We start from the raw sequence: 288,358 nt of genomic DNA on the forward strand, positions 1-288,358 counted from the left end.
CAGCCGGATTTGTGTCGAAAGGCACTCGCGTAACTTACCCTCGACAAGTCGGAATATTTTAAAATCCAGCGACCACATTCGCTCCAGAGGAAATCGCATAATATTCTCCAACTAGTCGGAGAATTTCAAATTCCGGGAACGCATTGTTACGATCAGTCCAAGTATATTACCAAGTCCGACAGTCGCATCGGTTTGACAGGCACTCGCATATTATTCCTGCGACTAGGCGGAATAGTACCTAGACGGAGAGCTACCAGAGGCACTCGCATAACTTTCCCTTTACTAGTCGAAATATTCGCAAGCACGTCATTAATATAGGCTCACAAGTCAATCGCATAACATTCCCTCGATTAGTAAGAATTATTCCAAGCTCGGTAGTTGTAGTTGTTCTCAAGACACTCGCACAACTTTCCTTCGACATGGCTAAATAGTACCTACTCCGGCAGTCGCATGGTGCCGAGAGGAAGACACAAAACTTTCCTTGACTAGTCGGAATATTTTCAAGTCCGCCAGCCGAATTGTTTCGAGTGACTTCGAAAAACGTTCCTTCGCCATGTCGGAATATTTCCAAGTCCGACGGCAACATTGTTTCTAGAGGCACACGCATAATCTTCCGTTGCCTTTTCGGATTATTTCCAAGTCCGACAGCCGCATTTTCTCGGATGGCACTCGCATAACTTTCCCCGGACCAGATGGAAAATTTCGAAGCCCGGCAGTCGCACATGTTCGAAAGGCATTCTTCCACCAGACTTGTCGGAATAGTTGCAAGTCCGACAGTCGCATTGGTACTAGAGGCACTCGCATAAGTTTCCTTCGACTGCTTGGAACGTATCCAATTCCGTTAGTCGCATTGGTTCAGAAGTCACTCGTGTAACTTTCCCTCGACTAGTCTAAATATTACCAAGTCATACAGTTTCATTGTTTCAAAAGGCGTTCGCTTAACTTTTCTCCTACTTGTCCGAATATTTTCAAGACAGATAGTAGCGTTGGTTCGAGAGGCACTCGCATAACATTATTCCGACTAGTAGAGATATTTCCACGTCCGATAGTCGCAATGCTTCGAGAAGCACTCGTATATTCTTCCCTTGACTTGTCGGACTATTACCAAGCCCGACGAATTGGTCCGACAGAACCTCGCATTATCTTGCCCGGACCAGTTGGAATATATCCAAATCTGGCAGCCGCATTGGTTCAAGAGGCTCTCAAAGAAATTTCATTCGAACAGTCTGAATATTTCCAAGTCCGGAAGCCGTATTAGTTCGAGAGGCACTCGCATCATTATCACTCGTCCAGTTTGTATATTTCCATGCCCGACAGACGCATTGATTCACAAGTCACTCGCATAGCTCTCTCTTTACTTTTCGGGATATTTCCAAGCCAGACTGTCGCATTTTTTGTGAGGTACTAACATAAATTTCCTTCGAGTAGGCAAGATATTTCCAAGTCCATCAGCCGCTTTGTTTCAAATGGCATTCGCATAAGTTTTTCTAGACTAGTCTAAATGTTTCCAAGTCCGGCAGCCTTACTGGTTCGAGAGGCCTTCACAAATTTTCTCCCGACTAGTTGGAATATCACCAAGTCGAACATCAGCATTGGTGCCATAGGCAATTGTATAATTTTTTCTCTACTAGATTGGTAATTTCAAAGTCCGGCATCCTTATTAGTTCGAAAGTTATTCGCGTAAGTTTCCCTCGTCACTTTGGAATAATTCTATGTTCGACGGACGCATTGGTTGAAAAATCACTCGTACAACTTTCCCACGACTAGGCGGGATATTTCCAAGTCCGACAGTAGCTTTGGTTCGACTGGCACTCACATAGGTGTCCCTATACTTGTCGGATTATTTCCAATTACGACTGCAGTATTGGTCCTAGAGGCAATCGTAAAACTTACCTTCAATATTCGAAATATTTTCCAGTCCGGCGGACGTATTGGTTTGAGAGGCACTCACTTAACTTTCGCTCGACTAGTTAAAATATTACAAAGTCCGACATACGCAATGTTTCCAGAGAAAATCGTACAACTTTCACTCGACTAGTTGGGTTATTTCATAGTCCGACAGCCGCATTAGTTCGAGAGTTACTCGCATTACTTTCCCCGACAAGTTGGAATATTAGCAAGTTCGACAGCCGCATTTTTCAAGAGTCACTCGCATAACTTAACCTTTCAAGTCTCGGATAACCTTCCCTCGACGAGACGGAATATTTCCAAGTCAGGCGATCGCATTTGTTCGAGAGACACTCAATTAAATTTCCCTCGACTAGACGGAATATTTCCAAGCCCTACACAGGCATTTATTCGACAGACACTTGCATAACTCTCCCCCGACATATGTGAATATTTTCAAGTCTGACAGCAGCATTGGTTCACAAGACACTCGCACAACTTTTCTCCGACACGTCAGGATTATTCAAGTACAAATGTCTCATGGATTTGAGAGGCACACGCTTAACTCTCCCTTGACTAGTCGGAAAATTTTCTCACTCGACAGTCGCATTAATTTATTAGTCACTCGCATAACTTACCTCGACTAATCGGAATATTTCCTAATAATCCAGCCGCATTGGTTTGTGAGGCACCGACAAAACTTTCCCTCAACAAGTATGAATGTTTCCAATCCGCCAGTTGTTTTGGTCCGAGTGGCACTCGCTAACATTCTCTTGACCACTGGGAATATTCCAAATACCGAGTAGCTCTGTTTCACATGTCATTGGAATATCGCTTCCTATTCTAGTCGGATTGATTTCAAGTTCGACATTCGCTTTGGTTCGAGTGCATTCGAATAAAGTTCAACTGACTAGTCGAAATATTTCCTAATACGACAGCTACATATGTTGGAAAGTCATTCGCATAACTTTCACGATTAGTGGAATTATTTTCAAGTCCGCCCAACTTATTAGATATAGAATCACTTGCATAACTTTCCCTCGACAAGTTGAATATTTACAAGTACGAAAGCTGCATTGTATCGAGTGGCAATCGCATAACTTTCTTTCGACTAGTCGGAATATTTCCAAGCAAGAAAGTCTCATTGGTTTACAAGACACTCGCAAAAATTTTCCTCGACTAGTCGGGATTATCGAAATCCGATATCCGTAATGGTTCAAAAATCACTTACATAACTCTCTCTCTACTAGTCGGGATAATTCGAAGTTTGACAATCGTATTGGCTCAAAAATAATTCTCATTACTCTCCTTCGACTAGTCGGAATGATTCCAAATTCGACATCCGCATTGGTTCGAAGCACTCGCATCACATTCTCTCGACCACTGGGAATATTCCCAATATGGACAATCGCTTTGATTCAAAAGACAAATGAAAAACGTTTCCTCGTCTATTTGGAATGATTTCATGCACAACATTCCCTTTGTTTCGATAGGCACTCGCATAAAGTACCCCCACTAGTCGAAATATTTTCTAGTCTGACCTTCGCAATATTTCTAGAATCACTCGCATACCTTATTCTCTACAAGTCCGATTATTTCCAAGTTCTATAGCCGCATTGGCTCGCATGACACTCGCATAATTTTCCCTCGATTAGTCGGAATATTTCGAAGTCCGACAGCCGCATATTTTTGAGAGACTCTGGAAATAAATCTCCCCGACATGTGGGAACAAGTCTGACGATCGCATTTGTTTTAGTATCACTCGCATAACTTTCCTTCGACCAGTCAGAATTTTCCAATTCCGGCACACGCACTTCTTCCAGAGATCCTTGCTTATCTTTCCATCGAGTAGTCGGGATATTTTTAAGTTCGACAGTCGCATTTGTTCTCAAGGCACTCGCATAACTCTACCTCGAATAATAGGAATAATTTCCCAGTCCGACAGCCGCATTGGTTAGAGAGACTCCGCATGACATTCCCTCGGCTACTCGGAATATTTTTTGTTCTGACAGTCGCTTTCTTGCAGAAAAGACTCGCATAACTCTACTCAGCATGTTGAATTAGTTCTAGGAACAACAGTCTCTTTGGATCGAGAGGCACTCCTATAATTTTCGCCTTACTAGTTGGAATATTTAAAAGTCCGACTGCCGCATTGGTTCGATAGATACCCATATAACTTTCCATCGACTCGTCAGAATATTACCAAATCCGACCGTTGCATATGTTCCATTGTTACTCGCATAATTATACCACGACCAGTAGGAATTTTTCCATTCCGGCAGCCGAACTTCTTTGTGAGGCGATCGCATAACTTTCGATCGACTAGTCGGAAAATGTCCAAGATCGACAGTCGCATTAGTTCACAAATCACTCGCATAACTTTCCTTCGACAAGTCGGTGTTATAGCTAGAACGGTAATTGTTTTGTTTCGCGTAGGACTCGCATATCTTTCAACCGACTAATCGGAATATTTCAAAGTCCGATTGAACCATTGTTTCGAAAGCCACTCCCATAATATTTCATCAAAATATTAGCCAGTCCGACAGTCGCATTGGCTCACAAGTCATCCGCATAAAATTTTCTCGACTTGTCCTAATCTTTCGAAGGCCGACATTCGTATTGTTTCTAAAGGCACTCGCATAATTTTCGCTTGACAAGTCGGAATATTTCCAAGTCCGAGAGTCCCTTTGGGACCAGAATCACACGCGCTATTCCGGCTCTACTAGTCGATATAATTACTAGTTCGACATTCGCATTGGATCCAGAAGCACTCGCATAACTTACCCTCGACTAGTCGGAATATTTTCAAGTCTCACAGCCGTATGGTTAGAAAGACACTCACATAACTTACCCCCTACTGTTTGGAATATTTCCGATCCCGACATTTTCATTGGTTCCAGAGGCAGTCGCATAGCCTTCCATCGACTATTCGGGAAAATTCTAAGTCCGAGAAGCAATGAGTCGTTAATCATTCGAATTATTTTCACTCGACTAGTCGGAATATATTCAAGCCCGTCAGCCGCATAGGTTTCAGTGGAAATCGCATAATTTTCGCTTGACTAGTCGGAGTGTTTCCAAGTCAGACAGTCGCATTGGTTCATATGTTACTCGAATAATTTTCTTTCGATTGTCCATCGCATAACCAGAATATTTTCACGTAAAACAGCCGCATTGGTTCGATGGACACTCGCATAAGTTAGCCTGTTAAGCGACATAACCTGTTATGTCGGAATATTCCCAAGACCTACAACGGCATTGGTTAGAGATGCACTCGCATAACTTTACCCCGACTAGTTGGAATATTTCCAAAGCCGAAAGACGCATTGTTTCGAGAGGCACCCGTATAATATACCCTTGACTGGTCGCAATAATTCCAGGACTGACTGCCGTATTGGTTCGAGGGACACATGTATACCTTTTCTTCGACTGGTCGGAATATTTTCAAGCCAGACGATCGCAGTGTTTCACATTTCACTCGCATACATTTCTCGTCTAGCTGGAATATTTCCATTTCCGACAGTAGCATTGGTTCAAGAGGAACTCGCATAATACTCCATCGACTAGTCGGGATATTTCCAAGACAGGCACTCTCATTGGTTTGAGAGGTACTCGCATAACTCTCTCTCGACTTGTCAGGATATTTTAAACTCAAACAGACGCATTAGTTCACAACTTACTCGCATAGCTTTCCCTCGACCTGCCGGAATGATTACATGTCCAACATCCACTCGGGTTCGGTTTGCAGTAGCATAATTTTCCCCCGTTTATTCGGGATCTGTCCAAGACCGACATTGGGATTGGTTCGAAAGACTCTCGCATAGCATTCCCTGGACAAATCGGAATATTTCTTAGAACGAAAGCCGCATTTGTTCGAGAGGCATTGGCAAAACTTTCCTAGACTTTTAGGATCATTTCAAAGTTCGACCATCGCAATAGTTCTAGAATAACTCGCATAACTTTCCCTCGACTAGTCGGAATATTTCCTAGTCCGACGTCGCAATAATTCTACAATCACTCCCATAACTTTCTCTCGGCTAGTAGGAATATTTTCACCTCCAAGGGCCGAATTATTTCAAGAGGCACTCCCATATACTTCTCTCGACAAGCCGGAATATTTCCACCACCAAGAATCGAATTGGTTCAAGAGGCACTCCCATAACCTTCCTTCGACTAGTCGAAATACTTCCAAAACAGACAGTCACAATGGTTTACAAGCCACTCGCATATCTTTCCCTCGACGGACTGGAATATTTCCAAGTCTGAGAGCTGCATTGGTTCGACAGGCACTCGCATAACTTTTCCTAGATAAGTCGCAATATTTTCGGGCCCGACAGCAGCATTGTTTCAAATGACACTCACATAAATTTCCTTCGTCTATTCGGGGTATTTTGTAGTACGAAACTCGCTTTTGTTCGAACGTTATTGGCATAACTTTTCCCGTCTAGTGAGAATATTTCCATATCTTAAAGCCGCTTTGGTCCACAAGTCACTTGAATAAAGTTTCCATGTTTAGTCGGAATGATTCCAAGTCCGATAATCATGTTGATTCGAGTGGCACGCGCATAAAATTCCCTCCACTTGTCGGAATATTTCGTAGTACGACAGCCACATTATTTCGAGAGGCAGCCACATATATTTCGCCAACTGGTTGAGATATTTTCAAGTCCGCCAGTCGTAATGTTTCTAGAGGCACTCGCACATCTTTTCCTCGATTAGTGGTATTATTGCCAAGTCCGACACTCGCATTGGATTTTTAAAGTACTCGCATAACCTTTCCTCGACTAAACGGAATATTGCTGCGTCCGTTCGTGGAGTTGGTTCGTGATGCACTCTCATAACTTTACCTCGTCTAGACGGAAAATTTCTAGGTCCCACAGTCGCATTTCTAAATCCGACAGTGGCATTGGTCCGGGAGGCACAGAAATAACTTTCCCTCAATTAGTCAGAATATTTCCAAATCCGACCTTCGCATTTTAGTGAGAGGCACTTGCAAAACTTTCCCTAGTATGGTCGGAATATTTCCTGTAACGACGATCGCATTGGTTCGAGAAAAACTCTCATAATTTTCCCTCGTTTAGTTGAAATATTTCTATGTCCGTCAATCGCATCTGTACGAGAGGCATTCGCATAAAAATCCCACGCTTTACCGGAGTATTTGCAAATTCCAACAATCGCATTGATTCGAACGGCATTCTTATATCATTCCCCCTACTAGATGGAATATTTCCAAGTGCGATATTCGCATTGGTTCGAGAGGCACAACCATTACTTTCCCTCTTCTAATTAGAATATTTCTAGATCCGACAGTCCCTATCATTCGAGAGGCATTTGCACAATATTCCATCGACAAGTAGAGTTATTTCGATGATCAATAGTCGCATTGATTCACAAGTAACTCTCAATAAGTTTCTCTCGATTAGACGTAATATTGCTAAATCCGACTGTCGCATTATTTTGACAGCCAGTCTCATGACTTTCCCTTGACTTGTCGGAATATTTCCAGGAGCGATAGTCGCATATGATGATAGAAAACTCGCACAGAATTCCCTTGACTAGTCGTAATATTTCTGGATACGAAAGCCGCATTGGTTTGAGAGTAAATAACCTAACATTCCCTCGAATAGTCGGAATATTTCCAAGGCCGTTTTTCGCATCTGTTTGATAGGCACTCGATAAACTTCCCCTCGACAAGTTTGATTATTTCAAGGTTTAGCAGTCGCATTGGTTCCAGAGGGATTCGCGTATCTTTCACTTAATTAGTCGGAATGTTACTAATTTATTTAGTCGCATTGGTTCAAAGATACTCGCATAACTTTCCTTCAACTAGTCTGAATATTACTTTTCCTCGCTGACGCATTGCTTCGAGAGGGACTCGTAAATCTTTCAATCTACTAGTTGGAGTATTTCTAGTCCCGACAGTGGCATTGGTTCGAGAGACACTCGTATAGCTCTCACTAGACTAGTCAATATGTTTCCACGTCTGAGGGTCCCAATGTTACACAAGAAATTCGTATAACATTCCTTCGACAAGTTGGAATATTTCTAGATCCGGCAGTCGCATTGATACGTGATTCACGCGTATAACGTTCGTTCGGCTAGTCAGAATTTCTCAAAGTGCGTTAGTTGTATTTGTTGAGAGGCGCTCGCACAACCTTTCCTCGAATAGTCGGAAAGTTCCAAGACCAATTGTCGCATGCGTACGAAAGGCCATCGCGTAAATTTCCTTCGACAAGTCGGAATATTAGTAAGCCGAGAGTCGCGTTAGTACAATAGCCACTCGCATGACTTTCCCTCAACTAGTCGGAATACTATCAAGACCAAAAGTCTCATTGGTTCGAAAGACATTCGCCAAATTTTTGCTCGACTAGTCGGAAAGTTACGAGTCCGATAGTCTCATCGGTTGCATAACTTTCTTTCGACTAGTTGAAATATTTCTAAGTTCAGCAGTTGTATTGCTTCGAGAGAGACTCGAATATCATTCCCTTGTCTAGTTGGAATATTTCCAAGTTCGTCAGTCGTATTGGTTCAAGAAGCACTTGAATAACTTTCCCTTCTATAGTCGGAATATTTACAAATGCGACAGTCGCATTGTTATGAGAAGTGCTCGCGTAACTTCCCCTCACCTAGTCGGAAGATTACACTTGCGAAAGTCTCATTGGTTCACAAGTCACTCGCATATTTTTCCCTCATCTCGTCAGAATATTTCCAAGTCCGAAACTCGCAATGGTAAGATAGACATACGCCGAAATTTCGCTCGTTTAGTCGAAATTCTTCCAAGTCCTAAAGTCATATTGGATAGAGAGACACTCGCAAAACATTCTCCCGACTAATCAGAATATCTCAAATTCCGAATGTCAGTTATTTATAGAGGTACTCGAATCACTTTCCCTTGTGTGGTCGGAATATTTCTAAATGCAATAATCACATTTGTTCGAGAGGTACTCGCGTGACATTCCCTAGTCGGAAATTACCACGTGCGAATTCTCAAAGTTTCATAAGTTGTTCAGATTACTATCTCTCTAATTGTCGTAATTCTTCCAAGTCCGAATTTCGCATTGGTTCGAGAGACACTCGCCTATCTTTCGCTCGATCTGTCGGAAAATTTCTAGGTGGACAGTCGCTTTGCGTCGAGAATCAATCCCATAACTATCTCTCGACTAACAAGTTATTTTCAAGACTAACCGTCGCATTGCTTCGAAAGGGACTTGCACAACTTTCCATTGACTATCAGGATTATATCCAAGTGCGACAGTCGCATTGGGTCACACAACACTAGCAGAACTTTCCCTCGACTAGTAGGAACACTTCCATGTCTGCTATTCGCATTGGCACGAAAGGCCCTCACATATCTTTTCCTCGATCAGTTGGAATATTTCTACGTGCGAAAGTCGCATTGGTTCGAGAGGCATTCACATAACTTCCTTTCGATTGGATGGAATATTTCTAATTCTAGCAATCTTATTGCTTCTAGTAATTCCGCATAACTTTCCTTCGAATAGTCGTAATATTTCCAAGTCCGACGGCCGCATCGTTCCAGAGTCATTTATATAACTTTTCGAAGACTAGTCGAAATATTTCCAATTCCTACAGCAGCATTGGTTCGGGGGGCACTTGCATACCATTCCCTCGACTAGAAGTAAAATTTCCAAGCCCAACGGTCGCATTGGTTCATATGTCTCTCACATAACTTTCCCTCGACTATTCGGAATATTACCAAATTACGACAGCCGCTTTGTTTCGAGTGGCACTCGCATAAATTTCCCCCGACTAGTCGGAATAATTTCCAAGTCCGATAGACGTATTTGATCAAGAGGCACTTGCATTAATTTACCTTGACTATTCTGAATATTACTAAGTCCGCTTTTTCTCGAGTGGCACTGACATAACTTTCACTCGATTATACGGAATATTTCCAAATCCCACTGCCGCGTTGATTCGATAGGCATTCGCATTACCTTCCCTATTATAGTCGGAACATTACTAAGATATAGCCAAATTCGTTCGAGACGCACTTTCATTACATTCCTTCGACTAGACAGAATATTTCCAAACACTACAGTCGATTTGGTTCATATGACACTCGCGTAACTTTCCTACGATTAGGAGGAATTATTCCAAGATGGTCAGCTGCATTGATTCAGGAGGCACTCGCATAACTTATCCTAACAAGTAGGATTATGTCCAAGTCCGGCAGCCGATTTGGATCGAGAGGCACTCGTATAAATTTCTCTCGAATAATTGGAATATTACCAATTAGAGTATACACATTGGTTGCAGAAAAAATCGCATAACTTACACCCGACTAGTCGGGATATTTCCAAGTTCACTTCGCAATGGGTCGGAAGCCTCTCGCAATTTTTTCAATCGACTTATCGAAGTGTTTCCAAGTCCGACCGCTGCGTTAGTTCGAAAGATTCTCGCACCACTTTCCGTTGACTTGTCGGAATATATCCAAGTCTGACCGCCACATTTATTCGATAGGAATTCTCATAACTTACCCTCGACTGGTCGGAATATTCCTATGTCCGACATCCACATTGGATCCAGAGGAAATCGCATAATTTTTCCTCGACCATTCGGGTTACTTCCAATTCCGATATTCGCAATGGGTTGTGTGACACTCTCATAATTTTCACTCGACTAGTCGGAGTATTTCCAAGTCCCACAGCCGCACTGATTTGAGAGGCACTAGCATAATTTTCCCTCGAATAGTCTGAATGTTCCCAAGTGTAACGGCCGAATTGGTTTGATAAGCACTGGCATAACATTTCTTCCACTAGTTGGGATATTTCCAAGTTTGACAGCCGCATTGGATGGAAAGACACTCGCATATCTTTTCCTCGACTAGTCGGAATATATTTAAGTACGACAGCCGTATACCTTCCAGAGGCACTCGCATAACTTTCTCTCGACTAGACAGGATATGTCAAAGTACGACCTTCACAATGATTCAAGAGACACTTGCATTATTTTCCCTCGACTACTTGGAATATTTCCAATTCTGACCGTCGTAATAGTTCTAAAATTGCTCGCATAATTGTTGCTAGACTAGTAGTAATATTTTATAATCCGAAAGCTGCAATGCACCCAGAATAGCTCTCATAAATTTTCCCCGACTAATCGGAATATTTTCATTCCCGACAGTCTCATTTGTTTTCTAGTTACTCGCATAACTTTTCCCGACTAGACGGGATACTACAAATTCAGTCAGTCGCAATAGTTCACAAGTTACCAGCATAACTTTCCCGCGACTAGCCGGAATGCTTCCAAATCCGTCATCCACATTGGTTCGAGAGGCTCTGGCATAACATTCCCTCAACCACTGATAATATTCTTTGAGATAACGCTTCCTTGTCTAGTCGGATTGATTCCAAGTTGGACATTCGCATTAGTTCAAGTGCACTCGAATAAAATTCAAGTGACTAGTCGGAATTTTTCCTAGTACGGCAGCCACATATATTCGAAAGTCACTCGCATAACTTTCGCGAAGAGTGGAAATATTTTCAAGTCCGCCCAACGCATTAGATCTAGAATCACTCGCATAACTTTCTCTGGACATGTTTGAATATGTCCAAGTACGAAAGCTGCATTGGTTTGAGAGGCACTCCCATATCTTTCCGTCGGCTAGTCGGAATACTTCCAATTCCGACAGCCGTAATGCTTCGTAGGTCACTTGCATAACTCTACCTAGGCAAGACATGATATTTCAATGTCAGACAGTTACATTGGTTCATAAGTTGCACTCATTACATTTTTTCGATTAGTTCGAATGGTACCAAATCCTTTCCGCATAAGTTCGAGAGGCACTCTCATAACATTCCCTCTATCACTGGTAATTTTCCCAATGCCGACGGTCGATTTGGTTCACAAGACACTCAAGTATCGTTAACTCTATTGTCTAGTCGGAGTATTTCCAAGAACGACTTTCGCTCTGTTACTCGCTTAATTTTTCCTCGACTAATCGGGATACTTCCAAGTTCGACTTCCAAGACGCTTTAGTTCAGGTTGCAGTCGCATAAGTTTCCTTTGACTCGTCGTAATATTTCCTACCTCGACAGTCGCTTTGGTTCACATGTTATACACGTAACTTTCACTCGATATGTAGGAATGATTCCACGACCGACATTCGCATTGGTGCGATAGGCACTCGATAACATTCCCCCGAATACTGGGAATATTTCCTATACCGACAGTTGCTTTGGTTCACTTGTCACACGAATAACGTTTCCTAACGTCGGGATTCTTGAAAGTCCGCATTGGTTCGTTAGTCAATCGTATAAATTTCTCTCGACTAGTCTGCTTGTATCTAAGTCTTATCGTCGTTTTGGTTTTAGAGACAATCGTATTACTTCTCCCCGGCTAGTCGGGACATTTCCAAGACCGACCTTTGCATTGTTACTAGAATAACTCGAGTAACTTTCCCTCGACAATTCGGAATATTTCCTTGTCCGACAGCTGGATTGTTTCGATCGGCACTAGCATAACTTTCCCTCGACTAGACGGAAATATTCAAAGTCCGACAATTGCATTTGTACGATAGGCACTCGCATAACTGTCCCTCAACTAGTCGGAATATTTCCTAGTCCAACTGTCGTATTGGTGTGTATGGCTCTCTTATAACTCTCCTTGACAAGTCGGAATATTTCTCGAGCCCGACAGTCGCATTGATTCGTAAAGCTCTAGCATAACTCTCTCTAGGCTAGTCGGAATATTACCAATTCCGAAAGCCGCATTAATTCGACTGGAACTCGCATAAGTTTCCCTCGACTACTTGGAATTTATCCTATTCCTTAAGTCGCATTGGTTCGAGTGTCACACGCATAACTTTCCCTCGACTTTACCGAATATTTCTAAGTACGATAGACGAATTTGTTCTATAGGAACACATACAAATTTCCTTCGACTAGTCGGAATATTTCCAAATCCGACAGTCGCAGTGGTTTACAAGTCACTCACATAACTGTTACTTGTCAAGGCGGAATATCCCAAGTACGACAGACACTTTAATTCCAATGGCACTAGCATAAGCTTCCAGCGTCTAGTCGGAATATTATTAAGTTCGACAGCCCCATTTGGATCGAGAGGGAGTCGCATAACTTTCTTTCATCTAGTCGAAATATTTCCAAGTACGCCAGGCACATTGGATTGAGAGGCAGTCGCGTAACTGTTCCTAGAATAGTCGAAATATTTCCAAGTACGAAAGTCGCATTGGATCACAATTCACTTGCATAACTTTTCCTGGAATAGTCGGAATATTTTGAAGACATACAGCCGTATTTGTTAGAGAGAAACTTGCATACCTTTACCTAATCTAGTTGAAATATTTCCAAGTCCAACAACAGCCTTTGTTCGACAGGCACTTGCATAACCTTCCCCGAGCAGACGGAATATTCCAATTCGGACAGTCGTATTCGTCCGAGAGGCACTCGCATATATTATCCACTATTAGTAGTAATATATTCAAGTCCGACAGCAGCATTGGATCTCAATTCACATGCATAACTTTCTCTGGACTAGTCGGAATATTTCCTAGATCTACAGCCGTATTGTTTCTAGAAGCACTTGCATATCTTTCTCTCGACTAATCGTAAAGTTTACAAGAACGACGGTCGCGTTTGATCACATGTCACTCGCAAAATATTTCCTCGTTTGTTTGGAATATATCCAAGTCCGACAGATGCACGGATTCGAGAAGAACTCGCATAACTCTCCCCGACTATTCGGAATATTCGAAGACCGGCAGTATTTTTGGTCCGAGAGGAATTCGCTTATATTACCCTCTAGTCGTATTATTTCCTTGTCAGACAGCCATATCAGAATATTTTCAAGTCCTGCAGCCGTCTTGGTTTGAGAAGTAGTCTCATAAATTTCCCCCGAATAGCTGAAATATTACCAAGTCCGACAGTCGCTTTAATTCAGGAAGTACTCGCATAACTTTCCCTCGATATGTCGGAAAGTTTCCAAAACCGACTGTCGTATTGATTCACCAGGCAATCGCATAATTTTCTCTTAGCCAGATGGTATATTTCAAAATCCGAAAATCGCATTGGTTCGCAGGGCATTGTCATAACTTTCCTAAAAATAGTCGGAATATTTCTAGTTCCGACAGTCGGATTGGATTAAAGGACACTCTCATAATTTTCCCTTGAATATTCGGATAGTTGCCAAGTCCGACAGTTGCATCGAGAGGCACTCGCACAATTTCCCTTGCATTGTTGGAATTTTTCCATGTACAACTTTCACATTAATTCCAGAGGCTATCGTTCAACTAGTCGGGTTATTTCCAAGCCGGATAGTCGCAAATGGGACGGGAGTCACTGAAAAAATTTTTACTTGACTAGTCGGTATAATTCCAAATACGACAGCCGCATTTTTTCGAGAGGCCCTCGCTTAACATTCCCTCCAATAGAAGGCATATTTCCAACTCCGTCAACTGCATTGGTTCGAGAGGCACTCGTAATTCTTTACCTTGACTTGTAGGAATATTTACAGAACCGACAATCTCTTTGGTTCACAAGTCACTCGCATAACTTTCTTTCGATTAGTAAGAATTATTCCAATCCAGACAGTCGTAATGGTTCTCAAGCCACTCGAACATCTTTCCTTCGACTAAGCTAAATATTACCTCCTCCGACAACCACATTGGTCCGAGAGACACTCGCTTAACTATCCCTCGACAAGTCGGAATAGTTTCAAGTCCGAAATTCCTTCTGCTTCGAATGGCAGTCGCATAAATTTCGCTAGACTAGTGAGATCATTTCCATTTCCGACAGTCTTATTGGCCCCAGAGGCACTCGCATAACTTACCATCGTCTAGTAGTAATATTTCTAAGTCCGATAGTAGTATTTGTTCGAGAAAGATATGGATAAATGTCCAACGACTAATGAAGATATCTCAAAAACCGATCTTCGCATTGTTACAGAATAACTCGCATAACTTTCCTTCGAATAAATGGAACATTTCTAAGTCCGACAGCCGCATTTCATCAACAGGTACTCGCAGAAATTCCCCCGACATTTCGGAATATTTCCAAGTCCAACATCCGAATTGGTTCGTTACGCACACGCGTAACTTTCCCTCGACTAATTGGAATCTTTCCAATTTCGATAGCCTATTTTTCATAAGGCATTCGCATATTTTTCTTTGGACCAATCAAAATATTTGCAAATCTATGGATCGCATTGTTCCACAAAGCACTCGCATAACTATTCCCTGATAAACCGAATGTCTCGAAGACCGACAGCCGCATTTGTTCGGAAGTCTTTCGCATAACTTTCCTACGACTAGTCAGAATATTTGCGAGCCCGAAATTCGAATTGGCTGGAAAATTATTCTCATAACTTTCTCTCTAATAGTCGATATGTTTCCAAGCCCGACTGTCGTATTGGTTCTCAAGTCACTCGAATAATTTTTCATCGACTAGGCGGGTCCTCGTCCGACTGACGCACTGGTACGAGGGGCAAGCGCATAAGTTTCTTTAGACTGCTCGGAATGTATCCAATTCCGTCAGCCGTATTAGTTCTGAAGTCATTCGTATAATTTCCCCTCTACCAGTCAAAATATTACCAAGTCATATAGCTGCATTGTATCAAGAGCATATCATCAAGAGCGCCTAACTTTTCCTCTACTTGTCGGAATATTTTTAAGACTTAAAGTAGTTTTGTTATAGAGACAAGTGCATATATTTCCCTCGACTACTTGGAATATTTCCAAGTCCGACAGTCGCAATGCTTCGAGAAGCACTCGTATATCGTTCCCTTGCCTTGTCGGAATATTATCAATTCCGACAGCCGTTTTGGTTCGAGAGAAGATTGCATAACTTTCCGTTGATCTGTATGAATATTACCAAGTCCGACGATTGAATTGATTTTCATGTCACTCGCATAACTTTCCATCGAATAGTCGGAATGTTTCCAAGACCGGCAGCCGTATTGGTTCGAAAGTAACTCGCAAATCTTCCTACAATTAGTCGTAATATTTTCAAGAACGTCATTGGCATAGGCTTACAAGTCACTCGCATCACATTTCTTCCACTAGTCGGTGTATTCCAAGTCCGACAGCTGCATTGGTTCGAGAGGCACTCGCATATCACTCCCTCGACTAATCCGAATATTTATAATTCCGACAGTCGCTTTTGTTCACAGTTCACTCGAATAACTTTCCTCCGTCTAGTGGAAATATTTCCAAGTCCAACGGTCGTACATGTTCGAGAGGCACTTGAGTATCCTACCCTCTAATAATTGGAATATTGCCAAGACCGATGGACGTTTTGTTCCGAGAGGCACACGCATAACTTTCCGTCGGACTCTAGGAATATTTCCAATTTCGGTGTCGCATTGGTTAAGAAGTCACTCACATAAATTTCTTACGAATAATCAAAATACTTTCTTATCCGTCAATCGCAATGGTTCAAAAGTTATTTGCATAACTTTCCCTTGACTGCTCGGAAAATTTCAAAGTCCGTCAGTCGCATTGATTCGTGATGCACTCACACAACTTTCATTCGTCTAGTCTCAATAATTCTAGGTCAGACAGTCCCATTGGTACGAGAAGCACTCTCATAACTTTTCCGCGGCTAGTGGGAACGTTTCTAAATCCGACAAGTGCATTGGTTCGAAGGGCACTCTCATAACATTCCTACGAATAGTCGGAATAGTTTTAGGTCCGTCAGTCGTATTGTTTCTTGATATACTCGCATCACTTTCCTTCGACTAGACGGAATGTCTCCAAATTCGAGAGTATAGAGTACTGGTGGGCACTCTTGGCGAGCCTGCACCTATGCTACTTCGGCCATTTGGACATATGCTATGGAGCTAACTACTACCAGCAACCATCACGGCCAAGTGAACGGAAGCGGAGAAACCCAAAACTCCTGTCAGCGAGGCAGGATGACCGATTTTACCACGACCAACATCCTCGCATCAACGCATCACCTCGTTCATGCCGGACGTGCCTACAGTGAAGGACGGGGAAGCCAACTCACAGTGCCACGAGCCTTGGCACTCGTTGCGTATGATGAGAGGGGAATCGAATAATAACAGCTCCTTTGGGAGAGTTTGGTGGTGGAAATAAAAAAGAAAGAGAATAGGAAAAATAGCAAGATACGAACGAGCATCTCCGACAGAATCCTGTTCGAGCGTGGGCTAACCCGAGAAGATTGCTGGCACCCACCCCCATCAACAGAGCTCCAACAATCGCGGCTGGACTGGATTCATGATCTAATGACCCCGTATGATGAGGGATTCTTTGCAAAACTCCGCGAAAAGGGAGAAGGCGTCGGCCGTAGGGACAAGATGTTTCGTTGCTTCCGACCAACTATTTTACGGAGAATTTCTTCCAGATGCTGACTCTGTGATTTTAAAACCGGACAGTCGAAGATGTAATGCGAAACCGTGTTCTCTTCGCCTCCCTCGCATGCTTCTTCCGTGATGATGTCCAGCGACGTCAACTTGGCCTTGATGGCTTCGTGTCCTGCAAGAAACTGACTAGTGAAATTGTTATGATAGTCGAAACGGGCACCCATCCTATCCTTGATGTTCGGAGATAACGCGTATGTTGTCCTTCCTTTGGAGTTATCCTACCTAAACTGCCAAACCCTGGAGATTTCCGCATCTACCTGTCTTGCTATCGGGCGGTTAATATTCATGACTTCCGGTTTTAGTGGAGCTGTCTCGGTCCACCTATTTCTCCTAATGTCGTATAGTCCCCTTCGTTTCAGTAGCTGCAGATCTATCGTGGACTCCGCTATTATAATCCAGAGGGATTCCATTGCAGTTGTGCAATAAATGAATGTAACCGAGATGAGGGCCGATCGCTGGGTCGCGCTTAACTTTTTGATATCTCCTTTTGTGCAGAGAGCAAATCATCTTGCTGCAGCGTACGTGACTTTAGGTGTGAACACGCCTCGATACATCGCTTGGAGGGTGCAGATGCAGATTCCCCATTCTCTAGCTGCTAACCTACCTAGCTTTGCGAACATTGAATCGACCTTGTCGTTGAGGTAATGGCAGTGTGTCGTAACCACCATCCCTTTATCGAAGTATACCCTGAGGTATTTAACGGAATTCCTAAATTTAATATTATTGTTCCATCTATTTATGGTGGGAGTCCTGCTCGCTAGGTCGGCTTTTATTGCAGTTTTCCGCCTTCTATCCGGACAGTTTCCTCACCATATGCCGATGGGTTTCATTTAAATCCAATCGCTCTTAAGAACGATTGCTTCCGTCTTACGCTAGGAGATTGTCAAATTCGCAGACGTGCACCATCCGGTGGTGCTGTTAACTACGTGATTTCCTTTCTCTTCGAGTTCATTCCTGGAGTCTCTATCTACGAAGACAAGTAGATCTTCCGCATAAGCGATCGCGTTGATTTCCGAGCAGTTCTCCAGGTTCCTGAGGAGCTGGTCGAATATGAGTTTGCAGCAGAATGGGCCGAGGACCAATCCTTATTGACATCCTCTAGATGCATGCATTTAAACCTCCTGTTTGCCCAGAGCTATTTTAAGTTCCGTGAAGTAGCTTGTCATCACTTTAAAGATGTTCCACGGATAGACACGATTTTGGAGAGCCTTGAGAACTAGATTCCACCAAACGTTGTTAAAGGTTCCCAAGATGTCGAATAACAACGTGATGACATATCTCAAGGAAGAGGCAAAAACGATTCGATGCATCTCTACCATTACGACTTCTGTGGAACGTCCTTGGACAAACCCAGACTGTTTGTCCGATATATTTCCCGGCGCGAGCGAGGTTTCGGTGTGGTGCAGCTTCAGCAAACTTTCCATAATTTTCCATCTGACGGAGAGAATGCATTTCAACCGGCAGTTTTTGGAGTCTTCCGTGTCTCTGTTGTCGCCCTTCAAGAGTGCTCTTAATGAGCCTTCATTCCAAATAGACGGAAGGATAACCAATTGGGTGCATCCCGGATAAAATTCCCAATCGAATAGGTCTGCGAATTGGGATGGGATGTCGGCCAATGCTCTTTTAAGCACACACACCTCTATGAGATCCGGCCTCGGGGCTTTGCCGTTTTTCAGGGACCCTGTGACCCGCCCGATCTCATCTTCTGTGAAGAGCAGGGCATCCGCCGTTTGGAGAACGTTTCATGAGAAATTACGTATCGCTGGCTGTTCTGGCGTGTCTTCGGATACACTTTCGTCCGGGACATGCGTCATGAGTAGGAATCTCGCCGGTCCTTGAATGTTCGTTGTCTTCCATCCGTCTCGTTTAAGAGTACTAATTACTCATTTGGGTTTAAGAGTATTAATGACTCATTATTCCTTTCTAGAATCGCCGTCTATAATGACGAGTAGGTCGTCCGCGTACGCGATCGCTTTTACTTCCGGTGAATCCTCGAGATTCGGAGTAGCTGATCGAACATGAGATTACAGCAGGAGGGTCCAAGGACCGATCCTTGTGGGCAACCTCTCGAAAACTGCTTAGAAATCTCATGCTCTCCTAAAGCAATATTAACCCTACGGTTCGCGAAGTAGTAAGTCATTACATTGAAGACATTCCTCGGGCATTCTCAATCTCGGAGTGCCTTAACAACTAAAGGCCACCAGACATTGTCGAAGGCTATCGAAATGTCGAATAGCAATGCAATGACATATCTCCGTAAGGAGGCAGAAACGATTCGGCGCATCTCAACTATCGCGTCCTCAGTGGAGCATCCAGGGATAAAGTCGTCTTGTTTGTCCGAAAGTTTAGCCGGCGCGCGGGATGTTTCATTGAGGCGCATCTTAAGCAACCTTTCTAGGACCTTTCCTACGAAACAGAGAAGACATATTGGCCCGTAAGATTTAGGGTCTTCCTCGTCCTTATCCACATCTTCAAGGAGTGCTCTTAAGGAGCCCTCTTTCCAGATGGATGGGAAGATACCCCATTGGAGGCATCCATTAAATAGGTCGAAGTGGGATGGGATGGTGGCGAATGCTTTTTTGAGCACGCACACCTCGATATGGTCAGGCCCCGGGGCCTGTCCAATTTGGAGGGATTTTAAAAAGCGCGCACCTAAGTTTTTTTGTCTATTCGGATTATTATCAAATGTGACAGTCGAAATGGTTCGAGATTCACTCACCTAGCTTTCGCTCAAATAGTTGGAATATTTCCAAGACCGACAGTCGCTTTGTTTTGAGAGGTGCTCGCGTAACTTCCCCTCATCTAGTCGGATGATTACACTTCCGAACGTCTCATTGGTTCACAAATCACTCGCGTATCTTTCCCTCATCTAGTTGGATTATTTCCAAGTCCGAATGTCGCATTGGTATGAGAGTCATTCGCCGAAGTTGCGCTCGATTAATTGGAATTCTTCCAAGTCCGAAAGTCATATTAGATCGAGAGAAACTCGCATAACATTCTTCTGACTAATCAGTATATCTCATAATAGTCGGAATATTTCCAAGTCCGACAGTTGTATTGATTCGAGAGGCTCTCGCATAACCTCTTTTATACTAGACGGTATATTTTCAAGTTGGCTCGTCGTATTGGTTCCGGAGACACTCGCGTATCTCTTAATCCACTATACGAAATATCACACGCATAATTCTTCCTCGACTAATAATAATATTTCCAAGTCTGACAGCCGAATTTATTCGACAGGCAATCGAATAACTTTCTTACCTCTAGTCGGGTTATTTCCAAGTCCAACAGCTGCATTGGTGCAAGAGGAGCCCGCTTAACTTTCCTTCACTAGTCGGAATATTCTCCAGCCCGACTGTCATATTGGTTCACAAAACACTCACATAAATTTCCTTCGACTTGTCGGGATATTTTCATGTCTGACCGCCGCATTGGATCTAGAGTCACTCGCATAATTTTCCCTTGAATAGTAGAAATATTTCCTAGTCCGACACCGCATTTGTTCTAGAGGGACTGGAATAACTTTCACCGACTTGAGGGTATAATTCCAAGACCGACCGTCGCATTGGTTCCTGAATAACTCGCCAAACTTTCTCTCGATTAGTCAAAATATTTCTAATTACGATGGCCGCATTATATCGAGAGGCACTCGCATAACTGTCCATCGTCTAGTAGTAATATTTTAAAGTACGACAGCTGCATTGTTTCGTGAATTAATTGCATGAATTTCTAACGGATAATCGGTATATTTCCATGACCCAATGCAGCATTAGTTCGAGAGACACTTGCATAACTTTCCCTCGACTAGTTGGTTCATTTTCATGTCCGACATCCGCTTTGATTAGAGCGGCAGTCGCATACCATTTCTTCGACAAGTCGGGATATTTTCATGTTCGACCGCCGCATTGGATTTAGTGTCGCTCGCTTAACTCTCCCTCGACTAGTAATTGTATCTCCAAGTCCGACAGCTGCATTGGTTGGAAAATCACTCGCATAACTTTCGTTCAAATAATCGGGATATTTCGAAGTCTGACCGTCGCATTGGATCCAATATGACTCGCATAAATTTCCATAGCCTAAACGGAATATTTCAAAGTTCGAGAGGCGCATTGGTTCACAAGTTACTCGAATAATGTTTCCTCGTATAATCAGAATGATTCCAAGTGAGACATTCGCTTTAGTTCGAATGGCATCGCATAAAGTCCCCCGAATAATGTGAATAATCCCTAGCACGACAGGCGCATTTGTATGAAAGTCACTCGCATAACTTTCCCCGAATAGTGGAAATATTTCCAAACCCGACCGTCGCATTTGATCTGGAATACTCTCTCAAATTTTCCTCCAGTACTCGTAACATTATCAAGTCCGACAGATGCATTGGTTCTAGAATCACTCGCATAACTCTCTCTCGACTGTTGGTAATATTTCCAAGTCTGACAGCTCAATTGGTTCGAGAAACACCTGAATAAATTTTCATCGAATAATGGGGATATTTCCGAGACCGATCTTCATATTTATTCCAGAATAACTCGATTAACATTCGCTCGTCTGGTCAGAAAATTTCCAATTCCAATTGCCGCATTTATTTGAGAGGCACTCGCATAATTTTCCTGACAAGTGCAAATATTTCCAAGTCCGACCATCGGATTAGTAATGGAATCAGTCGCATATCTTACCCAAGACAAGACGGAATATTTCCAAGTCGGACAGACACATTGGTTTACAAGATACTCGCATAAATTTCCTTCGACTAATTGCGATATTTCCAAGTCCAACAGCCGCATTTGTTCGAGAGGTAACCGCTTAACTTTCCTTCGACTAGTCGGAATAATTCCAAGCCCGACAGTCGCATTGCTTTACAAGACAATCGTATAACTTTCCCTCGACTAGTCGGGATATTTTCATGTCCGAGCGTCACATTGGATCTAGAAGCACTCGCAAAATTTTCCTTCGACTACTCGGAATATTTCCTAGTCGTACAGCCGCATTTGTACGAGAGGTACTGGCCTAACTTTCACCGACTTGAGTAAACACTTGCAAGACCGACTGTCGCATTGCTTCCAGCATAACTCGCATAACTTTCTCTCGACTAGTCGGAATAATTCCAAGTTCGACAGCCGAATTAGTTCGAGTGACAGTCACATAAGTTTACCTAGACTATTATTACAATTATTATGGATTATTACAATTCCAACAGTCTTATTGGTCCTAGAGGCATTTGTATAACTTTCCCACGAAGATTTGAAAAACTTTCAAGTCCGACAGCCGCATTCGTTCGAGAGGCACTCGCATAACATTCCCTCTACTTGTGATATTTCCTAGTTTGATAGCCGAATTGGATAGAGGGGCACTCGAATATCTTTCACTCTGGTCGGAATATTTCCAAGTCCGCAAGTTGCACTAATTCTAGTGAGTCTCCCTTAACATTTTCTCATCCAGAAGAAATATTTCTAAGATCGACAGTCACATTGGTTCGGGATGCACTCGTATAACTTCTTCTCGTCTAGTCGGAATATTTCCAAGATCGTCAGTCGCAATGGTCTGATTGGCACTCTCATAATTTTCTCTCTACTAGTCGGTATATTTCCAAGTACGATATCCGCTTTGGTTCAAGGAGCATTCGCATAACATTGCCCCGACTATTCGGAATATTTCCAAGTTCGATATCCACATTTGTTCGAGAGGCACACGATAACATTTCCTCGACCACAGGAAATATTTGCAATACAGACAGTCTCTTTGGTTCACAAGACACTCGCATAACTTTCCCTCGTCTAATCGAGATATTTCCAAACCCGATAGCTGCAATGCTCCGAGAATCATTCTCATAACTTTCCCCCTACAATTCGGAATATTTCCATTCCCGACAGTATCATTGGTTTACTAGTTACTCGCATAACTTTCCCTTGACTAGTCGGAATATACCCAAGTGCAACAGCCGCATTGGTTCGAAAGGCACTCGCATAAGTTTCTCCCGACTAGTTAGTATATTTCCAAATCCGATATCCACATTGGTTCTAGAGGCCCTCGCCTAACATTCCTTCGACCACTGGGAATATTCCACATACTGACAGTTATTTTGGTTCACAAGTAATTCGAATAAATTTTATTCGTCTAGTCGAAGTGTTTCCGTGATCAATATTCGCTTTTTTCGATTGTCACTGGCATAATGTTCCCTCGACTTGTCGGAATATGTCATAGTCCGGCCGTCGCATTTGTTATAGTCACAAGCATAATTTTCCCTCGACTAGTTGAGATATATTCATGTCCGACAACCTCATTAGATCTAGAGTTACTCGCATAATTTTCCCTTTATTAGTTGGAATATTTCTAATCCGACAGACACATTAGTTCGAAAGGCAATCGCATAACATTCCCTCGACATTTGGAAACAATCCTAATTCCAACAGTTGCTTTGGATCACAAGATCACAAGAACATTTCTTCATGTAGTCGGAATGATTTCAAGTTCGACATTTCCTTATGTTTGTGTGGCACTCGCACAAAGTTCCCTAGACTATCGGAATAATTCTTAGTCCGACAGCCGCATTCGTTCAAGAAACACTTGTATAAATCCTCTGACTTGAGGGAATATTTCCACGTCCGAACATGGCATTAACTCTAGAATCACTCGCTTAAATTTCCTTTGACTATTCGTAATACTTCCAAATTCGACAGCTGCATTGATTCGAGTGGTACTCGTATAAATTTCCCTCGACTATTGGGATATTTCTAAGACCGCCCGTCCCATTGGATCCAAAATATCTCGTATGAATTTACCACGACGAAACGGAATACTTCCAAGTCCGACAGCTTCATTGGTTCGGGAATCGTTTGCATAACTTTCCCCGACTTGTGGAAATATTTCTAAGTCGGACCGTGGAATTTATTCTAATACAACTCACATTTCCTTCCCTCGGCGAGACGGAATATATCCATATCCTACAGCCGCATTGGGTCCCAAGACATTCGCATCACGTGCCCCCGACTTGTCGGGATATTTCAAAGTCTGACAAATGCATTGATTAACAGGTTACTCGGATAAAATTTCCTCGATTAGTTGGAATATATCTAAGTCCGTCATCAGCTGTCGTTCGAGATACAATCGCATAACTTTCCCTCGACTGGTCGGAATATTTCCAAGTATGACAGTCATATTGGGTCCAGAGTCAATCGCAGTACTTTAACTCTCATATTCGATATTTTTCAAAATATTACAGCCACATTGGTTCGAGCTGCACTCGCATAACTTTCCCTCGACTAGTCGGAATATTTCCAAGTATGAAAGCCGCATTGAATCGAGAGGCACGCGTATAACATTCTCTCGACTTGTCTGTATATTTCCATGTCCGACAGCCGGATTGGTTCGAATGGCACTCGTAGAACTTCCCCTTAACTTATCGGAATATTTTCAAGCCCGGCATCCATATTAGTTCGAGAGGTACACTCATAGCTTTCCCCCGATAAGGTGGAATACTTCCAAGTCCGACATTCGCATTGATTTTAAAAGCAATAGAATAACTTTCCATTCACTACTAGGGTTTCCAAGTCCGACATTTGCAAAGGGCTGTGTCACGAGTACAATTTTCAGTCGACTAGTCGGAATATTTTCAAGACTGACAGCCGCATTGTTTCGAGAGCCACTCGCATAGCTCTTTCTTGACTAGTCGGTATATTTCCAAATAAGACAGTAGCATTAGTTCAAACGTAACTCGCATTACTCTCCCTCGACTGGGAAGAATATTTCGAAATCCGACATTCGCTATAATTTGAATGGGACTCTCATTAGCTTTCATTTACCAACGGGAATATTTCTAAGTCCGATAATCGTATGGGTTCGAGAAGTACTCTCATAATTTTGCATGACCAGACGGGTAATTTCAAGTACGGCCGTCATATTGGTTCAAGAGCCAATCGCATAACATTCTATCGATTATACCAATGTTTGCAAGTCCGATAGTCGCATTGGATCGAGATGCACTGTCATAATATTTCTGCGAATAGTAGGAATATTTCTATGATCGATATTCGCATTGATTCGAGAGGCTCTCGCATATCTTTCCGTCGACTGGTCAGAATATTTTCAAGCCCGAAAGTTGTATTGGTTCGAGTAGCACTCTTATAAAATTCTCCCGTTAAATCGGAATATTTCTAAGTGTTACAGTCACGTTAGATCGATATTGACTCTTATTGCATTCTTCAACTAGACGGAATTTATCTAGGTTCGACAGTCGCATCGATTAAAAATTCAATCGTATAACATTTTCTCGACTAGTCAGAATATGTCCAATTGCGACAATCGAATTGGAGGGTAGGGAGCGAGCATAAAATTCCGTTGACTAAGCGGAATATTCCTAGGTACGAATGTCGCATTACTACAAGAGGCACTGGCATAACTTTACCTCAACTTGTCGGAATTCTTCCCAATTTGACAGTCCCATTGGTTCGCTAGGTACTAGAATATTTTTCCCTAGATTAGGCCGAATATTTCCAAGTCCGACTGTATATTGTAGAGGTGGACATCCGAAGGGTGCCTGCACCTATATTATCTCGCCCATTAGGGTATACGCTACGGAGTTCCGTTCTGTATGTAGTTACCTACAGACAGCAGCCACCACTACGAAGAAACCGTTTTCGGAAAAATCCAAAACTATTGCCGGTCGGTAGGGTGAGCGGTATATCCACGACCAACATCCTCGCAGCAACGAGTCACCATGATGATGCCGACCGTACCCACGGAGAACCACGGGGAGGCCCACTCATAGCACAACGAACCTTGGCACTCATCCATAGGATGGGATGGGATTGGAAGGATAGTAGGTTTTAAGAGAGAGAGTAAAGTGAAAGGTAAAAAAGAAAAATAGGGAGATACGTACGAGTATCTCCGACCCCATCCTGTTCGAGAGTGCATTAGCCTGAGAAGATTACATGCACCCACCCCCATCATCAGGACACCGACAATCCCAGCTGAACTGGACTTACGAACTAACAATCCTTGATAAGGAGGATTTCCTTAATAAACTCCGCGAAGAGGGAGAAGCCCTCGGCCGTGAAGACAAGATTTCTCGACGCTTTCGGCCAACTCCTTCCCCAGAGAATTTCCTCCAGAGCCACTCTCTGGGGTTTGAAAACCAGACAGTCGACGATGTGGCGTGGAACAGTGTCCTCTCCATCACACTCGTATATTACTTCCATGGTGATGTTCAGCGAATTCAGTTTGTCCTTGAAAGCTTCGTGTCCTGCAAGAAAATGAGAGGTGAAGTGATTAGGAGAGACGAAACGGGCACCCATCCTTTCTTTGATGTTCGGGAAGTACGTGTACGTAGTCACTCCTTTTGACGAGTTCTCCCATCTGGATTCTCAATCCCTGTAAATTTCTTCGTCAACCTGCCTTGCTATCGCGCACTTGTTCATTGTGCCATCCAGTTTTCTCATCGCCGTTTCGGTGCTCCTGTTTTTTCTAATACCGTATAATTTTCTGCGCCTTATTAACTGAAGATCAATCGGTGGCTCCGACGCTACGACGCAAAGGGATTCCGCCGCGGTTGTGCGGATGTTACCGAGATGATGGCCGATCGTTGGGTCGCGCTTAACTTTTTAAGATCCCTTTCGGTGCAGAGATCCGACCGTCCCGCTGCCGCGTACACGACCGTGGGGGTGAATACGCCCCAATATATCGCCTGTAGAGTGCAATGGCTGAGTCCCCTAGCTGCTAATCTCCCTAATTTCGTGAACAATGGTCCAACTTTGTCACTATGGTACCGGCAGTGTGTTGAAATCCCCAGCCCTTTGTCAAAATAAACGCCGAGGTATCTATCTGAATTCCTAAATTTAGCACTCTTATTCCCTATTCTAATGGTGGGTGGCCTACTGGCTAAGTCAGTTCTTTTCGATATTTTCCGCTTCCCATCCGGGCGCTATCCTTCCCTCCTACCTATGGGTTTCCTATTATCCCAGTCGCTTTTCAGGACCATAGCCTCTGTCTTACGTTAGGAAATTGAAAGTTTCGCCGTCAAGCACCATCCGGTGATGCTATTTACCACGCGATTTCCTTTCTCCTCTAATTCCATCCTGGAATCGCCATCAATGATGACGAGTACGTCGTCCGCGTACGCGATCGGGTTGACTTCCGATGATTCCTCCAGTATCCGAAGGAGTAGGTCAAACATGAGGTTCCAGCAGGAAGATCCAAAGACCCATCTTTGTGGGCATCCTTTCGAAGCCTGCTTTGAAATCTCATGTTCTCCGTAAGCGATCTTAACTCTGCGGTGCGCGAAGTAACTAGTCATTACATTGAAGACGTTTCTCGGGCAATCCCAATCTTGGTGTGCCTTGAGAACTAAAGGCCACCAGATATTGTCGAAGGCTCCCGAGATGTCAAATAAAAATGCAACGACATATCTCCGTGATTTACCTTTCTTTCGATACCCGCGCTTATCGCTCCAGTGGTATTAGGGGTTGCGCGTTTATCGTCTTTTTCGAGGCTTTCCGATGGGACATCGTCTGTTTCTTTTGCCGCTTCCGATTCTAGGGGTGAAACCGTGCCGACTTACTCGGCGTCTAATTCAATAATCGGTTGTAGGGGGTTATATCTACGCGTTGCGCGTTCCTTATTTTGTAGTTATCCATAGGGGCTGGAGGCATATGTTCCGCTTTCGGGGGGGATTGCACGGATTGCATGCGAGCATATCCGCGCGTTCGCGGTCGCGTGGTAATCGGTGCGCGCTCTGAATTCTGTTCGACCTGCCTATCGCCTGAACTGGAAGGTCATATCACGCCTATTTTGGTGCTCGCGACCGGTTCATCATCAACGGCGTTCGTTTGCGTTGCCTTGTAAGATGGCTTTAGCAATTTCCTATCGCACCTTTCTAAAACAGCTATAGGCTCTTGATAACTGGTTACCAACTGATGCAGTCCGGGTTGTTCGCGGCAAGGAACGTAGTGTGGTCTCGCACGGTGAGCGGCCTTAGATGACGTTCGCGCACTCGACCGGCGTGCTGCTGCGTTCCTACACTGCCCTACGCCGGAAGTGCATCCTCTCGTCACCTTCGGGGTCGTGCTAGCTGCATTCTGCGAAGCGATGCGCGATGTTCTACTCTACATGCTGAAAGCCCCTGGGAAAACCTCCACCCGAAGATCGGAACGGGAGGCTAGTTTATCTCCTGAATTTTTTTCCCACGGGCAACCATCATGTATATAATTGCGTCTTCTTAATTAAATTAAGGAAAGAAGACGCCGAAAGAAAACTTTTAAGCTGAAAGAAAGCTGAAAGAAACTTACGCTGCATTAGTACTTCCATTGATGGTGAAGTCACGGTGCGATGACCGGACAACTTGGTGTGATTTTAGTAAATTGCTTGCGTGGGAGGGCTTGAAGAAGTAGGAAGAAATCATCTAGTTTAAGTGTTCTATTAAGACTCTTTCTATTAAGATTTTAGGGGATTAGGTAAAGCAAGTGGTCGAGGTACTTTAATAGGGGCACTCTAAGTAAGAGGGGGGTGGGATGAGATCAGGGATCTTTCATTAAGGTACTCTAAGTGAATGAATTCAGGAGAAGGGGAGAAGTGATCCGGGTTTACATACCAGGATTTAATTCTGAAGGTAAGTGGGCTTAGATAGAATATGTATATTATCAGGGTTCTTTAGTGGCTGTGCTTTCCGCTAATGAGCTTTGGAGGAGGGAGCCTAGTGCTCTCTACTAGTAGGACTTAAGTCTAGCTTTGAGAGGAGAAAAACTCGTTGTCAAAATTCTTCGGTGAGTATATTTTAAGTACGAGTGTTAAGAAATAGTGAGGAACGTATTAAACATTGTTTACATTATGGTACCTAGCTAGAAGGTCTTACAGAGGAGGAGAAGTACATGTGATAACGTGCTTTGATGGAAACATTTATATTAAATTTCAGGAGGAAGAATGGGAATATTTCGCACATTACCTAGTGGGCGCACCTTGAATAAGGCTTAATGAGAAGGTAGGGTATGAACAACGCTTTCCATCAGTCTTGAGTAAGAGGGTGATGGAATGAAGTGAGGGACATAACCAAGGATCATATGGTCACGTGTTTTTTTGAAGAGTCTTGTGTGACAAGACTTAAAAGAACGAGGGATAAGAGAATGAGAATCAGTGAATTGTATCATTGTACTATAGTTGGACCACTCTAAGTGCAAGTACTCAAGAGAGAGAGAGAAAAGTCATTCTAGCATGATATTTGATGAAGGTACCTTAGGTGGGGGCTAATAAAGGAAGAGATGAGGCAATTAATCAATGCTTATCCATAGGGATACTCAGGTTCGAGACCATAAGAGGAGGATAAGCATTTGGTCAATGTTCCATGGTTAGAATACGTTGAAAAGAAAGGTGCATAGGAAGGGTAGAGAATATATTTTCAACGTGCTCTAGTAAGTGACTTGGGTAAGTGAGTCTTGAGAAGGAAAGTGTGGTCACACCTTCCCATGATCTGAATGCACTGCCAAGGGACTCCATGTGAGAGGGTTTAAAGAGGCCAGATAGAGCAGACAGTCAGGGTAATTTAGTGGGTGCACTAGACAAGCTCTTAAGGGAACAGAAGAAAAGTTTATTCAGTGTCATGGAAAAACTATTTTAGGCACCCTAACCTAAGATGGGCATATGCAATAAGAGCATCTTAATAAAATTACATTAAATGGGTAATACAGCAAGGTGATGTATGTGGAAGCTTTGGAGGGAAGAGCATAACCTAAAAGGTATATTCGATGTGCTTTAGTGATTGTATTTAAGTAATTTCGTTATGAAGAAGTATCTTATAGTGTTGGAGGTAGATTATTTAGCTGAGTTCGATAGTTGGCGCATCATAAGTGAGAGGATTTCATAGAGGGAAGGAACGTATCATCGATGTATTCTGTTGGTATTAAGGAGTATTGGATAGAAGGGGAAGAATAACCAAGGGAAATGTGATCCAGGTTTAGTCTAGTTGCATTTAGTGGCAAGACTTGGGAGGGGGGCAATAATGGGTAGGCATGATCAAGGTTGCTTTGTAAACGTACTTTATAGGACGGGGGGCTTGGGTAAGGAAGGAGAACATAAATAACCTGGTCTAAGTGCCCTAATAAATGTATCCCAATAGAATGCCTAGGTTTTTAATTATTTACCTATTTATTCAACATTCATTATTCATTATTAGGTGTTCGGTCATGCAGAGCACCTCACCATCAGTTTGGAAGAGCTTCATCATGGCTCTATTACCACGTTTCCGTACTTATGGCAGCTTGAAGATTTGAATTTTGGATTGCGGAAAATTTAAATACTTTTCCCGGTTGTCAAGAACTGTGAAGACATGCCTAGTATAAGTATCTCTCTCGCGCTTCTCGTTTTTAAGTTTAGGAGTGAACACGTGTGCGTATAATTGATAATTGTGTAATGTGCACTCCTATCACTACAATATTTTTGTCCATTCCTTCAGCTTATAGCAGCGCGGTATGAGTCTAGTTGTAAAGCCAGTTTCGTCGTGCAGTTGAGATCGCCAGGTGGCTCCACATTCATCCATAGAGAATGAATGACATGCACTTCCGGAAAAGAGAACATAACCTCCGCGAATTAAAGTAGCACATTTTTCACAGATTATGCACTAACTAAACGATCCCCACTATTGATTAATATCTCTTTTAGGTCCCGCACTTTGAATGACGATTTGGTTATGAACCTTTCACCGGTAAGCGGAATGGACCGGAGAATTATGACAAAAACGCGGAACGCGTGGCAGCGCATCCTTCCCGTATCGCAGCAATGATGTAACTTTACAAGTCAGATAGTTGCATTGGATCGTGAGCCACTCGCCAAACTTTCACTCAACTAGTGGTAATATTTCTAGGTCCGAAAGCGGCACTGGTGGAGGTGCACTCGTATAACTTTCTCTCGACTAGCCGGGACATTCCTAGTTACGAATGTCGCGTTTGTTTGAGAGGTACATGTACATCTTTCAATAGATGTCGATATAGTAGTTGATATATTTCCAAGGCCGACAGTTGCATTGTAACAAAAGCAGTCGAATAGCATTCAAACGATTAGTTGGAATATTTCTAGGTCTAGCATTCGCATTGTTCTGAGAGGCACTCGCATATCTCCTCATTGACTAGTCGCCTTGGAAAACACTCCACTTGAATGACTTTCCCTCGACATGTCGAAATATTTCTAGTTTCGACAGTAGCATTGTGTCGAACGACAAATTAACACCTTCACCACGACTAGTCGGAAAAATTACCATGTTAGACAAACGCATCGTATCTAGAGTCACTCGCACAATTTTCTCTCGACTAGCTCACCTAAAGAAATTCGCATATGTCGATTAAGTTTTTTGACAATAATCATGTTAAAATGCGTATTTAAAAATAGTAAAAACGTTATATTATTGTTATTATAATTATTCTGCGTCGATAGAATATAAAATCAATGAAATTGAAAGACATTACTACTATTCGTCTATCGACGATATGCGTATATGCGCGAAAAAACGTATATACGATATGAAACATTGTTAAAAAAAGGATTCCGAAATACAATATATATTTGATTATGTAGAATGCAATTTTATGAATCGATTGGTAACATTTTGTCAAACAATGGCACGAGTAGTAATAAAGATTTCACGATCTCATCATCGCATATACCGAAATTCGCATATGTCGATAACGTGTTTCGACAATTTTCATAGGAAAAAGAGTATTTCAACATAGTAAAAACATCTGCGTCGATGGAATATAAAGCAACGAAATTGAACGAGATTTCAACTTTTCGATTTTCGACGATACGCGTATATGAGCGAAAAATCGTATATACGACATGAAACAATGTTAAAAACTTTGATCCAGTATAAAATAGAAGTTTGATCTTATGGAAAGCAATGTTTCGAATCGATAGGTAACATTTTTTAAATTGTGGCACAAGTATTTTAAAGATTTCACGTTTTAGCTTCGCATATAGCGAAATTCGCATATGTCGATTACGTTTATCGGAAATTATCATATGAAAACGCGTATTTAAACATAGTAAGACCGTTATATTCTTGTTATATTCCTTATTCTGCGCCGATAGAACATAAAATCAATGAAATCGAAAGAGATATCTACTTTTCGTTTTACGACTGTACGCTTATATGAGCGAAAAATCGTATACACGAAATCAAGCAATGTTATTAACTTTGAATCCAATAAAAAGAATGTGTTTTATCTTATGAAATGCAATGTTCAGAGTCGATTGGTAACATTTATTAAACTGTGGCCCAAGTATTATTAAATATTTCACAACTTTAACTTCGCATATAACGAAAATCGCATATGTGGATATTGTTTTACGATTATTGTCATATGAAAACGCGTATTTAAACATAGTAAAAAAGTTATAGTCTTGTAATATTTTCTATTCTACTTCGATAGATTAAAAAATCAATGAAATTGAACGAGGTTTCAACTTTTCGTTTTTCGACGATACGCTGATATGAGCGAAAAATCGTATATATGATATGAAAGAATGTTAAAAACTTTGATCCAAATATAAAATAGATGTTTGATCTTATGAAATGAAATGTTATGAATCGATTGGTAAAATTCGTCAAACTGTGGTACAAGTATTATTAATGATTTCACGATTTTATCTTCGCAAATAGCGAAGTTTGCATATGTCGATTACGTTTTTCGGAAATTATCATATGAAAACGCGAATTTAAACATAGAAAGACCGTTATATTCTTTATTCTGCGCCGATAGAACATAAAATCAATAAAATTGTACGGGATTGCACATTTTCGATTTACTTCGATTCGTGTATATAAGCGAAAAATCGTATATACGACATGAAATAATGTTAAAAACTTTGATCCAGTATAAAATAGAAGTTTGATCTTATGAAAAGCAATGTTTCGAATCGATAGGTAACATTTTTTAAATTGTGGCACAAGTATTTTAAAGATTTCACGTTTTATATTCGCATATACTGAAATTCGCATATGTCTATTAAGTTTTTCGACAAATATCATATGAATAATCGTACTTATGCATAGTAAAAACATTATATTCTTGTTATATTCTATATTCTGCGTCGACAGATTAAAAAAAACATTGAAATTTAACGAGATTTCTACTTTTGGTTTTTCGACGAAATGCGTAGATGAGCGAAAAATCGTATAACCGATACGAAACAATGATAAAACTTTGATTCCAATATAACAGAGAAGTTTGATCTTATGAAATGCAATGTTCTGAATCGATTGGTAACATTATTGAAACTGTGGCATAAGTATTAATAAATATTTTAGGCTTCATCTTCGCATATAACGAAATTCGCATATGTCGATTAGGTTTTTCGTCAATTATGATATGAAAACGCGTATTTAAACAAGTAAAAACATTTTATTCTTGTTATATTCTTTATTCTGCATCGATTGAATATATAATCAATGAAATTGAACGAGATTTCGACATTTCGTTTTTTGACGATACGCGTTTACGAGCGAAAAATCGTATTTACGATATGAGATAATGTTAAAAACTTTGATACCAATATAAATAGGTGTTTGATCTTATGAAATGCAATGTTCTGAATCGATTGGTAACATTTTTCAAACTGTGGCACAAGTATTATTAAAGATTTCACGATTTTAACTTCGCATATACCGAAATTCGCGTATGTCAATTACGTTTTTCGTCAATTACAATATGAAAACGCGTATTCAAACATAGTAAAAACGTTATAATCTTGTTATATTCTTTATTCTGCATCGATAGAATATAAAATCAATAAAATTGAACGAGATTTCAACTTCTCGTTTTTCGACGATTTTCGTATATGTGCGAAAAATCGTATATACGATATGAAACAATGTTAAAAAAATTGATTCCAATATAAAATAGATGTTGTTCTTATGTAATGCAATGTTCTGAACCGATTGGACACATTTCTCAAACTGTGGCACAAGTAATATTAAAGATTTCGCGATTTTATCTTCGCATAAACCGAAATTCGCGTATGTCGATTACGTTTTTCGTCAATTATCATATGAAAGCGCGTTTTTAAACATAGTATAAACGTTATTTTCTTGTTCTACTCTTTAATCTGCATCAATAGTATATAAAATCAATTAAATTGAACAAGATATCAACTTTTCGTTTATCGACTATACGCGTATAAAAGCGAAAAATTGTATATACGATTTGAGAAAATGTTAAAAACTTTGATTCCAATATAAAATACATGATTGATCTCATGAAATGCAATGTTCTGAATCGATTGGTAACATTTTTCAAACTGTGGCTAATGAATAATTAAATATTAAACGATTTTATCTTTGCATATACCGAAATTCTCATATATCGATTACGTTTTTCGAAAATTATCATATGAAAACGCGTATTTAAACATAGTAAGAACGTTATATTCTTGTTATATTCTTTATTCTGCATCGACAGAATATAAAATCAATGAAATTGAACAAGATTTCAACTTTTCGTTTTTCGACGATACGCGTATACGAGCGAAAAATGGTTTATACGATATGAGAAAATGTTAAAAATTTTGATTCCAATATAAAATAGATATTTGATCTTATGTAATGCAATGTTCTGAATCGTTTGGAAACATTTTCCAAACTGTGGAGTAAGTATTATTAAAGATTTCACGATTTTATCTGCTCATATATCGAAGATCGCGTATGTCGATTACGTTTTTCGACAATTATCATCTGAAAACACGTATTCAAGCATAATAAAAAGGTTTATTCTTGTTATATTCGTGAAACTGCATCGATAGAATATAAAATCAATGAAATTGAACGAGATTTCAAGTTTACGTTTTTCGACGATTCGCGTATATGAGCAAACAATCGTATATACGATATGAGACAATGTTAAAAACTTTGATTCCAATATAAAATAGATATTTGATCTTATGAAATGCAATGTTCTGAATCGATTGGTAACATTTTTCAAACTGTGGCACAAGTATTATTAAAGATTTCACGATTTTATTTTCGCATATACCGTTATTCGCGCATGACGATTAGGTTTTTCGACAATTATCATATGAAAATGCGTATTGAAACATAGTAAAAACGTTATATTCTTGTTATATTCTTTATTCTGCATCGATAGAATAAGAAATCAATGAAATTGAACGAGATTTCAACTTTTCCTTTTTCGACGATACGCGTATATCAGCGAGAAATGGTATATACCATATGAAGCAATGTAAAAAACTTTGATTCTAATATAAAATAGATGTTTGATCCTTTGTAATGCAATGATCTGAATCAATTGGTAACATTTTTAAAACTGTGGCACAAGTATTATTAAAGATTTCACGATTGTATCTTCACATATACCGAAATTCGCGTATGTCGATTACGTTTTTCGTCAATTATCATATGAAAGCGCGTATTTAAACATAGTAAAAACGTTATATACTTGTTATATTCTTTATTCTGCATCGATAGAAAATAAAATCAATGAAATTGAACGAGCATTCAACTTTTCATTTCGATGATACGATTATATATGCGAAAAATCGTATATACGATATGAAACAATGTTAAAAAATTTGATTCTAATACAAATTATATGTTTGATCTTATGAAATGCAATGTTCTGAATCGATTGGTAACATTTTTCAAACTGTGGCTAATGAATAATTAAATATTTAACGATTTTATCTTTGCATATACCGAAATTCTCTTATGTCGATTACATTTTTCGGAAATTATCATATGAAAACGCGTATTTAAACATAGTAAAAACGTTATTTTCTTGTTATATTCTTTATTCTGCATCTATAGAATATAAAATCAATGAAATTGAACAAGATTTCAACTTTTCGTTTTTCGACGATACGCGTATACGAGCGAAAAATTGTATATACGATATGAGAAAATGTTAAAAACTTTGATTCCAATATAAAATAGATATTTGATCTAATGTAATGCAATGTTCTGAATCGTTTGGAAACATTTTTCAAACTGTGTAGTAAGTATTATTAAAGATTTCACGATTTTATCTTCTCATATATCGTAGATAGCGTATGTCGATTCCTTTTTTCGACAATTATCATCTGAAAACGCGTATTTAAACATAGTAAAAAGGTATATTCTTGTTATATTCGTTAAACTGCATCGATAGAATATAAAATCATTGAAATTGAACGAAATTTCAACTTTACGTTTTTCGACGATACGTGTATATGAGGAATAAATCGTATATACGATATGAAACAATGTTAAAAAATTTGATTCCAATATAAAATTGATGTTTGATCTTATTAAATGCAATGTTCTGAATCGATTGGTCACATTTTTCAAACTATGGCACATGAATTATTAAATATTTAACGATTTTATCTTTGCATATACCGAAATTCTCGTATGTCGATTACATTTTTCGGAAATTATCATATGAAAACGCGTATTTAAACATAGTAAAAACGTTATTTTCTTGTTATATTCTTTATTCTGCATCTATAGAATATAAAATCAATGAAATTGAACGAGATTTCAACTTTTCATTTCGACGATACGCGTATATGAACGAAAAATCGTATATACGATATGAGACAATGTTAAAAAATTTGATTCCAATATAAAATAGATGTTTGATCTTATGAGATACAATGTTCTTAAATGATTGGTAACATTTTTCAAACTGTGGCACACGTAATATTAAAGATTTCACGATTTTATCTTCGCATACACCGAAAATCGCGTATGTCGATTAGGTTTTTCGACAATTACAATATGAAAACGCGTATTGAAACATAGTAAAAACGTTATATACTTGTTATATTCTTTATTCTGCATCAATAGAAAATAAAATCAATGAAATTGAACGAGCATTCAACTTTTCATTTCGACTATACGCTTATATATGCGAAAAATCGTATATACGATATGAAACAATGTTAAAAAATTTGATTCCAATATAAATTATATGTTTGATCTTATGAAATGCAATGTACTGAATCGATTGGTAACATTTTTCAAACTGTGGCTAATGAATAATTAAATATTTAACGATTTTATCTTTGCATATACCGAAATTATCATATGTCGATTACGTTTTTCGAAAATTATCATATGAAAACGCGTATTTAATCATAGTAAGAACGTTATTTTCTTGTTATATTCTTTATTCTGCATCGACAGAATATAAAATCAATGAAATTGAACAAGATTTCAACTTTTCGTTTTTCGACGATACGCGTATACGAGCGAAAAATGGTTTATACGATATGACAAAATGTTAAAAATTTTGGTTCCAATATAAAATAGATATTTGATCTTATGTAATGCAATGTTCTGAATCGTTTGGAAACAATTCCAAACTGTGGAGTAAGTATTATTAAAGATTTCACGATTTTATCCTCTCATATATCGAAGATCGCGTATGTCGATTACTTTTTTCGACAATTATCATCTGAAAACGCGTATTTAAACATAGTAAAAAGGTTTATTGATGATATATTCGTTAAACTGCATCGATAGAATATAAAATCAATGAAATTGAACGAAATTTCAACTTTACGTTTTTCGACGATACGCTTATATGAGCATTAAATCGTATATACGATATGAAACAATGTTAAAAACTTTGATTCCAATATAAAATAGATGTTTGATCTTATGAGATGCAATGTTCTGAATCGATTGGTAAGATTTTTCAAACTGTGGCACAAGTATTATTAAAGATTTTACGATTTTAACTTCGCATATACCGAAATTCGCGTATGTCAATTACGTTTTTCGTCAATTACAATATGAAAACGCGTATTCAAACATAGTAAAAACGTTATATTCTTGTTATATTCTTTATTCTGCATCGATAGAATATAAAATCAATGAAATTGAACGAGATTTCAACTTTTCATTACCGACGATACGCGTAAATGAGCGAAAAATCGTATATACGATATGAGACAATGTTAAAAAATTTGATTCCAATATAAAATAGATGTTTGATCTTATGAGATACAATGTTCTTAAATGATTGGTAACATTTTTCAAACTGTGGCACAAGTAATATTAAAGATCTCACGATTTTATCTTCGCATATACCGAAATTCGCGTATGTCAATTACGTTTTTCGACAATTTCAATATGAAAACGCGTATTGAAACATAGTAAAAACGTTATATTCTTCTTATATTCTTTATTCTGCATCGATGGAAAATAAAATCAATGAAATGGAACGAGATTTCAACTTTTCATTTCGACGATACGCGTATATGAACGAAAAATCGTATATACGATATGATGCAATTTTAAAAACTTTGATTCCAATATAAAATAGATGTTTGATTATATGAGATACAATGTTCTTAAATGATTGGAAACATTTTTCAAACTGTGGCACAAGTAATATGAAAGATTTCACGATTTTATCTTCGCTTATACAGAAATTCTCGTATGACGATGACGTTTTTCGACAATTATCATATGAAAACGCGTATTTAAACATAGTAAGAACGTTATATTCTTGTTATATTCTTTATTCTGCATCGATAGAATATAAAATCAATGAAATTGAACAAGATTTCAACTTTTCGTTTAACGACGATACGCGTATACGAGCGAAAAATGGTTTATACGATATGAGAAAATGTTAAAAATTTTGATTCCAATATAAAATAGATATTTGTTCTTATGTAATGCAATGTTCTGAATCGTTTGGTAACATTTTTCAAACTGTGTAGTAAGTATTATGAAAGATTTCACGATTTTATCTTCTCATATATCGAAGATCGCGTATGTCGATTACTTTTTTCGACAATTATCATCTGAAAACGAGTATTTAATCCTAGTAAAAAGGTTTATTGATGATATATTCGTTAAACTGCATTGATAGAATATAAAATCAATGAAATTGAACGAAATTTCAACTTTACGTTTTTCGACGATACGCGTATATGAGCATTAAATCGTATATACGATATGAAACAATGTTAAAAACTTTGATTCCAATATAAAATAGATGTTTGATCTTATGAGATGCAATGTTCTGAAACGATTGGTAACATTTCTCAAACTATGGCACATGAATTATTAAATATTTAACGATTTTATCTTTGCATATACCGAAATTCTCTTATGTCGATTACATTTTTCGGAAATTATCATATGAAAACGCGTATTTAAACATAGTAAAAACGTTATTTTCTTGTTATATTCTTTATTCTGCATCTATAGAATATAAAATCAATGAAATTGAACAAGATATCAACTTTTCGTTTTTCGACGATACGCGTATACGAGCGAAAAATTGTATATACGATATGAGAAAATGTTAAAAACTTTGATTCCAATATAAAATAGATATTTGATCTAATGTAATGCAATGTTCTGAATCGTTTGGAAACATTTTTCAAACTGTGTAGTAAGTATTATTAAAGATTTCACGATTTTATCTTCTCATATATCGTAGATAGCGTATGTCGATTCCTTTTTTCGACAATTATCATCTGAAAACGCGTATTTAAACATAGTAAAAAGGTATATTCTTGTTATATTCGTTAAACTGCATCGATAGAATATAAAATCATTGAAATTGAACGAAATTTCAACTTTACGTTTTTCGACGATACGTGTATATGAGGAATAAATCGTATATACGATATGAAACAATGTTAAAAAATTTGATTCCAATATAAAATTGATGTTTGATCTTATTAAATGCAATGTTCTGAATCGATTGGTAACATTTTTCAAACTATGGCACATGAATTATTAAATATTTAACGATTTTATCTTTGCATATACCGAAATTCTCGTATGTCGATTACATTTTTCGGAAATTATCATATGAAAACGCGTATTTAAACATAGTAAAAACGTTATTTTCTTGTTATATTCTTTATTCTGCATCTATAGAATATAAAATCAATGAAATTGAACGAGATTTCAACTTTTCATTTCGACGATACGCGTATATGAACGAAAAATCGTATATACGATATGAGACAATGTTAAAAAATTTGATTCCAATATAAAATAGATGTTTGATCTTATGAGATACAATGTTCTTAAATGATTGGTAACATTTTTCAAACTGTGGCACAAGTAATATTAAAGATTTCACGATTTTATCTTCGCATACACCGAAAATCGCGTATGTCGATTAGGTTTTTCGACAATTACAATATGAAAACGCGTATTGAAACATAGTAAAAACGTTATATACTTGTTATATTCTTTATTCTGCATCGATAGAAAATAAAATCAATGAAATTGAACGAGCATTCAACTTTTCATTTCGACTATACGCTTATATATGCGAAAAATCGTATATACGATATGAAACAATGTTAAAAAATTTGATTCCAATATAAATTATATGTTTGATCTTATGAAATGCAATGTACTGAATCGATTGGTAACATTTTTCAAACTGTGGCTAATGAATAATTAAATATTTAACGATTTTATCTTTGCATATACCGAAATTATCATATGTCGATTACGTTTTTCGAAAATTATCATATGAAAACGCGTATTTAATCATAGTAAGAACGTTATTTTCTTGTTATATTCTTTATTCTGCATCGACAGAATATAAAATCAATGAAATTGAACAAGATTTCAACTTTTCGTTTTTCGACGATACGCGTATACGAGCGAAAAATGGTTTATACGATATGACAAAATGTTAAAAATTTTGGTTCCAATATAAAATAGATATTTGATCTTATGTAATGCAATGTTCTGAATCGTTTGGAAACATTTTCCAAACTGTGGAGTAAGTATTATTAACGATTTCACGATTTTATCTGCTCATATATCGAAGATCGCGTATGTCGATTACGTTTTTCGACAATTATCATCTGAAAACACGTATTCAAGCATAATAAAAAGGTTTATTCTTGTTATATTCGTGAAACTGCATCGATAGAATATAAAATCAATGAAATTGAACGAGATTTCAAGTTTACGTTTTTCGACGATTCGCGTATATGAGCAAACAATCGTATATACGATATGAGACAATGTTAAAAACTTTGATTCCAATATAAAATAGATATTTGATCTTATGAAATGCAATGTTCTGAATCGATTGGTAACATTTTTCAAACTGTGGCACAAGTATTATTAAAGATTTCACGATTTTATTTTCGCATATACCGTTATTCGCGCATGACGATTAGGTTTTTCGACAATTATCATATGAAAATGCGTATTGAAACATAGTAAAAACGTTATATTCTTGTTATATTCTTTATTCTGCATCGATAGAATAAGAAATCAATGAAATTGAACGAGATTTCAACTTTTCCTTTTTCGACGATACGCGTATATCAGCGAGAAATGGTATATACCATATGAAGCAATGTAAAAAACTTTGATTCTAATATAAAATAGATGTTTGATCCTTTGTAATGCAATGATCTGAATCAATTGGTAACATTTTTTAAACTGTGGCACAAGTATTATTAAAGATTTCACGATTGTATCTTCACATATACCGAAATTCGCGTATGTCGATTACGTTTTTCGTCAATTATCATATGAAAGCGCGTATTTAAACATAGTAAAAACGTTATATACTTGTTATATTCTTTATTCTGCATCGATAGAAAATAAAATCAATGAAATTGAACGAGCATTCAACTTTTCATTTCGATGATACGATTATATATGCGAAAAATCGTATATACGATATGAAACAATGTTAAAAAATTTGATTCTAATACAAATTATATGTTTGATCTTATGAAATGCAATGTTCTGAATCGATTGGTAACATTTTTCAAACTGTGGCTAATGAATAATTAAATATTTAACGATTTTATCTTTGCATATACCGAAATTCTTTTATGTCGATTACATTTTTCGGAAATTATCATATGAAAACGCGTATTTAAACATAGTAAAAACGTTATTTTCTTGTTATATTCTTTATTCTGCATCTATAGAATATAAAATCAATGAAATTGAACAAGATTTCAACTTTTCGTTTTTCGACGATACGCGTATACGAGCGAAAAATTGTATATACGATATGAGAAAATGTTAAAAACTTTGATTCCAATATAAAATAGATATTTGATCTAATGTAATGCAATGTTCTGAATCGTTTGGAAACATTTTTCAAACTGTGTAGTAAGTATTATTAAAGATTTCACGATTTTATCTTCTCATATATCGTAGATAGCGTATGTCGATTCCTTTTTTCGACAATTATCATCTGAAAACGCGTATTTAAACATAGTAAAAAGGTATATTCTTGTTATATTCGTTAAACTGCATCGATAGAATATAAAATCATTGAAATTGAACGAAATTTCAACTTTACGTTTTTCGACGATACGTGTATATGAGGAATAAATCGTATATACGATATGAAACAATGTTAAAAAATTTGATTCCAATATAAAATTGATGTTTGATCTTATTAAATGCAATGTTCTGAATCGATTGGTCACATTTTTCAAACTATGGCACATGAATTATTAAATATTTAACGATTTTATCTTTGCATATACCGAAATTCTCGTATGTCGATTACATTTTTCGGAAATTATCATATGAAAACGCGTATTTAAACATAGTAAAAACGTTATTTTCTTGTTATATTCTTTATTCTGCATCTATAGAATATAAAATCAATGAAATTGAACGAGATTTCAACTTTTCATTTCGACGATACGCGTATATGAACGAAAAATCGTATATACGATATGAGACAATGTTAAAAAATTTGATTCCAATATAAAATAGATGTTTGATCTTATGAGATACAATGTTCTTAAATGATTGGTAACATTTTTCAAACTGTGGCACACGTAATATTAAAGATTTCACGATTTTATCTTCGCATACACCGAAAATCGCGTATGTCGATTAGGTTTTTCGACAATTACAATATGAAAACGCGTATTGAAACATAGTAAAAACGTTATATACTTGTTATATTCTTTATTCTGCATCGATAGAAAATAAAATCAATGAAATTGAACGAGCATTCAACTTTTCATTTCGACTATACGCTTATATATGCGAAAAATCGTATATACGATATGAAACAATGTTAAAAAATTTGATTCCAATATAAATTATATGTTTGATCTTATGAAATGCAATGTACTGAATCGATTGGTAACATTTTTCAAACTGTGGCTAATGAATAATTAAATATTTAACGATTTTATCTTTGCATATACCGAAATTATCATATGTCGATTACGTTTTTCGAAAATTATCATATGAAAACGCGTATTTAATCATAGTAAGAACGTTATTTTCTTGTTATATTCTTTATTCTGCATCGACAGAATATAAAATCAATGAAATTGAACAAGATTTCAACTTTTCGTTTTTCGACGATACGCGTATACGAGCGAAAAATGGTTTATACGATATGACAAAATGTTAAAAATTTTGGTTCCAATATAAAATAGATATTTGATCTTATGTAATGCAATGTTCTGAATCGTTTGGAAACAATTCCAAACTGTGGAGTAAGTATTATTAAAGATTTCACGATTTTATCCTCTCATATATCGAAGATCGCGTATGTCGATTACTTTTTTCGACAATTATCATCTGAAAACGCGTATTTAAACATAGTAAAAAGGTTTATTGATGATATATTCGTTAAACTGCATCGATAGAATATAAAATCAATGAAATTGAACGAAATTTCAACTTTACGTTTTTCGACGATACGCTTATATGAGCATTAAATCGTATATACGATATGAAACAATGTTAAAAACTTTGATTCCAATATAAAATAGATGTTTGATCTTATGAGATGCAATGTTCTGAATCGATTGGTAAGATTTTTCAAACTGTGGCACAAGTATTATTAAAGATTTTACGATTTTAACTTCGCATATACCGAAATTCGCGTATGTCAATTACGTTTTTCGTCAATTACAATATGAAAACGCGTATTCAAACATAGTAAAAACGTTATATTCTTGTTATATTCTTTATTCTGCATCGATAGAATATAAAATCAATGAAATTGAACGAGATTTCAACTTTTCATTTCGACGATACGCGTATATGAACGAAAAATCGTATATACGATATGAGACAATGTTAAAAAATTTGATTCCAATATAAAATAGATGTTTGATCTTATGAGATACAATGTTCTTAAATGATTGGTAACATTTTTCAAACTGTGGCACAAGTAATATTAAAGATTTCACGATTTTATCTTCGCATATACCGAAATTCGCGTATGTCAATTACGTTTTTCGACAATTTCAATATGAAAACGCGTATTGAAACATAGTAAAAACGTTATATTCTTCTTATATTCTTTATTCTGCATCGATGGAAAATAAAATCAATGAAATGGAACGAGATTTCAACTTTTCATTTCGACGATACGCGTATATGAACGAAAAATCGTATATACGATATGATGCAATTTTAAAAACTTTGATTCCAATATAAAATAGATGTTTGATTATATGAGATACAATGTTCTTAAATGATTGGAAACATTTTTCAAACTGTGGCACAAGTAATATGAAAGATTTCACGATTTTATCTTCGCTTATACAGAAATTCTCGTATGACGATGACGTTTTTCGACAATTATCATATGAAAACGCGTATTTAAACATAGTAAGAACGTTATATTCTTGTTATATTCTTTATTCTGCATCGATAGAATATAAAATCAATGAAATTGAACAAGATTTCAACTTTTCGTTTTTCGACGATACGCGTATACGAGCGAAAAATGGTTTATACGATATGAGAAAATGTTAAAAATTTTGATTCCAATATAAAATAGATATTTGTTCTTATGTAATGCAATGTTCTGAATCGTTTGGTAACATTTTTCAAACTGTGTAGTAAGTATTATGAAAGATTTCACGATTTTATCTTCTCATATATCGAAGATCGCGTATGTCGATTACTTTTTTCGACAATTATCATCTGAAAACGAGTATTTAATCCTAGTAAAAAGGTTTATTGATGATATATTCGTTAAACTGCATTGATAGAATATAAAATCAATGAAATTGAACGAAATTTCAACATTACGTTTTTCGACGATACGCGTATATGAGCATTAAATCGTATATACGATATGAAACAATGTTAAAAACTTTGATTCCAATATAAAATAGATGTTTGATCTTATGAGATGCAATGTTCTGAAACGATTGGTAACATTTCTCAAACTGTGGCACAAGTATTTTTAAAGATATAACGATTTCATCTTTGCAAATACCGAAAATCGCGTAGGTCGATTAAGTTTTTCGACAATTATCATATGAAAGCGAGTATTTAAACATAGTAAAAACGTTATATTCTTGTTATATTCTTTATTCTGCATCGATAGAATAAGAAATCAATGAAATTGAACGAGATTTCAACTTTTCCTTTTTCGACGATACGCGTATATCAGCGAGAAATGGTATATACCATATGAAGCAATGTAAAAAACTTTGATTCTAATATGAAATAGATGTTTGATCCTTTGTAATGCAATGATCTGAATCGATTGGTAACATTTTTTAAACTGTGGCACAAGTATTATTAAAGATTTCACGATTTTATTTTCACATATACCGAAATTCTCGTATGTCGATTACGTTTTTTGGAAATTATCATATGAAAACGCGTTTTTAAAAGTAGTAAAAACGTTATATTCTTGTTATATTCTTTATTCTGCATCTATAGAATATAAAATCAATGAAATTGAACAAGATTTCAACTATTCGTTTTTCGACGATACGCGTATACGAGCGAAAAATTGTATATAAGGTATGAGAAAATGTTAAAAACTTTGATTCCAATATAAAATAGATATTTGATCTTATGTAATATAATGTTCTGAATCGTTTGGTAACATTTTTCAAACTGTGTAGTAAGTATTATTAAAGATTTCACGATTTTATCTTCTCATATATCGAAGATCGCGTATGTCGATTACTTTTTTCGACAATTATAATCTTTAAACGCGTATTTAAACATAGTAAAAAGGTTTATTCTTGATATATTCGTTAAACTGCATCGATAGAATATAAAATCAATGAAATTGAACGAAATTTCAACTTTACGTTTTTCGACGATACGCGTATATGAGCATTAAATTGTATATACGATATGAAACAATGTTAAAAACTTTGATTCCAATATAAAATAGATGTTTGATCTTATGAGATACAATGTTCTTAAATGATGGGTAACATTTTCCAAACTGTGGCACAAGTATTATTAAAGATTTCACGTTTTATCTTCGCATATACCGAAATTCGCGTATGTCGACTAAGTTTTTCGTCATTTAACATATAAAAACACATATTTAATCATAGTAAAAACGTTCTATGCATGTTATACTCTTTATTCTGCATCGATAGAATATAAAATCAATGAAATCGAACGAGATTTCAACTTTTTGTTTTTCGACGATACGCGTATACGAGCGAAAAATCGTATATAAGATATGAAACAATTTTAAAAACTTTGATTCCAATATAAAATAGATGTTTTATCATATGAAACGCAATGTTCTGAATCGATTGGTAACATTTTTCAAACTGTGGCACAAGTATTATTAAATATTTCACGATTGTATCTTTACATATACCGAAATTCGCGTATGTCGATCAAGTTTTTCGTCAATTATAATATGAAACCGCGTATTTAAACATAGTGAAAACGTTACTTTCTTGTTATATTCGTTTATATGCATCGATAGAATATAAAATCAATGAAATTGAACAAGCTTTCAACTTTACGTATTTCGACGATTCGCGTATATGAGTGAAAAATCCTATATACGATATGAGACAATGTTAAAAACTTTGATTCCAATATAAAATAGATGTTTTATCTTATGAGATACAATGTTTTTAAATGATTGGTAACTTTTTTCAAACTGTGGCACAAGTAATATTAAAGATTTCACGATTTTATCTTCGCATACACCGAAAATCGCGTATGTCGATTAGGTTTTTCGACAATTACAATATGAAAACGCGTATTGAAACATAGTAAAAACGTTATATACTTGTTATATTCTTTATTCTGCATCGATAGAAAATAAAATCAATGAAACTGAACGAGCATTCAACTTTTCATTTCGACGATACGCTTATATATGCGAAAAATCGTATATACGATATGAAACAATGTTAAAAAATTTGATTCCAATACAAATTATATGTTTGATCTTATGAAATGCAATGTTCTGAATCGATTGGTAACATTTTTCAAACTGTGGCTAATGAATAATTAAATATTTAACGATTTTATCTTTACATATACCGAAATTCTCATATGTCGATTACGTTTTTCGACAATTATCATCTGAAAACACGTATTCAAGCATAATAAAAAGGTTTATTCTTGTTATATTCGTGAAACTGCATCGATAGAATATAAAATCAATGAAATTGAACGAGATTTCAATTTTACGTTTTTCGACGATTCGCGTATATGAGCGAACAATCGTATATACGATATGAGACAATGTTAAAAACTTTGATTCCAATATAAAATAGATATTTGATCTTATGAAATGCAATGTTCTGAATCGATTGGTAACATTTTTCAAACTGTGGCACAAGTATTATTAAAGATTTCACGTTTTATCTTCGCATATACAGTTATTCGCGTATGACGATTAGGTTTTTCGACATTTATCATATGAAAACGCGTATTTAAACATAGTTAAATGTTATATTCTGGTTATATTCTTTATTCTGCATCGATAGAATAAAAAATCAATGAAATTGAACGAGATTTCAACTTTTCCTTTTTCGACGATACGCGTATATCAGCGAGAAATAGTATATACGATATGAAACAATGTAAAAAACTTTGATTCCAATATAAAATAGATGTTTGATATTATGAAATGCAATGTTCTGAATCGATTGGTAAAATTTCTCAAACAGTGGCACAAGTAATATTAAAGATTTCACGATTTTATCTTCGCATATACCGAAAATCGAGTATGCTGATTACGTTTTTCGACAATTTCAATATGAAAACGCGTATTGAAACATAGTAAAAACGTTATATTCTTCTTATATTCTTTATTCTGCATCGATGGAAAATAAAATCAATGAAATGGAACGAGATTTCAACTTTTCATTTTCTACGATACGCGTAAATGACCGAAAAATCGTATATACGATATGAAACAATGTAAAAAATTTTGATTCCAATATAAAATAGATGTTTGATTATATGAGATACAATGTTCTTAAATGATTGGAAACATTTTTCAAACTGTGGCACAAGTAATATGAAAGATTTCACGATTTTATCTTCGCTTATACCGAAATTCTCGTATGACGATGACGTTTTTCGACAATTATCATATGAAAACGCGCATTTAAACATAGTAAGAACGTTATATTCTTGTTATATTCTTTATTCTACATCTATAGAATATAAAATCAATGAAATTGAACAAGATTTCAACTTTTCGTTTTTCGACGATACGCGTATACGAGCGAAAAATTGTATATACGGTATGAGAAAATGTTAAAAACTTTGATTCCAATATAAAATAGATATTTGATCTTATGTAATATAATGTTCTGAATCGTTTGGTAACATTTTTCAAACTGTGTAGTAAGTATTATAAAAGATTTCACGATTTTATCTTCTCATATATCGAAGATCGCGTATGTCGATTACTTTTTTCGACAATTATCATCTTTAAACGCGTATTTAAACATAGTAAAAAGGTTTATTCTTGATATATTCGTTAAACTGCATCGATAGAATATAAAATCAATGAAATTGAACGAAATTTCAACTTTACGTTTTTCGACGATACGCGTATATGAGCATTAAATTGTATATACGATATGAAACAATGTTAAAAACTTTGATTCCAATATAAAATAGATGTTTGATCTTATGAGATACAATGTTCTTAAATGATGGGTAACATTTTCCAAACTGTGGCACAAGTATTATTAAAGATTTCACGTTTTATCTTCGCATATACCGAAATTCGCGTATGTCGACTAAGTTTTTCGTCATTTAACATATAAAAACACATATTTAATCATAGTAAAAACGTTCTATGCATGTTATACTCTTTATTCTGCATCGATAGAATATAAAATCAATGAAATCGAACGAGATTTCAACTTTTTGTTTTTCGACGATACGCGTATACGAGCGAAAAATCGTATATAAGATATGAAACAATTTTAAAAACTTTGATTCCAATATAAAATAGATGTTTTATCATATGAAACGCAATGTTCTGAATCGATTGGTAACATTTTTCAAACTGTGGCACAAGTATTATTAAATATTTCACGATTGTATCTTTACATATACCGAAATTCGCGTATGTCGATCAAGTTTTTCGTCAATTATAATATGAAACCGCGTATTTAAACATAGTGAAAACGTTACTTTCTTGTTATATTCGTTTATATGCATCGATAGAATATAAAATCAATGAAATTGAACAAGCTTTCAACTTTACGTATTTCGACGATTCGCGTATATGAGTGAAAAATCCTATATACGATATGAGACAATGTTAAAAACTTTGATTCCAATATAAAATAGATGTTTTATCTTATGAGATACAATGTTTTTAAATGATTGGTAACTTTTTTCAAACTGTGGCACAAGTAATATTAAAGATTTCACGATTTTATCTTCGCATACACCGAAAATCGCGTATGTCGATTAGGTTTTTCGACAATTACAATATGAAAACGCGTATTGAAACATAGTAAAAACGTTATATACTTGTTATATTCTTTATTCTGCATCGATAGAAAATAAAATCAATGAAACTGAACGAGCATTCAACTTTTCATTTCGACGATACGCTTATATATGCGAAAAATCGTATATACGATATGAAACAATGTTAAAAAATTTGATTCCAATACAAATTATATGTTTGATCTTATGAAATGCAATGTTCTGAATCGATTGGTAACATTTTTCAAACTGTGGCTAATGAATAATTAAATATTTAACGATTTTATCTTTACATATACCGAAATTCTCATATGTCGATTACGTTTTTCGACAATTATCATCTGAAAACACGTATTCAAGCATAATAAAAAGGTTTATTCTTGTTATATTCGTGAAACTGCATCGATAGAATATAAAATCAATGAAATTGAACGAGATTTCAATTTTACGTTTTTCGACGATTCGCGTATATGAGAGAAAAATCGTATATACGATATGAGACAATGTTAAAAACTTTGATTCCAATATAAAATAGATATTTGATCTTATGAAATGCAATGTTCTGAATCGATTGGTAACATTTTTCAAACTGTGGCACAAGTATTATTAAAGATTTCACGTTTTATCTTCGCATATACAGTTATTCGCGTATGACGATTAGGTTTTTCGACATTTATCATATGAAAACGCGTATTTAAACATAGTTAAATGTTATATTCTGGTTATATTCTTTATTCTGCATCGATAGAATAAAAAATCAATGAAATTGAACGAGATTTCAACTTTTCCTTTTTCGACGATACGCGTATATCAGCGAGAAATAGTATATACGATATGAAACAATGTAAAAAACTTTGATTCCAATATAAAATAGATGTTTGATATTATGAAATGCAATGTTCTGAATCGATTGGTAAAATTTCTCAAACAGTGGCACAAGTAATATTAAAGATTTCACGATTTTATCTTCGCATATACCGAAAATCGAGTATGCTGATTACGTTTTTCGACAATTTCAATATGAAAACGCGTATTGAAACATAGTAAAAACGTTATATTCTTCTTATATTCTTTATTCTGCATCGATGGAAAATAAAATCAATGAAATGGAACGAGATTTCAACTTTTCATTTCGACGATACGCGTATATGAACGAAAAATCGTATATACGATATGATGCAATTTTAAAAACTTTGATTCCAATATAAAATAGATGTTTGATTATATGAGATACAATGTTCTTAAATGATTGGAAACATTTTTCAAACTGTGGCACAAGTAATATGAAAGATTTCACGATTTTATCTTCGCTTATACCGAAATTCTCGTATGACGATGACGTTTTTCGACAATTATCATATGAAAACGCGTATTTAAACATAGTAAGAACGTTATATTCTTGTTATATTCTTTATTCTACATCTATAGAATATAAAATCAATGAAATTGAACAAGATTTCAACTTTTCGTTTTTCGACGATACGCGTATACGAGCGAAAAATTGTATATACGGTATGAGAAAATGTTAAAAACTTTGATTCCAATATAAAATAGATATTTGATCTTATGTAATATAATGTTCTGAATCGTTTGGTAACATTTTTCAAACTGTGTAGTAAGTATTATAAAAGATTTCACGATTTTATCTTCTCATATATCGAAGATCGCGTATGTCGATTACTTTTTTCGACAATTATCATCTTTAAACGCGTATTTAAACATAGTAAAAAGGTTTATTCTTGATATATTCGTTAAACTGCATCGATAGAATATAAAATCAATGAAATTGAACGAAATTTCAACTTTACGTTTTTCGACGATACGCGTATATGAGCATTAAATTGTATATACGATATGAAACAATGTTAAAAACTTTGATTCCAATATAAAATAGATGTTTGATCTTATGAGATACAATGTTCTTAAATGATGGGTAACATTTTCCAAACTGTGGCACAAGTATTATTAAAGATTTCACGTTTTATCTTCGCATATACCGAAATTCGCGTATGTCGACTAAGTTTTTCGTCATTTAACATATAAAAACACATATTTAATCATAGTAAAAACGTTCTATGCATGTTATACTCTTTATTCTGCATCGATAGAATATAAAATCAATGAAATCGAACGAGATTTCAACTTTTTGTTTTTCGACGATACGCGTATACGAGCGAAAAATCGTATATAAGATATGAAACAATTTTAAAAACTTTGATTCCAATATAAAATAGATGTTTTATCATATGAAACGCAATGTTCTGAATCGATTGGTAACATTTTTCAAACTGTGGCCCAAGTATTATTAAATATTTCACGATTTTATCTTTACATATACCGAAATTCGCATATGTCGATCAAGTTTTTCGTCAATTATAATATGAAACCGCGTATTGAAACATAGTAAAAACGTTATATTCTTCTTATATTCTTTATTCTGCATCGATGGAAAATAAAATCAATGAAATGGAACGAGATTTCAACTTTTCATTTCGACGATACGCGTATATGAACGAAAAATCGTATATACGATATGATGCAATTTTAAAAACTTTGATTCCAATATAAAATAGATGTTTGATTATATGAGATACAATGTTCTTAAATGATTGGAAACATTTTTCAAACTGTGGCACAAGTAATATGAAAGATTTCACGATTTTATCTTCGCTTATACCGAAATTCTCGTATGACGATGACGTTTTTCGACAATTATCATATGAAAACGCGTATTTAAACATAGTAAGAACGTTATATTCTTGTTATATTCTTTATTCTGCATCTATAGAATATAAAATCAATGAAATTGAACAAGATTTCAACTTTTCGTTTTTCGACGATACGCGTATACGAGCGAAAAATTGTATATACGATATGAAACAATTTTAAAAACTTTGATTCCAATATAAAATAGATGTTTTATCATATGAAACGCAATGTTCTGAATCGATTGGTAACATTTTTCAAACTGTGGCACAAGTATTATTAAATATTTCACGATTTTATCTTTACATATACCGAAATTCGCATATGTCGATCAAGTTTTTCGTCAATTATAATATGAAACCGCGTATTGAAACATAGTAAAAACGTTATATTCTTCTTATATTCTTTATTCTGCATCGATGGAAAATAAAATCAATGAAATGGAACGAGATTTCAACTTTTCATTTCGACGATACGCGTATATGAACGAAAAATCGTATATACGATATGATGCAATTTTAAAAACTTTGATTCCAATATAAAATAGATGTTTGATTATATGAGATACAATGTTCTTAAATGATTGGAAACATTTTTCAAACTGTGGCACAAGTAATATGAAAGATTTCACGATTTTATCTTCGCTTATACCGAAATTCTCGTATGACGATGACGTTTTTCGACAATTATCATATGAAAACGCGTATTTAAACATAGTAAGAACGTTATATTCTTGTTATATTCTTTATTCTGCATCTATAGAATATAAAATCAATGAAATTGAACAAGATTTCAACTTTTCGTTTTTCGACGATACGCGTATACTAGCGAAAAATTGTATATACGATATGAGAAAATGTTAAAAACTTTGATTCCAATATAAAATAGATATTTGATCTAATGTAATGCAATGTTCTGAATCGTTTGGTAACATTTTTCAAACTGTCTAGTAAGTATTATTAAAGATTTCACGATTTTATCTTCTCATATATCGTAGATCGCGTATGTCGATTACTTTTTTCGACAATTATCATCTGAAAACGCGTATTTAAACATAGTAAAAAGGTATATTCTTGTTATATTCATTAAACTGCATCGATAGAATATAAAATCATTGAAATTGAACGTAATTTCAACTTTATGTTTTTCGACGATACGCGTATATGAGCAATAAATCGTATATACGATATGAAACAATGTTAAAAAATTTGATTACAATATAAAATAGATGTTTGATCTTATTAAATGCAATGTTCTGAATCGATTGGTAACATTTTTGAAACTGTGGCACAAGTAATATTAAAGATATCACGATTTTATCTTCGCATACACCGAAAATCGCGTATGTCGATTAGGTTTTTCGACAATTACAATATGAAAACGCGTATTGAAACATAGTAAAAACGTTATATACTTGTTATATTCTTTATTCTGCATCGATAGAATAAGAAATCAATGAAATTGAACGAGATTTCAACTTTTCCTTTTTCGACGATACGCGTATATCAGCGAGAAATGGTATATACCATATGAAGCAATGTAAAAAACGTTGATTCTAATATGAAATAGATGTTTGATCCTTTGTAATGCAATGATCTGAATCGATTGGTAACATTGTTTAAACTGTGGCACAAGTATTATTAAAGATTTCACGATTTTATTTTCACATATACCGAAATTCTCGTATGTCGATTACGTTTTTTGGAAATTATCATATGAAAACGCGTTTTTAAAAGTAGTAAAAACGTTATATTCTTGTTATATTCTTTATTCTACATCTATAGAATATAAAATCAATGAAATTGAACAAGATTTCAACTTTTCGTTTTTCGACGATACGCGTATACGAGCGAAAAATTGTATATACGGTATGAGAAAATGTTAAAAACTTTGATTCCAATATAAAATAGATATTTGATCTTATGTAATATAATGTTCTGAATCGTTTGGTAACATTTTTCAAACTGTGTAGTAAGTATTATTAAAGATTTCACGATTTTATCTTCTCATATATCGAAGATCGCGTATGTCGATTACTTTTTTCGACAATTATCATCTTTAAACGCGTATTTAAACATAGTAAAAAGGTTTATTCTTGATATATTCGTTAAACTGCATCGATAGAATATAAAATCAATGAAATTGAACGAAATTTCAACTTTACGTTTTTCGACGATACGCGTATATGAGCATTAAATTGTATATACGATATGAAACAATGTTAAAAACTTTGAATCCAATATAAAATAGATGTTTGATCTTATGAGATACAATGTTCTTAAATGATGGGTAACATTTTCCAAACTGTGGCACAAGTATTATTAAAGATTTCACGTTTTATCTTCGCATATACCGAAATTCGCGTATGTCGACTAAGTTTTTCGTCATTTAACATATAAAAACACATATTTAATCATAGTAAAAACGTTCTATGCATGTTATACTCTTTATTCTGCATCGATAGAATATAAAATCAATGAAATCGAACGAGATTTCAACTTTTTGTTTTTCGACGATACGCGTATACGAGCGAAAAATCGTATATAAGATATGAAACAATTTTAAAAACTTTGATTCCAATATAAAATAGATGTTTTATCATATGAAACGCAATGTTCTGAATCGATTGGTAACATTTTTCAAACTGTGGCACAAGTATTATTAAATATTTCACGATTTTATCTTTACATATACCGAAATTCGCGTATGTCGATCAAGTTTTTCGTCTATTATAATATGAAACCGCGTATTTAATCATAGTGAAAACGTTACTTTCTTGTTATATTCGTTTATATGCATCGATAGAATATAAAATCAATGAAATTGAACAAGCTTTCAACTTTACGTATTACGACGATTCGCGTATATGAGTGAAAAATCCTATATACGATATGAGACAATGTTAAAAACTTTGATTCCAATATAAAATAGATGTTTGATCTTATGATATACAATGTTTTTAAATGATTGGTAACTTTTTTCAAACTGTGGCACAAGTAATATTAAAGATTTCACGATTTTATCTTCGCATACACCGAAAATCGCGTATGTCGATTAGGTTTTTCGACAATTACAATATGAAAACGCGTATTGAAACATAGTAAAAACGTTATATACTTGTTATATTCTTTATTCTGCATCGATAGAAAATAAAATCAATGAAACTGAACGAGCATTCATCTTTTCATTTCGACGATACGCTTATATATGCGAAAAATCGTATATACGATATGAAACAATGTTAAAAAATTTGATTCAAATACAAATTATATGTTTGATCTTATGAAATGCAATGTTCTGAATCGATTGGTAACATTTTTCAAACTGTGGCTAATGAATAATTAAATATTTAACGATTTTATCTTTGCATATACCGAAATTCTCGTATGTCGATTACGTTTTTCGGAAATTATCATATGAAAACGCGTATTTAAACATAGTAAAAACGTTATATTCTTGTTTTATTCTTTATTCTGCATCTATAGAATATAAAATCAATGAAATTGAACAAGATTTCAACTTTTCGTTTTTCGACGATACGCGTATACGAGCGAAAAATTGTATATACGATATGAGAAAATGTTAAAAACTTTGATTCCAATATAAAATAGATATTTGATCTAATGAAATGCAATGTTCTGAATCGTTTGGTAACATTTTTCAAACTGTCTAGTAAGTATAATTAAAGATTTCACGATTTTATATTCTCATATATCGTAGATCGCGTATGTCGATTACTTTTTTCGACAATTATCATCTGAAAACGCGTATTTAAACATAGTAAAAAGGTATATTCTTGTTATATTCATTAAACTGCATCGATAGAATATAAAATCATTGAAATTGAACGAAATTTCAACTTTACGTTTTTCGACGATACGCGTATATGAGCAATAAATCGTATATACGATATGAAACAATGTTAAAAAATTTGATTACAATATAAAATAGATGTTTGATCTTATTAAATGCAATGTTCTGAATCGATTGGTTACATTTTTGAAACTGTGGCACAAGTAATATTAAAGATATCACAATTTTATCTTCGCATACAGCGAAAATCGCGTATGTCGATTAGGTTTTTCGACAATTACAATATGAAAACGCGTATTGAAACATAGTAAAAACGTTATATACTTGTTATATTCTTTATTCTGCATCGATAGAAAATAAAATCAATGAAATTGAACGAGCATTCAACTTTTCATTTCGACTATACGCTCATATATGCCAAAAATTGTATATACGATATGAAACAATGTTAAAAAATTTGATTCCAATATAAAATAGATGTTTGATCTTATGAAATGCAATGTTCTGAATCGATTGGTAACATTTTTCAAACTATGGCACATGAATTATTAAATATTTAACGATTTTATCTTTGCATATACCGAAATTCTCGTATGTCGATTATGTTTTTCGGAAATTGTCATATGAAAACGCGTATTTAAAAATAGTAAAAACGTTATATTCTTGTTTTATTCTTTATTCTGCATCTATAGAATATAAAATCAATGAAATTGAACAAGATTTCAACTTTTCGTTTTTCGACGATACGCATATACGAGCGAAAAATTGTATATACGATATGAGAAAATGTTAAAAACTTTGATTCCAATATAAAATAGATATTTGATCTAATGTAATGCAATGTTCTGAATCGTTTGGTAACATTTTTCAAACTGTCTAGTAAGTATTATTAAAGATTTCACGATTTTATCTTCTCATATATCGTAGATCGCGTATGTCGATTACTTTTTTCGACAATTATCATCTGAAAACGCGTATTTAAACATAGTAAAAAGGTATATTCTTGTTATATTCATTAAACTGCATCGATAGAATATAAAATCATTGAAATTGAACGTAATTTCAACTTTACGTTTTTCGACGATACGCGTATATGAGCAATAAATCGTATATACGATATGAAACAATGTTAAAAAATTTGATTACAATATAAAATAGATGTTTGATCTTATTAAATGCAATGTTCTGAATCGATTGGTAACATTTTTGAAACTGTGGCACAAGTAATATTAAAGATATCACGATTTTATCTTCGCATACACCGAAAATCGCGTATGTCGATTAGGTTTTTCGACAATTACAATATGAAAACGCGTATTGAAACATAGTAAAAACGTTATATACTTGTTATATTCTTTATTCTGCATCGATAGAAAATAAAATCAATGAAATTGAACGAGCATTCAACTTTTCATTTCGACTATACGCTTATATATGCGAAAAATCTTATATACGATATGAAACAATGTTAAAAAATTTGATTCCAATATAAATTATATGTTTGATCTTATGAAATGCAATGTTCTGAATCGATTGGTAACATTTTTCAAACTGTGGCTAATGAATAATTAAATATTTAACGATTTTATCTTTGCATATACCGAAATTCTCAAATTTCGATTACGTTTTTCGAAAATTATCATATGAAAACGCGTATTTAAACATAGTAAGAACGTTATATTCTTGTTATATTCTTTACTCTGCATCGACAGAATATAAAATCAATGAAATTGAACAAGATTTCAACTTTTCGTTTTTCGACGATACGCATATACGAGCGAAAAATGGTTTATACGATATGAGAAAATGTTAAAAATTTTGATTCCAATATAAAATAGGTATTTGATCTTATGTAATGCAATGTTCTGAATCGTTTGGAAACATTTTCCAAACTGTGGAGTAAGTATTATTAAAGATTTCACGATTTTATCTGCTCATATATCGAAGATCGCGTGTGTCGATTAAGTTTTTCGACAATTATCATCTGAAAACACGTATTCAAGCATAATAAAAAGGTTTATTCTTGTTATATTCGTGAAACTGCATTGATAGAATATAAAATCAATGAAATTGAACGAAATTTCAACTTTACGTTTTTCGACGATACGCGTATATGAGCATTAAATCGTATATACGATATGAAACAATGTTAAAAACTTTGATTCCAATATAAAATAGATGTTTGATCTTATGAGATGCAATGTTCTGAAACGATTGGTAACATTTCTCAAACTGTGGCACAAGTATTTTTAAAGATATAACGATTTCATCTTTGCAAATACCGAAAATCGCGTAGGTCGATTAAGTTTTTCGACAATTATCATATGAAAGCGAGTATTTAAACATAGTAAAAACGTTATATTCTTGTTATATTCTTTATTCTGCATCGATAGAATAAGAAATCAATGAAATTGAACGAGATTTCAACTTTTCCTTTTTCGACGATACGCGTATATCAGCGAGAAATGGTATATACCATATGAAGCAATGTAAAAAACTTTGATTCTAATATGAAATAGATGTTTGATCTTATGATATACAATGTTTTTAAATGATTGGTAACTTTTTTCAAACTGTGGCACAAGTAATATTAAAGATTTCACGATTTTATCTTCGCATACACCGAAAATCGCGTATGTCGATTAGGTTTTTCGACAATTACAATATGAAAACGCGTATTGAAACATAGTAAAAACGTTATATACTTGTTATATTCTTTATTCTGCATCGATAGAAAATAAAATCAATGAAACTGAACGAGCATTCATCTTTTCATTTCGACGATACGCTTATATATGCGAAAAATCGTATATACGATATGAAACAATGTTAAAAAATTTGATTCAAATACAAATTATATGTTTGATCTTATGAAATGCAATGTTCTGAATCGATTGGTAACATTTTTCAAACTGTGGCTAATGAATAATTAAATATTTAACGATTTTATCTTTGCATATACCGAAATTCTCGTATGTCGATTACGTTTTTCGGAAATTATCATATGAAAACGCGTATTTAAACATAGTAAAAACGTTATATTCTTGTTTTATTCTTTATTCTGCATCTATAGAATATAAAATCAATGAAATTGAACAAGATTTCAACTTTTCGTTTTTCGACGATACGCGTATACGAGCGAAAAATTGTATATACGATATGAGAAAATGTTAAAAACTTTGATTCCAATATAAAATAGATATTTGATCTAATGAAATGCAATGTTCTGAATCGTTTGGAAACATTTTCCAAACTGTGGAGTAAGTATTATTAAAGATTTCACGATTTTATCTGCTCATATATCGAAGATCGCGTGTGTCGATTAAGTTTTTCGACAATTATCATCTGAAAACACGTATTCAAGCATAATAAAAAGGTTTATTCTTGTTATATTCGTGAAACTGCATTGATAGAATATAAAATCAATGAAATTGAACGAAATTTCAACTTTACGTTTTTCGACGATACGCGTATATGAGCATTAAATCGTATATACGATATGAAACAATGTTAAAAACTTTGATTCCAATATAAAATAGATGTTTGATCTTATGAGATGCAATGTTCTGAAACGATTGGTAACATTTCTCAAACTGTGGCACAAGTATTTTTAAAGATATAACGATTTCATCTTTGCAAATACCGAAAATCGCGTAGGTCGATTAAGTTTTTCGACAATTATCATATGAAAGCGAGTATTTAAACATAGTAAAAACGTTATATTCTTGTTATATTCTTTATTCTGCATCGATAGAATAAGAAATCAATGAAATTGAACGAGATTTCAACTTTTCCTTTTTCGACGATACGCGTATATCAGCGAGAAATGGTATATACCATATGAAGCAATGTAAAAAACTTTGATTCTAATATGAAATAGATGTTTGATCTTATGATATACAATGTTTTTAAATGATTGGTAACTTTTTTCAAACTGTGGCACAAGTAATATTAAAGATTTCACGATTTTATCTTCGCATACACCGAAAATCGCGTATGTCGATTAGGTTTTTCGACAATTACAATATGAAAACGCGTATTGAAACATAGTAAAAACGTTATATACTTGTTATATTCTTTATTCTGCATCGATAGAAAATAAAATCAATGAAACTGAACGAGCATTCATCTTTTCATTTCGACGATACGCTTATATATGCGAAAAATCGTATATACGATATGAAACAATGTTAAAAAATTTGATTCAAATACAAATTATATGTTTGATCTTATGAAATGCAATGTTCTGAATCGATTGGTAACATTTTTCAAACTGTGGCTAATGAATAATTAAATATTTAACGATTTTATCTTTGCATATACCGAAATTCTCGTATGTCGATTACGTTTTTCGGAAATTATCATATGAAAACGCGTATTTAAACATAGTAAAAACGTTATATTCTTGTTTTATTCTTTATTCTGCATCTATAGAATATAAAATCAATGAAATTGAACAAGATTTCAACTTTTCGTTTTTCGACGATACGCGTATACGAGCGAAAAATTGTATATACGATATGAGAAAATGTTAAAAACTTTGATTCCAATATAAAATAGATATTTGATCTAATGAAATGCAATGTTCTGAATCGTTTGGTAACATTTTTCAAACTGTCTAGTAAGTATTATTAAAGATTTCACGATTTTATATTCTCATATATCGTAGATCGCGTATGTCGATTCCTTTTTTCGACAATTATCATCTGAAAACGCGTATTTAAACATAGTAAAAAGGTATATTCTTGTTATATTCATTAAACTGCATCGATAGAATATAAAATCATTGAAATTGAACGAAATTTCAACTTTACGTTTTTCGACGATACGCGTATATGAGCAATAAATCGTATATACGATATGAAACAATGTTAAAAAATTTGATTACAATATAAAATAGATGTTTGATCTTATTAAATGCAATGTTCTGAATCGATTGGTAACATTTTTGAAACTGTGGCACAAGTAATATTAAAGATATCACGATTTTATCTTCGCATACAGCGAAAATCGCGTATGTCGATTAGGTTTTTCGACAATTACAATATGAAAACGCGTATTGAAACATAGTAAAAACGTTATATACTTGTTATATTCTTTATTCTGCATCGATAGAAAATAAAATCAATGAAATTGAACGAGCATTCAACTTTTCATTTCGACTATACGCTTATATATGCGAAAAATCTTATATACGATATGAAACAATGTTAAAAAATTTGATTCCAATATAAATTATATGTTTGATCTTATGAAATGCAATGTTCTGAATCGATTGGTAACATTTTTCAAACTGTGGCTAATGAATAATTAAATATTTAACGATTTTATCTTTGCATATACCGAAATTCTCAAATTTCGATTACGTTTTTCGAAAATTATCATATGAAAACGCGTATTTAAACATAGTAAGAACGTTATATTCTTGTTATATTCTTTACTCTGCATCGACAGAATATAAAATCAATGAAATTGAACAAGATTTCAACTTTTCGTTTTTCGACGATACGCATATACGAGCGAAAAATGGTTTATACGATATGAAAAAATGTTAAAAATTTTGATTCCAATATAAAATAGATATTTGATCTTATGTAATGCAATGTTCTGAATCGTTTGGAAACATTTTCCAAACTGTGGAGTAAGTATTATTAAAGATTTCACGATTTTATCTGCTCATATATCGAAGATCGCGTGTGTCGATTAAGTTTTTCGACAATTATCATCTGAAAACACGTATTCAAGCATAATAAAAAGGTTTATTCTTGTTATATTCGTGAAACTGCATTGATAGAATATAAAATCAATGAAATTGAACGAAATTTCAACTTTACGTTTTTCGACGATACGCGTATATGAGCATTAAATCGTATATACGATATGAAACAATGTTAAAAACTTTGATTCCAATATAAAATAGATGTTTGATCTTATGAGATGCAATGTTCTGAAACGATTGGTAACATTTCTCAAACTGTGGCACAAGTATTTTTAAAGATATAACGATTTCATCTTTGCAAATACCGAAAATCGCGTAGGTCGATTAAGTTTTTCGACAATTATCATATGAAAGCGAGTATTTAAACATAGTAAAAACGTTATATTCTTGTTATATTCTTTATTCTGCATCGATAGAATAAGAAATCAATGAAATTGAACGAGATTTCAACTTTTCCTTTTTCGACGATACGCGTATATCAGCGAGAAATGGTATATACCATATGAAGCAATGTAAAAAACTTTGATTCTAATATGAAATAGATGTTTGATCCTTTGTAATGCAATGATCTGAATCGATTGGTAACATTTTTTAAACTGTGGCACAAGTATTATTAAAGATTTCACGATTTTATTTTCACATATACCGAAATTCTCGTATGTCGATTAAGTTTTTTGGAAATTATCATATGAAAACGCGTTTTTAAAAGTAGTAAAAACGTTATATTCTTGTTATATTCTTTATTCTACATCTATAGAATATAAAATCAATGAAATTGAACAAGATTTCAACTTTTCGTTTTTCGACGATACGCGTATACGAGCGAAAAATTGTATATACGGTATGAGAAAATGTTAAAAACTTTGATTCCAATATAAAATAGATATTTGATCTTATGTAATATAATGTTCTGAATCGTTTGGTAACATTTTTCAAACTGTGTAGTAAGTATTATTAAAGATTTCACGATTTTATCTTCTCATATATCGAAGATCGCGTATGTCGATTACTTTTTTCGACAATTATCATCTTTAAACGCGTATTTAAACATAGTAAAAAGGTTTATTCTTGATATATTCGTTAAACTGCATCGATAGAATATAAAATCAATGAAATTGAACGAAATTTCAACTTTACGTTTTTCGACGATACGCGTATATGAGCATTAAATTGTATATACGATATGAAACAATGTTAAAAACTTTGATTCCAATATAAAATAGATGTTTGATCTTATGAGATACAATGTTCTTAAATGATGGGTAACATTTTCCAAACTGTGGCACAAGTATTATTAAAGATTTCACGTTTTATCTTCGCATATACCGAAATTCGCGTATGTCGACTAAGTTTTTCGTCATTTAACATATAAAAACACATATTTAATCATAGTAAAAACGTTCTATGCATGTTATACTCTTTATTCTGCATCGATAGAATATAAAATCAATGAAATCGAACGAGATTTCAACTTTTTGTTTTTCGACGATACGCGTATACGAGCGAAAAATCGTATATAAGATATGAAACAATTTTAAAAACTTTGATTCCAATATAAAATAGATGTTTTATCATATGAAACGCAATGTTCTGAATCGATTGGTAACATTTTTCAAACTGTGGCACAAGTATTATTAAATATTTCACGATTTTATCTTTACATATACCGAAATTCGCGTATGTCGATCAAGTTTTTCGTCAATTATAATATGAAACCGCGTATTTAAACATAGTGAAAACGTTACTTTCTTGTTATATTCGTTTATATGCATCGATAGAATATAAAATCAATGAAATTGAACAAGCTTTCAACTTTACGTATTTCGACGATTCGCGTATATGAGTGAAAAATCCTATATACGATATGAGACAATGTTAAAAACTTTGATTCCAATATAAAATAGATGTTTGATCTTATGATATACAATGTTTTTAAATGATTGGTAACTTTTTTCAAACTGTGGCACAAGTAATATTAAAGATTTCACGATTTTATCTTCGCATACACCGAAAATCGCGTATGTCGATTAGGTTTTTCGACAATTACAATATGAAAACGCGTATTGAAACATAGTAAAAACGTTATATACTTGTTATATTCTTTATTCTGCATCGATAGAAAATAAAATCAATGAAACTGAACGAGCATTCATCTTTTCATTTCGACGATACGCTTATATATGCGAAAAATCGTATATACGATATGAAACAATGTTAAAAAATTTGATTCAAATACAAATTATATGTTTGATCTTATGAAATGCAATGTTCTGAATCGATTGGTAACATTTTTCAAACTGTGGCTAATGAATAATTAAATATTTAACGATTTTATCTTTGCATATACCGAAATTCTCGTATGTCGATTACGTTTTTCGGAAATTATCATATGAAAACGCGTATTTAAACATAGTAAAAACGTTATATTCTTGTTTTATTCTTTATTCTGCATCTATAGAATATAAAATCAATGAAATTGAACAAGATTTCAACTTTTCGTTTTTCGACGATACGCGTATACGAGCGAAAAATTGTATATACGATATGAGAAAATGTTAAAAACTTTGATTCCAATATAAAATAGATATTTGATCTAATGAAATGCAATGTTCTGAATCGTTTGGTAACATTTTTCAAACTGTCTAGTAAGTATAATTAAAGATTTCACGATTTTATATTCTCATATATCGTAGATCGCGTATGTCGATTACTTTTTTCGACAATTATCATCTGAAAACGCGTATTTAAACATAGTAAAAAGGTATATTCTTGTTATATTCATTAAACTGCATCGATAGAATATAAAATCATTGAAATTGAACGAAATTTCAACTTTACGTTTTTCGACGATACGCGTATATGAGCAATAAATCGTATATACGATATGAAACAATGTTAAAAAATTTGATTACAATATAAAATAGATGTTTGATCTTATTAAATGCAATGTTCTGAATCGATTGGTTACATTTTTGAAACTGTGGCACAAGTAATATTAAAGATATCACAATTTTATCTTCGCATACAGCGAAAATCGCGTATGTCGATTAGGTTTTTCGACAATTACAATATGAAAACGCGTATTGAAACATAGTAAAAACGTTATATACTTGTTATATTCTTTATTCTGCATCGATAGAAAATAAAATCAATGAAATTGAACGAGCATTCAACTTTTCATTTCGACTATACGCTCATATATGCCAAAAATTGTATATACGATATGAAACAATGTTAAAAAATTTGATTCCAATATAAAATAGATGTTTGATCTTATGAAATGCAATGTTCTGAATCGATTGGTAACATTTTTCAAACTATGGCACATGAATTATTAAATATTTAACGATTTTATCTTTGCATATACCGAAATTCTCGTATGTCGATTATGTTTTTCGGAAATTGTCATATGAAAACGCGTATTTAAAAATAGTAAAAACGTTATATTCTTGTTTTATTCTTTATTCTGCATCTATAGAATATAAAATCAATGAAATTGAACAAGATTTCAACTTTTCGTTTTTCGACGATACGCATATACGAGCGAAAAATTGTATATACGATATGAGAAAATGTTAAAAACTTTGATTCCAATATAAAATAGATATTTGATCTAATGTAATGCAATGTTCTGAATCGTTTGGTAACATTTTTCAAACTGTCTAGTAAGTATTATTAAAGATTTCACGATTTTATCTTCTCATATATCGTAGATCGCGTATGTCGATTACTTTTTTCGACAATTATCATCTGAAAACGCGTATTTAAACATAGTAAAAAGGTATATTCTTGTTATATTCATTAAACTGCATCGATAGAATATAAAATCATTGAAATTGAACGTAATTTCAACTTTACGTTTTTCGACGATACGCGTATATGAGCAATAAATCGTATATACGATATGAAACAATGTTAAAAAATTTGATTACAATATAAAATAGATGTTTGATCTTATTAAATGCAATGTTCTGAATCGATTGGTAACATTTTTGAAACTGTGGCACAAGTAATATTAAAGATATCACGATTTTATCTTCGCATACACCGAAAATCGCGTATGTCGATTAGGTTTTTCGAAAATTACAATATGAAAACGCGTATTGAAACATAGTAAAAACGTTATATACTTGTTATATTCTTTATTCTGCATCGATAGAAAATAAAATCAATGAAATTGAACGAGCATTCAACTTTTCATTTCGACTATACGCTTATATATGCGAAAAATCTTATATACGATATGAAACAATGTTAAAAAATTTGATTCCAATATAAATTATATGTTTGATCTTATGAAATGCAATGTTCTGAATCGATTGGTAACATTTTTCAAACTGTGGCTAATGAATAATTAAATATTTAACGATTTTATCTTTGCATATACCGAAATTCTCATATGTCGATTACGTTTTTCGAAAATTATCATATGAAAACGCGTATTTAAACATAGTAAGAACGTTATATTCTTGTTATATTCTTTACTCTGCATCGACAGAATATAAAATCAATGAAATTGAACAAGATTTCAACTTTTCGTTTTTCGACGATACGCATATACGAGCGAAAAATGGTTTATACGATATGAGAAAATGTTAAAAATTTTGATTCCAATATAAAATAGATATTTGATCTTATGTAATGCAATGTTCTGAATCGTTTGGAAACATTTTCCAAAGTGTGGAGTAAGTATTATTAAAGATTTCACGATTTTATCTGCTCATATATCGAAGATCGCGTGTGTCGATTAAGTTTTTCGACAATTATCATCTGAAAACACGTATTCAAGCATAATAAAAAGGTTTATTCTTGTTATATTCGTGAAACTGCATCGATAGAATATAAAATCAATGAAATTGAACGAGATTTCAAGTTTACGTTTTTCGACGATTCGCGTATATGAGCGAACAATCGTATATACGATATGAGACAATGTTAAAAACTTTGATTCCAATATAAAATAGATATTTGATCTTATGAAATGCAATGTTCTGAATCGATTGGTAACATTTTTCAAACAGTGGCACAAGTATTATTAAAGATTTCACGTTTTATCTTCGCATATATAGTTATTCGCGTATGACGATTAGGTTTTTGGACATTTATCATATGAAAACGCGTATTTAAACATAGTTAAATGTTATATTCTGGTTATATTCTTTATTCTGCATCGATAGAATAAAAAATCAATGAAATTAAACGAGATTTCCACTTTTCCTTTTTCGACGATACGCGTATATCAGCGAGAAATGGTATATACGATATGAAACAATGTAAAAAACTATGATTCCAATATAAAATAGATGTTTGATCTTATGAGATGCAATGTTCTGAAACGATTGGTGACATTTTTCAAACTGTGGCACAAGTACTATTAAAGATTTCACGAGTGAATTATCACATATACCGAAATTCGCGTATGTCGATTACGTTTTTCGTCAATTATCATATGAAAGCGCGTTTTTAAACATAGTAAATACGTTATATTCTTGTTATATTCTTTATTCTGTATCGATAGAATATAATATCAATGAAATTGAACGAGATTTCAACTTCACGTTTTTCGACGATTCGCGTATATGAGCAATTAGTCGTAATTGCGATATGAAACAATGTTAAAAACTTTGCTTCCAATATAAAATAGATGTTTGATCTTATGAGATGCAATGTTCTGAAACGATTGGTAACATTTTTCAAACTGTGGCACAAGTATTAATAAAGATTTCACGATATTATCTTGGCATATACCGAAAGTCGCGTAGGTCGATTAAGTTTTTCGACATTATCATATGAAAACGAGTATTTAAACATAGTAAAAACGTTATATTCTTGTTATATACATTATTCTGCATCGAAAGAATATAGAATCAATGAAATTGAACGAGTATTCAACTTTTTATTTCGACGATACGCGTATATGTGCCAAAAATCGTATATACAATATGAAACAATTTTAAAAAATTTGATTCCAATATAAAATAGATGTTTGATCTTTTGAAATGCAATGTACTGAATCGATTGGTAACATTTTTCAAACTATGGCACATGAATTATTAAATATTTAACGATTTTATCTTTGCATATACCGAAATTCTCGTATGTCGATTAGGTTTTTCGGAAATTATCATATGAAAACGCGTATTTAAACATAGTAAAAACGTTATATTCTTGTTATATTCTTTATTCTGCATCTATAGAATATAAAATCAATGAAAATGAACAAGATTTCAACTTTTCGTTTTTCGACGATAGGCATATATGAGCGAAAAATCGTATTTACGATATGAAAGAATGTTAAAAACTTTGATTCAAATATAAAATAGATGTTTGATATTAAGAAATGCAATGTTCTGAATCGATTGGTGACTTTTTTCTAACTGTGGCACAAGAATTATTAAAGATTTCACGATTTTAACTTCGCATATACCGTAATTCGCGTATGTCGATAAAGTTTTTCGACAATTATCATATGAAAACGCGTATTTAAACACAGTAAAAACGTAATATTCTTGTTATATTCTCTACTCTGCATCGATAGAATATAAAATCAATGAAATTGAAAGAGATTTCAACTTTTCGTGTTTCGATGAAACGCGTATATGAGCGAAAAATCGTATTTACGATATGAAAGAATGTTAAAAACTCTGATTCCAATATAAAATAGATATTTGATCTTATGAAATGCAATGTTCTGAAACGACTGGTAACAATTTTCTAACTGTGGCACAAGAATTATTAAGGATTTCACGATTTTATATTCGCATATACCGAAATTCGCGTATGTCGATTAAGATATTCGACAATTATTATATGAAAACGCGTATTTAAACAAAGAAAAATCGTTATATTCTTGTTATATTCTCTATTCTGCATCGATAGAATATAAAATCAATGAAATTGAACGAGATTTCAAGTTTTCGTTTTTCGGCGATACGCGTATATGAGCGGAAAATCGTATATACGATATGAAAGAATGTTAAAAACTTTGATTCCAATATAAAATAGATGTTTGATCTTATGAAATGCAATGTTCTGAATCGATTGGTAACATTTTTCTAACTGTGGCACAAGTATTATTAAAGATTTCACGATTTTATATTCGCATATATCGAAATTCGCGTATGTCGATTACGTTTTTCGAGAATTATCATATGAAAACGCGTATTTAAACATAGTAAAAACGTTATATTCATGTTATATTCTTTATTCTGCATCGATAGAATATAAAATCAATGAAATTGAACGAGATTTCAAGTTTTCGTTTTTCGACGATACGCGTATATGTGCGAAAAATCGTATATACGATATGAAAGAATGTTAAAAACGTTGATTCCAATATAATATAGATGTTTGATCTTATGAAATGCAATGTTCTGAATCGATTGGTAACACTTTTCTAACTGTGGCACAAGTATTATTAAAGATTTCACGATTTTATCTTCGCATATACCGAAATTCGCGTATGTCGATTACGTTTTTCGAAAATTATCATATGAAAACGCGTATTTAAAAAAAGTAATAACGTTCTATTCTTGTTATATTCTTTATTCTGCATCGATAGAATATAAAATCAATGAAATTGAACCAGATTTCAAGTTTTCGTTTTTCGACGATACGCGTATATAAGCGAAAAATCGTATATACGATATGAAAGAATGTTAAAAACTTTGATTCCAATATAAAATAGATTTTTGATCTTATGAAATGCAATGTTCTGAATCGATTGGTAACACTTTTCAAACTGTGGCACAAGTATTATTAAGAATTTCACGATTTTATCATCGCATATACCGAAATTCGCGTATGTCGATTACGTTTTTCGGCAATTATCATATGAGAACGCTTATTTAAACATAGTAAAAACGTTATATTCTTGTTATGTGCTTTATTCTGCATCGATAGAATATAAAATCAATGAAATTGAACGAGATTTCATGTTTTCGTTTTTCGACGATACGCGAATATGAGCGAAAAATCGTATATACGATATGAAAGAATGATAAAAACGTTGATTCCAATATAATATAGATGTTTGATCTGATGAAATGCAATGTTCTGAATCGATTGGTAACACTTTTCTAACTGTGGCACAAGTATCATTAAAGTTTTCACGATTTTATCTTCGCATATACCGAAATTCGCGTATGTCGAATACGTTTTTCGACAATTATCAAATGAAAACGCGTATTTAAACATAGTAAAAACGTTATATTCTTGTTATATTCTTTATTCTGCATCGATAGAATATAAAATCAATGAAATTGAACGAGATTTCAAGTTTTCGTTTTTCGACGATACGCTTATATGAGCGAAAAATCATATATACGATATGAAAGAATGTTAAAAACGTTGATTCCAATATAAAATAGATGTTTGATCTTATGAAATGCAATGTTCTGAATCGATTGGTAACATTTTTCTAACTGTGGCACAAGTACTATTTAATATTTCACGATTTTATCTTCGCATATACCGAAATTCCCGAATGTCGATTAGGTTTTTCGAAAATTATCATATGAAAACGCGTATTTAAACATAGTAAAAACGTTATATTCTTTATTCTGCATCGATAGTATATAAAATCAATGAAATTGAACGTGATTTCAAATTTTCGTTTTTCGACGATACGCGTATATGTGCGAAAAATCGTATATACGATATGAAAGAATGTTAAAAACGTTGATTCCAATATAATATAGATGTTTGATCTTATGAAATGCACTGTTCTGAATCGATTGGTAACACTTTTCTAACTGTGGCACAAGTATTATTAAAGATTTCACGATTTAATCTTCGCATATACCGAAATTCGCGAATGTCGATTACGTTTTTCGACAAATATCATATGAAAACGCGTATTTAAACATAGTAGAAACGTTCTATTCTTGTTATATTCTTTATTCTGCATCGATAGAATATAAAATCAATGAAATTGAACGATATTTGAAGTTATCGTTTTTCGACGATACGCGTATATGAGCGAAAAATCATATATACGATATGAAAGAATGTTAAAAACTTTGATTCCAATATAAAATAGATGTTTGATCATATGAAATGCAATGTTCTGAATCGATTGGTAACATTGTTCTAACTGTGGCACAAGTATTATTAAAGATTTCACGATTTTATCTTCGCATATACCGAAATTCGCGTATGTCGATTAAGTTTTTCGACAATTATCATATGAAAACGCGGATTTAAACATAGCAGAAACGTTATACTCTTGTTATATTCTTTATTCTGCATCGATAGAATATAAAATCAATGAAATTGAACAAGAATTCAAGTTTTCGTTTTTCGACGATACGCGTATATCAGCGAAAAATCGTATATATGATATGAAAGAATGTTAAAAACTTTGATTCCACTATATAATAGATGTTTGATCTTATGAAATGCAATGTTCTGAATCGATTGCTAACATTTCTCAAACTCTGGCACAAGTATTATTAAAGATTTCAAGATTTTATCTTCGCATATACCGAAATTCGCGTATGTCTATTACGTTTTCCGACAATTATCATATGAGAACGCGTATTTAAACAAAGTATAAACGTTATATTATTGTTATATTCTTTATTCTGCATCGATAGAATATATAATCAATGAAATTGAACGTGATTTCAAGTTTTCGTTTTTCGACGATACGCGTATTTGAGCGAAAAATCGTATATACGACATGAGAGTATATTAAAAACTTTGATTTCAATATAAAATAGATATTTGATCTTATGAAATTCAATGTTCTGAATCGATTGGTAACATTTTTCTAACTGTGGCACAAGAATTATTAAAGATTTCACGATTTTATCTTCGCATATACCGAAATTCGCGTATGTCGATTTCGCTCTTCGACAATTATCATATGAAAACGCGAATTTAAACATAGTAAAACGATATATTCTTGTTATATTCTTTATTCTGCATCGATAGAATATAAAATCAATGAAATTGAACGAGATTTCAAGTTTTCGTTATTCGACGATACCCGTATATGAGCGAAAAATCGTATATACGATATGAAAGAATGTTAAAAACTTTGATTCCAATATAAAATAGGTGTTTGATCATATGAAATGCAATGTTCTGAATCGATTGGTAAAACTTTTCTAACTGTGGCACAAGTATTATTAAAGATTTCACGATTTTATCATCGCATATACCGAAATTCGCGTATGTCGAATAAGTTTTTCGACAATTATCATATGAAAACGCGTATTTAAACATAGTAAAAACGTTATATTCTTGTTATATTCTTTATCCTGCATCGATAGAATATAAAATCAATGAAATTGAACGAGATTTCAAGTTTTCGTTATTCGACGATACCCGTATATGAGCGAAAAATCGTATATACGATATGAAAGAATGTTAAAAACTTTGATTCCAATATAAAATAGATGTTTCATCTTATGAAATGCAATGTTCTGAATCGATTGGTAACATTTTTCTAACTGTGGCACAAGTACTATTTAATAATTCACGATTTTATCTTCGCATATACCGAAATTCCCGAATGTCGATTAGGTTTTTCGAAAATTATCATATGAAAACGCGTATTTAAACATAGTAAAAACGTTATATTCTTTATTCTGCATCGATAGTATATAAAATCAATGAAATTGAACGTGATTTCAAATTTTCGTTTTTCGACGATACGCGTATATGTGCGAAAAATCGTATATACGATATGAAAGAATGTTAAAAACGTTGATTCCAATATAATATAGATGTTTGACCTTATGAAATGCACTGTTCTGAATCGATTGGTAACACTTTTCTAACTGTGGCACAAGTATTATTAAAGATTTCACGATTTAATCTTCGCATATACCGAAATTCGCGAATGTCGATTACGTTTTTCGACAAATATCATATGAAAACGCGTATTTAAACATAGTAGAAACGTTCTATTCTTGTTATATTCTTTATTCTGCATCGATAGAATATAAAATCAATGAAATTGAACGATATTTGAAGTTATCGTTTTTCGACGATACGCGTATATGAGCGAAAAATCATATATACGATATGAAAGAATGTTAAAAACTTTGATTCCAATATAAAATAGATGTTTGATCATATGAAATGCAATGTTCTGAATCGATTGGTAACATTGTTCTAACTGTGGCACAAGTATTATTAAAGATTTCACGATTTTATCTTCGCATATACCGAAATTCGCGTATGTCGATTAAGTTTTTCGACAATTATCATATGAAAGCGCGGATTTAAACATAGCAGAAACGTTATACTCTTGTTATATTCTTTATTCTGCATCGATAGAATATAAAATCAATGAAATTGAACGTGATTTCAAGTTTTCGTTTTTCGACGATACGCGTATTTGAGCGAAAAATCGTATATACGACATGAGAGTATATTAAAAACTTTGATTCCAATATAAAATAGATATTTGATCTTATGAAATTCAATGTTCTGAATCGATTGGTAACATTTTTCTAACTGTGGCACAAGAATTATTAAAGATTTCACGATTTTATCTTCGCATATACCGAAATTCGCGTATGTCGATTTCGCTCTTCGACAATTATCATATGAAAACGCGAATTTAAACATAGTAAAACGATATATTCTTGTTATATTCTTTATTCTGCATCGATAGAATATAAAATCAATGAAATTGAACGAGATTTCAAGTTTTCGTTATTCGACGATACCCGTATATGAGCGAAAAATCGTATATACGATATGAAAAAATGTTAAAAACTTTGATTCCAATATAAAATAGGTGTTTGATCATATGAAATGCAATGTTCTGAATCGATTGGTAAAACTTTTCTAACTGTGGCACAAGTATTATTAAAGATTTCACGATTTTATCATCGCATATACCGAAATTCCCGAATGTCGATTAGGTTTTTCGAAAATTATCATATGAAAACGCGTATTTAAACATAGTAAAAACGTTATATTCTTTATTCTGCATCGATAGTATATAAAATCAATGAAATTGAACGTGATTTCAAATTTTCGTTTTTCGACGATACGCGTATATGTGCGAAAAATCGTATATACGATATGAAAGAATGTTAAAAACGTTGATTCCAATATAATATAGATGTTTGATCTTATGAAATGCACTGTTCTGAATCGATTGGTAACACTTTTCTAACTGTGGCACAAGTATTATTAAAGATTTCACGATTTAATCTTCGCATATACCGAAATTCGCGAATGTCGATTACGTTTTTCGACAAATATCATATGAAAACGCGTATTTAAACATAGTAGAAACGTTCTATTCTTGTTATATTCTTTATTCTGCATCGATAGAATATAAAATCAATGAAATTGAACGATATTTGAAGTTATCGTTTTTCGACGATACGCGTATATGAGCGAAAAATCATATATACGATATGAAAGAATGTTAAAAACTTTGATTCCAATATAAAATAGATGTTTGATCATATGAAATGCAATGTTCTGAATCGATTGGTAACATTGTTCTAACTGTGGCACAAGTATTATTAAAGATTTCACGATTTTATCTTCGCATATACCGAAATTCGCGTATGTCGATTAAGTTTTTCGACAATTATCATATGAAAACGCGGATTTAAACATAGCAGAAACGTTATACTCTTGTTATATTCTTTATTCTGCATCGATAGAATATAAAATCAATGAAATTGAACAAGAATTCAAGTTTTCGTTTTTCGACGATACGCGTATATAAGCGAAAAATCGTATATATGATATGAAAGAATGTTAAAAACTTTGATTCCACTATATAATAGATGTTTGATCTTATGAAATGCAATGTTCTGAATCGATTGCTAACATTTCTCAAACTCTGGCACAAGTATTATTAAAGATTTCAAGATTTTATCTTCGCATATACCGAAATTCGCGTATGTCTATTACGTTTTCCGACAATTATCATATGAGAACGCGTATTTAAACAAAGTATAAACGTTATATTATTGTTATATTCTTTATTCTGCATCGATAGAATATATAATCAATGAAATTGAACGTGATTTCAAGTTTTCGTTTTTCGACGATACGCGTATTTGAGCGAAAAATCGTATATACGACATGAGAGTATATTAAAAACTTTGATTCCAATATAAAATAGATATTTGATCTTATGAAATTCAATGTTCTGAATCGATTGGTAACATTTTTCTAACTGTGGCACAAGAATTATTAAAGATTTCACGATTTTATCTTCGCATATACCGAAATTCGCGTATGTCGATTTCGCTCTTCGACAATTATCATATGAAAACGCGAATTTAAACATAGTAAAACGATATATTCTTGTTATATTCTTTATTCTGCATCGATAGAATATAAAATCAATAAAATTGAACGAGATTTCAAGTTTTCGTTATTCGACGATACCCGTATATGAGCGAAAAATCGTATATACGATATGAAAGAATGTTAAAAACTTTGATTCCAATATAAAATAGGTGTTTGATCATATGAAATGCAATGTTCTGAATCGATTGGTAAAACTTTTCTAACTGTGGCACAAGTATTATTAAAGATTTCACGATTTTATCATCGCATATACCGAAATTCGCGTATGTCGAATAAGTTTTTCGACAATTATCATATGAAAACGCGTATTTAAACATAGTAAAAACGTTATATTCTTGTTATATTCTTTATCCTGCATCGATAGAATATAAAATCAATGAAATTGAACGAGATTTCAAGTTTTCGTTATTCGACGATACCCGTATATGAGCGAAAAATCGTATATACGATATGAAAGAATGTTAAAAACTTTGATTCCAATATAAAATAGATGTTTCATCTTATGAAATGCAATGTTCTGAATCGATTGGTAACATTTTTCTAACTGTGGCACAAGTACTATTTAATAATTCACGATTTTATCTTCGCATATACCGAAATTCCCGAATGTCGATTAGGTTTTTCGAAAATTATCATATGAAAACGCGTATTTAAACATAGTAAAAACGTTATATTCTTTATTCTGCATCGATAGTATATAAAATCAATGAAATTGAACGTGATTTCAAATTTTCGTTTTTCGACGATACGCGTATATGTGCGAAAAATCGTATATACGATATGAAAGAATGTTAAAAACGTTGATTCCAATATAATATAGATGTTTGATCTTATGAAATGCAATGTTCTGAATCGATTGGTAACATTGTTCTAACTGTGGCACAAGTATTATTAAAGATTTCACGATTTTATCTTCGCATATACCGAAATTCGCGTATGTCGATTAAGTTTTTCGACAATTATCATATGAAAACGCGGATTTAAACATAGCAGAAACGTTATACTCTTGTTATATTCTTTATTCTGCATCGATAGAATATAAAATCAATGAAATTGAACAAGAATTCAAGTTTTCGTTTTTCGACGATACGCGTATATAAGCGAAAAATCGTATATATGATATGAAAGAATGTTAAAAACTTTGATTCCACTATATAATAGATGTTTGATCTTCTGAAATGCAATGTTCTGAGTCGATTGGTAAATTTTTTCTAACTGTGACACAAGTATTATTAAAGATTTCACGATTTTATCTTCGCATATACCGAAATTCGCGTATGTCGATTACGTTTTTCGACAATTATCATATGAGAACGCGTATTTAAACAAAGTATAAACGTTATATTATTGTTATATTCTTTATTCTGCATCGATAGAATATAAAATCAATGAAATTGAACGAGATTTCAAGTTTTCGTTATTCGACGATACCCGTATATGAGCGAAAAATCGTATATACGATATGAAAGAATGTTAAAAACTTTGATTCCAATATAAAATAGATGTTTCATCTTATGAAATGCAATGTCCTGAATCGATTGGTAACATTTTTCTAACTGTGCCACAAGGATTATTAAAGATTTCACGATTTTATCTTCGCATATACCGAAATTCGCGTATGTCGATTAAGTTTTTCGACAATTATCATATGAAAACGCGAATTTAAACATAGTAAAAACGATATATTCTTGTTATATTCTTTATCCTGCAGCGATAGAATATAAAATGAATGAAATTGAACGAGATGTCAAGTTTTCGTTTTTTGACGATACCCGTATATGAGCGAAAAATCGTATATACGATGTGAAAGAATGTTAAAAACTTTGATTCCAATATAAAATAGATGTTTGATCTTATGAAATGCAATGTCCTGAATCGATTGGAAACATTTCTCTAACTGTGGCACAAGTATTATTAAAGATTTCACGATTTTATCTTCGCATATACCGAAATTCGCGTATGTCGATTACGTTTATCGACAATTATCATATGAAAACGCGTATTTAAACATAGTAAAAACGTTATATTCTTGTTATATTCTTTATCCTGCATCGATAGAATATAAACAATGAAATTGAACGAGATTTCAAGTTTTCGTTTTTCGACGATACGCGTATATGAGTGAAAATTCGTATATACGATATGAATGAATGTTAAAAACGTTGATTCCAATATAAAATAGATGTTTGATCTTATGAAATGCAATGTTCTGAATCGATTGGTACCACTTTTCTAACTGTGGCACAAGTATTATTAAAGATTTCACGATTTTATCTTCCCATATACCGAAATTCGCGTATGTCGAATACGTTTATCGACAATTATCATATGAAAACGCGTATTTAAACATAGTAGAAACGTTCTATTCTTGTTATATTCTTTATTCTGCATCGATAGAATATAAAATCAATGAAATTGAACGAGATTTGAAGTTTTCGTTTTTCGACGATACGCGTATATGAGCGAAAAATCATATATACGATATGAAAGAATGTTAAAAACTTTGCTTCCAATATAAAATAGATGTTTGATCTTATGAGATGCAATGTTCTGAAACGATTGGTAACATTTTTCAAACTGTGGCACAAGTATTAATAAAGATTTCACGTTTTTATCTTCGCATATACCGAAATTCGCGTATGTCGATTAAGTTTTTCGACAATTATCATATGAAAACGCGGATTTAAACATAGCAGAAACGTTATACTCTTGTTATATTCTTTATTCTGCATCGATAGAATATAAAATCAATGAAATTGAACAAGAATTCAAGTTTTCGTTTTTCGACGATACGCGTATATAAGCGAAAAATCGTATATACGATATGAGAGAATGTTAAAATCTTTGATTCCAATATAAAATAGATGTTTGATCTTATGAAATTCAATGTTCTGAATCGATTGGTAACATTTTTCTAACTGTGGCACAAGAATTATTAAAGATTTCACGATTTTATCTTCGCATATACCGAAATTCGCGTATGTCGATTACGCTTTTAGAAAATTATCATATGAAAACGCGAATTTAAACATAGTAAAACTTTATATTCTTGTTATATTCTTTATTCTGCATCGATAGAATATAAAATCAATGAAATTGAACGAGATTTCAAGTTTTCGTTTTTCGACGATACGCGTATATGATCGAAAAATCGAATATACGATATGAAAGAATGTTAAAAACTTTGATTCCAATATAAAATAGATCTTTGATCTTATGAAATGCAATGTTCTGAATCGATTGGTAACACTTTTCTAACTGTGGCACAAGTATTATTAAAGTTTTCACGATTTTATCATCGCATATACCGAAATTCGCGTATGTCGAATACGTTTTTCGACAATTATCAAATGAAAACGCGTATATAAACATAGTAAAAACGTTATATTCTTGTTATATTCTTTATTCTGCATCGATAGAATATAAAATAAATGAAATTGAACGAGATTTCAAGTTTCCGTTTTTCGACGATACGCGTATATGATCGAAAAATCGAATATACGATATGAAAGAATGTTAAAAACTTTGATTCCAATATAAAATAGATCTTTGATCTTATGAAATGCAATGTTCTGAATCGATTGGTAACATTTTTCTAACTGTGGCACAAGAATTATTAAAGATTTCACGATTTTATCTTCGCATATTCGGAAATTCGCGTATGTCGATTACGTTTTTCGACAATTATCATATGAAAACGCGTATTTAAACATAGTAAAAACGTTATATTTTTGTTATATTCTTTTTTCTGCATCGATAGAATATAAAATCAATGAAATTGAACGAGATTTCAAGTTTTCGTTTTTCGACGATACGCGTATATGAGCGAAAAATCGTATATACGATATGAAAGAATGTTAAAAACTTTAATTCCAATATAAAATAGATGTTTGATCTTATGAAATGCAATGTTCTGAGTCGATTGGTAAATTTTTTCTAACTGTGACACAAGTATTATTAAAGATTTCACGATTTTATCTTCGCATATACCGAAATTCGCGTATGTCGATTAAGTCTTTCGAAAATTATCATATGAAAACGCGTATTTAAACATAGTAAAAACGTTATATTCTTGTTATATTCTTTATCCTGCATCGATAGAATATAAAATAAATGAAATTGAACGAGATTTCAAGTTTTCGTTATTCGACGATACCCGTATATGAGCGAAAAATCGTATATACGATATGAAAGAATGTTAAAAACTTTGATTCCTATATAAAATAGGTGTTTGATCATATGAAATGCAATGTTCTGAATCGATTGGTAACACTTTTCTAACTGTGGCACAAGTATTATTAAAGATTTCACGATTTTATCATCGCATATACCGAAATTCGCGTATGTCGAATACGTTTTTCGACAATTATCATATGAAAACGCGTATTTAAACATAGTAAAAACGTTATATTCTTGTTATATTCTTTATCCTGCATCGATAGAATATAAAATCAATGACATTGAACTAGATTTCAAGTTTCCGTTATTCGACGATACCCGTATATGAGCGAAAAATCGTATATACGATATGAAAGAATGTTAAAAACTTTGATTCCAATATAAAATAGATGTTTCATCCTATGAAATGCAATGTCCTGAATCGATTGGTAACATTTATCTAACTGTGCCACAAGGATTATTAAAGATTTCACGATTTTGTCTTCGCATATACCGAAATTCGCGTATGTCGATTAAGTTTTTCGACAATTATCATATGAAAAACGCGGATTTAAATATAGTCAAAACCTTATATTCTTGTTATATTCTTTATTCTGCATCGATAGAATATAAAATCAATGAAATTGAACGAGATTTCAAGTTTTCGTTTTTCGACGATACGCGTATATGAGCGAAAAATCGTATATACGATATGAAAGAATGTTAAAAACTTTGATTCCAATATAAAATAGATGTTTGATCTTATGAAATGCAATGTCCCGAATCGATTGGAAACATTTCTCTAACTGTGGCACAAGTATTATTAAAGATTTCACGATTTAATCTTCGCATATACCGAAATTCGCGTATTTCGATTACGTTTTTCGACAATTATCATATGAAAAACGCGGATTTAAATATAGTCAAAACCTTATTTTCTTGTTATATTCTTTATTCTGCATCGATAGAATATAAAATCAATGAAATTGAACGAGATTTCAAGTTTTCGTTTTTCGACGATACGCGTATATGAGCGAAAAATCGTATATACGATATGAAAGAATGTTAAAAACTTTAATTCTAATATAAAATAGATGTTTGATCTTATGAAATGCAATGTTCTGAATCGATTGGTAACTTTTTTCTAACTGTGGCACAAGTATTATTAAAGATTTCACGATTTTATCTTCGCATATACCGAAATTCGCGTATGTCGATTACGTTTATCGACAATTATCATATGAAAACGCGTATTTAAACATAGTAAAAACGTTATATTCTTGTTATATTCTTTATCCTGCATCGATAGAATATAAAACAATGAAATTGAACGAGATTTCAAGTTTTCGTTTTTCGACGATACGCGTATATGAGTGAAAATTCGTATATACGATATGAATGAATGTTAAAAACGTTGATTCCAATATAAAATAGATGTTTGATCTTATGAAATGCAATGTTCTGAATCGATTGGTACCACTTTTCTAACTGTGGCACAAGTATTATTAACGATTTCTCGATTTTATCTTCCCATATACCGAAATTCGCGTATGTCGATTAGGTTTTTCGACAATTATCATATGAAAACGCGAATTTAAACATAGCAGAAACGTTATATTCTTGTTATATTCTTTTTTCTGCATCGATAGAATATAAAATAAATGAAATTGAACGAGATTTCAAGTTTTCGTTTTTCGACGATACGCGTATATGATCGAAAAATCGAATATACGATATGAAAGAATGTTAAAAACTTTGATTCCAATATAAAATAGATCTTTGATCTTATGAAATGCAATGTTCTGAATCGATTGGTAACATTTTTCTAACTGTGGCACAAGAATTATTAAAGATTTCACGATTTTATCTCCGCATATTCGGAAATTCGCGTATGTCGATTAAGTTTTTCGACAATTATCATATGAAAAACGCGGATTTAAATATATTCAAAACCTTATATTCTTGTTATATTCTTTATTCTGCATCGATAGAATATAAAATCAATGAAATTGAACGAGATTTCAAGTTTTCGTTTTTCGACGATACGCGTATATGAGCGAAAAATCGTATATACGATATGAAAGAATGTTAAAAACTTTGATTCCAATATAAAATAGATGTTTGATCTTATGAAATGCAATGTCCCGAATCGATTGGAAACATTTCTCTAACTGTGGCACAAGTATTATTAAAGATTTCACGATTTAATCTTCGCATATACCGAAATTCGCGTATTTCGATTACGTTTTTCGACAATTATCATATGAAAAACGCGGATTTAAATATAGTCAAAACCTTATTTTCTTGTTATATTCTTTATTCTGCATCGATAGAATATAAAATCAATGAAATTGAACGAGATTTCAAGTTTTCGTTTTTCGACGATACGCGTATATGAGCGAAAAATCGTATATACGATATGAAAGAATGTTAAAAACTTTAATTCCAATATAAAATAGATGTTTGATCTTATGAAATGCAATGTTCTGAATCGATTGGTAACTTTTTTCTAACTGTGGCACAAGTATTATTAAAGATTTCACGATTTTATCTTCGCATATACCGAAATTCGCGTATGTCGATTACGTTTATCGACAATTATCATATGAAAACGCGTATTTAAACATAGTAAAAACGTTATATTCTTGTTATATTCTTTATCCTGCATCGATAGAATATAAAACAATGAAATTGAACGAGATTTCAAGTTTTCGTTTTTCGACGATACGCGTATATGAGTGAAAATTCGTATATACGATATGAATGAATGTTAAAAACGTTGATTCCAATATAAAATAGATGTTTGATCTTATGAAATGCAATGTTCTGAATCGATTGGTACCACTTTTCTAACTGTGGCACAAGTATTATTAAAGATTTCACGATTTTATCTTCCCATATACCGAAATTCGCGTATGTCGATTAGGTTTTTCGACAATTATCATATGAAAACGCGGATTTAAACATAGCAGAAACGTTATACTCTTGTTATATTCTTTATTCTGCATCGATAGAATATAAAATCAATGAAATTGAACAAGAATTCAAGTTTTCGTTTTTCGACGATACGCGTATATAAGCGAAAAATCGTATATACGATATGAGAGAATGTTAAAATCTTTGATTCCAATATAAAATAGATGTTTGATCTTATGAAATTCAATGTTCTGAATCGATTGGTAACATTTTTCTAACTGTGGCACAAGAATTATTAAGGATTTCACGATTTTATCTTCGCATATACCGAAATTCGCGTATGTCGATTACGCTTTTAGACAATTATCATATGAAAACGCGAATTTAAACATAGTAAAACGTTATATTCTTGTTATATTCTTTATTCTGCATCGATAGAATATAAAATCAATGAAATTGAACGAGATTTCAAGTTTTCGTTTTTCGACGATACGCGTATATGATCGAAAAATCGAATATACGATATGAAAGAATGTTAAAAACTTTGATTCCAATATAAAATAGATCTTTGATCTTATGAAATGCAATGTTCTGAATCGATTGGTAACACTTTTCTAACTGTGGCACAAGTATTATTAAAGTTTTCACGATTTTATCATCGCATATACCGAAATTCGCGTAAGTCGAATACATTTTTCGACAATTATCAAATGAAAACGCGTATTTAAACATAGTAAAAACGTTATATTCTTGTTATATTCTTTTTTCTGCATCGATAGAATATAAAATAAATGAAATTGAACGAGATTTCAAGTTTTCGTTTTTCGACGATACGCGTATATGATCGAAAAATCGAATATACGATATGAAAGAATTTTAAAAACTTTGATTCCAATATAAAATAGATCTTTGATCTTATGAAATGCAATGTTCTGAATCGATTGGTAACATTTTTCTAACTGTGGCACAAGAATTATTAAAGATTTCACGATTTTATCTCCGCATATTCGGAAATTCGCGTATGTCGATTACGTTTTTCGACAATTATCATATGAAAACGCGTATTTAAACATAGTAAAAACGTTATATTTTTGTTATATTCTTTTTTCTGCATCGATAGAATATAAAATCAATGAAATTGAACGAGATTTCAAGTTTTCGTTTTTCGACGATACGCGTATATGAGCGAAAAATCGTATATACGATATGAAAGAATGTTAAAAACTTTAATTCCAATATAAAATAGATGTTTGATCTTATGAAATGCAATGTTCTGAGTCGATTGGTAAATTTTTTCTAACTGTGACACAAGTATTATTAAAGATTTCACGATTTTATCTTCGCATATACCGAAATTCGCGTATGTCGATTACGTATTTCGCCAATTATCATATGAAAACGCGAATTTAAAAATATAAAAAAAGGCTATATTCTTGTTATATTCTTTATCCTGCATCGATAGAATATAAAATCAATGAAATTGAACGAGATTTCAAGTTTTCGTTATTCGACGATACCCGTATATGAGCGAAAAATCGTATATACGATATGAAAGAATGTTAAAAACTTTGATTCTAATATAAAATAGATGTTTCATCTAATGAAATGCAATGTCCTGAATCGATTGGTAACATTTATCTAACTGTGCCACAAGGATTATTAAAGATTTCACGATTTTATCTTCGCATATACCGAAATTCGCGTATGTCGATTAAGTTTTTCGACAATTATCATATGAAAACGCGAATTTAAACATAGTAAAAACGTTATATTCTTGTTATATTCTTTATCCTGCATCGATAGAATATAAAATCAATGAAATTGAACTAGATTTTAAGTATTCGTTTTTCGACGATACCCGTATATGAGCGAAAAATCGTATATACGATATGAAAGAATGTTAAAAACTTTGATTCCAATATAAAATAGATGTTTCATCTTATGAAATGCAATGTCCTGAATCGATTGGTAACATTTATCTAACTGTGCCACAAGGATTATTAAAGATTTCACGATTTTATCTTCGCATATACCGAAATTCGCGTATGTCGATTAAGTTTTTCGACAATTATCATATGAAAACGCGTATTTAAACATAGTAAAAACGTTTTATTCTTGTTATATTCTTTATTCTGCATCGATAGAATATAAAATCAATGAAATTGAACAAGAATTCAAGTTTTCGTTTTTCGACGATACGCGTATATAAGCGAAAAATCGTATATACGATATGAGAGAATGTTAAAATCTTTGATTCCAATATAAAATAGATGTTTGATCTTATGAAATTCAATGTTCTGAATCGATTGGTAACATTTTTCTAACTGTGGCACAAGAATTATTAAAGATTTCACGATTTTATCTTCGCATATACCGAATTTCGCGTATGTCGATTACGCTTTTAGACAATTATCATATGAAAACGCGAATTTAAACATAGTAAAACGTTATATTCTTGTTATATTCTTTATTCTGCATCGATAGAATATAAAATCAATGAAATTGAACGAGATTTCAAGTTTTCGTTTTTCGACGATACGCGTATATGATCGAAAAATCGAATATACGATATGAAAGAATGTTAAAAACTTTGATTCCAATATAAAATAGATCTTTGATCTTATGAAATGCAATGTTCTGAATCGATTGGTAACACTTTTCTAACTGTGGCACAATTATTATTAAAGTTTTCACGATTTTATCATCGCATATACCGAAATTCGCGTATGTCGAATACGTTTTTCGACAATTATCAAATGAAAACGCGTATTTAAACATAGTAAAAACGTTATATTCTTGTTATATTCTTTTTTCTGCATCGATAGAATATAAAATAAATGAAATTGAACGAGATTTCAAGTTTTCGTTTTTCGACGATACGCGTATATGATCGAAAAATCGAATATACGATATGAAAGAATGTTAAAAACTTTGATTCCAATATAAAATAGATCTTTGATCTTATGAAATGCAATGTTCTGAATCGATTGGTAACATTTTTCTAACTGTGGCACAAGAATTATTAAAGATTTCACGATTTTATCTCCGCATATTCGGAAATTCGCGTATGTCGATTACGTTTTTCGACAATTATCATATGAAAACGCGTATTTAAACATAGTAAAAACGTTATATTTTTGTTATATTCTTTTTTCTGCATCGATAGAATATAAAATCAATGAAATTGAACGAGATTTCAAGTTTTCGTTTTTCGACGATACGCGTATATGAGCGAAAAATCGTATATACGATATGAAAGAATGTTAAAAACTTTAATTCCAATATAAAATAGATGTTTGATCTTATGAAATGCAATGTTCTGAGTCGATTGGTAAATTTTTTCTAACTGTGACACAAGTATTATTAAAGATTTCACGATTTTATCTTCGCATATACCGAAATTCGCGTATGTCGATTACGTTTTTCGACAATTATCATATGAAAACGCGAATTTAAAAATAGTAAAAACGGTATATTCTTGTTATATTCTTTATTCTGCATCGATAGAATATAAAATCAATGAAATTGAACGAGATTTCAAGTTTTCGTTATTCGACGATACCCGTATATGAGCGAAAAATCGTATATACGATATGAAAGAATGTTAAAAACTTTGATTCTAATATAAAATAGATGTTTCATCTAATGAAATGCAATGTCCTGAATCGATTGGTAACATTTATCTAACTGTGCCACAAGGATTATTAAAGATTTCACGATTTTATCTTCGCATATACCGAAATTCGCGTATGTCGATTAAGTTTTTCGACAATTATCATATGAAAACGCGAATTTAAACATAGTAAAAACGTTATATTCTTGTTATATTCTTTATCCTGCATCGATAGAATATAAAATCAATGAAATTGAACTAGATTTCAAGTATTCGTTATTCGACGATACCCGTATATGAGCGAAAAATCGTATATACGATATGAAAGAATGTTAAAAACTTTGATTCCATTATAAAATAGATGTTTCATCTTATGAAATGCAATGTCCTGAATCGATTGGTAACATTTATCTAACTGTGCCACAAGGATTATTAAAGATTTCACGATTTTATCTTCGCATATACCGAAATTCGCGTATGTCGATTAAGTTTTTCGACAAATATCATATGAAAAACGCGGATTTAAATATAGTCAAAACCTTATATTCTTGTTATATTCTTTATTCTGCATCGATAGAATATAAAATCAATGAAATTGAACGAGATTTCAAGTTTTCGTTTTTCGACGATACGCGTATATGAGCGAAAAATCGTATATACGATATGAAAGAATGTTAAAATCTTTAATTCCAATATAAAATAGATGTTTGATCTTATGAAATGCAATGTTCTGAATCGATTGGTAACTTTTTTCTAACTGTGGCACAAGTATTATTAAAGATTTCACGATTTTATCTTCCCATATACCGAAATTCGCGTATGTCGAATACGTTTATCGACAATTATCATATGAAAACGCGTATTTAAACATAGTAAAAACGTTTTATTCTTGTTATATTTTTTATTCTGCATCGATATAATATAAAATCAATGAAATTGATAGAGAATTCAAGTTTTCGTTTTTCGACGATACGCGTATATGAGCGAAAAATCGTATATACGATATGAAAGATTGTTAAAAACTTTGATTCCAATATAAAATTGATGTTTGATATTATGAAATGCAATGTTCTGAATCGATTGGTAACATTGTTCTAACTGTGGCACAAGTATTATTAAAGATTTCACGATTTTATCTTCGCATATACCGAAATTCGCGTATGTCGATTAGGTTTTTCGACAATTATCATATGAAAACGCGTATTTAAACATAGCAGAAACGTTATACTCTTGTTATATTCTTTATTCTGTATCGATAGAATATAAAATCAATGAAATTGAACAAGAATTCAAGTTTTGGTTTTTCGACGATACGCGTATATGAGCGAAAAATCGTATATACGATATGAGAGAATGTTAAAAACTTTGATTCCAATATAAAATGAGATGTTTGATCTTATGAAATGCAATGTTCTGAATCGATTGGTAACATTTATCTAACTGTGCCACAAGGATTATTAAAGATTTCACGATTTTATCTTCGCATATACCGAAATTCGCGTATGTCGATTAAGTTTTGCGACAATTATCATATGAAAACGCGAATTTAAACATAGTAAAAACGTTATATTCTTGTTATATTCTTTATCCTGCATCGATAGAATATAAAATGAATGAAATTGAACGAGATATCAAGTTTTCGTTTTTTGACGAAACCCGTATATGAGCGAAAAATCGTATATACGATATGAAAGAATGTTAAAAACTTTGATTCCAATATAAAATAGATGTTTGATCTTATGAAATGCAATGTCCCGAATCGATTGGAAACATTTCTCTAACTGTGGCACAAGTATTATTAAAGATTTCACGATTTTATCTTCGCATATACCGAAATTCGCGTATGTCGATTACGTTTTTCGACAATTATCATATGAAAAACGCGGATTTAAATATAGTCAAAACCTTATATTCTTGTTATATTCTTTATTCTGCATCGATAGAATATAAAATCAATGAAATTGAACGAGATTTCAAGTTTTCGTTTTTCGACGATACGCGTATATGAGCGAAAAATCGTATATACGATATGAAAGAATGTTAAAAACTTTAATTCCAATATAAAATAGATGTTTGATCTTATGAAATGCAATGTTCTGAATCGAATGGTAACTTTTTTCTAACTGTGGCACAAGTATTATTAAAGATTTCACGATTTTATCTTCGCATATACCGAAATTCGCGTATGTCGATTACGTTTATCGACAATTATCATATGAAAACGCGTATTTAAACATAGTAGAAACGTTCTATTCTTGTTATATTCTTTATTCTGCATCGATAGAATATAAAATCAATGAAATTGAACGAGATTTCAAGTTTTCGTTTTTCGACGATACGCGTATATGAGCGAAAAATCATATATACGATATGAAAGAATGTTAAAAACTTTGATTCCAATATAAAATAGATGTTTGATCATATGAAATGCAATGTCCAGAATCGATTGGTAACATTGTTCTAACTGTGGCACAAGTATTATTAAAGATTTCACGATTTTATCTTCGCATATACCGAAATTCGCGTATGTCGATTAGGTTTTTCGACAATTATCATATGAAAACGCGGATTTAAACATAGCAGAAACGTTATACTCTTGTTATATTCTTTATTCTGCATCGATAGAATATAAAATCAATGAAATTGAACAAGAATTCAAGTTTTCGTTTTTCGACGATACGCGTATATAAGCGAAAAATCGTATATACGATATGAGAGAATGTTAAAATCTTTGATTCCAATATAAAATAGATGTTTGATCTTATGAAATTCAATGTTCTGAATCGATTGGTAACATTTTTCTAACTGTGGCACAAGAATTATTAAAGATTTCACGATTTTATCTTCGCATATACCGAAATTCGCGTATGTCGATTAGGCTTTTCGACAATTATCATATGAAAACGCGAATTTAAACATAGTAAAACGTTATATTCTTGTTATATTCTTTATTCTGCATCGATAGAATATAAAATCAATGAAATTGAACGAGATTTCAAGTTTTCGTTTTTGGACGATACGCGTATATGATCGAAAAATCGAATATACGATATGAAAGAATGTTAAAAACTTTGATTCCAATATAAAATAGATCTTTGATCTTATGAAATGCAATGTTCTGAATCGATTGGTAACATTTTTCTAACTGTGGCACAAGAATTATTAAAGATTTCACGATTTTATCTTCGCATATTCGGAAATTCGCGTATGTCGATTACGTTTTTCGACAATTATCATATGAAAACGCGTATTTAAACATAGTAAAAACGTTATATTTTTGTTATATTCTTTTTTCTGCATCGATAGAATATAAAATCAATGAAATTGAACGAGATTTCAAGTTTTCGTTTTTCGACGATACATGTATATGAGCGAAAAATCGTATATACGATATGAAAGAATGTTAAAAACTTTAATTCCAATATAAAATAGATGTTTGATCTTATGAAATGCAATGTTCTGAGTCGATTGGTAAATTTTTTCTAACTGTGACACAAGTATTATTAATGATTTCACGATTTTATCTTCGCATATACCGAAATTCGCGTATGTCGATTACGTTTTTCGACAATTATCATATGAAAACGCGAATTTAAAACTAGTAAAAACGTTATATTCTTGTTATATTCTTTATCCTGCATCGATAGAATATAAAATCAATGAAATTGAACGAGATTTCAAGTTTTCGTTATTCGACGATACCCGTATATGAGCGAAAAATCGTATATACGATATGAAAGAATGTTAAAAACTTTGATTCCAATATAAAATAGATGTTTCATCTTCTGAAATGCAATGTCCTGAATCGATTGGTAACATTTATCTAACTGTGCCACAAGGATTATTAAAGATTTCACGATTTTATCTTCGCATATACCGAAATTCGCGTATGTCGATTAAGTTTTTCGACAATTATCATATGAAAACGCGAATTTAAACATAGTAAAAACGTTATATTCTTGTTATATTCTTTATCCTGCATAGATAGAATATAAAATGAATGAAATTGAACGAGATATCAAGTTTTGGTTTTTTGACGATACCCGTATATAAGCGAAAAATCGTATATACGATATGAAAGAATGTTAAAAACTTTGATTCCAATATAAAATAGATGTTTGATCTTATGAAATGCAATGTCCTGAATCGATTGGAAACATTTCTCTAACTGTGGCACAAGTATTATTAAAGATTTCACGAATTTATCTTCGCATATACCGAAATTCGCGTATGTCGATTACGTTTTTCGACAATTATAATATGAAAACGCGTATTTAAACATAGTAAAAACGTTATATTCTTGTTATATTCTTTATCCTGCATCGATAGAATATAAAATAAATGAAATTGAACGAGATTTCAAGTTTTCGTTTTTCGACGATACGCGTATATGATCGAAAAATCGAATATACGATATGAAAGAATGTTAAAAACTTTGATTCCAATATAAAATAGATCTTTGATCTTATGAAATGCAATGTTCTGAATCGATTGGTAACATTTTTCTAACTGTGGCACAAGAATTATTAAAGATTTCACGATTTTATCTTCGCATATTCGGAAATTCGCGTATGTCGATTACGTTTTTCGACAATTATCATATGAAAACGCGTATTTAAACATAGTAAAAACGTTATATTTTTGTTATATTCTTTTTTCTGCATCGATAGAATATAAAATCAATGAAATTGAACGAGATTTCAAGTTTTCGTTTTTCGACGATACGCGTATATGAGCGAAAAATCGTATATACGATATGAAAGAATATTAAAAACTTTAATTCCAATATAAAATAGATGTTTGATCTTCTGAAATGCAATGTTCTGAGTCGATTGGTAAATTTTTTCTAACTGTGACACAAGTATTATTAAAGATTTCACGATTTTATCTTCGCATATACCGAAATTCGCGTATGTCGATTACGTTTTTCGACAATTATCATATGAAAACGCGAATTTAAAACTAGTAAAAACGGTATATTCTTGTTATATTCTTTATCCTGCATCGATAGAATATAAAATCAATGAAATTGAACGAGATTTCAAGTTTTCGTTATTCGACGATACCCGTATATGAGCGAAAAATCGTATATACGATATGAAAGAATGTTAAAAACTTTGATTCCAATATAAAATAGATGTTTCATCTAATGAAATGCAATGTCCTGAATCGATTGGTAACATTTATCTAACTGTGCCACAAGGATTATTAAAGATTTCACGATTTTATCTTCGCATATACCGAAATTCGCGTATGTCGATTAAGTTTTTCGACAATTATCATATGAAAACGCGAATTTAAACATAGTAAAAACGATATATTCTTGTTATATTCTTTATCCTGCAGCGATAGAATATAAAATGAATGAAATTGAACGAGATGTCAAGTTTTCGTTTTTTGACGATACCCGTATATGAGCGAAAAATCGTATATACGATGTGAAAGAATGTTAAAAACTTTGATTCCAATATAAAATAGATGTTTGATCTTATGAAATGCAATGTCCTGAATCGATTGGAAACATTTCTCTAACTGTGGCACAAGTATTATTAAAGATTTCACGAATTTATCTTCGCATATACCGAAATTCGCGTATGTCGATTAGGTTTTTCGACAATTATCATATGAAAACGCGTATTTAAACATAGCAGAAACGTTATACTCTTGTTATATTCTTTATTCTGTATCGATAGAATATAAAATCAATGAAATTGAACAAGAATTCAAGTTTTGGTTTTTCGACGATACGCGTATATGAGCGAAAAATCGTATATACGATATGAGAGAATGTTAAAAACTTTGATTCCAATATAAAATGAGATGTTTGATCTTATGAAATGCAATGTTCTGAATCGATTGGTAACATTTTTCTAACTGTGGCACAAGTATTATTAAAGATTTCACGATTTTATCTTCGCATATCCCGAAATTCGCGTATGTCGATTACGCTTTTCGACAATTATCATATGAAAACGCGTATTTAAACATAGTAAAAATGTTATATTCTTGTTATATTCTTTATTCTGCATCGATAGAATATAAAATCAATGAAATTGAACGAGGTTTCAAGTTTTCGTTTTTCGACGATACGCGTATATGATCGAAAAATCGAATATACGATATGAAAGAATGTTAAAAACTTTGATTCCAATATAAAATAGATCTTTGATCTTATGAAATGCAATGTTCTGAATCGATTGGTGACATTTTTCTAACTGTGGCACAAGAATTATTAAAGATTTCACGATTTCATCTTCGCATATACGGAAATTCGCGTATGTCGATTACGTTTTTCGACAATTATCATATGAAAAGGCGTATTTAAACATAGTAAAAACGTTATATTTTTGTTATATTCTTTTTTCTGCATCGATAGAATATAAAATCAATGAAATTGAACGAGATTTCAAGTTTTCGTTTTTCGACGATACGCGTATATGAGAGAAAAATCGTATATACGATATGAAAGAATGTTAAAAACTTTAATTCCAATAAAAAATAGATGTTTGTTCTTATGAAATGCAATGTTCTGAATCGATTGGTAACTTTTTTCTAACTGTGGCACAAGTATTATTAAAGATTTCACGATTTTATCTTCGCATATACCGAAATTCGCGTATGTCGATTACGTTTTTCGACAATTATCATATGAAAACGCGAATTTGAACATAGTAAAAGCGTTATATTCTTGTTATATTCTTTATCCTGGATCGATAGAATATAAAATCAATGAAATTGAACGAGATTTCAAGTTTTCGTTATTCGACGATACCCGTATATGAGCGAAGAATCGTATATACGATATGAAAGAATGTTAAAAACTTTGATTCCAATATAAAATAGATGTTTCATCTTATGAAATGCAATGTCCTGAATCAATTGGTAACATTTATCTAACTGTGCCACAAGTATTATTAAAGATTTCACGATTTTATCTTCGCATATACCGAAATTCGCGTATGTCGATTACGTTTTTCGACAATTATCATATGAAAACGCGAATTTAAACATAGTAAAAACGTTATATTATTGTTATATTCTTTATCCAGCATCGATAGAATATAAAATGAATGAAATTGAACGAGATATCAAGTTTTCGTTTTTTGACGATACCCGTATATGAGCGAAAAATCGTATATACGGTATGAAAGAATGTTAAAAACTTCGATTCCAATATAAAATAGATGTTTGATCTTATGAAATGCAATGTCCTGAATCGATTGGAAACATTTTTCTAACTGTGGCACAAGTATTATTAAAAATTTCACGATTTTATCTTCGCATATACCGAAATTCGCGTATGTCGATTACGTTTTTCGACTATTATCATATGAAAAACGCGTATTTAAACATAGTCAAAACGTTATATTCTTGTTATATTCTTTATTCTGCATCGATAGAATATAAAATCAATGAAATTGAACGAGATTTCAAGTTTTCGTTTTTCGACGATACGCGTATATGAACGAATATTCGTATATACGATATGAATGAATGTTAAAATCTTTGATTTCAATATAAAATAGATGTTTGATCTTATGAAATGCAATGTTCTGAATCGATTGGTAACATTTTTCTAACTGTGGCATAAGTATTATTAAAGATTTCACGATTTTATCTTCGCATATAACGAAATTCGCGTATGTCGATTACGTTTTTCGACAATTATCATATGAAAACGCGTATTTAAACATAGTAAAAACGTTATATTCTTGTTATATTCTTTATTCTGCATCGATAGAATATAAAATCAATGAAATTGAACGAGATTTCAAGTTTTCGTTTTTCGACGATACCCGTATATGAGCGAAGAATCGTATATACGATATGAAAGAATGTTAAAAACTTTGATTCCAATATAAAATAGATGTTTCATCTTATGAAATGCAATGTCCTGAATCAATTGGTAACATTTATCTAACTGTGCCACAAGTATTATTAAAGATTTCACGATTTTATCTTCGCATATACCGAAATTCGCGTATGTCGATTACGTTTTTCGACAATTATCATATGAAAACGCGAATTTAAACATAGTAAAAACGTTATATTATTGTTATATTCTTTATCCAGCATCGATAGAATATAAAATGAATGAAATTGAACGAGATATCAAGTTTTCGTTTTTTGACGATACCCGTATATGAGCGAAAAATCGTATATACGGTATGAAAGAATGTTAAAAACTTCGATTCCAATATAAAATAGATGTTTGATCTTATGAAATGCAATGTCCTGAATCGATTGGAAACATTTTTCTAACTGTGGCACAAGTATTATTAAAAATTTCACGATTTTATCTTCGCATATACCGAAATTCGCGTATGTCGATTACGTTTTTCGACTATTATCATATGAAAAACGCGTATTTAAACATAGTCAAAACGTTATATTCTTGTTATATTCTTTATTCTGCATCGATAGAATATAAAATCAATGAAATTGAACGAGATTTCAAGTTTTCGTTTTTCGACGATACGCGTATATGAACGAATATTCGTATATACGATATGAATGAATGTTAAAATCTTTGATTTCAATATAAAATAGATGTTTGATCTTATGAAATGCAATGTTCTGAATCGATTGGTAACATTTTTCTAACTGTGGCATAAGTATTATTAAAGATTTCACGATTTTATCTTCGCATATAACGAAATTCTCGTATGTCGATTACGTTTTTCGACAATTATCATATGAAAACGCGTATTTAAACATAGTAAAAACGTTATATTATGTTATATTCTTTATTCTTCATCGATTGAATATAAAATCAATGAAATTGAACGAGATTTCAAGTTTTCGTTCTTCGACGATACGCGTATATGAGCGAAATATCGTATATATGATATGAAAGAATGTTAAAAACTTTGATTCCAATATAAAATAGATGTTTGATCTTATGAAATGCAATGTTCTGAATCGATTGGTAACATTTTTCTAACTGTGGCACAAGTATTATTAAAGATTTCACGATTTTATCTTCGCATATAACGAAATTCGCGTATGTCGATTACGTTTTTCGACAATTATCATATGAAAACGCGTATTTAAACATAGTAAAAACGTTATATTCTTGTTATATTCTTTATTCTGCATCGATAGAATATAAAATCAATGAAATTGAACGAGATTTCAAGTTTTCGTTTTCGACGATACGCGTATATGAGCGAAAAATCGTATATACGATATGAAAGAATGTTAAAATCTTTGATTACAATATAAAATAGATGTTTGATCTTATGAAATGCAAAGTTCTGAATCGATTGGTAACATTTTTCTAACTGTGGCACAAGTATTATTAAAGATGTCACGATTTTTTCTTCGCATATACCGAAATTCGCGTATGTCGATTATGTTTTTCGACAATTATCATATGAAAACGCGTATTTAAACATAGTAAAAACGTTATATTCTTGTTATACTCTTTATTCTGCATCGACAGAATATAAAATGAATGAAATTGAACGAGATTTCAAGTTTTCGTTTTCGTAGATACGCGTATATGAGCGAAAAATCGTGTATACGATATGAAAGAATGTTAAAATCTTTGATTTCAATATAAAATAGATGTTTGATCTTATGAAATGCAATGTTCTGAATCGATTGGTAACATTTTTCTAACTGTGGCATAAGTATTATTAAAGATTTCACGATTTTATCTTCGCATATAACGAAATTCTAGTATGTCGATTACGTTTTTCGACAATTATCATATGAAAACGCGTATTTAAACATAGTAAAAACGTTATATTCTTGTTATATTCTTTATTCTGCATCGTTAGAATATAAAGTCAATGAAATTGAACGAGATTTCAAGTTTTCGTTTTTCGATGATACGCGTATATGAGCGAAAAATCGTATAAACGATATTAATGAATGTTAAAAACTTTGATTCCAATATAAAATAGATGTTTCATCTTATGAAATACAATGTTCTGAATCGATTGGTAACATTTTTCTAACTGTGGCACTAGTATTATTAAAGATTTCAAGATTTTATTTTCGGATATACCGAAATTCGCGTATGTCGATTATGTTTTTCGACAATTATCATATGAAAGCGCGTATTTAAACATAGTATAAACGTTATATTCTTGTTATATTGTTTACTCTGCATCGATAGAATAAAAAATCAATGAAATTGAACGAGATTTCAAGTTTTCGTTTTTCGACGATACGCGTACATGAGCGAAAAATCGTATATACGATATAAAAAGAATATTAAAAACTTTGATTCCAATATAAAATAGATGTTTGATCTTATGAAATGCAATGTTCTGAATCGATTGGTAAAATTTTTCTAACTGTGGCACAAAAATTATTAAAGATTTCACGATTTTATCTTCGCATATACAGAAATTCGCGTATGTCGATTACGTTTTTCGACAATTATCATATGAAAACGCGTATTTAAACATAGTAAAAACGTTATATTCTTGTTATATTCTTTATTCTGCATCGATAGAATCTAAAATCAATGAAATTGAATGAGAATTCAATTATCGTTTTTCGACGATACGCGTATATGAGCGAAAAATCGTATATACGATATGAAAGAATGTTAAAAACTTTGATTCCAATATAAAATAGATGTTTGATCTTATGAAATGCAATGTTCTGAATCGATTGAGAGCATTTTTCTAACTGTGGCACAAGTATTATTAAAGATCTCACGATTTTATCTTCGCATATACCGAAATTCGCATATGTCGATTAGGTTTTTCGAAAATTATCATACGAAAACGCGTATTTAAACATAGTAAAAACGTTATATTCTAGTTATATTCTTTATTCTGCATCGGTAGAATATAAAATCAATGAAATTGAACGAGATTTCAAGTTTTCGATATTCGACGATACGCGTATATGAGCGAAAAATCGTATATACGATATGAAAGATTGTTAAAACTTTGATTCCAGTATATATTAGATGTTGATCTTATGAAATGCAATGTTCTGAATCGATTTGTAACATTTTTCTAACTGTGGCACAAGTATTATTAAAGAATTCACGATTTTATCTTCACATATACCGAAAATCGCGTATGTTGATTACGTTTTTCGACAATTATCATATGAAAACGCGTATTTAAACATAGTAAAAACGTTATATTCTTGTTATATTCTTTATTCTGCATCGGCAGAATCTAAAATCAATGAAATTGAACGACATTTCAAGTTTTCGTTTTTGGACGATACGCGTATATGAGCGAAAAATCCTATAAACGATATGAAAGAATGTTAAAAACCTTGATTCCAATATAAAATAGATATTTGATCTTATGAAATGCAATGTTCTGAATCGATTGGTAACATTTTTCTAACTGTGGCACAAGTATTATTAAAGATTTCATGATTTCATCTTCGCATATACCGAAATTCGCGTATGTCGATTAAGTTTTCGAAAATTATCATATGAAAACGCGTATTTAAACATAGTAAAAATGTTATATTCTTGTTATATTCTTTTTTCTGCATCGATAGAATATAAAATCAATGAAATTGTACGAGATTACAAGTTTTCGTGAGTGGACGATACGCGTATATGAGCGAAAAAACGTATATACGATATGAAAGAATATTAAAAACTTTGATTCCAATATAAAATATATGTTTGATCTCATGAAATGCAATGTTCAGAATCGATTGGTAACATTTTTATAACTGTGGCACAAGTATTATTAAAGATTTCACGATTTTATATTCGCATATACCGAAATTCGCGTATGTCGATTACGTTTTTCGACAATTATCATATGAAAACGCGTATTTAAACATAGTAAAAACGTTATATTCTTGTTATATTCTTTATTCTGCATCGATAGAATATAAAATCAATGAAATTGAACGAGATTTCAAGTTTTCGCTTTTCGACGATACGCGTATATGAGCGAAATATCGTATATAAGATATGAAAGAATTCTAAAAACTTTGATTCCAATATAAAATAGATGTTTGATCTTATGAAATGCAATGTTCTAAATCGATTGGTAACATTTTTCTAACTGTGGCACAAGTATTATTAAAGATTTAACGTTTTTATCTTCGCATATACCGAAATTCGCGTATGTCGATTACGTTTTTCGACAATTATCATATGAAAACGCGTATTTAAACATAGTAAAAACGTTATATTCTTGTTATATTCTTTATTCTGCATCGATAGAATATAAAATCAATGAAATTGAACGAGATTTCAAGTTTTCGTTTTTCGACGATACGCGTATATGAGCGAAAAATCGTATAAACGATATTAAAGAATGTTAAAAACTTTGATTCCAATATAAAATAGATGTTTGATCTTATGAAATGCAATGTTCTGAACCGATTGGTAACATTTTTCTAACTGTGGCACTAGTGGTATTAAAGATTTCACGATTTTATCTTCGCATAAACCGAAATTCGCGTATGTCGATTAAGTTTTTCGACAATTATCATATGAAAACGCGTATTTAAACATAGTAATAACGTTATATTCTTGTTATATTCTTTATTCTGCATCGATAGAATATAAAATCAATGAACTTGAACGAGATTTCAAGTTCTCGTTTTTCGACGATACGCGTATATGAGCGAAAAATCATATATACGATATGAAAGAATGTTAAAATGTTTTATTCCAATATAAAATAGATGTTTGTTCCTATGAAATGCAATGTTCTGAATCGATTGGTAAGATTTTTCTAACTGTGGCACAAGTATTATTAAAGATTTCACGATTTTATCATCGCATATACCGAAATGCGCGTATGTCGATTACGTTTTTCGACAATTATCATATGAAAACGCGTATTTAAATATAGTAAAAACGTTATATTCTTGTTATATTCTTTATTCTGCATCGATAGAATATAAAATCAATGAAATTGAACGAGATTTCAAGTTTTCGTTTTTCGACGATACGCGTATATGAGCGAAAAATCGTATATAGGATATGAAAGAATGTTAAAAACTTTGATTCCAATATAAAATAGATGTTTGATCTTATGAAATGCAATGTTCTAAATCGATTGGTAACATTGTTCTAACTGTGGCACAAGTATTATTAAAGATTTCACGATTTTATCTTCGCATATACCGAAATTCGCGTATGTCGATTATGTTTTTCGACAATTATCATATGAAAACGCGTATTTAAACATAGTAAAAACGTTATATTCTTGTTATATTCTTTATTCTGCATCGAGAGAATATAAAATCAATGAAATTGAACGAGATTTCAAGTTTTCGCTTTTCGACGATACGCGTATATGAGCGAAATATCGTATATACGATATGAAAGAATTTTAAAAACTTTGATTCCAATATAAAATAGATGTTTGATCTTATGAAATGCAATGTTCTAAATCGATTGGTAACATTTTTCTAACTGTGGCACAAGTATTATTAAAGATTTCACGTTTTTATCTTCGCATATACCGAAATTCGCGTATGTCGATTACGTTTTTCGACAATTATCATATGAAAACGCGTATTTAAACATACTAAAAACGTTATATTCTTGTTATATTCTTTATTCTGCATCGATAGAATATAAAATCAATGAAATTGAACGAGATTTCAAGTTTTCGTTTTTCGACGATACGTGTATATGAGCGGAAAATCCTATATACGATATGAAAGAATGTTAAAAACTTTTATTCGAATATAAAATAGATGTTTGATCTGATGAAATGCAATGTTCTGAATCGATTGGTAACATTGTTCTAACTGTGGAACAAGTATTATTAAAGATTTCACGATTTCATCTTCGCATATACCGAAATTCGCGTATGTCGATTACGTTTTTCGACAATTATCATATGAAAACGCGTATTTAAACATAGTAAGAACGTTATATTCTTGTTATATTCTTTATTCTTCATCGATAGAATGTTAAATCAATGAAATTGAACGAGATTTCAAGTTTTCGCTTTTCGACGATACGCGTATATGAGCGAAAAATCGTATATATGATATGAAAGAATGTTAAAAACTTTGATTCCAATATAAAATAGATGTTTGATCTTATGAAATGCAATGTTCTGAATCGATTGGTAACATTTTTCTAACTGTGGCACAAGTATTATTAAGATTTCACGATTTTATCTTCGCATATACCGAAATTCGCGTATGTCGATTACGTTTTTCGACAATTATAATATGAATACGCGTATTTAAACATAGTAAAAACGTTATATTCTTTTTATAATCTTTATTCTGCATCGATAGAATATAAAATCAATGAAATTGAACGAGATTACAAGTTTTCGTTATTGGACGATACGCGTATATGAGCGAAAAAACGTATATAGGATATGAAAGAATATTAAAAACTTTGATTCCAATATAAAATAGATGTTTGTTCCTATGAAATGCAATGTTCTGAATCGATTGGTAACATTTTTCTAACTGTGGCACAAGTATTATTAAAGATTTCACGATTTTATCATCGCATATAACGAAATTCGCGTATGTCGATTACGTTTTTCGACAATTATCATATGAAAACGCGTATTTAAACATAGTAAAAACGTTATATTCTTGTTATATTCTTTATTCTGCATCGATAGAATATTATATCAATGAAATTGAACGAGATTTCAAGTTTTCGTTTTTCGACGATACGCGTATATGAGCGAAAAATCGTATATACGATATGAAAGAATGTTAAAAACTTTGATACCAATATAAAATAGATGTTTCATCTTATGAAATGCAATGTTCTGAATCGATTGGTAACATTTTTCTAACTGTGGCACTAGTATTATTAAAGATTTCACGATTTTATTTTCGGATATACCGAAATTCGCGTATGTCGATTATGTTTTTCGACAATTATCATATGAATGCGCGTATTTAAACATAGTATAAACGTTATATTCTTGTTATATTCTTTATTCTGCATCGATAGAATAAAAAATCAATGAAATTGAACGAGATTTCAAGTTTTCTTTTTTCGACGATACGCGTACATGAGCGAAAAATCGTATATACGATATAAAAAGAATATTAAAAACTTTGATTCCAATATAAAATAGATGTTTGATCTTATGAAATGCAATGTTCTGAATCGATTGGTAACATATTTCTAACTGTGGCACAAGTATTATTTAAGATTTCACGATTTTATCTTCGCATATACCGAAATTCGCGTATGTCGATTACGTTTTTCTACAATTATCATATGAAAACGCGTATTTAAACATAGTAAAATATTATATTCTCGTTATATTCATTATTCTGCATCGATAGAATATAAAATCAATGAAATTGAACGAGAGTTCAAGATTTCGTTTTTCGACGATACGCGTATATGAGCGAAAAATCGTATAAACAATATGAAAGAATGTTAAAAACTTTGATTCCAATATAAAATAGATGTTTGATCTTATGAAATGCAATGTTCTGAATCGATTGGTAACATATTTCTAACTGTGGCACAAGTATTATTTAAGATTTCACGATTTTATCTTCGCATATACCGAAATTCGCGTATGTCGATTACGTTTTTCTACAATTATCATATGAAAACGCGTATTTAAACATATTAAAATATTATATTCTCGTTATATTCATTATTCTGCATCGATAGAATATAAAATCAATGAAATTGAACGAGATTTCAAGATTTCGTTTTTCGACGATACGCGTATATGAGCGAAAAATCGTATAAACAATATGAAAGAATGTTAAAAACTTTGATTCCAATATAAAATAGATGTTTGATCTTATGAAATGCAATGTTCTGAATCGATTGGTAACATTTTTCTAACTGTAGCAAAAGTATTATTAAAGATTTCACGATTTTATCTTCGCATATACCGAAATTCGCGTATGTCGATTACGTTTTTCTACAATTATCATATGACGACGCGTATTTAAACATAGTAAAAACGTTATATTCTTGTTATATTCTTTATTCTGCATCGATAGAATATAAAATCAATGAAATTGAACGCGATGTCAAGTTTTCGATTTCGACGATACGCGTATATGAGCGAAAAATCGTATATACGACACGAAAGAATGTTAAAAACTTTGATTCCAATATAGAATAGATGTTTGATCTTATGACATGCAATGTTCTGAATCGATTGGTAACATTTTTCTAACTATGGTACTAGTATTATTAACGATTTCACGATTTTATCTTCTCATATACCGAAATTCGCGTATGTCGATTACGTTTTTCGACTATTATCATTAGAAAACGCGTTTTAAACATAGTAAAAACGTTATATTCATGTTATATATTTATTCTTCATCGATAGAATATAAAATCAATGAAATTGAACGCGATGTCATGTTTTCGTTTTTCGACGATACGCGTATATGAGCGAAAAATCGTATATACAATATGAAAGAATGTTAAAAACTTCGATTACAATATAAAATAGATGTTTGATCTTATGAAATGCAATGTTCTGAATTGATTGGTAACATTTTTCTAACTGTGGCACAAGTATTATTAAAGATTTCACGATTTTATCTTCCTATATACCGAAATTCGCGTATGTTGATTTTGTTTTTCGACAATTATCATATGAAAACGCGTATTTAAACATAGTAAAAATGTTACATTCTTGTTATATTCCTTATTCTGCATCGATAGAATATAAAATCAATGAAATTGTACGAGTTTTCAAGTTTTCGTTTTTCGACGGTACGCGTATATGAGCGAAAAATCGTATATACGATATGAAAGAATGTTAAAATTTTGATTCCAATATAAAATAGATATTTGATCTAATGAAATGCAATGTTCTGAATCGATTGGTAACATTTTTCTAACTGTGGCACAAGTATAATTTAAGATTTCACGATTTTATCTTCGCATATACCGAAATTCGCGTATGTCGATTACGTTTTTCTACAATTGTCATATGAAAACGCGTATTCAAACTTAGTAAAAACGTTATATTCTTGTTATGTTCTTTATTCTTCATCGATAGAATATTAAATCAATAAAATTGAACGAGATTTCAAGTTTTCGTTTTTCGACGATACGCGTATATGACCGAAAAATCGTATATACGATATGAAAGAATGTTAAAAACTTTGATTCCAATTTAAAATAGATGTATGATCTTATGAAATGCAATGTTCTGAATCGATTGGTAACATTTTTCTAACTGTGACGCAAGTATTATTAAAGATTTCACAATTTTATCTTCCCATATACCGAAATTCGCGTATGTCGATTACGTTTTTCTACAATTATCATATGACGACGCGTATTTAAACATAGTAAAAACGTTATATTCTTGTTATATTCTTTATTCTGCATCGATAGAATATAAAATCAATGAAATTGAACGCGATGTTAAGTTTTCGATTTCGACGATACGCGTATATGAGCGAAAAATCGTATATACGATATGAAAGGATGTTAAAAACTTTGATTCCAATATAGAATAGATGTTTGATCTTATGACATGCAATGTTCTGAATCGATTGGTAACATTTTTCTAACTATGGCACTAGTATTATTAAAGATTTCACGATTTTATCTTCTCATATACCGAAATTCGCGTATGTCGATTACGTTTTTCGACTATTATCATTAGAAAACGCGTTTTAAACATAGTAAAAACGTTATATTCTTGTTATATATTTATTCTTCATCGATAGAATATAAAATCAATGAAATCGAACGCGTTGTCAAGTTTTCGTTTTTCGACGATACGCGTATATGAGCGAAAAATCGTATATACGATATGAAAGAATGTTAAAATTTTGATTCCAATATAAAATAGATGTTTGATCTTATGAAATGCAATGTTCTGAATCGATTGGTAACATATTTCTAACTGTGGCACAAGTATTATTTAAGATTTCACGATTTTATCTTCGCATATACCGAAATTCGCGTATGTCGATTACGTTTTTCTACAATTATCATATGAAAACGCATATTTAAACATAGTAAAATATTATATTCTCGTTATATTCATTATTCTGCATCGATAGAATATAAAATCAATGAAATTGAACGAGATTTCAAGATTTCGTTTTTCGACGATACGCGTATATGAGCGAAAAATCGTATAAACAATATGAAAGAATGTTAAAAACTTTGATTCCAATATAAAATAGATGTTTGATCTTATGAAATGCAATGTTCTGAATCGATTGGTAACATTTTTCTAACTGTAGCAAAAGTATTATTAAAGATTTCACGATTTTATCTTCGCATATACCGAAATTCGCGTATGTCGATTACGTTTTTCTACAATTATCATATGACGACGCGTATTTAAACATAGTAAAAACGTTATATTCTTGTTATATTCTTTATTCTGCATCGATAGAATATAAAATCAATGAAATTGAACGCGATGTCAAGTTTTCGATTTCGACGATACGCGTATATGAGCGAAAAATCGTATATACGATATGAAAGAATGTTAAAAACTTTGATTCCAATATAGAATAGATGTTTGATCTTATGACATGCAATGTTCTGAATCGATTGGTAACATTTTTCTAACTATGGCACTAGTATTATTAACGATTTCACGATTTTATCTTCGCATATACCGAAATTCGCGTATGTTGATTTAGTTTTTCGGCAATTATCATATGAAAACGCGTATTTAAACATAGTAAAAATGTTACATTCTTGTTATATTCCTTATTCTGCATCGATAGAATATAAAATCAATGAAATTGTACGAGTTTTCAAGTTTTCGTTTTTCGACGGTATGCGTATATGAGCGAAAAATCGTATATACGATATGAAAGAACGTTAAAATTTTGATTCCAATATAAAATAGATGTTTGATCTTATGAAATGCAATGTTCTGAATCGATTGGTAACATATTTCTAACTGTGGCACAAGTATTATTTAAGATTTCACGATTTTATCTTCGCATATACCGAAATTCGCGTATGTCGATTACGTTTTTCTACAATTATCATATGAAAACGCGTATTTAAACATAGTAAAATATTATATTCTCGTTATATTCATTATTCTGCATCGATAGAATATAAAATCAATGAAATTGAACGAGATTTCAAAATTTCGTTTTTCGACGATACGCGTATATGAGCGAAAAATCGTATAAACAATATGAAAGAATGTTAAAAACTTTGATTCCAATATAAAATAGATGTTTGATCTTATGAAATGCAATGTTCTGAATCGATTGGTAACATTTTTCTAACTGTAGCAAAAGTATTATTAAAGATTTCACGATTTTATCTTCGCATATACCGAAATTCGCGTATGTCGATTACGTTTTTCGACAATTATCATATGAAAACGCGTATTTAAACATAGTAAGAACGTTATATTCTTGTTATATTCTTTATTCTTCATCGATAGAATATTAAATCAATAAAATTGAACGAGATTTCAAGTTTTCGTTTTTCGACGATACGCGTATATGACCGAAAAATCGTATATACGATATGAAAGAATGTTAAAAACTTTGATTCCAATTTAAAATAGATGTTTGATCTTATGAAATGCAATGTTCTGAATCGATTGGTAACATTTTTCTAACTGTGGCACAAGTAATATTAAAGATTTCACAATTTTATCTTCCCATATACCGAAATTCGCGTATGTCGATTACGTTTTTCTACAATTATCATATGACGACGCGTATTTAAACATAGTAAAAACGTTATATTCTTGTAATATTCTTTATTCTGCATCGATAGAATATAAAATCAATGAAATTGAACGCGATGTCAAGTTTTCGATTTCGACGATACGCGTATATGAGCGAAAAATCGTATAAACGATATTAATGAATGATAAAAACTTTGATTTCAATATAAAATAGATGTTTGATCTTATGAAATGCAATGTTCTGAATCGATTGGTAACATTTTTCTAACTGTCGCACAAGTATTATTAAAGATTTCACGATTTTATCTTCGCATATACCGAAATTCGCGTAGGTTGATTTTGTTTTTCGACAATTATCATATGAAAACACGTATTTAAACATAGTAAAAACGTTATATTCTTGTTATATATTTATTCTTCATCGATAGAATATAAAATCAATGAAATCGAACGCGTTGTCAAGTTTTCGTTTTTCGACGATATGCGTATATGAGCGAAAAATCGTATATACGATATGAAAGAATGTTAAAATTTTGATTCCAATATAAAATAGATGTTTGATCTTATGAAATGCAATGTTCTGAATCGATTGGTAACATATTTCTAACTGTGGCACAAGTATTATTTAAGATTTCACGATTTTATCTTCGCATATACCGAAATTCGCGTATGTCGATTACGTTTTTCTACAATTATCATATGAAAACGCATATTTAAACATAGTAAAATATTATATTCTCGTTATATTCATTATTCTGCATCGATAGAATATAAAATCAATGAAATTGAACGAGATTTCAAGATTTCGTTTTTCGACGATACGCGTATATGAGCGAAAAATCGTATAAACAATATGAAAGAATGTTAAAAACTTTGATTCCAATATAAAATAGATGTTTGATCTTATGAAATGCAATGTTCTGAATCGATTGGTAACATTTTTCTAACTGTAGCAAAAGTATTATTAAAGATTTCACGATTTTATCTTCGCATATACCGAAATTCGCGTATGTCGATTACGTTTTTCTACAATTATCATATGACGACGCGTATTTAAACATAGTAAAAACGTTATATTCTTGTTATATTCTTTATTCTGCATCGATAGAATATAAAATCAATGAAATTGAACGCGATGTCAAGTTTTCGATTTCGACGATACGCGTATATGAGCGAAAAATCGTATATACGATATGAAAGAATGTTAAAAACTTTGATTCCAATATAGAATAGATGTTTGATCTTATGACATGCAATGTTCTGAATCGATTGGTAACATTTTTCTAACTATGGCACTAGTATTATTAACGATTTCACGATTTTATCTTCGCATATACCGAAATTCGCGTATGTTGATTTAGTTTTTCGACAATTATCATATGAAAACGCGTATTTAAACATAGTAAAAATGTTACATTCTTGTTATATTCCTTATTCTGCATCGATAGAATATAAAATCAATGAAATTGTACGAGTTTTCAAGTTTTCGTTTTTCGACGGTACGCGTATATGAGCGAAAAATCGTATATACGATATGAAAGAACGTTAAAATTTTGATTCCAATATAAAATAGATGTTTGATCTTATGAAATGCAATGTTCTGAATCGATTGGTAACATATTTCTAACTGTGGCACAAGTATTATTTAAGATTTCAAGATTTTATCTTCGCATATACCGAAATTCGCGTATGTCGATTACGTTTTTCTACAATTATCATATGAAAGCGCGTATTTAAACATAGTAAAATATTATATTCTCGTTATATTCATTATTCTGCATCGATAGAATATAAAATCAATGAAATTGAACGAGATTTCAAAATTTCGTTTTTCGACGATACGCGTATATGAGCGAAAAATCGTATAAACAATATGAAAGAATGTTAAAAACTTTGATTCCAATATAAAATAGATGTTTGATCTTATGAAATGCAATGTTCTGAATCGATTGGTAACATTTTTCTAACTGTAGCAAAAGTATTATTAAAGATTTCACGATTTTATCTTCGCATATACCGAAATTCGCGTATGTCGATTACGTTTTTCGACAATTATCATATGAAAACGCGTATTTAAACATAGTAAGAACATTATATTCTTGTTATATTCTTTATTCTTCATCGATAGAATATTAAATCAATAAAATTGAACGAGATTTCAAGTTTTCGTTTTTCGACGATACGCGTATATGACCGAAAAATCGTATATACGATATGAAAGAATGTTAAAAACTTTGATTCCAATTTAAAATAGATGTTTGATCTTATGAAATGCAATGTTCTGAATCGATTGGTAACATTTTTCTAACTGTGGCACAAGTAATATTAAAGATTTCACAATTTTATCTTCCCATATACCGAAATTCGCGTATGTCGATTACGTTTTTCTACAATTATCATATGACGACGCGTATTTAAACATAGTAAAAACGTTATATTCTTGTAATATTCTTTATTCTGCATCGATAGAATATAAAATCAATGAAATTGAACGCGATGTCAAGTTTTCGATTTCGACGATACGCGTATATGAGCGAAAAATCGTATAAACGATATTAATGAATGATAAAAACTTTGATTTCAATATAAAATAGATGTTTGATCTTATGAAATGCAATGTTCTGAATCGATTGGTAACATTTTTCTAACTGTCGCACAAGTATTATTAAAGATTTCACGATTTTATCTTCGCATATACCGAAATTCGCGTATGTTGATTTTGTTTTTCGACAATTATCATATGAAAACACGTATTTAAACATAGTAAAAACGTTACATTCTTGTTATATTCCTTATTCTGCATGGATAGAATATAAAATCAATGAAATTGTATGAGTTTTCAAGTTTTCGTTTTTCGACGGTACGCGTATATGAGCGAAAAATCGTATATACGATATGAAAGAATGTTAAAATTTTGATTCCGAAATAAAATAGATGTTTGATCTTATGAAATGCAATGTTCTGAATCGATTGGTAACATTTTTCTAACTGTGGCACAAGTATTATTTAAGATTTCACGATTTTATCTTCGCATATACCGAAATTCTCGTATGTCGATTAGGTTTTTCTACAATTGTCATCTGAAAACGCGTATTCAAAAATAGTAAAAACGTTATATTCTTGTCAAATTCATTATTCTGCATCGATAGAATATAAAATCAATGAAATTGAACGAGATTTCAAGTTTTCGTTTTCGTAGATACGCGTATATGAGCGAAAAATAGTATATACGATATGAAAGAATGTTAAAATCTTTGATTTCAATATAAAATAGATGTTTGATCTTATGAAATGCAATGTTCTGAATCGATTGGTAACATTTTTCTAACTGTGGCACAAGTATTATTAAAGATTTCACGATTTTATCTTCGCATATAACGAAATTCGCGTATGTCGATTACGTTTTTCGACAATTATCATATGAAAACGCGTATTTAAACATAGTAAAAACGTTATATTCTTGTTATATCATTTATTCTGCATCGATTGAATATTAAATCAATGAAATTGAACGAGATTTCAAGTTTTCGTTTTTCGACGATACGCGTATATGAGCGAAAAATCGTATAAACGATATTAATGAATGTTAAAAACTTTGATTCCAATATAAAATAGATGTTTGATCTTATGATATGCAATGTTCTGAATCGATTGGTAACATTTTTCTAACTGTCGCACAAGTATTATTAAAGATTTCACGATTTTATCTTCGCATATAACGAAATTCGCGTCTGTCGATTACGTTTTTCGACAATTATCATATGAAAACGCGTATTTAAACATAGTAAAAACGTTATATTCTTGTTATATTCTTTATTCTGCATCGATAGAATATAAAATCAATGAAATTGAACGAGATTTCAAACTTTCGTTTTTCGACGATACGCGCATATGAGCGAAAAATCGTATATACAATATGAAAGAATGTTAAAAACTTCGATTCCAATATAAAATAGATGTTTGATCTTATGAAATGCAATGTTCTGAATTGATTGGTAACATTTTTCTAACTGTGGCACAAGTGTTATGAAAAATTTCACGGTTTTATCTTCGTATATAACGAAATTCGCGTATGTCGATTACGTTTTTCGACAATTATCATATGAAAACGCGTATTTAAACATTGTAAAAACGTTATATTATGTTATATTCTTTATTCTGCATCGATTGAATATAAAATCAATGAAATTGAACGAGATTTCAAGTTTTCGTTTTCGTAGTTACGCGTATATGAGCGAAAAATAGTATATACGATATGAAAGAATGTTAAAATCTTTGATTTCAATATAAAATAGATGTTTGATCTTATGAAATGCAATGTTCTGAATCGATTGGTAACATTTTTCTAACTGTAGCAAAAGTATTATTAAAGATTTCACGATTTTATCTTCGCATATACCGAAATTCGCGTATGTCGATTACGTTTTTCGACAATTATCATATGAAAACGCGTATTTAAACATAGTAAAAAAGTTATATTCTTGTTATATTCTTTATTCTTCATCGATAGAATATGATATCAATAAAATTGAACGAGATTTCAAGTTTTCGTTTTTCGACGATACGCGTATATGACCGAAAAATCGTATATACGATATGAAAGAATATTAAAAACTTTGATTCCAATTTAAAATAGATGTTTGATCTTATGAAATGCAATGTTCTGAATCGATTGGTAACATTTTTCTAACTGTGGCACAAGTATTATTAAAGATTTCACAATTTTATCTTCCCATATACCGAAATTCGCGTATGTCGATTACGTTTTTCTACAATTATCATATGACGACGCGTATTTAAACATAGTAAAAACGTTATATTCTTGTTATATTCTTTATTCTTCATCGATAGAATATAAAATCAATGAAATTGAACGCGATGTCAAGTTTTCGTTTTTCGACGGTACGCGTATATGAGCGAAAAATCGTATATACGATATGAAAGAATGTTAAAATTTTGATTCCAATATAAAATAGATGTTTGGTCTTATGAAATGCAATGTTCTGAATCGATTGGTAACATTTTTCTAACTGTGGCAATGGTATTATTTAAGATTTCACGATTTTATCTTCGTATATACCGAAATTCGCGTATGTCGATTACGTTTTTCTACAATTATCATATGAAAACGCGTATTCAAACATAGTAAAAACGTTATATTCTTGTTAAATTCATTATTCTTCATCGATAGAATATAAAATCAATGAAATTGAACGCGATGTCAAGTTTTCGATTTCGACGATACGCGTATATGAGCGAAAAATCATATATACGATATGAAATAATGTTAAAAACTTTGACTCCAATATAAAATATATGTTTGATCTGATGAAATGCAATGTTCTGTATCGATTGGTAACATTTATCAAACTTTGGCACAAGTATTATTAAAGATTTCACGATTTTATCTTCGCATATACCGAAATTCGCGTATGTTGATTTTGTTTTTCGACAATTATCATATGAAAACGCGTATTTAAACATAGTAAAAACGTTACATTCTTGTTATATTCCTTATTCTGCATCGATAGAATATAAAATCAATGAAATTGTACGAGTTTTCAAGTTTTCGTTTTTCGACGGTACGCGTATATGAGCGAAAAATCGTATATACGATATGAAAGAATATTAAAATTTTGATTCCAATATAAAATAGATGTTTGATCTTATGAAATGCAATGTTCTGAATCGATTGGTAAGATTTTTCTAACTGTGGCACAAGTATTATTTAAGATTTCACGATTTTATCTTCGCATATACCGAAATTCGCATATGTCGATTACGTTTTTCTACAATTGTCATATGAAAACGCGTATTCAAACATAGTAAAAAACGTTATAATCTTGATAAATTCATTATTCTGCATCGATATAATATAAAATCAATGAAATTGAACGAGATTTCAAGTTTTCGTTTTTCGACGATACACGTATATGAGCGAAAAATCGTATATGCGATATGAAAGAATGTTAAAAACTTTGATTCCAATATAAAATAGATGTTTGATCTTATGAAATGCAATGTTCTGAATCGATTGGTAACATTTTTCTAACTGTAGCACAAGTATTATTAAAGATTTCACGATTTTATCTTCGCATATACCGAAATTCGCGTATGTCGATTACGTTTTTCGATAATTATCATATGACGACGCGTATTTAAACATAGTAAAAACGTTATATTCTTGTTATATTCTTTATTCTGCATCGATAGAATATAAAATCAATGAAATTGAACGCGATGTCAAGTTTTCGATTTCGACGATACGCGTATATGAGCGAAAAATCGTATATACGACACGAAAGAATGTTAAAAACTTTGATTCCAATATAGAATAGATGTTTGATCTTATGACATGCAATGTTCTGAATCGATTGGTAACATTTTTCTAACTATGGTACTAGTATTATTAACGATTTCACGATTTTATCTTCTCATATACCGAAATTCGCGTATGTCGATTACGTTTTTCGACTATTATCATTAGAAAACGCGTTTTAAACATAGTAAAAACGTTATATTCATGTTATATATTTATTCTTCATCGATAGAATATAAAATCAATGAAATTGAACGCGATGTCATGTTTTCGTTTTTCGACGATACGCGTATATGAGCGAAAAATCGTATATACAATATGAAAGAATGTTAAAAACTTCGATTACAATATAAAATAGATGTTTGATCTTATGAAATGCAATGTTCTGAATTGATTGGTAACATTTTTCTAACTGTGGCACAAGTATTATTAAAGATTTCACGATTTTATCTTCCTATATACCGAAATTCGCGTATGTTGATTTTGTTTTTCGACAATTATCATATGAAAACGCGTATTTAAACATAGTAAAAATGTTACATTCTTGTTATATTCCTTATTCTGCATCGATAGAATATAAAATCAATGAAATTGTACGAGTTTTCAAGTTTTCGTTTTTCGACGGTACGCGTATATGAGCGAAAAATCGTATATACGATATGAAAGAATGTTAAAATTTTGATTCCAATATAAAATAGATATTTGATCTAATGAAATGCAATGTTCTGAATCGATTGGTAACATTTTTCTAACTGTGGCACAAGTATAATTTAAGATTTCACGATTTTATCTTCGCATATACCGAAATTCGCGTATGTCGATTACGTTTTTCTACAATTGTCATATGAAAACGCGTATTCAAACTTAGTAAAAACGTTATATTCTTGTTATGTTCTTTATTCTTCATCGATAGAATATTAAATCAATAAAATTGAACGAGATTTCAAGTTTTCGTTTTTCGACGATACGCGTATATGACCGAAAAATCGTATATACGATATGAAAGAATGTTAAAAACTTTGATTCCAATTTAAAATAGATGTATGATCTTATGAAATGCAATGTTCTGAATCGATTGGTAACATTTTTCTAACTGTGACGCAAGTATTATTAAAGATTTCACAATTTTATCTTCCCATATACCGAAATTCGCGTATGTCGATTACGTTTTTCTACAATTATCATATGACGACGCGTATTTAAACATAGTAAAAACGTTATATTCTTGTTATATTCTTTATTCTGCATCGATAGAATATAAAATCAATGAAATTGAACGCGATGTTAAGTTTTCGATTTCGACGATACGCGTATATGAGCGAAAAATCGTATATACGATATGAAAGGATGTTAAAAACTTTGATTCCAATATAGAATAGATGTTTGATCTTATGACATGCAATGTTCTGAATCGATTGGTAACATTTTTCTAACTATGGCACTAGTATTATTAAAGATTTCACGATTTTATCTTCTCATATACCGAAATTCGCGTATGTCGATTACGTTTTTCGACTATTATCATTAGAAAACGCGTTTTAAACATAGTAAAAACGTTATATTCTTGTTATATATTTATTCTTCATCGATAGAATATAAAATCAATGAAATCGAACGCGTTGTCAAGTTTTCGTTTTTCGACGATACGCGTATATGAGCGAAAAATCGTATATACGATATGAAAGAATGTTAAAATTTTGATTCCAATATAAAATAGATGTTTGATCTTATGAAATGCAATGTTCTGAATCGATTGGTAACATATTTCTAACTGTGGCACAAGTATTATTTAAGATTTCACGATTTTATCTTCGCATATACCGAAATTCGCGTATGTCGATTACGTTTTTCTACAATTATCATATGAAAACGCATATTTAAACATAGTAAAATATTATATTCTCGTTATATTCATTATTCTGCATCGATAGAATATAAAATCAATGAAATTGAACGAGATTTCAAGATTTCGTTTTTCGACGATACGCGTATATCAGCGAAAAATCGTATAAACAATATGAAAGAATGTTAAAAACTTTGATTCCAATATAAAATAGATGTTTGATCTTATGAAATGCAATGTTCTGAATCGATTGGTAACATTTCTCTAACTGTAGCAAAAGTATTATTAAAGATTTCACGATTTTATCTTCGCATATACCGAAATTCGCGTATGTCGATTACGTTTTTCTACAATTATCATATGACGACGCGTATTTAAACATAGTAAAAACGTTATATTCTTGTTATATTCTTTATTCTGCATCGATAGAATATAAAATCAATGAAATTGAACGCGATGTCAAGTTTTCGATTTCGACGATACGCGTATATGAGCGAAAAATCGTATATACGATATGAAAGAATGTTAAAAACTTTGATTCCAATATAGAATAGATGTTTGATCTTATGACATGCAATGTTCTGAATCGATTGGTAACATTTTTCTAACTATGGCACTAGTATTATTAACGATTTCACGATTTTATCTTCGCATATACCGAAATTCGCGTATGTTGATTTAGTTTTTCGACAATTATCATATGAAAACGCGTATTTAAACATAGTAAAAATGTTACATTCTTGTTATATTCCTTATTCTGCATCGATAGAATATAAAATCAATGAAATTGTACGAGTTTTCAAGTTTTCGTTTTTCGACGGTACGCGTATATGAGCGAAAAATCGTATATACGATATGAAAGAACGTTAAAATTTTGATTCCAATATAAAATAGATGTTTGATCTTATGAAATGCAATGTTCTGAATCGATTGGTAACATATTTCTAACTGTGGCACAAGTATTATTTAAGATTTCACGATTTTATCTTCGCATATACCGAAATTCGCGTATGTCGATTACGTTTTTCTACAATTATCATATGAAAACGCGTATTTAAACATAGTAAAATATTATATTCTCGTTATATTCATTATTCTGCATCGATAGAATATAAAATCAATGAAATTGAACGAGATTTCAAAATTTCGTTTTTCGACGATACGCGTATATGAGCGAAAAATCGTATAAACAATATGAAAGAATGTTAAAAACTTTGATTCCAATATAAAATAGATGTTTGATCTTATGAAATGCAATGTTCTGAATCGATTGGTAACATTTTTCTAACTGTAGCAAAAGTATTATTAAAGATTTCACGATTTTATCTTCGCATATACCGAAATTCGCGTATGTCGATTACGTTTTTCGACAATTATCAAATGAAAACGCGTATTTAAACATAGTAAGAACATTATATTCTTGTTATATTCTTTATTCTTCATCGATAGAATATTAAATCAATAAAATTGAACGAGATTTCAAGTTTTCGTTTTTCGACGATACGCGTATATGACCGAAAAATCGTATATACGATATGAAAGAATGTTAAAAACTTTGATTCCAATTTAAAATAGATGTTTGATCTTATGAAATGCAATGTTCTGAATCGATTGGTAACATTTTTCTAACTGTGGCACAAGTAATATTAAAGATTTCACAATTTTATCTTCCCATATACCGAAATTCGCGTATGTCGATTACGTTTTTCTACAATTATCATATGACGACGCGTATTTAAACATAGTAAAAACGTTATATTCTTGTAATATTCTTTATTCTGCATCGATAGAATATAAAATCAATGAAATTGAACGCGATGTCAAGTTTTCGATTTCGACGATACGCGTATATGAGCGAAAAATCGTATAAACGATATTAATGAATGATAAAAACTTTGATTTCAATATAAAATAGATGTTTGATCTTATGAAATGCAATGTTCTGAATCGATTGGTAACATTTTTCTAACTGTCGCACAAGTATTATTAAAGATTTCACGATTTTATCTTCGCATATACCGAAATTCGCGTATGTTGATTTTGTTTTTCGACAATTATCATATGAAAACACGTATTTAAACATAGTAAAAACGTTACATTCTTGTTATATTCCTTATTCTGCATGGATAGAATATAAAATCAATGAAATTGTACGAGTTTTCAAGTTTTCGTTTTTCGACGGTACGCGTATATGAGCGAAAAATCGTATATACGATATGAAAGAATGTTAAAATTTTGATTCCGAAATAAAATAGATGTTTGATCTTATGAAATGCAATGTTCTGAATCGATTGGTAACATTTTTCTAACTGTGGCACAAGTATTATTTAAGATTTCACGATTTTATCTTCGCATATACCGAAATTCTCGTATGTCGATTAGGTTTTTCTACAATTGTCATCTGAAAACGCGTATTCAAAAATAGTAAAATATTATATTCTCGTTATATTCATTATTCTGCATCGATAGAATATAAAATCAATGAAATTGAACGAGATTTCAAAATTTCGTTTTTCGACGATACGCGTATATGAGCGAAAAATAGTATATACGATATGAAAGAATGTTAAAATCTTTGATTTCAATATAAAATAGATGTTTGATCTTATGAAATGCAATGTTCTGAATCGATTGGTAACATTTTTCTAACTGTGGCACAAGTATTATTAAAGATTTCACGATTTTATCTTCGCATATAACGAAATTCGCGTATGTCGATTACGTTTTTCGACAATTATCATATGAAAACGCGTATTTAAACATAGTAAAAACGTTATATTCTTGTTATATCATTTATTCTGCATCGATTGAATATTAAATCAATGAAATTGAACGAGATTTCAAGTTTTCGTTTTTTCGACGATACGCGTATATGAGCGAAAAATCGTATAAACGATATTAATGAATGTTAAAAACTTTGATTCCAATATAAAATAGATGTTTGATCTTATGATATGCAATGTTCTGAATCGATTGGTAACATTTTTCTAACTGTCGCACAAGTATTATTAAAGATTTCACGATTTTATCTTCGCAGATAACGAAATTCGCGTCTGTCGATTACGTTTTCGACAATTATCATATGAAAACGCGTATTTAAACATAGTAAAAACGTTATATTCTTGTTATATTCTTTATTCTGCATCGATAGAATATAAAATCAATGAAATTGAACGAGATTTCAAACTTTCGTTTTTCGACGATACGCGCATATGAGCGAAAAATCGTATATACAATATGAAAGAATGTTAAAAACTTCGATTCCAATATAAAATAGATGTTTGATCTTATGAAATGCAATGTTCTGAATTGATTGGTAACATTTTTCTAACTGTGGCACAAGTGTTATGAAAAATTTCACGGTTTTATCTTCGTATATAACGAAATTCGCGTATGTCGATTACGTTTTTCGACAATTATCATATGAAAACGCGTATTTAAACATTGTAAAAACGTTATATTATGTTATATTCTTTATTCTGCATCGATTGAAAATAAAATCAATGAAATTGAACGAGATTTCAAGTTTTCGTTTTCGTAGTTACGCGTATATGAGCGAAAAATAGTATATACGATATGAAAGAATGTTAAAATCTTTGATTTCAATATAAAATAGATGTTTGATCTTATGAAATGCAATGTTCTGAATCGATTGGTAACATTTTTCTAACTGTAGCAAAAGTATTATTAAAGATTTCACGATTTTATCTTCGCATATACCGAAATTCGCGTATGTCGATTACGTTTTTCGACAATTATCATATGAAAACGCGTATTTGAACATAGTAAAAAAGTTATATTCTTGTTATATTCTTTATTCTTCATCGATAGAATATGATATCAATAAAATTGAACGAGATTTCAAGTTTTCGTTTTTCGACGATACGCGTATATGACCGAAAAATCGTATATACGATATGAAAGAATATTAAAAACTTTGATTCCAATTTAAAATAGATGTTTGATCTTATGAAATGCAATGTTCTGAATCGATTGGTAACATTTTTCTAACTGTGGCACAAGTATTATTAAAGATTTCACAATTTTATCTTCCCATATACCGAAATTCGCGTATGTCGATTACGTTTTTCTACAATTATCATATGACGACGCGTATTTAAACATAGTAAAAACGTTATATTCTTGTTATATTCTTTATTCTTCATCGATAGAATATAAAATCAATGAAATTGAACGCGATGTCAAGTTTTCGTTTTTCGACGGTACGCGTATATGAGCGAAAAATCGTATATACGATATGAAAGAATGTTAAAATTTTGATTCCAATATAAAATAGATGTTTGGTCTTATGAAATGCAATGTTCTGAATCGATTGGTAACATTTTTCTAACTGTGGCAATGGTATTATTTAAGATTTCACGATTTTATCTTCGTATATACCGAAATTCGCGTATGTCGATTACGTTTTTCTACAATTATCATATGAAAACGCGTATTCAAACATAGTAAAAACGTTATATTCTTGTTAAATTCATTATTCTTCATCGATAGAATATAAAATCAATGAAATTGAACGCGATGTCAAGTTTTCGATTTCGACGATACGCGTATATGAGCGAAAAATCATATATACGATATGAAATAATGTTAAAAAACTTTGACTCCAATATAAAATATATGTTTGATCTGATGAAATGCAATGTTCTGTATCGATTGGTAACATTTATCAAACTTTGGCACAAGTATTATTAAAGATTTCACGATTTTATCTTCGCATATACCGAAATTCGCGTATGTTGATTTTGTTTTTCGACAATTATCATATGAAAACGCGTATTTAAACATAGTAAAAACGTTACATTCTTGTTATATTCCTTATTCTGCATCGATAGAATATAAAATCAATGAAATTGTACGAGTTTTCAAGTTTTCGTTTTTCGACGGAACGCGTATATGAGCGAAAAATCGTATATACGATATGAAAGAATATTAAAATTTTGATTCCAATATAAAATAGATGTTTGATCTTATGAAATGCAATGTTCTGAATCGATTGGTAAGATTTTTCTAACTGTGGCACAAGTATTATTTAAGATTTCACGATTTTATCTTCGCATATACCGAAATTCGCATATGTCGATTACGTTTTTCTACAATTGTCATATGAAAACGCGTATTCAAACATAGTAAAAACGTTATAATCTTGATAAATTCATTATTCTGCATCGATAAAATATAAAATCAATGAAATTGAACGAGATTTCAAGTTTTCGTTTTTCGACGATACACGTATATGAGCGAAAAATCGTATATGCGATATGAAAGAATGTTAAAAACTTTGATTCCAATATAAAATAGATGTTTGATCTTATGAAATGCAATGTTCTGAATCGATTGGTAACATTTTTCTAACTGTAGCACAAGTATTATTAAAGATTTCACGATTTTATCTTCGCATATACCGAAATTCGCGTATGTCGATTACGTTTTTCGATAATTATCATATGAAAACGCGTAATTAAACATAGTAAAATATTATTTTCTTGTTATATTCATTATTCTGCATCGATAGAATATAAAATCAATGAAATTGAACGAGATTTCCAGTTTTCGTTTTTCGACGATACGCGTATATGAGCGAAAAATCGTATATACAATATGAAAGAATGTTAAAAACTTCGATTCCAATATAAAATAGATGTTTGATCTTATGAAATGCAATGTTCTGAATAGATTGGTAAAATTTTTCTAACTGTGGCACAAGTATTATTAAAAATTTCACGGTTTTATCTTCGTATATAAAGAAATTCGCGTATGTCGATTACGTTTTTCGACAATTATCATATGAAAACGCGTATTTAAACAGAGTAAAAACGTTATATTATGTTATATTCTTTATTCTGCATCGATTGAATATAAAATCAATGAAATTGAACGAGATTTCAAGTTTTCGTTTTCGTAGATACGCGTATATGAGCGAAAAATAGTATATACGATATGAAAGAATGTTAAAATCTTTGATTTCAATATAAAATAGATGTTTGATCTTATGAAATGCAATGTTCTGAATCGATTGGTAACATTTTTCTAACTGTGGCACAAGTATTATTAAAGATTTCACGATTTAATCTTCGCATATAACGAAATTCGCGTATGTCGATTACGTTTTTCGACAATTATCATATGAAAACGCGTATTTAAACATAGTAAAAACGTTATATTCTTGTTATATCATTTATTCTGCATCGATTGAATATTAAATCAATGAAATTGAACGAGATTTCAAGTTTTCGTTTTTCGACGATACGCGTATATGAGCGAAAAATCGTATAAACGATATTAATGAATGTTAAAAACTTTGTTTCCAATATAAAATAGATGTTTGATCTTATGAAATGCAATGTTCTGAATCGATTGGTAACATTTTTCTAACTGTCGCACAAGTATTATTAAAGATTTCACGATTTTATCTTCGCATATAACGAAATTCGCGTATGTGGATTACGTTTTTCGACAATTATCATATGAAAACGCGTATTTAAACATAGTAAAAACGTTATATTCTTGTTATATTCTTTATTCTGCATCGACAGAATATAAAATCAATGAAATTGAACGAGATTTCAAACTTTCGTTTTTCGACGATACGCGTATATGAGCGAAAAATCGTATATACAATATGAAAGAATGTTAAAAACTTCGATTCCAATATAAAATAGATGTTTGATCTTATGAAATGCAATGTTCTGAATTGATTGGTAACATTTTTCTAACTGTGGCACAAGTATTATTAAAAATTTCACGGTTTTATCTTCGCATATAACGAAATTCGCGTATGTCGATTAGGTTTTTCGACAATTATCATATGAAAACGCGTATTTAATGATTGTAAAAACGTTATATTATGTTATATTCTTTATTCTGCATCGATTGAATATAAAATCAATGAAATTGAACGAGATTTCAAGTTATCGTTATCGTAGATACGCGTATATGAGCGAAAAATAGTATATACGATATGAAAGAATGTTAAAATCTTTGATTTCAATATAAAATAGATGTTTGATCTTATGAAATGCAATGTTCTGAATCGACTGGTAACATTTTTCTAACTGTGGCACAAGTATTATTAAAGATTTCACGATTTTATCTTAGCATATTACGAAATTCGCGTATGTCGATTACGTTTTTCGACAATTATCATATGAAAACGCGTATTTAAACATAGTAAAAACGTTATATTCTTGTTATATCATTTATTCTGCATCGATTGAATATTAAATCAATGAAATTGAACGAGATTTCAAGTTTTCGTTTTTCGACGATACGCGTATATGAGCGAAAAATCGTATAAACGATATTAATGAATGTTAAAAACTTTGATTCCAATATAAAATAGATGTTTAATCTTATGAAATGCAATGTTCTGAATCGATTTGTAACATTTTTCTAACTGTGGCGCAAGTATTATTAAAGATTTCACGATCTTATCTTCGTATATACCGAAATTCGCGTATGTCGATTACGTTTTTCGACAATTATCATATGAAAGCGCGTATTTAAACATAGTATAAACGTTATATTCTTGTTATATTCTTTATTCTGCATCGATAGAATAAAAAATCAATGAAATTGAACGAGATTTCAAGTTTTCGTTTTTTGACGATACGCGTACATGAGCGAAAAATCGTATATACGATATGAAAGAATATTAAAAACTTTGATTCCAATATAAAATAGATGTTTGATCTTATGAAATGCAATGTTCTGAATCGATTGGTAACATTTTTCTAACTGTGGCACAAGTATTATTAAAGATTTCACGATTTTATCTTCACATATACCGAAATTAGCGTATGTCGATTACGTTTTTCGACAATTATCTCATGAAAACGCGTATTTAATCATAGTAAAAACGTTATATTCTTGTTATATTCTTTATTCTGCATCGATAGAATATAAAATCAATGAAATTGAACGATATTTCAAGTTTTCGTTTTTCGACGATACGCGTATAAGAGCGAAAAATCGTATATACGATATGAAAGAATGTTAAAAACTTTGATTCCAATATAAAATAGATGTTTGATCTTATGAAATGCAATGTTCTGTATCGATTGGTAACATTTATCAAACTTTGGCACAAGTATTATTGAAGATTTCACGATTTTATCTTCGCATATACCGAAATTCGCGTATGTAGATTATGTTTTTCGACAATTATCATAAGAAAACGCGTATTTAAACATAGTAAAAACGTTATATTCTTGTTATATTCTTTATTCTGCATCGATAGAATATAAAATCAATGAAATTGAACGAGATTTCAAGTTTTCGTTTTTCCTACGATACGCGTATATGAGCGAAAAATCGTATATACGATATGAAAGAATGTTAAAAACTTTGATTCCAATATAAAATAGATCTTTGATCTTATGAAATGCAATGTTCTGTATCGATTGGTAACATTTATCAAACTTTGGCACAAGTATTATTAAAGATTTCACGATTTCATCTTCGCATATACCGAAATTCGCGTATGTCGATTTTGTTTTTCGACAATTATCATATGAAAACGCGTATTTAATCATAGTAAAAACGTTATATTCTTGTTATATTCTTTATTCTGCATCGATAGAATATAAAATCAATGAAATTGAACGAGATTTCAAGTTTTCGTTTTTCGACGATACGCGTATATGAGCGAAAAAACGTATATAGGATATGAAAGAATATTAAAAACTTTGATTCCAATATAAAATAGATGTTTGTTCTTATGAAATGCAATGTTCTGAATCGATTGGTAACATTTTTCTAACTGTGGCACAAGAATTATTAAAGATTTCACGATTTTATCATCGCATATACCGAAATTCGCGTATGTCGATTACGGTTTTCGACAATTATCATATGAAAACGCGTATTTAAACATAGTAAAAACGTTATATTCTTGTTATATTCTTTATTCTGCATCGATAGAATATAAAATCAATGAAATTGAACGAGATTTCAAGTTTTCGTTTTTCGACGATACGCGTATATGAGCGAAAAATCGTATATACGATATGAAAGAATGTTAAAAACTTTGATTCCAATATAAAATAGATGTTTGATCTTATGAAATGCAATGTTCTGAATCGATTGGTAACATTTTTCTAACTGTGGCACAAGTATTATTAAAGATTTCACGATTTTATCTTCGCATATACCGTAATTCGCGTAAGTCGATTACGTTTATCGACAATTATCATATGAAAACGCGTATTTAAACATAGTAAAAACGTTATATTCTTGTTATATTCTTTATTCTGCATCGATAGAATATAAAATCAATGAAATTGAATGAGATTTCAAGTTTTCGCTTTTTGACGATACGCGTATATGAGCGAAAAATAGTATATACGATATGAATGAATTTTAAAAACTTTGATTCCAATATAAAATAGATGTTCGATCTTATGAAATGCAATGTTCTGAATCGATTGGTAACATTTTTCTAACTGTGGCACAAGAATTATTAAAGATTTCATGTTTTTATCTTCGCATATACCGAAATTCGCGTATGTCGATTACGTTTTTCGACAATTATCATATGAAAACGCGTATTTAAACATACTAAAAACGTTATATTCTTGTTAAATTCTTTATTCTGCATCGATAGAATATAAAATCAATGAAATTGAACGAGATTTCAAGTTTTCGTTTTTCGACGATACGTGTATATGAGCGGAAAATCCTATATACGATATGAAAGAATGTTAAAAACTTTTATTCCAATATAAAATAGATGTTTGATCTGATGAAATGCAATGTTCTGAATCGATTGGTAACATTGTTCTAACTGTGGCACAAGTATTATTAAAGATTTCATGATTTTATCTTCGCATATACCGAAATTCGCGTATGTCGATTACGTTTTTCGACAATTATCATATGAAAACGCGTATTTAAACATACTAAAAACGTTATATTCTTGTTATATTCCTTATTCTGCATTGATAGAATATAAAATCAACGAAATTGAACGAGATTTCAAGTTTTCGTTTTTCGACGATACGTGTATATGAGCGGAAAATCCTATATACGATATGAAAGAATGTTAAGAACTTTTATTCCAATATAAAATAGATGTTTGATCTGATGAAATGCAATGTTCTGAATCGATTGGTGACATTGTTCTAACTGTGGCACAAGTATTATTAAAGATTTCACGATTTTATCTTCGCATATACCGAAATTCGCGTATGTCGATTAAGTTTTTCGACAATTATCATATGAAAACGCGTATTTAAACATACTGAAAACGTTATATTCTTGTTATATTCTTTATTCTGCATCGATAGAATATAAAATCAATGAAATTGAACGAGATTTCAAGTTTTCGTTTTTCGACGATACGTGTATATGAGCAGAAAATCCTATATACGATATGAAAGAATGTTAAAAACTTTTATTCCAATATAAAATAGATGTTTGATCTGATGAAATGCAATGTTCTGAATCGATTGGTAACATTGTTCTAACTGTGGCACAAGTATTATTAAAGATTTCACGATTTTATCTTCGCATATACCGAAATTCGCGTATGTCGATTACGTTTTTCGACAATTGTCATATGAAAACGCGTATTTAAACATAGTAAAAACGTTATATTCTTGTTATATTCTTTATTCTGCATCGATAAAATATAAAATCAATGAAATTGAATGAGATTTCAAGTTTTCGTTTTTCGACGATACGTGTATATGAGCGAAAAATCCTATGTACGATATGAAAGAATGTTAAAAACTTTTATTCCAATATAAAATATATGTTTGATCTGATGAAATGCAATGTTCTGAATCGATTGGTAACATTTTTCTAACTGTGGCACAATTATTATTAAAGATTTCACGATTTTATCTTCGCATATACCGAAATTCGCGTATGTCGATTAAGTTTTTCGACAATTATCATATGAAAACGCGTATTTAAACATAGTAAAAACGTTATATTCTTGTTATATACTTTATTCTGCATCGATAGACTATAAAATCAATGAAATTGAACGGGATTTCAAGTTTTCGTTTTTCGACGATACGCGTATATGAGCGAAAAATCCTATATACGATATGAAAGAATGTTAAAAACTTTGATTCCAATATAAAATAGATGTTTGATCTTATGAAATGCAATGTTCTGTATCGATTGGTAACATTTAACAAACTTTGGCACAAGTATTATTAAAGATTTCACGATTTTATCTTCGCATATACCGAAATTCGCGTATGTTGATTATGTTTTTCGACAATTATCATATGAAAACGCGTATTTAAAAATAGCAAAAACGTTATATTCTTGTTATATTCTTTATTCTGCATCGATAGAATATAATATCAATGAAATTGAACGAGATTTCAAGTATTCGTTTTTCTACGATACGCGTATATGAGCGAAAAATCGTATATACGATATGAAAGAATGTTAAAAACTTTGATTCCAATATAAAATAGATCTTTGATCTTATGAAATGCAATGTTCTGTATCGATATGTAACATTTATCAAACTTTGGCACAAGTATTATTAAAGATTTCACGATTTTATCTTCGCATATACCGAAATTCGCGTATGTCGATTTTGTTTTTCGACAATTATCATATGAAAACGCGTATTTAAACATAGTAAAAACGTTACATTCTTGTTATATTCCTTATTCTGCATCGATAGAATATAAAATCAATGAAATTGAACGAAATTTCAAGTTTTCGTTTTTCGACGGTACGCGTATATGAGCGAAAAATCGTATATACGATATGAAAGAATGTTAAAATTTTGATTCCAATATAAAATTGATGTTTGATCTTATGAAATGCAATGTTCTGAATCGATTGGTAACATTTTTCTAACTGTGGCACAAGTATTATTAAAGATTTCACGATTTCATCTTCGCATATACCGAAATTCGCGTATGTCGATTAAGGTTTTCGACAACTATCATATGAAAACGCGTATTTAAACATAATAAAAACGTTATATTCTTCTTATATTCTTTATTCTACATCGATAGTATATAAAATCAATGAAATTGAACGAGATTTCAAGTTTTCGTTTTTCGACGATACGCGTATATGAGCGAAAAATCGTATATACGATATGAAAGAATGTTAATAACTTTGATTCCAATATAAAATAGATGTTTGATCTTATGAAATGAAATGTACTGAATCGATTGGTAACATTTTTCTAACTGTGGCACAAATATTATTAAAGATTTCACGATTTTATCTTCGCATATACCGAAATTCGCGAATGTCGATTACGTTTTTCTACAATTATCATATGAAAACGCGTATTCAAACATAGTAAAAACGTTATATTCTTGTTATATTCATTATTCTGCATCGATAGAATATAAAATCAATCAAATTGAACGAGATTTCAAGTTTTCGTTTTTCGACGATACGCGTATATGAGCGAAAAATCGTATATACGATATGAAAGAATGTTAAAAACTTTGATTCCAATATAAAATAGATGTTTGATCTTATGAAATGCAATGTTCTGTATCGATTGGTAACATTTATCAAACTTTGGAACAAGTATTATTAAAGATTTCACGATTTTATCTTCGCATATACCGAAATTCGCGAATGTCGATTTTGTTTTTCGACAATTATCATATGAAAACGCGTATTTAAACATAGTAAAAACGTTACATTCTTGTTATATTCCTTATTCTGCATCGATAGAATATAAAATCAATGAAATTGAACGAGATTTCAAGTTTTCGTTTTTCGACGATACGCGTATATGAGCGAAAAATCGTATATACGATATGAAAGAATGTTAAAAACTTGATTCCAATATAAAATAGATGTTTGATCTTATGAAATGCAATGTTCTGTATCGATTGGTAACATTTAACATATTTTGGCACAAGTATTATTAAAGATTTCAAGATTTTATCTTCGCATATACCGAAATTCGCGTATTTCGATTATGTTTTTCGACAATTATCATATGAAAACGCGTATTTAAACATAGTAAAAACGTTATATTCTTGTTATATCATTTATTCTGCATCGATTGAATATTAAATCAATGAAATTGAACGAGATTTCAAGTTTTCGTTTTTCGACGATACGCGTATATGAGCGAAAAATCGTATAAACGATATTAATGAATGTTAAAAACTTTGATTCCAATATAAAATAGATGTTTAATCTTATGAAATGCAATGTTCTGAATCGATTTGTAACATTTTTCTAACTGTGGCGCAAGTATTATTAAAGATTTCACGATCTTATCTTCGTATATACCGAAATTCGCGTATGTCGATTACGTTTTTCGACAATTATCATATGAAAGCGCGTATTTAAACATAGTATAAACGTTATATTCTTGTTATATTCTTTATTCTGCATCGATAGAATAAAAAATCAATGAAATTGAACGAGATTTCAAGTTTTCGTTTTTTGACGATACGCGTACATGAGCGAAAAATCGTATATACGATATGAAAGAATGTTAAAATTTTGATTATAATATAAAATAGATGTTTGATCTTATGAAATGCAATGTTCTGAATCGATTGGTATCATTTTTCTAACTGTGGCACAAGTATTATTAAAGATTTCACGATTTTATCTTCGCATATACCGAAATTCGCGTATGTCGATTACGTTTTTCAAAATTTATCATATGAAAACGCGTATTCAAACATAGTAAAAACGTTATATTCTTGTTATATTCTATATTCTGCATCGATAGAATATAAAATCAATGAAATTGAACGAGATTTCAAGTTTTCGTTTTTCGACGAAACGCGTATATGAGCGAAAAATCTTATATACGGTATGAAAGAATGTTAAAAACTATTATCCCAATAAAAATAGATGTTTGATCTTATGAAATGCAATGATCTGAATCAACTGGTAACATTTTTCTAACTGTGGCACAAGTATTATTAAAGATTTCACGATTTCATCTTCGCATATACCGAAATTCGCGTATGTCGATTAAGGTTTTCGACAATTATCATATGAAAACGCGTATTTAAACATAGTAAAAACGTTATATTCTTGTTATATTCTTTATTCTACATCGATAGAATATAAAATCAATGAAATTGAACGAGATTTCAAGTTTTCGTTTTTCGACGATACGCGTATATGAGCGAAAAATCGTATATACGATATGAAAGAATATTAATAACTTTGCTTCCAATATAAAATAGATATTTGATCTTATGAAATGAAATGTACTAAATCTATTGGTAACATTTTTCTAACTGTGGCACAAATATTATTAAAGATTTCACGATTTTATCTTCGCATATACCTAAATTCGCGTATGTCGATTACGTTTTTCGACAATTATCATATGAAAACGCGTATTTAAACATAGTAAAATCGTTATATTCTTGTTATATTCTTTATTCTGCATCAATAGAATATAAAATCAATGAAATTGAATGAGATTTCAAGTTTTCGTTTTTAAACGATACGCGTATATGAGCGAATAATCGTATATACGATATGAAAGAATGTTAAAAACTTTGATTCCAATATAAAATAGATGTTTGATCTTATGAAATGCAATGTTCTGAATCGATTGGTAACATTTGCTAACTGTAGCACAAGTATTATTAAAGATTTCAAGATTTCATCTTCGCATATACCGAAATTCGCGTATGTCGATTACGTTTATCGACAATTATCATATGAAAGCGCGTATTTAAACATAGTAAGAACGTTATATTCATGTAATATTCTTTATTCTTCATCGATAGAACATAAAATCAATGAAATTGAACGAGATTTCAAGATTTCGTTTTTGACGATACGCGTATATGAGCGAAAAAACGTATATACGATATGAAAGAATATTAAAAACTTTGATTCCAATATAAAATAGATGTTTGAACTTATGAAATGCAATGTTCTGAATCGATTGGTAACATTTTTCTAACTGTGGCACAAGTATTATTAAAGATTTCACGATTTTATCTTCGCATGTACCGAAATTCGCGTATGTCGATTACGTTTTTCGACAATTATTATATGAAAGCGCGTATTTAAACATAGTAAAAACGTTATATTCTTGTTATATTCTTCATTCTGCATCGATGGAATATAAAATCAATGAAATTGAACGAGATTTCAAGTTTTCGTTTTTTGACGATACGCGTATATGAGCGAAAAATCGTATATACGATATGAAAGAATGTTAAAAACTTTGATTCCAATATAAAATGGATATATGATCTTATGAAATGCAATGTTCTGAATCGATTGGTAACATTTTTCTAACTGTGGAACAAGTATTATTAAAGATTTCACGATTTTATCTTCGCATATACCGAAATTCGCGTATGTCGATTACGTTTATCGACAATTATCATATGAAAGCGCGTATTTGAACATAGTAAAAACGTTACATTCTTGTTATATTCCTTATTCTGCATCGATAGAATATAAAATCAATGAAATTGAACGAGATTTCAAGTTTTCGTTTTTCGACGAAACGCGTATATGAGCGAAAAATCTTATATACGGTATGAAAGAATGTTAAATACTATTATTCCAATAAAAATAGATGTTTGATCTTATGAAATGCAATGATCTGAATCAACTGGTAACATTTTTCTAACTGTGGCACAAGTATTATTAAAGATTTCACGATTTCATCTTCGCATATACCGAAATTCGCGTATGTCGATTAAGGTTTTCGACAATTATCATATGAAAACGCGTATTTAAACATAGTAAAAACGTTATATTCTTGTTATATTCTTTATTCTACATCGATAGAATATAAAATCAATGAAATTGAACGAGATTTCAAGTTTTCGTTTTTCGACGATACGCGTATATGAGCGAAAAATCGTATATACGATATGAAAGAATGTTAATAACTTTGCTTCCAATATAAAATAGATATTTGATCTTATGAAATGAAATGTACTGAATCTATTGGTAACATTTTTCTAACTGTGGCACAAATATTATTAAAGATTTCACGATTTTATCTTCGCATATACCTAAATTCGCGTATGTCGATTACGTTTTTCGACAATTATCATATGAAAACGCGTATTTAAGCATAGTAAAATCGTTATATTCTTGTTATATTCTTTATTCTGCATCAATAGAATATAAAATCAATGAAATTGAATGAAATTTCAAGTTTTCGTTTTTAAACGATACGCGTATATGAGCGAATAATCGTATATACGATATGAAAGAATGTTAAAAACTTTGATTCCAATATAAAATAGATGTTTGATCTTATGAAATGCAATGTTCTGAATCGATTGGTAACATTTGCTAACTGTAGCACAAGTATTATTAAAGATTTCACGATTTCATCTTCGCATATACCGAAATTCGCGTATGTCGATTACGTTTATCGACAATTATCATATGAAAGCGCGTATTTAAACATAGTAAGAACGTTATATTCATGTAATATTCTTTATTCTTCATCGATAGAACATAAAATCAATGAAATTGAACGAGATTTCAAGATTTCGTTTTTGACGATACGCGTATATGAGCGAAAAAACGTATATACGATATGAAAGAATATTAAAAACTTTGATTCCAATATAAAATAGATGTTTGAACTTATGAAATGCAATGTTCTGAATCGATTGGTAACATTTTTCTAACTGTGGCACAAGTATTATTAAAGATTTCACGATTTTATCTTCGCATGTACCGAAATTCGCGTATGTCGATTACGTTTTTCGACAATTATTATATGAAAGCGCGTATTTAAACATAGTAAAAACGTTATATTCTTGTTATATTCTTCATTCTGCATCGATGGAATATAAAATCAATGAAATTGAACGAGATTTCAAGTTTTCGTTTTTTGACGATACGCGTATATGAGCGAAAAATCGTATATACGATATGAAAGAATATTAAAAACTTTGATTCCAATATAAAATAGATGTTTGAACTTATGAAATGCAATGTTCTGAATCGATTGGTAACATTTTTCTAACTGTGGCACAAGTATTATTAAAGATTTCACGATTTTATCTTCGAATGTACCGAAATTCGCGTATGTCGATTACGTTTTTCGACAATTATCATATGAAAGCGCGTATTTAAACATAGTAAAAACGTTATATTCTTGTTATATTCTTCATTCTGCATCGATGGAATATAAAATCAATGAAATTGAACGAGATTTCAAGTTTTCGTTTTTTGACGATACGCGTATATGAGCGAAAAATCGTATATACGATATGAAAGAATGTTAAAAACTTTGATTCCAATATAAAATGGATATATGATCTTATGAAATGCAATGTTCTGAATCGATTGGTAACATTTTTCTAACTGTGGAACAAGTATTATTAAAGATTTCACGATTTTATCTTCGCATATACCGAAATTCGCGTATGTCGATTACGTTTATCGACAATTATCATATGAAAGCGCGTATTTAAACATAGTAAAAACGTTATATTCTTGTTATATTCTTCATTCTGCATCGATGGAATATAAAATCAATGAAATTGAACGAGATTTCAAATTTTCGTTTTTTGACGATACGCGTATATGAGCGAAAAATCGTATATACGATATGAAAGAATGTTAAAAACTTTGATTCCAATATAAAATGGATATATGATCTTATGAAATGCAATGTTCTGAATCGATTGGTAACATTTTTCTAACTGTGGAACAAGTATTATTAAAGATTTCACGATTTCATCTTCGCATATACCGAAATTCGCGTATGTCGATTACGTTTTTCGAAAATTATCATATGAAAGCGCGTATTTAAACATAGTAAAAACGTTATATTCTTGTTATATTCTTCATTCTGCATCGATAGAATATAAAATCAATGAAATTTAACGAGATATCAAGTTTTCGTTTTTCGACGATATGCGTTTATGAGCGAAAAATCGTATATACGATATAAAAGAATGTTAAAAACTTTGATTCCAATATAAAATGGATGTTTGATCTTATGAAATGCAATGTTCTTAATCGATTGGTCACATTTTTCTAACTGTGGAACAAGTATTATTAAAGATTTCACGATTTTATCTTCGCATATACCGAAATTCGCGTATGTCGATTACGTTTTTCGACAATTATCATATGAAAGCGCGTATTTAAACATAGTAAAAACGTTATATTCTTGTTATATTCTTCATTCTGCATCGATGGAATATAAAATCAATGAAATTGAACGAGATTTCAAATTTTCGTTTTTTGACGATACGCGTATATGAGCGAAAAATCGTATATACGATATGAAAGAATGTTAAAAACTTTGATTCCAATATAAAATGGATATATGATCTTATGAAATGCAATGTTCAGAATCGATTGGTAACATTTTTCTAACTGTGGAACAAGTATTATTAAAGATTTCACGATTTTATCTTCGCATATACCGAAATTCGCGTATGTCGATTAAGTTTTTCGCAAATATCATATGATAACGCGTACTTAAACATAGTAAAAACGTTATATTCTTGTTATATTCTTTATTCTACATCGATAGAATATAATATCAATGAAATTGAACGAGATTTCAAGTTTTCGTTTTTCGACGATACGCGTATATGAGCGAAAAATCGTATATACGATATGAAAGAATGTTAAAAACTTTTATTCCAATATAAAATGGATGTTTGATCTTATGAAATGCAATGTTCTTAATCGATTGGTAACATTTTTCTAACTGTGGAACAAGTATTATTAATGATTTCACGATTTCATCTTCGCATATACCGAAATTCGCGTATGTCGATTATGTTTTTCGAAAATTATCATATGAAAGCGCGTATTTAAACATAGTAAAAACGTTATATTCTTGTTATATTCTTCATTCTGCATCGATGGAATATAAAATCAATGAAATTGAACGAGATTTCAAGTTTTCGTTTTTTGACGATACGCGTATATGAGCGAAAAATCGTATATACGATATGAAAGAATGATAAAAACTTTGATTCCAATATAAAATGGATATATGATCTTATGAAATGCAATGTTCTGAATCGATTGGTAACATTTTTCTAACTGTGGAAAAAGTATTATTAAAGATTTCACTATTTTATCTTCGCATATACCGAAATTCGCGTATGTCGATTACGTTTTTCGACAATTATCATATGAAAGCGCGTATTTAAACATAGTGAAAACGTTATATTCTTGTTATATTCTTCATTCTGCATCGATGGAATATAAAATCAATGAAATTGAACGAGATTTCAAGTTTTCGTTTTTTGACGATACGCGTATATGAGCGAAAAATCGTATATACGATATGAAAGAATGTTAAAAACTTTGATTCCAATATAAAATGGATATATGATCTTATGAAATGCAATGTTCTGAATCGATTGGTATCATTTTTCTAACTGTGGAACAAGTATTATTAAAGATTTCACGATTTTATCTTCGCATATACCGAAATTCGCGTATGTCGATTACGTTTTTCGACAATTATCATATGAAAGCGCGTATTTAAACATAGTAAAAACGTTATATTCTTGTTATATTCTTTATTCTGCATCGATAGAATATAAAATCAATGAAATTTAACGAGATTTCAAGTTTTCGTTTTTCGACGATATGCGTTTATGAGCGAAAAATCGTATATACGATATGAATGAATGTTAAAAACTTTGATTCCAATACAAAATAGATGTTTGATCTTATGAAATGCAATGTTCTGAATCGATTGGTAACATTTTTCTAACTATGGCACAAGTATTATTAAATATTTCTCGATTTTATCTTCTCATATACCGAAATTCGCGTATGTCGATTACGTTTTTCGACAATTATCATATGAAAACGCGTATTTAAACATAGTAAAAACGTTATATTCTTGTTATATTCTTCATTCTGCATCGATGGAATATAAAATCAATGAAATTGAACGAGATTTCAAGTTTTCGTTTTTTGACGATACGCGTATATGAACGAAAAATCGTATATACGATATGAAAGAATGTTAAAAACTTTGATTCCAATATAAAATGGATATATGATCTTATGAAATGCAATGTTCTGAATCGATTGGTAACATTTTTCTAACTGTGGAACAAGTATTATTAAAGATTTCACGATTTCATCTTCGCATATACCGAAATTCGCGTATGTCGATTACGTTTTTCGAAAATTATCATATGAAAGCGCGTATTTAAACATAGTAAAAACGTTATATTCTTGTTATATTCTTCATTCTGCATCGATGGAATATAAAATCAATGAAATTCAACGAGATTTCAAGTTTTCGTTTTTTGACGATACGCGTATATGAGCGAAAAATCGTATATACGATATGAAAGAATGTTAAAAACTTTGATTCCAATATAAAATGGATATATGATCTTATGAAATGCAATGTTCTGAATCGATTGGTAACATTTTTCTAACTGTGGAACAAGTATTATTAAAGATTTCACGATTTTATCTTCGCATATACCGAAATTCGCGTATGACGATTACGTTTTTCGACAACTATCATATGAAAGCGCGTATTTAAACATAGTAAAAACGTTATATTCTTGTTATATTCTTCATTCTGCATCGATGGAATATAAAATCAATGAAATTGAACGAGATTTCAAGTTTTCGTTTTTTGACGATACGCGTATATGAGCGAAAAATCGTATATACGATATGAAAGAATGTTAAAAACTTTGATTCCAATATAAAATGGATATATGATCTTATGAAATGCAATGTTCTGAATCGATTGGTAACATTTTTCTAACTGTGGAACAAGTATTATTAAAGATTTCACGATTTTATCTTCGCATATACCGAAATTCGCGTATGTCGATTACGTTTTTCGACAATTATCATATGAAAGCGCGTATTTAAACATAGTAAAAACGTTATATTCTTGTTATATTCTTTATTCTGCATCGATAGAATATAAAATCAATGAAATTTAACGAGATTTCAAGTTTTCGTTTTTCGACGATATGCGTTTATGAGCGAAAAATCGTATGTACGATATGAATGAATGTTAAAAACTTTGATTCCAATACAAAATAGATGTTTGATCTTATGAAATGCAATGTTCTGAATCGATTGGTAACATTTTTCTAACTATGGCACAAGTATTATTAAAGTTTTCACGATTTTATCTTCGCATATACCGAAATTCGCGTATGTCGATTACGTTTTCCATCAATTATTATATGAAAGCCCGTATTTGAACATAGTAAAAACGTTATATTCTTGTTATATTCTTTATTCTGCATCGATAGAATTTAAAATCAATGAAATTGATCGTGATTTCAAGTTTTCGTTTTTCGACGATACGTGTATATGGGCGAAAAATTGTATATACGATATGAAAGAAGGTTAAAAACTTTGATTCCAATATAAAAAAGATGTTTGATCTTATGAAATGCAATGTTCTGAATCGATTGGTAACATTTTTCTAACTGTGGCACAAGTATTCTTAAAGATTTCACGATTTTATCTTCGCATATACCGAAATTCGAGTATGTCTATTACGTTTTTCGACAATTATCATTTGAAAACGCGTATTTAAACATAGTAGAAATGTTATATTCTTGTTATATTCTTTATTCTGCATCGATAGAATATAAAATCAATGAAATTGTACGAGATTTCAAGTTTTCGATTTCCGACGATACGCGTATAATAGCGAAAAATCGTATATACGATATGAAAGAATGTTAAATACTTTGATTCCAATATAAAATGGATGATTGATCCTAAGAAATGCAATGTTCTGAATCGATTGGTAACATTTTTCTAACTGTGGCACAAGTATCATTGAAGATTTAACGATTTTATCTTCGCATATACCGAAATTCGCGTATGTCGTTTACGTTTTTCGAAAATTATCAAATGAAAACGCGTATTTATACATAGTAAAAACGTTATATTCTTGTTATACTCTTTATTCTGCATCGATAGAATATAAAATCAATGAAATTGGACGAGATTTCAAGTTTTCGATTTTCGACGATACGCGTATATGAGCGAAAAATCGTATATACGATATGAAAGAATGTTAAAAACTTTGATTCCAATATAAAATAGATGTTTGATCATATGAAATGCAATGTTCTGAATCGATTGGTAACATTTTTCAAACTGTGGCAAAAGTATTATTAAAGATTTCTCGATTTTATCTTCTCATATACCGAAATTCGCGTATGTCGATTACGTTTTTCGACAATTATCATATGAAAACGCGTATTTAAACATAGTAAAAACGTTATATTCTTGTTATATTCTTTATTCTGCATCGATAGAATTTAAAATCAATGAAATTGAACGAGATTTCAAGTTTTCGATTATCGACGATACGCGTACATGAGCGAAAAATCGTATATACGATATGAAAGAATGTTAAAAACTTTTATTCCAATATAAAATGGATGATTGATCTTAAGAAATGCAATGTTCTGAATCGATTGGTAACATTTTTCTAACTGTGGCACAAGTATCATTAAAGATTTCACAAATTTATCTTCGCATATACCGAAATTCGCGTATGTCGATAACGTTTTTCGACAATTATCATATGAAAACGCGTATTTAAGCATAGTAAAAATGTTATATTCTTGTTATATTCTTTATTCTACATCGACAAAAAATAATATCAATGAAATTGAACGAGATTTCAAGTTTTCGTTTTTCGACTATACGCGTATATGAGCGAAAAATCGTATATACGATATGAAAGAATGTTAAAAACATTGATCCCAATATAAAATAGATGTTTGATCTCAGGAAATGCAATGTTCTGAATCGATTGGTAACATTTTTCTAACTGTGGCACAAATATTATTAAAGATTTCACGATTTTATCTTCGCATATAACGAAAATCGCGTATGTCGATAACGTTTTTCGACAAGTATCATATGAAAACGCGTATTTAAACATTGTAAAAACGTTATAATCTTGTTTTATTCTTTATTCTGCATTGATAGAATATAAAATCAATGAAATTGAACGAGATGTCAAGTTTTCGATTTTCGTCGATACGCGTATATGAGCGAAAAATCGTATATACGATATGAAAGACTGTTAAAAACTTTGATTTCAAAATAAAGTAGATGTTTGATCTTATGAAATGCAATGTTCTGAATCGATTGGTAACATTTTCCTAACTGTGGCACAAGTATTATTTAAGATTTCACGATTTTATCTTCGCATATACCGAAATTCGCGTATGTCGATTACGTTTTTCGACTATTATCATTAGAAAACGCGTATTTAAGCATAGTAAAAATGTTATATGCTTGTTATATTCTTTATTCTGCATCGATGGAATATAAAATCAATGAAAATGAACGTGATTTCAACTTTTCGTTTTTCGACGATACGGGTATATGAGTGAAAAATCGTATATACGATATGAAAGACTGTTAAAAACTTTGATTTCAAAATAAAGTAGATGTTTGATCTTATGAAATGCAATGTTCTGAATCGATTGGTAACATTTTCCTAACTGTGGCACAAGTATTATTTAAGATTTCACGATTTTATCTTCGCATATACCGAAATTCGCGTATGTCGATTACGTTTTTCGACTATTATCATTAGAAAACGCGTTTTAAACATAGTAAAAACGTTATATTCTTGTTATATATTTATTCTTCATCGATAGAATATAAAATCAATGAAATTGAACGCGATGTCATGTTTTCGTTTTTCGACGATACGCGTATATGAGCGAAAAATCGTATATACAATATGAAAGAATGTTAAAAACTTCGATTCCAATATAAAATAGATGTTTGATCTTATGAAATGCAGTGTTCTGAATTGATTGGTAACATTTTTCTAACTGTGGCACAAGTATTATTAAAGATTTCACGATTTTATCTTCGCATATACCGAAATTCGCGTATGTTGATTTGGTTTTTCGACAATTATCATATGAAAACGCGTATTTAAACATAGTAAAAATGTTACATTCTTGTTATGTTCCTTATTCTGCATCGATAGAATAGAATATCAATGAAATTGTACGAGTTTTCAAGTTTTCGTTTTTCGACGGTACGCGTATATGAGCGAAAAATCGTATGTACGATATGAAAGAATGTTAAAATTTTGATTCCAATATAAAATAGATATTTGATCTTATGAAATGCAATGTTCTGAATCGATTGGTAACATTTTTCTAACTGTGGCACAAGTATTATTTAAGATTTCACGATTTTATCTTCGCATATACCGAAATTCGCGTATGTCGATTACGTTTTTCTACAATTATCATATGACGACGCGTATTTAAACATAGTAAAAACGTTATATTCTTGTTATATTCTTTATTCTGCATCGATAGAATATAAAATCAATGAAATTGAACGCGATGTCAAGTTTTCGATTTCGACGATACGCGTATATGAGCGAAAAATCGTATATACGATATGAAAGAATGTTAAAAACTTTGATTCCAATATAGAATAGATGTTTGATCTTATGACATGCAATGTTGTGAATCGATTGGTAACATTTTTCTAACTGTGGCACAAGTATTATTAAAGATATCACAATTTTATCTACCCATATACCGAAATTCGCGTATGTCGATTACGTTTTTCTACAATTATCATATGACGACGCGTATTTAAACATAGTAAAAACGTTATATTCTTGTTATATTCTTTATTCTGCATCGATAGAATATAAAATCAATGAAATTGAACGCGATGTCATGTTTTCGATTTCGACGATACGCGTATATGAGCGAAAAATCGTATATACGATATGAAAGAATGTTAAAAACTTTGATTCCAATATAAAATGGATATATGATCTTATGAAATGCAATGTTCTGAATCGATTGGTAACATTTTTCTAACTGTGGAACAAGTATTATTAAAGATTTAACGATTTTATCTTCGCATATACCGAAATTCGCGTATGTCGATTACGTTTTTCGACTATTATCATATGAAAACGCGTTTTAAACATAGTAAAAACGTTATATTCTTGTTATATTCTTTATTCTGCATCGATAGAATATAAAATCAATGAAATTTAACGAGATTTCAAACTTTCGTTTTTCGACGATACGCGTATATGAGCGAAAAATCGTATATACAATATGAAAGAATGTTAAAAACTTCGATTCCAATATAAAATAGATGTTTGATCTTATGAAATGCAATGTTCTGAATCGATTGGTAACATATTTCTAACTGTGGCACAAGTATTATTTAAGATTTCACGATTTTATCTTCGCATATACCGAAATTCGCGTATGTTGATTTTGTTTTTCGACAATTATCATATGAAAACGCGTATTTAAACATAGTAAAAATGTTACATTCTTGTTATATTCCTTATTCTGCATCGATAGAATATAAAATCAATGAAATTGTACGAGTTTTCAAGTTTTCGTTTTTCGACGGTACGCGTATATGAGCGAAAAATCGTATATACGATATGAAAGAATGTTAAAATTTTGATTCCAATATAAAATAGATATTTGATCTTATGAAATGCAATGTTCTGAATCGATTGGTAACATTTTTCTAACTGTGGCACAAGTATTATTAAAGATTTCACGATTTTAACTTCGCATATACCGAAATTCGAGTATGTCGATTAGGTTTTTCGACAAGTATCATATGAAAACGCGTATTTAAACATAGTAAAAACGTTATATTCTTGTTATCTTCTTTATTCTTCATCGATAGAATATTAAATCAATAAAATTGAACGAGATTTCAAGTTTTCGTTTTTCGACGATACGCGTATATGACCGAAAAATCGTATATACGATATGAAAGAATGTTAAAAACTTTGATTCCAATTTAAAATAGATGTTTGATCTTATGAAATGCAATGTTCTGAATCGATTGGTAACATTTTTCTAACTGTGGCACAAGTATTATTAAAGATTTCACAATTTTATCTTCCCATATACCGAAATTCGCGTATGTCGATTACGTTTTTCTACAATTATCATATGACGACGCGTATTTAAACATAGTAAAAACGTTATATTCTTGTTATATTCTTTATTCTGCATCGATAGAATATAAAATCAATGAAATTGAACGCGATATCAAGTTTTCAATTTCGACGATACGCGTATATGAGCGAAAAATCGTATAAACAATATTAATGAATGTTAAAAACTTTTATTCCAATATAAAATAGATGTTTGATCTTATGAAATGCAATGTTCTGAATCGATTGGTAACATTTTTCTAACTGTCGCACAAGTATTATTAAAGATTTCACGATTTTATGTTCGCATATAACGAAATTCGTGTATGTCGATTACGTTTTTCGACAATTATCATATGAAAACGCGTATTTAAACATAGTAAAAACATTATATTCTTGTTATATTCTTTATTCTGCATCGATAGAATATAAAACCAATGAAATTGAACGAGATTTCAAACTTTCGTTTTTCGACGATACGCGTATATGAGCGAAAAATCGTACATACAATATGAAAGAATGTTAAAAACTTCGATTCCAATATAAAATAGATGTTTGATCTTATGAAATGCAATGTTCTGAATTGATTGGTAACATTTTTCTAACTGTGGCACAAGTATTATTAAAAATTTCACGGTTTTATCTTCGCATATAACGAAATTCGCGTATGTCGATTAGGTTTTTCGACAATTATCATATGAAAACGCGTATTTAAAGATTGTAAAAACGTTATATTATGTTATATTCTTTATTCTGCATCGATTGAATATAAAATCAATGAAATTGAACGAGATTTCAAGTTTTCGTTTTCGTAGATACGCGTATATGAGCGAAAAATAGTATATACGATATGAAAGAATGTTAAAATCTTTGATTTCAATATAAAATAGATGTTTGATCTTATGAAATGCAATGTTCTGAATCGACTGGTAACATTTTTCTAACTGTGGCACAAGTATTATTAAAGATTTCACGATTTTATCTGCGCATATAACGAAATTCGCGTATGTCGATTACGTTTTTCGACAATTATCATATGAAAACGCGTATTTAAACATAGTAAAAACGTTATATTCTTGTTATATCATTTATTCTGCATCGATTGAATATTAAATCAATGAAATTGAACGAGATTTCAAGTTTTCGTTTTTCGACGATACACGTATATGAGCGAAAAATCGTATATGCGATATGAAAGAATGTTAAAAACTTTGATTCCAATATAAAATAGATGTTTGATCTTATGAAATGCAATGTTCTGAATCGATTGGTAACATTTTTCTAACTGTGGCACAAGTATTATTAAAGATTTCACGATTTTATCTTCGCATATAACGAAATTCGCGTATGTCGATTACGTTTTTCGACAATTATCATATGAAAACGCTTATTTAAACATAGTAAAAACGTTATATTCTTGTTATATCATTTATTCTGCATCGATTGAATATTAAATCAATGAAATTGAACGAGATTTCAAGTTTTCGTTTTTCGACGATACGCGTATATGAGCGAAAAATCGTATAAACGATATTAATGAATGTTAAAAACTTTGATTCCAATATAAAATAGATGTTTGATCTTATGAAATGCAATGTTCTGAATCGATTGGTAACATTTTTCTAACTGTGGCACAAGTATTATTAAAGATTTCACGATTTTATCTTCGCATATAACGAAATTCGCGTATGTGGATTACGTTTTTCGACAATTATCATATGAAAACGCGTATTTAAACATAGTAAAAACGTTATATTCTTGTTATATTCTTTATTCTGCATCGATAGAATATAAAATCAATGAAATTGAACGAGATTTCAAACTTTCGTTTTTCGACGATACGCGTATATGAGCGAAAAATCGTATATACAATATGAAAGAATGTTAAAAACTTCGATTCCAATATAAAATAGATGTTTGATCTTATGAAATGCAATGTTCTGAATTGATTGGTAACATTTTTCTAACTGTGGCACAAGTATTATTAAAAATTTCACGGTTTTATCTTCGTATATAACGAAATTCGCGTATGTCGATTACGTTTTTCGACAATTATCATATGAAAACGCGTATTTAAACATTGTAAAAACGTTATATTATGTTATATTCTTTATTCTGCATCGATTGAAAATAAAATCAATGAAATTGAACGAGATTTCAAGTTTTCGTTTTCGTAGATACTCGTATATGAGCGAAAAATAGTATATACGATATGAAAGAATATTAAAATCTTTGATTTCAATATAAAATAGATGTTTGATCTTATGAAATGCAATGTTCTGAATCGATTGGTAACATTTTTCTAACTGTGGCACAAGTATTATTAAAGATTTCACGATTTTATCTTCGCATATAACGAAATTCGCGTATGTCGATTACGTTTTTCGACAATTATCATATGAAAACGCGTATTTAAACATAGTAAAAACGTTATATTCTTGTTATATCATTTATTCTGCATCGATTGAATATTTAATCAATGAAATTGAACGAGATTTCAAACTTTCGTTTTTCGACGATACGCGTATATGAGCGAAAAATCGTATATACAATATGAAAGAATGTTAAAAACTTCGATTCCAATATAAAATAGATGTTTGATCTTATGAAATGCAATGTTCTGAATTGATTGGTAACATTTTTCTAACTGTGGCACAAGTATTATTAAAAATTTCACGGTTTTATCTTCGCATATAACGAAATTCGCGTATGTCGATTAGGTTTTTCGACAATTATCATATGAAAACGCGTATTTAAAGATTGTAAAAACGTTATATTATGTTATATTCTTTATTCTGCATCGATTGAATATAAAATCAATGAAATTGAACGAGATTTCAAGTTTTCGTTTTCGTAGATACGCGTATATGAGCGAAAAATAGTATATACGATATGAAAGAATGTTAAAATCTTTGATTTCAATATAAAATAGATGTTTGATCTTATGAAATGCAATGTTCTGAATCGATTTGTAACATTTTTCTAACTGTGGCGCAAGTATTATTAAAGATTTCACGATTTTATCTTCGTATATACCGAAATTCGCGTATGTCGATTACGTTTTTCGACTATTATCATTAGAAAACGCGTTTTAAACATAGTAAAAACGTTATATTCTTGTTATATATTTATTCTTCATCGATAGAATATAAAATCAATGAAATCGAACGCGATGTCAAGTTTTCGTTTTTCGACGACACGCGTATATGAGCGAAAAATCGTATATACGATATGAAAGAATGTTAAAATTTTGATTCCAATATAAAATAGATGTTTGATCTTATGAAATGCAATGTTCTGAATCGATTGGTAACATATTTCTAACTGTGGCACAAGTATTATTTAAGATTTCACGATTTTATCTTCGCATATACCGAAATTCGCGTATGTCGATTACGTTTTTCTACAATTATCATATGAAAACGCGTATTTAAACATAGTAAAATATTATATTCTCGTTATATTCATTATTCTGCATTGATAGAATATAAAATCAATGAAATTGAACGAGATTTCAAGATTTCGTTTTTCGACGATACGCGTATATGAGCGAAAAATCGTATAAACAATATGAAAGAATGTTAAAAACTTTGATTCCAATATAAAATAGATGTTTGATCTTATGAAATGCAATGTTCTGAATCGATTGGTAACATTTTTCTAACTGTAGCAAAAGTATTATTAAAGATTTCACGATTTTATCTTCGCATATACCGAAATTCGCGTATGTCGATTACGTTTTTCTACAATTATCATATGACGACGAGTATTTAAACATAGTAAAAACGTTATATTCTTGTTATATTCTTTATTCTGCATCGATAGAATATAAAATCAATGAAATTGAACGCGATGTCGAGTTTTCGATTTCGACGATACGCGTATATGAACGAAAAATCGTATATACGAAATGAAAGAATGTTAAAAACTTTGATTCCAATATAGAATAGATGTTTGATCTTATGACATGCAATGTTCTGAATCGATTGGTAACATTTTTCTAACTATGGCACTAGTATTATTAACGATTTCACGATTTTATCTTCTCATATACCGAAATTCGCGTATGTCGATTACGTTTTTCGACTATTATCATTAGAAAACGCGTTTTAAACATAGTAAAAACGTTATATTCTTGTTATATATTTATTCTTCATCGATAGAATATAAAATCAATGAAATTGAACGCGATGTCATGTTTTCGTTTTTCGACGATACGCGTATATGAGCGAAAAATCGTATATACGATATGAATGAATGTTAAAATTTTGATTCCAATATAAAATAGATGTTTGATCTTATGAAATGCAATGTTCTGAATCGATTGGTAACATATTTCTAACTGTGGCACAAGTATTATTTAAGATTTCACGATTTTATCTTCGCATATACAGAAATTCGCGTATGTCGATTACGTTTTTCGACTATTATCATATGAAAACGCGTTTTAAACATAGTAAAAACGTTATATTCTTGTTATATTCTTTATTCTGCATCGATAGAATATAAAATCAATGAAATTTAACGAGATTTCAAACTTTCGTTTTTCGACGATACGCGTATATGAGCGAAAAATCGTATATACAATATGAAAGAATGTTAAAAACTTCGATTCCAATATAAAATAGATGTTTGATCTTATGAAATGCAATGTTCTGAATCGATTGGTAACATATTTCTAACTGTGGCACAAGTATTATTTAAGATTTCACGATTTTATCTTCGCATATACCGAAATTCGCGTATGTTGATTTTGTTTTTCGACAATTATCATATGAAAACGCGTATTTAAACATAGTAAAAATGTTACATTCTTGTTATATTCCTTATTCTGCATCGATAGAATATAAAATCAATGAAATTGTACGAGTTTTCAAGTTTTCGTTTTTCGACGGTACGCGTATATGAGCGAAAAATCGTATATACGATATGAAAGAATGTTAAAATTTTGATTCCAATATAAAATGGATCTTTGATCTTATGAAATGCAATGTTCTGAATCGATTGGTAACATTTTTCTAACTGTGGCACAAGTATTATTAAAGATTTCACAATTTTATCTTCCCATATACCGAAATTCGCGTATGTCGATTACGTTTTTCTACAATTATCATATGACGACGCGTATTTAAACATAGTAAAAACGTTATATTCTTGTTATATTCTTTATTCTGCATCGATAGAAGATAAAATCAATGAAATTGAACGCGATGTCAAGTTTTCGATTTCGACGATACGCGTATATGAGCGAAAAATCGTATATACGATATGAAAGAATGTTAAAAACGTTGATTCCAATATAGAATAGATGTTTGATCTTATGACATGCAATGTTCTGAATCGATTGGTAACATTTTTCTAACTATGGCACTAGTATTATTAAAGATTTCACGATTTTATCTTCTCATATACCGAAATTCGCGTATGTCGATTACGTTTTTCGACTATTATCATTAGAAAACGCGTTTTAAACATAGTAAAAACGTTATATTCTTGTTATATAATTATTCTTCATCGATAGAATATAAAATCAATGAAATCGAACGCGATGTCAAGTTTTCGTTTTTCGACGATACGCGTATATGAGCGAAAAATCGTATATACGATATGAAAGAATGTTAAAATTTTGATTCCAATATAAAATAGATGTTTGATCTTATGAAATGCAATGTTCTGAATCGATTGGTAACATATTTCTAACTGTGGCACAAGTATTATTTAAGATTTCACGATTTTATCTTCGCATATACCGAAATTCGCGTATGTCGATTACGTTTTTCTACAATTATCATATGAAAACGCGTATTTAAACATAGTAAAATATTATATTCTCGTTATATTCATTATTCTGCATCGATAGAATATAAAATCAATGAAATTGAACGAGATTTCAAGATTTCGTTTTTCGACGATACGCGTATATGAGCGAAAAATCGTATAAACAATATGAAAGAATGTTAAAAACTTTGATTCCAATTTAAAATAGATGTTTGATCTTATGAAATGCAATGTTCTGAATCGATTGGTAACATTTTTCTAACTATGGCACTAGTATTATTAAAGATTTCACGATTTTATCTTCGCATATAACGAAATACGCGTATGTGGATTACGTTTTTCGACAATTATCATATGAAAACGCGTATTTAAACATATTAAAAACGTTATATTCTTGTTATATTCTTTATTCTGCATCGATAGAATATAAAATCAATGAAATTGAACGAGATTTCAAACTTTCGTTTTTCGACGATACGCGTATATGAGCGAAAAATCGTATATACAATATGAAAGAATGTTAAAAACTTCGATTCCAATATAAAATAGATGTTTGATCTTATGAAATGCAATGTTCTGAATTGATTGGTAACATTTTTCTAACTGTGGCACAAGTATTATTAAAAATTTCACGGTTTTATCTTCGCATATAACGAAATTCGCGTATGTCGATTAGGTTTTTCGACAATTATCATATGAAAACGCGTATTTAAAGATTGTAAAAACGTTATATTATGTTATATTCTTTATTCTGCATCGATTGAATATAAAATCAATGAAATTGAACGAGATTTCAAGATTTCGTTTTTCGACGATACGCGTATATGAACGAAAAATCGTATATACGAAATGAAAGAATGTTAAAAACTTTGATTCCAATATAGAATAGATGTTTGATCTTATGACATGCAATGTTCTGAATCGATTGGTAACATTTTTCTAACTATGGCACTAGTATTATTAAAGATTTCACGATTTTATCTTCTCATATACCGAAATTCGCGTATGTCGATTACGTTTTTCGACTATTATCATATGAAAACGCGTATTTAAACATAGTAAAAACGTTACATTCTTGTTATATTCCTTATTCTGCATCGATAGAATATAAAATCAATGAAATTGTACGAGTTTTCAAGTTTTCGTTTTTCGACGGTACGCGTATATGAGCGAAAAATCGTATATACGATATGAAAGAATGTTAAAATTTTGATTCCAATATAAAATAGATGTTTGATCTTATGAAATGCAATGTTCTGAATCGATTGGTAACATTTTTCTAACTGTGGCACAAGTATTATTTAAGATTTCACGATTTTATCTTCGCATATACCGAAATTCGCGTATGTCGATTACGTTTTTCTACAATTGTCATACGAAAACGCGTATTCAAACATAGTAAAAATGTTATAATCTTGTTAAATTCATTATTCTGCATCGATAAAATATAAAATCAATGAAATTGAACGAGATTTCAAGTTTTCGTTTTTCGACGATACACGTATATGAGCGAAAAATCGTATATGCGATATGAAAGAATGTTAAAAACTTTGATTCCAATATAAAATAGATGTTTGATCTTATGAAATGCAATGTTCTGAATCGATTGGTAACATTTTTCTAACTGTCGCACAAGTATTATTAAAGATTTCACGATTTTATCTTCGCATATAACGAAATTCGCGTATGTGGATTACGTTTTTCGACAATTATCATATGAAAACGCGTATTTAAACATAGTAAAAACGTTATATTCTTGTTATATTCTTTATTCTGCATCGATAGAATATAAAATCAATGAAATTGAACGAGATTTCAAACTTTCGTTTTTCGACGATACGCGTATATGAGCGAAAAATCGTATATACAATATGAAAGAATGTTAAAAACTTCGATTCCAATATAAAATAGATGTTTGATCTTATGAAATGCAATGTTCTGAATTGATTGGTAACATTTTTCTAACTGTGGCACAAGTATTATTAAAAATTTCACGGTTTTATCTTCGTATATAACGAAATTCGCGTAGGTCGATTACGTTTTTCGACAATTATCATATGAAAACGCGTATTTAAACATTGTAAAAACGTTATATTATGTTATATTCTTTATTCTGCATCGATTGAATATAAAATCAATGAAATTGAACGAGATTTCAAGTTTTCGTTTTCGTAGATACTCGTATATGAGCGAAAAATAGTATATACGATATGAAAGAATATTAAAATCTTTGATTTCAATATAAAATAGATGTTTGATCTTATGAAATGCAATGTTCTGAATCGATTGGTAACATTTTTCTAACTGTGGCACAAGTATTATTAAAGATTTCACGATTTTATCTTCGCATATAACGAAATTCGCGTATGTCGATTACGTTTTTCGACAATTATCATATGAAAACGCGTACTTAAACATAGTAAAAACGTTATATTCTTGTTATATTCTTTATTCTGCATCGATAGAATATAAAACCAATGAAATTGAACGAGATTTCAAACTTTCGTTTTTCGACGATACGCGTATATGAGCGAAAAATCGTATATACAATATGAAAGAATGTTAAAAACTTCGATTCCAATATAAAATAGATGTTTGATCTTATGAAATGCAATGTTCCGAATTGATTGGTAACATTTTTCTAACTGTGGCACAAGTATTATTAAAAATTTCAAGGTTTTATCTTCGCATATAACGAAATTCGCGTATGTCGATTAGGTTTTTCGACAATTATCATATGAAAACGCGTATTTAAAGATTGTAAAAACGTTATATTATGTTATATTCTTTATTCTGCATCGATTGAATATAAAATCAATGAAATTGAACGAGATTTCAAGTTTTCGTTTTCGTAGATACGCGTATATGAGCGAAAAATAGTATATACGATATGAAAGAATGTTAAAATCTTTGATTTCAATATAAAATAGATGTTTGATCTTATGAAATGCAATGTTCTGAATCGACTGGTAACATTTTTCTAACTGTGGCACAAGTATTATTAAAGATTTCACGATTTTATCTTCGCATATAACGAAATTCGCGTATGTCGATTACGTTTTTCGACAATTATCATATGAAAACGCGTATTTAAACATAGTAAAAACGTTATATTCTTGTTATATCATTTATTCTGCATCGATTGAATATTAAATCAATGAAATTGAACGAGATTTCAAGTTTTCGTTTTTCGACGATACGCGTATATGAGCGAAAAATCGTATAAACGATATTAATGAATGTTAAAAACTTTGATTCCAATATAAAATAGATGTTTGATCTTATGAAATGCAATGTTCTGAATCGATTTGTAACATTTTTCTAACTGTGGCGCAAGTATTATTAAAGATTTCACGATTTTATCTTCGTATATACCGAAATTCGCGTATGTCGATTACGTTTTTCGACAATTATCATATGAAAGCGCGTATTTAAACATAGTATAAACGTTATATTTTTGTTATATTCTTTATTCTGCATCGATAGAATAAAAAATCAATGAAATTGAACTAGATTTCGAGTTTTCGTTTTTCGACGATACGCGTACATGAGCGAAAAATCGTATATACGATATGAAAGAATATTAAAAACTTTGATTCCAATATAAACTAGATGTTTGATCTTATGAAATGCAATGTTCTGAATCGATTGGTAACATTTTTCTAACTGTGGCACAAGTATTATTAAAGATTTCACGATTTTATCTTCGCACATACCGAAATTAGCGTATGTCGATTACGTTTTTCGACAATTATCATATGAAAACGCGTATTTAAACATAGTAAAAACGTTATATTCTTGTTATATCATTTATTCTGCATCGATTGAATATTTAATCAATGAAATTGAACGAGATTTCAAGTTTTCGTTTTTCGACGATACGCGTATATGAGCGAAAAATCGTATAAACGATATTAATGAATGTTAAAAACTTTGATTCCAATATAAAATAGATGTTTGATCTTATGAAATGCAATGTTCTGAATCGATTGGTAACATTTTTCTAACTGTCGCACAAGTATTATTAAAGATTTCACGATTTTATCTTCGCATATAACGAAATTCGTGTATGTCGATTACGTTTTTCTACAATTGTCATATGAAAACGCGTATTCAAACATAGTAAAAACGTTATAATCTTGTTAAATTCATTATTCTGCATCGATAAAATATAAAATCAATGAAATTGAACGAGATTTCAAGTTTTCGTTTTTCGACGATACACGTATATGAGCGAAAAATCGTATATGCGATATGAAAGAATGTTAAAAACTTTGATTCCAATATAAAATAGATGTTTGATCTTATGAAATGCAATGTTCTGAATCGATTGGTAACATTTTTCTAACTGTGGCACAAGTATTATTAAAGATTTCACGATTTTATCTTCGCATATAACGAAATTCGCGTATGTCGATTACGTTTTTCGACAATTATCATATGAAAACGCGTATTTAAACATAGTAAAAACGTTATATTCTTGTTATATCATTTATTCTGCATCGATTGAATATTAAATCAATGAAATTGAACGAGATTTCAAGTTTTCGTTTTTCGACGATACGCGTATATGAGCGAAAAATCGTATAAACGATATTAATGAATGTTAAAAACTTTGATTCCAATATAAAATAGATGTTTGATCTTATGAAATGCAATGTTCTGAATCGATTGGTAACATTTGTCTAACTGTCGCACAAGTATTATTAAAGATTTCACGATTTTATCTACGCATATAACGAAATTCGCGTATGTGGATTACATTTTTCGACAATTATCATATGAAAACGCGTATTTAAACATAGTAAAAACGTTATATTCTTGTTATATTCTTTATTCTGCATCGATAGAATATAAAACCAATGAAATTGAACGAAATTTCAAACTTTCGTTTTTCGACGATACGCGTATATGAGCGAAAAATCGTATATACAATATGAAAGAATGTTAAAAACTTCGATTCCAATATAAAATAGATGTTTGATCTTATGAAATGCAATGTTCTGAATTGATTGGAAACATTTTTCTAACTGTGGCCCAAGTATTATTAAAAATTTCACGGTTTTATCTTCGCATATAACGAAATTCGCGTATGTCGATTAGGTTTTTCGACAATTATCATATGAAAACGCGTATTTAAAGATTGTAAAAACGTTATATTATGTTATATTCTTTATTCTGCATCGATTGAATATAAAATCAATGAAATTGAACGAGATTTCAAGTTTTCGTTTTCGTAGATACGCGTATATGAGCGAAAAATAGTATATACGATATGAAAGAATGTTAAAATCTTTGATTTCAATATAAAATAGATGTTTGATCTTATGAAATGCAATGTTCTGAATCGACTGGTAACATTTTTCTAACTGTGGCACAAGTATTATTAAAGATTTCACGATTTTATCTTCGCATATAACGAAATTCGCGTATGTCGATTACGTTTTTCGACAATTATCATATGAAAACGCGTATTTAAACATAGTAAAAACGTTATATTCTTGTTATATCATTTATTCTGCATCGATTGAATATTAAATCAATGAAATTGAACGAGATTTCAAGTTTTTGTTTTTCGACGATACGCGTATATGAGCGAAAAATCTTATAAACGATATTAATGAATGTTAAAAACTTTGATTCCAATATAAAATAGATGTTTGTTCTTATGAAATACAATGTTCTGAATCGATTTGTAACATTTTTCTAACTGTGGCGCAAGTATTATTAAAGATTTCACGATTTTATCTTCGTATATCGAAATTCGCGTATGTCGATTACGTTTTTCGAAAATTATCATATGAAAGCGCGTATTTAAACATAGTATAAACGTTATATTCTTGTTATATTCTTTATTCTGCATCGATAGAATAAAAAATCAATGAAATTGAACTAGATTTCGAGTTTTCGTTTTTCGATGATACGCGTACATGAGCGAAAAATCGTATATACGATATGAAAGAATATTAAAAACTTTGATTCCAATATAAAATAGATGTTTGATCTTATGAAATGCAATGTTCTGAATCGATTGGTAACATTTTTCTAACTGTGGCACAAGTATTATTAAAGATTTCACGATTTTATCTTCGCATATACCGAAATTAGCGTATGTCGATTACGTTTTTCGACAATTATCTCATGAAAACGCGTATTTAAACATAGTAAAAACGTTATATTCTTGTTATATTCTTTATTCTGCATCGATAGAATGTAAAATCAATGAAATTGAACGATATTTCAAGTTTTCGTTTTTCGACGATACGCGTATATGTGCGAAAAATCGTATATACGATATGAAAGAATGATAAAAACTTTGATTCCAATATAAAATAGATGTTTGATCTTATGAAATGCAATATTCTGACTCGATTGGTAACATTTTTCTAACTGTGGCACAAGTATTATTAAAGATTTCACGATTTTATCTTCGCATATACCGAAATTCGCGTATGTCGATTAAGTTTTTCGACAATTATAATATGAAAACGCGTATTTAAACATAGTAAAAACGTTATATTCTTGTTATATACTTTATTCTGCATCGATAGACTATAAAATCAATGAAATTGAACGAGATTTCAAGTTTTCGTTTTTCGACGATACGCGTATATGAGCGAAAAATCGTATATACGATATGAAAGAATGTTAAAAACTTTGATTCCAATATAAAATAGATGTTTGATCTTATGAAATGCAATGTTCTGTATCGATTGGTAACATTTATCAAACTTTGGCACAAGTATTATTGAAGATTTCACGATTTTATCTTCGCATATACCGAAATTCGCGTATGTCGATTCTGTTTTTCGACAATTATCATATGAAAATGCGTATTTAAACATAGTAAAAACGTTATATTCTTGTTATATACTTTATTCTGCATCGATAGACTATAAAATCAATGAAATTGAACGGGATTTCTAGTTTTCGTTTTTCGAAGATACGCGTATATGAGCGAAAAATCGTATATACGATATGAAAGATTGTTAAAAACTTTGATTCCAATATAAAATAGATGAAGATCTTATGAAATGCAATGTTCTGAATCGACTGGTAACATTTTTCTAACTGTAGCACAAGTATTATTAAAGATTTCACGATTTTATCTTCGCATATACCGAAATTCGCGTATGTCGATTACGTTTTTCGACAATTATCATATGAAAACGCGTATTTAAACATACTAAAAACGTTATATTCTTGTTATATTCTTTATTCTGCATCGATAGAATATAAAATCAATGAAATTGAACGAGATTACAAGTTTTCGTTATTGGACGATACGCGTATATGAGCGAAAAATCGTATATACGATATGAAAGAATTTTAATAACTTTGATTCCAATTTAAAATAGATGTTCGATCTTATGAAATGCAATGTTCTGAATCGATTGGTAACATTTTTCTAACTGTGGCACAAGTATTATTAAAGATTTCACGTTTTTATCTTCGCATATACCGAAATTCGCGTATGTCGATTACGTTTTTCGACAATTATCATATGAAAACGCGTATTTAAACATACTAAAAACGTTATATTCTTGTTATATTCCTTATTCTGCATCGATAGAATATAAAATCAACGAAATTGAACGAGATTTCAAGTTTTCGTTTTTCGACGATACGTGTATATGAGCGGAAAATCCTATATACGATATGAAAGAATGTTAAAAACTTTTATTCCAATATAAAATAGATGTTTGATCTGATGAAATGCAATGTTCTGAATCGATTGGTGACATTGTTCTAACTGTGGCACAAGTATTATTAAAGATTTCACGATTTTATCTTCGCATATACCGAAATTCGCGTATGTCGATTACGTTTTTCGACTATTATCATATGAAAACGCGTATTTAAACATAGTAAAAACGTTATATTCTTGTTATATTCTTTATTCTGCATCGATAGAATTTAAAATAATTGAAATTGAACGAGATTTCAAGTTTTCGCTTTTCGACGATACGCGTATATGAGCGAAAAATCGTATATACGATATGAAAGAATTTTAAAAACTTTGATTCCAATATAAAATAGATGTTTGATCTGATGAAATGCAATGTTCTGAATCGATTCGTAGCATTTTTCTAACTGTGGCACAAGTATTATTAAAGATTTCACGTTTTTATCTTCGCATATACCGAAATTCGTGTATGTCGATTACGTTTTTCGAAAATTATCATATGAAAACGCGTATTTAAACATACTAAAAACGTTATATTCTTGTTATATTCTTTATTCTGCATCGATAGAATATAAAATCAATGAAATTGAACGAGATTTCAAGTTTTCGTTTTTCGACGATACGTGTATATGAGCGAAAAATCCTATGTACGATATGAAAGAATGTTAAAAACTTTTATTCCAATATAAAATATATGTTTGATCTGATGAAATGCAATGTCCTGAATCGATTGGTAACATTTTTCTAACTGTGGCACAATTATTATTAAAGATTTCACGATTTTATCTTCGCATATACCGAAATTCGCGTATGTCGATTACGTTTTTCGACGAATTATCATATGAAAACGCGTATTTAAACATAGTAAAAACGTTATATTCTTGTTATATTCTTTATTCTGCATCGATAAAATATAAAATCAATGAAATTGAACGAGATTTCAAGTTTTCGTTTTTCGACGATACGCGTATATGTGCGATAAATCGTATATACGATATGAAAGAATGATAAAAACTTTGATTCCAATATAAAATAGATGTTTGATCTTATGAAATGCAATGTTCTGACTCGATTGGTAACATTTTTCTAACTGTGGCACAAGTATTATTAAAGATTTCACGATTTTATCTTCGCATATACCGAAATTCGCGTATGTCGATTAAGTTTTTCGACAATTATCATATGAAAATGCGTATTTAAACATAGTAAAAACGTTATATTCTTGTTATATACTTTATTCTGCATCGATAGACTATAAAATCAATGAAATTGAACGGGATATCTAGTTTTCGTTTTTCGAAGATACGCGTATATGAGCGAAAAATCGTATATACGATATGAAAGATTGTTAAAAACTTTGATTCCAATATAAAATAGATGAAGATCTTATGAAATGCAATGTTCTGAATCGACTGGTAACATTTTTCTAACTGTAGCACAAGTATTATTAAAGATTTCACGATTTTATCTTCGCATATACCGAAATTCGCGTATGTCGATTACGTTTTTCGACAATTATCATATGAAAACGCGTATTTAAACATACTAAAAACGTTATATTCTTGTTATATTCTTTATTCTGCATCGATAGAATATAAAATCAATGAAATTGAACGAGATTACAAGTTTTCGTTATTGGACGATACGCGTATATGAGCGAAAAATCGTATATACGATATGAAAGAATTTTAATAACTTTGATTCCAATATAAAATAGATGTTTGATCTTATGTAATGCAATGTTCTGTATCGATTTGTAACATTTATCAAACTTTGGCACAAGTATTATTAAAGATTTCACGATTTTATCTTCGCATATACCGAAATTCGCGTATGTCGATTACGTTTTTCGACAATTATCATATGAAAACGCGTATTTAAACATAGTAAAAACGTTATATTCTTGTTATATTCTTTATTCTGCATCGATAGAATATAAAATAATTGAAATTGAACGAGATTTCAAGTTTTCGCTTTTCGACGATACGCGTATATGAGCGAAAAATCGTATATACGATATGAAAGAATGATAAAAACTTTGATTCCAATATAAAATAGATGTTTGATCTTATGAAATGCAATGTTCTGACTCGATTGGTAACATTTTTCTAACTGTGGCACAAGTATTATTAAAGATTTCACGATTTTATCTTCGCATATACCGAAATTCGCGTATGTCGATTAAGTTTTTCGACAATTATCATATGAAAACGCGTATTTAAACATACTAAAAACGTTATATTCTTGTTATATACTTTATTCTGCATCGATAGACTATAAAATCAATGAAATTGAACGGGATTTCTAGTTTTCGTTTTTCGAAGATACGCGTATATGAGCGAAAAATCGTATATACGATATGAAAGATTGTTAAAAACTTTGATTCCAATATAAAATAGATGAAGATCTTATGAAATGCAATGTTCTGATTCGACTGGTAACATTTTTCTAACTGTAGCACAAGTATTATTAAAGATTTCACGTTTTTATCTTCGCATATACCGAAATTCGCGTATGTCGATTACGTTTTTCGACAATTATCATATGAAAACGCGTATTTAAACATACTAAAAACGTTATATTCTTGTTATATTCTTTATTCTGCATCGATAGAATATAAAATCTATGAAATTGAACGAGATTTCAAGTTTTCGTTTTTCGACGATACGTGTATATGAGCGGAAAATCCTATATACGATATGAAAGAATGTTAAAAACTTTTATTTCAATATAAAATAGATGTTTGATCTGATGAAGTGCAATGTTCTGAATCGATTGGTAACATTGTTCTAACTGTGGCACAAGTATTATTAAAGATTTCACGATTTTATCTTCGCATATACCGAAATTCGCGTATGTCGATTACGTTTTTCGACAATTATCATATGAAAACGCGTATTTAAACATAGTAAAAACGTTATATTCTTGTTATATTCTTTATTCTGCATCGATAAAATATAAAATCAATGAAATTGAATGAGATTTCAAGTATTCGTTTTTCGACGATACGCGTATATGTGCGATAAATCGTATATACGATATGAAAGAATGATAAAAACTTTGATTCCAATATAAAATAGATGTTTGATCTTATGAAATGCAATGTTCTGACTCGATTGGTAACATTTTTCTAACTGTGGCACAAGTATTATTAAAGATTTCACGATTTTATCTTCGCATATACCGAAATTCGCGTATGTCGATTAAGTTTTTCGACAATTATCATATGAAAATGCGTATTTAAACATAGTAAAAACGTTATATTCTTGTTATATACTTTATTCTGCATCGATAGACTATAAAATCAATGAAATTGAACGGGATATCTAGTTTTCGTTTTTCGAAGATACGCGTATATGAGCGAAAAATCGTATATACGATATGAAAGATTGTTAAAATTTTGATTCCAATATAAAATAGATGAAGATCTTATGAAATGCAATGTTCTGAATCGACTGGTAACATTTTTCTAACTGTAGCACAAGTATTATTAAAGATTTCACGATTTTATCTTCGCATATACCGAAATTCGCGTATGTCGATTACGTTTTTCGACAATTATCATATGAAAACGCGTATTTAAACATACTAAAAACGTTATATTCTTGTTATATTCTTTATTCTGCATCGATAGAATATAAAATCAATGAAATTGAACGAGATTACAAGTTTTCGTTATTGGACGATACGCGTATATGAGCGAAAAATCGTATATACGATATGAAAGAATTTTAAAAACATTGATTCCAATATAAAATAGATGTTTGATCTTATGAAATGCAATGTTCTGACTCGATTGGTAACATTTTTCTAACTGTGGCACAAGTATTATTAAAGATTTCACGTTTTTATCTTCGCATATACCGAAATTCGCGTATGTCGATTACGTTTTTCGACAATTATCATATGAAAACGCGTATTTAAACATACTAAAAACGTTATATTCTTGTTATATTCCTTATTCTGCATCGATAGATTATAAAATCAACGAAATTGAACGAGATTTCAAGTTTTCGTTTTTCGACGATACGTGTATATGAGCGGAAAATCCTATATACGATATGAAAGAATGTTAAAAACTTTTATTCCAATATAAAATAGATGTTTGATCTGATGAAATGCAATGTTCTGAATCGATTGGTGACATTGTTCTAACTGTGGCACAAGTATTATTAAAGATTTCACGATTTTATCTTCGCATATACCGAAATTCGCGTATGTCGATTACGTTTTTCGACAATTATCATATGAAAACGCGTATTTAAACATAGTAAAAACGTTATATTCTTGTTATATTCTTTATTCTGCATCGATGGAATATAAAATCAATGAAATTGAACGAGATTTCAAGTTTTCGTTTTTCGACGATACGCGTATATGAGCGAAAAATCCTATATACGATATGAAAGAATGTTAAAAACTTTTTTTCCAATATAAAATAGATGTTTGATCTTATGAAATGCAATGTTCTGAATCGATTGGTAACATTCTTCTAACTGTGGCACAAGTGTTATTAAAGATTTCACGATTTTATCTTCGCATATACCGAAATTCGCGTATGTCGATTACGTTTTTCGACAATTATCATATGACAACGCGTATTTAAACATACTAAAAACGTTATATTCTTGTTATATTCTTTATTCTGCATCGATAGAATATAAAATCAATGAAATTGAACGAGATTTCAAGTTTTCGTTTTTCGACGATACGCGTATATGAGCGAAAAATCCTATATACGATATGAAAGAATGTTAAAAACTTTGATTCCAATATAAAATAGATGTTTGATCTTATGAAATGCAATGTTCTGTATCGATTGGTAACATTTATCAAACTTTGGCACAAGTATTATTAAAGATTTCACGATTTTATCTTCGCATATACCGAAATTCGCGTATGTTGATTATGTTTTTCGACAATTATCATATGAAAACGCGTATTTAAACATAGCAAAAACGTTATATTCTTGTTATATTCTTTATTCTGCATCGAAAGTATATAATATCAATGAAATTGAACGAGATTTCAAGTATTCGTTTTTCTACGATACGCGTATATGAGCGAAAAATCGTATATACGATATGAAAGAATGTTAAAAACTTTGATTCCAATATAAAATAGATCTTTGATCTTATGAAATGCAATGTTCTGTATCGATTTGTAACATTTATCAAACTTTGGCACAAGTATTATTAAAGATTTCACGATTTTATCTTCGCATATACCGAAATTCGCGTATGTCGATCTTGTTTTTCGACAATTATCATATGAAAACGCGTATTTAAACATAGTAAAAACGTTACATTCTTGTTTTATTCCTTATTCTGCATCGATAGAATATAAAATCAATGAAATTGAACGAAATTTCAAGATTTCATTTTTCGACGGTACGCGTATATGAGCGAAAAATCGTATATACGATATGAAAGAATGTTAAAATTTTGATTCCAATATAAAATTGATGTTTGATCTTATGAAATGCAATGTTCTGAATCGATTGGTAACATTTTTCTAACTGTGGCACAAGTATTATTAAAGATTTCACGATTTTATTTTCGCATATACCGAAATTCGCGAATGTCGATTACGTTTTTCTACAATTATCATATGAAAACGCGTATTCAAACATAGTAAAATGTTATATTCTTGTTATATTCATTATTCTGCATCGATAGAATATAAAATCAATGAAATTGAACGAGATTTCAAGTTTTCGTTTTTCGACGAAACGCGTATATGAGCGAAAAATCTTATATACGGTATGAAAGAATGTTAAAAACTATTATCCCAATATAAAATAGATGTTTGATCTTATGAAATGCAATGATCTGAATCAACTGGTAACATTTTTCTAACTGTGGCACAAGTATTATTAAAGATTTCACGATTTCATCTTCGCATATACCGAAATTCGCGTATGTCGATTAAGGTTTTCGACAATTATCATATGAAAACGCGTATTTAAACATAGTAAAAACGTTATATTCTTCTTATATTCTTTATTCTACATCGATAGAATATAAAATCAATGAAATTGAACGAGATTTCAAGTTTTCGTTTTTCGACGATACGCGTATATGAGCGAAAAATCGTATATACGATATGAAAGAATGTTAATAACTTTGATTCCAATATAAAATAGATGTTTGATCTTATGAAATGAAATGTACTGAATCGATTGGTAACATTTTTCTAACTGTGGCACTAATATTATTAAAGATTTCACGATTTTATCTTCGCATATACCGAAATTCGCGAATGTCGATTACGTTTTTCTACAATTATCATATGAAAACGCGTATTGAAACATAGTAAAAACGTTATATTCTTGTTATATTCATTATTCTGCATCGATAGAATATAAAATCAATCAAATTGAACGAGATTTCAAGTTTTCGTTTTTCGACGATACGCGTATATGAGCGAAAAATCGAATATACGATATGAAAGAATGTTAAAAACTTTGATTCCAATATAAAATAGATGTTTGATCTTATGAAATGCAATGTTCTGAATCGATTGGTAACATTCTTCTAACTGTGGCACAAGTGTTATTAAAGATTTCACGATTTTATCTTCGCATATACCGAAATTCGCGTATGTCGATTACGTTTTTCGACAATTATCATATGACAACGCGTATTTAAACATACTAAAAACGTTATATTCTTGTTATATTCTTTATTCTGCATCGATAGAATATAAAATCAATGAAATTGAACGAGATTTCAAGTTTTCGTTTTTCGACGGTACGCGTATATGAGCGAAAAATCGTATATACGATATTAAAGAATGTTAAAATTTTGATTCCAATATAAAATTGATGTTTGATCTTATGAAATGCAATGTTCTGAATCGATTGGTAACATTTTTCTAACTGTGGCACAAGTATTATTAAAGATTTCACGATTTTATCTTCGCATATACCGAAATTCGCGAATGTCGATTACGTTTTTCTACAATTATCATATGAAAACGCGTATTCAAACATAGTAAAATGTTATATTCTTGTTATATTTATTATTCTGCATCGATAGAATATAAAATCAATGAAATTGAACGAGATTTCAAGTTTTCGTTTTTCGACGAAACGCGTATATGAGCGAAAAATCTTATATACGGTATGAAAGAATGTTAAAAACTATTATCCCAATATAAAATAGATGTTTGATCTTATGAAATGCAATGATCTGAATCAACTGGTAACATTTTTCTAACTGTGGCACAAGTATTATTAAAGATTTCACGATTTCATCTTCGCATATACCGAAATTCGCGTATGTCGATTAAGGTTTTCGACAATTATCATATGAAAACGCGTATTTAAACATAGTAAAAACGTTATATTCTTCTTATATTCTTTATTCTACATCGATAGAATATAAAATCAATGAAATTGAACGAGATTTCAAGTTTTCGTTTTTCGACGATACGCGTATATGAGCGAAAAATCGTATATACGATATGAAAGAATGTTAATAACTTTGATTCCAATATAAAATAGATGTTTGATCTTATGAAATGAAATGTACTGAATCGATTGGTAACATTTTTCTAACTGTGGCACTAATATTATTAAAGATTTCACGATTTTATCTTCGCATATACCGAAATTCGCGAATGTCGATTACGTTTTTCTACAATTATCATATGAAAACGCGTATTCAAACATAGTAAAAACGTTATATTCTTGTTATATTCATTATTCTGCATCGATAGAATATAAAATCAATCAAATTGAACGAGATTTCAAGTTTTCGTTTTTCGACGATACGCGTATATGAGCGAAAAATCGTATATACGATATGAAAGAATGTTAAAAACTTTGATTCCAATATAAAATAGATGTTTGATCTTATGAAATGCAATGTTCTGTATCGATTGGTAACATTTATCAAACTTTGGAACAAGTATTATTAAAGATTTCACGATTTTATCTTCGCATATACCGAAATTCGCGTATGTCGATTTTGTTTTTCGACAATTATCATATGAAAACGCGTATTTAAACATAGTAAAAACGTTACATTCTTGTTATATTCCTTATTCTGCATCGATAGAATATAAAATCAATGAAATTGAACGAGATTTCAAGTTTTCGTTTTTCTACGATACGCGTATATGAGCGAAAAATCGTATATACGATATGAAAGAATGTTAAAAACTTGATTCCAATATAAAATAGATGTTTGATCTTATGAAATGCAATGTTCTGTATCGATTGGTAACATTTGTCATATTTTGGCACAAGTATTATTAAAGATTTCACGATTTTATCTTCGCATATACCGAAATTCGCGTATGTCGATTATGTTTTTCGACAATTATCATATGAAAACGCGTATTTAAACATAGTAAAAACGTTATATTCTTGTTATATTCTTTATTCTGCATCGATAGAATATAAAATCAATGAAATAGAACGAGATTTCAAGTTTTCGTTTTTCGACGATACGCGTATATGAGCGAAAAATCGTATATACGATATGAAAGAATGTTAAAAACTTTGATTCCAATATAAAATAGATGTTTGATCTTATGTAATGCAATGTTCTGTATCGATTGGTAACATTTATCAAACTTTGGCACAAGTATTATTAAAGATTTCACGATTTTATCTTTGCATATACCGAAATTCGCGTATGCCGATTATGTTTTTCGAAAATTATCACATGAAAACGCGTATTTAAACATAGTAAAAACGTTACATTCTTGTTATATTCTTTATTCTGCATCGATAGAATATAAAATCAATGAAATTGAACGAGATTTCAAGTTTTCGTTTTTCGACGATACGCGTATATGAGCGAAAAATCGTATATACGATATGAAAGAATGTTAAAGTTTTGATTATAATATAAAATAGATGTTTGATCTTATGAAATGCAATGTTCTGAATCGATTGGTATCATTTTTCTAACTGTGGCACAAGTATTATTAAAGATTTCACGATTTTATCTTCGCATATACCGAAATTCGCGTATGTCGATTACGTTTTTCAAAATTTATCATATGAAAACGCGTATTCAAACATAGTAAAAACGTTATATTCTTGTTATATTCTATATTCTGCATCGATAGAATATAAAATCAATGAAATTGAACTAGATTTCAAGTTTTCGTTTTTCGACGAAACGCGTATATGAGCGAAAAATCTTATATACGGTATGAAAGAATGTTAAAAACTATTATCCCAATAAAAATAGATGTTTGATCTTATGAAATGCAATGATCTGAATCAACTGGTAACATTTTTCTAACTGTGGCACAAGTATTATTAAAGATTTCACGATTTTATCTTCGCATATACCGAAATTCGCGTATGTCGATTACGTTTTTCGACGAATTATCATATGAAAACGCGTATTTAAACATAGTAAAGACGTTATATTCTTGTTATATTCTTTATTCTGCATCGATAGAATGTAAAATCAATGAAATAGAACGAGATTTCAAGTTTTCGTTTTTCGACGATACGCGTATATGAGCGAAAAATCGTATATACGATATGAAAGAATGTTAAAAACTTTGATTCCAATATAAAATAGATGTTTGATCTTATGTAATGCAATGTTCTGTATCGATTGGTAACATTTATCAAACTTTGGCACAAGTATTATTAAAGATTACACGATTTTATCTTCGCATATACCGAAATTCGCGTATGTCGATTACGTTTTTCAAAATTTATCATATGAAAACGCGTATTCAAACATAGTAAAAACGTTATATTCTTGTTATATTCTATATTCTGCATCGATAGAATATAAAATCAATGAAATTGAACGAGATTTCAAGTTTTCGTTTTTCGACGAAACGCGTTTATGAGCGAAAAATCTTATATACGGTATGAAAGAATGTTAAAAACTATTATCCCAATAAAAATAGATGTTTGATCTTATGAAATGCAATGATCTGAATCAACTGGTAACATTTTTCTAACTGTGGCACAAGTATTATTAAAGATTTCACGATTTCATCTTCCCATATACCGAAATTCGCGTATGTCGATTACGTTTTTCGACAATTATCATATGAAAACGCGTATTTAAACATAGTAAAATATTCTATTCTTGTTATATTCATTATTCTGCATCGATAGAATATAAAATCAATGAAATTGAACGAGATTTCAAGTTTTCGTTTTTCGACGATACGCGTATATGAGCGAAAAATCGTATACACGATATGAAAGAATGTTAAAAACTTTGATTCCAATATAAAATGGATGTTTGATCTTATGAAATGCAATGTTCTTAATCGATTGGTAACATTTTTCTAACTGTGGAACAATGATTATTAAAGATTTCACGATTTTATCTTCGCATATACCGAAATTCGCGTATGTCGATTACGTTTTTCGAAAATTATCATATGAAAGCGCGTATTTAAACATAGTAAAAACGTTATATTCTTGTTATATTCTTCATTCTGCATCGATGGAATATAAAATCAATGAAATTGAACGAGATTTCAAGTTTTCGTTTTTTGACGATACGCGTATATGAGCGAAAAATCGTATATACGATATGAAAGAATGTTAAAAACTTTGATTCCAATATAAAATGGATATATGATCTTATGAAATGCAATGTTCTGAATCGATTGGTAACATTTTTCAAACTGTGGAACAAGTATTATTAAAGATTTCACGATTTTATCTTCGCATATACCGAAATTCGCGTATGTCGATTACGTTTATCGACAATTATCATATGAAAGCGCGTATTTAAACATAGTAAAAACGTTATATTCTTGTTATATTCTTTATTCTGCATCGATAGAATTTAAAATCAATGAAATTGAACGAGATTTCAAGTTTTCGATTTTCTACGATACGCGTATATGAGCGAAAAATCGTATATACGATATGAAATTATGTTAAAAACTTTGATTCCAATATAAAATGGATGTTTGATCTTAAGAAATGCAATGTTCTGAATCGATTGGTAACATTTTTGTAACTGTGGCACAAGTATTATTAAAGATTTCACGATTTTATCTTCGCATATACCGAAATTCGCGAATGTCTATTACGTTTTCCGACAATTATCATATGAAAGCGCGTATTTAAACATAGTAAAAACGTTATATACGTGTTATATTCTTCATTCTGCATCGATGGAATATAAAATCAATGAAATTGAACGAGATTTCAAGTTTTCGTTTTTTGACGATACGCGTATATGAGCGAAAAATCGTATATACGATATGAATGAATGTTAAAAACTTTGATTCCAATATAAAATGGATATATGATCTTATGAAATGCAATGTTCTGAATCGATTGGTAATATTTTTCTAACTGTGGAACAAGTATTATTAAAGATTTCACGATTTCATCTTCGCATATACCGAAATTCGCGTATGTCGATTACGTTTTAAGAAAATTATCATATGAAAGCGCGTATTTAAACATAGTAAAAACGTTATATTCTTGTTATATTCTTCATTCTGCATCGATAGAATATAAAATCAATGAAATTTAACGAGATTTCAAGTTTTCGTTTTTCGACGATATGCGTTTATGAGCGAAAAATCGTATATACGATATGAAAGAATGTTAAATACTTTGATTCCAATATAAAATGGATATTTGGTCTTAATAAATGCAATGTTCTGAATCGATTGGTAACATTTTTCTAACTGTGGGACAAGTATTATTAAAGATTTCACGATTTTATCTTCGCATATAACGAAATTCGCGTATGTCGATTACGTATTTCGACAATTATCATATGAAAACGCGTATTTAAACATAGTAAAAACGTTATATTAATGTTATATTCTTTATTCTGCATCGATAGAATATAAAATCAATGAAATTGAACGAGATTTCAAGTTTTCGTTTTTGAACATTACGCGTATATGAGCGAAAAAACGTATATACGATATGAAAGAATGTTAAAAACTTTAATTCCCATATAAAATAGATGTTTGATCTCATGAAATGCAATGTTCTGAATCGATTGGTAACATTTTTCTAATAGTGGCACAAGTATTTTTAAAGATTTCACGATTTTATCTTCGCATATACCGAAATTCGAGTATGTCGATTAGGTTTTTCGACAAGTATCATATGAAAACGCGTATTTAAACATAGTAAAAACATTATATTCTTGTTATATTCTTTATTCTGCATCGATAGAATATAAAATCAATGAAATTGAACGAGATTTCAACTTTTCGTTTTTCGCCGATACGCGTATATGAGCGAAAACTCGTATATACGATATGAAAGAATGTTAAAAACTTTTATTCCAATATAAAATAGATGTTTGATCTCATGAAATGCAATGTTCTGAATCGATTGGTAACATTTTTCTAATAGTGGCACAAGTATTTTTAAAGATTTCACGATTTTATCTTCGCATATACCGAAATTCGCGTATGTCGATTACGTTTTTCGACAATTATCATATGAAAACGCGTATTTAAGCATAGTAAAAATGTTATATTCTTGTTATATTCTTTATTCTGCATCGATGGAATATAAAATCAATGAAAATGAACGTGATTTCTACTTTTCGTTTTTCGACGATACGGGTATATGAGTGAAAAATCGTATATACCATATGAAAGACTGTTAAAAACTTTGATTCCAAAATAAAATAGATGTTTGATCTTATGAAATGCAATGTTCTGAATCGATTGGTAACATTTTCCTAACTGTGGCATAAGTATTATTAAAGATTTCACGATTTTATCTTCGCATATAACGAAATTCGCGTATGTCGATTACGTTTTTCGACAATTATCATATGAAAACGCGTATTTAAACATAGTAAAAACATATATTCTTGTTATATTCTTTATTCTGCATCGATAGAATATAAAATCAATGAAATTGAACGAGATTTCAACTTTTCGTTTTTCGCCGATACGCGTATATGAGCGAAAAATCGTATATACGATATGAAAGAATGTTAAAAACTTTAATTCCAATATAAAATAGATGTTTGATCTCATGAAATGCAATGTTCTGAATCGATTGGTAACATTTTTCTAATAGTGGCACAAGTATTTTTAAAGATTTCACGATTTTATCTTCGCATATACCGAAATTCGCGTATGTCGATTACGTTTTTCGAAAATTATCATATGAAAACGCGTATTTAAGCATAGTAAAAATGTTATATTCTTGTTATATTCTTTATTCTGCATCGATGGAATATAAAATCAATGAAAATGAACGTGATTTCAAGTTTTCGTTTTTCGACTATACGCGTATATGAGCGAAAAATCGTATATACGATATGAAAGAATGTTAAAAACTTTAATTCCCATATAAAATAGATGTTTGATCTCATGAAATGCAATGTTCTGAATCGATTGGTAACATTTTTCTAATAGTGGCACAAGTATTTTTAAAGATTTCACGATTTTATCTTCGCATATACCGAAATTCGAAGATGTCGATTAGGTTTTTCGACAAGTATCATATGAAAACGCGTATTTAAACATAGTAAAAACATTATATTCTTGTTATATTCTTTATTCTGCATCGATAGAATATAAAATCAATGAAATTGAACGAGATTTCAACTTTTCGTTTTTCGCCGATACGCGTATATGAGCGAAAACTCGTATATACGATATGAAAGAATGTTAAAAACTTTTATTCCAATATAAAATAGATGTTTGATCTCATGAAATGCAATGTTCTGAATCGATTGGTAACATTTTTCTAATAGTGGCACAAGTATTTTTAAAGATTTCACGATTTTATCTTCGCATATACCGAAATTCGCGTATGTCGATTACGTTTTTCGACAATTATCATATGAAAACGCGTATTTAAGCATAGTAAAAATGTTATATTCTTGTTATATTCTTTATTCTGCATCGATGGAATATAAAATCAATGAAAATGAACGTGATTTCTACTTTTCGTTTTTCGACGATACGGGTATATGAGTGAAAAATCGTATATACCATATGAAAGACTGTTAAAAACTTTGATTCCAAAATAAAATAGATGTTTGATCTTATGAAATGCAATGTTCTGAATCGATTGGTAACATTTTCCTAACTGTGGCATAAGTATTATTAAAGATTTCACGATTTTATCTTCGCATATAACGAAATTCGCGTATGTCGATTACGTTTTTCGACAATTATCATATGAAAACGCGTATTTAAACATAGTAAAAACATATATTCTTGTTATATTCTTTATTCTGCATCGATAGAATATAAAATCAATGAAATTGAACGAGATTTCAACTTTTCGTTTTTCGCCGATACGCGTATATGAGCGAAAAATCGTATATACGATATGAAAGAATGTTAAAAACTTTAATTCCAATATAAAATAGATGTTTGATCTCATGAAATGCAATGTTCTGAATCGATTGGTAACATTTTTCTAATAGTGGCACAAGTATTTTTAAAGATTTCACGATTTTATCTTCGCATATACCGAAATTCGCGTATGTCGATTACGTTTTTCGAAAATTATCATATGAAAACGCGTATTTAAACATAGTAAAAACGTTATATTCTTGTTATATTCTTTATTCTGCATCGATGGAATATAAAATCAATGAAATTGAACGAGATTTCAACTTCTCGTTTTTCTACGATACGCGTATATGAGCGAAAAATCGTATATACGATATGAAAGACTGTTAAGAACTTTGATTCCAAAATAAAATAGAGGTTTGATCTTATGAAATGCAATGTTCTGAATCGATTGGTAACATTTTCCTAACTGTGGCACAAGTATTACTAAAGATTTCAAGATTTAATCTTCGCATATACCGAAATTCGCGAATGTCGATTACGTTTTTCGACAATTATCATATGAAAACGCGTATTTAAGCATAGTAAAAATGTTATATTCTTGTTATATTCTTTATTCTGCATCGATGTAATATAAAATCAATGAAAATGAACGTGATTTCTACTTTTCGTTTTTCGACGATACGGGTATATGAGTGAAAAATCGTATATACGATATGAAAGACTGTTAAAAACTTTGATTCCAAAATAAAATAGATGTTTGATCTTATGAAATGCAATGTTCTGAATCGATTGGTAACATTTTCCTAACTGTGGCACAAGTATTATTAAAGATTTCACGATTTTATCTTCGCATATAACGAAAATCGCGTATGTCGATTACGTTTTTCGACAATTATCATATGAAAACGCGTATTTAAACATAGTAAAAACAATATATTCTTGTTATATTCTTTATTCTGCATCGATAGAATATAAAATCAATGAAATTGAACGAGATTTCAACTTTTCGTTTTTCGCCGATACGCGTATATGAGCAAAAAATCGTATATACGATATGAAAGAATGTTAAAAACTTTAATTCCAATATAAAATAGATGTTTGATCTTATGAAATGCAATGTTCTGAATCGATTGGTAACATTTTTCTAATAGTGGCACAAGTATTTTTAAAGATTTCACGATTTTATCTTCGCATATACCGAAATTCGCGTATGTCGATTACGTTTTTCGACAATTATCATATGAAAACGCGTATTTAAGCATAGTAAAAATGTTATATTCTTGTTATATTCTTTATTCTGCATCGATGGAATATAAAATCAATGAAAATGAACGTGATTTCTACTTTTCGTTTTTCGACGATACGGGTATATGAGTGAAAAATCGTATATACGATATGAAAGAATGTTAAAAACTTTAATTCCAATATAAAATAGATGTTTGATCTCATGAAATGCAATGTTCTGAATCGATTGGTAACATTTTTCTAATAGTGGCACAAGTATTTTTAAAGATTTCACGATTTTATCTTCGCATATACCGAAATTCGCGTATGTCGATTACGTTTTTCGACAATTATCATAAGAAAACGCGTATTTAAACATAGTAAAAACGTTATATTCTTGTTATATTCTTTATTCTGCATCGATGGAATATAAAATCAATAAAATTGAACGAGATTTCAACTTTTCGTTTTTCTACGATACGCGTATATGAGCGAAAAATCGTATATACGATATGAAAGACTGTTACAAACTTTGATTCCAAAATAAAATAGAGGTTTGATCTTATGAAATGCAATGTTCTGAATCGATTGGTAACATTTTTCTAACTGTGGCGCAAGTATTATTAAAGATTTCACGATTTTATCTTCGCATATACTGAAATTCGCGTATGTCGATTACGTTTTTCGACAATTATCAAATGAAAACGCGTATTTATACATAGTAAAAACGTTATATTCTTGTTATACTCTTTATTCTGCATCGATAGAATATAAAATCAATGAAATTGAATGAGATTTCAAGTTTACGTTTTTCGACTATACGCGTATATGAGCGAAAAATCGTATATACGATATGAAAGAATGTTAAAAACTTTGATTCCAATATAAAATAGATGTTTGATCTTATGAAATACAATCTTCTGAATCGATTGGTAACATTTTCCTAACTGTGGCACAAGTATTATTAAAGATTTCACGATTTCATCTTCGCATATACCGAAATTCGCATATGTCGATTACGTTTTTCGACAATTTTCATATGAAAACGCGTATTTAAACATAGTAAAAACGTTACATTCTTGTTATATTCTTTATTCTGCATCGATAGAATATAAAAACAATGAAATTGAACGAGATTTCAAGTTTTCGTTTTTCGACGATACGCGTATATGAGCGAAAAATCGTATATACGATATGAAAGAATGTTAAAAACCTTGATTCCAATATAAAATAGATGTTTGATCTTATGAAATGCAATGTTCTGAATCGATTGGTAACATTTTCCTAACTGTGGCACAAGTATTATTAAAGATTTCACGATTTCATTTTCGCATATACGGAAATTCGCGTATGTCGATTACGTTCTTCTAAAATTATCATATGAAAACGTGTATTAAAACATAGTAAAAACGTTATATTCTTGTTATATTCTTTATTCTGCATCGATGGAATATAAAATCAATGAAATTGAACGAGATTTCAAGTTTTCGTTTTTCGACGATACGCGTTTATGAGCGAAAAATCGTATATACGATATGAAAGAATGTTAAAAACTTTGATTCCAATATAAAATAGATGTTTGATCTTATGAAATGCAATGTTCTGAATAGATTGGTAACATTTTCCTAACTGTGGCACAAGTGTTATTAAAGATTTCACGATTTTATCTTCGCATATACCGAAATTCGCGTATGTCGATTACGTTCTTCGAAAATTATCGTATGAAAACGCGTATTAAAACATAGTAAAAACGTTATATTCTTGTTATATTCTTTATTCTGCATCGATGGAATATAAAATCAATGAAATTGAACGAGATTTCAACTTTTCGTTTTTCGACGATACGCGTACATGAGCGAAAAATCGTATATACGATATGTAGACTGTTAAACACTTGATTCCAAAATAAAATAGATGTTTGATCTTATGAAATGCAATGTTCTGAATCGATTGGTAACATTTCACTACTGTGGCACAAGTATTATTAAATATTTCACGATTTTATCTTCGCATATACCGAAATTCGCGTATGTCGATTACGTTTTTCGACAATTATCATTAGAAAACGCGTATTTAAACATAGTGAAAACGTTATATTCTTGTTATATTCTTTATTCTGCATCGATGGAATATAAAATCAATGAAATTGAACGAGATTTCAAGTTTTCGTTTTTCGACCTTACGCGTATATGAGCGAAATGTCGTATATACGATATGAAAGAATGTTAAAAACTTTGATTCCAATATAAAATAGATGTTTGATCTTATGAAGTGCAATGTTCTGAATGGATTGGTAACATTTTCCTAACTGTGGCACAAGTATTATTAAAGATTTCACGATTTTATCTTCGCAGATACCGAAATTCGCGTATGTCGATTACGTTTTTCGACAATTATCATATGAAAACGCGTATTTAAACATAGTAAAAACGTTATATTCTTGTTATATTCTTTATTCTGCATCGATGGAATATAAAACAATGAAATTGAACGAGATTTCAACTTTTCGTCTTTCGACGATACGCGTACATGTGCGAAAAATCGTATATACGATATGTAGAATGTTAAAAACTTGATTCCAAAATAAAATAGAGGTTTGATCTTATGAAATGCAATGTTCTGAATCGATTGGTAACATTTTCCTAACTGTGGCACAAGTATTACTAAAGATTTCAAGATTTTATCTTCGCATATACCGAAATTCGCGAATGTCGATTACGTTTTTCGACAATTATCATATGAAAACGCGTATTTAAACATAGTAAAAACGCTATATTCTTGTTATATTCTTTATTCTGCATAGATGGAATATAAAATCAATGAAATTGAACGAGATTTCAAGTTTTCGTTTTTCGACGATACGCGTATATGAGCGAAAAATCGTATATACGATATGAAAGTATGTTAAAAACTTTGATTCCAATATGAAATAGATGTTTGATCTTATGAAATGCAATGTTCTGAATCGATTGGTAACATTTTTCTAACTGTGGTGCAAGTATTATTAAAGATTTCACGATTTTATCTTCGCATATACTGAAATTCGCGTATGTCGATTACGTTTTTCGACAATTATCATATGAAAACGCGTATTTAAACATAGTAAAAACGTTATATTCTTGTTATATGCTTTATTCTGCATCGATAGAATATAAAATCAATGAAATTGAACGATATATCAAATTTTCGTTTTTCGACCTTACGCGTATATGAGCGAAATGTCGTATATACGATATGAAAGAATGTTAAAAACTTTGATTCCAATATAAAATAGATGTTTGATCTTATGAAGTGCAATGTTCTGAATCGATTGGTAACATTTTCCTAACTGTGGCACAAGTATTATTAAAGATTTCACGATTTTATCTTCGCATATACCGAAATTCGCGTATGTCGATTAAGTTTTTCGACAATTATCATATGGAAACGCTTATTTAAACATAGTAAAAACGTTATATTCTTGTTATATTCTTTATTCTGCATCGATGGAATATAAAATCAATGAAATTGAATGAGATTTCAAGTTTACGTTTTTCGACTAAACGCGTATATGAGCGAAAAATCGTATATACGATATGAAAGAATGTTAAAAACTTTGATTCCAATATAAAATAGATGTTTGATCTTATGAAATGTAATGTTCTGAATCGATTGGTAACATTTTTCTAACTGTGGCACAAGTATTATTAAAGATTTCACGATTTTATCTTCGCATATATCGAAATTCGCGTATGTCGATTACGTTTTTCGACAATTATCATATGAAAACGCGTATTTAAATATAGTAAAAACGTTATATTCTTGTTATATTCTTTATTCTGCATCGATAGAATATAAGATCAATGAAATTGAACGAGATTTCAAGTATTCGTTTTTCGACGATACGCGTATATGAGCGAAAAATCGTATATACGATATGAAAGTATTTTAAAATCTTTGATTCCAATATAAAATGGATGTTTGATCTTATGAAATACAATGTTCTGAATCGATTGGTAACATTTTTCTAACTGTGGCACAAGTATTATTAAAGATTTCACGATTTTATCTTCGCATATACCGATATTCGCGTGTGTCGATTACGTTTATCGACAATTATCATATGAAAACGCGTATTTAAACATAGTAAAACGTTATATTCTTGTTATATTCTTTATTCTGCATCGATAGAATATCAAATCAATGAAATTGAACGAGATTTCAAGTTTTCGTTTTTCGACGATACGCGTATATGAGCGAAAAATCGTATATACGATATGAAAGAATGTTAAAAACTTTGATTCCAATATAAAGTAGATGTTTGATCTTATGAAATGCAATGTTCTGAATCGATTGGTAACATTTTTCTAACTGTGGCACAAGTATTATTAATGATTTCACGATTTTATTAACGCATATACCGAAATTCGCGTATGTCGATTACGTTTTCCGAAAATTATTATATGAAAGCGCATATTTAAACATAGTAAAAACGTTATATTCTTGTTAAATTCTTTATTCTGCATCGATGGAATATAAAATCAATGAAATTGAACGAGATTTCAACTTTTCGTTTTTCGACGATACGCGTACATGAGCGAAAAATCGTATATACGATATGTAGACTGTTAAAAACTTGATTCCAAAATAAAATAGATGTTTGATCTTATGAAATGCAATGTTCTGAATCGATTGGTAACATTTCACTACTGTGGCACAAGTATTATTAAATATTTCACGATTTTATCTTCGCATATACCGAAATTCGCGTATGTCGATTACGTTTTTCGACAATTATCATTAGAAAACGCGTATTTAAACATAGTGAAAACGTTATATTCTTGTTATATTCTTTATTCTGCATCGATGGAATATAAAATCAATGAAATTGAACGAGATTTCAAGTTTTCGTTTTTCGACGATACGCGTATATGAGCGAAAAGTCGTATATACGATATGAAAGAATGTTAAAAACTTTGATTCAAATATAAAATAGATGTTTGATCTTATGAAGTGCAATGTTCTGAATCGATTGGTAACATTTTCCTAACTGTGGCACAAGTATTATTAAAGATTTCACGATTTTATCTTCGCAGATACCGAAATTCGCGTATGTCGATTACGTTTTTCGACAATTATCATATGAAAACGCGTATTTAAACATAGTAAAAACGTTTTGTTCTTGTTATATTCTTTGTTCTGCATCGATGGAATATAAAATCAATGAAATTGAACGAGATATCAAGTTTTCGTTTTTCGACGATACGCGTATATGAGCGAAAAATCGTATATACGATATGAAAGAATGTTAAAAACTTTGTTTCCAATATAAAATAGATGTTTGATCTTTTGAAATGCAATGTTCTGAATCGATTGGTAACATTTTTCTAACTGTGGCACAAGTATTATTAAAGATTTCACGATTTTATCTTCGCATATACCGAAATTCGCGTATGTCGATTGCGTTTTTCGACAATTATCATATGAAAACGCGTCTTTAAACATAGTAAAAACATTATATTCTTGTTATATTCTTTATTCTGCATCGATGGAATATAAAATCAATGAAATTGAACGAGATTTCAAGTTTTCGTTTTTCGACGATACGCGTATATGAGCGAAAAATCGTATATACGATATGAAAGAATGTTAAAAACTTTGATTCCAATATAAAGTAGATGTTTGATCTTATGAAATGCAATGTTCTGAATCGATTGGTAACATTTTTCTAACTGTGGCACAAGTATTATTAATGATTTCACGATTTTATTAACGCATATACCGAAATTCGCGTATGTCGATTACGTTTTCCGAAAATTATTATATGAAAGCGCATATTTAAACATAGTAAAAACGTTATATTCTTGTTAAATTCTTTATTCTGCATCGATGGAATATAAAATCAATGAAATTGAACGAGATTTCAACTTTTCGTTTTTCGACGATACGCGTACATGAGCGAAAAATCGTATATACGATATGTAGACTGTTAAAAACTTGATTCCAAAATAAAATAGATGTTTGATCTTATGAAATGCAATGTTCTGAATCGATTGGTAACATTTCACTACTGTGGCACAAGTATTATTAAATATTTCACGATTTTATCTTCGCATATACCGAAATTCGCGTATGTCGATTACGTTTTTTCGACAATTATCATTAGAAAACGCGTATTTAAACATAGTGAAAACGTTATATTCTTGTTATATTCTTTATTCTGCATCGATGGAATATAAAATCAATGAAATTGAACGAGATTTCAAGTTTTCGTTTTTCGACGATACGCGTATATGAGCGAAAAGTCGTATATACGATATGAAAGAATGTTAAAAACTTTGATTCAAATATAAAATAGATGTTTGATCTTATGAAGTGCAATGTTCTGAATCGATTGGTAACATTTTCCTAACTGTGGCACAAGTATTATTAAAGATTTCACGATTTTATCTTCGCAGATACCGAAATTCGCGTATGTCGATTACGTTTTTCGACAATTATCATATGAAAACGCGTATTTAAACATAGTAAAAACGTTATATTCTTGTTATATTCTTTATTCTGCTTCGATGGAATATAAAATCAATGAAATTGAACGAGATTTCAACTTTTCGTCTTTCGACGATACGCGTACATGAGCGAAAAATCGTATATACGATATGTAGACTGTTAAAAACTTGATTCCAAAATAAAATAGAGGTTTTATCTTATGAAATGCAATGTTCTGAATCGATTGGTAACATTTTCCTAACTGTGGCACAAGTATTACTAAAGATTTCAAGATTTTATCTTCGCATATACCGAAATTCGCGAATGTCGATTACGTTTTTCGACAATTATCATATGAAAACGCGTATTTAAACATAGTAAAAACGTTATATTCTTGTTATATTCCTTATTCTGCATAGATGGAATATAAAATCAATGAAATTGAACGAGATTTCAAGTTTTCGTTTTTCGACGATACGCGTATATGAGCGAAAAATCGTATATACGATATGAAAGTATGTTAAAAACTTTGATTCCAATATGAAATAGATGTTTGATCTTATGAAATGCAATGTTCTGAATCGATTGGTAACATTTTTCTAACTGTGGCACAAGTATTATTAAAGATTTCACGTTTTTATCTTCGCATAAACCGAAATTCGCGAATGTCGATTAAGTTTTTCGACAATTATCATATGAAAACGCGTATTTAAACATAGTAAAAACGTTATATTCTTGTTATATGCTTTATTCTGCATCGATGGAATATAAAATCAATGAAATTGAATAAGATTTCAAGTTTACGTTTTTCGACTATACGCGTATATGAGCGAAAAATCGTATATACGATATGAAAGAATGTTAAAAACTTTGATTCCAATATAAAATAGATGTTTGATCTTATGAAATGTAATGTTCTGAATCGATTGGTAACATTTTTCTAACTGTGGCACAAGTATTATTAAAGATTTCACGATTTTATCTTCGCATATACCGATATTCGCGTGTGTCGATTACGTTTATCGACAATTATCATATGAAAACGCGTATTTAAACATAGTAAAACGTTATATTCTTGTTATATTCTTTATTCTGCATCGATAGAATATCAAATCAATGAAATTGAACGAGATTTCAAGTTTTCGTTTTTCGACGATACGCGTATATGAGCGAAAAATCGTATATACGATATGAAAGAATGTTAAAAACTTTGATTCCAATATAAAGTAGATGTTTGATCTTATGAAATGCAATGTTCTGAATCGATTGGTAACATTTTTCTAACTGTGGCACAAGTATTATTAATGATTTCACGATTTTATTAACGCATATACCGAAATTCGCGTATGTCGATTACGTTTTCCGAAAATTATTATATGAAAGCGCATATTTAAACATAGTAAAAACGTTATATTCTTGTTATATACTTTATTCTGCATCGATGGAATATAAAATCAATGAAATTGAACGAGATTTCAAGTTTTCGTTTTTCGACGATACGCGTATTTGAGCGAAAAATCGTATATACGATATGAAAGAATGTTAAAAACTTTGATTCCAATATAAAATAGATGTTTGATCTTATGAAATGCAATGTTCTGAATCGATTGGTAACATTTTCCTAACTGTGGCACAAGTATTATTAAAGATTTCACGATTTTATCTTCGCATATACGGAAATTCGCGTATGTCGATTACGTTCTTCTACAATTATCATATGAAAACGTGTATTAAAACATAGTAAAAACGTTATATTCTTGTTATATTCTTTATTCTGCATCGATGGAATATAAAATCAATGAAATTGAACGAGATTTCAAGTTTTCGTTTTTCGACGATACGCGTTTATGAGCGAAAAATCGTATATACGATATGAAAGAATGTTAAAAACTTTGATTCCAATATAAAATAGATGTTTGATCTTATGAAATGCAATGTTCTGAATCGATTGGTAACATTTTCCTAACTGTGGCACAAGTGTTATTAAAGATTTCACGATTTTATCTTCGCATATACCGAAATTCGCGTATGTCGATTACGTTCTTCGAAAATTATCGTATGAAAACGCGTATTAAAACATAGTAAAAACGTTATATTCTTGTTATATTCTTTATTCTGCATCGATGGAATATAAAATCAATGAAATTGAACGAGATTTCAACTTTTCGTTTTTCGACGATACGCGTACATGAGCGAAAAATCGTATATACGATATGTAGACTGTTAAAAACTTGATTCCAAAATAAAATAGATGTTTGATCTTATGAAATGCAATGTTCTGAATCGATTGGTAACATTTCACTACTGTGGCACAAGTATTATTAAATATTTCACGATTTTATCTTCGCATATACCGAAATTCGCGTATGTCGATTACGTTTTTCGACAATTATCATTAGAAAACGCGTATTTAAACATAGTGAAAACGTTATATTCTTGTTATATTCTTTATTCTGCATCGATGGAATATAAAATCAATGAAATTGAACGAGATTTCAAGTTTTCGTTTTTCGACGATACGCGTATATGAGCGAAAAGTCGTATATACGATATGAAAGAATGTTAAAAACTTTGATTCCAATATAAAATAGATGTTTGATCTTATGAAGTGCAATGTTCTGAATCGATTGGTAACATTTTTCTAACTGTGGCACAAGTATTATTAAAGATTTCACGTTTTTATCTTCGCATATACCGAAATTCGCGAATGTCGATTAAGTTTTTCGACAATTATCATATGAAAACGCGTATTTAAACATAGTAAAAACGTTATATTCTTGTTATATGCTTTATTCTGCATCGATGGAATATAAAATCAATGAAATTGAATGAGATTTCAAGTTTACGTTTTTCGACTATACGCGTATATGAGCGAAAAATCGTATATACGATATGAAAGAATGTTAAAAACTTTGATTCCAATATAAAATAGATGTTTGATCTTATGAAATGTAATGTTCTGAATCGAATGGTAACATTTTTCTAACTGTGGCACAAGTATTATTAAAGATTTCACGTTTTTAACTTCGTATATACCGAATTCGCGTGTGTCGATTACGTTTTTCGACAATTATCATATGAAAATGCGTATTTAAACATAGTAAAATCGTTATATTCTTGTTATATTCTTTATTCTGCATCGATAGAATATAAGATCAATGAAATTGAACGAGATTTCAAGTATTCGTTTTTCGACGATACGCGTATATGAGCGAAAAATCGTATATACGATATGAAAGTATTTTAAAATCTTTGATTCCAATATAAAATGGATGTTTGATCTTATGAAATACAATGTTCTGAATCGATTGGTAACATTTTTCTAACTGTGGCACAAGTATTATTAAAGATTTCACGATTTTATCTTCGCATATACCGATATTCGCGTGTGTCGATTACGTTTATCGACAATTATCATATGAAAACGCGTATTTAAACATAGTAAAACGTTATATTCTTGTTATATTCTTTATTCTGCATCGATAGAATATCAAATCAATGAAATTGAACGAGATTTCAAGTTTTCGTTTTTCGACGATACGCGTATATGAGCGAAAAATCGTATATACGATATGAAAGAATGTTAAAAACTTTGATTCCAATATAAAATAGATGTTTGATCTTATGAAATGCAATGTTCTGAATCGATTGGTAACATTTTTCTAACTGTGGCACAAGTATTATTAATGATTTCACGATTTTATTAACGCATATACCGTAATTCGCGTATGTCGATTACGTTTTCCGAAAATTATTATATGAAAGCGCGTATTTAAACATAGTAAAAACGTTATATTCTTGTTATATTCTTTATTCTGCATCGATGGAATATAAAATCAATGAAATTGAACGAGATTTCAAGTTTTCGTTTTTCGACGATACGCGTATATGAGCGAAAAATCGTATATACGATATGAAAGAATGTTAAAAACTATGATTCCAATATAAAATAGATGTTTGATCTTATGAAATGCAATGTTCTAAATCGATTGGTAACATTTTCCTAACTGTGGCACAAGTATTATTAAAGATTTCAAGATTTTATCATCGCAGATACCGAAATTCGCGTATGTCGATTACGTTTTTCGACAATTATCATATGAAAACGCGTATTTAAACATAGTAAAAACGTTATATTCTTGTTATATTCTTTATTCTGCATCGATAGAATATAAAATCAATGAAATTGAACGATATTTCAAGTTTTCGTTTTTCGACGATACGCGTATATGAGCGAAAAATCGTATATACGATATGAAGACCGTTAAAAACTTTGATTCCGAAATAAAATAGATGTTTGATCTTATGTAATGCAATGTTCTGAATCGATTGGAATCATTTTCCTAACTGTGGCACAAGTATTATTAAAGATTTCACGATTTTATCTTCGCATATACCGAAACTCGCGTATGTCGATTACGTTTTTCGACAATTATCATATGAAAACGCGTATTTAAACATAGTAAAAACGTTATATTCTTGTTATATTCTTTATTCTGCATCGTTAGAATTTAAAATAAATGAAATTGAACGAGATTTCAACTTTTCGTTTTTCGACGATTCGCGTATATGTGCGAAAAATCGTATATACGATATGAAGACTGTTAAAAACTTTGATTCCAAAATAAAATAGATGTTTGATCTTATGTAATGCAATGTTCTGAATCGATTGGTAACATTTTCCTAACTGTGGCACAAGTTTTATTAAAGATTTCAAGATTTTATCATCGCAGATACCGAAATTCGCGTATGTCGATTACGTTTTTCGACAATTATCATATGAAAACGCGTATTTAAACATAGTAAAAACGTTATATTCTTGTTATATTCTTTATTCTGCATCGATAGAATATAAAATCAATGAAATTGAACGATATTTCAAGTTTTCGTTTTTCGACGATACGCGTATATGAGCGAAAAATCGTATATACGATATGAAGACCGTTAAAAACTTTGATTCCAAAATAAAATAGATGTTTGATCTTATGTAATGCAATGTTCTGAATCGATTGGAATCATTTTCCTAACTGTGGCACAAGTATTATTAAAGATTTCACGATTTTATCTTCGCATATACCGAAACTCGCGTATGTCGATTACGTTTTTCGACAATTATCATATGAAAACGCGTATTTAAACATAGTAAAAACGTTATATTCTTGTTATATTCTTTATTCTGCATCGTTAGAATTTAAAATAAATGAAATTGAACGAGATTTCAACTTTTCGTTTTTCGACGATACGCGTATATGTGCGAAGAATCGTATATACGATATGAAGACTGTTAAAAACTTTGATTCCAAAATAAAATAGATGTTTGATCTTATGTAATGCAATGTTCTGAATCGATTGGTAACATTTTCCTAACTGTGGCACAAGTATTATTAAAGATTTCACGATTTTATCTTCGCATATACCGAAATTCGCGTTTGTCGATTAGGTTTTTCGACAATTATCATATGAAATCGCGTATTTAATCATAGTAAAAACGTTATATTCTTGTTATATTCTTTGTTCTGCATCGATAGAATATAAAATCAATGAAATTGAACGAGATTTCAAGTTTTCGTTTTTCGACGATACGCGTATATGAGCGAAAAATCGTATATACGATATGGAAGAATGTTAAAAACTTTGATTCCAATATAAAATAGATGTTTGGTCTGATGAAATGCAATGTTCTGAATCGATTGGTAACATTTTCCCAACTGTGGCACAAGTATTATTAAAGATTTCACGATTTTATCTTCGCATATACCGAAATTCGCGTATGTCGATTAGGTTTTTCGACAATTATCATATGAAAACGCGGATTTAAACATAGTAAAAACGTTATATTCTTGTTATATTCCTTGTTCTGCATCGATAGAATATAAAATCAATGAAATTGAACGAGATATCAAGTTTTCGTTTTTCGACGATACGCGTATATGAGCGAAAAATCGTATATACGATATGAAAGACTGTTAAAAACTTTGATTCCAATATAAAATAGATGTTTGATCTTATGAAGTGCAAAGTTCTGAATCAATTGGTAACATTTTCCTAACTGTGGCACAATTATTATTAAAGGTTTCACGATTTTATCTTCGCATATACCGAAATTCGCGTATGTCGATTACGTTTTTCGAAAATTATCATATGAAAACGCGGATTTAAACATAGTAAAAACGTTATATTCTTGTTATATTCCTTGTTCTGCATCGATAGAATATAAAATCAATGAAATTGAACGAGATATCAAGTTTTCGTTTTTCGACGATACGCGTATATGAGAAAAAAATCGTATATACGATATGAAAGACTGTTAAAAACTTTGATTCCAATATAAAATAGATGTTTGATCTTATGAAGTGCAAAGTTCTGAATCAATTGGTAACATTTTCCTAACTATGGCACAAGTATTATTAAAGGTTTCACGATTTTATCTTCGCATATACCGAAATTCGCGTATGTCGATTACGTTTTTCGAAAATTATCATATGAAAACGCGGATTTAAACATAGTAAAAACGTTATAATCTTGTTATATTCTTTGTTCTGCATCGATAGAATATAAAATCAATGAAATTGAACGAGATTTCAAGTTTTCGTTTTTCGACGATACGCGTATATGAGCGAAAAATCGTATATACGATATGGAAGAATGTTAAAAACTTTGATTCCAATATAAAATAGATGTTTGGTCTGATGAAATGCAATGTTCTGAATCGATTGGTAACATTTTCCCAACTGTGGCACAAGTATTATTAAAGATTTCACGATTTTATCTTCGCATATACCGAAATTCGCGTATGTCGATTAGGTTTTTCGACAATTATCATATGAAAACGCGGATTTAAACATAGTAAAAACGTTATATTCTTGTTATATTCCTTGTTCTGCATCGATAGAATATAAAATCAATGAAATTGAACGAGATATCAAGTTTTCGTTTTTCGACGATACGCGTATATGAGCGAAAAATCGTATATACGATATGAAAGACTGTTAAAAACTTTGATTCCAATATAAAATAGATGTTTGATCTTATGAAGTGCAAAGTTCTGAATCAATTGGTAACATTTTCCTAACTGTGGCACAAGTATTATTAAAGGTTTCACGATTTTATCTTCGCATATACCGAAATTCGCGTATGTCGATTACGTTTTTCGATAATTATCATATGAAAACGCGTATTTAAACATGGTAAAAACGTTATATTCTTGTTATATTCTTTATTCTGCATCGATAGAATATCAAATCAATGAAATTGAACGAGATTTCAAGTTTTCGTTTTTCGACGATACGCGTATATGAGCGAAAAATCGTATATACGATATGAAAGAATGTTAAAAACTTTGATTCCAATATAAAGTAGATGTTTGATCTTATGAAATGCAATGTTCTGAATCGATTGGTAACATTTTTCTAACTGTGGCACAAGTATTATTAATGATTTCACGATTTTATTAACGCATATACCGAAATTCGCGTATGTCGATTACGTTTTCCGAAAATTATTATATGAAAGCGCATATTTAAACATAGTAAAAACGTTATATTCTTGTTATATACTTTATTCTGCATCGATGGAATATAAAATCAATGAAATTGAACGAGATTTCAAGTTTTCGTTTTTCGACGATACGCGTATTTGAGCGAAAAATCGTATATACGATATGAAAGAATGTTAAAAACTTTGATTCCAATATAAAATAGATGTTTGATCTTATGAAATGCAATGTTCTGAATCGATTGGTAACATTTTCCTAACTGTGGCACAAGTATTATTAAAGATTTCACGATTTTATCTTCGCATATACGGAAATTCGCGTATGTCGATTACGTTCTTCTACAATTATCATATGAAAACGTGTATTAAAACATAGTAAAAACGTTATATTCTTGTTATATTCTTTATTCTGCATCGATAGAATATAAAATCAATGAAATTGAACGAGATTTCAAGTTTTCGTTTTTCGACGATACGCGTTTATGAGCGAAAAATCGTATATACGATATGAAAGAATGTTAAAAACTTTGATTCCAATATAAAATAGATGTTTGATCTTATGAAATGCAATGTTCTGAATCGATTGGTAACATTTTCCTAACTGTGGCACAAGTGTTATTAAAGATTTCACGATTTTATCTTCGCATATACCGAAATTCGCGTATGTCGATTACGTTCTTCGAAAATTATCGTATGAAAACGCGTATTAAAACATAGTAAAAACGTTATATTCTTGTTATATTCTTTATTCTGCATCGATGGAATATAAAATCAATGAAATTGAACGAGATTTCAACTTTTCGTTTTTCGACGATACGCGTACATGAGCGAAAAATCGTATATACGATATGTAGACTGTTAAAAACTTGATTCCATAATAAAATAGATGTTTGATCTTATGAAATGCAATGTTCTGAATCGATTGGTAACATTTCACTACTGTGGCACAAGTATTATTAAATATTTCACGATTTTATCTTCGCATATACCGAAATTCGCGTATGTCGATTACGTTTTTCGACAATTATCATTAGAAAACGCGTATTTAAACATAGTGAAAACGTTATATTCTTGTTATATTCTTTATTCTGCATCGATGGAATATAAAATCAATGAAATTGAACGAGATTTCAAGTTTTCGTTTTTCGACGATACTCGTATATGAGCGAAAAGTCGTATATACGATATGAAAGAATGTTAAAAACTTTGATTCCAATATAAAATAGATGTTTGATCTTATGAAATGTAATGTTCTGAATCGAATGGTAACATTTTTCTAACTGTGGCACAAGTATTATTAAAGATTTCACGTTTTTAACTTCGTATATACCGAATTCGCGTGTGTCGATTACGTTTTTCGACAATTATCATATGAAAATGCGTATTTAAACATAGTAAAATCGTTATATTCTTGTTATATTCTTTATTCTGCATCGATAGAATATAATATCAATGAAATTGAACGAGATTTCAAGTATTCGTTTTTCGACGATACGCGTATATGAGCGAAAAATCGTATATACGATATGAAAGTATTTTAAAATCTTTGATTCCAATATAAAATGGATGTTTGATCTTATGAAATACAATGTTCTGAATCGATTGGTAACATTTTTCTAACTGTGGCACAAGTATTATTAAAGATTTCACGATTTTATCTTCGCATATACCGATATTCGCGTGTGTCGATTACGTTTATCGACAATTATCATATGAAAACGCGTATTTAAACATAGTAAAACGTTATATTCTTGTTATATTCTTTATTCTGCATCGATGGAATATAAAATCAATGAAATTGAACGAGATTTCAAGTTTTCGTTTTTCGACGATACGCTTATATAAGCGAAAAATCGTATATACGATATGAAAGAATGTTAAAAACTTTGATTCCAATATAAAATAGATGTTTGATCTTATGAAATGCAATGTTCTGAATCGATTGGTAACATTTTTCTAACTGTGGCACAAGTATTATTAATGATTTCACGATTTTATTAACGCATATACCGTAATTCGCGTATGTCGATTACGTTTTCCGAAAATTATTATATGAAAGCGCGTATTTAAACATAGTAAAAACGTTATATTCTTGTTATATTCTTTATTCTGCATCGATGGAATATAAAATCAATGAAATTGAACGAGATTTCAAGTTTTCGTTTTTCGACGATACGCGTATATGAGCGAAAAATCGTATATACGATATGAAAGAATGTTAAAAACTATGATTCCAATATAAAATAGATGTTTGATCTTATGAAATGCAATGTTCTAAATCGATTGGTAACATTTTCCTAACTGTGGCACAAGTATTATTAAAGATTTCAAGATTTTATCATCGCAGATACCGAAATTCGCGTATGTCGATTAAGTTTTTCGACAATTATCATATGAAAACGCGTATTTAAACATAGTAAAAACGTTATATTCTTGTTATATTCTTTATTCTGCATCGATAGAATATAAAATCAATGAAATTGAACGATATTTCAAGTTTTCGTTTTTCGACGATACGCGTATATGAGCGAAAAATCGTATATACGATATGAAGACCGTTAAAAACTTTGATTCCGAAATAAAATAGATGTTTGATCTTATGTAATGCAATGTTCTGAATCGATTGGAATCATTTTCCTAACTGTGGCACAAGTATTATTAAAGATTTCACGATTTTATCTTCGCATATACCGAAACTCGCGTATGTCGATTACGTTTTTCGACAATTATCATATGAAAACGCGTATTTAAACATAGTAAAAACGTTATATTCTTGTTATATTCTTTATTCTGCATCGTTAGAATTTAAAATAAATGAAATTGAACGAGATTTCAACTTTTCGTTTTTCGACGATTCGCGTATATGTGCGAAAAATCGTATATACGATATGAAGACTGTTAAAAACTTTGATTCCAAAATAAAATAGATGTTTGATCTTATGTAATGCAATGTTCTGAATCGATTGGTAACATTTTCCTAACTGTGGCACAAGTATTATTAAAGATTTCAAGATTTTATCATCGCAGATACCGAAATTCGCGTATGTCGATTACGTTTTTCGACAATTATCATATGAAAACGCGTATTTAAACATAGTAAAAACGTTATATTCTTGTTATATTCTTTATTCTGCATCGATAGAATATAAAATCAATGAAATTGAACGATATTTCAAGTTTTCGTTTTTCGACGATACGCGAATATGAGCGAAAAATCGTATATACGATATGGAAGAATGTTAAAAACTTTGATTCCAATATAAAATAGATGTTTGGTCTGATGAAATGCAATGTTCTGAATCGATTGGTAACATTTTCCCAACTGTGGCACAAGTATTATTAAAGATTTCACGATTTTATCTTCGCATATACCGAAATTCGCGTATGTCGATTAGGTTTTTCGACAATTATCATATGAAAACGCGGATTTAAACATAGTAAAAACGTTATATTCTTGTTATATTCCTTGTTCTGCATCGATAGAATATAAAATCAATGAAATTGAACGAGATATCAAGTTTTCGTTTTTCGACGATACGCGTATATGAGCGAAAAATCGTATATACGATATGAAAGACTGTTAAAAACTTTGGTTCCAATATAAAATAGATGTTTGATCTTATGAAGTGCAAAGTTCTGAATCAATTGGTAACATTTTCCTAACTGTGGCACAATTATTATTAAAGATTTCACGATTTTATCTTCGCATATACCGAAATTCGCGTATGTCGATTACGTTTTTCGAAAATTATCATATGAAAACGCGGATTTAAACATAGTAAAAACGTTATATTCTTGTTATATTCCTTGTTCTGCATCGATAGAATATAAAATCAATGAAATTGAACGAGATATCAAGTTTTCGTTTTTCGACGATACGCGTATATGAGCGAAAAATCGTATATACGATATGAAAGACTGTTAAAAACTTTGATTCCAATATAAAATAGATGTTTGATCTTATGAAGTGCAAAGTTCTGAATCAATTGGTAACATTTTCCTAACTGTGGCACAAGTATTATTAAAGGTTTCACGATTTTATCTTCGCATATACCGAAATTCGCGTATGTCGATTACGTTTTTCGAAAATTATCATATGAAAACGCGGATTTAAACATAGTAAAAACGTTATAATCTTGTTATATTCTTTGTTCTGCATCGATAGAATATAAAATCAATGAAATTGAACGAGATTTCAAGTTTTCGTTTTTCGACGATACGCGTATATGAGCGAAAAATCGTATATACGATATGGAAGAATGTTAAAAACTTTGATTCCAATATAAAATAGATGTTTGGTCTGATGAAATGCAATGTTCTGAATCGATTGGTAACATTTTCCTAACTGTGGCACAAGTATTATTAAAGATTTCACGATTTTATCTTCGCATATACCGAAATTCGCGTATGTCGATTAGGTTTTTCGACAATTATCATATGAAAACGCGGATTTAAACATAGTAAAAACGTTATATTCTTGTTATATTCCTTGTTCTGCATCGATAGAATATAAAATCAATGAAATTGAACGAGATATCAAGTTTTCGTTTTTCGACGATACGCGTATATGAGCGAAAAATCGTATATACGATATGAAAGACTGTTAAAAACTTTGATTCCAATATAAAATAGATGTTTGATCTTATGAAGTGCAAAGTTCTGAATCAATTGGTAACATTTTCCTAACTGTGGCACAAGTATTATTAAAGGTTTCACGATTTTATCTTCGCATATACCGAAATTCGCGTATGTCGATTACGTTTTTCGATAATTATCATATGAAAACGCGTATTTAAACATGGTAAAAACGTTATATTCTTGTTATATTCTTTATTCTGCATCGATAGAATATAAAATCAATGAAATTGAATGAGATTTCAAGTTTTCGTTTTTCGACGATACCCGTATATGTGCGAAAAATCGTATATACGATATGAAGACTGTTAAAAACTTTGATTCGAAAATAAAATAGATGTTTGATCTTATGAAATGCAATGTTCTGAATCGATTGGTAACATTTTCCAACTGTGGCACAAGTATTATTAAAGATTTCACGATTTTATCTTCGCATATACCGAAATTCGCGTATGTCGATTATGTTTTTCGACAATTATCATATGAAAACGCGTATTTAAACATAGTAAAAACGTTATATTCTTGTTATATTCTTTGTTCTGCATCGATAGAATATAAAATCAATGAAATTGAACGAGATTTCAAGTTTTCGTTTTTCGACGATACGCGTAAATGAGCGATAAATCGTATATACGATATGAAAGAATGTTAAAAACTATGATTCCAATATAAAATAGATGTTTGATCTTATGAAATGCAATGTTCTAAATCGATTGGTAACATTTTCCTAACTGTGGCACAAGTATTATTAAAGATTTCAAGATTTTATCATCGCAGATAACGAAATTCGCGTATGTCGATTACGTTTTTCGACAATTATCATATGAAAACGCGTATTTAAACATAGTAAAAACGTTATATTCTTGTTATATTCTTTATTCTGCATCGTTAGAATTTAAAATAAATGAAATTGAACGAGATTTCAACTTTTCGTTTTTCGACGATACGCGTATATGAGCGAAAAATCGTATATACGATATGAAGACTGTTAAAAACTTTGATTCCAAAATAAAATAGATGTTTGATCTTATGAAATGCAATGTTGTGAATCGATTGGTAACATTTTCCTAACTGTGGCACAAGTATTATTAAAGATTTCACGATTTTATCTTCGCATATACCGAAATTCGCGTATGTCGATTAGGTTTTTCGACAATTATCATATGAAAATGCGTATTCAAACATAGTAAAAACGTTATATTCCTGTTATAATCTTTATTCTGCATCGATAGAATATAAAATCAATTAAATTGAACGAGATTTCAAGTTTTCGTTTTTCGACGATACGCGTATATGAGCGAAAAATCGTATATACGATATGAAAGAATGTTAAAAACTTCGATTCCAATATAAAATAGATGTTTGATCTTATGAAATGCAATGTTCTGAATCGATTGGTAACATTTTTCTAACTGTGGCACAAGTATTATTAAAGATTTCACGATTTTATCTTCGCGTATACCGAAATTCGCGTATGTCGATTACGTTTTTCGACAATTATCATATGAAAACGCGTATTTAAACATAGTAAAAACGTTATATTCTTGTTATATTCTTTCTTCTGCATCGCTGGAATGTAAAATCAATGATATTGAACGAGATTTCAAGTTTTTGTTTTTCGACGATACGCGTATATGAGCGAAAAATCGTATATACGATATGAAAGAATTTTAAAAACTTTGATTCCAAAATAAAATAGATGTTTGATCTTATGAAATGCAATGTTCTGAATAGTTTGGTAACATTTTCCTAACTGCGGCACAAGTATTATTAAAGATTTCACGATTTTATCTTCGCATATACCGAAATTCGCGTATGTCGATTGCGTTTTTCGACAATTATCATATGAAAACGCGTCTTTAAACATAGTAAAAACGTTATATTCTTGTTATATTCTTTATTCTGCATCGATGGAATATAAAATCAATGAAATTGAACGAGATTTCAACTTTTCGTTTTTCGACGATACGCGTATATGAGCGAAAAATCGTATATACGATATGAAAGAATGTTAAAAACTTTGATTCCAATATAAAATAGATGTTTGATCTTATGAAATGCAATGTTCTGACTCGATTGGTAACATTTTCCAAACTGTGGCACAAGAATTATTAAAGATTTCACGATTTTATATTCGCATATATCGAAATTCGCGTATGTCGATTACGTTTTTCGATAATTATCATATGAAAACGCGTCTTTAAACATAGTAAAAACGTCATATTCTTGTTATATTCTTTATTCTGCATCGATAGAATATAAAATCAATGAAATTGAACGAGATTTCAAGTTTTCGTTTTTCGTCGATACGCGTATATGAGCGAAAAATCGTATATACGATATGAAAGAATGTTAAAAACTATGATTCCAATATAAAATAGATGTTTGATCTTATGAAATTCAATGTTCTGAATCGATTGGTAACATTTTCCTATCTGTGGCACAAGTATTATTAAAGATTTCACGATTTTATCTTCGCATAATCCGAAATTCGCGTATGTCGATTACGTTTTTCGACAATTATCATATGAAAACGCGTATTTAAACATAGTAAAAACGTTATATTCTTTTTATATTCTTTATTCTGCATCGATGGAATATAAAATCAATGAAATTGAACGAGATTTCAACTTTTCGTCTTTCGACGATACGCGTATATGAGCGAAAAATCGTATATACGATATGAAGACTGTTAAAAACTTTGATTCCAAAATAAAATAGATGTTTGATATTATGAAATGCAATGTTCTGAATCGTTTGGTGACATTTTCCTAACTGTGGCACAAGTATTATTAAAGATTTCACGATTTTCTCTTCGCATATACCGAAATTCGCATATGTCGGTTACGTTTTTCGACAATTATCATATGAAAACGCGTATTTACACAAGGTAAAAACGTTATATTCTTGGTATATTCTTTATGCTGCATCGTTAGAATATAAAATCAATGAAATTGAACGAGATTTCAACTTTTCGTCTTTCGACGATACGCGTATATGAGCGAAAAATCGTATATACGATATGAAGACTGTTAAATACTTTGATTCCAAAATAAAAAAGATGATCGATCTTATGAAATGCAATGTTCTGAATCGATTGGTAACATTTTCCTAACTGTGGCACAAGTATTATTAAAGATTTCATGATTTAATCTTCGCAGATACCGAAATTCGCGTATGTCGATTACGTTTTTCGACAATTAACATATGAAAACGCGTATTTAAACATAGTAAAAACGTTATATTCTTGTTATATTCTTTATTCTGCATCGATAGAATATAAAATCAATGAAATTGAGCGAGATTTCAACTTTTCGTTTTTCGACGATACGCGTATATGAGCGAAAAATCGTATATACGATATGAAGACTGTTAAAAACTTTGATTCCAAAATAAAATAGATGTTTGATCTTATGTAATGCAATGTTCTGAATCGATTGGTAACATTTTCCTAACTGTGGCCCAAGTATTATTAAAGATTTCACGATTTTATCTTCGCATATACCGAAATTCGCGTATGTCGATTGCGTTTTTCGACAATTATCATATGAAAACGCGTCTTTAAACATAGTAAAAACGTTATATTCTTGTTATATTCTTTATTTTGCATGGATGGAATATAAAATCAATGAAATTGAACGAGATTTCAAGTTTTCGATTTTCGTTGATACGCGTATATGATCGAAAAATCGTATATACGATATGAAAGAATGTTAAAAACTTTTTTTCCAATATGAAATAGATGTTTGATCTTATGAAATGCAATGTTCTGAATCGATTGGTAACATTTTCCTAACTGTGGCACAAGTATTATTAAAGATTTCACGATTTTATATTCGCATATACCGAAATTCGCGTATGTCGGTTACGTTTTTCGACAATTATCATATGAAAACGCGTATTTACACAAGGTAAAAACGTTATATTCTTGGTATATTCTTTATTCTGCATCGTTAGAATATAAAATCAATGAAATTGAACGAGATTTCAACTTTTCGTCTTTCGACGATACGCGTATATGAGCGAAAAATCGTATATACGATATGAAGACTGTTAAAAACTTTGATTCCAAAATAAAAAAGATGTTCGATCTTATGAAATGCAATGTTCTGAATCGATTGGTAACATTTTCCTAACTGTGGCACAAGTATTATTAAAGATTTCATGATTTTATCTTCGCAGATACCGAAATTCGCGTATGTCGATTACGTTTTTCGACAATTATCATATGAAAACGCGTATTTAAACATAGTAAAAACGTTATATTCTTGTTATATTCTTTATTCTGCATCGATAGAATATAAAATCAATGAAATTGAACGAGATTTCAACTTTTCGTTTTTCGACGATACGCGTATATGAGCGAAAAATCGTATATACGATATGAAGACTGTTAAAAACTTTGATTCCAAAATAAATTAGATGTTTGATCTTATGTAATGCAATGTTCTGAATCGATTGGTAACATTTTCCTAACTGTGGCACAAGTATTATTAAAGATTTCACGATTTTATCTTCGCATATACCGAAACTCGCGTATGTCGATTACGTTTTTCCACAATTATCATATGAAAACGCGTATTTAAACATAGTAAAAACGTTATATTCTTGTTATATTCTTTCTTCTGCATCGATGGAATGGAAAATCAATGATATTGAACGAGATTTCAAGTTTTTGTTTTTCGACGATACGCGTATATGAGCGAAAAATCGTATATACGATATGAAAGAATGTTAAAAACTTTGATTCCAAAATAAAATAGATGTTTGATCTTATGAAATGCAATGTTCTGAATCGTTTGGTAACATTTTCCTAACTGTGGCACAAGTATTATTAAAGATTTCAAGATTATATCTTCGCATATACCGAAATTCGCGTATGTCGATTGCGTTTTTCGACAATTATCATATGAAAACGCGTCTTTCAACATAGTAAAAACGTTATATTCTTGTTATATTCTTTATTCTGCATCGATGGAATATAAAATCAATGAAATTGAACGAGATTTCAACTTTTCGTTTTTCGACGATACGCGTATATGAGCGAAAAATCGTACATACGATATGAAGACTGTTAAAAACTTTGATTCCAAAATAAAATAGATGTTTGATCTTATGAAATGCAATGTTCTGAATCGATTGGTAACATTTTCCTAACTGTGGCACAAGTATTATTAAAGATTTCACGATTTTATATTCGCATATACCGAAATTCGCGTATGTCGGTTACGTTTTTCGACAATTATCATATGAAAACGCGTATTTACACAAGGTAAAAACGTTATATTCTTGGTATATTCTTTATTCTGCATCGTTAGAATATAAAATCAATGAAATTGAACGAGATTTCAACTTTTCGTCTTTCGACGATACGCGTATATGATCGAAAAATCGTATATACGATATGAAGACTGTTAAAAACTTTGATTCCAAAATAAAAAAGATGTTCGATCTTATGAAATGCAATGTTCTGAATCGATTGGAAACATTTTCCTACCTGTGGCACAAGTATTATTAAAGATTTCATGATTTTATCTTCGCAGATACCGAAATTCGCGTATGTCGATTACGTTTTTCGACAATTATCATATGAAAACGCGTATTTAAACATAGTAAAAACGTTATATTCTTGTTATATTCTTTATTCTGCATCGATAGAATATAAAATCAATGAAATTGAACGAGATTTCAACTTTTCGTTTTTCGACGATACGCGTATATGAGCGAAAAATCGTATATACGATATGAAGACTGTTAAAAACTTTGATTCCAAAATAAAATAGATGTTTGATCTTATGTAATGCAATGTTCTGAATCGATTGGTAACATTTTCCTAACTGTGGCACAAGTATTATTAAAGATTTCACGATTTTATCTTCGCATATACCGAAACTCGCGTATGTCGATTACGTTTTTCCACAATTATCATATGAAAACGCGTATTTAAACATAGTAAAAACGTTATATTCTTGTTATATTCTTTCTTCTGCATCGATGGAATGTAAAACCAATGATATTGAACGAGATTTCAAGTTTTTGTTTTTCGACGATACGCGTATATGAGCGAAAAATCGTATATACGATATGAAAGAATGTTAAAAACTTTGATTCCAAAATAAAATAGATGTTTGATATTATGAAATGCAATGTTCTGAATCGTTTGGTAACATTTTCCTAACTGTGGCACAAGTATTATTAAAGATTTCACGATTTTATCTTCGCATATACCGAAATTCGCGTATGTCGATTGCGTTTTTCGACAATTATCATATGAAAACGCGTCTTTAAACATAGTAAAAACGTTATATTCTTGTTATATTCTTTATTTTGCATGGATGGAATATAAAATCAATGAAATTGAACGAGATTTCAAGTTTTCGATTTTCGATGATACGTGTATATGATCGAAAAATCGTATATACGATATGAAAGAATGTTAAAAACTATGATTCCAATATAAAATAGATGTTTGATCTTATGAAATGCAATGTTCTGAATCGATTGGTAACGTTTTCCTAACTGTGGCACAAGTATTATTGAAGATTTCACGATTTTATCTTCGCATATACCGAAACTCGCTTATGTCGATTACGTTTTTCGACAATTATCATTTGAAAACGCGTATTTAAACATACTAAAAACATTATATTCTTGTTATATTCTTTATTCTGCATCGTTAGAATATAAAATCAATGAAATTGAACGAGATTTCTACTTTTCGTTTTTCGACGATACGCGTATATGAGCGAAAAATCGTATATACGATATGAAGACTGTTAAAAACTTTGATTCCAAAATAAAAAAGATGTTCGATCTTATGAAATGCAATGTTCTGAATCGATTGGTAACATTTTCCTAACTGTGGCACAAGTATTATTAAAGATTTCATGATTTTATCTTCGCAGATACCGAAATTCGCGTATGTCGATTACGTTTTTCGACAATTATCATATGAAAACGCGTATTTAAACATAGTAAAAACGTTATATTCTTGTTATATTCTTTATTCTGCATCGATAGAATATAAAATCAATGAAATTGAACGAGATTTCAACTTTTCGTCTTTCGACGATACGCGTATATGAGCGAAAAATCGTATATACGATATGAAGACTGTTAAAAACTTTGATTCCAAAATAAAATAGATGTTTGATCTTATGAAATGCAATGTTCTGAATCGTTTGGTAACATTTTCCTAACTATGGCACAAGTATTATTAAAGATTTCACGATTTTATCTTCGCATATACCGAAATTCGCGTATGTCAATTGCGTTTTTCGACAATTATCATATGAAAACGCGTCTTTAAACATAGTAAAAACGTTATATTCTTGTTATATTCTTTATTCTGCATCGATGGAATAAAAAATCAATGAAATTGAACGAGATTTCAACTTTTCGTTTTTCGACGATACGCGTATATGAGCGAAAAATCGTATGTACGATATGAAAGAACGTTAAAAACTTTGATTCCAATATAAAATAGATGTTTGATCTTATGAAATGCAATGTTCTGAATCGTTTGGTAACATTTTCCTAACTGTGGCACAAGTATTATTAAAGATTTCACGATTTTATCTTCGCATATACCGAAATTCGCGTATGTCGATTGCGTTTTTCGACAATTATCATATGAAAACGCGTATTTAAAAATAGTAAAAACGTTATATTCTTGTTATATTCTTTATTCTGCATCGAGAGAATGTAAAATCAATGAAATTGAACGAGATTTCAAGTTTTCGTTTTTCGACGATACGCTTATATGAGCGAAAAATCGTATATACGATATGAAAGAATGTTAAAAACTTTGATTACAATATAAAATAGATGTTTGATCTTATGAAATGCAATGTTCTGAATCGATTGGTAACATTTTTCTAACTGTGGCACAAGTATTATTAAAGATTTCACGATTTTATCTGCGCATATACCGAAATTAGCGTATGTCGATTACGTTTTTCGACAATTATCATATGAAAACGCGTATTTAAACATAGTAAAAACGTTATATTCTTGTTATATTCTTTATTTTGCATCGATGGAATATAAAATCAATGAAATTGAACGAGATTTCAAGTTTTCGTTTTTCGATGATACGCGTATATGAGCGAAAAATCGTATATACGATATGAAAGAATGTTAAAAACTTTGATTCCAATATAAAATAGATGTTTGATCTTATGAAATGCAATGTTCTTAATCGATTGGTAACATTTTCCTAACTGTGGCACAAGCATTATTAAAGATTTCACAATTTTATCTTCGCATATACCGAAATTCGCGTATGTCGATTACGTTTTTCGACAATTATCATATGAAAACGCGTATTTAAACATAGTAAAAACGTTATGTTCTTGTTATATTCTTTATTCTGCATCGATGGAATATAAAATCAATGAAATTGAACGAGATTTCAAGTTTTCGTTTTTCGACGATACGCTTATATAAGCGAAAAATCGTATATACGATATGAAAGAATGTTAAAAACTTTGATTCCAAAATAAAATAGATGTTTGATCTTATGTAATGCAATGTTCTGAATCGATTGGTAACATTTTCCTAACTGTGGCACAAGTATTATTAAAGATTTCACGATTTTTTCTTCGCATATACCGAAACTCGCGTATGTCGATTACGTTTTTCGACTATTATCATATTAAAACGCGTATTTAAACATAGTAAAAACGTTACATTCTTGTTATATTCTTTATCCTGCATCGATGGAATATAAAATCAATAAAATTGAACGAGATTTCAACTTTTCGTTTTTCGACGATACGCGTATATGAGCGAAAAATCGTATATACGATATGACAGACTGTTAAAAACTTTGATTCCAAAATAAAATAGATGTATGATCTTATGAAATGCAATGTTCTGAATCGATTGGTAACATTTTCCTAACTGTGGCACAAGTATTATTAAAGATTTCACGATTTCATCTTCGCATATACCGAAATTCGCGTATGTCGATTACGTTTTTCTACAATTATCATATGAAAACGCGTATTCAAACATAGTACAAACGTTATATTCTTGTTATATTCTTTATTTTGCATCGATGGAATATAAAATCAATGAAATTGAACGAGATTTCAAGTTTTCGATTTTCGATGATACGCGTATATGAGCGAAAAATCGTATATACGATATGAAAGAATGTTAAAAACTTTGATTCCAATATAAAATAGATGTTTGATCTTATGAAATGCAATGTTCTGAATCGATTGGTAACATTTTCCTAAGTGTGGCACAAGTATTATTAAAGATTTCACGATTTTATCTTCGCATATACCGAAACTCGCAAATGTCGATTACGTTTTTCGACAATTATCATATGAAAACGCGTATTTAAACATAGTAAAAACGTTATGTTCTTGTTATATTCTTTATTCTGCATCGATGGAATATAAAATCAATGAAATTGAACGAGATTTCAAGTTTTCGTTTTTCGACGATACGCTTATATAAGCGAAAAATCGTATATACGATATGAAAGAATGTTAAAAACTTTGATTCCAAAATAAAATAGATGTTTGATCTTATGTAATGCAATGTTCTGAATCGATTGGTAACATTTTCCTAACTGTGGCACAAGTATTATTAAAGATTTCACGATTTTATCTTCGCATATACCGAAACTCGCAAATGTCGATTACGTTTTTCGACAATTATCATATGAAAACGCGTATTTAAACATAGTAAAAACGTTATATTCTTGTTATATTCTTTATTCTGCATCGAGAGAATGTAAAATCAATGAAATTGAACGAGATTTCAAGTTTTCGTTTTTCGACGATACGCTTATATGAGCGAAAAATCGTATATACGATATGAAAGAATGTTAAAAACTTTGATTACAATATAAAATAGATGTTTGATCTTATGAAATGCAATGTTCTGAATCGATTGGTAACATTTTTCTAACTGTGGCACAAGTATTATTAAAGATTTCACGATTTTATCTTCGCATATACCGAAACTCGCGTATGTCGATTACGTTTTTCGACAATTATCATATGAAAACGCGTATTTAAACATAGTAAAAACGTTATATTCTTGTTATATTCTTTATTTTGCATCGATGGAATATAAAATCAATGAAATTGAACGAGATTTCAAGTTTTCGATTTTCGATGATACGCGTATATGAGCGAAAAATCGTATATACGATATGAAAGAATGTTAAAAACTTTGATTCCAATATAAAATAGATGTTTGATCTTATGAAATGCAATGTTCTTAATCGATTGGTAACATTTTCCTAACTGTGGCACAAGCATTATTAAAGATTTCACAATTTTATCTTCGCATATACCGAAATTCGCGTATGTCGATTACGTTTTTCGACAATTATCATATGAAAACGCGTATTTAAACATAGTAAAAACGTTATGTTCTTGTTATATTCTTTATTCTGCATCGATGGAATATAAAATCAATGAAATTGAACGAGATTTCAAGTTTTCGTTTTTCGACGATACGCTTATATAAGCGAAAAATCGTATATACGATATGAAAGAATGTTAAAAACTTTGATTCCAATATAAAATAGATGTTTGATCTTATGAAATGCAATGTTCTTAATCGATTGGTAACATTTTCCTAACTGTGGCACAAGCATTATTAAAGATTTCACAATTTTATCTTCGCATATACCGAAATTCGCGTATGTCGATTACGTTTTTCGACAATTATCATATGAAAACGCGTATTTAAACATAGTAAAAACGTTATGTTCTTGTTATATTCTTTATTCTGCATCGATGGAATATAAAATCAATGAAATTGAACGAGATTTCAAGTTTTCGTTTTTCGACGATACGCTTATATAAGCGAAAAATCGTATATACGATATGAAAGAATGTTAAAAACTTTGATTCCAAAATAAAATAGATGTTTGATATTATGAAATGCAATGTTCTGAATCGTTTGGTAACATTTTCCTAACTGTGGCACAAGTATTATTAAAGATTTCACGATTTCATCTTCGCATATACCGAAATTCGCGTATGTCGATTGCGTTTTTCGACAATTATCATATGAAAACGCGTCTTTAAACATAGTAAAAACGTTATATTCTTGTTATATTCTTTATTTTGCATGGATGGAATATAAAATCAATGAAATTGAACGAGATTTCAAGTTTTCGATTTTCGATGATACGTGTATATGATCGAAAAATCGTATATACGATATGAAAGAATGTTAAAAACTATGATTCCAATATAAAATAGATGTTTGATCTTATGAAATGCAATGTTCTGAATCGATTGGTAACGTTCTCCTAACTGTGGCACAAGTATTATTGAAGATTTCACGATTTTATCTTCGCATATACCGAAACTCGCTTATGTCGATTACGTTTTTCGACAATTATCATTTGAAAACGCGTATTTAAACATACTAAAAACATTATATTCTTGTTATATTCTTTATTCTGCATCGATAGAATATAAAATCAATGAAATTGAACGAGATTTCTACTTTTCGTTTTTCGACGATACGCGTATATGAGCGAAAAATCGTATATACGATATGAAGACTGTTAAAAACTTTGATTCCAAAATAAAAAAGATGTTCGATCTTATGAAATGCAATGTTCTGAATCGATTGGTAACATTTTCCTAACTGTGGCACAAGTATTATTAAAGATTTCATGATTTTATCTTCGCAGATACCGAAATTCGCGTATGTCGATTACGTTTTTCGACAATTATCATATGAAAACGCGTATTTAAACATAGTAAAAACGTTATATTCTTGTTATATTCTTTATTCTGCATCGATAGAATATAAAATCAATGAAATTGAACGAGATTTCAACTTTTCGTCTTTCGACGATACGCGTATATGAGCGAAAAATCGTATATACGATATGAAGACTGTTAAAAACTTTGATTCCAAAATAAAATAGATGTTTGATCTTATGAAATGCAATGTTCTGAATCGTTTGGTAACATTTTCCTAACTATGGCACAAGTATTATTAAAGATTTCACGATTTTATCTTCGCATATACCGAAATTCGCGTATGTCAATTGCGTTTTTCGACAATTATCATATGAAAACGCGTCTTTAAACATAGTAAAAACGTCATATTCTTGTTATATTCTTTATTCTGCATCGATGGAATATAAAATCAATGAAATTGAACGAGATTTCAACTTTTCGTTTTTCGACGATACGCGTATATGAGCGAAAAATCGTATGTACGATATGAAAGAACGTTAAAAACTTTGATTCCAATATAAAATAGATGTTTGATCTTATGAAATGCAATGTTCTGAATCGTTTGGTAACATTTTCCTAACTGTGGCACAAGTATTATTAAAGATTTCACGATTTTATCTTCGCATATACCGAAATTCGCGTATGTCGATTGCGTTTTTCGACAATTATCATATGAAAACGCGTATTTAAAAATAGTAAAAACGTTATATTCTTGTTATATTCTTTATTCTGCATCGAGAGAATGTAAAATCAATGAAATTGAACGAGATTTCAAGTTTTCGTTTTTCGACGATACGCTTATATGAGCGAAAAATCGTATATACGATATGAAAGAATGTTAAAAACTTTGATTACAATATAAAATAGATGTTTGATCTTATGAAATGCAATGTTCTGAATCGATTGGTAACATTTTTCTAACTGTGGCACAAGTATTATTAAAGATTTCACGATTTTATCTGCGCATATACCGAAATTAGCGTATGTCGATTACGTTTTTCGACAATTATCATATGAAAACGCGTATTTAAACATAGTAAAAACGTTATATTCTTGTTATATTCTTTATTTTGCATCGATGGAATATAAAATCAATGAAATTGAACGAGATTTCAAGTTTTCGTTTTTCGATGATACGCGTATATGAGCGAAAAATCGTATATACGATATGAAAGAATGTTAAAAACTTTGATTCCAATATAAAATAGATGTTTGATCTGATGTGATGCAATGTTCTTAATCGATTGGTAACATTTTCCTAACTGTGGCACAAGCATTATTAAAGATTTCACAATTTTATCTTCGCATATACCGAAATTCGCGTATGTCGATTACGTTTTTCGACAATTATCATATGAAAACGCGTATTTAAACATAGTAAAAACGTTATGTTCTTGTTATATTCTTTATTCTGCATCGATGGAATATAAAATCAATGAAATTGAACGAGATTTCAAGTTTTCGTTTTTCGACGATACGCTTATATAAGCGAAAAATCGTATATACGATATGAAAGAATGTTAAAAACTTTGATTCCAAAATAAAATAGATGTTTGATCTTATGTAATGCAAAGTTCTGAATCAATTGGTAACATTTTCCTAACTGTGGCACAAGTATTATTAAAGATTTCACGATTTTATCTTCGCATATACCGAAACTCGCAAATGTCGATTACGTTTTTCGACAATTATCATATGAAAACGCGTATTTAAACATAGTAAAAACGTTATATTCTTGTTATATTCTTTATTCTGCATCGATGGAATATAAAATCAATGAAATTGAACGAGATTTCAAGTTTTCGTTTTTCGACGATACGCTTATATAAGCGAAAAATCGTATATACGATATGAAAGAATGTTAAAAACTTTGATTCCAAAATAAAATAGATGTTTGATCTTATGTAATGCAATGTTCTGAATCGATTGGTAACATTTTCCTAACTGTGGCACAAGTATTATTAAAGATTTCACGATTTTTTCTTCGCATATACCGAAACTCGCGTATGTCGATTACGTTTTTCGACTATTATCATATTAAAACGCGTATTTAAACATAGTAAAAACGTTATATTCTTGTTATATTCTTTATCCTGCATCGATGGAATATAAAATCAATAAAATTGAACGAGATTTCAACTTTTCGTTTTTCGACGATACGCGTATATGAGCGAAAAATCGTATATACGATATGACAGACTGTTAAAAACTTTGATTCCAAAATAAAATAGATGTATGATCTTATGAAATGCAATGTTCTGAATCGATTGGTAACATTTTCCTAACTGTGGCACAAGTATTATTAAAGATTTCACGATTTCATCTTCGCATATACCGAAATTCGCGTATGTCGATTACGTTTTTCTACAATTATCATATGAAAACGCGTATTCAAACATAGTACAAACGTTATATTCTTGTTATATTCTTTATTTTGCATCGATGGAATATAAAATCAATGAAATTGAACGAGATTTCAAGTTTTCGATTTTCGATGATACGCGTATATGAGCGAAAAATCGTATATACGATATGAAAGAATGTTAAAAACTTTGATTCCAATATAAAATAGATGTTTGATCTTATGAAATGCAATGTTCTGAATCGATTGGTAACATTTTCCTAAGTGTGGCACAAGTATTATTAAAGATTTCACGATTTTATCTTCGCATATACCGAAACTCGCAAATGTCGATTACGTTTTTCGACAATTATCATATGAAAACGCGTATTTAAACATAGTAAAAACGTTATGTTCTTGTTATATTCTTTATTCTGCATCGATGGAATATAAAATCAATGAAATTGAACGAGATTTCAAGTTTTCGTTTTTCGACGATACGCTTATATAAGCGAAAAATCGTATATACGATATGAAAGAATGTTAAAAACTTTGATTCCAAAATAAAATAGATGTTTGATCTTATGTAATGCAATGTTCTGAATCGATTGGTAACATTTTCCTAACTGTGGCACAAGTATTATTAAAGATTTCACGATTTTATCTTCGCATATACCGAAACTCGCAAATGTCGATTACGTTTTTCGACAATTATCATATGAAAACGCGTATTTAAACATAGTAAAAACGTTATATTCTTGTTATATTCTTTATTCTGCATCGAGAGAATGTAAAATCAATGAAATTGAACGAGATTTCAAGTTTTCGTTTTTCGACGATACGCTTATATGAGCGAAAAATCGTATATACGATATGAAAGAATGTTAAAAACTTTGATTACAATATAAAATAGATGTTTGATCTTATGAAATGCAATGTTCTGAATCGATTGGTAACATTTTTCTAACTGTGGCACAAGTATTATTAAAGATTTCACGATTTTATCTTCGCATATACCGAAACTCGCGTATGTCGATTACGTTTTTCGACAATTATCATATGAAAACGCGTATTTAAACATAGTAAAAACGTTATATTCTTGTTATATTCTTTATTTTGCATCGACGGAATATAAAATCAATGAAATTGAACGAGATTTCAAGTTTTCGATTTTCGATGATACGCGTATATGAGCGAAAAATCGTATATACGATATGAAAGAATGTTAAAAACTTTGATTCCAATATAAAATAGATGTTTGATCTTATGAAATGCAATGTTCTTAATCGATTGGTAACATTTTCCTAACTGTGGCACAAGCATTATTAAAGATTTCACAATTTTATCTTCGCATATACCGAAATTCGCGTATGTCGATTACGTTTTTCGACAATTATCATATGAAAACGCGTATTTAAACATAGTAAAAACGTTATGTTCTTGTTATATTCTTTATTCTGCATCGATGGAATATAAAATCAATGAAATTGAACGAGATTTCAAGTTTTCGTTTTTCGACGATACGCTTATATAAGCGAAAAATCGTATATACGATATGAAAGAATGTTAAAAACTTTGATTCCAAAATAAAATAGATGTTTGATCTTATGTAATGCAAAGTTCTGAATCAATTGGTAACATTTTCCTAACTGTGGCACAAGTATTATTAAAGATTTCACGATTTCATCTTCGCATATACCGAAACTCGCGTATGTCGATTACGTTTTTCTACAATTATCATATGAAAACGCGTATTTAAACATAGTACAAACGTTATATTCTTGTTATATTCTTTATTTTGCATCGATGGAATATAAAATCAATGAAATTGAACGAGATTTCAAGTTTTCGATTTTCGATGATACGCGTATATGAGCGAAAAATCGTATATACGATATGAAAGAATGTTAAAAACTTTGATTCCAATATAAAATAGATGTTTGATCTTATGAAATGCAATGTTCTGAATCGATTGGTAACATTTTCCTAAGTGTGGCACAAGTATTATTAAAGATTTCACGATTTTATCTTCGCATATACCGAAACTCGCAAATGTCGATTACGTTTTTCGACAATTATCATATGAAAACGCGTATTTAAACATAGTAAAAACGTTATGTTCTTGTTATATTCTTTATTCTGCATCGATGGAATATAAAATCAATGAAATTGAACGAGATTTCAAGTTTTCGTTTTTCGACGATACGCTTATATGAGCGAAAAATCGTATATACGATATGAAAGAATGTTAAAAACTTTGATTCCAAAATAAAATAGATGTTTGATCTTATGTAATGCAATGTTCTGAATCGATTGGTAACATTTTCCTAACTGTGGCACAAGTATTATTAAAGATTTCACGATTTTATCTTCGCATATACCGAAACTCGCAAATGTCGATTACGTTTTTCGACAATTATCATATGAAAACGCGTATTTAAACATAGTAAAAACGTTATATTCTTGTTATATTCTTTATTCTGCATCGAGAGAATGTAAAATCAATGAAATTGAACGAGATTTCAAGTTTTCGTTTTTCGACGATACGCTTATATGAGCGAAAAATCGTATATACGATATGAAAGAATGTTAAAAACTTTGATTACAATATAAAATAGATGTTTGATCTTATGAAATGCAATGTTCTGAATCGATTGGTAACATTTTTCTAACTGTGGCACAAGTATTATTAAAGATTTCACGATTTTATCTTCGCATATACCGAAACTCGCGTAAGTCGATTACGTTTTTCGACAATTATCATATGAAAACGCGTATTTAAACATAGTAAAAACGTTATATTCTTGTTATATTCTTTATTCTGCATCGATGGAATATAAAATCAATGAAATTGAACGAGATTTCAAGTTTTCGATTTTCGATGATACGCGTATATGAGCGAAAAATCGTATATACGATATGAAAGAATGTTAAAAACTTTGATTCCAATATAAAATAGATGTTTGATCTTATGAAATGCAATGTTCTGAATCGATTGGTAACATTTTCCTAAGTGTGGCACAAGTATTATAAAAGATTTCACGATTTTATCTTCGCATATACCGAAACTCGCGTATGTCGATTACGTTTTTCGACAATTATCATATGAAAACGCGTATTTAAACATAGTAAAAACGTTATATTCTTGTTATATTCTTTATTTTGCATCGATGGAATATAAAATCAACGAAATTGAACGAGATTTCGAGTTTTCGATTTTCGACGATACGCGTATATGAGCGAAAAATCGTATGTACGATATGAAAGAATGTTAAAAACTTTGATTCCAATATAAAATAGATGTTTGATCTTATGAAATGCAATGTTCTGAATCGATCGGTAACATTTTCCTAACTGTGGCACAAGTATTATTAAAGATTTCACGATTTTATATTCGCATATACCGAAATTCGCGTATGTCGGTTACGTTTTTCGACAATTATCATATGAAAACGCGTATTTACACAAGGTAAAAACGTTATATTCTTGGTATATTCTTTATTCTGCATCGTTAGAATATAAAATCAATGAAATTGAACGAGATTTCAACTTTTCGTCTTTCGACGATACGCGTATATGAGCGAAAAATCGTATATACGATATGAAGACTGTTAAAAACTTTGATTCCAAAATAAAAAAGATGTTCGATCTTATGAAATGCAATGTTCTGAATCGATTGGTAACATTTTCCTAACTGTGGCACAAGTATTATTAAAGATTTCATGATTTTATCTTCGCAGATACCGAAATTCGCGTATGTCGATTACGTTTTTCGACAATTATCATATGAAAACGCGTATTTAAACATAGTAAAAACGTTATATTCTTGTTATATTCTTTATTCTGCATCGATAGAATATAAAATCAATGAAATTGAACGAGATTTCAACTTTTCGTTTTTCGACGATACGCGTATATGAGCGAAAAATCGTATATACGATATGAAGACTGTTAAAAACTTTGATTCCAAAATAAATTAGATGTTTGATCTTATGTAATGCAATGTTCTGAATCGATTGGTAACATTTTCCTAACTGTGGCACAAGTATTATTAAAGATTTCACGATTTTATCTTCGCATATACCGAAACTCGCGTATGTCGATTACGTTTTTCCATAATTATCATATGAAAACGCGTATTTAAACATAGTAAAAACGTTATATTCTTGTTATATTCTTTCTTCTGCATCGATGGAATGGAAAATCAATGATATTGAACGAGATTTCAAGTTTTTGTTTTTCGACGATACGCGTATATGAGCGAAAAATCGTATATACGATATGAAAGAATGTTAAACACGTTGATTCGAAAATAAAATAGATGTTTGATCTTATGAAATTCAATGTTCTGAATCGTGTCGTAACATTTTCCTAACTGTGGCACAAGTATTATTAAAGATTTCAAGATTATATCTTCGCATATACCGAAATTCGCGTATGTCGATTGCGTTTTTCGACAATTATCATATGAAAACGCGTCTTTAAACATAGTAAAAACGTTATATTCTTGTTATATTCTTTATTCTGCATCGATGGAATATAAAATCAATGAAATTGAACGAGATTTCAACTTTTCGTTTTTCGACGATACGCGTATATGAGCGAAAAATCGTATATACGATATGAAAGAATGTTAAAAACTTTGATTCCAATATAAAATAGATGTTTGATCTTATAAAATGCAATGTTCTGACTCGATTGGTAACATTTTCCAAACAGTGGCACAAGTATTATTAAAGATTTCACGATTTTATCTTCGCATATATCGAAATTCGCGTATGTCGATTACGTTTTTCGACAATTATCATATGAAAACGCGTATTTAAACATAGTAAAAACGTTATATTCTTGTTATATTCTTTATTCTGCATCGATAGAATATAAAATCAATGATATTGAACGAGATTTCAAGTTTTCGTTTTTCGTCGATACGCGTATATGAGCGAAAAATCGTATATACGATATGAAAGAATGTTAAAAACTATGATTCTAATATAAAATGGATGTTTGATCTTATGAAATGCAAAGTTCTGAATCGATTGGTAACATTTTCCTAACTGTGGCACAAGTATTATTAAAGATTTCACGATTATATCTTCGCATATACCGAAATTCGCGTATGTCGATTGCGTTTTTCGACAATTATCATATGAAAACGCGTCTTTAAACATAGTAAAAACGTTATATTCTTGTTATATTCTTTATTCTGCATCGATGGAATATAAAATCCATGAAATTGAACGAGATTTCAACTTTTCGTTTTTCGACGATACGCGTATATGAGCGAAAAATCGTATATACAATATGAAAGAATGTTAAAAACTTTGATTCCAATATAAAATAGATGTTTGATCTTATGAAATGCAATGTTCTGACTCGATTGGTAACATTTTCCTAACTGTGGCACAAGTATTATTAAAGATTTCAAGATTTTATCTTCGCATATACCGAAACTCGCGTATGTCGATTAAGTTTTTCGACAATTATCATTTGAAAACGCGTATTTAAACATAGTAAAAACGTTATATTCTTGTTATATTCTTTATTGTGCATCGTTAGAATATAAAATCAATGAAATTGAACGAGATTTCAACTTATCGTTTTTCGACGATACGCGTATATGAGCGAAAAATCGTACATACGATATGAAGACTGTTAAAAACTTTGATTCCAAAATAAAATAGATGTTTGATCTTATGAAATGCAATGTTCTGAATCGATTGGTAACATTTTCCTAACTGTGGCACAAGTATTATTAAAGATTTCACGATTTTATATTCGCATATACCGAAATTCGCGTATGTCGGTTACGTTTTTCGACAATTATCATATGAAAACGCGTATTTAAACATAGTAAAAACGTTATGTTCTTGTTATATTCTTTATTCTGCATCGATGGAATATAAAATCAATGAAATTGAACGAGATTTCAAGTTTTCGTTTTTCGACGATACGCTTATATAAGCGAAAAATCGTATATACGATATGAAAGAATGTTAAAAACTTTGATTCCAAAATAAAATAGATGTTTGATCTTATGTAATGCAAAGTTCTGAATCAATTGGTAACATTTTCCTAACTGTGGCACAAGTATTATTAAAGATTTCACGATTTTATCTTCGCATATACCGAAACTCGCAAATGTCGATTACGTTTTTCGACAATTATCATATGAAAACGCGTATTTAAACATAGTAAAAACGTTATATTCTTGTTATATTCTTTATTCTGCATCGATGGAATATAAAATCAATGAAATTGAACGAGATTTCAAGTTTTCGTTTTTCGACGATACGCTTATATAAGCGAAAAATCGTATATACGATATGAAAGAATGTTAAAAACTTTGATTCCAAAATAAAATAGATGTTTGATCTTATGTAATGCAATGTTCTGAATTGATTGGTAACATTTTTCTAACTGTGGCACAAGTATTATTAAAGATTTCACGATTTTATCTTCGCATATACCGAAACTCGCGTATGTCGATTACGTTTTACGATAATTATCATATTAAAACGCGTATTTAAACATAGTAAAAACGTTATATTCTTGTTATATTCTTTATCCTGCATCGATGGAATATAAAATCAATAAAATTGAACGAGATTTCAACTTTTCGTTTTTCGACGATACGCGTATATGAGCGAAAAATCGTATATACGATATGACAGACTGTTAAAAACTTTGATTCCAAAATAAAATAGATGTATGATCTTATGAAATGCAATGTTCTGAATCGATTGGTAACATTTTCCTAACTGTGGCACAAGTATTATTAAAGATTTCACGATTTCATCTTCGCATATACCGAAATTCGCGTATGTCGATTACGTTTTTCTACAATTATCATATGAAAACGCGTATTTAAACATAGTACAAACGTTATATTCTTGTTATATTCTTTATTTTGCATCGATGGAATATAAAATCAATGAAATTGAACGAGATTTCAAGTTTTCGATTTTCGATGATACGCGTATATGAGCGAAAAATCGTATATACGATATGAAAGAATGTTAAAAACTTTGATTCCAATATAAAATAGATGTTTGATCTTATGAAATGCAATGTTCTGAATCGATTGGTAACATTTTCCTAAGTGTGGCACAAGTATTATTAAAGATTTCACGATTTTATCTTCGCATATACCGAAACTCGCAAATGTCGATTACGTTTTTCGACAATTATCATATGAAAACGCGTATTTAAACATAGTAAAAACGTTATGTTCTTGTTATATTCTTTATTCTGCATCGATGGAATATAAAATCAATGAAATTGAACGAGATTTCAAGTTTTCGTTTTTCGACGATACGCTTATATAAGCGAAAAATCGTATATACGATATGAAAGAATGTTAAAAACTTTGATTCCAAAATAAAATAGATGTTTGATCTTATGTAATGCAATGTTCTGAATCGATTGGTAACATTTTCCTAACTGTGGCACAAGTATTATTAAAGATTTCACGATTTTATCTTCGCATATACCGAAACTCGCAAATGTCGATTACGTTTTTCGACAATTATCATATGAAAACGCGTATTTAAACATAGTAAAAACGTTATATTCTTGTTATATTCTTTATTCTGCATCGAGAGAATGTAAAATCAATGAAATTGAACGAGATTTCAAGTTTTCGTTTTTCGACGATACGCTTATATGAGCGAAAAATCGTATATACGATATGAAAGAATGTTAAAAACTTTGATTACAATATAAAATAGATGTTTGATCTTATGAAATGCAATGTTCTGAATCGATTGGTAACATTTTTCTAACTGTGGCACAAGTATTATTAAAGATTTCACGATTTTATCTTCGCATATACCGAAACTCGCGTATGTCGATTACGTTTTTCGACAATTATCATATGAAAACGCGTATTTAAACATAGTAAAAACGTTATATTCTTGTTATATTCTTTATTCTGCATCGATGGAATATAAAATCAATGAAATTGAACGAGATTTCAAGTTTTCGATTTTCGATGATACGCGTATATGAGCGAAAAATCGTATATACGATATGAAAGAATGTTAAAAACTTTGATTCCAATATAAAATAGATGTTTGATCTTATGAAATGCAATGTTCTGAATCGATTGGTAACATTTTCCTAAGTGTGGCACAAGTATTATAAAAGATTTCACGATTTTATCTTCGCATATACCGAAACTCGCGTATGTCGATTACGTTTTTCGACAATTATCATATGAAAACGCGTATTTAAACATAGTAAAAACGTTATATTCTTGTTATATTCTTTATTTTGCATCGATGGAATATAAAATCAACGAAATTGAACGAGATTTCGAGTTTTCGATTTTCGACGATACGCGTATATGAGCGAAAAATCGTATGTACGATATGAAAGAATGTTAAAAACTTTGATTCCAATATAAAATAGATGTTTGATCTTATGAAATGCAATGTTCTGAATCGATCGGTAACATTTTCCTAACTGTGGCACAAGTATTATTAAAGATTTCACGATTTTATATTCGCATATACCGAAATTCGCGTATGTCGGTTACGTTTTTCGACAATTATCATATGAAAACGCGTATTTACAAAAGGTAAAAACGTTATATTCTTGGTATATTCTTTATTCTGCATCGTTAGAATATAAAATCAATGAAATTGAACGAGATTTCAACTTTTCGTCTTTCGACGATACGCGTATATGAGCGAAAAATCGTATATACGATATGAAGACTGTTAAAAACTTTGATTCCAAAATAAAAAAGATGTTCGATCTTATGAAATGCAATGTTCTGAATCGATTGGTAACATTTTCCTAACTGTGGCACAAGTATTATTAAAGATTTCATGATTTTATCTTCGCAGATACCGAAATTCGCGTATGTCGATTACGTTTTTCGACAATTATCATATGAAAACGCGTATTTAAACATAGTAAAAACGTTATATTCTTGTTATATTCTTTATTCTGCATCGATAGAATATAAAATCAATGAAATTGAACGAGATTTCAACTTTTCGTTTTTCGACGATACGCGTATATGAGCGAAAAATCGTATATACGATATGAAGAATGTTAAAAACTTTGATTCCAAAATAAATTAGATGTTTGATCTTATGTAATGCAATGTTCTGAATCGATTGGTAACATTTTCCTAACTGTGGCACAAGTATTATTAAAGATTTCACGATTTTATCTTCGCATATACCGAAACTCGCGTATGTCGATTACGTTTTTCCATAATTATCATATGAAAACGCGTATTTAAACATAGTAAAAACGTTATATTCTTGTTATATTCTTTCTTCTGCATCGATGGAATGGAAAATCAATGATATTGAACGAGATTTCAAGTTTTTGTTTTTCGACGATACGCGTATATGAGCGAAAAATCGTATATACGATATGAAAGAATGTTAAAAACTTTGATTCCAAAATAAAATAGATGTTTGATCTTATGAAATGCAATGTTCTGAATCGTTTGGTAACATTTTCCTAACTGTGGCACAAGTATTATTAAAGATTTCAAGATTATATCTTCGCATATACCGAAATTCGCGTATGTCGATTGCGTTTTTCGACAATTATCATATGAAAACGCGTCTTTAAACATAGTAAAAACGTTATATTCTTGTTATATTCTTTATTCTGCATCGATGGAATATAAAATCAATGAAATTGAACGAGATTTCAACTTTTCGTTTTTCGACGATACGCGTATATGAGCGAAAAATCGTATATACGATATGAAAGAATGTTAAAAACTTTGATTCCAATATAAAATAGATGTTTGATCTTATAAAATGCAATGTTCTGACTCGATTGGTAACATTTTCCAAACTGTGGCACAAGTATTATTAAAGATTTCACGATTTAATCTTCGCATATATCGAAATTCGCGTATGTCGATTACGTTTTTCGACAATTATCATATGAAAACGCGTATTTAAACATAGTAAAAACGTTATATTCTTGTTATATTCTTTATTCTGCATCGATGGAATATAAAATCAATGAAATTGAACGAGATTTCAACTTTTCGTTTTTCGACGATACGCGTATATGAGCGAAAAATCGTATATACAATATGAAAGAATGTTAAAAACTTTGATTCCAATATAAAATAGATGTTTGATCTTATGAAATGCAATGTTCTGACTCGATTGGTAACATTTTCCTAACTGTGGCACAAGTATTATTAAAGATTTCAAGATTTTATCTTCGCATATACCGAAACTCGCGTATGTCGATTAAGTTTTTCGACAATTATCATTTGAAAACGCGTATTTAAACATAGTAAAAACGTTATATTCTTGTTATATTCTTTATTGTGCATCGTTAGAATATAAAATCAATGAAATTGAACGAGATTTCAACTTATCGTTTTTCGACGATACGCGTATATGAGCGAAAAATCGTACATACGATATGAAGACTGTTAAAAACTTTGATTCCAAAATAAAATAGATGTTTGATCTTATGAAATGCAATGTTCTGAATCGATTGGTAACATTTTCCTAACTGTGGCACAAGTATTATTAAAGATTTCACGATTTTATATTCGCATATACCGAAATTCGCGTATGTCGGTTACGTTTTTCGACAATTATCATATGAAAACGCGTATTTACACAAGGTAAAAACGTTATATTCTTGGTATATTCTTTATTCTGCATCGTTAGAATATAAAATCAATGAAATTGAACGAGATTTCAACTTTTCGTCTTTCGACGATACGCGTATATGAGCGAAAAATCGTATATACGATATGAAGACTGTTAAAAACTTTGATTCCAAAATAAAAAAGATGTTCGATCTTATGAAATGCAATGTTCTGAATCGATTGGAAACATTTTCCTACCTGTGGCACAAGTATTATTAAAGATTTCATGATTTTATCTTCGCAGATACCGAAATTCGCGTATGTCGATTACGTTTTTCGACAATTATCATATGAAAACGCGTATTTAAACATAGTAAAAACGTTATATTCTTGTTATATTCTTTATTCTGCATCGATAGAATATAAAATCAATGAAATTGAACGAGATTTCAACTTTTCGTTTTTCGACGATACGCGTATATGAGCGAAAAATCGTATATACGATATGAAGACTGTTAAAAACTTTGATTCCAAAATAAAATAGATGTTTGATCTTATGTAATGCAATGTTCTGAATCGATTGGTAACATTTTCCTAACTGTGGCACAAGTATTATTAAAGATTTCACGATTTTATCTTCGCATATACCGAAACTCGCGTATGTCGATTACGTTTTTCCACAATTATCACATGAAAACGCGTATTTAAACATAGTAAAAACGTTATATTCTTGTTATATTCTTTCTTCAGCATCGATGGAATGTAAAACCAATGATATTGAACGAGATTTCAAGTTTTTGTTTTTCGACGATACGCGTATATGAGCGAAAAATCGTATATACGATATGAAAGAATGTTAAAAACTTTGATTCCAAAATAAAATAGATGTTTGATATTATGAAATGCAATGTTCTGAATCGTTTGGTAACATTTTCCTAACTGTGGCACAAGTATTATTAAAGATTTCACGATTTTATCTTCGCATATACCGAAATTCGCGTATGTCGATTGCGTTTTTCGACAATTATCATATGAAAACGCGTCTTTAAACATAGTAAAAACGTTATATTCTTGTTATATTCTTTATTCTGCATCGATGGAATATAAAATCAATGAAATTGAACGAGATTTCAACTTTTCGTTTTTCGACGATACGCGTATATGAGCGAAAAATCGTATATACGATATGAAAGAATGTTAAAAACTTTGATTCCAATATAAAATAGATGTTTGATCTTATGAAATGCAATGTTCTGACTCGATTGGTAACATTTTCCAAACTGTGGCACAAGTATTATTAAAGATTTCACGATTTTATCTTCGCATATATCGAAATTCGCGTATGTCGATTACGTTTTTCGACAATTATCATATGAAAACGCGTATTTAAACATAGTAAAAACGTTATATTCTTGTTATATTCTTTATTCTGCATCGATAGAATATAAAATCAATGAAATTGAACGAGATTTCAAGTTTTCGTTTTTCGTCGATACGCGTATATGAGCGAAAAATCGTATATACGATATGAAAGAATGTTAAAAACTATGATTCCAATATAAAATAGATGTTTGATCTTATGAAATGCAATGTTCTGAATCGATTGGTAACGTTTTCCTAACTGTGGCACAAGTATTATTGAAGATTTCACGATTTTATCTTCGCATATACCGAAACTCGCTTATGTCGATTACGTTTTTCGACAATTATCATTTGAAAACGCGTATTTAAACATACTAAAAACATTATATTCTTGTTATATTCTTTATTCTGCATCGTTAGAATATAAAATCAATGATATTGAACGAGATTTCAACTTTTCGTCTTTCGACGATACGCGTATATGAGCGAAAAATCGTATATACGATATGAAGACTGTTAAAAACTTTGATACCAAAATAAAATAGATGTTTGATCTTATGAAATGCAATGTTCTGAATCGTTTGGTAACATTTTCCTAACTATGGCACAAGTATTATTAAAGATTTCACGATTTTATCTTCGCATATACCGAAATTCGCGTATGTCAATTGCGTTTTTCGACAATTATCATATGAAAACGCGTCTTTAAACATAGTAAAAACGTTATATTCTTGTTATATTCTTTATTCTGCATCGATGGAATATAAAATCAATGAAATTGAACGAGATTTCAACTTTTCGTTTTTCGACGATACGCGTATATGAGCGAAAAATCGTATATACGATATGAAAGAATGTTAAAAACTTTGATTCCAATATAAAATAGATGTTTGATCTTATGAAATGCAATGTTCTGACTCGATTGGTAACATTTTCCAAACTGTGGTACAAGTATTATTAAAGATTTCACGATTTCATCTTCGCATATATCGAAATTCGCGTATGTCGATTACGTTTTTCGACAATTATCATATGAAAACGCGTATTTAAACATAGTAAAAACTTTATATTCTTGTTATATTCTTTATTCTGCATTGATGGAATATAAAATCAATGAAATTGAACGAGATTTCAAGTTTTCGTTTTTCGACGATACGTTTATATGAGCGAAAAATCGTATATACGATATGAAAGAATGTTAAAAACTTTGATTACAATATAAAATAGATGTTTGATCTTATGCAATGCAATGTTCTGAATCGATTGGTAACATTCTTCTAACTGTGGCACAAGTATTATTAAAGATTTCACGATTTTATCTGCGCATATACCGAAACTCGCGTATGTCAATTGCGTTTTTCGACAATTATCATATGAAAACGCGTATTTAAACTTAGTAAAAACGTTATATTCTTGTTATATTCTTTATTCTGCATCGATGGAATATAAAATCAATGAAATTGAACGAGATTTCAAGTTTTCGTTTTTCGACGATACGCGTATATGAGCGAAAAATCGTATATACGATATGAAGACTGTTAAAAACTTTGATTCCAAAATAAAATAGATGTTTGATCTTATGTAATGCAATGTTCTGAATCGATTGGTAACATTTTCCTAACTGTGGCACAAGTATTATTAAAGATTTCACGATTTTATCTTCGCATATACCGAAACTCGCGTATGTCGATTACGTTTTTCCACAATTATCACATGAAAACGCGTATTTAAACATAGTAAAAACGTTATATTCTTGTTATATTCTTTCTTCAGCATCGATGGAATGTAAAACCAATGATATTGAACGAGATTTCAAGTTTTTGTTTTTCGACGATACGCGTATATGAGCGAAAAATCGTATATACGATATGAAAGAATGTTAAAAACTTTGATTCCAAAATAAAATAGATGTTTGATATTATGAAATGCAATGTTCTGAATCGTTTGGTAACATTTTCCTAACTGTGGCACAAGTATTATTAAAGATTTCATGATTTTATCTTCGCATATACCGAAATTCGCGTATGTCGATTGCGTTTTTCGACAATTATCATATGAAAACGCGTATTTAAACATAGTAAAAACGTTATATTCTTGTTATATTCTTTATTCTGCATCGATAGAATATAAAATCAATGAAATTGAACGAGATTTCAACTTTTCGTTTTTCGACGATACGCGTATATGAGCGAAAAATCGTATATTCGATATGAAGACTGTTAAAAACTTTGATTCCAAAATAAAATAGATGTTTGATCTTATGTAATGCAATGTTCTGAATCGATTGGTAACATTTTCCTAACTGTGGCACAAGTATTATTAAAGATTTCACGATTTTATCTTCGCATATACCGAAACTCGCGTATGTCGATTACGTTTTTCCACAATTATCATATGAAAACGCGTATTTAAACATAGTAAAAACGTTATATTCTTGTTATATTCTTTCTTCTGCATCGATGGAATGTAAAATCAATGATTTTGAACGAGATTTCAAGTTTTTGTTTTTCGACGATACGCGTATATGAGCGAAAAATCGTATATACGATATGAAAGAATGTTAAAAACTTTGATTCCAAAATAAAATAGATGTTTGATCTTATGAAATGCAATGTTCTGAATCGTTTGGTAACATTTTCCTAACTGTGGCACAAGTATTATTAAAGATTTCACGATTTTATCTTCGCATATACCGAAATTCGCGTATGTCGATTGCGTTTTTCGACAATTATCATATGAAAACGCGTCTTTAAACATAGTAAAAACGTTATATTCTTGTTATATTCTTTATTCTGCATCGATGGAATATAAAATCAATGAAATTGAACGAGATTTCAACTTTTCGTTTTTCGACGATACGCGTATATGAGCGAAAAATCGTATATACGATATGAAAGAATGTTAAAAACTTTGATTCCAATATAAAATAGATGTTTGATCTTATGAAATGCAATGTTCTGACTCGATTGGTAACATTTTCCAAACTGTGGCACAAGTATTATTAAAGATTTCACGATTTTATCTTCGCATATATCGAAATTCGCGTATGTCGATTACGTTTTTCGACAATTATCATATGAAAACGCGTATTTAAACATAGTAAAAACGTTATATTCTTGTTATATTCTTTATTCTGCATCGATAGAATATAAAATCAATGAAATTGAACGAGATTTCAAGTTTTCGTTTTTCGTCGATACGCGTATATGAGCGAAAAATCGTATATACGATATGAAAGAATGTTAAAAACTATGATTCCAATATAAAGTAGATGTTTGATCTTATGAAATGCAATGTTCTGAATCGATTGGTAACGTTTTCCTAACTGTGGCACAAGTATTATTGAAGATTTCACGATTTTATCTTCGCATATACCGAAACTCGCTTATGTCGATTACGTTTTTCGACAATTATCATTTGAAAACGCGTATTTAAACATACTAAAAACATTATATTCTTGTTATATTCTTTATTCTGCATCGTTAGAATATAAAATCAATGAAATTGAACGAGATTTCAACTTTTCGTCTTTCGACGATACGCGTATATGAGCGAAAAATCGTATATACGATATGAAGACTGTTAAAAACTTTGATACCAAAATAAAATAGATGTTTGATCTTATGAAATGCAATGTTCTGAATCGTTTGGTAACATTTTCCTAACTATGGCACAAGTATTATTAAAGATTTCACGATTTTATCTTCGCATATACCGAAATTCGCGTATGTCAATTGCGTTTTTCGACAATTATCATATGAAAACGCGTCTTTAAACATAGTAAAAACGTTATATTCTTGTTATATTCTTTATTCTGCATCGATGGAATATAAAATCAATGAAATTGAACGAGATTTCAACTTTTCGTTTTTCGACGATACGCGTATATGAGCGAAAAATCGTATATACGATATGAAAGAATGTTAAAAACTTTGATTCCAATATAAAATAGATGTTTGATCTTATGAAATGCAATGTTCTGACTCGATTGGTAACATTTTCCAAACTGTGGCACAAGTATTATTAAAGATTTCACGATTTCATCTTCGCATATATCGAAATTCGCGTATGTCGATTACGTTTTTCGACAATTATCATATGAAAACGCGTATTTAAACATAGTAAAAACTTTATATTCTTGTTATATTCTTTATTCTGCATTGATGGAATATAAAATCAATGAAATTGAACGAGATTTCAAGTTTTCGTTTTTCGACGATACGTTTATATGAGCGAAAAATCGTATATACGATATGAAAGAATGTTAAAAACTTTGATTACAATATAAAATAGATGTTTGATCTTATGCAATGCAATGTTCTGAATCGATTGGTAACATTCTTCTAACTGTGGCACAAGTATTATTAAAGATTTCACGATTTTATCTGCGCATATACCGAAACTCGCGTATGTCAATTGCGTTTTTCGACAATTATCATATGAAAACGCGTATTTAAACTTAGTAAAAACGTTATATTCTTGTTATATTCTTTATTCTGCATCGATGGAATATAAAATCAATGAAATTGAACGAGATTTCAAGTTTTCGTTTTTCGACGATACGCGTATATGAGCGAAAAATCGTATATACGATATGAAAGAATGTTAAAAACTTTGATTCCAATATAAAATAGATGTTTGATCTTATGAAATGCAATGTTCTGAATCGATTGGTAACATTTTCCTAACTGTGGCACAAGTATTATTAAAGATTTCACGATTTTATCTTCGCATATACCGAAATTCGCGTATGTCGATTGCGTTTTTCGACAATTATCATATGAAAACGCGTATTTAAAAATAGTAAAAACGTTATATTCTTGTTATATTCTTTATTCTGCATCGATAGAATGTAAAATCAATGAAATTGAACAAGATTTCAAGTTTTCGTTTTTCGACGATACGCGTATATGATCGAAAAATCGTATATACGATATGAAAGAACGTTAAAAACTTTGATTCCAATATAAAATAGATGTTTGATCTTATGAAATGGAATGTCATGAATCGATTGGTAAAATTTTCCTAACTGTGGCACAAGTATTATTAAAGATTTCACGATTTTATCTTCGCATATACCGAAATTCGCGGAAGTCGACTACGTTTTTCGACAATTATCATATGAAAACGCGTATTTAAACAAAGTAAAAACGTTATATTCTTGTTATATTCTTTATTCTGCATCGTTAGAATATAAAATCAATGAAATTGAACGATATTTCAACTTTTCGTTTTTCGACGATACGCGTATATGTGCGAAAAATCGTATATACGATATGAAGACTGTTAAAAACTTTGATTCCAAAATAAAATAGATGTTTGATCTTATGAAATGCAATGTTCTGACTCGATTGGTAACATTTTCCTAACTGTGCCACAAGTATTATTAAAGATTTCACGATTTTATCTCCGCATATATCGAAATTCGCGTATGTCGATTACGTTTTTCGACAATTATCATATGAAAACGCGTATTTAAACATAGTAAAAACGTTATGTTCTTGTTATATTCTTTATTCTGCATCGATGGAATATAAAATCAATGAAATTGAACGAGATTTCAAGTTTTCGTTTTTCGACGATACGCTTATATAAGCGAAAAATCGTATATACGTTATGAAAGAATGTTAAAAACTTTGATTCCAAAATAAAATAGATGTTTGATCTTATGTAATGCAATGTTCTGAATCGATTGGTAACATTTTCCTAACTGTGGCACAAGTATTATTAAAGATTTCACGATTTTATCTTCGCATATACCGAAACTCGCAAATGTCGATTACGTTTTTCGACAATTATCATATGAAAACGCGTATTTAAACATAGTAAAAACGTTATATTCTTGTTATATTCTTTATTCTGCATCGAGAGAATGTAAAATCAATGAAATTGAACGAGATTTCAAGTTTTCGTTTTTCGACGATACGCTTATATGAGCGAAAAATCGTATATACGATATGAAAGAATGTTAAAAACTTTGATTACAATATAAAATAGATGTTTGATCTTATGAAATGCAATGTTCTGAATCGATTGGTAACATTTTTCTAACTGTGGCACAAGTATTATTAAAGATTTCACGATTTTATCTTCGCATATACCGAAACTCGCGTATGTCGATTACGTTTTTCGACAATTATCATATGAAAACGCGTATTTAAACATAGTAAAAACGTTATATTCTTGTTATATTCTTTATTCTGCATCGATGGAATATAAAATCAATGAAATTGAACGAGATTTCAAGTTTTCGATTTTCGATGATACGCGTATATGAGCGAAAAATCGTATATACGATATGAAAGAATGTTAAAAACTTTGATTCCAATATAAAATAGATGTTTGATCTTATGAAATGCAATGTTCTTAATCGATTGGTAACATTTTCCTAACTGTGGCACAAGCATTATTAAAGATTTCACAATTTTATCTTCGCATATACCGAAATTCGCGTATGTCGATTACGTTTTTCGACAATTATCATATGAAAACGCGTATTTAAACATAGTAAAAACGTTATGTTCTTGTTATATTCTTTATTCTGCATCGATGGAATATAAAATCAATGAAATTGAACGAGATTTCAAGTTTTCGTTTTTCGACGATACGCTTATATAAGCGAAAAATCGTATATACGTTATGAAAGAATGTTAAAAACTTTGATTCCAAAATAAAATAGATGTTTGATCTTATGTAATGCAATGTTCTGAATCGATTGGTAACATTTTCCTAACTGTGGCACAAGTATTATTAAAGATTTCACGATTTTATCTTCGCATATACCGAAACTCGCAAATGTCGATTACGTTTTTCGACAATTATCATATGAAAACGCGTATTTAAACATAGTAAAAACGTTATATTCTTGTTATATTCTTTATTCTGCATCGATAGAATGTAAAATCAATGAAATTGAACGAGATTTCAAGTTTTCGTTTTTCGACGATACGCGTATATGAGCGAAAAATCGTATATACGATATGAAAGAATGTTAAAAACTTTGATTACAATATAAAATAGATGTTTGATCTTATGAAATGCAATGTTCTGAATCGATTGGTAACATTTTTCTAACTGTGGCACAAGTATTATTAAAGATTTCACGATTTTATCTTCGCATATACCGAAACTCGCGTATGTCGATTACGTTTTTCGACAATTATCATATGAAAACGCGTATTTAAACATAGTAAAAACGTTATATTCTTGTTATATTCTTTATTCTGCATCGATGGAATATAAAATCAATGAAATTGAACGAGATTTCAAGTTTTCGATTTTCGATGATACGCGTATATGAGCGAAAAATCGTATATACGATATGAAAGAATGTTAAAAACTTTGATTCCAATATAAAATAGATGTTTGATCTTATGAAATGCAATGTTCTTAATCGATTGGTAACATTTTCCTAACTGTGGCACAAGCATTATTAAAGATTTCACAATTTTATCTTCGCATATACCGAAATTCGCGTATGTCGATTACGTTTTTCGACAATTATCATATGAAAACGCGTATTTAAACATAGTAAAAACGTTATATTCTTGTTATATTCTTTATTTTGCATCGATGGAATATAAAATCAACGAAATTGAACGAGATTTCGAGTTTTCGATTTTCGACGATACGCGTATATGAGCGAAAAATCGTATGTACGATATGAAAGAATGTTAAAAACTTTGATTCCAATATAAAATAGATGTTTGATCTTATGAAATGCAATGTTCTGAATCGATTGGTAACATTCTCCTAACTGTGGCACAAGTATTATTAAAGATTTCACGATTTTATCTTCGCATATACCGAAACTCGCGTATGTCGATTAAGTTTTTCGACAATTATCATATGAAAACGCGTATTTAAACATAGTAAAAACGTTATATTCTTGTTATATTCTTTATTCTGCATCGATGGAATATAAAATCAATGAAATTGAACGAGATTTCAAGTTTTCGTTTTTCGACGATACGCGTATATGAGCGAAAAATCGTATGTACGATATGAAAGAACGTTAAAAACTTTGATTCCAATATAAAATAGATGTTTGATCTTATGTAATGCAATGTTCTGAATCGATTGGTAACATTTTCCTAACTGTGGCACAAGTATTATTAAAGATTTCACGATTTTATCTTCGCATATACCGAAACTCGCAAATGTCGATTACGTTTTTCGACAATTATCATATGAAAACGCGTATTTAAACATAGTAAAAATGTTATATTCTTGTTATATTCTTTATTCTGCATCGATGGAATATAAAATCAATGAAATTGAACGAGATTTCAAGTTTTCGTTTTTCGACGATACGCTTATATAAGCGAAAAATCGTATATACGATATGAAAGAATGTTAAAAACTTTGATTCCAAAATAAAATAGATGTTTGATCTTATGTAATGCAATGTTCTGAATCGATTGGTAACATTTTCCTAACTGTGGCACAAGTATTATTAAAGATTTCAGGATTTTATCTTCGCATATACCGAAACTCGCGTATGTCGATTACGTTTTCCGACAATCATCATATGAAAACGCGTAATTAAACATAGTAAAAACGTTATATTCTTGTTATATTCTTTGTTCTGCATCGATAGAATATAAAATCAATGAAATTGAACGGGATATCAAGTTTTCGTTTTTCGACGATACGCGTATATGAGCGAAAAATCGTATATACGATATGAAAGAATGTTAAAAACTTTGATTCCAATATAAAATAGATGTTTGATCTTATGAAATGCAATGTTCTGAATCGATTGGTAACATTTTCCTAACTGTGGCACAAGTATTATTAAAGATTTCACGATTTTATCTTCGCATATACCGAAATTCGCGTATGTCGATTGCGTTTTTCGACAATTATCATATGAAAACGCGTATTTAAAAATAGTAAAAACGTTATATTCTTGTTATATTCTTTATTCTGCATCGATAGAATGTAAAATCAATGAAATTGAACAAGATTTCAAGTTTTCGTTTTTCGACGATACGCGTATATGATCGAAAAATCGTATATACGATATGAAAGAACGTTAAAAACTTTGATTCCAATATAAAATAGATGTTTGATCTTATGAAATGGAATGTCATGAATCGATTGGTAAAATTTTCCTAACTGTGGCACAAGTATTATTAAAGATTTCACGATTTTATCTTCGCATATACCGAAATTCGCGTATGTCGATTACGTTTTTCGACAATTATCATATGAAAACGCGTATTTAAACTTAGTAAAAACGTTATATTCTTGTTATATTCTTTATTCTGCATCGATGGAATATAAAATCAATGAAATTGAACGAGATTTCAAGTTTTCGTTTTTCGACGATACGCGTATATGAGCGAAAAATCGTATGTACGATATGAAAGAACGTTAAAAACTTTGATTCCAATATAAAATAGATGTTTGATCTTATGAAATGGAATGTCATGAATCGATTGGTAAAATTTTCCTAACTGTGGCACAAGTATTATTAAAGATTTCACGATTTTATCTTCGCATATTCCGAAATTCGCGGTTGTCGACTACGTTTTTCGACAATTATCATATGAAAACGCGTATTTAAACAAAGTAAAAACGTTATATTCTTGTTATATTCTTTATTCTGCATCGTTAGAATATAAAATCAATGAAATTGAACGATATTTCAACTTTTCGTTTTTCGACGATACGCGTATATGTGCGAAAAATCGTATATACGATATGAAGACTGTTAAAAACTTTGATTCCAAAATAAAATAGATGTTTGATCTTATGAAATTCAATGTTCTGAATCGATTGGTAACATTTTCCTATCTGTGGCACAAGTATTATTAAAGATTTCACGATTTCATCTTCGCATAATCCGAAATTCGCGTATGTCGATTACGTTTTTGGACAATTATCATATGAAAACGCGTATTTAAACATAGTAAAAACGTTATATTCTTGTTATATTCTTTATTCTGCATCGATGGAATATAAAATCAATGAAATTGAACGAGATTTCAACTTTTCGTTTTTCGACGATACGCGTATATGAGCGAAAAATCGTATGTACGATATGAAAGAACGTTAAAAACTTTGATTCCAATATAAAATAGATGTTTGATCTTATGAAATGCAATGTTCTGAATCGTTTGGTAACATTTTCCTAACTGTGGCACAAGTATTATTAAAGATTTCACGATTTTATCTTCGCATATACCGAAATTCGCGTATGTCGATTGGGTTTTTCGACAATTATCATATGAAAACGCGTATTTAGAAATAGTAAAAACGTTATATTCTTGTTATATTCTTTATTCTGCATCGAGAGAATGTAAAATCAATGAAATTGAACGAGATTTCAAGTTTTCGTTTTTCGACGATACGCTTATATGAGCGAAAAATCGTATATACGATATGAAAGAATGTTAAAAACTTTGATTACAATATAAAATAGATGTTTGATCTTATGAAATGCAATGTTCTGAATCGATTGGTAACATTTTTCTAACTGTGGCACAAGTATTATTAAAGATTTCACGATTTTATCTGCGCATATACCGAAATTAGCGTATGTCGATTACGTTTTTCGACAATTATCATATGAAAACGCGTATTTAAACATAGTAAAAACGTTATATTCTTGTTATATTCTATATTTTGCATCGATGGAATATAAAATCAATGAAATTGAACGAGATTTCAAGTTTTCGATTTTCGATGATACGCGTATATGAGCGAAAAATCGTATATACGATATGAAAGAATGTTAAAAACTTTGATTCCAATATAAAATAGATGTTTGATCTTATGAAATGCAATGTTCTTAATCGATTGGTAACATTTTCCTAACTGTGGCACAAGCATTATTAAAGATTTCACAATTTTATCTTCGCATATACCGAAATTCGCGTATGTCGATTACGTTTTTCGACAATTATCATATGAAAACGCGTATTTAAACATAGTAAAAACGTTATGTTCTTGTTATATTCTTTATTCTGCATCGATGGAATATAAAATCAATGAAATTGAACGAGATTTCAAGTTTTCGTTTTTCGACGATACGCTTATATAAGCGAAAAATCGTATATACGATATGAAAGAATGTTAAAAACTTTGATTCCAAAATAAAATAGATGTTTGATCTTATGTAATGCAATGTACTGAATCGATTGGTAACATTTTCCTAACTGTGGCACAAGTATTATTAAAGATTTCACGATTTTATCTTCGCATATACCGAAACTCGCAAATGTCGATTACGTTTTTCGACAATTATCATATGAAAACGCGTATTTAAACATAGTAAAAACGTTATATTCTTGTTATATTCTTTATTCTGCATCGAGAGAATGTAAAATCAATGAAATTGAACGAGATTTCAAGTTTTCGTTTTTCGACGATACGCTTATATGAGCGAAAAATCGTATATACGATATGAAAGAATGTTAAAAACTTTGATTACAATATAAAATAGATGTTTGATCTTATGAAATGCAATGTTCTGAATCGATTGGTAACATTTTTCTAACTGTGACACAAGTATTATTAAAGATTTCACGATTTTATCTTCGCATATACCGAAACTCGCGTATGTCGATTACGTTTTTCGACAATTATCATATGAAAACGCGTATTTAAACATAGTAAAAACGTTATATTCTTGTTATATTCTTTATTCTGCATCGATGGAATATAAAATCAATGAAATTGAATGAGATTTCAACTTTTCGTTTTTCGACGATACGCGTATATGAGCGAAAAATCGTATATACGATATGAAAGACTGTTAAAATCTATGATTCCAAAATAAAATAGATGTTTGAACTTATGAAATGCAATGTTCTGAATTGATTGGTAACATTTTTCTAACTGTGGCACAAGTATTATTAAAGATTTCACGATTTTATCTTCGCATATACCGAAACTCATGTATGTCGATTACGTTTTTCGATAATTATCATATGAAAACGCGTATTTAAACATAGTAAAAACGTTATATTCTTGTTATATTCTTTATTTTGCATCGATGGAATATAAAATCAACGAAATTGAACGAGATTTCGAGTTTTCGATTTTCGACGATACGCGTATATGAGCGAAAAATCGTATGTACGATATGAAAGAATGTTAAAAACTTTGATTCCAATATAAAATAGATGTTTGATCTTATGAAATGCAATGTTCTGAATCGATCGGTAACATTTTCCTAACTGTGGCACAAGTATTATTAAAGATTTCACGATTTCATCTTCGCATATATCGAAATTCGCGTATGTCGATTACGTTTTTCGACAATTATCATATGAAAACGCGTATTTAAACATAGTAAAAACGTTATATTCTTGTTATATTCTTTATTCTGCATCGATGGAATATAAAATCAATGAAATTGAACGAGATTTCAACTTTTTGTTTTTCGACGATACGCGTATATGCGCGAAAAATCGTATATACGATTTGAAAGACTGTTAAAAACTTTGATTCCAAAATAAAATAGATGTTTGATCTTATGTAATGCAATGTTCTGAATCGATTGGTAACATTTTCCTAACTGTGGCACAAGTATTATTAAAGATTTCACGATTTTATCTTCGCATATACCGAAATTTGCGTGTGTCGATTACGTTTTTCGACAATTATCATATGAAAACGCGTATTTAAACATAGTAAAAACGTTATATTCTTGTTATATTCTTTATTCTGCATCGATGGAAAATAAAATCAATGAAATTGAACGAGATTTCAACTTTTCGTTTTTCGACGATACGCGTATATGATCGAAAAATCGTATATACGATATGAAAGACTGTTAAAAACTTTGATTCCAAAATAAAATAGATGTTTGATCTTATGAAATGCAATGTTCTGATTCGATTGGTAACATTCTCCTAACTGTGGCACAAGTATTATTAAAGATTTCACGATTTTATCTTCGCATATACCGAAACTCGCGTATGTCGATTAAGTTTTTCGACAATTATCATATGAAAACGCGTATTTAAACATAGTAAAAACGTTATATTCTTTATATATTCTTTATTCTGCATCGATGGAATATAAAATCAATGAAATTGAACGAGATTTCAACTTTTCGTTTTTCGACGATACGCGTATATGAGCGAAAAATCGTATATACGATATGAAAGACTGTTAAAAACTTTGATTCCAAAATAAAATAGATGTTTGATCTTATGTAATGCAATGTTCTGAATCGATTGGTAACATTTTCCTAACTGTGGCACAAGTATTATTAAAGATTTCACGATTTTATCTTCGGATATACCGAAACTCGCGTATGTCGATTAAGTTTTTCGACAATTATCATATGAAAACGCGTATTTAAACATAGTAAAAACGTTATATTCTTGTTATATTCTTTATTCTGCATCGATAGAATATAAAATCAATGAAATTGAACGAGATTTCAAGTTTTCGTTTTTCGACGATACGCGTATATGAGCGAAAAATCGTATATACGATATGAAAGAATGTTAAAAACTTTGATTCCAATATAAAATAGATGTTTGATCTTATGTAATGCAATGTTCTGAATCGATTGGTAACATTTTCCTAACTGTGGCACAAGTATTATTAAAGATTTCACGATTTTATCTTCGCATATACCGAAACTCGCAAATGTCGATTACGTTTTTCGACAATTATCATATGAAAACGCGTATTTAAACATAGTAAAAACGTTATATTCTTGTTATATTCTTTATTCTGCATCGATGGAATATAAAATCAATGAAATTGAACGAGATTTCAAGTTTTCGTTTTTCGACGATACGCTTATATAAGCGAAAAATCGTATATACGATATGAAAGAATGTTAAAAACTTTGATTCCAAAATAAAATAGATGTTTGATCTTATGTAATGCAATGTTCTGAATCGATTGGTAACATTTTCCTAACTGTGGCACAAGTATTATTAAAGATTTCACGATTTTATCTTCTCATATACCGAAACTCGCGTATGTCGATTACGTTTTTCGACAATTATCATATGAAAACGCGTATTTAAACATAGTAAAAACGTTATATTCTTGTTATATTCTTTATTCTGCAACGATGGAATATAAAATCAATGAAATTGAATGAGATTTCAACTTTTCGTTTTTCGACGATACGCGTATATGAGCAAAAATCGTATATACGATATGAAAGACTGTTAAAATCTATGATTCCAAAATAAAATAGATGTTTGATCTTATGAAATGCAATGTTCTGAATTGATTGGTAACATTTTTCTAACTGTGGCACAAGTATTATTAAAGATTTCACGATTTCATCTTCGCATATACCGAAACTCTTGTATGTCGATTACGTTTTTCGATAATTATCATATTAAAACGCGTATTTAAACATAGTAAAAACGTTATATTCTTGTTATATTCTTTATCCTTCATCGATGGAATATAAAATCAATAAAATTGAACGAGATTTCAACTTTTCGTTTTTCGACGATTCGCGTATATGAGCGAAAAATGGTATATACGATATGAAGACTGTTAAAAACTTTGATTCCAAAATAAAATAGATGATTGATCTTATGAAATGCAATGTTCTGAATCGATTGGTAACATTTTCCTAACTGTGGCACAAGTATTATTAAAGATTTCACGATTTTATCTTCGCATATACCGAAATTTGCGTGTGTCGATTACGTTTTTCGACAATTATCATATGAAAACGCGTATTTAAACATAGTAAAAACGTTATATTCTTGTTATATTCTTTATTCTGCATCGATGGAAAATAAAATCAATGAAATTGAACGAGATTTCAACTTTTCGTTTTTCGACGATACGCGTATATGATCGAAAAATCGTATATACGATATGAAAGACTGTTAAAAACTTTGATTCCAAAATAAAATAGATGTTTGATCTTATGAAATGCAATGTTCTGAATCGATTGGTAACATTCTCCTAACTGTGGCACAAGTATTATTAAAGATTTCACGATTTTATCTTCGCATATACCGAAACTCGCGTATGTCGATTAAGTTTTTCGACAATTATCATATGAAAACGCGTATTTAAACATAGTAAAAACGTTATATTCTTTATATATTCTTTATTCTGCATCGATGGAATATAAAATCAATGAAATTGAACGAGATTTCAACTTTTCGTTTTTCGACGATACGCGTATATGAGCGAAAAATCGTATATACGATATGAAAGACTGTTAAAAACTTTGATTCCAAAATAAAATAGATGTTTGATCTTATGTAATGCAATGTTCTGAATCGATTGGTAACATTTTCCTAACTGTGGCACAAGTATTATTAAAGATTTCACGATTTTATCTTCGGATATACCGAAACTCGCGTATGTCGATTAAGTTTTTCGACAATTATCATATGAAAACGCGTATTTAAACATAGTAAAAACGTTATATTCTTGTTATATTCTTTATTCTGCATCGATAGAATATAAAATCAATGAAATTGAACGAGATTTCAAGTTTTCGTTTTTCGACGATACGCGTATATGAGCGAAAAATCGTATATACGATATGAAAGAATGTTAAAAACTTTGATTCCAATATAAAATAGATGTTTGATCTTATGTAATGCAATGTTCTGAATCGATTGGTAACATTTTCCTAACTGTGGCACAAGTATTATTAAAGATTTCACGATTTTATCTTCGCATATACCGAAACTCGCAAATGTCGATTACGTTTTTCGACAATTATCATATGAAAACGCGTATTTAAACATAGTAAAAACGTTATATTCTTGTTATATTCTTTATTCTGCAACGATGGAATATAAAATCAATGAAATTGAATGAGATTTCAACTTTTCGTTTTTCGACGATACGCGTATATGAGCAAAAATCGTATATACGATATGAAAGACTGTTAAAATCTATGATTCCAAAATAAAATAGATGTTTGATCTTATGAAATGCAATGTTCTGAATTGATTGGTAACATTTTTCTAACTGTGGCACAAGTATTATTAAAGATTTCACGATTTCATCTTCGCATATACCGAAACTCTTGTATGTCGATTACGTTTTTCGATAATTATCATATTAAAACGCGTATTTAAACATAGTAAAAACGTTATATTCTTGTTATATTCTTTATCCTTCATCGATGGAATATAAAATCAATAAAATTGAACGAGATTTCAACTTTTCGTTTTTCGACGATTCGCGTATATGGGCGAAAAATGGTATATACGATATGAAAGACTGTTAAAAACTTTGATTCCAAAATAAAATAGATGTTTGATCTTATGTAATGCAATGTTCTGAATCGATTGGTAACATTTTCCTAACTGTGGCACAAGTATTATTAAAGATTTCACGATTTCATCTTCGCATATATCGAAATTCGCGTATGTCGATAACGTTTTTCGACAATTATCATATGAAAACGCGTATTTAAACATAGTAAAAACTTTATATTCTTGTTATATTCTTTATTCTGCATTGATGGAATATAAAATCAATGAAATTGAACGAGATTTCAAGTTTTCGTTTTTCGACGATACGTTTATATGAGCGAAAAATCGTATATACGATATGAAAGAATGTTAAAAACTTTGATTACAATATAAAATAGATGTTTGATCTTATGCAATGCAATGTTCTGAATCGATTGGTAACATTTTTCTAACTGTGGCACAAGTATTATTAAAGATTTCACGATTTTATCTGCGCATATACCGAAACTCGCGTATGTCGATTACGTTTTTCGACAATTATCATATGAAAACGCGTATTTACACATAGGAAAAACGTTATATTCTTCTTATATTCTTTATTTTGCATGGATGGAATATAAAATCAATGAAATTGAACGAGATTTCAAGTTTTCGATTTTCGATGATACGCGTATATGATCGAAAAATCGTATATACGATATGAAAGAATGTTCAAAACTTTGTTTCCAATATAAAATAGATGTTTGATCTTATGAAATGCAATGTTCTGAATCGATTGGTAACATTTTCCTAACTGTGGCACAAGTATTATTAAAGATTTCACGATTTTATCTTCGCATATACCGAAATTCGCGTATGTCGATTACGTTTTTCGACAATTATCATATGAAAACGCGTATTTAAACTTAGTAAAAACGTTATATTCTTGTTATATTCTTTATTCTGCATCGATGGAATATAAAATCAATGAAATTGAACGAGATTTCAAGTTTTCGTTTTACGACGATACGCGTATATGAGCGAAAAATCGTATGTACGATATGAAAGAATGTTAAAAACTTTGATTCCAATATAAAATAGATGTTTGATCTTATGAAATGCAATGTTCTAAATCGATTGGTAACATTTTCCTAACTGTGGCACAAGTATTATTAAAGATTTCAGGATTTTATCTTCGCATATACCGAAACTCGCGTATGTCGATTACGTTTTCCGACAATCATCATATGAAAACGCGTATTTAAACATAGTAAAAACGTTATATTCTTGTTATATTCTTTGTGCTGCATCGATAGAATATAAAATCAATGAAATTGAACGGGATATCAAGTTTTCGTTTTTCGACGATACGCGTATTTGAGCGAAAAATCGTATATACGATATGAAAGAATGTTAAAAACTTTGATTCCAATATAAAATATATGTTTGATCTTATGAAATGCAATGTTCTGAATCGATTGGTAACATTTTCCTAACTGTGGCACAAGTATTATTAAAGATTTCACGATTTTATCTTCGCATATACCGAAACTCGCGTATGTCGATTACGTTTTTCGACAATTATCATTTGAAAACGCGTATTTAAACATAGTAAAAACGTTATATTCTTGTTATATTCTTTATTGTGCATCGTTAGAATATAAAATCAATGAAATTGAACGAGATTTCAACTTATCGTTTTTCGACGATACGCGTATATGAGCGAAAAATCGTACATACGATATGAAGACTGTTAAAAACTTTGATTCCAAAATAAAATAGATGTTTGATCTTATGAAGTGGAATGTTCTGAATCGATTGGTAACATTTTCCTAACTGTGGCACAAGTATTATTAAAGATTTCACAATTTTATATTCTCATATACCGAAATTCGCGTATGTCGCTTACGTTTTTCGACAATTATCATATGAAAACGCGTATTTACACAAGGTAAAAACGTTATATTCTTGGTATATTCTTTATTCTGCATCGATGGAATATAAAATCAATGAAATTGTACGAGATTTCAACTTTTCGTTTTTCGACGATACGCGTATATGAGCGAAAAATCGTATATACGATATGAAAGAATGTTAAAAACTTTGATTCCAATATAAAATAGATGTTTGATCTTATGAAATGCAATGTTCTGACTCGATTGGTAACATTTTCCTAACTGTGCCACAAGTATTATTAAAGATTTCACGATTTTATCTCCGCATATATCGAAATTCGCGTATGTCGATTACGTTTTTCGACAATTATCATATGAAAACGCGTATTTAAACATAGTAAAAACGTTATATTCTTGTTATATTCTTTATTTTGCATCGATGGAATATAAAATCAATGAAATTGAACAAGATTTCAAGTTTTCGATTTTCGACGATACGCGTATATGATCGATAAATCGTATATACGATATGAAAGAATGTTAAAAACTTTGATTACAATATAAAATAGATGTTTGATCTTATGAAATGCAATGTTCTGGATTGATTGGTAATATTTCTAACTGTGGCACAAGTATTATTAAAGATTTCACGATTTTATCTGCGCATATACCGAAATTAGCGTATGTCGATTACGTTTTTCGACAATTATCATATGAAAACGCATATTTAAACATAGTAAAAACGTTATATTCTTGTTATATTCTTTATTCTGCATCGATGGTATATAAAATCAATGAAATTGAACTAGATTTCAAGTTTTCGTTTTTCGACGATACGCGTATATGAGCGAAAAATCGTATGTACGATATGAAAGAACGTTTAAAACTTTGATTCCAATATAAAATAGATGTTTGATCTTATGAAATGCAATGTTCTGAATCGTTTGGTAACAATTTCCTAACTGTGGCACAAGTATTATTAAAGATTTCACGATTTTATCTTCGCATATACCGAAATTCGCGTATGTCGATTGCGTTTTTCGACAATTATCATATGAAAACGCGTATTTAAAAATAGTAAAAACGTTATATTCTTGTTATATTCTTTATTCTGCATCGAGAGAATGTAAAATCAATGAAATTGAACGAGATTTCAAGTTTTCGTTTTTCGACGATACGCTTATATGAGCGAAAAATCGTATATAGGATATGAAAGAATGTTAAAAACTTTGATTACAATATAAAATAGATGTTTGATCTTATGAAATGCAATGCTCTGAATCGATTGGTAACATTTTTCTAACTGTGGCACAAGTATTATTAAAGATTTCACGATTATATCTGCGCATATACCGAAATTAGCGTATGTCGATTACGTTTTTCGACAATTATCATATGAAAACGCGTATTTAAACATAGTAAAAACGTTATATTCTTGTTATATTCTTTATTTTGCATCGATGGAATATAAAATCAATGAAATTGAACGAGATTTCAAGTTTTCGATTTTCGATGATACGCGTATATGAGCGAAAAATCGTATATACGATATGAAAGAATGTTAAAAACTTTGATTCCAATATAAAATAGATGTTTGATCTTATGAAATGCAATGTTCTTAATCGATTGGTAACATTTTCCTAACTGTGGCACAAGCATTATTAAAGATTTCACAATTTTATCTTCGCATATACCGAAATTCGCGTATGTCGATTACGTTTTTCGACAATTATCATATGAAAACGCGTATTTAAACATAGTAAAAACGTTATGTTCTTGTTATATTCTTTATTCTGCATCGATGGAATATAAAATCAATGAAATTGAACGAGATTTCAAGTTTTCGTTTTTCGACGATACGCTTATATAAGCGAAAAATCGTATATACGATATGAAAGAATGTTAAAAACTTTGATTCCAAAATAAAATAGATGTTTGATCTTATGTAATGTAATGTTCTGAATCGATTGGTAACATTTTCCTAACTGTGGCACAAGTATTATTAAAGATTTCACGATTTTATCTTCGCATATACCGAAACTCGCAAATGTCGATTACGTTTTTCGACAATTATCATATGAAAACGCGTATTTAAACATAGTAAAAACGTTATATTCTTGTTATATTCTTTATTCTGCATCGATGGAATATAAAATCAATGAAATTGAACGAGATTTCAAGTTTTGGTTTTTCGACGATACGCTTATATAAGCGAAAAATCGTATATACGATATGAAAGAATGTTAAAAACTTTGATTCCAAAATAAAATAGATGTTTGATCTTATGTAATGCAATGTTCTGAATCGATTGGTAACATTTTCCTAACTGTGGCACAAGTATTATTAAAGATTTCACGATTTTATCTTCGCATATACCGAAACTCGCGTATGTCGATTACGTTTTTCGACAATTATCATATGAAAACGCGTATTTAAACATAGTAAAAACGTTATATTCTTGTTATATTCTTTATTCTGCATCGATGGAATATAAAATCAATGAAATTGAATGAGATTTCAACTTTTCGTTTTTCGACGATACGCGTATATGAGCGAAAAATCGTATATACGATATGAAAGACTGTTAAAATCTATGATTCCAAAATAAAATAGATGTTTGATCTTATGAAATGCAATGTTCTGAATGGATTGGTAACATTTTTCTAACTGTGGCACAAGTATTATTAAAGATTTCATGATTTTATCTTCGCATATACCGAAACTCGCGTATGTCGATTACGTTTTTCGATAATTATCATATTAAAACGCGTATTTAAACATAGTAAAAACGTTATATTCTTGTTATATTCTTTATCCTGCATCGATGGAATATAAAATCAATAAAATTGAACGAGATTTCAACTTTTCGTTTTTCGACGATACGCGTATATGAGCGAAAAATCGTATATACGATATGACAGACTGTTAAAAACTTTGATTCCAAAATAAAATAGATGTTTGATCTTATGTAATGCAATGTTCTGAATCGATTGGTAACATTTTCCTAACTGTGGCACAAGTATTATTAAAGATTTCACGATTTCATCTTCGCATATACCGAAACTCGCGTATGTCGATTAGGTTTTTCTACAATTATCATATGAAAACGCGTATTTAAACATAGTACAAACGTTATATTCTTGTTATATTGTTTATTTTGCATCGATGGAATATAAAATCAATGAAATTGAACGAGATTTCTAGTTTTCGATTTTCGATGATACGCGTATATGAGCGAAAAATCGTATATACGATATGAAAGAATGTTAAAAACTTTGATTCCAATATAAAATAGATGTTTGATCTTATGAAATGCAATGTTCTGAATCGATTGGTAACATTTTCCTAAGTGTGGTACAAGTATTATTAAAGATTTCACGATTTTATCTTCGCATATACCGAAACTCGCGTTAGTCGATTACGTTTTTCGACAATTATCATATGAAAACGCGTATTTAAACATAGTAAAAACGTTATATTCTTGTTATATTCTTTATTTTGCATCGATGGAATATAAAATCAACGAAACTGAACGAGATTTCGAGTTTTCGATTTTCGAGGATACGCGTATATGAGCGAAAAATCGTATGTACGATATGAAAGAATGTTAAAAACTTTGATTCCAATATAAAATAGATGTTTGATCTTATGAAATGCAATGTTCTGAATCGATCGGTAACATTTTCCTAACTGTGGCACAAGTATTATTAAAGATTTCACGATTTCATCTTCGCATATATCGAAATTCGCGTATGTCGATTACGTTTTTCGACAATTATCATATGAAAACGCGTATTTAAACATAGTAAAAACGTTATATTCTTGTTATATTCTTTATTCTGCATCGATGGAATATAAAATCAATGAAATTGAACGAGATTTCAACTTTTTGTTTTTCGACGATACGCGTATATGCGCGAAAAATCGTATATACGATATGAAAGACTGTTAAAAACTTTGATTCCAAAATAAAATAGATGTTTGATCTTATGTAATTCAATGTTCTGAATCGATTGGTAACATTTTCCTAACTGTGGCACAAGTATTATTAAAGATTTCACGATTTTATCTTCGCATATACCGAAATTTGCGTATGTCGATTATGTTTTTCGACAATTATCATATGAAAACGCGTATTTAAACATAGTAAAAACGTTATATTCTTGTTATATTCTTTATTCTGCATCGATGGAAAATAAAATCAATGAAATTGAACGAGATTTCAACTTTTGGTTTTTCGACGATACGCGTATATGATCGAAAAATCGTATATACGATATGAAAGACTGTTCAAAACTTTGATTCCAAAATAAAATAGATGTTTGATCTTATGAAATGCAATGTTCTGAATCGATTGGTAACATTCTCCTAACTGTGGCACAAGTATTATTAAAGATTTCACGATTTTATCTTCGCATATACCGAAACTCGCGTATGACGATTAAGTATTTCGACAATTATCATATGAAAACGCATATTTAAACATAGTAAAAACGTTATATTCTTGTTATATTCTTTATTCTGCATAGATGGAATATAAAATCAATGAAATTGAACGAGATTTCAACTTTTCGTTTTTCGACGATACGCGTATATGAGCGAAAAATCGTATATACGATATGAAAGACTGTTAAAAACTTTGATTCCAAAATAAAATAGATGTTTGATCTTATGTAATGCAATGTTCTGAATCGATTGGTAACATTTTCCTAACTGTGGCACAAGTATTATTAAAGATTTCACGATTTTATCTTCGCATATACCGAAACTCGCGTATGTCGATTAAGTTTTTCGACAATTATCATATGAAAACGCGTATTTAAACATAGTAAAAACGTTATATTCTTGTTATATTCTTTATTCTGCATCGATAGAATATAAAATCAATGAAATTGAACGAGATTTAAAGTTTTCGTTTTTCGACGATACGCGTATATGAGCGAAAAATCGTATATACGGTATGAAAGAATGTTAAAAACTTTGATTCCAATATAAAATAGATGTTTGATCATATGTAATGCAATGTTCTGAATCGATTGGTAACATTTTCCTAACTGTGGCACAAGTATTATTAAAGATTTCACGATTTTATCTTCGCATATACCGAAACTCGTAAATGTCGATTACGTTTTTCGACAATTATCATATGAAAACGCGTATTTAAACATAGTAAAAACGTTATATTCTTGTTATATTCTTTATTCTGCATCGATGGAATATAAAATCAATGAAATTGAACGAGATTTCAAGTTTTCGTTTTTCGACGATACGCTTATATAAGCGAAAAATCGTATATACGATATGAAAGAATGTTAAAAACTTTGATTCCAAAATAAATTAGATGTTTGATCTTATGTAATGCAATGTTCTGAATCGATTGGTAACATTTTCCTAACTGTGGCACAAGTATTATTAAAGATTTCACGATTTTATCTTCGCATATACCGAAACTCGCGTATGTCGATTACGTTTTTCGACAATTATCATATGAAAACGCGTATTTTAACATAGTAAAAACGTTATATTCTTGTTATATTCTTTATTCTGCATCGATGGAATATAAAATCAATGAAATTGAATGAGATTTCAACTTTTCGTTTTTCGACGATACGCGTATATGAGCGAAAAATCGTATATACGATATGAAAGACTGTTAAAATCTATGATTCCAAAATAAAATAGATGTTTGATCTTATGAAATGCAATGTTCTGAATTGATTGGTAACATTTTTCTAACTGTGGCACAAGTATTATTAAAGATTTCACGATTTCATCTTCGCATATACCGAAACTCGCGTATGTCTATTACGTTTTTCGATAATTATCATAATTAAAACGCGTATTTAAACATAGTAAAAACGTTATATTCTTGTTATATTCTTTATCCTGCATCGATGGAATATAAAATCAATAAAATTGAACGAGATTTCAACTTTTCGTTTTTCGACGATACGCGTATATGAGCGAAAAATCGTATATACGATATGAAAGACTGTTAAAAACTTTGATTCCAAAATAAAATAGATGTTTGATCTTATGTAATGCAATGTTCTGAATTGATTGGTAACATTTTCCTAACTGTGGCACAAGTATTATTAAAGATTTCACAATTTCATCTTCGCATATACCGAAATTCGCGTATGTCGATTACGTTTTTCTACAATTATCATATGAAAACGCGTATTTAAACATAGTAAAAACGTTATATTCTTGTTATATTCTTTATTCTGCATCGATGGAATATAAAATCAATGAAATTGAATGAGATTTCAACTTTTCGTTTTTCGACGATACGCGTATATGAGCGAAAAATCGTATATACGATATGAAAGACTGTTAAAATCTATGATTCCAAAATAAAATAGATGTTTGATCTTATGAAATGCAATGTTCTGAATTGATTGGTAACATTTTCCTAACTGTGGCACAAGTATTATTAAAGATTTCACGATTTTATCTTCGCATATACCGAAACTCGCGTATGTCGATTACGTTTTTCGATAATTATCATATTAAAACGCGTATTTAAACATAGTAAAAACGTTATATTCTTGTTATATTCTTTATCCTGCATCGATGGAATATAAAATCAATAAAATTGAACGAGATTTCAACTTTTCGTTTTTCGACGATACGCGTATATGAGCGAAAAATCGTATATACGATATGAAAGAATGTTAAAAACTTTGATTCCAATATAAAATAGATGTTTGATCTTATGTAATGCAATGTTCTGAATCGATTGGTAACATTTTCCTAACTGTGGCACAAGTATTATTTAAGATTTCACGATTTTATCTTCGCATATACCGAAACTCGCGTATGTCGATTACGTTTTTCGACAATTATCATATGAAAACGCGTATTTAAACATAGTAAAAACGTTATATTCTTGTTATATTCTTTATTCTGCATCGATGGATTATAAAATCAATGAAATTGAACGAGATTTCAAGTTTTCGTTTTTCGACGATACGCTTATATAAGCGAAAAATCGTATATACGATATGAAAGAATGTTAAAAACTTTGATTCCAAAATAAAATAGATGTTTGATCTTATGTAATGCAATGTTCTGAATCGATTGGTAACATTTTCCTAACTGTGGCACAAGTATTATTAAAGATTTCACGATTTTATCTTCGCATATACCGAAACTCGCGTATGTCGATTACGTTTTTCGACAATTATCATATGAAAACGCGTATTTAAACATAGTAAAAACGTTATATTCTTGTTATATTCTTTATTCTGCATCGATGGAATATAAAATCAATGAAATTGAATGAGATTTCAACTTTTCGTTTTTCGACGATACGCGTATATGAGCGAAAAATCGTATATACGATATGAAAGACTGTTAAAATCTATGATTCCAAAATAAAATAGATGTTTGATCTTATGAAATGCAATGTTCTGAATTGATTGGTAACATTTTCCTAACTGTGGCACAAGTATTATTAAAGATTTCACGATTTTATCTTCGTATATACCGAAACTCGCGTATGTCGATTACGTTTTTCGATAATTATCATATTAAAACGCGTATTTAAACATAGTAAAAACGTTATATTCTTGTTATATTCTTTATCCTGCATCGATGGAATATAAAATCAATAAAATTGAACGAGATTTCAACTTTTCGTTTTTCGACGATACGCGTATATGAGCGAAAAATCGTATATACGATATGAAAGACTGTTAAAAACTTTGATTCCAAAATAAAATAGATGTTTGATCTTATGTAATGCAATGTTCTGAATCGATTGGTAACATTTTCCTAACTGTGGCACAAGTATTATTTAAGATTTCACGATTTCATCCTCGCATATACCGACACTCGCGTATGTCGATTACGTTTTTCTACAATTATCATATGAAAACGCGTATTTAAACATAGTACAAACATTATATTCTTGTTATATTCTTTATTTTGCATCGATGGAATATAAAATCAATGAAATTGAACGAGATTTCAACTTTTCGTTTTTCGACGATTCGCGTATATGCGCGAAAAATCGTATATACGATATGAAAGACTGTTAAAAACTTTGATTCCAATATAAAATAGATGTTTGATCTTATGTCATGCAATGTTCTGAATCGATTGGTAACATTTTCCTAACTGTGGCACAAGTATTATTAAAGATTTCACGATTTCATCTTCGCATATACCGAAACTCGCGTATGTCGATTAAGTATTTCGATAATTATCATATTAAAACGCGTATTTAAACATAGTAAAAACGTTATATTCTTGTTATATTCTTTATCCTGCATCGATGGAATATAAAATCAATAAAATTGAACGAGATTTCAACTTTTCGTTTTTCGACGATACGCGTATATGATCGAAAAATCGTATATACGATATGAAAGACTGTTAAAAACTTTGATTCCAAAATAAAATAGATGTTTGATCTTATGAAATGCAATGTTCTGAATCGATTGGTAACATTCTCCTAACTGTGGCACAAGTATTATTAAAGATTTCACGATTTTATCTTCGCATATACCGAAACTCGCGTATGACGATTAAGTATTTCGACAATTATCATATGAAAACGCGTATTTAAACATAGTAAAAACGTTATATTCTTGTTATATTCTTTATTCTGCATCGATGGAATATAAAATCAATAAAATTGAACGAGATTTCAACTTTTCGTTTTTCGACGATACGCGTATATGAGCGAAAAATCGTATATACGATATGAAAGAATGTTAAAAACTTTGATTCCAATATAAAATAGATGTTTGATCTTATGTAATGCAATGTTCTGAATCGATTGGTAACATTTTCCTAACTGTGGCACAAGTATTATTAAAGATTTCACGATTTTATCTTCGCATATACCGAAACTCGCGTATGTCGATTACGTTTTTCGACAATTATCATATGAAAACGCGTATTTAAACATAGTAAAAATGTTATATTCTTGTTATATTCTTTATTCTGCATCGATGGATTATAAAATCAATGAAATTGAACGAGATTTCAAGTTTTCGTTTTTCGACGATACGCTTATATAAGCGAAAAATCGTATATACGATATGAAAGAATGTTAAAAACTTTGATTCCAAAATAAAATAGATGTTTGATCTTATGTAATGCAATGTTCTGAATCGATTGGTAACATTTTCCTAACTGTGGCACAAGTATTATTAAAGATTTCACGATTTTATCTTCGCATATACCGAAACTCGCGTATGTCGATTAAGTATTTCGATAATTATCATATTAAAACGCGTATTTAAACATAGTACAAACATTATATTCTTGTTATATTCTTTATTTTGCATCGATGGAATATAAAATCAATGAAATTGAATGAGATTTCAACTTTTCGTTTTTCGACGATACGCGTATATGAGCGAAAAATCGTATATACGATATGAAAGACTGTTAAAATCTATGATTCCAAAATAAAATAGATGTTTGATCTTATGAAATGCAATGTTCTGAATTGATTGGTAACATTTTCCTAACTGTGGCACAAGTATTATTAAAGATTTCACGATTTTATCTTCGCATATACCGAAACTCGCGTATGTCGATTACGTTTTTCGATAATTATCATATTAAAACGCGTATTTAAACATAGTAAAAACGTTATATTCTTGTTATATTCTTTATCCTGCATCGATGGAATATAAAATCAATAAAATTGAACGAGATTTCAACTTTTCGTTTTTCGACGATACGCGTATATGAGCGAAAAATCGTATATACGATATGAAAGACTGTTAAAAACTTTGATTCCAAAATAAAATAGATGTTTGATCTTATGTAATGCAATGTTCTGAATCGATTGGTAACATTTTCCTAACTGTGGCACAAGTATTATTTAAGATTTCACGATTTCATCCTCGCATATACCGACACTCGCGTATGTCGATTACGTTTTTCTACAATTATCATATGAAAACGCGTATTTAAACATAGTACAAACATTATATTCTTGTTATATTCTTTATTTTGCATCGATGGAATATAAAATCAATGAAATTGAACGAGATTTCAACTTTTCGTTTTTCGACGATTCGCGTATATGCGCGAAAAATCGTATATACGATATGAAAGACTGTTAAAAACTTTGATTCCAATATAAAATAGATGTTTGATCTTATGTCATGCAATGTTCTGAATCGATTGGTAACATTTTCCTAACTGTGGCACAAGTATTATTAAAGATTTCACGATTTCATCTTCGCATATACCGAAACTCGCGTATGTCGATTAAGTATTTCGATAATTATCATATTAAAACGCGTATTTAAACATAGTAAAAACGTTATATTCTTGTTATATTCTTTATCCTGCATCGATGGAATATAAAATCAATAAAATTGAACGAGATTTCAACTTTTCGTTTTTCGACGATACGCGTATATGATCGAAAAATCGTATATACGATATGAAAGACTGTTAAAAACTTTGATTCCAAAATAAAATAGATGTTTGATCTTATGAAATGCAATGTTCTGAATCGATTGGTAACATTCTCCTAACTGTGGCACAAGTATTATTAAAGATTTCACGATTTTATCTTCGCATATACCGAAACTCGCGTATGACGATTAAGTATTTCGACAATTATCATATGAAAACGCGTATTTAAACATAGTAAAAACGTTATATTCTTGTTATATTCTTTATTCTGCATCGATGGAATATAAAATCAATAAAATTGAACGAGATTTCAACTTTTCGTTTTTCGACGATACGCGTATATGAGCGAAAAATCGTATATACGATATGAAAGAATGTTAAAAACTTTGATTCCAATATAAAATAGATGTTTGATCTTATGTAATGCAATGTTCTGAATCGATTGGTAACATTTTCCTAACTGTGGCACAAGTATTATTAAAGATTTCACGATTTTATCTTCGCATATACCGAAACTCGCGTATGTCGATTACGTTTTTCGACAATTATCATATGAAAACGCGTATTTAAACATAGTAAAAATGTTATATTCTTGTTATATTCTTTATTCTGCATCGATGGATTATAAAATCAATGAAATTGAACGAGATTTCAAGTTTTCGTTTTTCGACGATACGCTTATATAAGCGAAAAATCGTATATACGATATGAAAGAATGTTAAAAACTTTGATTCCAAAATAAAATAGATGTTTGATCTTATGTAATGCAATGTTCTGAATCGATTGGTAACATTTTCCTAACTGTGGCACAAGTATTATTAAAGATTTCACGATTTTATCTTCGCATATACCGAAACTCGCGTATGTCGATTACGTTTTTCGACAATTATCATATGAAAACGCGTATTTAAACATAGTAAAAACGTTATATTCTTGTTATATTCTTTATTCTGCATCGATGGAATATAAAATCAATGAAATTGAATGAGATTTCAACTTTTCGTTTTTCGACGATACGCGTATATGAGCGAAAAATCGTATATACGATATGAAAGACTGTTAAAATCTATGATTCCAAAATAAAATAGATGTTTGATCTTATGAAATGCAATGTTCTGAATTGATTGGTAACATTTTCCTAACTGTGGAACAAGTATTATTAAAGATTTCACGATTTTATCTTCGCATATACCGAAACTCGCGTATGTCGATTACGTTTTTCGATAATTATCATATTAAAACGCGTATTTAAACATAGTAAAAACGTTATATTCTTGTTATATTCTTTATCCTGCATCGATGGAATATAAAATCAATAAAATTGAACGAGATTTCAACTTTTCGTTTTTCGACGATACGCGTATATGAGCGAAAAATCGTATATACGATATGAAAGACTGTTAAAAACTTTGATTCCAAAATAAAATAGATGTTTGATCTTATGTAATGCAATGTTCTGAATCGATTGGTAACATTTTCCTAACTGTGGCACAAGTATTATTTAAGATTTCACGATTTCATCCTCGCATATACCGACACTCGCGTATGTCGATTACGTTTTTCTACAATTATCATATGAAAACGCGTATTTAAACATAGTACAAACATTATATTCTTGTTATATTCTTTATTTTGCATCGATGGAATATAAAATCAATGAAATTGAACGAGATTTCAACTTTTCGTTTTTCGACGATTCGCGTATATGCGCGAAAAATCGTATATACGATATGAAAGACTGTTAAAAACTTTGATTCCAATATAAAATAGATGTTTGATCTTATGTCATGCAATGTTCTGAATCGATTGGTAACATTTTCCTAACTGTGGCACAAGTATTATTAAAGATTTCACGATTTCATCTTCGCATATACCGAAACTCGCGTATGTCGATTACGTTTTTCGATAATTATCATATTAAAACGCGTATTTAAACATAGTAAAAACGTTATATTCTTGTTATATTCTTTATCCTGCATCGATGGAATATAAAATCATTAAAATTGAACGAGATTTCAACTTTTCGTTTTTCGACGATACGCGTATATGAGCGAAAAATCGTATATACGATATGAAAGACTGTTAAAAACTTTGATTCCAAAATAAAATAGATGTTTGATCTTATGTAATGCAATGTTCTGAATCGATTGGTAACATTTTCCTAACTGTGGCACAAGTATTATTTAAGATTTCACGATTTCATCCTCGCATATACCGAAACTCGCGTATGTCGATTACGTTTTTCTACAATTATCATATGAAAACGCGTATTTAAACATAGTACAAACATTATATTCTTGTTATATTCTTTATTTTGCATCGATGGAATATAAAATCAATGAAATTGAACGAGATTTCAACTTTTCGTTTTTCGACGATTCGCGTATATGCGCGAAAAATCGTATATACGATATGAAAGACTGTTAAAAACTTTGATTCCAATATAAAATAGATGTTTGATCTTATGTCATGCAATGTTCTGAATCGATTGGTAACATTTTCCTAACTGTGGCACAAGTATTATTAAAGATTTCACGATTTCATCTTCGCATATACCGAAACTCGCGTATGTCGATTACGTTTTTCTACAATTATCATATGAAAACGCGTATTTAAACATAGTACAAACGTTATATTCTTGTTATATTCTTTATTTTGCATCGATGGAATATAAAATCAATGAAATTGAACGAGATTTCAAGTTTTCGATTTTCGATAATACGCGTATATGAGCGAAAAATCGTATATACGATATGAAAGAATGTTAAAAACTTTGATTCCAATATAAAATAGTAGTTTGATCTTATGAAATGCAATGTTCTGAATCGATTGGTAACATTTTCCTAAGTGTGGCACAAGTATTATTAAAGATTTCACGATTTTATCTTCGCATATACCGAAACTCGCGTATGTCGATTACGTTTTTCGATAATTATCATATTAAAACGCGTATTTAAACATAGTAAAAACGTTATATTCTTGTTATATTCTTTATCCTGCATCGATGGAATATAAAATCAATAAAATTGAACGAGATTTCAACTTTTCGTTTTTCGACGATACGCGTATATGAGCGAAAAATCGTATATACGATATGAAAGACTGTTAAAAACTTTGATTCCAAAATAAAATAGATGTTTGATCTTATGTAATGCAATGTTCTGAATCGATTGGTAACATTTTCCTAACTGTGGCACAAGTATTATTAAAGATTTCACGATTTCATCTTCGCATATACCGAAACTCGCGTATGTCGATTACGTTTTTCTACAATTATCATATGAAAACGCGTATTTAAACATAGTACAAACGTTATATTCTTGTTATATTCTTTATTTTGCAACGATGGAATATAAAATCAATGAAATTGAACGAGATTTCAAGTTTTCGATTTTCGATGATACGCGTATATGAGCGAAAAATCGTATATACGATATGAAAGAATGTTAAAAACTTTGATTCCAATATAAAATAGATGTTTGATCTTATGAAATGCAATGTTCTGAATCGATTGGTAACATTTTCCTAAGTGTGGCACAAGTATTATTAAAGATTTCACGATTTTATCTTCGCATATACCGAAACTCGCGTATGTCGATTACGTTTTTCGACAATTATCATATGAAAACGCGTATTTAAACATAGTAAAAGCGTTATATTCTTGTTATATTCTTTATTCTGCATCGATAGAATATAAAATCAATGAAATTGAACGAGATTTCAACTTTTCGTTTTTCGACGATACGCGTATATGAGCGAAAAATCGTATATACGATATGAAAGAATGTTAAAAACTTTGATTCCAATATAAAATAGATGTTTGATCTTATGAAATGCAATGTTCTGAATCGATTGGTAACATTTTTCTAACTGTGGCACAAGTATTATTAAAGATTTCACGATTTTATCTGCGCATATACCGAAACTCGCGTATGTCGATTACGTTTTTCGACAATTATCATATGAAAACGCGTATTTAAACATAGTAGAAACGTTATATTCTTGTTATATTCTTTATTCTGCATCGATAGAATATAAAATCAATGAAATTGAACGAGATTTCAACTTTTCGTTTTTCGACGATACGCGTATATGAGCGAAAAATCGTATATACGATATGAAAGAATGTTAAAAACTTTGATTCCAAAATAAGATAGATGTTTGATCTTATGAAATGCAATGTTCTGAATCGATTGATAACATTTTCCTAACTGTGGCACAAGCATTATTAAAGATTTCACAATTTTATCTTCGCATATACCGAAATTCGCGTATGTCGATTACGTTTTTCGACAATTATCATATGAAAATGCGTATTTAAACATAGTAAAAACGTTACATTCTTGTTATATTCTTTATTCTGCATCGTTAGAATATAAAATCAATGAAATTGAACGAGATTTCAAGTTTTCGTTTTTCGACGATACGCGTATATGAGCGAAAAATCGTATATACGATATGAATGAATGTTAAAAACTTTGATTCCAATATAAAATAGATGTTTGATCTTATGAAATGCAATGTTCTGAATCGATTGGTAACATTTTCCTAACTGTGGCACAAGTATTATTAAAGATTTCACGATTTCATCTTTGCAGATACCGAAATTCACGTTTGTCGATTTCGTTTTTCGACAATTATCATATGAAAACGCGTATTTAAACATAGTAAAAACGATATATTCTTGTTATATTCTTTATTCTGCATCGATAAAATATAAAATCAATGAAATTGAACGAGATTTCAAGTTTTCGTTTTTCGACGATTCGCGTATATAAGCGAAAAATCGTATATACGATATAAAAGAATGTTAAAAACTTTGATTCCAATATAAAATAGATGTTTGTTCTTATGAAATGCAATGTTCTGAATCGATTGGTAACAATTTCTTAACTGTGGCACAAGTATTATTAAAGATTTCACGATTTTGTCTTCGCATATACCGAAATTCGCGTATGTCGATTACGTTTTTCGACAATTATCATATGAAAGCGCTTATTTAAACATAGTAAAAACGTTATATTCTTGTTATATTCTTTATTCTGCATCGATGGATTATAAAATCAATGAAATTGAACGAGATTTCAAGTTTTCGTTTTTGACGATACGCCTATATTAGCGAAAAATCGTATATACGATATGAAAGAATGTTAAAAACTTTGATTCCAATATAAAATAGAGGTTTGATCTTATGAAATGCAATGTTCTGAATCGATCGGTAACATTTTTATAACTGTGGCACAAGTATTATTAAAGATTTCACGATTTTAACTTCGCATATACCGAAAATCGCGTATGTCGATTAGGTTTTTCGACAATTTTCAAATGAAAACGCGTATTTAATCATAGTAAAAACGTTATATTCTTGTTATATTCTTTATTCTGAATCGATAGAACATAAAATCAATGAAATTGAACGAGATTTCAAGTTCTCGTTTTTCGACGAAACACGTATATGAGCGAAAAATCGTATATACGATATGAAAGAATGTTAAAAACTTTGATACCAATATAAAATAGAAGTTTGATCTTATGAAATGCAATGTTCTGAATCGATTGGTAACATTTTTATAACTGTGGCACAAGTATTATTAAAGATTTCACGATTTTATCTTCGCATAAACCGAAATTCGCTTATGTTGATTACGTTTTCGACAATTATCATATGAAAACGCGTATTTAAACATAGTAAAAACGTTATATTCTTGTTATATTCTTTATTCTCCATCGATAGAACATAAAATGAATGAAATTGAACGAGATTTCAAGTTTTCGCTTTTCGACGATACGCGTATATGAGCGAAAAATCGTATATACGAAATGAAAGAATGCTAAAAACTTTGATTCCAATATAAAATAGATGTTTGATCTTATGAAACGCAATGTTCTGAATCGATTGGTAACATTTTTCTAACTATGGCACAAGTATTATTAAAGATTTCACGATTTTATCTTCGCATATACCGAAATTCGCGTATGTCGATTAAGTTTTTCGACAATTATCATATGAAAACGCGTATTTAAACATAGTAAAAACGATATATTCTTGTTATATTCTTTATTGTGCATCGATAGAATATAAAATCATTGAAATTGAACGAGATGTCAAGTTTTCGTTTTTGACGATACGCCTATATTAGCGAAAAATCGTATATACGATATGAAAGAATGTTAAAAACTTTGATTCCAATATAAAATAGAGGTTTGATCTTATGAAATGCAATGTTCTGAATCGATCGGTAACATTTTTATAACTGTGGCACAAGTATTATTAAAGATTTCACGATTTTAACTTCGCATATACCGAAAATCGCGTATGTCGATTAGGTTTTTCGACAATTTTCATATGAAAACGCGTATTTAATCATAGTAAAAACGTTATATTCTAGTTATATTCTTTATTCTGAATCGATAGAACATAAAATCAATGAAATTGAACGAGATTTCAAGTTCTCGTTTTTCGACGAAACACGTATATGAGCGAAAAATCGTATATACGATATGAAAGAATGTTAAAAACTTTGATACCAATATAAAATAGAAGTTTGATCTTATGAAATGCAATGTTCTGAATCGATTGGTAACATTTTTATAACTGTGGCACAAGTATTATTAAAGATTTCACGATTTTATCTTCGCATAAACCGAAATTCGCTTATGTTGATTACGTTTTTCGACAATTATCATATGAAAACGCGTATTTAAACATAGTAAAAACGTTATATTCTTGTTATATTCTTTATTCTCCATCGATAGAACATAAAATGAATGAAATTGAACGAGATTTCAAGTTTTCGCTTTTCGACGATACGCGTATATGAGCGAAAAATCGTATATACGAAATGAAAGAATGCTAAAAACTTTGATTCCAATATAAAATAGATGTTTGATCTTATGAAACGCAATGTTCTGAATCGATTGGTAACATTTTTCTAACTATGGCACAAGTATTATTAAAGATTTCACGATTTTATCTTCGCATATACCGAAATTCGCGTATGTCGATTAAGTTTTTCGACAATTATCATATGAAAACGCGTATTTAAACATAGTAAAAACGATATATTCTTGTTATATTCTTTATTGTGCATCGATAGAATATAAAATCATTGAAATTGAACGAGATGTCAAGTTTTCGTTTTTCGACGATACGCGTATATGAGCGAAAAATCGTATGTACGATATGAAAGAATGTTAAAAACTTAGATTCCAATATAAAATAGATGTTTGATCTTATGAAATGCAATGTTCTGAATCGATTGGTAACATTTTTCTAACTGTGGCACAAGTATTATTAAAGATTTCACGATTTTATCTTCGCATATACCGAAATTCGCGTATTTCGATTAAGTTTTTCGACAATTATCATATGAAAACGCGTATTTTAACATAGTAAAAACGTTATTTCCTTGTTATATTCTTTATTCTGCATCGATAGAATATAAAATCAATGAAATTGAACGAGATTTCAAGTTTTCGTTATTCGACGATACGCGTATATGATCGAAAAATCGTATATACGATATGAAAGAATGTTAAAAACTTTGATTTCAATATAAAGTAGATGTATGATCTTATGAAATGCAATGTTCTGAATCGATTGGTAACATTTTTCTAACTTTGGCACAAGTATTATTAAAGATTTCACGGTTTTATCTTCGCATATACCGAAATTCGCGCATGTCGATTACGTTTATAGACAATTATCATATGAAAACGCGTATTTAAACATAGTAAAAACGTTATATTCTTGTTATATTCTTTTTTCTGCATCGATAGAATATAAAATCAATGAAATAGAAGGAGATTTCAAGCTTTCGTTTTTCGACGATACGCGTATATGAGCGAAAAATCGTATATACGATACGAAAGAATGTTAAAAACTTTGATTCCAATATAAAATAGATATTTGATCTTATGAAATGCAATGTTCTGTATCGATTGGTAACATTTTTCTAACTGTGGCACAAGTATTATTAAAGATTTCACGATTTTATCTTCGCATATACCGAAATTCGCGTATGTCGATTACGTTTTTCGACAATTATCATATGAAAACGCGTATTTAAACATAGTAAAAACGTTATATTCTTGTTATATTCTTATTCTGCATCGATAGAATATAAAATCAATGAAATTGAACGAGATTTCAACTTTTCGTTTTTCGACGATACGCGTATATGAGCGAAAAATCGTATATACGAAATGAAAGAATGTTAAAAACTTTGATTCCAATATAAAATAGATGTTTGATCTTATGAAATGCAATGTTCTGAATCGATTGGTAACATTTTTCTAACTGTGGCACAAGTATTATTAAAGATTTCACGATTTTATCTTCGCATATACCGAAATTCGCGTATGTCGATTAGATTTTTCGACAATTATCATATGAAAACGTGTATTTAGACATAGTAAAAACGTTATATTCTTGTTATATTCTTTATTCTGCATCGATAGAATATAAAATCAATGAAATTGAACGAGATTTCAACTTTTCGCTTTTCGACGATACGCGTATATGAGCGAAAAATCGTATATACGATATGAAACAATGTTAAAAACTTTGATTCCAATATAAAATAGATGTTTGATCTTATGAAATGTAATGTTCTGAATCGATTGGTAACATTTTTCTAACTGTGGCACAAGTATTATTAAAGATCTCACGATTTCATCTTCGCATATACCGAAATTCGCGTATGTCGATAAAGTTTTTCGAAAATTATCATATGAAAACGCGTATGTAAACATAGTAAAAACGTTATATTCTTGTCATATTCTTATTTTGCATCGATAGAATATAAAACCAATGAAATTGAACGAAATTTCAACTTTTCGTATTTCTACGATACGTGTATATGAGCGAAAAATCTTATATACGATATGAAAGAATGTTAAAAACTTTGATTCCAGTATAAAATAGCTGTTTGATCTTATGAAATGCAATGTTCTGAATCGATTGGTAACATTTTTCTAACTGTGGCACAAGTATTATTAAAGATTTCACGATTTTATCTTGGCATATACCGAAATTCGCGTATGTCGATTACGTTTTTCGACAATTATCATATTAAAACGCGTATTTAAACATAGAAAAAACGATATATTCTTGTTATATTCTTTATTGTGCATCGATAGATTATAAAATCATTGAAATTGAACGAGATGTCAAGTTTTCGATTTTCGACGATACGCGTATATGAGCGAAAAATCGTATATACGAAATGAAAGAATGCTAAAAACTTTGATTCCAATATAAAATAGATGTTTGATCTTATGAAACGCAATGTTCTGAATCGATTGGTAACATTTTTCTAACTATGGCACAAGTATTATTAAAGATTTCACGATTTTATCTTCGCATATACCGAAATTCGCGTATGTCGATTAATTTTTTCGGCAATTATCATATGAAAACGCGTATTTAAACATAGTAAAAACGATATATTCTTGTTATATTCTTTATTGTGCATCGATAGAATATAAAATCATTGAAATTGAACGAGATGTCATGTTTTCGTTTTTCGACGATACGCGTATATGAGCGAAAAATCGTATGTACGATATGAAAGAATGTTAAAAACTTAGATTCCAATATAAAATAGATGTTTGATCTTATGAAATGCAATGTTCTGAATCGATTGGTAACATTTTTCTAACTGTGGCACAAGTATTATTAAAGATTTCACGATTTTATCTTCGCATATACCGAAATTCGCGTATTTCGATTAAGTTTTTCGACAATTATCATATGAAAACGCGTATTTTAACATAGTAAAAACGTTATATCCTTGTTATATTCTTTATTCTGCATCGATAGAATATAAAATCAATGAAATTGAACGAGATTTCAAGTTTTCGTTATTCGACGATACGCGTATATGATCGAAAAATCGTATATACGATATGAAAGAATCTTAAAAACTTTGATTTCAATATAAAGTAGATGTATGATCTTATGAAATGCAATGTTCTGAATCGATTGGTAACATTTTTCTAACTTTGGCACAAGTATTATTAAAGATTTCACGGTTTTATCTTCGCATATACCGAAATTCGCGCATGTCGATTACGTTTATAGACAATTATCATATGAAAACGCGTATTTAAACATAGTAAAAACGTTATATTCTTGTTATATTCTTTTTTCTGCATCGATAGAATATAAAATCAATGAAATAGAAGGAGATTTCAAGCTTTCGTTTTTCGACGATACGCGTATATGAGCGAAAAATCGTATATACGATACGAAAGAATGTTAAAAACTTTGATTCCAATATAAAATAGATGTTTGATCTTATGAAATGCAATGTTCTGTATCGATTGGTAACATTTTCTAACTGTGGCACAAGTATTATTAAAGATTTCACGATTTTATCTTCGCATATACCGAAATTCGCGTATGTCGATTACGTTTTTCGACAATTATCATATGAAAACGCGTATTTAAACATAGTAAAAACGTTATATTCTTGTTATATTCTTATTCTGCATCGATAGAATATAAAATCAATGAAATTGAACGAGATTTCAACTTTTCGTTTTTCGACGATACGCGTATATGAGCGAAAAATCGTATATACGAAATGAAAGAATGTTAAAAACTTTGATTCCAATATAAAATAGATGTTTGATCTTATGAAATGCAATGTTCTGAATCGATTGGTAACATTTTTCTAACTGTGGCACAAGTATTATTAAAGATTTCACGATTTTATCTTCGCATATACCGAAATTCGCGTATGTCGACTAGATTTTTCGACAATTATCATATGAAAACGTGTATTTAGACATAGTAAAAACGTTATATTCTTGTTATATTCTTTATTCTGCATCGATAGAATATAAAATCAAAGAAATTGAACGAGATTTCAACTTTTCGTTTTTCGACGATACGCGTATATGAGCGAAAAATCGTATATACGATATGAAACAATGTTAAAAACTTTGATTCCAATATAAAATAGATGTTTCATCTTATGAAATGTAATGTTCTGAATCGATTGGTAACATTTTTCTAACTGTGGCACAAGTATTATTAAAGATCTCACGATTTCATCTTCGCATATACCGAAATTCGCGTATGTCGATAAAGTTTTTCGAAAATTATCATATGAAAACGCGTATGTAAACATAGTAAAAACGTTATATTCTTGTCATATTCTTATTTTGCATCGATAGAATATAAAACCAATGAAATTGAACGAAATTTCAACTTTTCGTATTTCTACGATACGTGTATATGAGCGAAAAATCTTATATACGATATGAAAGAATGTTAAAAACTTTGATTCCAGTATAAAATAGCTGTTTGATCTTATGAAATGCAATGTTCTGAATCGATTGGTAATATTTTTCTAACTGTGGCACAAGTATTATTAAAGATTTCACGATTTTTTCTTGGCATATACCGAAATTCGCGTATGTCGATTACGTTTTTCGACAATTATCATATGAAAACGCGTATTTAAACATAGAAAAAACGATATATTCTTGTTATATTCTTTATTGTGCATCGATAGATTATAAAATCATTGAAATTGAACGAGATGTCAAGTTTTCGATTTTCGACGATACGCGTATATGAGCGAAAAATCGTATATACGATATGAAAGTATGATAAAAACTTTGATTCCAATATAAATTAGATGTTTGATCTTATGAAATGCAATGTTCTGAATTGATTGGTAACATTTTTCTAACTGTGGCACAAGTATTATTACAGATTTCACGATTTTATCTTCGCAAATACCGAAATTCGCGTATGTCGATTACGTTTTTCGACAATTATCATATGAAAACGAGTATTTAAACATAGTAAAAACGTTATATTCTTGTTATATTCTTTATTCTGCATCTATAGAATATAAAATCATTGAAATTGAACGAGATTTCAAGTTTTCGTTTTTCGACGATACGCGTATATGAACGAAAAATCGTATATACGATATGAAAGAATGTTAAAAACTTTGATTCCGATATAAAATAGATGTTTGATCTTATGAAATTCAATTTTCTTAATCGATTGGTAACATTTTTCTAACTGTGGAACAAGTATTATTAAAGATTTCACGATTTTATCTTCGCATATACCGAAATTCGCGTATGTCGATTACGTTTTTCGACAATTATCATATGAAACCGCGTATTTAAACATAAAAAAAACGTTATGTTCTTGCTATATTCTTTATTGTGCATCGATAGAATATAAACTCAATGAAATTGAAGGAGATTTCAAATTTTCGTTTTTCGACGATACGCGTATATGAGCGAAAAATCGTATATACGATATGAAAGAATGTTAAAAACTTTGATTCCAATATAAAATAGGTGTTTGATCTTATGAAATGCAATGTTCTGAATCGATTGGTAACATTTTTCTAACTGTGGCACAAGTATTATTAAAGATTTCACGATTTTATCTTCGCATATACCGAAATTCGCGTATGTCGATTACGTTTTTCGACAATTATCATATGAAACCGCGTATTTAAACATAAAAAAAACGTTATATTCTTGCTATATTCTTTATTCTGCATCGATAGGATATAAAATCAATGAAATTGAACGAGATTTCAACTTTTCGTTTTTCGACGATACGCGTATATGAACGAAAAATCGTATATACGATATGAAAGAATGATAAACTTTGATTCCAATATAAAATAGATGTTTAATCTTATGAAATGCAATGTTCTGAATCGATTGGTAACATTTTTCTAACTGTGGCACAAGTATTATTAAAGATTTCACGATTTTATCTTCGCATATACCGAAATTCGCGTATGTCGATTACGTTTTTCGACACTTATCATATGAAAACGCGTTTTTAAACATAGTAAAAACGTTATATTCTTGTTATATTCTTTATTCTGCATCGATAGAATATAAAATCAATGAAATTGAACGCGATTTCAACTTTTCGTTTTTCGACGATACGCGTATATGAGCGAAAAATCGTATATACGATATGAAAGAATGATAAAAACTTTGATTCCAATATAAAATAGATGTTTGATCTTATGAAAGGCAATGTTCTGAATAGATTGGTAACATTTTTCTAACTGTGGAACAAGTATTATTAAAGATTTCACGATTTTATCTTCGCATATAACGAAATTCGTGTATGTCGATTAGGTTTTTCGACAATTATCATATGAAAACGCGTATTTAAACATAGTAAAAACGTTATATTCTTGTTATATTCTTTACTCTGCATCGATAGAATATAAAATCATTGAAATTGAACGAGATATGAAGTTTTCGTTTTTCGACGATACGCGTATGTGAGTGAAAAATCTTATATACGATATGAAAGAATGTTAAAAACTTTGATTCAAATATAAAATAGTTGTTTGATCTTATGAAATGCAATGTTCTGAATCGATTGGTAAAATTTTTCTAACTGTGGCACAAGTATTATTAAAGATTTCACGATTTTATCTTCGCATATACCGAAATTCGCATATGTCGATTAGGTTTTTCGACAATTATCATATGAAAACGCGTATTTAAACATAGTAAAAACGTTATATTCTCGTTATATTCTTTATTCTGCATCGATAGAATATAAAATCAATGAAATTGAACGAGATTTCAAGTTTTCGTTTTTCGACGATACGCGTATATGAGCGAAAAATCGTATATTCGATATGAAAGAATGTTAAAAACTTTGATTCCAATATAAAATAGATGTTTGATCTTATGAAATGCAATGTTCTGTATCAATTGGTAACATTTTTCTAACTGTGGCACAAGTATTATTAAAGATTTCACGATTTTATCTTCGCATATACCGAAATTCGCGTATGTCAATTAGGTTTTTCGACAATTATCATATGAAAACTCGTATTTAAACATAGTAAAAATGATATATTCTTGTTATATTCTTTATTCTGCATCGATAGAATATAAAATCATTGAAATTGAACGAGATTTCAAGTTTCCGTTTTTCGACGATACGCGTATATGAGCGAAAAATCGTATATACGATATGAGAGAATGATAAAAACTTTGATTCCAATATAAAATAGATGTTTGATCTTATGAAAGGCAATGTTCTGAATAGATTGGTAACATTTTTCTAACTGTGGCACAAGTATTATTAAAGATTTCACGATTTTATCTTCGCATATACCGAAATTCGCGTATGTCGATTAGGTTTTTCGACAATTATCATATGAAAACTCGTATTTAAACATAGTAAAAATGTTATATTCTTGTTATATTCTTTATTCTGCATCGATAGAATATAAAATCATTGAAATTGAACGAGATTTCAAGTTTTCGTTTTTCGACGATACGCGTATATGAGCGAAAAATCGTATATACGATATGAAAGAATGTTAAAAACTTTGATTCCAATATAAAATAGATGTTTGATCTTATGGAATGCAATGTTCTGGATCGATTGGTAACATTTTTCTAACTGTGGCACAAGTATTATTAAAGATTTCACGATTTTATCTTCGCATATACCGAAATTCTCGTATGCCGAATACGTTTTTGGACAATTATCATATGAAAACGCGCATTTGAACTTAGTAAAAACGTTATATTCTTGTTATATTCTTTATTCTGCATCGATAGAATATAAAATCAATGAAATTGAACGAGATTTCAACTTTTCGTTTTTCGACGATATGCGTATATGAGCGAAAAATCGTATATACGATATGAAAGAATGTTAAAAACTTTGACTCCAATATAAAATAGATGTTTGATCTTATGAAATGCAATGTTCTGATTCGATTGGTAACATTTTTCTAACTGTGGCACAATTATTATTAAAGATTTCACGATTTTATCTTCGCATATAAAGCAATTCGCGTATGTCGATAAGGTTTTTGACAATTATCATATGAAAACGCGTATTTAAACATAGTAGAAACGTCATATTCATGTTATATTCTTTATTCTGGATCGATAGAATATAAAATCAATGTAATTGAACGAGATTTCACTTTTCGTTTTTCGACGATACGCGTATATGAGCGAAGAATCGTATATACGATATGAAAGAATGTTAAAAACTTTGATTCCAATATAAAATAGATTTTTGACCTTATGAAATGCAATTTTCTGAATCGATTGGTAACATTATTCTAACTGTTGCACAAGTATTATTAAAGATTTCACGATTTTATCTTCGCATATACGGAAATTCGCGTATGTCGATTACGTTTTTCGACAATTATCATATGAAAACGCGTATTTAAACATAGTAAAAACGTTATATTCTTGTTATATACTTTATTCTGCATCGATAGAATATAAAATCATTGAAATTGAACGAGATTTCAAGTTTTCGTTTTTCGACGATACGCGTATATGAGCGAAAAATCGTATAGACGATATGAAAGAATGTTAAAAACTTTGATTCCAATATAAAATAGATGTTTGATCTTATGGAATGCAATGTTCTGGATCGATTGGTAACATTTTTCTAACTGTGGCACAAGTATTATTAAAGATTTCACGATTTTATCTTCGCATATACCGAAATTCTCGTATGTCGAATACGTTTTTGGACAATTATCATATGAAAACGCGCATTTGAACTTAGTAAAAACGTTATATTCTTGTTATATTCTTTATTCTGCATCGATAGAATATAAAATCAATGAAATTGAACGAGATTTCAACTTTTCGTTTTCCGACGATATGCGTATATGAGCGAAAAATCGTATATACGATATGAAAGAATGTTAAAAACTTTGACTCCAATATAAAATAGATGTTTGATCTTATGAAATGCAATGTTCTGATTCGATTGGTAACATTTTTCTAACTGTGGCACAATTATTATTAAAGATTTCACGATTTTATCTTCGCATATAACGCAATTCGCGTATGTCGATAAGGTTTTTGACAATTATCATATGAAAACGCGTATTTAAACATAGTAGAAACGTCATATTCATGTTATATTCTTTATTCTGGATCGATAGAATATAAAATCAATGTAATTGAACGAGATTTCACTTTTCGTTTTTCGACGATACGCGTATATGAGCGAAGAATCGTATATACGATATGAAAGAATGTTAAAAACTTTGATTCCAATATAAAATAGATTTTTGACCTTATGAAATGCAATTTTCTGAATCGATTGGTAACATTATTCTAACTGTGGCACAAGTATTATTAAAGATTTCACGATTTTATCTTACCATATACCGAAATTTGCGTATGTCGATTACGTTTTTCGACAATTATCATATGAAAACGCGTATTTAAACATAGTAAAAACGTTATATTCTTGTTATATTCTTTATTCTGCATCGATAGAATATAAAATCAATGAAATTGAACGAGATTACAAGTTTTCGTTTTTCGACGATACGCGTATATGAGCGAAAAATCGTATATACGATATGAAAGTATGTTAAAATCTTTGATTCCAATATAAATTAGATGTTTGATCTTATGAAATGCAATGTTCTGAATTGATTGGTAACATTTTTCTAACTGTGGCACAAGTATTATTACAGATTTCACGATTTTATCTTCGCAAATACCGAAATTCGCGTATGTCGATTACGTTTTTCGACAATTATCATATGAAAACGAGTATTTAAACATAGTAAAAACGTTATATTCTTGTTATATTCTTTATTCTGCATCTATAGAATATAAAATCATTGAAATTGAACGAGATTTCAAGTTTTCGTTTTTCGACGATACGCGTATAAGAGCGAAATATCGTATATATGATATGAAAGAATGTTAAAAACTTTGATTCCGATATAAAATAGATGTTTGATCTTATGAAGTGCAATGTTCTGAATCGATTGGTGACATTTTTCTAACTGTGGCACAAGTATTATTAAAGATTTCACGATTTTATCTTCGCATATACCGAAATTTGCGTATGTCGATTACGTTTTTCGAAAATTATCATATGAAAACGCGTATTTAAACATAGTAGAAACGTTATATTCTTGTTATATTCTTTATTCTGCATCGATAGAATATAAAATCAATGAAATTGAACGAGATTACAAGTTTTCGTTTTTCGACGATACGCGTATATGAGCGAAAAAATCGTATATACGATATGAAAGTATGTTAAAAACTTTGATTCCAATATAAATTAGATGTTTGATCTTATGAAATGCAATGTTCTGAATCGATTGGTAACATTTTTCTAACTGTGGCACAAGTTTTATTAAAGATTTCACGATTTTATCTTCGCAAATACCGAAATTCGCGTATGTCGATTACGTTTTTCGACAATTATCATATGAAAACGCGTATTTAAACATAGTAAAAACGTTATATTCTTGTTATATTCTTTATTATGCATCGATAGAATAAAAAATCAATGAAATTGAACGAGATTTCAAGTTTTCGTTTTTCGACGATACGCGTATATGAGCGAAAAATCGTATATACGATATGAAAGAATGTTAAAAACTTTGATTCCAATAAAAAATATATGTTTGATCTTATGAAATGCAATGTTCTGAATCGATTGGTAACATTTTTCTAACTGTGGCACAAGTATTATTAAAGATTTCACGATTTTATCTTCGCATATACCGAAATTCGCGTATGTCGATTACGTATTTCGACAATTATCATATGAAAACGCGTATTAAAACATAGTAAAAACGTTATATTCTCGTTATATTCTTCATTCTGCATCGATAGAATAAAAAATCAATGAAATTGAACGAGATTTCAAGTTTTCGTATTTCGACGATACGCGTATATGAGCGAAAAATCGTATATACGATATGAAAGAATGTTAAAAACTTTGATTCCAATATAAAATAGATGATAGATCTTATGAAATGCAATGTTCTGATCGATTGGTAACATTTTTCTAACTGTGGCACAAGTATTATTAAAGATTTCACGATTTTATCTTCGCATATACCGAAATTCGCGAATGTCCATTAGGTTTTTCGACAATTATCATTTGAAAACGCGTATTTAAACATAGTAAAAACGTTATATTCTTGTTATATTCTTTATTCTGCATCGATAGAATATAAAATCAATGAAATTGAACGAGATTACAAGTTTTCGTTTTTCGACGATACGCGTATATGAGCGAAAAATCGTATATACGATATGAAAGTATGTTAAAAACTTTGATTCCAATATAAATTAGATGTTTGATCTTATGAAATGCAATGTTCTGAATCGATTGGTAACATTTTTCTAACTGTGGCACAAGTATTATTACAGATTTCACGATTTTATCTTCGCAAATACCGAAATTCGCGTATGTCGATTACGTTTTTCGACAATTATCATATGAAAACGAGTATTTAAACATAGTAAAAACGTTATATTCTTGTTATATTCTTTATTCTGCATCTATAGAATATAAAATCATTGAAATTGAACGAGATTTCAAGTTTTCGTTTTTCGACGATACGCGTATAAGAGCGAAATATCGTATATATGATATGAAAGAATGTTAAAAACTTTGATTCCGATATAAAATAGATGTTTGATCTTATGAAGTGCAATGTTCTGAATCGATTGGTGACATTTTTCTAACTGTGGCACAAGTATTATTAAAGATTTCACGATTTTATCTTCGCATATACCGAAATTTGCGTATGTCGATTACGTTTTTCGACAATTATCATATGAAAACGCGTATTTAAACATAGTAGAAACGTTATATTCTTGTTATATTCTTTATTCTGCATCGATAGAATATAAAATCAATGAAATTGAACGAGATTACAAGTTTTCGTTTTTCGACGATACGCGTATATGAGCGAAAAATCGTATATACGAAATGAAAGTATGTTAAAAACTTTGATTCCAATATAAATTAGATGTTTGATCTTATGAAATGCAATGTTCTGAATCGATTGGTAACATTTTTCTAACTGTGGCACAAGTTTTATTAAAGATTTCATGATTTTATCTTCGCAAATACCGAAATTCGCGTATGTCGATTACGTTTTTCGACAATTATCATATGAAAACGCGTATTTAAACATAGTAAAAACGTTATATTCTTGTTATATTCTTTATTATGCATCGATAGAATAAAAAATCAATGAAATTGAACGAGATTTCAAGTTTTCGTTTTTCGACGATACGCGTATATGAGCGAAAAATCGTATATACGATATGAAAGAATGTTAAAAACTTTGATTCCAATAAAAAATATATGTTTGATCTTATGAAATGCAATGTTCTGAATCGATTGGTAACATTTTTCTAACTGTGGCACAAGTATTATTAAAGATTTCACGATTTTATCTTCGCATATACCGAAATTCGCGTATGTCGATTACGTATTTCGACAATTATCATATGAAAACGCGTATTAAAACATAGTAAAAACGTTATATTCTCGTTATATTCTTCATTCTGCATCGATAGAATAAAAAATCAATGAAATTGAACGAGATTTCAAGTTTTCGTATTTCGACGATACGCGTATATGAGCGAAAAATCGTATATACGATATGAAAGAATGTTAAAAACTTTGATTCCAATATAAAATAGATGATAGATCTTATGAAATGCAATGTTCTGATCGATTGGTAACATTTTTCTAACTATGGCACAAGTATTATTAAAGATTTCACGATTTTATCTTCGCATATACCGAAATTCGCGAATGTCCATTACGTTTTTCGACAATTATCATTTGAAAACGCGTATTTAAACATAGTAGAAACGTTATATTCTTGTTATATTCTTTATTCTGCATCGATAGAATATAAAATCATTGAAATTGAACGAGATTTCAAGTTTTCGTTTTTCGACGATACGCGTATATGAGCGAAAAATCGTATATACGATATGAAAGAATGTAAAAAACTTCGATTCCAATATAAAATAGATGTTTGATCTTATGAAATGCAATGTTCTGAATCGATTGGTAACATTTTTCTAACTGTGGCACAAGTATTATTAATGATTTCACGATTTTATCTTCGCATATACGGAAATTCGCGTATGTCTATTACGTTTTTCGACGATTATCATATGAAAACGCGTATTTAAACATAGCAAAAACGTTATATTCTTGTTATATTCTTTATTCTGCATCGACAGAATATAAAATCATTGAAATTGAACGAGATTTCAAGTTTTCGTTTTTCGACGATACGCGTATAAGAGCGAAATATCGTATATATGATATGAAAGAATGTTAAAAACTTTGATTCCGATATAAAATAGATGTTTGATCTTATGAAGTGCAATGTTCTGAATCGATTGGTGACATTTTTCTAACTGTGGCACAAGAATTATTAAAGATTTCACGATTTTATCTTCGCAAATACCGAAATTCGTGTATGTCGATTACGTTTTTCGACAATTATCATATGATAACGCGTATTTAAACATAGTAAAAACGTTATATGCTTATTATATTCTTTATTCTGCATCGATAGAGTATAAAATCATTGAAATTGAACGAGATTTCAAGTTATCGCTTTAAGAAGATACGCGTATATGAGCGAAGAATCGTATATACGATATGAAAGAATGTTAAAAACTTTGATTCCAATATAAATTAAATGTTTGATCTTATGAAATGCAATGTTCTGAATCGATTGGTAACATTTTTCTAACTGTGGCACAAGTATTATTAAAGATTTCACGATTTTATCTTACCATATACCGAAATTTGCGTATGTCGATTACGTTTTTCGACAATTATCATATGAAAACGCGAATTTAAACATAGTAAAAACGTTATATTCTTGTTATATTCTTTATTCTGCATCGATAGAATATAAAATCAATGAAATTGAACGAGATTACAAGTTTTCGTTTTTCGACGATACGCGTATATGAGCGAAAAATCGTATATACGATATGAAAGTATGTTAAAAACTTTGATTCCAATATAAATTAGATGTTTGATCTTATGAAATGCAATGTTCTGAATCGATTGGTAACATTTTTCTAACTGTGGCACAAGTTTTATTAAAGATTTCACGATTTTATCTTCGCAAATACCGAAATTCGCGTATGTCGATTACGTTTTTCGACAATTATCATATGAAAACGCGTATTTAAACATAGTAAAAACGTTATATTCTTGTTATATTCTTTATTATGCATCGATAGAATAAAACATCAATGAAATTGAACGAGATTTCAAGTTTTCGTTTTTCGACGATACGCGTATATGAGCGAAAAATCGTATATACGATATGAAAGAATGTTAAAAACTTTGATTCCAATATAAATTAAATGTTTGATCTTATGAAATGCAATGTTCTGAATCGATTGGTAACATTTTTCTAACTGTGGCACAAGTATTATTAAAGATTTCACGATTTTATCTTACCATATACCGAAATTTGCGTATGTCGATTACGTTTTTCGACAATTATCATATGAAAACGCGAATTTAAACATAGTAAAAACGTTATATTCTTGTTATATTCTTTATTCTGCATCGATAGAATATAAAATCAATGAAATTGAACGAGATTACAAGTTTTCGTTTTTCGACGATACGCGTATATGAGCGAAAAATCGTATATACGATATGAAAGTATGTTAAAAACTTTGATTCCAATATAAATTAGATGTTTGATCTTATGAAATGCAATGTTCTGAATCGATTGGTAACATTTTTCTAACTGTGGCACAAGTTTTATTAAAGATTTCACGATTTTATCTTCGCAAATACCGAAATTCGCGTATGTCGATTACGTTTTTCGACAATTATCATATGAAAACGCGTATTTAAACATAGTAAAAACGTTATATTCTTGTTATATTCTTTATTATGCATCGATAGAATAAAACATCAATGAAATTGAACGAGATTTCAAGTTTTCGTTTTTCGACGATACGCGTATATGAGCGAAAAATCGTATATACGATATGGAAGAATGTTAAAAACTTTGATTCCAATAAAAAATATATGTTTGCTCTTATGAAATGCAATGTTCTGAATCGATTGGTAACATTTTTCTAACTGTGGCACAAGTATTATTAAAGATTTCACGATTTTATCTTCGCATATACCGAAATTCGTGTATGTCGATTACGTTTTTCGACAATTATCATATGATAACGCGTATTTAAACATAGTAAAAACGTTATATTCTTGTTATATTCTTTATTCTGCATCGATAGAATATAAAATCATTGAAATTGAACGAGATTTCAAGTTATCGCTTTTCGAAGATACGCGTATATGAGCGAAGAATCGTATATACGATATGAAAGAATGTTAAAAACTTTGATTCCAATATATATTAGATGTTTGATCTTATGAAATGCAATGTTCTGAATCGATTGGTAACATTTTTCTAACTGTGGCACAAGTATTATTAAAGATTTCACGATTTTATCTTCTCATATACCGAAATTTGCGTATGTCGATTAGGTTTTTCGACAATTATCATATGAAAACGCGTATTTAAACATAGTAAAAACGTTATATTCTTGTTATATTCTTTATTCTGCATCGATAGAATATAAAATCAATGAAATTGAACGAGATTTCAAGTTTTCGTTTTTCGACGATACGCGTATATGAGCGAAAAATCGTATATACGATATGAAAGAATGTTAAAAACATTGATTCCAATAAAAAATATATGTTTGATCTTATGAAATGCAATGTTCTGAATCGATTGGTAACATTTTTCTAACTGTGGCACAAGTATTATTAAAGATTTCACGATTTTATCTTCGCATATACCGAAATTCGCGTATGTCGATTACGTTTTTCGACAATTATCATATGAAAACGCGTATTAAAACATAGTAAAAACGTTATATTCTCGTTATATTCTTTATTCTGCATCGATAGAATAAAAAATCAATGAAATTGAACGAGATTTCAAGTTTTCGTATTTCGACGATACGCGTATATGAGCGAAAAATCGTATATACGATATGATAGAATGTTAAAAACTTTGATTTCAATATAAAGTAGATGTTTGATCTTATGAAATGCAATGTTCTGAATCGATTGGTAACATTTTTCTAACTGTGACACAAGTATTATTAATGATTTCACGATTTTATCTTCGCATATACGGAAATTCGGGTATGTCGATTACGTTTTTCGACGATTATCATATGAAAACGCGTATTTAAACATAGCAAAAACGTTATATTCTTGTTATATTCTTTATTCTGCATCGATAGGATATAAAATCATTGAAATTGAACGAGATTTCAAGTTTTCGTTTTTCGACGATACGCGTATAAGAGCGAAATATCGTATATATGATATGAAAGAATGTTAAAAACTTTGATTCCGATATAAAATAGATGTTTGATCTTATGAAGTGCAATGTTCTGAATCGATTGGTGACATTTTTCTAACTGTGGCACAAGAATTATTAAAGATTTCACGATTTTATCTTCGCAAATACCGAAATTCGTGTATGTCGATTACGTTTTTCGACAATTATCATATGATAACGCGTATTTAAACATAGTAAAAACGTTATATGCTTATTATATTCTTTATTCTGCATCGATAGAGTATAAAATCATTGAAATTGTACGAGATTTCAAGTTATCGCTTTTCGAAGATACGCGTATATGAGCGAAGAATCGTATATACGATATGAAAGAATGTTAAAAACTTTGATTCCAATATAAATTAAATGTTTGATCTTATGAAATGCAATGTTCTGAATCGATTGGTAACATTTTTCTAACTGTGGCACAAGTATTATTAAAGATTTCACGATTTTATCTTACCATATACCGAAATTTGCGTATGTCGATTACGTTTTTCGACAATTATCATATGAAAACGCGTATTTAAACATAGTAAAAACGTTATATTCTTGTTATATTCTTTATTCTGCATCGATAGAATATAAAATCAATGAAATTGAACGAGATTACAAGTTTTCGTTTTTCGACGATACGCGTATATGAGCGAAAAATCGTATATACGATATGAAAGTATGTTAAAAACTTTGATTCCAATATAAATTAGATGTTTGATCTTATGAAATGCAATGTTCTGAATCGATTGGTAACATTTTTCTAACTGTGGCACAAGTTTTATTAAAGATTTCACGATTTTATCTTCGCAAATACCGAAATTCGCGTATGTCGATTACGTTTTTCGACAATTATCATATGAAAACGCGTATTTAAACATAGTAAAAACGTTATATTCTTGTTATATTCTTTATTATGCATCGATAGAATAAAACATCAATGAAATTGAACGAGATTTCAAGTTTTCGTTTTTCGACGATACGCGTATATGAGCGAAAAATCGTATATACGATATGAAAGAATGTTAAAAACTTTGATTCCAATAAAAAATATATGTTTGCTCTTATGAAATGCAATGTTCTGAATCGATTGGTAACATTTTTCTAACTGTGGCACAAGTATTATTAAAGATTTCACGATTTTATCTTCGCATATACCGAAATTCGTGTATGTCGATTACGTTTTTCGACAATTATCATATGATAACGCGTATTTAAACATAGTAAAAACGTTATATTCTCGTTATATTCTTTATTCTGCATCGATAGAATAAAAAATCAATGAAATTGAACGAGATTTCAAGTTTTCGTATTTCGACGATACGCGTATATGAGCGAAAAATCGTATATACGATATGATAGAATGTTAAAAACTTTGATTTCAATATAAAGTAGATGTTTGATCTTATGAAATGCAATGTTCTGAATCGATTGGTAACATTTTTCTAACTGTGGCACAAGTATTATTAAAGATTTCACGATTTTATCTTCGCATATACCGAAATTCGCGTATGTCGATTACGTTTTTCGACAATTATCATATGAAAACGCGTATGTAAACATAGTGAAAACGTTATATTCTTGTTATATTCTTTATTCTGCATCGACAGAATATAAAATCAATGATATTGAACGAGATTTCAAGTTTTCGTTTTTCGACGATACGCGTATATGAGCGAAAAATCGTATATACGATACGAAAGAAAGTTAAATACTTTGATTTCAATATAAAATAGATGTTTGATCTTATGAAATGAAATGTTCTGAATCGATTGGTAACATTTTTCTAACTGTGGCACAAGTATTATTACAGATTTCACGATTTTATCTTCGCAAATACCGAAATTCGCGTACGTCGATTACGTTTTTCGACAATTATCATATGAAAAAGCGTATTTAAACATAGTAAAAACGTTATATTCTTGTTATATTCTTTATTCTGCATCGATAGAATGTAAAATCATTGAAATTGAACGAGATTTCAAGTTTTCGTTTCCTACGATACGCGTATATGAGCGAAAAATCGAATATACGATATGAAAGAATGTTAAAAACTTTGATTCCAATATAAAATAGATGATAGATCCTATGAAATGCAATGTTCTGATCGATTGGTAACATTTTTCTAACTGTGGCACAAGTATTATTAAAGATTTCACGATTTTATCTTCGCATATACCGAAATTCGCGTATGTCGATTAAGTTTTTCGACAATTATCATATGAAAACGCGTATTTAAACATAGTAGAAACGTTATATTCCTGTTATATTCTTATTCTGCATCGATAGAATATAAAATCAATGAAATTGAACGAGATTTCAACTTTTCGTTTTTCGACGATACGCGTATATGAGCGAAAAATCGTATATACGATATGAAAGAATGTTAAAAACTTTGATTCCAATATAAAATAGATGTTTGATCTTATGAAATGCAATGTTCTGAATCGATTGGTAACATTTTTCTAACTGTGGCACAAGTATTATTAAAGATTTCACGATTTTATCTTCGCATATACCGAAATTCGCGTATGTCGATTACGTTTATCGACAATTATCATATGAAAACGCGTATGTAAACATAATAAAATCGTTATATTCTTGTTATATTCTTTATTCTGCATCGATAGAATGTAAAATCATTGAAATTGAACGAGATTTCAAGTTTTCGTTTCCTACGATACGCGTATATGAGCGAAAAATCGAATATACGATATGAAAGAATGTTAAAAACTTTGATTCCAATATAAAATAGATGATAGATCTTATGAAATGCAATGTTCTGATCGATTGGTAACATTTTTCTAACTGTGGCACAAGTATTATTAAAGATTTCACGATTTTATCTTCGCATATACCGAAATTCGCGTATGTCGATTAGGTTTTTCGACTATTATCATATGAAAACGCGTATTTAAACATAGTAAAAACGTTATATTCTTGTTATATTCTTTATTCTGCATCGATAGAATATAAAATCATTGAAATTGAACGAGATTTCAAGTTTCCGTTTTTCGACGATACGCGTATATGAGCGAAAAATCGTATATACGATATGAGAGAAAGTTAAAAACTTTGATTCCAATATAAAATAGATGTTTGATCTTATGAAATGCAATGTTCTGAATCGATTGGTAACATTTTTCTAACTGTGGCACAAGTATTATTAAAGATTTCACGATTTTATCTTCGCATATACCGAAATTCGCGTATGTCGATTAAGTTTTTCGACAATTATCATATGAAAACGCGTATTTAAACATAGTAGAAACGTTATATTCCTGCTATATTCTTATTCTGCATCGATAGATTATAAAATCAATGAAATTGAACGAGATTTCAACTTTTCGTTTTTCGACGATACGCGTATATGAGCGAAAAATCGTATATACGATACGAAAGAATGTTAAAAACTTTGATTCCAATATAAAATAGATATTTGATCTTATGAAATGCAATGTTCTGAATCGATTGGTAACATTTTTCTAACTGTGGCACAAGTATTATTAAAGATTTCACGATTTTATCTTCGCATATACCGAAATTCGCGTATGTCGATTAAGTTTTTCGACAATTATCATATGAAAACGCGTATTTAAACATAGTAGAAACGTTATATTCCTGTTATATTCTTATTCTGCATCGATAGAATATAAAATCAATGAAATTGAACGAGATTTCAACTTTTCGTTTTTCGACGATACGCGTATATGAGCGAAAAATCGTATATACGATATGAAAGAATGTTAAAAACTTTGATTCCAATAAAAAATATATGTTTGCTCTTATGAAATGCAATGTTCTGAATCGATTGGTAACATTTCTCTAACTGTGGCACAAGTATTTTTAAAGATTTCACGATTTTATCTTGGCATATACCGAAATTCGCGTATGTCGATTACGTTTATCGACAATTATCATATGAAAACGCGTATGTAAACATAGTGAAAACGTTATATTCTTGTTATATTCTTTATTATGCATCGATAGAATAAAACATCAATGAAATTGAACGAGATTTCAAGTTTTCGTTTTTCGACGATACGCGTATATGAGCGAAAAATCGTATATACGATATGAAAGAATGTTAAAAACTTTGATTCCAATAAAAAATATATGTTTGCTCTTATGAAATGCAATGTTCTGAATCGATTGGTAACATTTTTCTAACTGTGGCACAAGTATTATTAAAGATTTCACGATTTTATCTTCGCATATACCGAAATTCGTGTATGTCGATTACGTTTTTCGACAATTATCATATGATAACGCGTATTTAAACATAGTAAAAACGTTATATTCTTGTTATATTCTTTATTCTGCATCGATAGAATATAAAATCATTGAAATTGAACGAGATTTCAAGTTATCGCTTTTCGAAGATACGCGTATATGAGCGAAGAATCGTATATACGATATGAAAGAATGTTAAAAACTTTGATTCCAATTTAAAATAGATGTTTGATCTTATGAAATGCAATGTTCTGAATCGATTGGTAACATTTCTCTAACTGTGGCACAAGTATTATTAAAGATTTCACGATTTTATCTTCGCATATACCGAAATTCGCGTACGTCGATTACGTTTTTCGACAATTATCATATGAAAACGCGTATTTAAACATAGTTGAAACGTTATATTCTTGTTATATTCTTTATTCTGCATCGATAGAATGTAAAATCATTGAAATTGAACGAGATTTCAAGTTTTCGTTTCCGACGATACGCGTATATGAGCGAAAAATCGAATATACGATATGAAAGAATGTTAAAAACTTTGATTCCAATATAAAATAGATGATAGATCTTATGAAATGCAATGTTCTGATCGATTGGTAACATTTTTCTAACTGTGGCACAAGTATTATTAAAGATTTCACGATTTTATCTTCGCATATAACGAAATTCGCTAATGTCGATTACGTATTTCAACAGTTATCATATGAAAACGCGTATTTAAACATAGTTAAAACGTTATATTCTTGTTATATTCTTTATTCTGCATCGATAGAATATAAAATCAATGAAATTGAAGGAGATTTCAAGTTTTCGTTCTTCGATGATACGCGTATATGAGCGAAAAATCGTATATACGATATGAAAGAATGTTAAAAACTTTGATTCCAATATAAAATAGATGTTTGATCTTATGAAATGCAATGTTCTTAATCGATTGGTAACATTTTTCTAACTGTGGCACAAGTATTATTAAAGATTTCACGATTTTATCTTCGCATATAACGAAATTCGCTAATGTCGATTACGTATTTCAACAGTTATCATATGAAAACGCGTATTTAAACATAGTTAAAACGTTATATTCTTGTTATATTCTTTATTCTACATCGATTGAATATAAAATCAATGAAATTGAACGAGATTTCAACTTTTCGTTTTTCGACGATACGCGTATATGAGCGAAAAATCGTATATACGATATGAAAGAATGTTAAAAACTTTGATTCCAATATAAAATAGATGTTTGATCTTATGAAATGCAATGTTCTGAATCGATTGGTAACATTTTTCTATCTGTGGCATAAGTATTATTAAAGATTTCACGATTTCATCTTCGCATATACCGAAATTCGCGTATGTCGATTACGTTTTTCGACAATTATCATATGAAAACGCGTATTTAAACATAGGAAGAACGTTATATTCTTGTTATATTTTTTATTCTGCATCGATAGAATATAAAATCATTGTAATTGAACGAGATTTCAACTTTTCGTTTTTGGACGATACGCGTATATGAGCGAAAAATCGTATATACGATATGAAGAAAGTTAAATACTTTGATTTCAATATAAAATAGATGTTTGATCTTATGAAATGCAATGTTCTGAATCGATTGGTAACATTTTTCTAACTGTGGCACAAGTATTATTAAAGATTTCACGATTTTATCTTCGCATATACCGAAATTCGCGAATGTCCATTACGTTTTTCGACAATTATCATTTGAAAACGCGTATTTAAACATAGTAAAAGCGTTATATTCTTGTTATATTCTTTATTCTGCATCGATAGAATATAAAATCATTGAAATTGAACGAGATTTCAAGTTTTCGTTTTTCGACGATACGCGTATATGAGCGAAAAATAGTATATACGATATGAAAGATTGTTAAAAACTTTGATTCCAATATAAAATAGATGTTTGATCTTATGAAATGCAATGTTCTGAATCGATTGGTAACATTTTTCTAACTGTGGCACAAGTATTATTAAAGATTTCACGATTTTATCTTCGCATATACCGAAATTCGCGTATGTCGATTACGTTTTTCGACAATTATCATATGAAAACGCGTATTAAAACATAGTAAAAACGTTATATTCTCGTTATATTCTTTATTCTGCATCGATAGAATAAAAAATCAATGAAATTGAACGAGATTTCAAGTTTTCGTATTTCGACGATACGCGTATATGAGCGAAAAATCGTATATACGATATGATAGAATGTTAAAAACTTTGATTTCAATATAAAGTAGATGTTTGATCTTATGAAATGCAATGTTCTGAATCGATTGGTAACATTTTTCTAACTGTGACACAAGTATTATTAATGATTTCACGATTTTATCTTCGCATATACGGAAATTCGGGTATGTCGATTACGTTTTTCGACGATTATCATATGAAAACGCGTATTTAAACATAGCAAAAACGTTATATTCTTGTTATATTCTTTATTCTGCATCGATAGGATATAAAATCATTGAAATTGAACGAGATTTCAAGTTTTCGTTTTTCGACGATACGCGTATAAGAGCGAAATATCGTATATATGATATGAAAGAATGTTAAAAACTTTGATTCCGATATAAAATAGATGTCTGATCTTATGAAGTGCAATGTTCTGAATCGATTGGTGACATTTTTCTAACTGTGGCACAAGAATTATTAAAGATTTCACGATTTTATCTTCGCAAATACCGAAATTCGTGTATGTCGATTACGTTTTTCGACAATTATCATATGATAACGCGTATTTAAACATAGTAAAAACGTTATATGCTTATTATATTCTTTATTCTGCATCGATAGAGTATAAAATCATTGAAATTGTACGAGATTTCAAGTTATCGCTTTTCGAAGATACGCGTATATGAGCGAAGAATCGTATATACGATATGAAAGAATGTTAAAAACTTTGATTCCAATATAAATTAAATGTTTGATCTTATGAAATGCAATGTTCTGAATCGATTGGTAACATTTTTCTAACTGTGGCACAAGTATTATTAAAGATTTCACGATTTTATCTTACCATATACCGAAATTTGCGTATGTCGATTACGTTTTTCGACAATTATCATATGAAAACGCGTATTTAAACATAGTAAAAACGTTATATTCTTGTTATATTCTTTATTCTGCATCGATAGAATATAAAATCAATGAAATTGAACGAGATTACAAGTTTTCGTTTTTCGACGATACGCGTATATGAGCGAAAAATCGTATATACGATATGAAAGAATGTTAAAAACTTTGATTCCAATATAAATTAGATGTTTGATCTTATGAAATGCAATGTTCTGAATCGATTGGTAACATTTTTCTAACTGTGGCACAAGTTTTATTAAAGATTTCACGATTTTATCTTCGCAAATACCGAAATTCGCGTATGTCGATTACGTTTTTCGACAATTATCATATGAAAACGCGTATTTAAACATAGTAAAAACGTTATATTCTTGTTATATTCTTTATTATGCATCGATAGAATAAAACATCAATGAAATTGAACGAGATTTCAAGTTTTCGTTTTTCGACGATACGCGTATATGAGCGAAAAATCGTATATACGATATGAAAGAATGTTAAAAACTTTGATTCCAATAAAAAATATATGTTTGCTCTTATGAAATGCAATGTTCTGAATCGATTGGTAACATTTTTCTAACTGTGGCACAAGTATTATTAAAGATTTCACGATTTTATCTTCGCATATACCGAAATTCGTGTATGTCGATTACGTTTTTCGACAATTATCATATGATAACGCGTATTTAAACATAGTAAAAACGTTATATTCTCGTTATATTCTTTATTCTGCATCGATAGAATAAAAAATCAATGAAATTGAACGAGATTTCAAGTTTTCGTATTTCGACGATACGCGTATATGAGCGAAAAATCGTATATACGATATGATAGAATGTTAAAAACTTTGATTTCAATATAAAGTAGATGTTTGATCTTATGAAATGCAATGTTCTGAATCGATTGGTAACATTTTTCTAACTGTGGCACAAGTATTATTAAAGATTTCACGATTTTATCTTCGCATATACCGAAATTCGCGTATGTCGATTACGTTTTTCGACAATTATCATATGAAAACGCGTATGTAAACATAGTGAAAACGTTATATTCTTGTTATATTCTTTATTCTGCATCGACAGAATATAAAATCAATGATATTGAACGAGATTTCAAGTTTTCGTTTTTCGACGATACGCGTATATGAGCGAAAAATCGTATATACGATACGAAAGAAAGTTAAATACTTTGATTTCAATATAAAATAGATGTTTGATCTTATGAAATGAAATGTTCTGAATCGATTGGTAACATTTTTCTAACTGTGGCACAAGTATTATTACAGATTTCACGATTTTATCTTCGCAAATACCGAAATTCGCGTACGTCGATTACGTTTTTCGACAATTATCATATGAAAACGCGTATTTAAACATAGTAAAAACGTTATATTCTTGTTATATTCTTTATTCTGCATCGATAGAATGTAAAATCATTGAAATTGAACGAGATTTCAAGTTTTCGTTTCCTACGATACGCGTATATGAGCGAAAAATCGAATATACGATATGAAAGAATGTTAAAAACTTTGATTCCAATATAAAATAGATGATAGATCTTATGAAATGCAATGTTCTGATCGATTGGTAACATTTTTCTAACTGTGGCACAAGTATTATTAAAGATTTCACGATTTTATCTTCGCATATACCGAAATTCGCGTATGTCGATTAAGTTTTTCGACAATTATCATATGAAAACGCGTATTTAAACATAGTAGAAACGTTATATTCCTGTTATATTCTTATTCTGCATCGATAGAATATAAAATCAATGAAATTGAACGAGATTTCAACTTTTCGTTTTTCGACGATACGCGTATATGAGCGAAAAATCGTATATACGATATGAAAGAATGTTAAAAACTTTGATTCCAATATAAAATAGATGATAGATCTTATGAAATGCAATGTTCTGATCGATTGGTAACATTTTTCTAACTGTGGCACAAGTATTATTAAAGATTTCACGATTTTATCTTCGCATATAACGAAATTCGCTAATGTCGATTACGTATTTCAACAGTTATCATATGAAAACGCGTATTTAAACATAGTTAAAACGTTATATTCTTGTTATATTCTTTATTCTGCATCGATAGAATATAAAATCAATGAAATTGAAGGAGATTTCAAGTTTTCGTTCTTCGATGATACGCGTATATGAGCGAAAAATCGTATATACGATATGAAAGAATGTTAAAAACTTTGATTCCAATATAAAATAGATGTTTGATCTTATGAAATGCAATGTTCTTAATCGATTGGTAACATTTTTCTAACTGTGGCACAAGTATTATTAAAGATTTCACGATTTTATCTTCGCATATAACGAAATTCGCTAATGTCGATTACGTATTTCAACAGTTATCATATGAAAACGCGTATTTAAACATAGTTAAAACGTTATATTCTTGTTATATTCTTTATTCTACATCGATTGAATATAAAATCAATGAAATTGAACGAGATTTCAACTTTTCGTTTTTCGACGATACGCGTATATGAGCGAAAAATCGTATATACGATATGAAAGAATGTTAAAAACTTTGATTCCAATATAAAATAGATGTTTGATCTTATGAAATGCAATGTTCTGAATCGATTGGTAACATTTTTCTATCTGTGGCATAAGTATTATTAAAGATTTCACGATTTCATCTTCGCATATACCGAAATTCGCGTATGTCGATTACGTTTTTCGACAATTATCATATGAAAACGCGTATTTAAACATAGGAAGAACGTTATATTCTTGTTATATTTTTTATTCTGCATCGATAGAATATAAAATCATTGTAATTGAACGAGATTTCAACTTTTCGTTTTTGGACGATACGCGTATATGGGCGAAAAATCGTATATACGATATGAAGAAAGTTAAATACTTTGATTTCAATATAAAATAGATGTTTGATCTTATGAAATGCAATGTTCTGAATCGATTGGTAACATTTTTCTAACTGTGGCACAAGTATTATTAAAGATTTCACGATTTTATCTTCGCATATACCGAAATTCGCGAATGTCCATTACGTTTTTCGACAATTATCATTTGAAAACGCGTATTTAAACATAGTAAAAACGTTATATTCTTGTTATATTCTTTATTCTGCATCGATAGAATATAAAATCATTGAAATTGAACGAGATTTCAAGTTTTCGTTTTTCGACGATACGCGTATATGAGCGAAAAATAGTATATACGATATGAAAGATTGTTAAAAACTTTGATTCCAATATAAAATAGATGTTTGATCTTATGAAATGCAATGTTCTGAATCGATTGGTAACATTTTTCTAACTGTGGCACAAGTATTATTAAAGATTTCACGATTTTATCTTCGCATATACCGAAATTCGCGTATGTCGATTAAGTTTTTCGACAATTATCATATGAAAACGCGTATTTAAACATAGTAGAAACGTTATATTCCTGTTATAATCTTATTCTGCATCGATAGAATATAAAATCAATGAAATTGAACGAGATTTCAACTTTTCGTTTTTCGACGATACGCGTATATGAGCGAAAAATCGTATATACGATATGAAAGAATGTTAAAAACTTTGATTCCAATATAAAATAGATGTTTGATCTTATGAAATGCAATGTTCTGAATCGATTGGTAACATTTTTCTAACTGTGGCACAAGTATTATTAAAGATTTCACGAATTTATCTTCGCATATACTTAAATTCGCGTATGTCGATTACGTTTTTCGACAATTATCATATGAAAACATGTATTTAATCATAGTAAAAACGTTATATTCTTGTTATATTCTTTATTCAGCATCGATAGAATATAAAATCATTGAAATTGAACGAGATTTCAAGTTTTCGATTTTCGAAGATACGCGTATATGAGCTAAAAATCGTATATACGATATGAAAGAATGTTAAAAACTTTGATTCCAATTTAAAATAGATGTTTGATCTTATGAAATGCAATGTTCTGAATCGATTGGTAACATTTCTCTAACTGTGGCACAAGTATTTTTAAAGATTTCACGATTTTATCTTGGCATATACCGAAATTCGCGTATGTCGATTACGTTTATCGACAATTATCATATGAAAACGCGTATGTAAACATAGTGAAAACGTTATATTCTTGTTATATTCTTTATTCTGCATCTACAGAATATAAAATCAATGATATTGAACGAGATTTCAAGTTTTCGTTTTTCGACGATACGCGTATATGAGCGAAAAATCGTATATACGATATGAAAGAATGTTAAAAACTTTGATTCCAATATAAAATAGATGTTTGATCTTATGAAATGCAATGTTCTGAATCGATTGGTAACATTTTTCTAACTGTGGCACAAGTATTATTAAAGATTTCACGAATTTATCTTCGCATATACTTAAATTCGCGTATGTCGATTACGTTTTTCGACAATTATCATATGAAAACATGTATTTAATCATAGTAAAAACGTTATATTCTTGTTATATTCTTTATTCAGCATCGATAGAATATAAAATCATTGAAATTGAACGAGATTTCAAGTTTTCGATTTTCGAAGATACGCGTATATGAGCTAAAAATCGTATATACGATATGAAAGAATGTTAAAAACTTTGATTCCAATTTAAAATAGATGTTTGATCTTATGAAATGCAATGTTCTGAATCGATTGGTAACATTTCTCTAACTGTGGCACAAGTATTTTTAAAGATTTCACGATTTTATCTTGGCATATACCGAAATTCGCGTATGTCGATTACGTTTATCGACAATTATCATATGAAAACGCGTATTTAAACATAGTTAAAACGTTATATTCTTGTTATATTCTTTATTCTGCATCGATAGAATATAAAATCAATGAAATTGAAGGAGATTTCAAGTTTTCGTTCTTCGATGATACGCGTATATGAGCGAAAAATCGTATATACGATATGAAAGAATGTTAAAAACTTTGATTCCAATATAAAATAGATGTTTGATCTTATGAAATGCAATGTTCTTAATCGATTGGTAACATTTTTCTAACTGTGGCACAAGTATTATTAAAGATTTCACGATTTTATCTTCGCATATAACGAAATTCGCTAATGTCGATTACGTATTTCAACAGTTATCATATGAAAACGCGTATTTAAACATAGTTAAAACGTTATATTCTTGTTATATTCTTTATTCTACATCGATTGAATATAAAATCAATGAAATTGAACGAGATTTCAACTTTTCGTTTTTCGACGATACGCGTATATGAGCGAAAAATCGTATATACGATATGAAAGAATGTTAAAAACTTTGATTCCAATATAAAATAGATGTTTGATCTTATGAAATGCAATGTTCTGAATCGATTGGTAACATTTTTCTATCTGTGGCATAAGTATTATTAAAGATTTCACGATTTCATCTTCGCATATACCGAAATTCGCGTATGTCGATTACGTTTTTCGACAATTATCATATGAAAACGCGTATTTAAACATAGGAAGAACGTTATATTCTTGTTATATTTTTTATTCTGCATCGATAGAATATAAAATCATTGTAATTGAACGAGATTTCAAGTTTTCGTTTTTCGACGATACGCGTATATGAGCGAAAAATAGTATATACGATATGAAAGATTGTTAAAAACTTTGATTCCAATATAAAATAGATGTTTGATCTTATGAAATGCAATGTTCTGAATCGATTGGTAACATTTTTCTAACTGTGACACAAGTATTATTAAAGATTTCACTATTTTATCTTCGCATATACGGAAATTCGCGTATGTCGATTACGTTTTTAGACAATTATCATATGAAATCGCGTATTTAAACATAGTAAAAACGTTATATTCTTGTTATATTCTTTATTCTGCATCGATAGAATATAAAATCATTGAAATAGAACGAGATTTCAAGTTTTCGTTTTTCGACGATACGCGTATATGAGCGAAAAATCGTATATACGATATGAAAGAATGTTAAAAACTTTGATTTCAATATAAAATAGATGATTGATCTTATGAAATGCAATGTTCTGAATCGATTGGCAACATTTTTCTAACTGTGGCCGAAGTATTATTAAAGATTTCACGTTTTTATCTTCGCATATACCGAAATTCGCGTATGTCGATTACGTTTTTCGACAATTATCATATGAAAACGCGTATTTAAACCTATTAAAAACGTTATATTCTTGTTATATTCTGTTATTCTGCATCGATAGAATATAAAATCATTGAAATTGAACGAGATTTCAAGTTATCGCTTTTCGAAGATACGCGTATATGAGCGAAGAATCGTATATACGATATGAAAGAATGTTAAAAACTTTGATTCCAATATAAAATAGATGTTTGATCTTATGAAATGCAATGTTCTGAATCGATTGGTAACATTTTTCTAACTATGGCACAAGTATTGTTAAAGATTTCACGATTTTATCTTCGCATATACCGAAATTCGCGTATGTCGATTACGTTTTTTCGACAATTATCATATGAAAACGCGTATTTAAACATAGTAAAAACGTTATATTCTTGTAATATTCTTTATTCTACATCGATAGAATATAAAATCAATGAAATTGAACGAGATTTCAAGTTTTGTTTTTTGACGATACGCGTATATGAGCGAAGAATCGTATATACGATATGAAAGAATGTTAAAACCTTTGATTCCAATATAAAATAGATGTTTGATCTTATGAAATGCAATGTTCTAAATCGATTGGAAACATTTTTTTAACTATGGCACAAGTATTATTAAAGATTTCACGATTTTATCTTCGCATATACCGAAATTCGCGTATGTCGATTACGTTTTTCGACAATTATCATATGAAAACGCGTATTTAAACATAGTAAAAACGTTATATTCATGTTTTATTCTTTATTCTGCATCGATGGAATATAAAATCAATGAAATTGAACGAGATTTCAAGTTTTCGTTTTTCGACGATACGCGTAAATGAGCGAAAAATCGTATATATGATATGAAAGAATGTTAAAAACTTCGATTCCAATATAAAATAGATGTTTGATCTTATGAAATGCAATGTTCTGAATCGATTGGTAACATTTTTCTAACTGTGGCACAAGTATTATTAAAGATTTCACGATTTTATCTTCGCATATACGGAAATTCGCGTATGTCGATTAAGTTTTTCGACGATTATCATATGAAAACGCGTATTTAAACATAGCAAAAACGTTATATTCCTGTTATATTCTTTAATCTGCATCGATAGAATATAAAATCATTGAAATTGAACGAGATTTCAAGTTTTCGTTTTTCGACGATACGCGTATAAGAGCGAAATATCGTATATACGATATGAAAGAATGTTAAAAACTTTGATTCCGATATAAAATAGATGTTTGATCTTATGAAGTGCAATGTTCTGAATCGATTGGTGACATTTTTCTAACTGTGGCACAAGAATTATTAAAGAATTCACGATTTTATCTTCGCATATACCGAAATTCGCGTATGTCGATTACGTTTTTCGACCATTATCATATGAAAACGCGTATTTAAACATAGCAAAAACGTTATATTCTTGTTATATTCTTTATTCTGCATCGATAGAATATAAAATCATTGAAATTAAACGAGATTTCAAGTTTTCGTTTTTCGACGATACGCGTATATGAGCGAAATATCGTATATACGATATGAAAGAATGTTAAAAACTTTGATTCCAATATAAAATAGATGTTTGATCTAATGAAGTGCAATGTTCTGAATCGATTGGTGACATTTTTCTAACTGTGGCACAAGAATTATTAAAGATTTCACGATTTTATCTTCGCAAATACCGAAATTCGCGTATGTCGATTACGTTTTTCGACTATTATCATATGAAAACGCGTATTTAAACATAGTAAAAACGTTATATTCTTGTTATACTCTTTATTCTGCATCGATAGAATATAAAATCATTGAAATTGAACGAGATTTCAAGTTATCGTTTTTCGAAGATACGCGTATATGAGCGAAGAATCGTATATACGATATGAAAGAATGTTAAAAACTTTGATTCCAATATAAAATAGATGTTTGATCTTATGAAATGCAATGTTCTGAATCGATTGGTAACATTTTTCTAACTGTGGCACAAGTATTATTAAAGATTTCACGATTTTATCTTCGCATGTACCGAAATTCGCGAATGTCCATTACGTTTTTCGACAATTATCATTTGAAAACGCGTATTTAAACATAGTAAAAACGTTATATTCTTGTTATATTCTTTATTCTGCATCGATAGAATATAAAATCATTGAAATTGAACGAGATTTCAAGTTTTCGTTTTTCGACGATACGCGTATATGAGCGAAAAATAGTATATACGATATGAAAGATTGTTAAAAACTTTGATTCCAATATAAAATAGATGTTTGATCTTATGAAATGCAATGTTCTGAATCGATTGGTAACATTTTTCTAACTGTGACACAAGTATTATTAAAGATTTCACGATTTTATCTTCGCATATACGGAAATTCGCTTATGTCGATTAAGTTTTTCGACAATTATCATATGAAAACGCGTATTTAAACATAGTAAAAACGTTATATTCTTGTTATATTCTTTATTCTGCATCGATAGAATATAAAATCATTGAAATAGAACGAGATTTCAAGTTTTCGTTTTTCGACGATACGCGTATATGAGCGAAAAATCGTATATACGATATGAAAGAATGTTAAAAACTTTGATTTCAATATAAAATAGATGATTGATCTTATGAAATGCAATGTTCTGAATCGATTGGCAACATTTTTCTAACTGTGGCCGAAGTATTATTAAAGATTTCACGTTTTTATCTTCGCATATACCGAAATTCGCGTATGTCGATTACGTTTTTCGACAATTATCATATGAAAACGCGTATTTAAACCTATTAAAAACGTTATATTCTTGTTATATTCTTTATTCTGCATCGATAGAATATAAAATCATTGAAATTGAACGAGATTTCAAGTTATCGCTTTTCGAAGATACGCGTATATGAGCGAAGAATCGTATATACGATATGAAAGAATGTTAAAAACTTTGATTCCAATATAAAATAGATGTTTGATCTTATGAAATGCAATGTTCTGAATCGATTGGTAACATTTTTCTAACTATGGCACAAGTATTGTTAAAGATTTCACGATTTTATCTTCGCATATACCGAAATTCGCGTATGTCGATTACGTTTTTCGACAATTATCATATGAAAACGCGTATTTAAACATAGTAAAAACGTTATATTCTTGTAATATTCTTTATTCTACATCGATAGAATATAAAATCATTGAAATTGAACGAGATTTCAACTTTTCGTTTTTGGACGATACGCGTATATGAGCGAAAAATCGTATATACGATATGAAGAAAGTTAAATACTTTGATTTCAATATAAAATAGATGTTTGATCTTATGAAATGCAATGTTCTGAATCGATTGGTAACATTTTTCTAACTGTGGCACAAGTATTATTAAAGATTTCACGATTTTATCTTCGCATGTACCGAAATTCGCGAATGTCCATTACGTTTTTCGACAATTATCATTTGAAAACGCGTATTTAAACATAGTAAAAACGTTATATTCTTGTTATATTCTTTATTCTGCATCGATAGAATATAAAATCATTGAAATAGAACGAGATTTCAAGTTTTCGTTTTTCGACGATACGCGTATATGAGCGAAAAATCGTATATACGATATGAAAGAATGTTAAAAACTTTGATTTCAATATAAAATAGATGATTGATCTTATGAAATGCAATGTTCTGAATCGATTGGCAACATTTTTCTAACTGTGGCCGAAGTATTATTAAAGATTTCACGTTTTTATCTTCGCATATACCGAAATTCGCGTATGTCGATTACGTTTTTCGACAATTATCATATGAAAACGCGTATTTAAACCTATTAAAAACGTTATATTCTTGTTATATTCTTTATTCTGCATCGATAGAATATAAAATCATTGAAATTGAACGAGATTTCAAGTTATCGCTTTTCGAAGATACGCGTATATGAGCGAAGAATCGTATATACGATATGAAAGAATGTTAAAAACTTTGATTCCAATATAAAATAGATGTTTGATCTTATGAAATGCAATGTTCTGAATCGATTGGTAACATTTTTCTAACTATGGCACAAGTATTGTTAAAGATTTCACGATTTTATCTTCGCATATACCGAAATTCGCGTATGTCGATTACGTTTTTCGACAATTATCATATGAAAACGCGTATTTAAACATAGTAAAAACGTTATATTCTTGTAATATTCTTTATTCTACATCGATAGAATATAAAATCAATGAAATTGAACGAGATTTCAAGTTTTGTTTTTTGACGATACGCGTATATGAGCGAAGAATCGTATATACGATATGAAAGAATGTTAAAACCTTTGATTCCAATATAAAATAGATGTTTGATCTTATGAAGTGCAATGTTCTGAATCGATTGGTGACATTTTTCTAACTGTGGCACAAGAATTATTAAAGATTTCACGATTTTATCTTCGCATATACCGAAATTCGCGTATGTCGATTACGTTTTTCGACCATTATCATATGAAAACGCGTATTTAAACATAGCAAAAACATTATATTCTTGTTATATTCTTTATTCTGCATCGATAGAATATAAAATCATTGAAATTAAACGAGATTTCAAGTTTTCGTTTTTCGACGATACGCGTATATGAGCGAAATATCGTATATACGATATGAAAGAATGTTAAAAACTTTGATTCCAATATAAAATAGATGTTTGATCTTATGAAGTGCAATGTTCTGAATCGATTGGTGACATTTTTCTAACTGTGGCACAAGAATTATTAAAGATTTCACGATTTTATCTTCGCAAATACCGAAATTCGCGTATGTCGATTACGTTTTTCGACTATTATCATATGAAAACGCGTATTTAAACATAGTAAAAACGTTATATTCTTGTTATACTCTTTATTCTGCATCGATAGAATATAAAATCATTGAAATTGAACGAGATTTCAAGTTATCGTTTTTCGAAGATACGCGTATATGAGCGAAGAATCGTATATACGATATGAAAGAATGTTAAAAACTTTGATTCCAATATAAAATAGATGTTTGATCTTATGAAATGCAATGTTCTGAATCGATTGGTAACATTTTTCTAACTATGGCACAAGTATTGTTAAAGATTTCACGATTTTATCTTCGCATATACCGAAATTCGCGTATGTCGATTACGTTTTTCGACAATTATCATATGAAAACGCGTATTTAAACATAGTAAAAACGTTATATTCTTGTAATATTCTTTATTCTGAATCGATAGAATATAAAATCAATGAAATTGAACGAGATTTCAAGTTTTCGTTTTTCGACGATACGCGTATATGAGCGAAAAATCGTATATACGATATGAAAGAATGTTAAAAACTTCGATTCCAATATAAAATAGATGTTTGATCTTATGAAATGCAATGTTCTGAATCGATTGGTAACATTTTTCTAACTGTGGCACAAGTATTATTAAAGATTTCACGATTTTATCTTCGCATATACCGAAATTCGCGTATGTCGATTACGTTTTTCGACAATTATCATATGAAAACGCGTATTTAAACATAGTAAAAACGTTATATTCTTGTAATATTCTTTATTCTGCATCGATAGAATATAAAATCAAAGAAATTGAACGAGATTTCAAGTTTTCGTTTTTCGACGAAACGGGTATATGAGCGAAAAATCGTATATACGATATGGAAGAATGTTAAAAACTTTGATTCCAATATAAAATAGATGTTTGATCTTATGAAAAGCAATGTTCTGAATCGATTGGTAACATTTTTCTAACTGTGGCATAAGTATTATTAAAGATTTCACGATTTTATCTTCGCATATACCGAAATTCGCGTATGTCGATTACGTTTTTCGACAATTATCATATGAAAACGCGTATTTAAACATAGTAAAAACGTTATATTCTTGTAATATTCTTTATTCTACATCGATAGAATATAAAATCAATGAAATTGAACGAGATTTCAAGTTTTGTTTTTTGACGATACGCGTATATGAGCGAAGAATCGTATATACGATATGAAAGAATGTTAAAACCTTTGATTCCAATATAAAATAGATGTTTGATCTTATGAAGTGCAATGTTCTGAATCGATTGGTGACATTTTTCTAACTGTGGCACAAGAATTATTAAAGATTTCACGATTTTATCTTCGCATATACCGAAATTCGCGTATGTCGATTACGTTTTTCGACCATTATCATATGAAAACGCGTATTTAAACATAGCAAAAACATTATATTCTTGTTATATTCTTTATTCTGCATCGATAGAATATAAAATCATTGAAATTAAACGAGATTTCAAGTTTTCGTTTTTCGACGATACGCGTATATGAGCGAAATATCGTATATACGATATGAAAGAATGTTAAAAACTTTGATTCCAATATAAAATAGATGTTTGATCTTATGAAGTGCAATGTTCTGAATCGATTGGTGACATTTTTCTAACTGTGGCACAAGAATTATTAAAGATTTCACGATTTTATCTTCGCAAATACCGAAATTCGCGTATGTCGATTACGTTTTTCGACTATTATCATATGAAAACGCGTATTTAAACATAGTAAAAACGTTATATTCTTGTTATACTCTTTATTCTGCATCGATAGAATATAAAATCATTGAAATTGAACGAGATTTCAAGTTATCGTTTTTCGAAGATACGCGTATATGAGCGAAGAATCGTATATACGATATGAAAGAATGTTAAAAACTTTGATTCCAATATAAAATAGATGTTTGATCTTATGAAATGCAATGTTCTGAATCGATTGGTAACATTTTTCTAACTATGGCACAAGTATTGTTAAAGATTTCACGATTTTATCTTCGCATATACCGAAATTCGCGTATGTCGATTACGTTTTTCGACAATTATCATATGAAAACGCGAATTTAAACATAGTAAAAACGTTATATTCTTGTAATATTCTTTATTCTGAATCGATAGAATATAAAATCAATGAAATTGAACGAGATTTCAAGTTTTCGTTTTTCGACGATACGCGTATATGAGCGAAAAATCGTATATACGATATGAAAGAATGTTAAAAACTTCGATTCCAATATAAAATAGATGTTTGATCTTATGAAATGCAATGTTCTGAATCGATTGGTAACATTTTTCTAACTGTGGCACAAGTAATATTAAAGATTTCACGATTTTATCTTCGCAAATACCGAAATTCGCGTATGTCGATTACGTTTTTCGACAATTATCATATGAAAACGCGTATTTAAACATAGTAAAAACGTTATATTCTTGTTATATTCTTTATTCTATATCGATAGAATATAAAATCATTGAAATTGAACGAGATTTCAAGTTTTCGATTTTCGACGATACGCGTATATGAGCGAAAAATCGTATATTCGATATGAAAGAATGTTAAAAACTTTGATTCCAATATAGAATAGATGTTTCATCTTATGAAATGCAATGTTCTGAATCGATTGGTAACATTTTTCTAACTGTGGCACAAGTATTATTAAAGATTTCACGATTTTATCTTCGCATATACCGTAAATTCGCGTATGTCGATTACGTTTTTCGACAATTATCATATGAAAACGCGTATTTAAACATAGGAAGAACGTTATATTCTTGTTATATTTTTTATTCTGCATCGATAGAATATAAAATCATTGAAATTGAACGAGATTTCAACTTTTCGTTTTTGGACGATACGCGTATATGAGCGAAAAATCGTATATACGATATGAAGAAAGTTAAATACTTTGATTTCAATATAAAATAGATGTTTGATCTTATGAAATGCAATGTTCTGAATCGATTGGTAACATTTTTCTAACTGTGGCACAAGTATTATTAAAGATTTCACGATTTTATCTTCGCATGTACCGAAATTCGCGAATGTCCATTACGTTTTTCGACAATTATCATTTGAAAACGCGTATTTAAACATAGTAAAAACGTTATATTCTTGTTATATTCTTTATTCTGCATCGATAGAATATAAAATCATTGAAATTGAACGAGATTTCAAGTTTTCGTTTTTCGACGATACGCGTATATGAGCGAGAAATAGTATATACGATATGAAAGATTGTTAAAAACTTTGATTCCAATATAAAATAGATGTTTGATCTTATGAAATGCAATGTTCTGAATCGATTGGTAACATTTTTCTAACTGTGACACAAGTATTATTAAAGATTTCACGATTTTATCTTCGCATATACGGAAATTCGCGTATGTCGATTACGTTTTTCGACAATTATCATATGAAAACGCGTATTTAAACATAGTAAAAACGATATATTCTTGTTATATTCTTTATTCTGCATCGATAGAATATAAAATCATTGAAATAGAACGAGATTTCAAGTTTTCGTTTTTCGACGATACGCGTATATGAGCGAAAAATCGTATATACGATATGAAAGAATGTTAAAAACTTTGATTTCAATATAAAATAGATGATTGATCTTATGTAATATAATTTTCTGAATCGTTTGGTAACATTTTTCAAACTGTGTAGTAAGTATTATTAAAGATTTCACGATTTTATCTTCTCATATATCGAAGATCGCGTATGTCGATTACTTTTTTCGACAATTATCATCTTTAAACGCGTATTTAAACATAGTAAAAAGGTTTATTCTTGATATATTCGTTAAACTGCATCGATAGAATATAAAATCAATGAAATTGAACGAAATTTCAACTTTACGTTTTTTGACGATACGCGTATATTAGCATTAAATTGTATATACGATATGAAACAATGTTAAAAACTTTGATTCCAATATAAAATAGATGTTTGATCTTATGAGATACAATGTTCTTAAATGATGGGTGACATTTTCCAAACTGTGGCACAAGTATTATTAAAGATTTCACGTTTTATCTTCGCATATACCGAAATTCGCGTATGTCGACTAAGTTTTTCGTCATTTAACATATAAAAACACATATTTAATCATAGTAAAAACGTTCTATTCATGTTATACTCTTTATTCTGCATCGATAGAATATAAAATCAATGAAATCGAACGAGATTTCAACTTTTTGTTTTTCGACGATACGCGTATACGAGCGAAAAATCGTATATAAGATATGAAACAATTTTAAAAACTTTGATTCCAATATAAAATAGATGTTTTATCATATGAAACGCAATGTTCTGAAACGATTGGTAACATTTTTCAAACTGTGGCACAAGTATATTAAATATTTCACGATTGTATCTTTACATATACCGAAATTCGCGTATGTCGATCAAGTTTTTCGTCAATTATAATATGAAACCGCGTATTTAAACATAGCGAAAACGTTACTTTCTTGTTATATTCATTTATATGCATCGATAGAATATAAAATCAATGAAATTGAACAAGCTTTCAACTTTACGTATTTCGACGATTCGCGTATATGAGTGAAAAATCCTATATACGATATGAGACAATGTTAAAAACTTTGATTCCAATATAAAATAGATGTTTGATCTTATGAGATACAATGTTTTTAAATGATTGGTAACTTTTTTTAAACTGTGGCACAAGTAATATTAAAGATTTCACGATTTTATCTTCGCATACACCGAAAATCGCGTATGTCGATTAGGTTTTTCGACAATTACAGTATGAAAACGCGTATTGAAACATAGTAAAAACGTTATATACTTGTTATATTCTTTATTCTGCATCGATAGAAAATAAAATCAATGAAACTGAACGAGCATTCATCTTTTCATTTCGACGATACGCTTATATATGCGAAAAATCGTATATACGATATGAAACAATGTTAAAAAATTTGATTCAAATACAAATTATATGTTTGATCTTATGAAATGCAATGTTCTGAATCGATTGGTAACATTTTTCAAACTGTGGCACAAGTAATATTAAAGATTTCAAGATTTTATCTTCGCATATACCGAAAATCGCGTATGTCGATTACGTTTTTCGACAATTACAATATGAAAATGCCTATTGAAACATAGTAAAAACGTTATATTCTTGTTGTATTCTTTATTCTGCATC

The sequence above is a fragment of the Vespa crabro genome, chromosome 7, assembly GCF_910589235.1.
Source record: "Vespa crabro chromosome 7, iyVesCrab1.2, whole genome shotgun sequence".
In the NCBI taxonomy this organism is placed as follows: domain Eukaryota; kingdom Metazoa; phylum Arthropoda; class Insecta; order Hymenoptera; family Vespidae; genus Vespa; species Vespa crabro.